General features: G+C 46.8%; 3 protein-coding genes and 1 long non-coding RNA gene across 9 annotated transcripts; 3 read left to right on the forward strand and 1 right to left on the reverse strand.

The window, feature by feature from the left end:
- Nucleotides 1-1,957: 1,957 nt before the first annotated feature.
- On the forward strand, nt 1,958-4,068 carry LOC144339257 (uncharacterized). Its single transcript, XR_013414084.1, has 2 exons — nt 1,958-2,029; nt 3,950-4,068. It is a non-coding gene; the product is annotated as an uncharacterized LOC144339257 (long non-coding RNA).
- A 335-nt stretch (nt 4,069-4,403) lies between these two features.
- FLNB (filamin B) lies at nt 4,404-171,751 on the forward strand. Of its 6 annotated transcripts, none has more exons than XM_015130622.3 (47): nt 4,404-4,838; nt 76,205-76,453; nt 77,850-77,947; nt 80,810-80,957; nt 95,556-95,674; nt 96,871-96,948; nt 98,552-98,714; nt 99,433-99,630; nt 102,944-103,081; nt 104,677-104,803; nt 105,789-105,925; nt 107,278-107,471; nt 109,017-109,130; nt 109,751-109,894; nt 110,147-110,270; nt 110,587-110,747; nt 112,345-112,435; nt 112,702-112,871; nt 119,303-119,420; nt 121,687-121,949; nt 123,534-124,131; nt 124,770-124,943; nt 126,029-126,191; nt 127,001-127,161; nt 130,769-130,936; nt 131,956-132,048; nt 132,836-132,959; nt 134,768-134,924; nt 136,125-136,314; nt 138,447-138,694; nt 141,410-141,481; nt 142,209-142,311; nt 143,029-143,169; nt 145,518-145,646; nt 146,408-146,581; nt 147,519-147,677; nt 147,961-148,164; nt 149,162-149,314; nt 149,417-149,539; nt 152,659-152,925; nt 153,750-153,887; nt 154,922-155,037; nt 158,525-158,657; nt 162,676-162,852; nt 167,967-168,185; nt 169,116-169,319; nt 170,105-171,751. In XM_015130622.3, the coding sequence occupies exons 1-47, from the start codon at nt 4,547-4,549 to the stop codon at nt 170,290-170,292; spliced, it is 7,902 nt and encodes a 2,633-aa protein (XP_014986108.2). In that variant the 5' UTR covers nt 4,404-4,546; the 3' UTR covers nt 170,293-171,751. The 6 variants fall into 6 exon arrangements, with proteins under 6 accessions (XP_014986108.2, XP_077849371.1, XP_077849372.1 ...); XM_077993245.1 differs by having other exon boundaries at nt 141,410-141,448; XM_077993246.1 differs by lacking the exon at nt 141,410-141,481.
- A 19,702-nt stretch (nt 171,752-191,453) lies between these two features.
- On the reverse strand, nt 191,454-215,509 carry DNASE1L3 (deoxyribonuclease 1L3). The gene is made up of 8 exons (XM_015130617.3): nt 214,933-215,509; nt 207,754-207,842; nt 204,696-204,785; nt 203,994-204,106; nt 199,908-200,020; nt 196,734-196,891; nt 192,171-192,267; nt 191,454-191,629 (listed from the first exon to the last, which is right to left on the reverse strand). Exons 1-8 carry the CDS (start codon nt 215,071-215,073, stop codon nt 191,513-191,515), a joined length of 918 nt encoding a protein of 305 aa, XP_014986103.2. The 5' UTR covers nt 215,074-215,509; the 3' UTR covers nt 191,454-191,512.
- Nucleotides 215,510-241,097: 25,588 nt separating this feature from the next.
- Nucleotides 241,098-241,518, forward strand: LOC114676367 (translation machinery-associated protein 7). The gene has a single exon (XM_028844289.2). The coding sequence runs from the start codon at nt 241,138-241,140 to the stop codon at nt 241,330-241,332; it is 195 nt and encodes a 64-aa protein (XP_028700122.1). The 5' UTR covers nt 241,098-241,137; the 3' UTR covers nt 241,333-241,518.
- The last annotated feature ends 2,023 nt before the right edge of the window (nt 241,519-243,541 follow it).

Below are 243,541 nucleotides of genomic sequence, written 5' to 3' on the forward strand. Positions count from 1 at the left end.
TTTTTAGTAGAGATGGGATTTCACCATGTTGGATCAGGCTGATCTCAAACTCCTGGCCTCAGGTGATCTGCCCACCTCGACCTCCCAAAGTGCTGGAATTACAAGCGTGAGTCACCGTGCCCAGCCAACATACTTGTTTATTATCAAATATTATATACTGTACATAATTGTATGCATAATTGTATGTTTATATATATATATATTTTTTTTTTTGAGACAGTCTTGCTCTGTCACCCAGGCTAGAGTGCAATGGCACCATATCAGCTCACTGCTCCTGGGTTCAAGCCATTCTCCCGCCTCAGCCTCCCGAGTAGCTGAGATGACAGGCACCCACCATCATGCCCCGCTAATTTTTTTTGTATTTTTGTAGAGATGGGGTTTCACCATGTTGGCCAGGCTGGTCTTGAACTCCTGACCTCAGGTGATCCGCCCACCTCAGCCTCCCAAAGTGCTGGGATTACAGGCGTAACCTACCATGCCTGGCCAATAAAAAGTTTTAAATACAGAAAAAAGTTTATGGGGCCGGGTGCGGTGGCTCAAGCCTGTAATCCCAGCACTTTGGGAGGCCGAGACGGGTGGATCACGAGGTCAGGAGATCGAGACCATCCTGGCTAACACGGTGAAAACCCGTCTCTACTAAAAAATACAAAAAACTAGCCGGGCGAGATGGCGGGCGCCTGTAGTCCCAGCTACTCGGGAGGATGAGGCAGGAGAATGGCGTAAACCCCGGAGGCGGAGCTTGCAGTGAGCTGAGATCCGGCCACTGCACTCCAGCCCGGGCGACAGAGCGAGACTCCGTCTCAAAAAAAAAAAAAAAAAAAGAAAAAAGTTTATGGAATAAGGATGTAAAGAAAGAATTTTTGTATAGCTTATAATGTGTTTGTGTTTTAAGCTGTTATTACAAAAGCCAAAAAGTCAAAGAATTAAAAAATATATGAAATAAAAAAATTACAGTAAGCTAAGGTTAATTTCTTATTGCAGAAGAAAAAAGTTAAAAAATAAACTTAGTATAACCTCAGTGCACAGTGTTTACAAAGTCTACAGTAGTGCACAGTAATGTCCTACCTTCACATTCACGTACCACTCACTCACTGACTCACCCAGAGCAAATTCCAGTGCTGCAAGCTCCATTTATGGTAACTGCCCATACTGGTAGACCATTTTTATCTATCTGTCTATTTATTTAGTTAGTTAGTTAGTTAGTTAGTTAGTTAGTAAGTTAGTTTTTGAGATGGAGTCTTGCTCTGTCTCCCAAGCTGGAGTGCAGTGGTGTGATCTCGGCTCACTGTAACCTCTGCCTCCCAAGTTCAAGCAATTCTCCTACCTCAGCCTCCCAGGTAGCTGGGATTACAGGCGCCTGCCACTATGCCTGGCTAATTTTTGGATTTTTAGTAGAGACAGGGTTTTGCCATGTTGGTCAGGGTGTCTCAGACTCCTGATCTCAAGTGATCCACCCGCCTTGGCCTCCCAAAGAGCTGGGATTACAGGTATGAGCCACCACGCGTGGCCCAATTTTATCTTTTATATTGTATTTTTATTATACTTTTTAAATGTTTAGATTCACAAATACTTACTGTAACAACTGCCTACAGTATCAATATAGTAACTTGCTGTACAGGTTTGTAGCCCGGGGCAACAGGCGATCCCCTCTAACCTGGATGTGTGGTCGCCTGTAGCATCTAGGTCTGTGTGAGCACACTCTCTGGTGTTCCTATCATGACAAAATCCTCTAGCATTCCCATTGTTAAGCAACACAAGAGTGTACTTACTAAGTCCCTATTGTGAGCCAGGGCCAGGTAATATATTCTCGCCCCCAGGCTGTTGTGACCATTTCTAGCGAGTCAGTTCATCTGTCTGAACAAAGCACTTTGACATTGATTGTATGCAAATAACCTGTTACAGAATGGTTCTACCCATAAATTGGCTGGCCTCTCTTGGGCAGCCCTCAAAGTTGCAAGCCCTTGCCTGCAGTCCTGCTTAAGTCTCTTCCTCAGAAGCTTGCCTGCTCTGAACTCCTCTCCCAAACCAGGTTAGCAGCCCCTTCTCTGGTACCAGGGCACCCTGTGCCTCTCTTCCAGACTTGCATTATGGTTCTAACTGTGCTGTGTGGCCTGGGCAAGCCGCTCAACCACTTGGTTACTTCTTCTTTTTTTTTTTTTTGAGACGGAGTTTCACTCTTGTTGCCCAGGCTGGAGTGCAATGGCGCAATCTTTGCTCACTGCAACCTCTGCCTCCTGTGTTCAAGTGATTCTCCTGCCTCAGCCTCCCAAATAGCTGGGATTACAGGCATGTGTCACCAGGCCCAGCTAATTTTTTGTATTTTTAGTAGAGATGGGGTTTTTTCACGTTGGTCAGGCTGGTCTCGAACTCCCAACCTCAGGTGATATGTCCACCTCGGCCTCTCAAAGTGCTGGGATTGCAGGCATGAGCCACCGCACCCAACTTGAAAGAAATTGCTTTGCACTGTGCTTGGCACAGAGGAACAGCAGGTGTTCATTCGATGCTTGCTGTTGTAATTACTCAGGCTTTTGTCAACAGAGGGCTGGCCTGAGACTCAGCCATATCTCAGAACCTAGCACAGAACCTGGATGAGTACAGAGTAAGTGCTCAATGTATGCTGTGGTAGGCAGAATAACAGCCCCCAAAGATGTTCACATCTTAACTCCCAGGACCTGTGAACATTCCCTTAAGTGGCAAAGGGGAATTAAGGTTGCAAACAGGATTCGGGTTGTTCATCAGTTGATTTTAAAATAGGGAGATCATGGTGGACTAACCAGCTGGCCCAGTGTAATCTTAAGAGTCCTTAAAAGGGCCAGGTGTGGGGAGGCTGAAGCTGCAGGAAGCTGAGATTGAGTCATAGCACTCCAGTTTGGGAGACGGAGTGAGACCTTGTCTCAAAAAAAAAAAAAAAAAAAAGAAAGAAAGAAAGAAAAAAAAAGGCCCTAGGCAAGGTGGTTCACGCCTGTAATCCCAGCACTTTGGGAGGCAGAGGCCAGTGGATCGCTTGAGGTCAGGAGTTCAAGACCAGCCTGGCCAACACGGTGAAACCCCGTCTCTACTAAAAATACAAAAATTAGCGGGGCGTGGTGGTGGGTGCCTGTAGTCCCAGCTACTCAAGAGGTTGAGGCAGGAGAATCACTTGAACCCAGGAGGAGGTTGCAGTGAGTCGAGATTGCACCACTGGACTCCAGTCTGGGCAACAGAGCGAGACTCCGTCGCAGAAAAAAAAATAAAAGAGGAAGATGCGCCTATGGAGAGAGGACTGTGTGAGAGACTCTACCTGACATAGCGGGCTTTCTTTTCTTTTCTTTTCTTTTTTTTTTTTTTTTTTTTTTTTGAGACGGAGTTTTGCTCTGTCACCCAGGCTGGAGTGCAATGGCATCATCTCAGCTCACTGCAACCTCCGCCTCCTAGGTTCAAGCGATTCTCCTATCTCAGCCTTCCCAGTAGTTGGGATTACAGGTACGCGCCACCACACCTGGCTAATTTTTGTATTTTAAGTAGAGATGGGGTTTTACCATGCTGGCCAGGTTGGTTTCCAACTCCTGACCTCAGGTGATCCACCTACCTTGGCCTCCCAAAGTGCTGGGATTACAGGCGTGAGCCGCTGTGCCCAGCCCATTGCAGGCTTTCACAGAGAAAAGGGGCAGGAGTCAGGCACGCAGGCAGCTTCTGGAAGTTAGAAAAGGCAAGGAAAGAGATTCTTCCCTACAGCCTCCAGAAGGGAATGCATCTTGCCAATTTAGCTAAGCGAGACCCATGTGGGCCATCGAACCTACAGAACTTAACAATAATACATTTGTGCATGTGTGTTTTCAAAGACACTAAGTTTTGGTAACTTGTTACAGCAGTAACTGGAACCTAAGACAGGTAGCAAGCCTTATTGTTCATTTTTACCACACTACTGGGCTGTTGGTGATGGTGGATTTACACTTTTCTCTCCCATTAGGCTGTGAACTCCTTGAAGTTGTGCAATACGTTTGTCTGATTTGCTACTGGTTGGCAGGCTCTGAGAAGAATGCCTGGTACACAAGTGGAGCTCAATAAAAGCCCTCACTGAATTTTATTGAATGTATATGTGGATGTAGACCTCCGCTCTGCGCGCCCCTCCCGCAAGTCCCACTGCTGCCCGACCCATTCTGTCCGGCTCCCAGTCCCCGCGAGTCCCCCCACCCCAGGGCTGACGGGGTGATTTAGGCAGCCCTACGTCCTGCTGGGGTGGTGGGCTTCGAGCGCGGGTCCCAGGACGCCGTGTGGCGCAGTGCCTGCAGCAGGCGGCAGGGGGCGAGCGTGGCCCAGGAAATCCCGCGGGAGGGTCGGTACGGGGCGGGGCTTAGGGGCGGGGCGGCTCAGCGCGCAGGCGCGGGGCCAGGCGCCTCGCGCGGCCAGAGGCGGGCGGCCGCAGAGCAGCACCGGCCGTGGCTCCGGTAGCAGCAAGTTCGAACCCCGCTCCCGCTCCGCTTCGGTTCTCGCCACTTCGGCCCTTGGGCCTCCAAACACCAGTCCCCGGCAGCTCGTTGCGCATTGCGTTCTCCCCGCCACCAGGATGCCGGTAACCGAGAAGGATCTGGCGGAGGACGCGCCTTGGAAGAAGATACAGCAGAACACTTTCACACGCTGGTGCAATGAGCACCTCAAGTGCGTGAACAAACGCATCGGCAACCTGCAGACCGACCTGAGCGACGGGCTGCGGCTCATCGCGCTGCTCGAGGTGCTCAGCCAGAAGCGCATGTACCGCAAGTACCATCAGCGGCCCACCTTTCGCCAGATGCAGCTCGAGAATGTGTCCGTGGCGCTCGAGTTCCTGGACCGTGAGAGCATCAAGCTCGTGTCCATCGGTGAGTTCTCTGGCCAGGCCCAGGCGCCGACTGTGGTGCCGACCCGCCCCCGCGCGTGCACCCCTGCGGAGGGCGAGGACTTCCCGCAGCGCGCCCCCACCTGGGAGTCGTCCCCGGGGGTGGGATATAGGGGGCCTAGACCCCCTCCCCGGTGCCCTCCTCTGGGCTGGGACCTGTTGGGATCGCTCCCCGCCGTGCGCCCCAGCAGTGCACCTTTGGCTGGCTAAGGGTTGAGGGTTTGGACTGGGGTCACAGGAGGAGAGGTGGAGTTGTGGCATTTCTCTGCACCTGGGGCGCCCCTATGGGAGCTAGGGGACTAGAAACCCTCGTTCGCCATCCCCGGGGGCGGGGCCCTAGAGTCAGATGCTCTCCGGAGCGCTCGCCCGGCTGCGCCCAGGTTGGTTCTCTCTGCGGCAGCTGAATGGGCGTTGGCTCGGAGGCCGGGCCATGAGACCTGGGGAGGAACCGTTCTCTGCGCCTGGGGCCTCCCCGCCCAGGTGGAGACAGAGACTTGGTACCTTCCCCTGCTGTCGCTGGAATGGGTGTGGGCCCCGAGGTTGCCAGGGGAGGCGCGGGTGTGTGTCCTGGCTCCCTCTGCTCCCAAGCTCAGCTCTGGCCGCGCCGCAGGTTGAACCCACTCCTTGCTGCCGAAGTTATAATGTAGGGATGGTGGTGGTAACAGTAATTGCTGTCTTGTAGGGAGCCCAACTAGCGTCCTCTGTGTACTGTCAGCCTTCTAGGTTATCTCCGTCCCTACACATCCTGCGAGCTGGGGTGAGGCTAGACCCGTTTTAGAGATAAGAGGGTCCAGAGGGTTAGTTGACTTGTCCAAGGTCAGCAAGTAGGGCCCAGCTGAGAATTGAAGGAAGTGGGCGACAGTTAGAAGAAGGCTTTGTTTTCCTCTCCCCTCCCAAACCCACACCAGGGTCTTCCTGAAAGAAGGGAGGGAATTGGTGTCTCTTGCTGGACTGGGCCCCCTGGACTGGGGAGGAAGAATAAGGATGAAGTCTCCCTTGTGGTCTGAGATAGTTGGGCGCTTCCAGGAGGGCCACAAGGCGGCTGAGAGTGTGGGCCGTGACAGTAGGGGCAAGGAGTTTGTAGTATGTGTGTGTGCATGTGGACATGTGTGCAGAGAATGTGTGTACACACATAGCATGTATGTATAGCATGTGCATATGCAAAGAGAGTTTGTGTGTACACGGAATGGGTGTGCAGAGTATGTTTGTATGCAGAGAATGTGTATCCGCCTGTGTGTGTGTGTGTGTGGGGGGGGTGGGTTTGGGCGGGAGAGGGTCCTGGGTCTGGATCTCTTCCTAAGGAGAACCAGGGACTGGCCCTGGCTTGTGACTTGGATCTTTTCCTGAGGAAAGCAGGTCACTATAGTGACCCTAGTGACAGGAAGAAAGGGAGATGGGTGTGGCTGCCAGGACTTTCTCCAGTGGAAAAGGGATTCCCTCTAGGCTGAGCCTCCCCTAGGCCTCAGGGCCTCACCCTTCCCTTCCCCCACACCTGTCCTGGCAGGTAGGGCTGCTTCCTGCTTCCTGGGCAGCCGCACCACCCAGCCCAGCGGCACCACCCAGCCGATCTCCAGCAGCCCTCCCCCTCCCCAAGGGTGGCTTCCAGGCAGAAAAACCCACATGCCATGCCGTTGTCTTCTTCCTGGGGTCCATCTCCTGTACTGCGGAGGGATAACCTCAGAATCTTCTGGAATTCTTTACCGTTCAGAAACCAGCCTCCCCTCTGAAGAATCCCAAGGCCCAGCTGGGCCCAACTTGGATCTGTTCTTTGTTTTAAAAATGTGTATTTATTTAATTAACTGAATAAAGAAACTTAAAGTAAACCAGAAGTATCCAGATATGACATGAAATCTCTAAAACAACAACCAAACCAAACCAAACCGCAGCACTAGCAAATCACAGACTGCCTGATCTACCAACTGTTTACAAAGGCAGCAGCTACTTCCAGCACTGTCTGTCATCAGTGCCTGGGGCTGTGGGTCTCATTCTAGATTTTGTCTGGTCGCTTACATTTTTTTACTTGGTTCTCCTGATTCCCTGCTCCCCCTACTCCCTACCACCCCGCCCCAAGATGGAGCCTTGCTCTGTCTCCAGGCTGGAGTACAATGGTGCCATCTCCGCTCACTGCAACCTCCACCTCCCGGGTTCAAGCGATTCTTCTGCCTCAGCCTCCTGAGTAACTGGAAATACAGGCACGCGCCACCACACCTGGCTAATTTTTATATTCTTAGGAGAGATGGGGTTTCAGCATGGTGGCCGGACTGGTCTCGAACTCTTGACCTCATGACCCACCCTCCTCGGCCTCCCAAGTGCTGGGGTTACAGGTATGAGCCACCGCGCCCAGCCCGGTCCTCCTGATTTTTATTTTCAAATCCACTCAGGCCCTGGCTACTCCCATTGTCCCAACATTCCAGGGTTAGTTCCCCTTCCTCTGTGCTGGGCCTGTGGGCTGTTGGCAGCTTCTTCCTGTTCCTACCACAACTTACATTCTAGTTTTTTCCTTTTTAATGATTTCTTGGATCATATTCCCCAGAGTGACATTCCTGGGTTAAAGGGTGTGACCACATTTATGACTTGTATCATTGGCTGTCTAATTGCTGTCCCGAGAGATCTTGCAACAAACAGGTTTTCCAGCCTCTGGAGACCACAGAGAGCCTTGGCAAGTGCCAGGACTGCTGTGGGGATAAAGCAGGAGGCTTCTTCCCTCAGCTCTTGAGGCTGTTGTGGGTAATGGTCCTTCAAGGCAAAGTTACCTCCAGCTTGGACTAAGGTTCATATATTCACTGCTTAGGTTGTGTTACATTGTGCTGACAATGACACTAGCTTCTATTTGCGGGCACCTACTGGGTGTTAAGTATGTTCTATTGATCACCCCATTGAATCTTCATGCTAATCATTGATTGATAGCAACTACTGCCCTATCTCTCTAATGATCTGCTTCTGCAAGTCACTTAGAGAGTTCAGGGCTTAACTCTGTCCTGGGCATGTGTTGCTTAGAAAATGGTGCCTGTTAATTAAATAAGGTGCTGTCTAATAATTATCTCAAAAGTAATGCCAGGGCTGGATGCCGTGGCTCACACCTGTAATCCCAGCACTTTAGGAGGCCAAGATGGGCAGATCACCTGAGGTCAGGAGTTTGAGACCAGCCTGGACAACATGGTGAAGCCCCATCTCTACTAAAAATAGAAAAATTAGCTGGGCATGGTGGTGCCTACCTGTAGTCCCAGCTACTCGGGAGGCTGAGGCATGAGAATTGCTTGAACCGGGGAGGTGGAGGTTGCAGTGAGCCGAGGTCTTTGTGTAACTGCACTTCAGCCTGGGAGACAGAGTGAGACTCTGCCTTAAAAAAAAAAAAATAATGCCAGAATGGTTTGCACACTGAAGGGACATTCAAAATCAGGGGAGAACAGCCTGGTTGTTCCTGTTTGGTTGATCCTACTCTTGCCGCGGTTAGTATTATTATCTTTATTTAAAGATGGGGGGGGGGCCGGGCGCGGTGGCTCAAGCCTGTAATCCCAGCACTTTGGGAGGCCGAGACGGGCGGATCACGAGGTCAGGAGATCGAGACCATCCTGGCTAACACGGTGAAACCCCGTCTCTACTAAAAAATACAAAAAACTAGCCGGGCGAAGTGGCGGGCGCCTGTGGTCCCAGCTACTCGGGAGGCTGAGGCAGGAGAATGGCGTAAACCCGGGAGGTGGAGCTTGCAGTGAGCTGAGATCCGGCCACTGCACTCCAGCCTGGGCGACAGAGCCAGACTCAGTCTCAAAAAAAAAAAAAAAAAAAAAAAAAAAAAAAAAAAAAAGAAAAATAAAGATGGGAAACAGGAGTGAAGCCACTTGTGGAAGTGACCCAGCTAGCTAGTAAATGGTGTCTGAAACCCAGGTCTGCCCAGCTGTTGAATTGAAGCCTTAACTGACTTGCCTTCCAGTTTCAGAGATGAGTAAAATACAGCTTTTCTCTCCACATCAGAGGGTCCCTGTGACACTAGGTTTGCAAGTCTTAGGTGTTAGGGTGGTGGCTGGATACCCATACTCTGAACCTGTGACCTTTGACAAAATAGGGATGTCAGGGCCTTCCATGATTGGCAGGATGAATCCTCTGGGCTGTGATGAGCGTCTCACAAGTTGAGAGTCAGCCGGGAATTGAGTGGGGTCAGTTTGCCTCTTGTGTTTTCCTCATTGTGTTTTGTTTTTGGTTGGTTGGTTGAGATTTCCTGCTACCCAATGAATGATGTTTTATTCCATCGTCAGGGAAGGTATCGTTGAACGAATACAGGGTTTTGTATGCTTTGGATAAGGCCAGACAGTTGGGGGAGTCATTAGAATTGTGTACATGCCTCCAACTCTGCGATAGGTGGTGGTTCAACAGCTGCCAGAGGACTCCGGCTTTTCTGCCTAGAATTCACTGAAAGACAATCCTGGCTATTTATTCACATTTGTGGTTCATTGTAAGGTAGGCCCCTAGGCGCCATCCAAAAGTTGAGAATTTCCTTACGTTTCTTGTTATGTGGTGGGCAGTTCATAGCGAGGCCTCAGTGTCTTTAATTCCAGATGTTTGCCAGGAGTTGGCAGTTTTATTTACTTGTTTTTCCAAAAACCTTTCTGACATGGGGCAGCCCAGCCAGCTGGGAGGAAAAGGGGTCTCTCAGCCCAAGAATGATGATCAAGGCCTAGAAGTTTGGGTGGTGTGTTTTGTTTTGGGCCTTTAGAGAAAGAAATTGTTTCTTTTTCAGAGGATGTGGTCTGACCCTAAAGTTTACTTGACTGATTTGCACCAGGCCAGCGCCAGAGCAGGCAGGGTGCGTGTTCCCAAGACTTCGGGTCACTGGGCAGTTTCCAGGGTGGCGGGTCACTGGTCCAGTCAGCTCCTTTTCCTTCCTCTCCCTTTTGTGCTACTACTACCAAAATGATTTCCAAATAACTTTTAAGTTCTGCTCTTTCTTGCACATCTAGCAGATGCCAGCATGTCTTTTAGGCAGTACAGAGAGTGCTTAAAAAGTAGCAAAGTTGGCTGGGCACAGTGGCTCACGCCTGTAATTCCAGCACTTTGGCAGGCTGAGGCAGGCAGATCATGAGGTCAGGAGCTCGAGACCATCCCGGCTAACATGGTGAAATCCCATCTCTACTAAAAATACAAAAAAATTAGCTGGGTGTGGTGGCGGGCACCTGTAGTCCCAGCTACTTGGGAGGCTGAGGCAGGAGAATAGTGTGAACTCAGGAGGCGGAGGTTGCAGTGAGCCAAGATCATGCCACAGTGCTCCAGCCTGGGTGACAGAGCGAGACTCTTATCTCAAAAAAAAAAAAAAAAAAAAAAAAAAGGAACAAAGTTGGCTGGGCATGGTGGCTCACGCCTGTAATCCTAGCACCTTGGGAGGCCAAGGTAGGTGGATCACCTGAGGTCCGTAGTTCGAGACCAGCCTGACCAACATGGAGAAACCCCATCTCTACTAAAAATACAAAATTAAATGGGCTTGGTGGTGCATGCCTGTAATCCCAGCTACGCGGGAGGCTGAGGCAGGAGAATAGCTTGCACCCAAGAGGTGGAGGGTGTGGTGAGCCGAGATCATGCCATTGCACTCCAGCTTGGGCAACAGGAGCAAAACTCCATCTCAAAAACAAAAAAATAGCAAAGTAGCATGCTTTGTCAGAATTATTAATAACAAGTTCTGGGCCATATACAACAAGGTGGCACATTAGCATTCAATGTCACTTGTGTAGCAGTTAAGAGCAAGGATTCTTGGTTCAAATCCTACTTGCCACTAAGTAGCTATTAAGAAACTTCTGTGCCTTGGTTTTCTTATCACTAAAATGGGGATAATAACTACCTCCTTAAAAGGCTGTTATAAAGATTAAACAAGTTAATAATTTTTAAAGTGCTTGGCCCAGTTTATGGTACATAGTAAGTGCTCTGTGAGTGCCTGTTAATTAAATAAGACACTGTCTAATCATCTCAAAAGTCATGCCGGAAAGGTTTGCACACTGAAAGTGCATTTAAAATCAGCACACTCTGGGGAGAACAGCTTGGTTGGCTAAGGTTGATCCTACTTGCTAAAATATGGCTATGGACTGCCTAGAGGATGTTGCCTCCTTGAAAGGGGCTGCCCCCTGGTATGTTGTGACTGCCTCCAGGGCCCATTCACACCAGCTTTGTTTCCAGGCTGGACAGGGAGCTCCAGGCGGCTGGTCATTCCAGCCTCCCACCCCGTTCAGGAATCTCTGGGCCAAATCACTTCCAGATGGTGGTTGGGCCTCTGTGGAGTTCTCCCAGCAACAGCGGAGCCAGCATGCCAGTCAGCAGCCGCCTTCGTTCTTGGAGAGTCTGTGCTAAAAGAGGGCTTTGATTTGGAGCCAAATTGTGTCTCGGGTCCTGGTTTTGTGCTGTGAGGCAGGTACCATGCAGTGGGCTGCTGGCTTAGTTGAGGATAGCTGCCCTGCTCCTTGGGGGAGCAGATACCCAGGCCCTGGAGCCTTTAGGCCCTCCCTCCAGTGGCTCCATGGTCAGGGTGCCAGTCACCCTGCTTTTTCTTTTTCTTTTCTTTTTTTTTTTGAGACAGAGTCTTGCTGTGTTGCCCAGGCTGGAGTGCAGTGGTGCGATCTTGGCACTTGCAACCTCTGTCTCCTGGTTCAAGCAATTCTCCTGCCTCAGCCACCTGAGTAGCTGGGATTCCAGGCGTGCACCACCATGCCTGGCTAATTTTTGTATTTTTAGTAGAGGTGAGGTTTCACCTTGTTGGTCAGGCTGGTCTTGAACTCCCAACCTCATGATCCGCCTGACTTGGCCTCACAAAGTGCTGGAATTACAGGCGTGAGCCACCGGGCCCGGCCAGCTTTGCTACATCAGTCTCCAGGTAGCACATCCTAGGCAAAACTAGATGTAGCCTAATGATTCAGGGCCTCTGTCTGAAGCTAGACCGTCTGGATTCTAATCCGCACTCTGCCTGCAGGGCCTCTGTCTGAAGCTAGACCGTCTGGATTCTAATCCGCACTCTGCCTGATACCAGTTGTGCAACTCTAGTCCACTCTTTTAACCTTTCTCTGACTGCTTCCCTGTCTATAAAATGCAAGAGCAAAATAGTTGCTATCTTATTGTTGCTGGAAGCATTATATTTGATTAGGTTAAGTTATAGCACAGTGTTGTCATTATCACTATTAATATTGTGCTTTTGGACCCAAGTCCAGGACTTTGTCTTGTCTTCTGTCTATTCTCTGGCCAGTCCAGATATTTTTGGAATCCTATTGCTGTCATCTGGGGTGTTAGCTGTTCCCTTTCTCCAAGTTCAGAACCTCTGATGAAGATGTCTCCCAAGATCCTTTCGTCTTTTCCTCATTCAACAAATATCTGAAAGCCCATCTCTGAACCAGGCCCTGTGCTGGGTGCTGGGACCACAGGAATGAGAGGATCATGTCCTTTGCTTGCCTCAGATACTGCTCAGAGGAGAAGAGACAAGCAAGCAGGGTGAACCATGCAGAGGAGAGCTGCTCAAACCTTCAGGCCCATGCTCATCACCTGAGGACTTCGTTAAAAATGCAGGTCTGATAGAGTAGGTGCTGGGGTGGAGGCTGGGATTCTGCTTTTCCAGCCAGCTTCAGATCCTGCTTTCTGTGGACTGCGCTGTGAGTAGCAAGGATCTAGGTGCCAAGCCCTCTGAAAAGGAGGAGCACCTACCCCCAGGCTGGGTATGGGGAACCTTCTAGATTAGCTGAAGGGACCTTTCAGCTAAGACCTAAAGCATGACTAGAATTAGGCAGGCAAACAAACATTTAGCACAGGAGCAGGAGCAGATGAGCGTGCCAGTTTAGAGGTCTTGATGCTCAGGTCAGAGGGGCAGTGGAGGGGTGGGCAGGGCTGGCTTACCAAGGACTTTCTGAGACGGGAGGCTGCCTGTGGGGTGTGCTCCTTGAGTTTGTTTGTTTATTTATTTTTTTGAGTTGGAGTTTCACTCTTGTTGCCTAGGCTGGAGTGCAGTGCAGTGGCATGAGCTCGACTCACTGCAGCCTCTACCTCCTGGGTTCAAGAGATTCTCCTGCCTGAGCTTCCCAAGTAGCTGGGATTTATAGGCATGTGCACACCTGGCTAATTGTGTATTTTTAGTACATATGGGGTTTCACCATGTTGGTTAGGCTGGTCTTGAACTCCTGACCTCGGGTGATCCACCCGCCTGGCCTCCCAAAATGCTGGGATTACAGGAGTGAGCCACCGCATCCAGCCCCTTGTTTAGTGTAGGGTGGTAAACCCAGGCGAAAGGGGTCATCTATCTCAGGAATATCACCTGTTGCTCCAATCATTCCTATTAGAAGAAAGTTTTGTATGTGCCCCTGCCTCATATATATATATTTATATTTATATTTATATCTATATGTTTATATTTATAAGCTATAAACATATTCTGCCGTCAATTTATATATTAAATATTAGTAAAGCTTAGTTTCTTTTTAGATGACAAATCCGAATATAAAATCTGTTTTTTTTTCTGGCTCTAACGGATTATCTTGTGTACCCTTGGAGTGCATATACCTCTTTTGGAGGCTCCTGTGAAGGCTTGTGTTTCTCCATTTAGTTTTTTTCTTTTTTCCATATTCTTGTTATTCTGCTTCTAATTTTCATCTTTGAGTATTCTCAGTTAAGGAGCTGGATCTGTAATTGTAACCCCTTCCCCCAACAATAAGTTTAACTAAATGAAAACATTCAATGGAATGAGCCATTTTAATCTAAATGGGGCTATTTCCTGCTTTTATAATGATTACAATTGCTTTTCATGACATTCTCCTCGAAGACATCTTACATGACTGTTATAAATCTAGTTATTCATTAAACGGGTGCAGTAATCCCTAAATTGGCTCAGGTTACTGTATAATAAACAATACTTTCTTCTGAGAAGTGATCTTGTGTTTTTTTTTTTTTTTTTTTTTTTGAGACGGAGTCTTGCTGTGTCGCCCAGGCTGGACTACAGTGGCCGGATCTCAGCTCACTGCAAGCTCCGCCTCCCGAGTCTACGCCATTCTCCTGCCTCAGCCTCCCGAGTAGGTGGGACTACAGGCGCCCGCCACCTCGCCCGGCTAGTTTTTTGTATTTGTTTAGTAGAGACGGGGTTTCACCATGTTAGCCAGGCTGGTCTCGATCTCCTGACCTTGTGATCCACCCGTCTCAGCCTCCCAAAGTGCTGGGATTACAGGCTTGAGCCACCGCGCCCGGCCTGTGATCTTGTGTTTTTAAGGTGCCTAGCTCACTTTTCATAGGAAACTGAGTCCATGTACCAGGAAGGAAGCTTTTTGGGGAAAATGATTAGAAAACCAAATGGGTCTCTTTATGACTAAAGTGATGAACCAGTAGGTGAGAGTAGGTGTAGATGGTATAGAGGACAGAGTTACTGGGAATTTTAATCAGGCCTGCTTAGTATCACAATTTATTATTTCATTTTATTTTTATTATTTTTTTTTGAGATGGAGTTTTGCTCTTATCATCCAGGCTAGAGTGCAGTGGTGCTATCTCAGCTCACTGCAACCTCCGCCTCCCGGGTTCAAGTGATTCTCCTGCCTCAGCCTCCCAAGTAGCTGGGATTACAGGCATGCGCCATCACACCTAGCAAATTTTTTTGTGTTTTTAGTAGAGATGAGGTTTCTCCATGTTGGTCAGGCTGGTCTTGAACTCCGGACCTCAGGTGATCCGCCCACTTTGGCCTCCCAAAGTGCTGGGATTACAGGTGTGAGCCACCGCGCCTGGCCAGTATCAGGATTTATTCTGTGGGAGGGGAAGGGAACAAAGAAAAATACTGAGCTATGTTTGAAGCTCCTGCCCTCTAAGAGCCTTAGAGCAGCTGCCTTAAATGTGTTCCTTTGATAAACTGTAAATAGTTGTTGTAACTCTTCTGCAAACAGTTTATTTTTAAAAACAATTTGATGAGATTTTACTTACGCCTATTGTTTGAGTACAGCATTTACCAAAGAACAGTTTTGGCCAGATCCCGTGCAGTAGAATGTCCTTGGCCAAAATTTTCTTGTACTATAAGCAAAGGAACAGTTTGGTTTTTCACTTAGTCAAGACTGCCTATCAGACTGAGTTACTGTGACAGAGCCGCTGAGTCTCTCCCTTTCCCATTATCAAAACCTGGCTTTTCTAAGCAGCACATGTAGAAAGCTTGGCAAGGAGGATCCTTGTCCTCCTACATATTATTCCTTGGCTCTTCTTGGTACCAAGAATACATACAAATAATGCTGACTGTGTTCTGAATGTTGAGGCGTGCACTGTTGAGGATATTTATTCTCTAATATAACATCTAGTATTTCTCATACCTGCCATCTGCTGAGCATTGGTCTGTTTTACTTATACTACTTCTAATCCTCATGAACTCTGCAAAACTAGTGGCTTTACATGTATGAGAAAACAAAAGAACTTTTATCGGAGGAAGGCGAGTCCTTTTAAAGTATCAGGCCTGGAAAGACATTAAATGAGACAGCAATCACATTCTAGTACCCTCTTTGAGCTATGTATTCATTGACTTATTTTTTTAAATTTTTTTTTTTTTTGAGACAGAGTTTTGCTTTGTCACCAGGTTGGAGCATAGTGGTGCAATCTTGGCCCATGGCAACCTCCGCCTCCAGGGTTCAAGTGATTCTCATGCCACAGCCTCCTGAGTAGCTGGGATTACAGGCGCCTGCCACCTTGCCTGGCTACTTTTGGTATTTAAATTTTATTTATTTATTTTGAGATGGGGTCTCACTCTGTCACCCAGGCTGGAGTGCAGTGGCACGATCTTGACTCACTGCAACCTCTGCCTCCCGGGTTCCAGCAATTCTCCCGCCTCAACCTCTCTAGTAGCTGGGATTACAGGTGCCTGGCACCACAGCCAGTTAATTTTTTGTATTTTTAGTAGAGATGGGGTTTCAGCATGTTGGCCAGGCTGGTCTTGAACTCCTGACCTCAAATGATCTGTCTGCCTCAGTCTCCCAAAGTTCTGGGATTACATGTGTGAGCCACTGTGCCCTGCCTATGTATTCATTTCTCAAAATTGGTTGCTGGCTAGGTGCGGTGGTACATTCCTGTCCTGTAATCCCAGCACTTTCGAAGGCCGAGGCTGGAGCATCTGTTGGGGCCAGGAGTTCAAGACCAGCCTGGGTGAGATCGCATCTCTACAAAAAAATTAAAAAATTATCTGGATGCAGTGGCAAAAGCCTGCATAGTCATAGCTACTTAGGAGGCTGAGATGGGAGGATAGCTTGAGCCCAGGAGTTCATCTGCAGTGAGCTATGATTACATCACTGCACTCTAGCCTGGGCGACAGAGTGAGACCCATTTCTGAAACAAAGAAATTGCTATTGTCACAATTAGCTATAAATTAATCTAATAATGCTGCACGCAGTACTATAATCCACACCCTATAGCTTAACGATGGATGGTCAACCACTGGTCAATGCTATTTCTGTAAGCCAATAGGAATTCCTGACAAACAACTTTGTATCAGTCCACTGCCTGTCTGTCCCCTTTTTTGCTTTTAAAAACCTGCTTGTAACAAAGGCCAAACAGAGCTCATATCCAAGGTTACTTGGGCCTGAGTCTTTCAGGCAGCTGGTCTTCACTTTGGCTCAGGTAAACTCTTTAATAGTTTAATTTTTTTTTTTTTTTTTTGAGACGGAGTCTCACTCTGTAGCCCAGGCTGGAGTGCAGTGGCCGGATCTCAGCTCACTGCAAGCTCCGCCTCCCGGGTTCATGCCATTCTCCGGCCTCAGCCTCCCAAGTAGCTGGGACTACAGGCGCCCGCCACCTCGCCCGGCTAGTTTTTTGTATTTCTTAGTAGAGACGGGGTTTCACCGTGTTAGCCAGGATGGTCTCGATCTCCTGACCTCGTGATCCACCCGTCTCGGCCTCCCAAAGTGCTGGGATTACAGGCTTGAGCCACCGTGCCCGGCCAATAGTTTAAATTTTAAGCCTCAACAGCCTCTTTCTTTTAGGTTGACATCTGTTTCTATTTTACAGATGAGAAAACTGAGGCTGCCTCACTTTACAGGTCAGGCTTAATCCCTGCCTGCATCATGCTGTAAAGGACTTTTGTATTTGGGTTTGACACTCTGTAAAGTAAAATAGATATATTATAGTGAGAGGGTGTGGAAGAGACTGTTGTCTGCTTCTGTGGATTTTTTTCTTCTTGTTTTGCTTTCCTCCAAACTTTACTCATTTGCACTTGATTCATGTGAAACTGAAATTTCCTTCTACAAAACAAAACTTTTTGGGGGCTACCTGCCTTATCTTTTCCCACACCATAGAGCTCTGACTGGGACCTTTCCACAGTTTTTGGAGACATTGCTCTAGTTCTTTCCCTGTCTTTGGTTCGGGTGGTGGGGGCAGTAATGTCACTGCAGGTGTGGACAATAGGGACTAGCTAAAGATTGCTTTGGGGGAGGTGGGCAGGGCTTTTCTTTGTGAGATCTGGAAACCAGAGGTGAGGAAGGAGAAGCCCCTGGAACTCCTCCTGGCTACAGGGCTCACAGCACATACCATGACACCACAGGACATGTCTGTGAGTGTGTGTGTGTGTTGGGGGGAGTGTTGTTGAGAGCCAACTATGCCAGGAGATCCTTGGTGACAGCGGACATAGGCACAGCTGTGCTCTGTCAGGAATGAGTTCACCCACACCCTTTTCTTCTGCTACCTTATTTAACTGGTGGGAGGGTGTGCTGGGTTGTGTTTGCTGGTGAGCCCAGCAATTGCACCCTTCTTTCCAGGCCTGGCACCCGGCCTTTATCAGTCTCATGGCCCTGGCACAAGTGGGCAGCCTGCTTCCAATCCAGCCAGGCGACTTTCGGCTCATCTGCAGGTAGCCTCGTGGGCAGACCTCTTGCTGTGCGCTGCAGCACGAAGCTTCCTGAGCCAGAGCTGAACTTGTGATCCCCACGGGCATCTCCTGAGGCGCACCTCTCCTGAGAGAGAAAGCTGGTCTGTCCAGCCCATTCAGGGCTCAGCCTCCCCAGCTGTCGCAGGGCTGGCTTGCTGAAAGGTCTGGGTGTTAACACAGCACTCCTGTTCTCTCTCTCTGAAGGCCCTTTATGCTGGCATGAATTCCTTTTCTCATAGAGATCTGAAAGCTCTTTTGACTAAATGGGTCACCTTTCTGAGTATTTTCATAAGGCTGTCAGCCTTTACCATGCCAGACAACTTTTCTGGAATTTCCTTTCCAGAAAAAAAAAAAAAAAAAAAGGCTACTAAAGAGGTTGGAGTTATTTGGAACGCAGGGTGGAATTTTGGCATTCGAGCTATAGGGAAATGGGTGGGGATTTGTGGCAGGCACTATGTAAATTTGCCGCAGCCCATAAATTCAGACTTTAAGATGAAGAATGGCAAGCAGCAGTCAGCTTGCCTTCGACAGGCAGGAACGGTGCTGCCTTCCGCCTGTGCTGAGTGTGACTGAGGGAGAGGCAGGCCTCCTAGGGAGGCCAGGGCAGGAAAGGTTTCTTGGTGGCTAAAATAAGATTTCTCAGTTTCCCCCATGTCCCAAGAAAATAAGTTCTTATCATGCTTGTCCCACACTTCTTGTGCGTATCACCCTGATTTCCCCAAACCTCCTTGAAGTGGTTTATCAGATTCCAGGGACACAGAATGGCTTGGCATCTACAGCCTATTGTGGGAGCAGGGGCCCGGCCTGGTGCTTCTTGCCCAGGAACAAACTGATTGTTCCCTTGCTGTGGGGTAAAGCAGGCCGAAGTATGGGACCAGGCCCTGCCTCCCAGGGGACCTGAGGTGCAAAGCCTTTGAGCTGAGACCCTAAAAGGCCTTTGTGAGTCTATAGTGCTATCAGTTGAGCAGAGTTCAGGGTTCTGTTTACAAGATTCCCTCTCAGCAGAGGCAGGGGTACCTGCTGGAAGACCAGGGATATGCTGCCGCTGGGACGGGGGCCCTCGGCGGAGCTTCCAGACATCCGGGGGCAGAACCCGGAATATGTTCTGAGCGAGGCGCCTTGGCAGAGTTGGCTTGAAAGCACCTGGGCAGTGGCTTGTCACATTCCTTATCTCCACCAAAGGAGGAAAGCTAGCACCTGGGGAATGGCTCTGCCGTCAGGGAGTCCTTTACAGGAAGTGATCCAGGTGTCACATTACACTTCCTGCAGGCATGTACCTCTTACCTAATTGTCTCTCGTATTCCTTTTTCTGGCACTCTTGTCTGACATCCATGGGGAGTCACACCCAAAGTTGGGCGTGAGGTCCTCTCCTGGGCACCCAACACCTTGTTTTTTTTTTTTTAGAGACAGAGTCTTGCTCTGTCACCCAGGCTAGAGTGCAGTGGTGCCATCACAGCTCACTGCAGCCTTGACCTCCTTGGCTCAAGTGATCCTCCCACGTAGTCAGAATTACAGGCACACACACCAATACTCCTGGCTAATTTTGTATTTTTTGTAGAGATTCAGTTTGCTGTGTTGTCCAGGCTGGTCTTGAACTCCTGGGCTCAAGTGATCTGCCTGCCTCAGCCTCACAAAGTGTGGGGATCACAGGCATGAGCCACCGCGCTTGGCCACACTGCCCTCTCACTGAGCCGTATTGGTGTTCTAAATGGCCTTCTTACTTTCCCACGGGTCATCAGTGCTCCAGGGGCAGGCGCTGTGTCTCTTGTTTACCTCTGTGGCTCTGAGCTTGGCACTTAATAGAAATTTAATAAATAACTTGTTAAATAAAGAGTCTCTAGCATAATAGGTTGAGTATTAAGTCTGGTACATTCACTTATTTGCAGTTCAGAAAATGCAAAACAGTGGTTCTTTGCTGCCTTTAGTGAAGTGGGAATTATATGTAGTAGACAGCTGGGTCTGGGGTCCCAGTGGAACACTTCACTTTTGGACTGTGATGCTGAACTTAAAGAGCTTAGCACTTCATGTTCATTCTCTGGACATCTGTGATTTGCTTCAACAACTGTTAGAGAACAAGGCCTTTTCCAGGTGAAGCTCAGAAAATGAATTTAATAGGAAACTACTGAAAGTCACAATCATAGTAACAGTTTCATTAGTTATAGTGAATAGAGAGAGAGCAAGTACTAAGTATCAGGCATTGTGATAAACACTCCTTACTAATAGCTATACGAAATATCATTGCAATTCTGAGAAGTAGTTATTGTTGTAATTCCCGTTATGCAGATGAGAAAACTGAGGCACACCCAGATTGGCCAGTGAGTATGTGGTTATTACTCAGATCCTTGTCTGAGATTTTAATCTTCCTATTTTATTGCTTTCCCAAGGAAAGCCATCAGCTCAGCATGTCTTTGAAATTTGCTGCTGCTGCTGCTTTTTTTTTTTTTTTGAGACAGAGTCTTGCTCTGTCTTCCAGGCTGGAGTGCAGTGGCGCAATCTTGGCTCACTGCAACCTCCGCCTCCCGGGTTCAAGCAATTCTCCTGCTTCAGCCTCCCGAGTACCTGGGATTACAGGTGCATGCCACCATGCCTGGCTATTTTGTATTTTTAGTAGAGATAGGGTTTCACCATGTTGGCCAGGCTGGTCCCGAACTCCTGACCTCAAGAGATCAACCCGCCTCAGCCTCCTAAAGTGCTGGGATCAGGTATGAGCCACTGAATTCGGCCTTTTTTGTTTTTTGTTTGAAATGATGTCTCCCTTTTGTCACCCAGGCTGCGATCTTGGCTCACTGCAACCTCTGCCTCCTGGGTTCAAGTGATTCTCCTGCCTCAGCCTCCTAAGTAGCTGGGACTACAGGCGCGTGCCACTGTGCCTGGATAATTTTTGTATTTTTATAGAGACAGGGTTTGCCATGATGGCCAGGCTTGTCTCGAACTTCTCACCTCAAGTGATCCGCCTGCTTCAGCCTCCCAAAGTGCTGGGATTACAGGAGTGAGCCACTGTGCCTGGCCTGAAATTCACTTCTAATAAGTTTTTATTGGAGCATTAAAAAGTTATATCTGTAGTTCTTACTCTTAGCAAAAAATTGCGAGAACACAGAAAAATATAAAGAAAAAACATCACCTGCGAAGAATTTTAATGAATCTTTTTCTACTTTTAGGGAATTTTGCTTACAGTTGCTTTTTAATCAGAACAGGGAAGAAGGAGATTGCTTTCTCAGGAAAAAAGCGACTGTGGACTGGAAGCGCTTTGTGAAATAATTTTGGTCATACTGATGGTTATGATGAGATTCGTCCTCAATTGAGTTATTGCTGAGCTTTGTCCAGCATTGAAATGTAAGGTCTCATTTGAGTCTCATTGTGGTTTGCAAGTCTCCCTTGGTCTAGAAGTATGTTTGGTCAACCACGGCATGGAGGTGTTCCAGCTACTTTCTGTCTCTTAAAAGTTTTTAGGACCCACTTTTATTGGGACTGCCGGGGTCTCTTAATAATAGTTATTATACTTGGTAACTGTTGTGACCTTGTCTCATAGGCAGCCCAGCATAGAAACTCATTTAGCTTTTAGTTGCTCAGCTCCATTAGCTGTTTAAACATGTTTCAGATGTGAGGCTGACAATGTAGTTGGGCAGCTCGGTTCACCCTTGATTGCCTGGGAACTTTGAGAAGTCTGAAAATTATATGTAGCCCTAAAGTCTTCATGGTATTGTTTTTTGGAGGCACCATTTCCCAATAGCTCTCAGGATACCAGGCTCATGAAGCCATCCTGTCTCAGGCAGGAGGCAAAGGAGATGGAATGGAAACCACTTCTGGATACAGATCCAGCCACTTCCTGAGTGCTTCCGAGCATGGGTCAGATAGACCTTGCTGCTTTCTAGCTGGCAGACTTGGGGAAAGTTGTTTGATCTGAGTTTGTGTCCCAGGCTATAGCAGTACCCACGTCTGGCATTGTCGAAGATAAAATGACGTAATCCTGATAAATCACTTGACCCAGTCCTTGGAGGCGGTGGTGGGGGCTGGGGTAAGTGCCCCATGAATGGTGATCATCATGCCCCCCCACCTCCTTTTTCTCTTCTTTCTCCTTTCCTGTCTTTCATACCCCTAATTCCTGGACCTGGGGGCGGTCTCTCCAGACTAGATGAGGAAGCGACCTAATTATCTAGGAAGGTAAAAGGTGGTTGGGAATACTCCCAGAAACAGGTCAAAGATACCTCCTCTTCCCTAAAAGACTCTTTTTAGAAGAAGAGGCAACCTGGATTTTTGGATAACTGTTGAGTAGGAACCATCATGAGTGGCATTTCTGCATTTCTGGTCTTCTGGCCAAGCCTCTTTTTTTTTTCCTCCTTCTTCTTGAGACGGAGCCTTGCTCTGTCGCTAGGCTGGAGTGCAATGGCGCAGTCTTGGCTCACTGCAACCTCTGCCTCCCAGGTTGCTGGTACCACAGGTGCCGCCACCTTGCCCAGCTAATTTTTGTATTTTTAGTAGGGATGGGGTTTCACCAGGCCAGGATGGTCTTGATCTCTTGACTTCATGATCTGCCTGCCTTGGCCTCCCAAAGTGCCGGAATTACAAGCGTGAGCCACTGCATCGAGCCTTCCTTTTTTTTTTTTTTTTTTTTTTTTTTAAAGTAGCTCCATTGCCCTTCCTCACCCTTTTATCTCCTGTAATGCCCTTCCCTTCCATTTGTTTTTTTTCTTTTTTCTTTTCTTTTCTCTTTTTTCCTTCCTTCCTTCCTTCCTTCCTTCCTTCCTTCCTTCCTTCCTTCCTTCCTTCTTTCCTTCCTTTCTTTTGTGAGATAGGATCTCATTCTGTGGCAAAGGCTGGAGTGTAGTGGCGCGATCATGGCTCATTGCAGCCTCGACCTCCAGGGCTCAGGTGATCCTCCCATCTCAGCCTCCCAAGTAACTGGGACCACAGGCACACACCACCACACCTGGCTCACTTTTGCATTTTTTTGCAGAGATAGTGTTTTGCCATGTTGCCCAGGCTGGTCTTGAACTCCTGGGCTCAAGGGATACTCCCTCCTCAGCCTCCCAAAGTGCTGGGATTACAGGCATGAGCCTCTGCACCTGGCCTTCCCTCCCATTTTTTTCTTTCCTGGTTTTCCCTGTCCCAGATCACCCTCTTGGAAAGATGCTCTCCCAGCAGCAGCAGTAAGGTCCTGGTCTTGTGTTTGCTCCTGGCCCTGAGTCTTGGCTTTGCTCCTTTGTAGCTAGCTGGCTGATACCAGGGAGCTGCTTCCCTCCAGGAGTCTGTCGTCCATATGCTGAATGTGATCCTAATATGCTCTGTCTTACAGGGGCCAGGCGTTGTGGCTCATGCAATTCAGGAGGCTGAGGCGTGCAGATCACTCGAGGCCAGGAGTTTGAGACCAGCCTGGCCAACATGACAAAACCCTGTCTCTACTAAAAATACAAACATTAGCCAGATGTGGTAGCATGTGCCTGTAATTCCAGCTACGCGGAAGGCTGAGGCAGGAAAATCGCTAGAACCTGGGAGGCGGAGGTTGCAGTGAGCCGAGATCATGCCACTGCACTCCAGCCTGATCAACAGAGCAAGACTGTCTCAAACAAACAAACAAAAATTGCTCTGCCTTACAGAGTTCTTAGGTATAAAAGAGAAGGTGCAGCTAAAGCTCTTGGCACTGTGCCTGGCTCATAGTAAGTGCTTGGTAAACGTGAGCTGCTGCTATTGTGGTATTAGCGTCAGTATTGTTGCTGTGAGACCCTGCACTTCCCACTTAGCCTTGGAAAAATAAGTCTTCACATTCATGCCATGGGCTACTGCTTCTCTTTTCAGGGCTTCGTGGAGGAGGGTGGAGCTGGAGAGACACGTTGGGGACTGCCAGGGTTACATCCTCCGTGAGGCTGAGGCTGTGCTGACTGCCTTGTGTGCTTTCAACCTGGAGTAAAGGGTGGCTGTGCCAGCTGCTCCCATACCCCAGGAGTCTGACTTGTCCCTGGGCAGCACTTCCCTCCTAGCTCTTTGGCATCTGGGGTCATGGTGGGGCCGCCTGCCATCTGTCAAAATTTTTGCTGCCCTGGGTGTGGCGTTAAACCCCCGCACTATCCAACCTGGTGTCATGGAGCTGGCGACAATATTTTTACAGTGGTTAGTGCTTGGAAACTGGACTTCTGGGTTATGCCCTGTACAAACAGCATCAAAGTCACTGGGCTAGGGTGACAGAGGAGGCTGCCAACAGGGAATTCTCTGGCTCCTGGGACAGGAATGGATATGGGAGGTTGGGGGCCAGTATTTTGAGTCAGTATTTGAGGAGTTGGCGAGTATTAGTCTTTGCCCTGATGGATAGAAGGAATCTGTCTGTGTCTTGCATGAACCGTGTACTTCCCCCAGTTGCTGCTTGGATACCAGCTGCCTGCTGTTCATAATTGGGCCAGATTTCTAATACTGCAGCGCTACCAAATGTCAGTTTTAGGCCATCTCTGATGTAGCCAGGGAACGCCCGACACCTTTCCCAAAGGTAGAATGTGTGTGGGTTTTACTTCACTGAGTGACTAATGCAGATCTTTATGTTTTAATGATGGGAAGAAATTCGTCAGCCTGGGTACTTTTTCCATGTGATGGGGCAAAAATTTAAAACACTTGCACAACAGCTTTTGTTTCTCCAGCTACTAAAGGTGACTGTCAGGCATTATGAGTATGATCAGCTGGTGTTAACCCACTCCCCTTCTGGAGACCTGTTTCTGGTTCTGGGAAAGGTGTAGGACATGCTGGATTTGGCAAGATTGCAGGTCCCAGGCAGATGTCCGGACTTAGACTCTGGCTCTCTCTCTTTTTTTTTTTTTTTTCCCAGACAGGGTCTCCCTCTGTCGCCCAGGCTGAAGTGCTGTGGCGTGATCTCGGCTCGCCACAACCTCCGCCTCCCAGGTTCAAGGGATTCTCCTGCCTCAGCCCCCTGAGTAGCTGGGATTACAGACGTGCACCACCATGCCCAGCTAACTCTTTTTTTTGAGATAGAGGTTCACTCTGTCACCCAGGCTGGAGTGCGGTGGCCTGATCCACCCGCCTCGACCTCTCAAAGTGTTAGGATTACAAGCATGAGCCACCGTGCCTGGCCCCAGCTAACTTTTGTATTTTTAGTATCAGCGAGGTTTCACCATGTTGGCCAGGCTGGCTTTGAACTCCTGGCCTCAATTGATCCGCCCACCTCAGCCTCCCAAAGTGCTGGGATTACAGGCATGAGCCACTGTGCCTGGCCCAGACTCTGGCTCTTACTCCTGGGTCTACCTCTACCATCACTGGGGCCCTCCCTCTGAACCTTTTCCCCCATCTATAAAATGGGAGAACTAGACTAGGTCCCCCAAGCTTCAGTCATTCGTAAAGGAACCACCTTTACTATTTTGCCATATCCCACGGCTGTCTCTATTTCATTTTTCACTTAATATTATTTTCCCCTGCAGTTGACTCACTTGTAAAACAAATGTATTTGAAAAGGAGACTTTGTGTCACTATAATAATGGAAAAACAGCGTCACTAGGTAAATGGAAGGTAACCATAAATAAACCCCAAACAGTTATTAAATTCCAGCCAGCACTGTTGCCTGTTCACAGCATGAGGCATACTCTCTTTTGGTTAAAAAGGGAAATTAGCAAGAGATGGAGAGGTGTTGAAGGTAACCTAGCACTATGTTGAGCCTTTTCCTTGACCTGCTCAGAAGGATTGAGAAAGCACTAGGAGAACTGGGAAGAGAATAACGTCTTTTTGTGATGCAAAGTGCCTGAGTGTGACCCAGAGCTCAGAGTAGTAATGTATAGATGCTTTGTTTGGATACTTTTGCAGCCATTACCATGTGCCAGGGGTGTAGAGGGGCTAGGAGTATAGAGGGGATTGGGACTTGTTCACCGACCTCCGGTTGCTTGTGGACTAGTAGTGGGGAGGTGGTCATAGGAGAATATTGAATATAAACGAAGGTCCGAGCAGGCTGCAGGGGTTTAATAGGAAAATCACAGGACTAAGTTCTGTCATGTGTATATGGGGTCTACAAATAAGAGTTTTTTAGAATTTTTTTTTAAATTTAAATTTCTGATGAAATGTGTAATAAATCTGTTTCATTCCAGAATGATTCTAGAGAAGCTCTAAATACATTAAAGTTGTGTTGGCTGGGTGCGGTGGCTCATGCCTGTAATCCCAGCACTTTGGGAGGCTGAGGCAGGAGGATCACTTGAGGCCAGGAGTTTGAGACCAGCCTGGGCAACATGGGAGACCTCATCTCTACTGAAAAAAAAAAAAAACACAACTTTTTTTTTTTTTTTTTGAGACAAAGTTTCACTTTTGTTGCCCAGGCCGGAGCGCAATGGCATGATCTCAGCTCTCTGCCTACCGGGTTCACACCATCCTCCTGCCTCAGCCTCCCAAGTAGCTGGGACTACAGGCACCCACCACCATGCCCAGCTAATTTTTTTGTATTTTTAGTAGAGATGGGGTTTCACCGTGTTAGCCAGGATGGTCTCGATTTCCTGACCTAGTGATTCGCCTACCTTGGCCTCCCAAAGTGCTGGGATTATAAGCGTGAGCCACAGCGCCTGGCCTCATGTTCTATACTTTCTGCAAAGCAAGATATACACCAGAATTGGACCTCTAAAAAGCCTCATACCGTTGTTAATCTCTGGGAATGAACAGTGTTCTTTGGGATAATGGGATATGAAGCTCAGTCTGATTTTTCTGTTCTGCTGGTAGCTTAGGGCCCCCTTTCTTCTGTTGGGTTTCTGGGAGAATGAGAATTTTTTTTTTTTTTTCTTGAGAGTCCTGCTCTGTCGCCCAGGCTGGAGTGTGATGGCGCGATCTCAGCTCACTGCAATCTCCGCCTCCTGGTATCAAGCGATTCTCCTGCCTCAGCCTCCCGAGTGACTGGGATTATAGGCGCCAGCCACTATGCCTGGCTAATTTTTTTGTAATTTTAGTAAAGATGGGGTTTCACCATGTTGGCCAGGCTGGTCTTGAACTCCTGACCTTGTGATCCCCCCCACCGACCACCCTCTCGCCAGCCTCCCAAAGTGCTGGGATTATAGGTGGGAGCCACCTCGTCCAGCCAAGAATGAGAAATTGGGAGTCAGGCAGCTCTGGGATTGAATCTGGAATTGACTGAGTGACATGCTTTCTCTGAGCCCTCCGTCCTCACTGCTCTCATCGATAAACTGGGAATAATCATAGTTTCTATCTGAAAGAGTGGGTGTGAAGATTTAACGAGCTAGATTGTAAAGTGCCTGAGACATGGGAAGAAGTCAGGATGTGCTAATGGGTAATCCTACACTTCCCTAATGGAAAGGGCCAGTTTATATTACTCTAGGCTGGTAGTGAGTGAGGCAAAGGGGATATCAGGTTTGGGCTTGGTTAGAACATGCTAATGGCACCAGGACACTCAGAAGAGATACAGAGTTTGAGACAAATGGCACCATGAACCCTGAGACATTGTGTATGGGGTGAATAGGATAGCAAGAATAGCCTTCATGGAGGGAGGTAGGGCAGTTAGAATCCTTTCAGCTGCAAGGAACTGAAAACTGGCTCACATAGAAGGAAAATGATTGGCTTATGTCAGCAAGCCCAGATGCAGAGCGAGTTAATAAGTTTCAGGGATCCAGCATCTAAGTGATATCATTAAGAACCCAGGTTTTTTGGGTCTCTGCTCTGTTGGTTTCTTTCATCCTAAAGCTGGTTCTCCTGTGGTTTACCATAGTAGAGTTTCCTGTGAGAACTCTACTCTGACCAGTCAGGCCTTCCCAGAGCCAGGGGTGGAGTGGCTTCTTTTGAGGCCCATGGGTCCTATCCGGAGCGGGTGGATCCCGACTCCTATCAGGAATCTAGGAGGGGCCGGGCGCGATAGCTCATACCTGTAATCCTAACACTTTGGGAGGCCAAGGTGGACAGATCACTGGAGGCCAGGAGTTCCAGACCAGCCTGGCCAGTATGGTGAAACCCCATCTCTACTAAAAATACAAAAATTAGCCAGGCATGGTGGCAGGCACCTGTTGTCCCAGCTACTCAGGAGGCTGAGGTGGGAGGATCACTTGAGCCTGGGCGTGGAGGTTGCATGAGGCTGTGGTGAGCTGTGGTTGTGCCGCTGCACTCCAGCCTGGGCAACAGGGTGAGACCCTGTCTCAAAAACAACAACAACAAAATCCTATGTACCCCATAAATATATACACCTACTGTGTATCCACACAAGTTAAAAATTAGAAAAAACAAATCACAGAGATTTCCCTATGCTATGATACTGTTTATATGAAGTTTTACATATGTCATAAAAATACAGATAATCTTTAGGGGAATGATCATTACCAAACTTTTGGATAGTGGTTTCTGGGGATGGGCAGAGAGGGCTATACAGTCATGAAGAGGCATGTAGGGGCTTTCAACTCTTTGTAGTGTTTTATTTCTTCAGTCCCGTGGTGGTTATATGATTCCTCACTCCCCCTTGTTTTGTTTGGAATATTTTTCTTATAAAAAGTGTGTCTTTTTTTGAGATGGAGTCTCACTCTGTCGCCCAGGCTGGAGTGCAGTGGCGTGATCTCAGCTCACTGCAAGCTCTGCCTCCTGGGTTCACACCGTTCTCCTGCAGACAGCCTCCTGAGGAGCTGGGATTACAGGCGCCCGCCACTACGCCTGGCTAATTTTTTGTATTTTTGGTAGAGACGGGGTTTCACCATGATAGCCAGGATGGTCTTGGTCTCCTGACCTCATGATCCGCCTGCCTCGGCCTCCCAAAGTGCTGGGATTACAGGTGTGAGCCACCGTGCCCAGCTTTTTGTTTTGTTTTGTTTTTGTTTGTTTTTAAAGACAGAGTCTTGCCCTGTTGGCCAGGCTGCAGTGCAGTGGCCTGATCATGGCTCACTGCAGCCTCCACCTCTCAGGCTCAAGCATTCCTCCCACCTCAGCCTCCCAAGTAGCTGGGACTACAGGCATGTGCTACCAAGCCTGGCTAATTTTTCTATTTTTAAAGGTTTTGCCATGCTGCCCAGGCTGGTCTTGAACCCATGGGTTCAAGCCGTGCTCTCGCCTTGGCCTCCCAAATTGCTGGGACTGTAGGCAGGAGCCACTGCACCCCCACCCAAAAGTGTCATTGTAATGCTGATATACTGCATTACTAAACTTGACCAGGGGAAGAGAAAGAAAAATACCTTGTGTTTATTATTTTGTTTGTTTGTTTGTTTGAGACATGGTCTTGCTCTTTCTCCCAGGCTAGAGTGCAGTGGCATGAACATGGCTCACTGCAGCCTCCACTTCCCAGGGTCAAGCCATCCTCCCACTTCAGCCTCCCAAGTAACTGGGATTACAGATGTGTGCCACCACACCTGACTAATTTTTTTGTATTTTTGGTAGAGACAGGGTTGCCCAGGCTGGTCTTGAACTCCTGAGCTCAAGCAATCCTCTCTTCGGCCTCCCAAAGTGCTGGGATTACAAGTATGAGCCACTGTGCCTGGCCTGTTTGTTTGTTTTAAAGACAAGTTTGGGCCCAGCTTATAAGAAAGAAAACAGACCATCCTTAGGGTGTCAGGATGATATTTTGACAAAAGACTTTCATGCTTAGCAGGATTGCCCTCCCCCTACCCCCACCCCAAGTGTTGAAATGCCTGAGCTAATTAATTACCTTAGAATGTAAGGCTTCCTCTGTTGCTTGTGAACGAGGCAGACTTGGGATTCTCAGAGACAGAGGGCTTGCTTCCGGGAGCGTCCCATCAATAGCTTTTTGTCTAAGCAGAAGGAGATATTGCTCAAGGTACTATCTCAAGGGACTGCTGAATCAGTTGCATTGTCTCTAAAAGTAGGTAAAAGTCTAGAGTAGGGGTTGGTTCAATAGTGGAATGAGTGTTAAGAGAGAGTTGCATTCTAAGAACAACTTTACACTGTGGCCAAAATGTGGTCCATTTTGTGGTTTGGTGGTCCCCATCTAGTGGGCTGTGGTCTGGTACCCCAGACACCTGAATATATGAGCTCAGATGGGTTTAATTTTTTAAAAACTGCTTTATTGGCTGGGTGTGGTAGCTCATGCCTATAATCGCAACATTTTGGGAGGCCAAGGCAGGAGGATCTGTTGAGCCTGGGAATTCAGGACCAGCCTGGGCAACATTGAGAGATCCCCATCTCTACCAAAAAAAAAAAAAAAACTGGGTGTAGCTGGGTGTGGTGATGTGCACCTGTGGTCCCAGCTACTCAGGAGTCTGAGGTGGGAGGATTGCTTAAGCCGGGGAAGTCAAGACTGCTGCACTCCAGCCTGGGCAATAGAGCGAGACATTGTCTCAATCTCCCCACCCCCGCCAAGAAAACCCCCAAAATATTGCGGTATAATTGTCATACAATAAAGAACACATTTTGATAAGTTTATACACACACTCCTATGTACACATGTAGACTCACACATCAGGAAACCATCACCATAATCAAGACAGCGAACCTCTCTATCCAGCCCTGGAAGTTTCCTTGTCCCTCTTTGTAATTCTTGCCTTTTATCTCTCCGTGCCTTCCACCCCCATCCTCAAGCATTCACGGATCTACTTTCTGTCATTATAAGTCAGTTTTCATCTTTTAGCCTTTTATATAAATGGAATCATATAGTATGTATGTATTTGTTTGTTTGTTTGTTTGTTTGTTTGTTTGTTTTTTGAGACAAGAGTCTCTGTTACCCAGGCTGGAGTGCAATGGTGCGATGTCGACTCTCTGCAACTTCCACCTCCCGGATTCAAGCGATTCTCCTGCCCTAGCTTCCCGAGTAGCAGGGATTACAGGTGCATGCTATCACACCCAGCTAATTTTTGTATTTTTAGTAGAGATGGGGATTCACCATGTTGGCCAGGCTGGTCCCGAACTCCTGACCTCAGGTGATCCAACCACCTTGGCCTCCCAAAGTGCTAGGATCATAGGCATGAGCCACTACACCCCGCCAGTATGTACTCTTTTTGAATGGCTTCTTCCAGCGTAATTATTCTGAAATTCATCCTTGTTGCATGTGTCAATAGTCCTATTCCTTTTTATTGCTGAGTAGTAGTCCATTGTATGGATATACTACATTTTGTTTATACATCCTTCTGTTGATAACATTTGGGTGGTTTCTTATTTATTTATTTTTGAGACGGAGTCTCACTCTGTGGAACAGGCTGGAGTGCAGTGGTGCGATCTTGGCTCACTGCAACCTCCACCTCCCAGGTTCAAGCAATTCTCCTCCCTCAGCCTTCTGAATAGCTGGGATTACAGGCGTTTGCCACCACACCTGGCTAATTTTTGTATTTTTAGTAGAGATGGGTTTTCACCATGTTGTTCATGCTGGTCTCGAACTCCTGACCTCAGGTGATCCGCTTGCCTCTGCCTCCCAAAGTGCAGGGATTACAGGCGTGAGCCACCGAGCCCAGCTGGGTGGTTTCTAAATAAAGCTATCACGAACATCTTTTACTACTCTTTGTATGGATGTATATTTCTATTTTTCTGAGTGGAGTGTTAGGATCATACATCATAGGTATATGTTTAACTGTTCAAGTAACTGCCAAACTGTTTCCCAAAGTGGTTGTATTGTTTTTCATTTCCATCAGCAGCGTTTGAGAGCTCTAGTTCTTGCACATCCTCACCACAAAAGGTTTTGTTTTTTAAAGACAATTTTTTTTTTTTGGAGACAGTTTCGCCCTTGTTGCCCAGGCTGGACTGCAGTGGTAAGCTAATCCCTGCTACAGGCCAGAAACTGTGCTCAGTTGGTGTTTTACACTAAGTATCTCACTTCACTCTAACACTCCACCATTTTACAAATGAGGAAACTGAGGCACTGAGCGGTTTAGTAACTTGTGGCACAGCCAGGAAGCAGTAGAGAAAGACTTTGAATATAAATATATCCATTAGGATGTATATGGTTCCAAGTCATAGGAAATCCTGGCTTATCCCAAAAGGGAGCTCATTGCCTCTCGTAACTGAAAAGTCAAGGGGTAGGCAGGCAGTTGGACATGGAAGTCTCCAGGGCATCAGAGAACCTTGGCTCTGTTTCTCTGATTCTGTTGTCTCTCCACAGACGGGTGGGTGTAGCAGTCCCAGGCCCCCAGCCACACCCCACACCTCCCAGAGGGAGAAGGCAGGCCCTGATCCCAGTAGTCCCAGGAAAGCCCTGAGGTTCACTGTGATTGGATCAGCCTATGTCACCTGCTCACATCTCAGCTAACCACTGGCAAGGGTGTTTGACTCTTGGGAATGACTCTTGGGACTGGCTTAACCTAGATTACATGTTCTACCTGAAATTAGGGACACTGCAGAGGATTGGTGGAGTGGACCTCAAGGAGGTGTTTCACGTGGCTTCCTGTGACACTAGGTTGCCATTTGTTCTTTAGAATCCCCCTTCATTTGATGAAACCCTGGTGTCACAGGCTGTGTGACTTAGGGTAATCACCTTGTCCACATCTGTGAAATGAGATTACCTCTTCACCTCACAGGCAGATCCAACAGGAAAACAAAAACCAAACCAAACCCAAAATACAAGTAAATTGTAGAGTGCTTGAGGTTTCTTTTAAGCTGTCTATATAATTAAAAGCTGTTACTTAGACTTGGATATGAAATAAAATCTGACTTCAAATTTAAGTGGTGTAATTTCCATGCCTCTTCAAATATCAGGTAACTTCATTTGTGAGCCTCAGTCTGTAGACTTGAGGGATTTCCAGCTGAAGAGGGGGCAGATTGGTGGCTTAGGGAACACAACATGTACCCCCACCCCCAACTTTTTTAGGAGGAAGAGTTGAAAGAAAGAATGAACGTGTGAGAAATAGGGGGTTTGATTGCCTTCCAGGGTCCGTGTTGAAGGAGAGGAAAATGTAGCTCAACCACAGTGACTCTCCCCAATTAAAAACTAAAAAAAGATCTGTGGTTATAGGGCTTGGACTTCTGACAAGCCAGCAGCCTCAGTCATTGTGAGTGTGATTCCAGATTGGAAGGTTCTGCTAGGAGGAAAGTGGAAGTTTTGAGAATTCCTAGTTGGACGGAATGCCTCTTGATCACGGCCCCAGCTAAAGGAGACCACTCTTTGCTGGATGGATCAGTCGGCTACGTGTGAAGTTTGGCTCAGTACAACATTCTTGGCCTGGGGCGGCAACATGGGAAAGATTTTTATTGGAATTAACTTTCTACAGAGATGCACTTTCAAATGAGACCATCCTTTTCTCACTGGTGAACTCACCTGGGCTCTTATTCCACAAAGCTTAATTGTTTTGGACCCATACATTTAAACTCCTTAATTAATTGACTCAAGACTTAGGACAGATTTGCTTTTCTTTATAATGAATCCATGGCTGTAAATGCTGCTGATTCAGATGAAAGAGGACCGTGGAGCACAGAATGAGAAGGACGTGGACTCAGGATACCTGGTTCTTTGTTCTGACTGTGCTCTTCGTCAGCTCTGGGGCTTTGGACCTCAGTTTTGTAACCACCTAACGAGTTCACTTTGCCTGCTGCCTAGACAGAGCTGATTTATCAAGACAGAGGAATTGCAGTGGAGAAAGAGTAAGTCACCTGTGTGGGAGGCTAGAGTTTTATTGTTACTGAATTCAGTCTCCCGAGCATTTAGGATCAGAGTTTTTAAAAATAATTTGGCAGGTAGGGGCTCAGGAAGTGGGGAGTGCTGATTGGGCAAGTTGGAGATGGAGTCACAGCGGGTAGAAGTGAGGTTGTCTTCCTGTCTTCTGTTCCTGGGTGGGATGGCAGAACTGGTTGAGCCAGATTACTGCTCTGGGATGTGTCAGCTGATCCATGGAGTGCAGGGTCTGCAAAATATCTCCAGCACTGATGTTAAGTTTTACAATAGTGATGTTATCTCTAGAAGCAATTTGGGGAGGTTCAGACTCTTGCAGCTTCTGACCCCTAAACTTTAATTTCTAATCTTGTAGCTAATTTGTTAGTCCTACAAAGGCAGACTGCTCTCAAGGCAAGAAGAGGGTCTTTTTGGGAAAGGGCTATTAGCAGTTTTGTTTCAGAGTGAACCATAAACTAAATTCATTCCCAAGGTTAGTTTGGCCTGTGCCCAGGAATGAACAAGGACAGCTTAAAGGTTAGAAGCAAGATGGAGTCGGTTAGGTCTGATGTCTTTCATTGTCTATAGTTTTTGAAAGGCGGTTTCAGTTTCTCATCTGTAAACGTTGAAGACTGAACCAGAATCAGGGTCAGCAAATGGCACCCCGGCTATACTTTCCTCTCTTCATGACAAACACTACTGGTCAGTTGATATGATGTTCTTTCCTACTGGGCCCAGACTTGACATTAGAGTCTTTTTTTTTTTTTGAGACAGAGTCTCACTCTATCACCCTGGCTGGAGTGCAGTGGCTCGATCTCAGCTCACTGCAACCTCCGTCTCCAGAGTTCAAGCGATTCTCCTGCCTCAGCCTCCTGAGTAGCTGGGATTACAGGAGTGCGCCACCCTACCCAGCAGATTTTTGTATTTTTAGTAGAGATGGGGTTTTGCCATGTTGGCCAGGCTCGTCTGGAACTCCTGACCTCAGGCCATCCACTCGCCTTGGCCTCCCAAAGTGCTAGGATTATAGTCGTGAGCCACCATGCTTGGCTGACATTAGAGTCATTTTAGCCTGCGATGCAAGCTGTCCTCAGTGGGCCACTACCATTGGCTTCAGCCTTCATATCAGCCAGATAAGCCCCTTGTAATGAATGGGGAGGTTCCTTCACCCTTGCCTCCCCCTGCCTCCGCTTGACCATTCATTTCTTTTTTCTTTTTTTTTTTTTTGAGATGGAGTCTTGCGCCGGGCGCGGTGGCTCAAGCCTGTAATCCCAGCACTTTGGGAGGCCGAGACGGACAGATCACGAGGTCAAGAGATCGAGACCATCCTGGCTAACACGGTGAAACCCCGTCTCTACTAAAAAAATACAAAAAACTAGCCGGGCGAGGTGGCGGGCGCCTGTAGTCCCAGCTACTGGGGAGGCTGAGGCAGGAGAATGGCGTAAACCCAGGAGGCGGAGCTTGCAGTGAGCTGAGATCCGGCCGCTGCACTCCAGCCTGGGCGACAGAGCGAGACTCCGTCTCAAAAAAAAAAAAAAGAGATGGAGTCTTGCTTTGTCACCCAGATTGGAGTGCAGTGGTGCGATATTGGCTCACTGCAACCTCCATCTTCTGGGTTCAAGCAATTCTCTTGCCTCAGCCTCCCAAGTAGCTGGGATTACAGGCATGCGCCACCACGCCTGGCTAATTTTTGTATTTCAGTAGAGACAGGCTTTCACCATATTGGTCAGGCTGGTCTTGAACTCCTGACCTCAAGTGATCCATCCACCTCAGCCTCCTAAAGTGCTGGGATTACAGGCGTGAGCCACCACGCCTGGCCGACCACTCATTTTTTTTTCTTGTAGTTCAGAAACCAATTCAGATGATTTCCCTTGTGAAGCCCTCTAGAAACCCCCTAGGTAGAATTATTCATTTCTTCCCTTGCGTTCCCACAGCACCGTGCACACAAATAAATCCTTGTAAAATGGCCATGATTCCGTTTATGACCCTGGCCCTCCACCAGAGGAGCCTCTCTGCCCTCTGGCTTTTTTAGATCACTGGCATGGTTTCTGCCTACTCCAGGTGCCAGTATTATTTTGTGAATGTTTTTTTCTTTACATCTACTCATCTTTATAGTACTTTACTCATAAAAGGAAACTAGAGAACATGATCTTAAATGAAACCCACGATCACTTGCCAGAAAGAATAGGTAACTAGGCTTTGAAAAAATAAGTTAGAGGAGATAGCATAAGAAAAAATTAAAAAATAAAGTCAATGGAAACAACGTGTTACTAAATTCTCAAAAAGTTTGTTGAAGACTCTGAGCCTGAGGCCTGTTCTTGTTGTTTTTTTGTTTGTTTGTTTGTTTTTATGACAGAGTTTCGCTCTTGTTGCCCAGGCTGGAGTGTAATGGCGCGATCTTGGCTCACTGCAACCTTTGCCTCCTGGGTTCAAGCGATTCTCCTGCCTTGGCCTCCTGAGTAGCTGGGATTACAGGTGCCCGCCACCATGTCCAGATAATTTTTGTATTTTTAGTAGCGATGGGGTTTCGCCATGTTGGCCAGGCTGGTCTCGAACTCCTGACCTCAGGTTATCCACCTGCCTTGGCCTCCCAAAGTGTGGGGATTACAGGTGTGAGCCACCATGCCCAGCCTGTTCTTACTGTTAAAAAGAGAGATTTGTGTGAAAGCTGCTGACATCTTTTTGGCGCCAAGTCAAGACTGACTTAGTTCTTGTCAGAATCTGATTATTTTTGAATTTATGATTTTTTTCTTCCCCCCTGAGTTGGGGGTCTTACTCTGTTGCCCAGGCTGGAGTACGACCACTATAACCTCAAATTGCTGGGCTCAAGCAATCCTCCCGCCTCAGCTGCCCAAGTGGCTGGGACTGCTAGGCATGCTCCACCATGCCCAGCTAATTAAATTTTCTTTTTTTTTTTTTGTAGAGACAGGGTCTCACTATGTTCCCCAGGCTGGTCTCAAATTCTCAAATTCTTGGCCTCAAGTGATCCTCCTGCCTCAGCCTCCCAAAGCTCTGGGATTACAGGAGTGAGCCACTGTGCCTGGCTGGATTTTAAAGTTCTGCCCATGCACCTCCTTAGCTCTGGAGTTACTACCTGCAGGCAGCTGCTTTGTCTGCACTGCCCCTTGTTGGGAAAGGCTGTGCTGACTGTCAGCTGGCTCCCAGTGCATAGAAGAGATGGTTCTCTGTAGATGATGTTGAACAACGTGGTACTGTAATCCCAACCTGCTGTGTCTTTATTTACTGTCAAAAGCAACAATTGGGCTGGGCATGTGGCTCATGCCTGTAATCGCAGCACTTTGGGAGGCTGAGGTGGGAGGGTTGCTTGAAGTTAGTTCTTTTTTTTTTTTTTTTTAAAGGCAAGGTCTCGCTCCGTCACCCCGGCTGGAATGCAGTGGCATGATCATAGCTCACTGCAGCCTTGACCACGTGGGCTCAAGGAATGAACCATTGTGCCAGGAGCTCAACACCAGCCTGGATAACACAGTGAGACCCTGTCTCTACAGGGGGAAAAACAAAAAAACAAAAAAAACAGGGAAGAATTGCATAAGGATCATCAGAACTGTTGAATGGAAAACTAGACTTTTGTGGGTTTGGTTTGTTAATTACTTCTCGTTGGATTAGAATTTGATAAGTTAAAAAAAAAAAAAGTGTAGAAAAGTGATTTTTTTCTCAAGCCCCAGTCTTGAGCAAATTTTTAATGGAAAACGGTGACTTGGTTCTGTGTTCACTACAACTTGTATCTAAGGGAAAGCCTAGTGATGCAGACATTTCATTTCGTGATGGGAACACTGATGCCTAGAGGTTCACAGCTGACCAGGGGCTAGTCTAATTGGGGGAACTAGGTCACCACCCCACTTGCCTTGTTTTCCCAGCTAGTGCATTTCCTACTAGACTTTACATAATTCAAGTTGCTGAGTAGCAGACAAGAACCACGATGACTAGAAGGAACAGAAGTAACTTTTTTGTGATCTGAAAGTGGAAACTTATTGAGGGTTCTTTTCATCCCAAAGAATGCAGAAGTGCCCTGATTTGCTTTTGGGAGGACACCATTCACTTTATTGCCTCTTCTCATTGTTGCCCAGAATGTCACCATGATTTATTCATGGGTGGTGGGGAGGGTAGCACTAGTGTATGCTCCCAGCAAGGAGGAACATCTCATGTTGTGAAGAGATGCGCAAAACTAAGCCAGGGCAGGGCTTGGTGGCTCACGTCTGTAATCCTAGCACTTTGGGAGGCTGAGGTGGGCAGATCACCTGAGGTCAGGAGTTCAAGACCAGCCTGGCCAACATGGTGAAACCCCATCTCTACTAAAAATACAAACATTAGCCGGGTCTGGTGGCAGGTGCCTCTGATCTCAGCTACTTGAGAGACTGAGGCAGGAGAATTTCTTGAACCCGGGAGGCAGAGGTTGCAGTGAGCTGAGACTGTGCCATTGCACTCTAGCCTGGGCAACGAGTGAAACTCCATCTCAAAAGAAGCAAGCCAGATCTTTGGGGTGCTGCGGTGGCAAATTACCCAGTGCTGACCTCTCAGGTTCTCTTGCGGGATTAGTGTTTGTTGAATAATAAGCAATACACCCTGACCCAGGGAGCAAAAGCAAACAGGACAGTAACTGAAACTGCAGGGGAGTGTGAGTAAACAGTTACCTTCTACCCTCATGGAGCTGGCCTCTGGCCAGTAACATGATAGCTGTTTGCATCTTACTCTTATGGAACCATTGGCCCTCTCATTAAGGTGGGGGCAGCTTCTGGCCCATGCCTGCAAGTCCTCATGGGTGTGGGTACCTGACAGGGTGTAAGGGGTAGCTCTGAGGACATGGTTTCTTTTTTTTTGTGGTTGTCGAGATGGAATCTTGCTCTTGTCGCCCAGTCTGGAGTGCAATGGCACTCTGTCTCCGGATTCAAGCGATTCTCCTGCCTAAGCCTCCTGAGTAGCTGGGACTATAGGTGCATCCCGCCATGCCTGGCTAAGTTTTATATTTTTAGTAGAGACAGGGTTTCACCACGTTGGCCAGGCTGGTCTTCGAACTCCTGACCTCAGGTGATGCACCCACCTCAGCCTCCCAAAGTGCTGGGATTATAGCAGCACGTGAGCCACTGTCCCCAGCCAACAAGTTTTCTTTAAAATATACTCTCCTCTCCACCCCATTCATATATGGGAGTTGAACTGCATCTGAGTTGGTTTTTTTTTTTTTTTTTCGGTCTTTTTCTCTAAATCTTTTTCTAAATCTTTCTTGTATTTTTTTTGGATCACAGAATGGATACATGTTTGTTAAAGTTTGATTATTATAGAAACTTAGACTATTATTTGAGTGCTAACCATAGTGAGTGAGTGCTTACTGTGTGTTAGGTGGCTTTTTATGCCTCATGTCACTTACATGAGGTCTGAGGAACAGTGTTAATCCCCATTTTGCAGCTGAGGAAACTGAGGCTACATTTACGGTCACCCAACTGGCAAGCAAGTGGCTGAGCCTGAAGCAGCAGCAGATGTGGGGAACTCCACAGACCAGATTCCTGTGTGGTATCCCTATTTACACAAGGATTTAACCTGATTCTTTTTGCTTTCAGTATCACTTTATGATAGTACAATGAGCTTGTAGTATTTATTTTCAGAAGAAAAGCCAGATTATTCTCATTTATAAGAGAAGCAGCCAGGTGGGCAGGGATTCTCAGCGCTGAACCAGCCAATGTGTGCACCGTCTCTTCCCGCGGAGTGGCCCTGGTGTGCTGGGTGAGTCTGTGAGCTGCAGGAAATGTTGTTAGGGCCTCTGGGCTTTTGGACGTCAGCAGGCCTTCAGTGGTAGGGGGATCGTGGCTGGACTCAGAGGACTCCTTGCTTTTCCTGAACGACCCTCCCCACCAACCACCACCACCACCAGTGTGGCTAGCCCGTGCACTGTAAGCCAACCTCTTCATTCCTAACTTAATTGTCCAAAGAATAGTAACTTACCCACCACCACTGCCGTCACTGGGCTGGGAAGACAAACACTCCTGCCTTGAATCCGTGCCTTGAGCCAATAGCCTTGACCCAGGGTAAGGCAGTTATGTGCTTGGTCACCTGGGTCATATTTTTGAAATTGTCTCAAACCTACCTTACAAATCCTTCCTGGAACCCTGCTTGGCTTTTCTTTGTGGGCTTCCTTTAGGAGGGAAGCTTCCCGAACAGCTTGTCTTGACTGTAGCCAGCTGGGTGGTCCCAGCCGCACAATTTAACTGTCAAACAACCCTAGAAGTGTTCCTCATCCAGCTGTCTTGCCCCAGGTGCCCTCTTTGCTTTTTTTTTAGAGAGTTCTGAGACTCATTAGAGAGTTTAGAGATTTTAGCATTCTCGAAGTTCTTTCTGTGGTCACTTTGGTGAACCATTTCATTTCTAAAGTTTCTCAGTTGACCCCATTCTTCCCCAACTTCGTATTCTCCATGAAGCCACCTGTGTTTGGTGTGTATGGGTTTTCTGCAACCTAGGTTGAGCAAGTCCTCTAGAATCCTGAACAATTGGTGATTCATGCTGGCCTAGTTTTTCTAATTGGCCTGGAAATGTGGCTGTAGTGGACTTGGCCTCCTCCTTGATGCAGGGTAAACTTTAGATTTGCATTAGCTCTAGCTCTGTTTGATTAGAGAATCATACTCGTTTTTTTTGTTGTTATTTATTTACCATTTATTTACCTTTTAGGAGCTTTAGTCTCTTAGGTGGGTTTTTTTTTTTTTTTTTTTTTTTAAAGACAGGGTCTTATTCTGTCACCCAGGCTAGAGTGCAGTGCAGTGGTATGATCACAGCTCACTGCAGCCTCCACCTTCCTGGGCTCAGGTGATCCTGCCACCTTAGTTTCCTGAGTAGCTGGGACTACAGGTGTGTGCCACCATGCCCGGCTAATTTATTTCTACTTTATAAGGACAAGGTCTCACTTCTCACCCAGGCTAGAGTGCAGTGGCACGATCACGGCTCACTGCAGTCTCAACTTCCCAGTCTCAAGGGATCCTCCCACCTCAGCCTCCCAAGTAGCTGGGACTATAGGCACGCATCACCAGGCCTAGCTAATTTGTGTTTTTTCTTGTAGAGGCGGGGTTTTGCCATGTTGCCCAGGCTGGGCTCAAGTTATACCCTCTCCTTTGCCTCCCAAAGTGCTGGGATTATAGCCGTGAGCCGTTGTGCCTGGCCTAGTCATTATAGATTTATCCCCTCTTTCATCTCATGCTACGAAAGCAGTTCTTATATTCTTACCCAACTTGTGACTTTCTACTGGGAATGTTTGTTTGTGATGGTTGGCAGGGTGCTGAGAGGGAATTAATCCCAGGAGGCCCAATATTGGGCCGTGTCATGCTGTTGGCCACAGTCATTTGACATCTGTAACTTCTCATCAATTCTTCTGATGGACTGGGGAGGAATTGGGAAATTTCCTGGATTTTTGTCTGCATTATTGTGTTGTTTTGAGAACATAAACCTTAACTCTAGCTATGTAAACTGGATAAGTCATTTTGGTAATTTGGCATTCCTTTTTTTTTTTCTGAGACAGAGTTTCGCTCTGTTGCCCAAGGGAATGATCTCTGCTCACTGCAACCTCTGCCTCCCAGGTTCAAGCAATTCTTCTGCCTCGGCCTCCCAAGTAGTCGGGACTACAGGCACGCTCCACCATGTCTGGCTGATTTTTGTATTTTTAGTAGAGATGGGGTTTCACTATGTTGACCAGGCTGGTAATTTGGCATTCTTTTGAGTACAAGTGAGAGAAACTAACTTGAGCTGGCTTAAGCGAAAAAATTCTTTGTCAGGAGAGTTTCGTGAATTTCTTTTTAGTGGCAAGTCATGGGAACCCGTTTGAAACTGCTTAAAGACAAAAGAGGGAGCTACTTGTCCCAGTAACTGAGACATCCCAGAGCCGACTGCCCCCAAGCATTACTTGGTCCCAAGTCTCACACGGGTCTTCAGGGTTTGATCTCTCTCCTCATCTCCAGTCTGCTTCATTCATTTTGGCTCTATGTGGTGGCAGAAGGGCTTCTGGCATCTCTGGACCTTTATGCTTCCCAGGTCCAAACCCAGCCAGAAGGAAGAGTGACAGTGCTGAGTGCAAAACGCTCTCCTATAGCTCCTATACAAGTCCAGGATTTGCTGTTAGACTCCTTGAACCATGTGCCCAGCTCTGAGCCGATGGCTGTGCTTAGAAGGCTCCTGTCTCATGCACCCACCCCGATACTGGGCATCAGAAACAACCAGTGATCCCTACAATGAACCATAGGTTCACAGACTTAAGTGCAGTCCTGCAGCAGGGCCTCAGGAAGACTCGAAACCCAAAATCAGAAAGCCATGGTTTCTTGTCTTCCTGGTATCTGTTTCATCCCCTTTCCTCTGTAGAGGAGTCCCGCTATCATTGCAGGCAATGGGGCTGCCCTGTAATTCCTGCTGTTTACATTTCACTTGGTGTAGCCATAGGCAGAGACCTCAGGGAGAATCTGATTCAGCTTGGATTGAGTCAGATTCCACCCCAGTCCAGTCAGTTGTGGACTGAGAGGGGATGAGGCTGGGCTGTTTAAGAGAAATCTGGGTGGGTGGAGTCTGTGCTTAATGAAGTTGTGATGTTAGCTGATGGCCCAGAAGGGACTGGTAGGTGCTTCTCATTGTCTGGTTGGGAAGCATTCTCTTAAGTCCAAGATGATGATAAATAGTATTAGGCCAGGTGCAGCGGCTCATGCCTGTATACCCAGCACTTTGAGAGGCCAAGGTGGGAGGATCGCTTGAGCCCAGAAATTCAAGGCCAGTGTGGGCAACATAAAGAGACCCTGTCTCTACAAAAAACAAACAAGCACAACAACAATTAGCCAGGTATGATGGCACACACCAGTAGTCCCGGCTACTCAGGAGGCTGAGGTGGCAGGATCCCTTGAGCCTGGCGGGTCAAGGTTGCAGCAAGCTGTGATAGCTTGAGCCTGGCAGGCTGAGGTTGCAGCAAGCTGTGTGTGAGACCCTGTCTCAAAAAATAAAAAATTCAAACAAACAAACAAACAAACAAATAAATAAATAAATAAAATCAAGGGCCTCTCCCAAGCTAGGAAAAGATCAGCTGAAGCTGTAGCCCAGCTACGTGGATGGCTGCTTCCTGCCTGGAAGCGATGCCCGGATCAGCACCTTGGGACCCCTCTGAGCTTGCCTCTGCTCCAGTGTGGACCCTTCCTTCCTGCAGAGGAGACAGCACTGTCTGAGAGGCATGAATGAGAATTTCCTCCTCCTAGGCCCAAGTCAGCATGACTCGGGGATGGCTTTGACTGGAAAAACTGAATCAAAGAGTGTGCTACAGCCAAGGATTTCCCCAAACACTAATCAGTGCTGATTACTTCCAGGGTATTGCCTTTGGCTCTGTGGAGTTTTGTCCACTGTGGCTTCAGTGTCTGGCTTGTGCTGCCCAGAAGATGAGAAATGAGTTTGTACGGATGAGCCTGGGTAAAGGGATGTGCCCTTCACCATCCTGACCTCTACTAGGTATAAGAAACCCTGATTGCCAAATTCATAGGTCATGGGTTGGCTCTGCCCCCAGCATTAACACTTGGGGGTGGAGTTGGGGGAATCATAGTATTACTTGCTTAAATGGAATCCTAAAAGTTTGCTGGGACAGCTTCATAAAAATCCTCACTATGATCAGTTTGAAAATGACGTTCCCCTCACATCTTTGTCTTTTGAACTGAGTTGCGATGCTGAGTATGAGTTTGAGAGTCCCAAGATCCTCTAAAGCACGCTTGTCCAGCCCGCAGACTGCGGGCCGTAGGCAGCCCAGGACAGCTTTGAATGCGGCCCAACACAAATTCGTAAACTTTCTTAAAACATTATGAGAGCCTTTCGCATTTTTTTTAAAGCTCATCAGCTATCGTTAGTGTTTGTGTATCTTATGTGAGGCCCAAGACAATTCTTCTTCTTCCAGTGTGGCCCAGGGAAGCCAAAAGATTGGACACCCCTGATTTAAAGGAAGTAACTCAATTTTGTGAACCTGAAACTTGATCTTGGATGAACCAAATGAAATTTTATGATTCTCTTAAGCTCACGAAAGTTCAGTAACTGTGCTGTGTAAAATAGAGGTAAAAGACTTGAGTTGGACCAGGAGCGGTCGCTCACGCCTGTAATCCCAGCATTCTGGGAGGTGGAGGCGGGTGGATCACTCGAAGTCAGGAGTTCGAGACCAGCCTGGCCAACATGGTGAAACCCCCGTCTCTACTAAAAATATAAAAATTATCTGGTCATGATAGTGTGCACCTGTAGTCTCAGCTACTCGGGAGGCTGAGGCAGGAGAATCTCTTGAACCCAGGAGGTGGAGGTTGCAGTGAACAAGATCATACCACTGCACTACGGCCTGGGCTGCAGAGCAAGACTCCGTCTCAAAAAAAAAAAAAAAGACTTGAGTTGGTTCTAATAGAATACCTTGGAGAACCTCAAGATGCCTTCTGGTCCAGCCAGGTTTACGGATTGGAAGATATTCTGTTAATCAGAATCTCAGAGAAGGACAGGCCCTACTCAAGGTAATACAGTGAGTTGTGGTGGCTGGGCTGGGCTAGAACCTGGGCCTCCTCGGTTCCAGGTCACAGGGACCAAGGGATTTGGCTTGTCTTAGTCCTACTTGTAACTACAATACTGCCTTCTGCTAGGAAGAATAAGGGCTTATAGGCTAGAGGAATTTATAGGAATTTTATTTCTTTAAAAAAATCCCCCCCAAAACAGCTTTACTGAGATATAACTCACACACCATAAAATTCACCCTTTCAAAGGATACAATTTTTAGTATATTCACAGAATCATGTAGCTATTGCTATAATTTAAGAATTTTTTTTTTTTTTTTTTGAGATGGAGTCTTATTCTGTTGCCTAGGCTGGAATACAGTGGCGCAGTCTTGGCTCACTGCAACCTCCATCTCCCAGGTTCAAGCGATTCTCCTTCCTCAGCCTTCCGAGTAGCTGGGATTATAGGTGCACGACACCACACCCAACTAATTTTTGTGTTTTTAGTAGACATGGGGTTTCACCATGTTGGCCAGGCTGATCTCAAACTCCTGACCTCAGGTGATCCGCCTGCCTTGGCCTCCCAAAGTGTTGGGATTACAGGTGTGAATCACTGTGCCCGGCCAATTTTAGAATATTTTTATCCCCTCAGAAGAACCCCTGTATCCATTAGCAGTCATTCCCCCTTTCCCTTCCCCAACCAGGCCCAATAAACCACTAATCTACTCTGTCTCTATGGGTTTGTCCATTCAGAACATTTCATATGGTAAAATCATACATGTGTTCTGGTGTTACTGACTTCTTTCACTTAGCAGAATATTTTCACGGTTCAGCCATGTTATGTCTGTACTTTATTCTTTTTCACGGCCAAGTGTTGGAATGTGTAGGATTCGAGTTTTCAAATAAAGCTATAAAGTTTTCAGATTTATTTTTACTTTGCCTGGTGTGTTTTTTCCTGGAAAGCCAATTTCTACATTTGGAGATTAAATGAGAAACTTTCTTTTTTTTTTCTGAGATGGAATCTCGCTCTGTTGCCCAGGGTGGAGTGCAGTGGCGCGATTTTGGCTCACTGCAAGCTCCGCCTCCTGGTTTCACGCCATTCTCCTGCCTCAGCCTCCCGAGTAGCTGGGACTACAGGTGCCCACCACCACTCCCGGCTAATTTTTTGCATTTTTAGTAGAGACAGGGTTTCACCATGTTAGCCAGGATGGTCTTGATCTCCTGACGTCGTGATTCACCCACCTTGGCCTCCCAAAGTGCTGGGATTACAGGCGTGAGCCACCGTGCCTAGCCTTAAATGAGAAACTTCCTCAAACTCCCTGTACCTAAGTGGTTGCTGCTTTTCTTTCTTTTTTTTTTTTTTTTTTTTTTTTGAGACGGAGTCTCGCTCTGTCAACCAGGCTGGAGTGCAGTGGCCGGATCTCAGCTCACTGCAAGCTCCGCCTCCCGGGTTCACGCCATTCTCCTGCCTCAGCCTCCCGAGTAGCTGGGACTACAGGCGCCTGCCACCTCGCCCGGCTAAGTTTTTTGTATTTTTAGTAGAGACGGGGTTTCACTGTGTTACCCAGGATGGTCTCGATCTCCTGACCTCGTGATCCGCCCGTCTCGGCCTCCCAAAGTGCTGGGATTACAGGCTTGAGCCACCGCGCCCGGCCAAGGTTGCTGCTTTTCTTAAATGTTTTGACACCAAGGAGAAAAATTAGTTTCTAGAAGAAAGTGTGTTTTCTTTTATTGCCAAGAAAATTAATGCATGTTAATTAAGATACATGCTCAAGACCCAGAGTTGTAATGAACTTTTTTTTTTTTTTTTTTTTTTTTTTTTTTTTTTTTTTTGAGACGGAGTCTTACTCTGTCGCCCAGGCTGGAGTGCAGTGGCCGGATCTCAGCTTACTGCAAGCTCCGCCTCCCGGGTTTACGCCATTCTCCTGCCTCAGCCTCCCGAGTAGCTGGGACTACAGGCGCCCACCACCTCGCCCGGCTAGTTTTTTGTATTTTTTAGTAGAGACGGGGTTTCACTGTGTTAGCCAGGATGGTCTCGATCTCCTGACCTCGTGATCCGCCCGTCTCGGCCTCCCAAAGTGCTGGGATTACAGGCTTGAGCCACCGCGCCCGGCCTGAACTTTTTTCTTTTTTTTTTTTTTTTTTTTTTTGAGACGGAGTCTTGCTCTGTCGCCCAGGCTGGAGTGCAGTGGCCGGATCTCAGCTCACTGCAAGCTCCGCCTCCCGGGTTCGGGCCATTCTCCTGTCTCAGCCTCCTGAGTAGCTGGGACTACAGGCGCCCGCCACCTCGCCAGGCTAGTTTTTTGTATTTTTTAGTAGAGACGGGGTTTCACCGTGTTAGCCAGGATGGTCTCGATCTCCTGACCTAGTGATCCGCCCGCCTCGGCCTCCCAAAGTGCTGGGATTACAGGCTTGAGCCACCGTGCCCGGCCGAACTTTTTTCTTATATTTATTTTCCAGATGTTTTACTTATTTTAACAGTTTTCATTTTAGCAATAATGTTTCCTTCCCACTCCCAAATTTATTGGAAACCCTCAATCAACCCTATTTATTTATTTATTTTAGAGATGGGATCTCACTTTGTTGTCTAGGCTGGTCTGGAAACCCTCACTCTTACAGATAGTATGAAAGTAGATTATAGCCAACTCTTTTTTTTTTTTTTTTTTTTTTTTTTTTTTGAGACGGAGTCTCACGCTGTTGCCCAGGCTGGAGTGCAGTGGCGCGATCTCGGCTCACTGCAAGCTCCGCCTCCTGGGTTCACGCCATTCTCCTGCCTCAGCCTCCTGAGTAGCTAGGACTACAGGCGCCCGCCACCGCGCCCGGCTAATTTTTTGTATTTTTAGTAGAGACGGGGTTTCACTGTGGTCTCGATCTCCTGACCTTGTGATCCGCCCGCCTCGGCCTCCCAAAGTGCTGGGATTACAGGCTTGAGCCACCGCGCCCAGCCTTAGCCAACTCTTATATAACCTTCCCCAGAGCCTCCAATTGTTAATGTTTTGACACATTTGCTTGCTTTATCACTTGCTCTAAAAATGCATATCACATACTTTTTTTTTTTTTAAATTTATTTTTGAGACAGAGTCTGGCTCTGTTGCCCAGGCTGGAGTGCAGTGGCATGATCTTGGCTCACTGCATCCTCTGCCTCCTGGGTTCAAGTGATTCTCCTGCCTGAGCCTCCTGAGTAGCTGGGAGTACAGGCACGGGCCACCATGCCCAGCTAATTTTTGTATTTTTAGTAGAGATGTGGTTGGCCAAGCTGGTCTTGAACTACCGACCTCAAGTGATCCTCCTGCGGCAGCCTCCCAAAGTGCTATAGGATTAGAGGAGTGAGCCACCATGCCCAGCCAAATGCGTATTTTTTATTGAATCATTTGAAAGTACTCAACTCATATCATGACCCTTCACCCCCACATACTTCAACAAGCGTCTCTAAGAACAAGGATATTCTCCTAACCACAGTGTCTCTGCATACCCAGGACATTCTAACCATAGCGTCACTGCATACCTGGGAGGTTAGCACTGATATAGTAATAACATCTTGTGTAAAACTTCCCAAAATGCTCCCAAGTATCCTTTATGGCAGTTTAAAAAAAATGGCATTTTTTTGGATCCAGGAACCAGTTAACGATTATTCAATTGAATTTGGTTTCAAAGTCTCACATCTCAACCTTTCCTTTAATCAAGAACAGTCCCCCTACCTTTTACACATTTTTTGGTCTTTGATGACCTTTACATTTTTGAAGAAATCAGGCCCATTGTAGAACTGGTGTTTCTCAAGTGTGCTTGGGAGGGTCTTGGTAAAATGCACATTCTGATTCTGAAGAACAGGGTGGAGCCTGGGAATCTGCATTTCTAGCCAGCATCTGGGTCATGCCAGTGCAGCCGGTCTTCGGCTGTAGAATGTTCCACATTCTAGGTCTGTTTCCTTGTGATTAAATTCAAGTTAAATATTTTTGGCTAGGGCACTTCCTGAGGTCGTAGGTACTTCCCATTGCCTCACAGAACAGGCACACAATCTCAGTTTGTCCTGTAACTTCGTGGTGCTAAGTGTGGTCACCTGCTTCACGTGGTGTCTGCCTGCTCTCTGTTGGAACAGTACCTTTCTCCTAGTGTAATGATTAGGTAACCTGTGATTGTAATTGATAAGTCATCTTTGAGACTACATGAATATCCTGTTCCCCAGCAGTTTTCACTCATTGGTGAACAGTTTTCCCAAAAACTCCTGTTTTGGGAAAAATAATAGCATCCTACAATTATAATCCCCTGCAGGTAACACGTGGCTCTTATATAATCAGCAGTTAATTGTTTGTATATGTGTAATTTTTATTTTTTATTTTTTTGAGACAGAGTTTCACTCTTGCCCAGGCTGGAGTGCAATGGCGTGATCTCCAGCTCACCGCAACCTCCGCCACCTGGGTTCAAGCAATTTTCCTGCTTCAGCCTCCCAAGCAGCTGGGATTACAGGCATGTGCCACCACACCTGGCTAATTTTGTATTTTTAGTAGAGATGGGGTTTCTCCATGTTGGCCAGGGTGATCTCGAACTCCCAACCTCAGGTGATCCGCCTGCCTTGGCCTCCCAAAGTGCTGGAATTATAGGCATGAGCTACTGTGCCCAGTGTAATTTTTGTTTTTAAAATGTAGCTAGTAACTGATAACTGTCATTTGTGTTTTAAACATCGGCTTTTACAGCTTCTCAGTACATTTCACTCTATGTATGTTTTTGTTAGAGCATTTGTTGTCCTGTGTAATGGTTTAGGAAATCCTGTAGGCCAAATGAAGGGCTCGAGACTCACCTGTGTTCCTACCAAGGTTGCCAGAGAAAATACAGGTAAATTTGAATTTCAGATAGACAATGAATAACTTTTTGGTATTTATGTTCCAAGTATGGCAGACAGCTCTCACATGTTACAAGTCGTTGCATAGGACATACCTATACTAAACGATGTGTTGTTGTTTTTTTTTTTTTTTTTGAGGTGGAGTCTCGCTCTGTCGCCCAGGCTGGAGTGCAGTGGCGTGATCTCGGCTCACTGCAAGCTCCGCCTCCCGGGTTCCCGCCATTCTCCTGCCTCAGCCTCCCGAGTAGCTGGGACTACAGGCGCCGCCACCACGCCCGGCTAATTTTTTTGTATTTTTAGTGGAGACGGGGTTTCATTGTGTTAGCCAGGATGGTCTCGATCTCCTGACCTCGTGATCCGCCTGTCTCGGCCTCCCAAAGTGCTGGGATTACAGGCTTGAGCCACCGCGCCCGGCCACGATATGTTGTTTATCTAAATTCATATGTCACTGATATCTTGTATTTTTATTTATAAAATCTTCCAAGCCCACATCCCACCGCCTTCTCAGGGATGGCCACCATTTGTGTTTGCAGCCTGGTGGTGTTTGCAGCTGCAGGAAAGGCCTTGGAGGAGGAGAGAACCGTAGTGGTATCTCCTTGCTGTGGCCTTGGGCACTGGGGTGGGGGCTAGATGAGTAATTAGCTGAATATGACCTCACCCATGAAGAATGTGCCCTTGCTAGGTATTAGCAGAGGTTTAGGCTCCAGGGAGCCATTGTCAGAAGCTTGTCAGTGATGTCATCAGCTGGAAGGCCAGCTTTCAGTCCTCAGGAAAAAGCTTGAAAGCCAGGGCTCCAGTTTTGGTAATAAATGTAATGGAGTTTCACAGGTAGGGTGTGGAGGAATTTATTATGACAGGAAGCCTGATGGAGCCTCCTGCCTGTGTGCAGCCCCCAGCCAGGTTTCTGAGTTCTGATGAACTACCAGAAGCTTCCACCACAGCCTGTGATTACACTGTTGGCTCAGTGCCCTGGAAAAATTGGCTTGCTCTTGGGGAACACTCCAGGAGCTGCAAAGAGGGTGTCAGGACTGTTATGCAGCTCCCCTTAAATTGGGGAGGAGGAGAGGCTGATGTGAAAATTGTTCATTAGACTGCTCAGGGCAGTGTGAGAAAACGTGTAATCTGTGGGCATCTATGCCCAGCTGCCCCTCTGATCTCACCCACTACTGTGGGAGGACTGCGTGGATGGGGGCGGGGGAGGGTCCTCTGGATTTAGACACTCACAAAACTTCCTTTTACTGTGTTCATTGGAAGAAATAGAAAATGCCTTTTTTTTTTTTTTTTTTTGAGACAGAGTCTCGCTCTGTCGCCAGGCTGAGTGCAGTGGCACGATCTTGGCCCACTGCAACTTCTGCCTCCCGGGTTCTAGCAATTCTCCTGCCTCAGCCTCTGGAGTAGCCGGGACTACAGGCGCGTGCCACCACGCCCAGCTAATTTTTATATTTTTAGTACAGACAGGGTTTCACCATGTTGGCCAGGACGGTCTCGAGCTCTTGACCTCGTGATCCACCCGCCTCGGCCTCCCAAAGTGCTGGGATTACAGGCGTGAGCCACTGCGCCTGGCCTCTTTTTCATTTTTAAAGGGTAATTTGCTGTGCAGGAGTGGGCTCTCAGACCAGAAGGGAGGACCTGAATTAAGTCAAGGACTGAGTATGGTAACTACAGCCATAATTTTATTTGAAGCCTCCTGTAAAATGTTCTGGAAAAAACAGGGGTTCCAGGGGTGGGTGGGCAGTTTCAATCATGGACTGGATTTTGTGGTTCAAATTTCTCCGGGCCTGTTGGAGATTCCCGTTAAGCAGTTACCCAAGGCAGTTCTGCCCAGCTGAAGTATTGATTACCTGCACGCTGTACCAGTGAGGACTTATGGGTGAGCAGCTGGGAGGTGCTGAGCTTGATTCTGAAACCCTGGCCTCCATCCCACCTGACATTCAACATCATATTAGAATTTGGAAGACCCTTAGTCTCCAGATTGGTGCACTGGGTAACTCCTGAAATGGGGTGACTGAGACGGGTCCTCTGTGCCCCCTTTTCTTCCACAGCTTCCCCTGGGGCCCCTCTGCTCACTGGCATGTGATTCTGGGCAAATAGGCCTCTCCCAGTATTTGTTTTGGCATCTGAAATGGGGTAATATTTGTTCCTATTGTGGGTGAAGTACTGCTGCTGGGGTGCTCAGGTAACTCACTCTGTGGGTAGCTGATATTGGCTGGGCAAGTGGCATTTTAGAGGAAATCTGTGCCATCAAAAGAGTTGGGCCTGATCACACTTTTGCTTTTGAATATGCTTTGTCCCAGCCTGGCCGTTTGTCACTTGGAACCATCTGGGTTTCTCTGACCCACTGTAAAATGGATATGCCATGGAGTTGTCCCAGGAATCAAGGGCAGGTCCTCTCCAATGAGTGATGGGCTTACCTCTCACTTCTCTAACAAACACCCTTCTGCTTCCTTGTGTAAGATTTCACTATTAGTGGCTATTCTTCTTTACTGAAGAAAAAGGGAGACACATGCCCCTTCCAGTTCACTGTTCACCACTGCAGCATATTTATTCCAAGGGACTGGCAGAATCATCCCTTTCTTTGTTAGAATGTGGTTTTGTTACCTTGAGACAAGTGGCCCGCTTGTCTGCACTGAAGGCGGCTTCGCTCAATAGCCTTGGGCACCTCCAGTTCTGCAAGTATGTACAGTACTTGCTCTCCTTTCCCTTTCTTTGTATACTTTTTCTGGTCTGCTACGGGTCCATCTGCATGTGGATAAAGGGTTGTCTTCTTGAGTAGTGATTTTGCTGTGATGTGATTCCAGTGGAGACAGTGATTCCGAAGGTAGACCCAACTGGAAAGCTTTTAAATTGCTGATACCCCAGCCCCACTCCCCAAGAGATGCTGATTTTGTTTTGTTTTGGAGAGGGGCAGTTTTTTTTTTTTTAAAAAAGCTTTTTGATGTGTAGACATGGTTGAGACTGAAGTGATTTTTGTGAGTAACAGAGAAGTGTTAAGGCTTGAGAAGAAAGTTGGAAGAGCCATGCCTGAGATAGGACCAAAGTCATGTGCCTGGCATTAGCCCAGAGCAACCCTGACCTGTTGGACAGCTGGGCTGGATGGATGGGGTCAGGGGAGATACTTGCTTTATTTAATTGATTATTTATTTAGAGATGCAGTTTCATTCTTGTCACCCAGGCTGGAGTACAATGGCACAATCTTGGCTCACTACAACCTCCGCCTCCTGGGTTCAAGCAATTCTCCTGCCTCTGCCTCCTGAGTAGCTGGGACAACAGGCGTATGCTGCCACGCCCGGCTAATTCTTGTATTTTTAGTAGAGGTAGCGTTTCACCATGTTGACCAGGCTGGTCTCGAACTCCTGACCTCAGGTGATCCTTCCACCTCTGCCTCCCAAAGTGCTGGGATTACAGGTGTGAGCCACTGTGCTCAGCCTCGACTCGCTTTATTATATCCACACTTGGAATACAATTTGGATTGATTGTAGTGGGACATTTTATAATTAGGAAAAATTAATCAGGAAAAATCACTCCGTGTAGATTAGTACCACCATGTGAGGGGACAAGAATTTCTTCAAATTAGGAACTTCTTCCAAGAGGACTGACAGGGTCCAAAACTACTCTTGGATCCGGCTTTAAGATGGACCCAGCCCACTGTTGAGTCCCCTCTGAGGTCTTCTCTCTGTGGATAGATTTGATTGTTAACAATGGCTGAGTCATTTGGCACCCAGCCTGGTGAGTAAGACAGCTGAGTAAGAGGGGAAACAGGGCCTTTGGTCAGAAAAACCGGACTGACTTCAGTCTTATCTGTTTTGAGAAGCCCCAGAAGCTGCAAAAATTGCAGCTTCCAGACGTTAGTGTGCCGTGGTCATGACATCGGTGTGGATGGCAGGTTGTCATCTGAGCAGTCAGGGCGGCAGCACACAGCTTGCGGGCTGGCTAATGGCCGAGGTGTGTGAACTGACCTGCCCCTAGTGACTTCAGTGCTGAGCACACCATAGGAGCAGTACTAATGGTATGGACAGTATGCTCAGAGGACGTTAGGGAGCACAGCTGTGTGTAAAGGGCGTGCCCTGCCCTGTCCAGAGATAGAGCAGCTATAGCACTGAAACCCCATGGTCACCCTTGTGTTTCTACACTTCTGCCTGTGCCAAGTCTAGCTTATGTGTCTCCTCCATTTCGTGTGTACATGGGGGTATTTTTTTCTGCTAAGCAACTGCTATTTATGCCTCTCAGTACTGTGCTTAGTGTGTACCGTTCCTGCAAGGTATAGACATTGTCAGCCCATTTTACAGATGAGGAAAATGGAGTTTTTGAGAGGGTGAGATCATTCAGTGGCAGAATGGAATGTTAACCCAGGTAGCCTAACCTCTGTGCTGTAGATCTGATGTCCATTTGAGCCTTAGACTTCCCGTCTGTGTCTAGAGTCTAGCCCTTAAAAAATGTGATAAACAGGTTTTCAGGTAAGTCTATTAATTTCAGAAAGACATTATTATTACTTTTTAGAAAGTTAGAGCTTATATTAGGGCTCAGTCTATCCTCCTGCCTCAGCTTCCTGAATAGCTGGGACTGCAGGCACATGCCACCATGCCTGGTTAATTTCTGTAGTATACATCATTGATTGCTGAGAAGTCACAGCCATTTGTTAAATAACAGCTATTCATAGCCAAATCATTTTCAAAAACACCAATATAAGCAAAAACAAAACATTTATTTATTTATTTATTTGTTGAGATGGAGTCTTGCTGTCACCCAGGCTGGAGTGCAGTGGCCCGATATCAGCTCACTGCAACCTCTGCCTCCCGGGTTCAAGCAATTCTTCTGCCTCAGCCTCCTGAGTAGCTGGGACTACAGGCACCCACCACCATGCCCGGCTAATTTTTTGTATTTTTAGTAGAGACGGGGTTTCACTGTGTTAGCCAGGATGGTCTTTATCTCCTGACCTTGTGATCTGCCTGCCTCAGCCTCCCAAAGTGCTGGGATTACAGACATGAGCCACTGCACCTGGCCCAAACATTTATTTTTTTAAATGAAAATGTGTTTATTTTATAAACAGTGCCTTCTTACTAATTTTACAGGCCCTGTGCTAGGGACATGGCCTCATCTTCCACTATCTTAGAGTGAAGAAGTAAAGACAGAGAAAGTGTGCTTAAGTTGCTACACAGATCTCATTGCAGTGCCTCCCAGAGGCGTGAAGAGCAACGCCTTTCACCTGGGCTGTCCTAGAAGGCCCACGGCAGTGGTGGGGTTGGTGAACAGTGGGGCTTAAAGGGGTGAATTCAGAAGACAAAGGACCTTCTGGGCAAAGAAGGGCCCACTAGAGGGGAAGTGCAGGAGTGTGAGAGTGCCTGGAGTTGCCCACTCACTGGCTCTGGCGCTTGGTGCTGAGTGCTTGGGAAGCGTTGGGAGGATCAGTTATGTTGCTGGCTGGGTTCTAAAGAACCTCAAAAGTTATATAAAAGTTACCTTTGATTTGGCTGTGCTACCCTCCAGTTACGTGGCTAGTTAAATTAATTAAACCAAATTTAGAATTAAGCTCAGCCATACTAAGCATATTCAGTGTTCAATAAGTACATATGGCTTGTGGCTAAGGCTCTGGACAGTGTACATATAAAATATTTCCATCGTTGCAGAAGCTTCTATTGAACAGTGGTTGTATTAGTCTGTTCTCAACGCTGCTGTGAAGAAATACCTGAGACTGGGTAATTTATAAAGGAAAGAGGTTTAATTGACTCCCAGTTCCACAGGACTGGGGAGGCCTCAGGAAACCTACAGTCATGGCAGAAGGGGAAGCAAACATGTCCTTCTTCACAAGGCAGCAGCAAGGAGAAGTACAGAGAGAAGAGGGAGAAAAGCCCCTTATAAAGCCATCAGATCTTGTGAGAACAGCAGCATGGGGGTAACCATTCCCATGATTCAGTTACCTCCCACCAGTTCCCTCCCGTGACATGTGGGGATTATGGGAACTACGATTTAAGATGAGATTTGAGCGGGGACATAGCCAAGCCACATCAGTGATGCTATTAGACAGTGGTGCTGTGGTGTGTAGGTGGGAAAACTATGGCCTGTGGGCCAAATCTGGCCCTCTGCCTATTTTTATAAAGTTTTATTGGAACACAGGCCACACCCATTTATTTATGTACTGTCTATGGACACTTTCACACTGCAACAATAGATCTAAATAGTTGCAAAGAGACTGTGTGGCCCACAAAACCTAAATATTTACTATCCAGGCCAGGCACGGTGGCTCATGCCTGTAATCCCAGCACTTTAGGAGGTTGAAGTGGGCAGATCCCTTGAGGTCAGGAGTTCAAGACCATCCTAGCCAACATGGCGAAATCCTGTCTCTACTGAAAATACAAAAATTAGCTGGGCTTGGTGGTGCTTGCCTGTAATCCCAGCTACTTGGGTGTCGAGACATGAGAATTGCTTGAACCCAGAAGGCAGAGGTTTCAGTGAGCTGGGATCATGCCACTGTATTCCAGCCTGGGTGACAGAGTGAGATTCTGCCTCTCAAAAAAAAAAAAAAAAAAAAAAATTTACTCTCTGGCCCTTTATGGAAAGTTTGCTGACCTCTTCGATAGATGGTAGTGTACAGCAGAAGGTGTTCAAGCCAGGAGTAACATGAATGATTGTATTTACGGCCTAAGACGATAACTCTGGTAGTGGTGGGCGGGCCATGTTGGTGGAGAAACCCATTTTCAGTGACTTCCAAGAGTCAGCATGAGGAATGACTGAGGCCTTGCCCTGGCAGGAATGGTTCCATTAATCTGTGTCTCATTTGACAAATGAGGAACTACAAATGGGAACTACAGTTTAAGATGAGACTTGGGCGGGGACACAGCCAAACCACATCAGTGGTGCTAATAGACAGTGGTGCTGTGGTGTGTAGTGGGGAAAACTATGGCCTGTGGGCCAAATTTTGAAGTCCTTTTACTTTTTGGTTCTAAAAATTATTAACTGTAGCCAGAGTTGTTAACTTAATATGTCTTGGACCTCTTGGGCTCTCTGAAGACTGTACTCTTTCTTTCCATATAATAATATACCAATGATATTGAAATAGATATCAGAAATAAAATTTTTAGATATAGTGATAAGTGCACATCTGTATTAAAATGTGTAATAACAAGATCTAACAGTGAGTCTAATAACTACCATCATTTTCATGTAGCAGTCGCATAAAGGATAGTTTGTACTATATCTAAAACACTGTCACATGACAGGAGAAGATCTGATTTCTTTGGTGATAAAACGACAGGTGCTGCTAATACACCTGTGTTTTATGGTCTTCGTTCATAATGGAAAGAAATGCTATTAATACATTTTATTTATTTATTTATTTATTTGAGGTGGAGTCTCACTCTATCTCCCAGGCTGGAGTGCGGTGGCATGATCTCGGCTCACTGCAATCACCACCTCCTGGGTTCAAGCGATTCTCCTGCCTCAGTTTCTGCCTCAGCTTCTCGAGTAGCTGGGATTATAGGCGTGCTCCACCATACCCAGCTAATTTTTGTATTTTTAGTGCAGATGGGGTTTCACCATATTGGCCAGGATGTTCTTGATCTTCTAACCTTGTGATCCGCCTGCCTCGGCCTCCCAAGGTGCTGGGATTACAGGCGTGAGCCACCACATCCTGCAACTAACTCAGTTATTTAACAATTGACCGTAATTTCTCAGCAATCAGTGTGTACTTGGAAATTGTTGGGATATGAGAGAACTAACATATAACTCATTTTCTTTTTTCTTTGAGGCAGGGTCTCTCTTTGTTACCCAGGCTGGAGTGCAGTGGCATGAACAGGACTCATTGCAGCCTTGACCTGGGCTCAATCCTCCCACCTCAGTCTCCTGAGTAGCTGGGACTACTGGCACGTGCTACCATGCCTGGTTAATTTTTGTATTTTCTGTAGAAATGGGGTCTTACTGTGTTACCCAGGCTGATCCTGAACTCCTAAGCTCAAGTGATCCACCCTTTGGCCTTCCAACATACTGGGATTACAGGGGCGAATGAACCACCACGCCTGGCCTGGAACTTCTATAAATACCAAAGTTAGTAATTAGTGAAGATGATAGTCTGCAAGTGCTGAATTATACTTCTATTAATTTCAATTCCTTTCAACTTTCTAATGTTTTATGCCCAGTCTGTTCTATCTGCCTCTACCCAGCTTTAGAAGTATTTTGTTGGTTCCTGAGAAGGAGCTGTGCCTGAGGGGTATGAGGTTGCCCTCTGGGTTCAGTGAGGAGATTTGGGAAGAGTTTTGATTTGTAGGCTTAGATGGAGGGACCCGTAAAGGGACCTGACATTAGCTGATGGCCACTGGGCTAGGGAACAACTTAGAGGCAGCTAACAGGATTCAGGGAGAGTAGATTTGGTGGGAGAGAGTAGCCTAGGATTAATCCAGTTGGGTTTTTACGGGTAGTTTGGTAGTTGGTTGACTGGGTGGGTCATCCCTTGGTAGTTATTTGTTGATTAGTGGTTGTTGTTAGGTTGGTTACACTTACATTATAGTTGATGGAATCTCAGATTTGGATCTAATACCACATGTAAGTCGAGTGTTTTTTTTTTGTTTGTTTGTTTTTTTTTTTTTTTGAGACTTTTTTGGCTCTTGTTGCCCAGGCTGGAGTGCAGTGAAACAATCCTCGGCTCACTGCAACCTCCGCCTCCTGGGTTCAAGCGATTCTCCTGCCTCAGCCTCCTGAGTAGCTGGGATTACAGGCATGCACCACCACACCCGGCTAATTTTGTATTTTTAAGAGATGGGGATTTCACCATATTGGTCAGGCTGGTCTCAAACTCCCAACCTCAGGTGATCCGCCCACCTCAGCCTCCTAAAGTGCTGGAATTACAGGTGTGAGCCACTGTGCCCAGCCAGTTGAGTAGATTTTATTAGCACTCAAGCTTTGTGGCTCATTGCTATTATTGTGCATGTGAGAGTTTTATCTTTAAGTAGCATTAGGGATGCTACTTGGATGTTTTAGTTGTTACAGAAATAATTTTTACTAACTTTTACTAAGTTCTCTTTCCTCTCCTGTGTAGAAAGTTTAGAGTGAAGTAGCAATTGGCTGGATGTTCAGAAGGTTTCCCCCTTTCACATAATTTGATGTTCCAGTTGTCCACATCTGGACGACTCCCTCTCTTTCTACTGATGAAAGCAGTGGGCCAAATTATGGGGTTCCATCCCTGCATCTTCCTATTTGTCTAAATCTTCATCACAGACAACATATTGCCATTAGAAGCTCTAAAGGAAACCTAGAAAGGAGGAGAAGCTGGTTTTAGCCCAAATTCCTCAAAATCATCGCCCATTGTTTAAGAATTACAGTTTGCACTGGAACAAGAACAATAAGATGTTCCTTAATGTGGTTTTTAAGTGAGTTGATTGTCACCAGAATTTCATAAACACTGTGGCTAAGGATTGTGCAAAAGGGTGTGCTTCCCTTTAGCATCCTTAATTAGGGACATTTTGAAAACTGCTTTTTATTGTCCTTTATCTGCAAAACTTCTTGAATCCAAATAGCAAGATTCTAATTTCTTAATCACTGCCACAGAAAGTTGTAGATTAGAGAAAGCTCCAATTCCTTATTTCCTGTCTTCCTTTTTTTGTGTGTTTATTGCCTGTGTCTCATCCTCACTCCTGCCAGTTTTATAGAATGTAACCTCCCAGCCTCTGGGAATGTTTGGAAGACTTGTTTGTAGAGGATCTGAAGAGCAGTTTAAAGTGGACTTACCCAAACTGCCTTCTGGAGAACATTAGTCTCTTTTGAGATAAAACTTTTAAACATCCCCTAGTCCAATAGTGTTGGCAAATTCCCTGTGACACCGTAGCCCTCTCTTTGAGATTGTCAATGTACACTGGCATGTTAAAGGCTCTGAGAAGTCCTGCAGCAGTTAAAAAATTGTTTAGTCTAGTGTGCCTCCAGTTGTTTGGCCACTGAAACCCCTTTTCCGGAAAAACCAGCTAACATCTGGTAGTCTTTTCTAAGAGGTGGTACTGAAGATGATACTCATGTTACACATTTAAAAATTCTAACGTGTATTTTTCATGTATTTATAAAATGCAACAAATGTATCAAACCTGTGATTTCTAAGACATAATTACTTAAGCTAAGGAAAAAAGAAAACATGAGTGAAGGAAAAACTTTAGTAAATGGGCCAGGTGGTAAGAGGAGAGAGCCTTGTCTATGAGTGTGGTCTAGGGGGATGCTGGACCTAGCTTTTCAGAGCTAGGTTCAGGCAGAGCTGCTCTGAGATGTAGACATTGCAGCTGGGGTTCTTGTTGAGCCGGGAAGCAGCTTCTGACTCAGGCGCAGACTGTTTAGATGAGCTGGTCATAAAGAGCCCTGACTGTGGACTGCGTCTCCAGCCACGGCAGCAGCTGGTGGATGGGGTGATGCCTTGTATATTCATCGTGTGTCGCTCGCCTGCCCTGCCCTTGGACAGCGCGCCTCAGGAATGTTAGAATGTGTTCCCCCTTTAGCAGCAAAGCCGATCTGCTGGTTACTTAGTCTGTTTATCTTACTGCCACGACCGTTTATCATGGGCCAGAGTTCAGGGGCACAGTGATAAATCTCTTTTAGGAGGATGATGTAACTCTCAGCATTTTCCCCCTCCTTGGTTCTGAGTTTTTAAAGCCTTCGTAACACCGTGTCCTTGTTTGGGCATCTTCCTGTGTCCTCCCATTTGGGTCTCCAGGGTGAAATGGCCAACAGTGGATTCCAGAGTCATGGCCTGGGTTCAGATTCCTGCTCTGCTGCTTATCAACTCTGTGACTTTGGGTTTAATTGACCTATTCATTATTTTTCTTAATCTGGAAAATGGAGCCAACAGCAGTTCCTCTTAAAGCAGCTGTGAGGATTCAAGGGGGTAACTGCATGGGACCAGGCCCTCGGGCTTCACCTCTCACTGGGAGATTGGACCTCTGCATAATGGACAAGCTCTCTTTAGGGTGCAAGTGAACGGGGCACAAGGGAGTTAGGAAGGTGGGCGTTTTTTTGTTTTTGTTTTTGTTTTTTGGTGGCTTGAAAAACATGCCCAAGGCTGGGTGTGGTGGCTCACGCCCATAGTCCCAGCACTTTGGGAGGCCAAGGCGGGAGCATTGCTTGAGCCCAAGAGTTTGAGATCAGCCTGGGCAACATGGTGAGACCCCGTCTCTTTTGTTTTTTGAGATGGAGTCTCGCTGTGTTGCCCAGACTGGAATGCAGTGGTGCAATCTCAGCTCACTGCAATCTCCACCTCCCAGGTTCAAGCGATTCTCCTGCCTCAGCCTCCTGAGTAACTGGGATTACAGGCATGTGCCATCATGGCCAGTGAATTTTTGTGTTTTTAGTAGAGATGGCGTTTTGTCATGTTGGCCAGGCTGGTCTCGAACTCCTGATCACAGGTGATCCTCCCACCTTGTCTCCCAAAGTGCTAGGATTATAGGCGTGAGCTGCCGTGCTTGGCTGACCCAAAAAATTAGCTGGGTGTGGTGGCACACATCCCTGTAGTCCCAGCTACATGGGAGGCTGAGGCAGGAGTATTGCTTGAGGCCAGCCTGGGTAACAGAGCAAGACCTTGTCTCAAAACAAAAAAAAAAGAAAGAAAGAAAAAAAAAGAAAAGAAAAACATGCCCAAAGGCAACCAAATGACTCCATCTTTTGCAATGTAATCTTCAACATCTACTCCTCTGGCAAGCTGTTTGGAAATGGCAAAGTCCATCTCCTGAGGCTGGGAGATGGCTTGTCCAGGATGGGTGTGTCTGGTGAGGAATGGAAGGCATTTGGATGGCCACTGAGAAAACTGAGCCAAGAAGCGTCAGAAAGACAATCAGGCAAACCCACAGAGTCTCCAGGTATTCCTTTGCTGATAGGTAACATTGCACTAGCTGTTTAAACAAACCGGTGAAAGGCCATCACCCTACTACCCCGCCTCACCTCCATTCCGTGCTGCTCTTCCCGGAAGCAACTGCGCGATCCGGGAATAATTTTTTGTCTTGTCAAGAGGCAGTCTGTACATAGATGAATTCAATTATATGATTTCTGTAGTACCCTGTACTCAAATTTGAACCTGCCATACACATTGCTTTTGTCATTTCATAATACCTGTTGATTTTCCCACATTAGTACCTATAGATCCTGACAAACAATTTTGTTAAGGTGAAGATTTCTTCATATGTATATTACTATGTTTCTTTTTTTGGCGGTGTATGTCAAGATTTATTATAAAAGCAACAGATGGGTAGGGCGTGGTGGCTCATTCCTGTAATCCCAGCACTTTGGGAGGCCGAGATGGGAGGATCGCTTGAGCCCAGGAGTTCAAGACCAGCCTGGGAAACCTGGCGAAATCCTGTCTCTACAAAAATTATGAAAATTATCCAGGCATGGTGGTGACCGTCCCAGCTACTCGGGACCCAAATGTCCCAGCTACTCAGGAAGCTGAGTTGGGAGCCTGATCCTCAGAGGTCAAGGTTGTAGTGAGCCGTGATTGCCCCACTGCACCCCAGCCTAGGTGACAAAGTGAGACCCTGTCTCCCCCTGGCCTCCAGAAAAAAAAAAGGTAACATATATAGTTTAAATTTTAAAAATTCAAATTCTTTTTTGGACTGGGCGTGGTGTCTCACGCCTGTAATCCCAACACTTTGGGAGGCCGAGGTGGGCAGATCACCTGAGGTCAGGAGTTCAAGACCAGCCTGGCCAACATGGTGAAACCCTGTCTCTACAAAAGCACAAAAATTAGCTGGGCATGATGGTGGGTGCCTGTAATCCCAGCTACTTGGGAGGCTGAGGTGGGAGAATCGCTTGAACCTGGGAGGTGGAGGTTGCAGTGAGCCGAAATCGTGCCACTGCACTCCAGCCTGGGTGACAGAGCGAGACTCCATTTAAAAAAAAAACAAACAAAAAAAATTTCAAGCAATGCAGAATAAATAACAACAATAAAATGAAAGCCCATCTTCCACCATCGGCTTCTTTTTTTTTTTTTTTTTTTTTGAGACGGGGTCTCGCTCTGTCACCCAGGCTGGAGTGCAGTGGCCGGATCTCAGCTCACTGCAAGCTCCGCCTCCCGGGTTCACGCCATTCTCCTGCCTCAGCCTCCCGAGTAGCTGGGACTACAGGCGCCCGCCACCTTGCCCGGCTAGTTTTTTGTATTTTTTAGTAGAGACGGGGTTTCACCGGGTTAGCCAGGATGGTCTCGATCTCCTGACCTTGTGATCCACCCGTCTCGGCCTCCCAAAGTGCTGGGATTACAGGCTTGAGCCACCGCGCCCGGCCTACCATCGGCTTCTTAGTTTTCCTCCTAGAAGGAGCCAGTGAGGACGGTTTGGTGTTCATGCTTCCAGATCTTTCTGTTCAGATGCAGTCATGACTTTTGAAAAACAGGATTGTACAGTTTATACTTTTCTACAAATTATCCCCTTGCCTTAATACATCATAGAAGCCTGTTCATATTGGAACAAACAAACCTTTCATATTCTTTTCACAGCAGCCTGTTTTCCTCTTGCTTGAATGTAAAGTTTATTTAACCACTTACTGTCAGGGAGGCATTTGTTTTCAGTTCTCCCTCCCTCCCCCCCAATTATCTTGCAATGAACTGCTTTAATGGCTAAAGATCACTTTAATATCAAAACCTCCCCCATCTCCCATTAGAAAAAGAAATCATGTTAGGGAACTTCAAATTGAATTTACGGACCTTGTGTTTAATTTTGTGTTAGCAGTGGCCCAGCCTGGCCCCTGCAGACTGTCCGGGAATCTGCGGGAGGAGTTGGGGTAGCCTGCACACTGGAGCACACTGCCAGTTCATTCAGCAGCTCACCGAGCAAGAAACATCTTGATTCTATCAGGCTTAATCCTGTGTCCCATTAGGGACCCAGCTCTTGTGGTCATTAGCAGATGGAATGCTCATCTGTGCTAGAAGGTGGAATTCTAGGGCATTGGGCTCTGAGTAGTCTTGAACCAGAATTGAATGGCTTGAATCCTTTTTACAATGCCGATGGGGAGGCACCCTTAGCTCCCAAACTTGTGTGTGTTATAATACTATGGCAGTAATAACAGTGGTTGCAGTAGCCCCCATGAATTTGATGGGACGATCATCAGGCAGTGCTGCTTGCTTGCTTTACTCCATCTTATCACCGCAGCCTGATGAGGTGAGGCAGTTACCACTCTCATTTTGCAGATGAGGAGACGGGGCACAGGGACTCAACCCACTTATGGTCACACAGCTAGTAAGTCACTGTGCTTGGGAGGTGAACCAGGCTTCTCTGACGCCCCAGCAGGACGTCTGAACTTCTAGCTGCCCCATCACTGACTGACTTAATGCCCCTGACTCCTGGGTGACTTGGCCACCAGTAACTTCAGCCAGCAACCTGCCCTTTCTTTGAGTGGGTTCCACCCATCCCTGCACCATGCTTTTTACTCTGGATGTTGGTGGCGTGGAATTCCACCTGTAAGAAAGAGGTCAGTCCCTGGGCTGAGAGAGTTCTTTGCAGAGAGCTCTGTTGGGATTGGGTGGGACGTGTGCTCGGAGGCCTCCTCACGTAATTGTGGGCTGAAAGGTCCAGATTTGGGGACATAAAATTGTACCATCAGCTGAGCTAAAGACAGGGCACAGGGAGGAACCATCCAGAAAGTGTCAGTGTAGGTAAAGCAGGCAGAGTTCCCCCTATCTGTCCTCTGAGGGACTCCTTTCTTGTGGCTTCCTCCCCTTTCTGTGGTGATGGTCAGAGCCAGCGGTTATAAATTATTTGGAATTTTCCTCAGCTTGGTTCCTACTCAAGACTTTAAATTAGGAGTTTTGTTCCTTTTATGACTTCACAATCTTTGGGCAGGCTGCCATCTCTATAACAGGCTTATACGAGTTGTAACCTGAGGTGAGTTATAGGGGAAAAATGGAAGCGGATTTCTTCTCTTTCAAACCAAGGAAACCACCTTGATCTGACTTTGTAACAAAGCTCAACTTTTATAAGTTTGCAATTAAAGGATAAACACCTATCCTATTTATTATTATCATGAACTTTTTATCATAAAAGGGGGAAAAAACTCTCAGGAAACATAGCCTAGTATGAGGGACAGAAAGCCAAAAGGTTTTTTTTTTTTCTTCCTTTAAAAGGTCCTCAATGTCTTGCCCTGTGGACACCGGTTTTCATTATAATAATGCTGTTATCTCTTTGTAGAGTCATTTAAAGCCAATTTAACTTTCTCATTTAAAAGTATAATTGGTATTCACCACAGAGCTAGGAGCTCAGTAGGCAGTTAGGAAATATGTATATATTTTTTGAGATGGAGTCTCGCTCTTGTCACCTAAGCTGGAGTGCAGTGGTGCGATCTTGGCTCACTGCAACCTCCACCTCCCAGGTTCAAGCAATTCTCCTGCCTCAGCCTCCCGAATAACTGGGACTATAGGCCCTCATCACCACGCCCAGCTAATTTTTGTATTTTTAGTAGAGATGGGGTTTCACCATGGCTGGTCTCAAACTCCTGAGTTTCGCCAGGCTGGTCTCAAACTCCTGATTTCAGGTGATCTACCCGCCTTGGCCTCCTAAAGTGCTGGGATTATAGGCATGAGCCATTGCACCTGGCTGGTAGTTAGAAAATATTTATTGAATATGAGAAAAGAAAAATAGAGCAAATTGAATCTTCAAGTACTATATGAGTAACTCTGATTTCTGTTTTCTGGAAAACACACAGGCTGATAGGTTTGGGTAAATAAGAGCAGAGCTGCATCTTCTCTCAAGTTCCCTGATTCCCTCAAGGAGTTATCTGAGAATAGCTCTGTGCCAAGCAGTGAGGCATGCATAGGGGACCTCTTGAATGGAGGGACAGCCCATTATCATTAGAATCCCCAGTTCCAGCCAGGTGCAGTGGCTCACGTCTGTAATCCCAGCACTTTGAGAGGCCAGTGTGGGCAGATTGCTTGAGTTCAGGAGTTCAAGACTAGCCTGGGCAACATGGCAAAACCTTTTCTCCCCCCACCACAGACACACACACCACACACACACACACACACACACACACACACACACACACACACTAGCCAGGTGTGGTGGCAGGTGTCTGTGGTCCCAGCTACTTAGGAGGCTGAGGTGGGAGGATTGCTTGAGACTTGGAGGTTGATGGTTGATACTGCAGTGAGCCGTGATCGTGTCACTGCACTCCAGCTTGGGTGACAGAGCAAGACACTAGACCCCGTCTCAAAAAAAAAAAAAAAAAAATCCCCAGTTCTCAGGGTATAGCAGAGACTGAGTCAGTCATGGCTGAGACAAAGGGACTGTACTCTCTGTGCCTCCTGTGCCCTGTGTTTATATGGTTCATACGCTGCCTGTCCACCATGTTTTTCCCTGAGAGCCTCGGCAGTGTGGGCATCGTGGGAATGATTGGGGCAGGTGAAAATTCAGAGGCCCTGCCCTGGGGGGCAGAGAAGCCTGGCTTACCTCCCAAGCACAGCATGTGGGTGGATCACTTCTCTGCACTCAGTCTCCTCATCTCCAAAATGGGAGTTGTAACTGAGCTCACTTCATCAAGTTGTTATGAGATGATGTAGATTCAGGGAAGTAGCAAGAGTAGGAGTTTGGGCTTTGGCAACAGAGAGAAGTGAGTTTCCATCTAGATTCTCCCCCTGTGTCACTTTTGGCAGTTGGCTTCACCTCTGTGGGCCTCTGTTATGTCATCTGTAAAATGGGATTCACCCTAAAAGCCACCCTCACAGGGTCATTGTGAGGATTGCACAGGGTGATGCAAGTGGCACGGGGCCTGGCCTAGGAGAGGGGGTGGAAGAGAGTGAGCTGCCATTGATTTTGGTTGCCATAGATCTAAAGGAGAAGAGGTGTTTAGGAGTCTTTCCCAGGCATGGTTCCCCCTGCCTTCACCTATCACTCCTTTCCTCGAGGGATTCCCTGTGGGGTACACAGCCCCAGGGTGGGCCTGGCTGAGCTCACAGGAGCATGGGCTGTGTTTCAGGTGAGGTGGCCTCACCACATGACAAACTGAGCTGGAGTCAAAAGGTCATGAGGACCTCCATTCACAGCCAGCGTTTATTATTTCAGCTGGAAATGTTTGCCGAGCAGTTGTAGCTGGAAGCTGTGAGCGAGACACAGACTGCCATCAGGCTGAGGCCTCCAGAGCTCATGCTGGGCTTTAACCTGAGCCTCTCGGGGGCTGGGCTCTGAGCTCCTCCACTCCTGCTCATGCCCAGGCATCCTTGGGGGTCTTGAACTGTCAGTTGTCCAGGAGAACTGTGTGGCAGCAACAGAATAGTTTGTATAGGGATCTGTTGCTTTGAGGTCTAAAACTTAGTTTAGAACGCAATTGCTTTGACCATTTTGGAGTGTCTATCCTTTTTTTCATCTTCTTTAATCTTTTTTTTTGTTTTTTTTGAGACAGAGTTTTGCTCTTGTTGCCCAGTGGCAACAAGAGTGCAATGGCGAAATCTCGGCTCACCACAACCTCTACCTCCTGGGTTCTAGCTGTTCTCCTGCCTCAGCCTTCTGAGTAGCTGGGATTACAGGTGCCTGCCACCATGCCTGACTAATTTTTGTATTTTTAGTAGAAACGGAGTTTCACCCTGTTGACCAGGTTGGTCTCGAACTCCTGACCTCAGGTGATCCACCTGCCTTGGCCTCCCAAAATGCTGGGATTACAGGCGTGAGCCACCACGCCCTGCTTCTTTGTTTTCCTTCTTTAACCTTTCTAACAAGAGGTTAGAATCCTGGTTTTAACTTTTAAAGGATTTTCCAGTGATAGAAAGTGGTAAGATAGTTACTATATCCTAGGCCCTTTAGCAGACCCATCTCATTGATCATGGGTGGCTTTGTTGTTGGATATCAAGTAATTCTCAAAATTTTACCTTTTCAAAAGTGGCATTGAAAATAAAGGCATTGGGTGATGAAAATGGAACTTTTAAATACAGCGATTCCTGTTAACCAGAAATAGGGTGTCTGGGATAATTTATGAAGCAGTACACCGTCATAGATTCTATGAGCTGAAAGTTCACCAAACTCTCTATCCCAAAATAAAAATAAGGTATTTATGAAGTGATTCGTTCCAAATATTTGAGGCAAAAATTGTCCAGCAAGTGAGCGAGAACAGAAGGAATAGTTGGCAAAGTAGGGAATTTGAAGTCTGAGGTTATGCATAAGGAATGTGTTATGGGCCTATAGTAGAAATCTCAAATCAGGGATTAGGGAATGTTTACTCAATTCTGTTGTGGAGAAATCCTGGCCACCACTCCCCCATGCCATGCCCAGGGCAGGCATTGCTGATCTTCACTGCCTCCATTCTCCATACCCTGTTCATGGACAACATTTCTAATGCATTTTAGCAGCCTTTTTTTGCTGAATCCAGATGTGGCCTCAGAATCCTTCTCAACACAGTGTGCTAGCACCACTTGGCGCTCCTGATCTACTGTATCATCCCTTGAAAAACTACTAACATAAAAAGACCTGCCAAGTCAACGCTATATTATCTGAACCCTTGACACGGTGGTAGATAAAAATTAATTCAAACACCTTCTTTGTGATCTTTGAGTAGTTCATGAGCAAGAAAGAGAACTGGAAATCCAGCCAACTTCAGTCCCCTTGTCTACTTTTATTTTATTGTGGTTTATGTTTTCTCTCACCAGTGGAGATAGGCCCATGTGACTTCTGGTCTTCCAAAGCCCAGAGAACATCCCCACATTATAGTTCAACCACCACTGTAACAGAGGTTGTTTTTTTTTTTTTTTTTGTGAGACAGAATCTTGCTCTGTCACCCAGGCTGGGGTGCAGTGGTGCGATCTCAGCTCACTGCAAGCTCTGCCTCCCGGGTTCACACCATTCTCCTGCCTCAGCCTCCCAAGTAGCTGGGACTACAGGCGCCCGCCACCACACCCGGCTAATTTTTTGTATTTTTAGTAGAGACAGGGTGTCTCAATCTCTGGACATCTTGATCCGCCCACCTCCGCCTCCCAAAGTGCTGGGATTACAGGTGTGAGCCACCGCGCCAGGGCAGAGGTTTTCTTAAAAACAATAACAACAAAAACAGTTGTGGAAAGCATGTAGAGTGTGGGTTTTTTCAGTCTTCAGTCTTCAGGTTGGCAGGGCATCTGGGACCCAGGTTCCTTCCCTCACCTTGCTGGGCCTCTCCTAGTGCAGGCCAAAGCCAGTTGACTGCGCTGTCCAGGCTCCTGGCTGGCAATCAGGGAAAGAGTGCATGAAGCAGGCACACGCCCTGTTCAGGTCCTGAAGCTGTGGCTCGTTTCCTACCATATGTTGCCCATTTGAAAGACAGGCACACCACTGACTTCCAGGGGAGGCTGGCTGACCATCTAGGTGGAAGCTGCATGCCTGGGAGGAAGAAGGGGATGAAGGATCTTCGAGGCCACAGATAGGCATCAGTTGTCAGGGCCTTGAGTCTGCCTTGTTGGCATGCAGCATTTTATTGGATCAAGGCCCTGGAGAAAATCCCTGAGCAGGAGGAGATAAACCAGTTTGGTCCCCTTCATCCTACCCAGGGGCCTCTGGGGTACCTGAGCCAAAGTGCACAGTTCATTGGCTGTGTGGATGGAAGGGCTGTGGGACTTGAAAATGTGACTCCGGTCCTGGGAAGCTGACCAGGACAGCTGACTGACATGGTCCTCGTTAACCTGCTCTCCAGGGAGATGGGTTGCATCTGCCTTGGTTTTGACTGAGGACCTGAGGAGAGCTGTTAGCTGTCCCCGCTTTGGTTCAGAATGCCCTTTTGTTTGGACAGCTGAAGCCTACAATTCAGCCATGGTTTGTTTGGGCTCAGAAAACAGGCAAGGATGGAGAGAAACTGCAAAACTGACCGGGACTATCAGTGGGCACCAGGTCCTGCTGGCCTGGGGTCTGGATGCAGGAGATCTGACCTTTCCAATGTGGGGTGGCCTTGCAGCAGCTCTTCACAGGCTGCTGCTGCTGTAGGCTCACCCAAGCAGCCAAGACAGTCAGGATCTATTCTAGTTTTGCGCAGAGTTGGATATAGAAGAGGCATTAGCCAGGTCAGGAAAGAGGATGGGAAAGGAGTTCCAGGCCAGGTGAGCATGGGGCAAGGTAAACTGGGATGTTAAGGAGGGACCAGTTTGTGACCAGCCTGGGCAACACGGCGAAACCCCGTCTCTATAAAAAATTAAATTAGCCAGGTGGGTGGCATGTGCCTGTAGTCTCAGCTACCCAGGAGGCTGAGGTGGAAGGATCGCTTGAACCCAGGAGGCGGATGCTGCAGTGAGCAGAGATTGACCATTGCACTCTAGCCTGGATGACTGAGACCCTGTCTTAAAAAAAAAAAAGGGGAAGGGCCAGACCCCTGACCCATATGTGCTGCTTTTCTCTTTCAGGGAGGTTTGATAAAATATCAGTAGTTCAATTCTTTTTTTTTTTTTTTCTCTCTCTCTCTCTGAGATGGAGTCTCACTCTGTTGCCCAGGCTGGAGTGCAATGGAGTGATCTCGGCTCACTGCGACCTCTGCTTCCTGGGTTCAAGTGATTCTTGTGCCTCAACCTCCTGAGTAGCTGGGATTATAGGCACCCACCACCATGCCTGGCTAATTTTTGTATTTTTAGTAGAGACAGGGTTTCACCATATTGTCCAGGCTGGTCTCGAACTCCTGACCTCAGGTGGTCCAACTGCCTCAGCTTCCCAAAGTGCTGGGATTATAGGCATGAGCCACCGTGCCCAGCCCATAGTTCAGTTCTTCAGGTGGTTCTTGGTGCTGCATGTGAGATCTCTGCAAGGACACGTCTGAGCTGCGTGGTTTAGAAGGCCAGCATGGCCCAAGACAAGACCCTCAGAGCAGCACCAAGAACCACCTAAAATTCTTTCTCAGACACGTCCTCCTTGCAGAGTCCTCACGTGCCCCAGGTTTGCTGCAGCGTTAGTGGTCAGCCTCCCCTTGGAGCAGGAGCAGGGGCCTTGGAGGTGGCGGTCATGGCCCTCCTAATGAATCGCTTGACTCAGAGAAGTGACAAATTGAACATTTCAACCACCTGTTAATTCACAAGGTACTTCTTTTCATTTCTTGTTGCTTGCACAAAACACTTGGAGTATGTCTTGTGGATGTCTGGCCCTAGGGAAGAGTGTTTGGCACATAGCAGGTACTTAAGTATTAGGAAAATGAGGATGGAGGGAAGGGAGGGAACATTATTAAGCAGCCAACTGTGAGACAGGCATTGTGCTTGACTCTTTTTTTTTTTTTTTTTTTTTTTGAGACAGTCTCGTTCTGTCGCCCAGGCTGGAGTGCAGTGGCGTGATCTCAGATCACTGCAACTGCGCCTCCTGGGTTCAAGTGATTTTCATGCCTCAGCCTCCCCAGTAGCTGGAATTACAGGTGCCTGCCATTATGCCCTGCTAATTTTTTTATCTTTAGTGGAGACAGGGTTTCACCATGTTGGCCAGGCTGATCTCAAACTGTTGACCTCAGTGATCCGCCTGCCTCGGCCTCCCAAAGTGCCAGGATTACAAGTGTGAGCCACTGTGCCCGCCCGACACTTGGCATTCTCTAACCTACCTACTCCTTACAACAGCCCTGGGAAGTAGTTGACTGTGGCCACTTCTATTTGGTAGATGAAGAAAAATAAGGTTCAGAGATGGATCGTTCAAACTTATGTATCTAGTCAAGCTGCTGGTTCCTGAGCCTGTGTTTGCAACCCCTCCGCCATGCAGCCTCTCCGGGTGGTAGAGATGAGGGGGCAGAGTGCACAGTGCATGGCACCTTGTTTCCCAGATGGCCAAGTCTTAGTGTGAGTGTCTATGGGCTTGGTAACTTGTGTCAAGCACATACCCCATGTCTCTCTTTTTTTGAGATGGAGTCTGTCTTGGTCGCCCAGGCCGGAGTGCAGTGGTGCCATCTTGGCTCACTGCAACCTCTGCCTCCTAGGTTCAAGCGATTCTCCTGCCTCAGCCTTCCGAGTAGCTGGGACTACAGGCACATGCCACCATGCCCAGCAAATTTTTGTATTTTTAGCAGAGACTGGGTTTCACCATATTGGCCAGGATGGTCTCAAACTCCCGACCTCGTGATCTGCCTCCCTTGGCCTCCCAAAGTGCTGGGATTACAGGCTCTCTCTCTCTCTTTTTTTGAGACAGTCTTACTCTGTTGCCCAGCTTGGAGTGCAGTGGCGTGATCATGGCTCACTGCAGCCTTGATCTCCTGGTTCAAGCAATTCTCCTGCCTCAGCCTCTCACGTAGTTGGTACTAATGATCATTCACCACCATACCTGACTAATTTTTTTTTAATTATTTGTAGAGACAGGGTCTCCGTATGTCGCCCAGGCTCTGGTCTTGAACTCCTGGGCTCAAGCTATCCACCTGTCTCAGCTTCCCATAGTGCTGGGATTACAGAGATGAACCGCCTGGCCTACACATCCCTATCTCTCCTTGATTCTTCTTCTTCTTCTTTTTTTTTTTTTTTTTTTGAGACGGAGTCTCCCTCTGTCTCCCAGGCTGGAGCATAGTGGGGCGATCTTGGCTCACTGCAACCTCTGGCTCCCAGGTTCAAGCGATTCTTGTGCCTCAGCCACCCAAGTAGCTGGGATTACAGGCACATGCCACCATGCCCACCTAATTTTTGTATTTTTAATAGAGATGGGGTTTCACCATGTTGGCCAGGCTGGTCTCGAACTCTTGACCCCAAGTGATCCTCCTGCCTCGGCCTCCCAAAGTGCTGAGATTACAGGCGTGAGCCACTGTGCCCGGCCTCTCCTTGATTCTTACAGTCACTTTGTTGGCTGTTTCTGACGCAGCAGCTACCTGCCTTATGGCCAAAGGATGACCTATTCCTTCCCAGGTGAGCAAAAATGTGGAATAGTGTCTGTCCATGCCTCTCCTCATGGGCCACCACCTCAGCCACCCTGGTTAATCAGTAACAACCAGGAGAGAAGCTGCTGGAACTGACCTCTGGGAACTCCCTGGATGGTTTGGTGCAGGAATGTAGTAGGCATACACATGGTAGCGTGGATCTGGGCCCTCCTGATGTGAGGTGGTAAAAGGCCACCATCTCCCTGACCTCTGGGGAACTCGTCCACAAATAAGATGTTTCCAAGATGCTTCTGAAGGTTGCCTAAAAATAGCCGGTTTCCACCCCCGTAAATGCGTCCATTCCAGAATGCTCCTTCACCAGGACCAGAGAACTGATTTACAGAAGTGACATGAAAACATTCCATCCCAGAATTTGTAGTAGCTCAAGTTAAGTTTCTAGCTATTAAACAAAACAAAACAAAAAACACCCACCCTGTTCACTTATAAGCAGCACTGAGTAATTTTAAGTAGTTTGAGAAAATGTATGTGGTTTGAGGGTCAGGGTTGTCCAGAGCCAGGACCAGTTATGTGGGAATTGTGATTGGCTGGATTTGAGGAGGAGAAACCCATGGCCCAATTCCAACCCACTGAAATCTAAGCAGATTCTAGGTGGTTGGGCGGACCTGGTAGGCGTTGGTTTATTTTATTCCCGAAAAAGGCCCTGGAGCAACTCATGGGCCTCACATGGAATCCTGCTGAAAGGCTTCCGTCTCATCTGGCCTTTTCCTCCTCTTAAGGTTCTGCTCCACGTTTTACCCTCGGCGTAACCATGAGGTCTGAAAAGCGCGTCATCTACGTGATGGTCAGACGTTGTTGACCCTGTGATGCTGTGTAACATTTCATTTTCGAGGCATGGGGAGTCTCCTATTTCATGTAGATGGGAACCTGGAGGTCTTTGGGCAAGTTGCCATCTTTTTATTGTTCCAAGAGTTTGGTGAAGCGTTTGAACCTTCACCTGTCAAAATCAGTTTTGGAATGAGAACTGCTCTCTCTGTAGCTCCTTAGAATAGCAGACGGAGGCCGGGCGCGGTGGCTCACACCTGTAATCCCAGCATTTTGGGAGGCCGAGACGGGCGGATCACGAGGTCAGGAGATCGAGACCATCCTGGCTAACACGGTGAAACCCCGTCTCTACTAAAAAATACAAAAAACTAGCCGGGCGAGGTGGCGGGCGCCTGTAGTCCCAGCTATTCGGGAGGCTGAGTCAGGAGAATGGCGTGAACCCGGGAGGCGGAGCTTGCAGTGAGCTGAGATCCGGCCACTGCACTCCAGCCTGGGCGACAGAGCGAGACTCCGTCTCAAAAAAAAAAAAAAAAAAAAAAAAAAAAGAATAGCAGACGGAAGGTATCGTTTATCCCAATGAGACCATAAAGGGGGCTTTCCCATGTGAACACCCACCTTGAATTCGATTGGAAACAGAAGTTCTGGGCATTGTATTTTTTGTAAATTTGGCTCAGACTTCAGCTAGGTCATATTTCCCCCAAAATCTTTTCAAAAAAGACTTGTGTCTCATTCCTTTTGACTAGCATGTGTAAGCTGGGTAAAAATAGAGCAAGCTGATTTCATGTTAATGATTTCATGTTAGGTTTATGAATCAAATCTGCGAGTCTGCTTTTGAAAAGCATTTAACATGTAACTTGGGAAAGTTAGAGTTTTGCAGGCTAATGCCTGTGGCCCAATGAGACTTCATAGCTCCATCCAGTCCCTCCTGGTGCAAGAGATCAATGCCTTGAGGGTGCCTGGCCACCACCATTACCCCGACAGTATACCCACTATTTATTTATTTATTAATTACCCTTTTGAAGTTTGCTCTTCTCCCTTTAACTTAAAGGAAATTGGCATGGGAACTTGTTTGATCTGGAATTTCTGATAATCAGTAGGTAGTAACTCTGTAATCAATCGCACTTCAAAACAACAACCAAATAACAGGATAGCTAATCCAAAAAATTCAGTCATGGTCAAGGACTTCCAGCTCAGGAAATGTCTGGTCCCGTGGGGTGAATTCCTTGGATAACCAAGTTCTGTGCAGGGCCTGGAGTTTTATGCAGACCATTGCTCCTTGATTGACCACAGGACCTTAAAAGGGAGGGCTGGCTTCATGACCACATGACCTGTGTGCTCAGAAGGGCCCTGTGCTTGATTTATTGCTCTGCTGTTGCTGTCTTGAAGTTCTTAATTTTTTTTTTTTTGGCAGTAGGGAGTTGCAGTTTCAAACAACACTCATTTATTGTCTCACAGTTTCTGTGGGCCAGGAGTCCAGCCATGGCTTAAGACCAGCTCCTCTGCTCCAGGTCTCACAAGACTACAAGGAAGGTGCCATCTCGGTTGTGTTTTCATCTGAATGCCTAACTAAGGAAAAATCCACTTCATTCAGATTCATTCAGGTTCATTCAGGTTTTTAAAAGAGTCCGTTTCCATGTGATTGTCTCACTGATGGTCCCAGCTTTTTACTAGCTGTTGCTTGGAGGCTAACCTCAGGTTTTAGAGGCTACACTCATATCTCTCCCACGGGGCCTTCTGCATAGGCAGGTAATGACACGGCTGCCTGTTTCCTCACAGCCAGCAAGAGAATCTGTCTCCTGTCTGCTAAAGTGGAGTTTCATGCATCATAATATGGTCATGGGAGTAATAGCCCGTCACCTCTGCTGTTGTTCTGTTGGTTAGAGTAAAGGCACAGGTTTTCCCCACACTCAGGGAAGAACCCATGATATAAAGACTTTCAGTAAAGGAGACAACAAACAGAATATGGAATGATCAGAATTACTATTATGACCCAGACCAAGAGCATCAGCATTACCTGTGAATTTATGGGAAATTCAAATTCTCCTGTTTCACCCCTGGCCTGTTAAATCAGAAACTTGAAAAGCGAGCCCAGCTTTCTGTGGTTTAACAGGTCCTTCAGGTGATTCTGACACCTGCTAAATTTTGAGAACCACTGGTCTAGAGGCAGGCAGGTCTTGCTCCCCTAGGAGTTAAGTTTGATGTATATTCTGGTAATACTGAGAAATGAGCTGGGAAATGGTTCCAAAATCAGGTTATCCTCCCCAGGATCAACAAGACTCATGCTTGCAAAAGAGAGCGAAGAAGAGAAACTAAAAAAAGCAAGAGGCTGTGTGTGAAGCTAGATTCAGACAATTAAAGACAGCAACACATGGCAAAAGATGGGAATTTGAGGAAGTGGGTAGTGAAAGCAATTCTTGAGCTAAATTACAAGAAAAGACAGTGAATTTGTATCTGTTTCCTGTATTTAGGGGCCTGGCTTAAACGTTAGTGATACATTTGGGGAGTAGAAAATGGATGTTGGTGTGAAGTTCTTAAGTTTTGGACAAGGAACTCTGTATTTTCATTTTTCTCTGAGCCCCATGAATTATGTAGACAGTCCTGCTTCGAAGTTATTATTTATACAGTTCATTATAGAGAAAGTCCTCGGGAACCTTAACTTTGAGTGAGGATTGCTAGAATTAGTTTTTCTTACCAGCCACTTCATGATACTCTTTGTTTTTTCCAGGTTAGATGATCAAGTTTTATTATGACTGAATCTGCAACTACAAAATTAATTCTGATTAATTAATTAAATTCTGATGATTTCTCTCTGATGGTTTGGGTGTGGGCTCTTAAAGAGGGTCTTTTGTTGCAAGAAGATAATAACAATAATCAGGTTAATTAAATAAAGCTGTCACCCTTTCAGTTTTGAGTGGCATGCCACGCACCCCTTATCAGCATGTGAGTTGCTTTTCATGTGGTAGTGGTTGGGTTTCATTAAGTGTAGTTTGGCATGTGTTCAACCAGCGTTCAGGTGGCTCTTGGTGGGTGGCTGGGGAGACACGAAGATGCAGACAGCTCAGTCCCTCCCCAGCAAGCGGTTTCAGTTCTGGAGTGAGGTGGGAGCCCAAGGAACTCACACGTAAATGCTGGTGGGAGTGAAGTGCCACCAGCTGTAGAATCTGGTGTCAGAATTATGAGCCACGAGTTGTCCCACAGGAGGATGGGTGAAGGTCTTCCCATCAAAGGAATGGAGAACACACGAAGAGGTCCAGGGGCTCAGGGCAAGATAGTCCAGGAACGAGGAGTCTTTGAGCCTGCAGTATGGTGAGTGGGAGTGGCAAGAGTGGAAAGCGGATCAGATGGGTGTTGTGTAGGTTCTGAGGTGCTATATGTTTAAGAGCTGACTGTGTGTAGCAGGGACCCTGGTGAATTTGGAAGCACAGAAGTACCTGACGAGAAAGATGGTACCTCTTTCTCCGGGAGGCGGAGGTTGCAGTGAGCCCAGATCGTGCACACGTGCACACACACATGCACACACACACACACACAATCTGGTACACTGTATACTACCAGGTTAGCAGGTTGTTACCTCTGGGATGCAGTCACTCCTTTTTATCATCTATATTTGTGAAATGATTTCTTTCAGTTTTTGAGACAGCATCTCACTCTGTTGCCCAGGCTGGAGTGCAGTGGCGTGACCTTGGCTCTCTGCAACTTTGGCTTCCCAGGCTCAAGCGATCCTCCAACCTCAGTCTCCTGAGTAGCTGGGACTACAGGAGTGAGCTGCCATGCTTGGCTAATTTTTATTTTTTTCTTGGTAGAGAGGGAGTTTTGCCATGTTGCCCAGGCTGGTCTTGAACTCCTGAGCTCACAGCAATCCTCCTGCCTTGGCCTCCCAAAATGCTGGGGTTACAGGAGTGAGCCACTGCACCTGGCCATTATTATGGAAAATTTTAAGCATACAGAAAAGTAGCGACAGTGGTATCTTACGTGCTCATGAACCGATGATCCAGTGACATCCGTTAACAGCATTTTGGAATCATATTTCATCTCTTCTTGTCCTCAGGTGTTTTGAAGCAAATTTCAGCATTACATCCTTTCACTCTTAAGTATCTCAGTATGGTTCTCTAATAGTTGAAGACTCCATTTACATTTATATAAGGAGCATAATTTACACTTGTGTAACCCAAAGGACTGACCAAGCCTGTGCCTCTCTCCGCAGATAGCAAAGCCATTGTGGATGGGAACCTGAAGCTCATCTTGGGTCTGGTGTGGACGCTGATCCTCCACTACTCCATCTCCATGCCCGTGTGGGAGGATGAAGGGGATGATGATGCCAAGAAGCAGACGCCAAAGCAGAGGCTGCTGGGGTGGATTCAGAACAAGATCCCCTACTTGCCCATCACCAACTTTAACCAGAACTGGCAAGATGGCAAAGCCCTGGGAGCCCTGGTAGACAGCTGTGCTCCAGGTAAGTGCGCAGGGCTGCCTAAACCATCTGTCCAGGATGGGGGCATGTGGGTCCCAAACATTCTGGTTTTCAACAGGAATGCTATCTTTGCCTTGATTGGCGTATTTCTCCAGGTCTTGGCCCATTATAAAACGGCTAAGGAAACTAAAACTGGCTCTGTTTACCCTTCCAAGGGCAGATCTTCTAGATATATCCATAGACATGTTTGAGCATCAAGTTGAACCTTTTATCCAAATTCCAATGAAGGAGTTGGTGCTTAGAAGCAAGACTTGGGTTTAGCTTCCAGACTCCAAAATCCTGTGTCTTCCCACATTGGTGCTCAGTTTCTTGTTGGATTTGGAGAAACATTTGGTCCTATTAGGTGGCTTGGCATGAAAATCTAAAAACTTCCATGGAGTGGAAAGTACCCATTTTTATTAACCACTGGTTTGACTATATATGGCATTCTCCACCCTTTTCTTTCTGTGTTACTGTGAAATAGCACTTGGTCAGGATTCAACTGGAGCCTTTTCCACCCTTGATAGGCTGCTTATTTCTTAGTGGCTGAGTGTATATGAAGGCTGTAATTATTCCCACTGGAGGGTTTAGACTGATGGGTAGAAAGACCAGAGCCAGAGTTTACACACACACCCCCTAAAGTTGATTTTAATAATAAAAAAAAAAGGTATTAATCATATTTTCCATTTACTGTGTATTCTGTATTTACTGGGCACATTAGTATTTAGTTAGTGGTTCTTGACATACTCAAAGCAGAACTAGTGTAGTTGGGTAGGGGAGGGCTGAAGGCCTCATTCTTCCTTGAGCGTCTATAAGTTGGTGTCATCCAGGAAAAATTCAAAGTGCAGCATTAATTGATTTCCTAATATCCTCTTTTTTACTTCCATTTAAGGACACATTTTAGGATACCTCTTTCCAATTTAAACCTGGGAGTTTTTACTCTAGGCCTTTACCTCTTGTGCTTATAAAGCCTTTTAAGATAATTCTAGGTTTGCACCTTTGAGCAAGTGGGTTTTTGAATCACACAGGATGCTACTCTAGACTTTTTAGGTATATCCAGGAATAAAGTTAAAAAAAAAAAATCCCTCCTGCATAAAGGCACCGGGCTTTTTCCAAGCTTTGTTTATTTTTTAACACCACTCCTTCAAGGAATGGATAATCCCCATCTTCATGCAAGAACATAGCACCCAGAGGAGAAGTCTCAGTGATGGAGGATATTTTATACCCTGGCACACTCATACCTGTGATACTTTTTGCCTATTAAATATATGATTCGCTCAGATTTTGAAAAAATCATTCTCTGAACTAAAAGAACAAATGGGGTTAGTTTAGGCACATGGTTTCCTTTAATCTGTTTGATCAGCTAATGCTAAAAGCATCTTTTGTGTTCTGTTAACAGGTCTGTGCCCAGACTGGGAATCCTGGGACCCGCAGAAGCCTGTAGATAACGCACGAGAAGCCATGCAGCAGGCAGATGACTGGCTGGGTGTCCCACAGGTATGCACAAGTGTGCCAGGTCCTGTGAGGTTGCCCCCACCACTAGCTTGTCCTGTGGATGCCTTCCTGGGTCAGGGAGGCAGCCCGACCTTCTTGGCATTGAGACTTAAAAGAGCATTGCCTGTGATGCGCTCTCATCTTCCTCAGTTTACCCATAATAGTAGGTTCTTATTGACTTAGGTGCTTATAGATCTTAGTGTGTTGGTTTAATGTAGATCATCTAGAAATTTTCATGTCACTCTTCTTTGTCACACACTGGCAAATTTCCTAGTATTTCTTCTTTAAATATTTTGAAGGCTACCTTTAAACCCCAGACTACAAATATGAACCCTAACTATTAGGTTGAGCCATAAGAAATTGATAGTATTTGAACATTTTTCAATCTACATTTTAAAAGGTAATTTTAATCCAGTAGCTTAGGAAAAGTCACAGGACTTAAAACTTTTGGTTTTTTTTTTTTTTTTTGAGATGGAGTCTCGCTCTGTCGCCCAGGCTAGAGTGCAGTGGTATGATCTCGTCTCACTGCAACCTCCACCTCCCGGGTTCAAGCAATTCTCCTGCCTCAGCCTCCTGAGTAGCTGGGATTACAGGTGCATGCCACTGCGCCTGGCTAATTTTTGTATTTTTAGTAGAGACAGATTTTACCATGTTGGTCAGGCTGGTCTCGAACTCCTGACATCATGATCTGGCTGCCTCGGTCTCCCAAAGTGCTGGGATTATAGGTGTGAGTCACTGCGCCCAGCCGACTTAAAACTTTTAAAAACATGTAAGCCGGGATAATCCACCATTAATGGAAACTCTGGAATAATCTCTATCACCCGTAATTCTATCATAGGAATATAACAAGAGGACTCAGAAATCAAGTAAGTCTTGGATACAATCTACAGTAGTCACATTGCTTAGTTGAAGTCTGATCTTCCTAGCTGGGAGGAAAACCAGTGTTTTCTTTCCAGAAACTCCCTCTAACAGTTAGGCACCATGAGTCCCGTGTCCAAAGGCTAGCCAGGGAAGATTACAGGTAGCCAGTGCCATGGGACTGATGGCCTCGCTATAGGCTGCACTGAGGTCTGAGTTCAGTGTATTTTGTAACAGGGTCCCTTGGAAGGTAGAACAACATGCCTGTTTCTTTGGTTTGGTTTTGGAGTCATGTCTCTCTTACATGGCCCATTTGTTTCTTGGCTCGTCCACTCAGGAAGTGGTGTGGTGTGTTTTTCATCTCCGCTTAAACCTAAACCGTCTCCTTTTTACGTTCATGTGATGTTGGCATGGGTGAAGTTGTTGAAGGAGCTGCCGGGAAGAAATGCCAAATCGACACACATCCTACTTTTTATGGAATGTATTGAAGGCGACTGTTCAAACCCAAGTAGCTCTTTTGTTCCTGCAGGCTAATGGTCAGAATGTTTTCTGGTGCTTTTTATCACATGGGGAGGGAAGTTGGACACGTCTGTTGTTCGTTGCACATGGTAAACCTGGTTCATGAGACAGAGCCTCTGTTCATCCGAGGAAGTGTGATTTATCTCCTTAGCACCATTACTGGAGGCAGGGAGGACTCTGCATGCTGTTTAGGGCTGGGTCAGGTGATGGTACTGAAATTGAGGTGGCACCTTCAGGGAGGTCACCTGTCTAGGATGGGTCTAGTCTTGCTCCTAAACTGAATGTCAAGAGAAATTCACCCATTCCCTATTTATTTATTTATTTATTTATTTATTTATTTATTTATTTGAGACGGAGTCTTGCTCCGCCACACAGGCTGGAGTGCAGTGGCACAATCTCAGCTCACTGCAACCTTCGCCTCCTAGGTACAAGCAATTCTCCTGCCTCAGCCTCCCGAGTAGCTAGGACCGCAGGTGTGTGCCACCGTACCCGGCTAGTTTTGTATTGTTAGTAGAAATGGGGTTTCACCATGTTGGCCAGGGTTATCTCGAACTCGTGACCTCATGATCCGCCCACCTCGGCCTCCCAAAGTACTGGGATTACATGCATGAGCCACTGCACCCAGCCTTTTCTTTTCTTTTTTCTTTTCTTTTCTTTTTTTTTTTAAAAAGACGGCGTCTTACTCCTCTGTCACCCAGGCTGGAGGGCAGTGGCATGATCTTGGCTCACTGAAACCTCCACCTCCTGGGTTCAAGCCATCCTCCTGCCTCAGCCTCTCTAGTAGCTGGGATTACAGGTATCTGCCACCGCACCGGGCTAATTTTTGTAGTTTTAGTGGAGATTGGATTTCACCATGTTGGCCAGGCTGGTCTCAAACTCCTGACCTCAAGTGATTCTCTTGTCTCGGCCTCCTAAAGCAATGGGATTACAGTCATGAGCCACCACCCCTGGCTTCCCAATTTTTTTAATGGCTCCTAATATATTGAGATCACATATCTAATATTTACATGTTGTTTCTTTTTTATTTACCTTTTTTAATTAGTAGAGTTAATACAGATACAGACCATGAATATATGAGCAAAGGAAAAAGCTGGTTAACCTGTGCACTTTTTTGTAACATGCTCTCATCCTGTGTGTGCTTCTTTCTTCATTTTCCTGACTTGCTATAGTTTATCCTTTTATCATTTTTGAAAGCTTTGACCAGAGGAGTAAATGGACTTTTGGGGAATGGGGAGGACAATGAACTTTTGGAAGTTACATGCAGAATTTTTTGGAGAGGGGCCCCTAGCTTTCAAAGGGGCCTGCAATTTCTCAAAAATGGTTAAAAACACTGATGTTGGTCTGTTGGTTTAATGTAATTTCACTTAATTGAGAAGCTGACTCAGTTTCCTAATATTTGTAGTGGTTGATTTAAGAGGCATTTGCAAACACTTCAATAGTTGCAAAGTGATACGTTCTGGGTGTTCATCCACCATGTCATTATCCTAGGTCATCACTCCTGAAGAAATCATTCACCCGGATGTGGACGAGCACTCGGTTATGACTTACCTGTCCCAGTTCCCCAAAGCCAAGCTCAAGCCAGGGGCTCCTCTCAAACCCAAACTCAACCCGAAGAAAGCCAGGGCCTATGGCAGAGGTGAGTGTTGGTCCTCTGATGTTGTGTTGGAGACATGTCCTCTGGTGTTGGAGATGATTTCATGGCTTCAAGGTGATGTTCTCGGAAACAAAAATATATGGGTGTAATCCTCAAAGATACCCCAAGTCTCCTTTACAACACATTTTATGACTGTTTTATTCTGCCTTGTTTTTCTAAGGCTTTAAGAAATCCTTCTGCTTAGATGGAAAGGGCAAGTTTGCGGCTTGGTGATTTTAGTGCAGTAGCCCATTGCTCCCATTTTTCAGAAGAGGAATCATGGGGTAGGGAGTCGGGGTTGTTTGGTTTTGCCCCAGATCACTATAGTCAGTGATGGGGGTGGGCCATCTGGCTGCTGATTCATTTCTCCTTCTGTTACACTAAGACTGCCTCAGATTTCCAGCGGGAGTGGGAGCTATTGTTAACCCCTGGCAGATACTTCCTTGCTAAGACATCCTGTTTATGACTGTGAGGCAGCTGCAAGAACACCGTTCTGCTCAGAACATTATAGTGGGTAGAAGCCATTTCAAGGCGTTTGGCGTTGTGACTGGCACCTGACTTCAGGCACACTAGCTTTGTGAAGAGAACAGTTACATGGCTGCAAAGTGTGGTTTCTGGTAAAGGTCAACACGGCCAGATACAACTTAACGCCTTTTCTATGGGGGAGGGGAAGGAGTGCATTTTATTTCTCATTTTTCATAATTAAGAAAATATCAGCTGGGTGCGGTGGTTCATGCCTATAATCCCAGCACTTTGGGAGGCCGAGGCAGGCGGATCACCTGAGGTCAGGAGTTGGAGACCAGCCTGGCCAACATGGTGAAACCCCGTCTCTACGAAAAATACAAAAATTAGCCGGGTGTGGTGGTGGGCGCCTATAATCCCAGCTACTCAGGAGGCTGAGGCAGGAGGATTGCTTGAACCCGGGAGGCAGAGGTTGCAGTGAGCCGAGATCATGCCACTGCACTCCAGCCTGGGTGACCAAGTGTGTGAGCCTCCATCTCAAAAAAAAAAAATGTTATCCCAGTGGGATAACAGTTATACACACAATATTCTGTATATCTTCTCCCAGAATTGACAGTTGTTACCGTTCTAGCTTAATGGTTTTCTCTTGCCCTTTGTGTGTATTTGCATATGTGTTTGTGTATATGATTGCTGAATTATTTGAAAATAAGTTGCAAGCATGATGACAGTTCTGTCCTCAGTACATCACTAAGCTTCTCCTAAGAATAGGATATCCTCTTGCATAAGCATAGTACTCATTGCCATATGTAAGAAAATTAACAATAGTTTCATATAGTATTGTTTGTGTTCGAATTTCCCTATTGTCCTAAGATTGTCCTTTATAGTTGTTGTTTTACAAACTAAGATCTGATTAAGGTTCACTTACTGCATTTGTTATTTCTCTTTAGACTCTTTTCATGCTAAATAATTTCCCAAAACTTTTTTTTTTTTTAAATGACACTGACTTTCTGAACAGTTAAGGGCGTGTGTCTTGTAGGATGTTCCTTCCCTACATAGGTTCCCTTTGAATAAAGCATTTTCCTGCTTGGTATCAGCTTAGTGTTTTGTTTTGTTTTGTTTTTTTGAGACAGAGTCATGCTCTGTTGCCCAGGCTGGAGTGCAGTGGCACGTTCTCAGCTCACTGCAACCTCTGCCTCCTGGGTTCAAGCAATTTTCCTGCCTCAGCCTCCCGAGTTGCTGGGATTACAGGCGTCCACCACTATGCCTGGCTAATTTATGTATTTTTAGTAGAGATGGGGTTTCACCATGTTGGCCAGGCTGGTCTCCAACTCCTGGCCTCAGGTGATCTGCCCAACTCGGCCTCCCAATCAGCTTATTCTTAAGATGACACATGGCTAGAGCAGTGGTGCTGACCACGTACTATTCTCACCTCAGTGGCCAGGTCTTCTCATCTGACTTTTTGGGCATGATATAGACCAGCAGATAGTTCTGGAAGGAACCCCTTACCATTTGAGGTTCTGTTTGCAGTAAGGTGTGAGGTCTGTGACATCACTTGTGTTATGTAGGGACTAGGGACTTCAGAGCCCTCCTCCCATTCACAGTCACTTGAAGGTTGGCATGTCCTCACTTGCTTTAAAAGTGCTTTCTTTGGCCTGGTTTGGTGGCTCACGCCTGTAATCCCAGCACTTTGGGAGGCCGAGGCGGGCAGATCACGAGGTCAGAAGATTGAGACCATCCTGGCTAACAAGGTGAAACCCCGTCTCTACTAAAAATACAAAAATTAGCTGGGCGTGGTGGTACAGGCTTGTAGTCCCAGCTACTTAGGAGGCTGAGGCAGGAGAATTGCTTGAACCCGGGAGGCGGAGGTTGTAGTGAGCCAAGATCGCGCCACTGCACTCCAGCCTGGGTGACAGAGTGAGACTCCGTCTCAAAAAAAAAAAAAAAAAAAAAAAAGAGGTGGGGCTTTCTTTAAGGCATACCACAGGTGGTGGCTGGAATGAGGAATCTCTGATTGTAAAGATTATGCTTCCTTAATGGCAAAACAGTTGCAAACAACCAAATAAATCCTTTGTGAACCAGATTGGTCAAATGGACTGAATCTAATCAAGGCATAATGTATGTTTGTAATAACCTTATCAGTGGCTGTCCGGCTTCCCTGTTGTTAATGTGAGACGGTTTCCTTTCACGGTGCTATTTTCTAGAAAATGATCACTTGTTACGGTTCAGGAATGTGGCTGGTCATTGCCATTTCCTTCATCTGCCTCTTAGCAAGTGTGGTGCACTTGTGGAGGAAACACACCCTTTTTAAAAAAAAAATTTTTTTATATGTGTGCATTTTGCATTTTTTTAAACTGTGGGAAAATAGCCATAACATAAAATTCACTATCCATTTTTAAGTGTGGCATTAAGTGTATTCACGTTGTTGTGCAAACGCCACTGCTATCCATCTCCAGAACTTTTTCAGCTTCCCAAACTGAAACTCCATACTCATTAAACAATAACACCCCATTCTGTCCTCCCCTCTGCTCCTGGTAACCTTTATTCTACTCCCTGTCTCTGTGAATTTGCTTATTCTAGGTAGCTCCTAGAAGTGGAATCATATGCTGTCTGTTAGATACCTCCTAGAAGTATAGTCACGTGCTGTCTTTTTTTCCTCTGGCTTACTTCACTCGTCATATGTTTTCACGATTCATCCATGTTGTAGCATGTATCAGAATTTCATTCCTTTTTAAGGCTGAATAATAATCCTTTGTATGTCTATATTTTGCTTATCCATTCGTCTGCTGATAGACATTTGGGTTGCTACAATCTTTTGGCTATTGTGAATAATTCTGCTATGAAAACATGGGTGTACAAGTGCTGTTTGAGACCCTGCTTTCAATTATTTTAGGGATATACCCAGAAGTGGAATTGGTGGATCATATGGTAATCCTATATTCAGCTTATTTTTCAGGAGGAAGTGGCCTCACTCTCCTTTTTAAAGTAGGAAGAAAAAATGGTCATATTAGGTGACAGGGTCACAAGACCACATGGGTGGGGCTGTGAAATATTGTTCTTGTCATGTGGTGAGGTGAAAGCCAGGGTCAGTTTTGGTCTCCTCTGTGTGACCACATTGCTTCATTTCTGCCACCTGAGCCCAGGAAGAAAGACTGTTTCATCTTCTTGTTTCTAAAAGATTTGAAAGTGTTGTTTTATTTTTTATTTCCTGGTTGTTTAATAGATGCCAGTTGCCAGCCAGTTAGCATTTGTCGATCTATTCACTGAGCCCTACCTTGCTTAGTTCCAGTGGGTTGAAAGGAGAGAGGGCTAGGGTGAGGTGGGCCTCCAGCCACAGATCTTTGTGGTGGGCTTCCTTGCAGGGTTAACTATGTGAAAAGCATTCGTCCATAAGCTAATCAGAAATCTTTGTAAAAATCTAGTTCTCTATGAAGCATTTACTGTAGAGCAATCCTTAAGCATCCTTCTATCTGAGTAATCAGAGGGGGGCCAGTTGTCTTCTTTCATGGTAAGCAAAGCTCCACAGGAGTTTACAGAGTAGGGGTGTGGTTCAGCCTCCTAACCAACCATGGTTAGCCACAGGTGACCAACCCAAGCCCAGACCTTTGACAAGCTGCAGAGTAAGTTGTTTCTTAGGCTGCTGGAGTCAGGCGAAGTGGGACTTTTAGTATTTTAGGTGCATGTTTATTTACTTATTTTTGTTGTTGTCATTTTGAAATAGAGTCTCACTCTCTCTCTCAGTGTGGAGTATTGTGATGCCATCACGGCTAACTGCAGCCTTGACCTTCTGGGCTCAAGTGATTCTCCCGCCTCAGCTTCCCTAGTAGCTGGGACCACAGGTGTGCACCACCATGCCCAGCTTATTTTTTTAATATTTTATTTTGAGACCAGCCTGGCCATGTTGCCCAGGCTGGTCTCAAAATCCTGAGCTCAAGCAGTCCTCCTGCCTTGGCCCCCCAAAGTGGTAGGATTACAGGCATGAGCCACCATGCTTGGCCATTAGGTGTATGTTTAAATCCATTTGCTTATATCAGTTACATAACCTGACTGTTATGTAAATTTTAAGCAAAAGAAAAATATATGAAATAAAATTTGAAACTCACCTCCCAACTGCCAGTCTCATTTCTGCCTTCAAAGTTTGAGGTATTTATTTCCAGCCTTTTTTCTATGCTGAGTTAAACTGTGTATCTTTTTTGCTTTGCATTTCTTCCTGAGCAGTGTGGGAAGGCTACCTTTTAGACTTTATTTGTAATTCTTTATAATTTTTGCCTTACTTTCTTTTTAGGCAGAAAGATTATCTTATTATATAACAGTCTACGGCCATTTTTTCTTAAACTAAATTATTGGGAAATGAATAGAAATCCAGAGTATAGTAACAAATGACCTAGTGTCTTTAACAGATTTGTAGCAAGGAAAAGGAAGTGATGGAGAGACAGCCAGAGGTTAAATGAGACTTAAGAGACTTAGCAACCATTTGTAATATGTGACCTTATTTGGATCCTATTCCAACTGATGGTTAAAAAAATTCATGATAGCCAGGTGCTGTGGCTCACGCCTGTAATCCCAGCACTTTGGGAGGCCAAGATGGGTGGATCATGAGGTCAGGAGGTCGAGACCATCCTGGCCAATGTAGTGAAACCTCGTCTCTACCAAAAATACAAAAATTAGCTGGGCGTGGCGGTGCATGCCTGTAATCCCAGCTACTTGGGAGGCTGAGGCAGGAAAATCGCTTGAACCTGGGAGGCAGAAGTTGCAGTGAGCCGAGATCGCGCCACTGCACTCCAGCCTGGCGATGGAGCTAGACTCCATCTCAAAAAAAAAAAAAAAAAAAAAAAAAAAAAAAAAAAAAAAAATCATGATAAAGCAGCAGCTCAAGGTGCTGTAAGAAATTAGTGATATTTATAAGATAATTGAAAATTTGAACACTGAATATTTGACATTAAGGAATTATGTTTTTTAATGTGGTATTTGTATTGTGGGTACTTTGAGAGTATCTTTTAAGGATACATAGTGATTGTTTATGGATAAAAAATCTGGGGTCTAGGATTTGTGTCAAAATAATACAGGAAGAGGGAAGAGGCAGGAGTGAAGGTGAAATAAGACCAGCTGTGAGTTGATAGTTGTTGAAGCTGGGTGCAGGAGGTCCACTGTGCAGTGCTCTCTACATCTGTGTTTGGAATTCCTTTTTTTTCTTTTTTTCTTTTTCGAGATGGAGTCTCACTCTGTCGCCCAGGCTGGAGTACAGTAGCGCGATCTCAGCTCACCGCAACCTCTGCCTCCCGGGTTCAAGCAATTCTCCTGCCTCAGCCTCCCGAGTAGCTGGGATTACAGGCATGCACCACCCCCCCCCCCCCCCGGTTTTGTATTTTTAGTAGAGACAGGGTTATACCATGTTGGTCAGACTGGTCTTGAACTGCTGACCTCAGGTGATCCGCCCACCTCGGCCTCCAAAGTGCTGGGATTACAGGTGTGAGCCACCGCGCCCAACCTTTTTTTTTTTGAGCCGAAGTTTTGTTGCACAGGTTGGAGGGCAATGGTATGATCTCAGCTCACTGCAACCTCCGCCTCTGCCTCCTGGGTTCAAGGGATTCTCCTGCATCAGCCTCCCGAGTAGCTGGGATTACAGGTGCCCACCATCACACCTGGCTAATTTTTGTATTTTTAGTAGAGACAGAGTTTCATCATGTTGGCCAGGCTGGTCTTGAACCCCTGACCTCAGCTAATCCACCTGCCTTGGCCTCCCAAAGTGCTGGAATTACAGGTGTGAGCCACTGTGCCCAGCCTAGTTTGGAATTCTTCATAATAAAAAGCTTTTTAAAAAGATAATATTTGAACTTCTGCTCCTGGGAAGATGGAATAGAAGGACTTTTCCTAATTCTTTCTGCTAACTACAACTAAAACCCCTGGGCTATACATAAGGAAAACATAGGGAGACTCTGAAAAAGGATGAGGTAGACCAACCAGGGATCTTGGGACTCGAGGAATGACACAGCACTGAATTCCTTGGGTTTACTTTGCTTTATATATCCCAGATTTGGCCAAAGAAAGAAGCCAACAACCTGAAAATGCCAGTGGGTACCAACACAGAAAGTGCCAACAAAAGCTCCCCTGTCCAGCCAGAAGACCAGGAAAGGGCAGCGCAGTGAGGCAGAAAACTTTTAAACAATCACTGCTCTACTCCAGGTCCACACCACAGAAAAAACGTGCAGCTCCGCACTTACACACGCAGAGTTGAATGGGGAGCCTAGGCTTTGACAGCAGTCTAGCAATAAGGAAGCCACTCCCCGGCGCCATGGAGGAGAAGTAATGAGGCACTCCTAGTCCCTCCAGCCAGAACTCCCACCCCCATGCACCAGTAACGAGCCCCCCAATCTTGAGCATCAGTGGAGGTTGAATGGAGAACCTAGACTTCTTCCCCCACTGTTAGTAACAAGGTGTGTATCCTTCCCTCCCCTGCCAGCGTGGTATCATAAAACACCAGCTACAACAGAACATTTACAGAAGACCCAGAGTCTCATTACATGATACCCCAAATATCCAGTTTCAGAAAAAAAAAAAAAAATCACTTGTCATACCAAGAACCAAGAAGATCTCAAACGGAATGAAAAAGGTACTTGATGCCAACACTGAGGTGATAGAGATGTTAGAATTGTATGACAAAAATTTTAAAGCAGTCATTAAAAAAGGCTTCAGTGGCCAGGCATGGTGGCTCACGCCTGTAATCCCAGCACTTTGGGAGGCCGAGGCGGGCGGATCACCTGAGGTCAGGAATTCGAGACCAGCCTGACCAACATGATGAAACCCCGTCTCTATTAAAAAAAATACAAAAAAATTAGCCAAGCGAGGTGGTGGGCACCTGTAATCCCAGCTACTCGGGAGGCTGAGGCAGAAGAATCGCTTGAAACTGGGGGGTGGAGGTTGCAGTGAGCCGAGGTCATGCCACTGCACTCTAGCCGGGGCAAGAAGAGTGAGACTCTATCTTTAAAAAAAAAAAAAAAAAAAAAAGGCTTAAGTAAGCGATTAAGAACAATTATGAAAAAAATGAAAAAAGTAAAAATCTCAACAAAGAAATACAATGTCCCAGCAAAATAATAATAAAAATTTAGGAGATATAAAGAATCAAATGGACATTTTAGAACTGGAAATTGCAGTAATTGAAATAAAAACTCACTGGATTAGCGCAATAGCAGGGTGGAAGGACAGAGAAAAGAATCCTTGAACTGGATAACAATTGGTTGTTTTTTTTTGAGATGGAGTTTTGCTCTTGTCGCCTAGGCTAGAGTACAGTGGCATGATCTCGGCTTACTGCAACCTTTGCCTCCTGGGTTCAAGCTCTTCTCCTGCCTCAGCCTCCCTAGTAGCTGGGCTTATAGGTGCCCACCACCACTTCTGGCTAATTTCTATATTTTTAGTAGAGACGTGGTTTCAACCCATTGGCCTGGCTGGTCTCGAACTCCTGACCTTAGGTGATCCACCCACCTTGGCCTCCCAAAGTGCTGGGATAACAGGTACGAGCCACTGTGCCCAGCCTCTGTAAGCTTTTTTCTGTGTTTAAAACTTTTAATTTCATTTTTGTACTTTTAAAACTTCTTTTTTTTTTTTTTTGAGACGGAGTCTCACTCTGTCGCCCAGGCTGGAGTGCAGTGGCCGGATCTCAGCTCACTGCAAGCTCCGCCTCCCGGGTTCACGCCATTCTCCTGCCTCAGCCTCCCGAGTAGCTGGGACTACAGGCGCCCGCCACCTCGCCCGGCTAGTTTTTTGTACTTTTTAGTAGAGACGGGGTTTCACTGTGTTAGCCAGGATGGTCTCGATCTCCCGACCTCGTGATCCGCCCGTCTCGGCCTCCCAAAGTGCTGGGATTACAGGCTTGAGCCACCGCGCCCGGCCTTTTTTTTTTTTTTTTTAAATTAAACACACATATTAGCCTAGGCTTACACAGGGTCAGGATCATCATTATCACTGTCTTCCACCTCCACATCCTGTCCCACTGTCCCACTGGTAGGTCATCAAGGACAGTAATGTGTGGAACTGCCGTCTCCTGTAATAACAATGCTTTCTTCTAGAATACTTCCTGAAGGGCTTGTTGAGGCTGCTTTACAGTTAACTTAATTTTTAAATAGAAGATGCACACTCTAAAATGTGGTGATAGAAAGTATAGTATATTAAATACACAAAACAGTAGCATTGTCATTTATCATCAAGTATTGTATATTGAACATAGTTGTACGTGCTCTAGACGTTGCTATGGCCAGCAGCGCAGTGGGTTTGTTTATACCAGCATCACCACAAACACATGAGTAATGTGATGTGTTACTGCGACGTCAGTAGGCAACAGGAATTTTTCTGGCTCCATTTATAATCTTATGGGACCATCATTGTATGTGTGGACTATTTTTGCCTGAAACTTCATTGTGCAGCAAATGACTATATTAACAAATAAAACTGAGCTGTATATAATGAAGAAGTACACATTATAACCAAGTGGGGTTTATTCCAGGGATGCAAGGCCTGGTTCACTATTAGAAAAGCAGTCGCCGGGCGCGGTGGCTCAAGCCTGTAATCCCAGCACTTTGGGAGGCCGAGACGGGCGGATCACAAGGTCAGGAGATCGAGACCACAGTGAAACCCCGTCTCTACTAAAAATACAAAAAATTAGCCGGGCGCGGTGGCGGGCGCCTGTAGTCCCAGCTACTCAGGAGGCTGAGGCAGGAGAATGGCGGGAACCCGGGAGGCGGAGCTTGCAGTTAGCCGAGATCGCGCCACTGCACTCCAGCCTGGGCAACAGCGTGAGACTCCGTCTCAAAAAAAAAAAAAGAAAAGCAGTCAACATAGGCCAGGCACGGTGGCTCACGCCTGTAGTCCCAGCACTTTGGGAGGCCGAGGCGGGTGGATCACCTGAGGTCGGGAGTTTGAGACCAGACTGACCAACACGATGAAACCCCGTCTCTACTAAAAATACAAAATTAGCCTGGTGTGGTGGTGGGCGCCTGTAATCCCAGCTACTCGGGAGGCTGAAGCAGGAGAATCGCTTGAACCCGGGAGGCAGAGATTGCAATGAGCTGAGATTGTGCCATTGGACTCCAGCCTGGGCAACAAGAGCGAAACTCTGTCTCAAAAAAAGAAAAAAAACCAGTCAACATAATCTTCCATATTAACAGACTAACAAAGAAAAGTTACATGACCATATCAATAGATGCTGAAAAGGCATTTGACAAAATTCAACAGCTATCCATGATAAGAATTCAAACAAAAGAAAAATGGGAGAACTTTCTCAATTTGATATAGAGTGGCTACTACAAGAAACCTACAGCTAACATTATGATTAATAGACTGAATGTGTTCTCCTGAGAAAAACAAGGCAAGGATGGCTGTTCTGACCACTCTTATTCAACATAATGCTAGAAGTTTTAGCCAGTGCAGTCAGGTAAGAAAAGGAAATAAAAGACATGCTTATTGGAAAGTAAGAAATAATACTGTCTCTATTTGCAGATGTAGATGATTGTCTATATAGAAAATCCCAAAGAATCCATGGTGGGGAGAAAACCCAAATACCCCCCCTTAAATAAGTGAGTTCAGCAAAGTCACAATATACAAGATCAATATGTAAAAATCAATTATATTTCTATATAATTTAATGAACAAATGGACACAAAAGTTAAAAATAGCATAGCCTGTTTATAATTGCATTACAAAATGTAAATGTAATAAAACATATATAGGAGTTAAATGCTGAAAACTACAAAAACGCTGATAAATAAAAGAGACCTAAATAAATGGAGCGATATAATATCTTCATGGACTGTAAAAGTCAAATAGTGGGCCGGGCACAGTGGTTCACACATGTAATCCCAGCACGTTGGGAGGCAAGGGCGGGCGGATCATGAGGTCAGGAGATCGAGACCATCCTGACTAACACGGTGAAAGCCCATCTCTACTAAAAATACAAAAAATTAGCTGGGCATGGTGGCGGGTGCCTGTAGTCCCAGCTACTTGGGAGGCTGAGTCCCGAGAATGGCATGAACCTGGGAGGCAGAGCATGCAGTGAGCCAAGATTGTGCCACTGCACTCCAACCTAGGTGACAGAGTGAGACTCTGTCTCAAAAAAAGCCAAATAGTAAAGATACCACCTCAAGTCATTGAGGTTCGATGCAATTGCTGTCAAAATCCCAGCAAGAGCTTTTGCAGATAGCAAGAAGAGTATTATTTTAAACATATATGGAAAGGCAAAGGAATTAAAGTAGCAAAAACAATTTTGAGAAAGAAGTACAACATGGAGTCATCAGCCTTCCTGATCTCAAGACTTACTGTATAGCTCAGAAGTCAAGATTTTGTGGTATTGGTCAAAGGATAGACATTATAGATCAATGAAACAGAATTGCAGCCCCACACAAATATGCACAACTGATTATTGACAGAGGTGCAAAGATAAGTCATTGGAGGAAAGAACCTTTTCGGCACGTGGTGGCAGAGAAATTGAACATCCGTAGGCAAAACAAAACGAAAGCAAACCCCAAACCAAAAAACAAAAAACCCGTATAACTATAAAACTTTGAGAAAAAAACATAGAAGAGAGTCTTTGAGATCTAGGGCTAGGCAAATAGTTCTTAGATTTGACACCAAAAACATGATCCATTAAAAAAAAATAAATTGGGCTTCAACAAAATTAAAAACTTTTTAACGTTTTAAGAAGGATGGTCTGTCTCAAAAACTCAACATGGTACATGGTGGTTGGCCTTTATGTGCTGTTGAGGGTTTTCTTGCATCGAAGGGTGTACTGGGTCACCCACTGTCCTGCAAGACAAGCTGTCTTAGCCCTCACCCTATAAAAGCCACCCGGACACCATCTCAGACAGAACTCAAAATATTGCTGAGACTGGGATCTGGGGGCTGGATTTTACTTTTACAAACAATTTAAAACTTTTTATAGTTAAGAGGATGAATACACAGCTAAAGACTGGGGGAAAAAATTTGCAAACCATATGTCCAACAAAACACAAGTATCTAGAACATGTAAAGAACTCTCAGATCTCAGTAGATAAAAAACAAACATTTAACCAAACAACCCAGTAAGAAAATGGGCAAAAGACATAAACAGTTTCCGCTGAAGAGTACATCCATATGACCAAAAAAAAAAAAAAACCACATAGAAATTTGTTCAGTATCATTAACCATGAGAAAAATGCAAATTAATCCTAGTACACACTATCAAAACAGCTAAAATAAAAAGTATTAATACTGATAACACTGAATGTGGAAAGGATGCAGAGAAACTGAATCTGGGTCACTCATACATTGCTGGTGGGAATGTAAAATGGTATAGCTACTTTGGAACACTGTCAGTTTCTTAATAAAGAAATAGGCTGGGCACAGTGGCTCACTTCTGTAATCCCAAGCACTTTGGGAGGCTGAGGCCGGAGGATCACTTGAGCCCAGGAGTTTGAGACCAGTCTGGGCAACATAGGGAGATTGCATCTCTACAAATAATTTTTTTTTTTTTTTTGAGACAGAGTCTCGCTCAGTCGCCCAGGCTGGAGTGCAGTGGCGCGATCTCGGCTCACTGCAAGCTCCGCCCCCCGGGTTCACGCCATTCTCCTGCCTCAGCCTCCCCAGTAGCTGGGACTACAGGCACCCGCCGCCACGCCTGGCTAATTTTTTTGCATTTTTAGTAGAGACGGGGTTTCACCGTGTTAGCCAGGATGGTCTCGATCTCCTGACCTCGTGATCCACCCGCCTCGGCCTCCCAAAGTGCTGGGATTACAGGCGTGAGCCACCGCGCCCAGCCTACAGATAATTTTTAAAAATTATCCAGGTGTGGTGGTACACACCTGTGGTCCCAGCTACTCAGGAGATTGAGGCAGGAGGATTGCCTGAGCCTGGGAGGTAAAGGTTACAGTGAGTCATGATTGAGCCACTGTGCTCCAGTCTGGGCTACAGAGTGAGACTGTTCTCAAAACAAAAACAAAAAGAAAACCTCAAAAAACAGTACATGTAGCTACCATATGGCCCAACAATTGCACTCCTTGGCATTTATCCCAGAGGAATGAAAACTTACTGTATAGGAGAGCCACTGTTTTTCCTTCTATATTCTCACAGCTAAAGAAAAAAACTTTTCTTCTCTACTACTCCTCGCAATACTTCACTTCTGGTCACCAAAATCTATGGACTTTTCCCCCCATACTGACCAATTCTCCAATTTTATGTGGACAACAAGTAGGTGTCCTATAATCAATTCGCTTCAATTCTGACACTGTCTACCTGAAGTTAGTGCGGACCCCACTAAGGGCTCAGTCCTTCAAAACTCACCCCGACTTCAAGGGCCAGTCAGAAGTGGCGGGTCCTCACGCTACTCACAACTTCTGTCCAGGTTTGCTACAAATCAGAAGTTCCCATTACCCCTTCCTCCTGTTACATTATTTGCTAGAGTGGCTCACAGAACTCAGGGAAACACTTCCCTTTAGCAGTTGTGTAGTGAAGGATATGATAGAGGATACAGATGATCCTCCAGATGAAGAGGTACATGGGGCAAAGTTTAGAGGGGTGTTGAACACAGGAGCGTCTGTCCCCATGAAGTTGGGGCGGGCCATTCTCTTGGCACATGGATGTGTTCACCAACCCAGAAGCTCTCTAAACTCCGTACTTAAGGGATTTTTGTGGAGGCTAAGTCACGTAGGCATGATTGACATTAATTGAGACTACAGTTCCTCTCCCTTCCCTGTAGGATGGGGAGTGGGGCCAAAAGTTCTAAGCTTCTGATCACGACTTGGTCTTTCTGTTGATTAGCCCCATCCTGAAAGCTATCCGGGAGCCCACTAAGAGTTGCCTCATTAGAACAGAAGATGGTCTTGACACCAAGGACATTCCAAGGAGTTTAGGAACTCTGGAACCAGGGATAGAGACCTATATATATAATTTCTTACTATTTTATACTTACATTCACACACACACACACACACCCCTATGCACAGATGTTTACAGCAGCTTTACTGGTAATAGACAACTAGAAATAACCCAGATGTTCTTCAGTGGGCGAATGGTTAAACTGTGGTACATCTATACCATGGAATATTAGCTACTCAGCAATAAAAAGGAAAAAAAAACATTGATAGAAGCAACAAGCTGGGTGAACCTGTAGACAATTATGTGTAGTGAAAAAGACCAGTCCTAAAAGGTTACATAGTTATGATTCCATTGATGTGACGTTACCGAAATAATAAAATTACGGTGTGGAGAACAGGTTAGTGGTTATCAGGGCTAAGGAGAGTGTGGGTGTGGTTATGCAAGGGCAGCAGGAGGACTCCCTGTGCTAAAGGGAATGTTCTCTATTTTGATTGTATCAACGTCAATACCCTGATTGTGAGATTGAGTCATAGCTTTTTACCGTGTTACCACTGGGGAAACTATTTTGAGATGGAGTCATGCTCTGTTGCCTAGGGTGCGATCTGGGCTCACTGCAACCTCCACCTCCCCGGTTCAAGCAGTTCTTCTGCCTCAGCCTCCCAGGTAGCTGGGATTACAGGCATGCGCCACCACACCTGGCTCATTGTTGTATTTTTAGTAGAGACAGGGTTTCACCATGTTGGCCAGGCTGGTCTTGAATGCCTGACCCCAGGTGATCCACCTGCCTCAGCCTCCCAAAGTGCTGGGATTACAGGCGTGAGCCACCGTGCCCAGCAAGGGCATTGTTTCTTACGCCTACAGGTAAAATCTGTCTCAATGAATTTGCTCAATCATCTTAAAATAAAAAGGTTAATTTAAAAAATGATTGGATGTAATTTTTAAAAATGTCAGGCAATACAATAAATGCTGTTTAATGAGAAATAAGCTTCCCTCCTCCCTGCTGTGTTGCTTCCATCAAGGCAAGCTCTGCTACTACTTACTAACCACGTTATTTTCCACAATTTTGTATAAACTCCTGACTGAGGTTCTCTGAATATCAAAATTGGATATTGCTTCAATAACATGGACAAAATTAAGGCTTTCAACCTGTCTGATTGTCCTTGTCAAGGCAGTTTGTCCCCATTTCCGACGTGGGATCTGCAGGGCTGGGTCCCATCTCTCAGTTCCCTGAAAGAGATGCAGTGGGCGATGGCTCATGCCACACTCTCGCCCGGCTTCTAACGTGTCTGTGTAAACCTGTGGCAGGAATCGAGCCCACTGGAAACATGGTGAAGCAGCCAGCCAAATTCACTGTGGACACCATCAGCGCCGGGCAAGGAGACGTGATGGTGTTTGTTGAGGACCCAGAAGGGAACAAAGAAGAGGTATGTTGGAGGATGCTGCCTCTCCTTTCTAGCACCTCATGGAACTTTTGGGGCTTGTAATGAGGCCAGGGACTATGCCTCCATTTTCCTCATTTCAGCTCACAACAGGTGGGTTTTTTTTTTTGTTTTTTTTTTTTTTTACCAGAAGGATACTGAGGCTTATTGCTGTTAAAGTAACCTGCCCAAGAGCTGAGCCTTGAAATTGAATTTAAATTGATTGCCAGGGACACAGTGTTTAATGAAATAAAGGATACTTTGTATTTAGCAAAGGTGCCTTGTCAGTTGAGGTTTTATTATTTTTATTTATTTATCTATTGAGACTGAGTTTCACTCTTGTTGCCCGGGTTGAAGTGCAGTGGCACAATCTCGGGTCACGGCAACCTTCACCTTCCGGGTTCAGGCGATTCTCCTGCCTCAGCATGACTAATTTTTGTATCCTGAGTAGCTGGGAGTACAGGAATCTGCCACCATGCCTGGCTAATTTTTGTATTTTTAGTGAAGACAGGGTTTCACCACATTGGCCAGGCTGGTTTCAAACTCCTGAACTCAGGTGATCCACCCGCCTCGGCCTTACAAACTGCTGGGATTACAGGTGTGAGCCACTGAGCCCAGCCTCTGTTGAGGTTTTAGATACTGATGGCCAGAATAATAAGATAGTCTTGCCCTGCTCTCTTCCCACACTGGCCATTCTTTGGTTCCTCCCTCAGAGCCTTTGCACATGCTGTTCTTTCTATCACTTATTAGGACTTATTTTATTCTTGGCATTTAGCATAATTTGCATTTCTTAAGTTTACTGCTGGATGGTCCATTTCTCCCACTGGGGTGGGGATTGTGCCTGACTTGCTCATGTTTTATTTTTAGTACCTAACACTGGGACCGGCATTTCATAAGCTTTCAATGAACTATTGAGTGGATAAAGGTTTAAGTTTCTTGCTTCATATTCCCTCTTACCTAGAGAGTGCCAGCCTGATGCTGGACACTGGAGAGTCCTGACTCTGTTATGCTTCTGCACTGTGTGGTTTTGTTTCTGTGACTTTTGGCAGCTTCTCTCTTGGGGCGTTGTGCAAGAGGGACAGAAGCTCGCCAGCATCTTCAGTGTTCCCAACCTGGCAGCTCCTGCAGAACCCCTGCTGACACAGCATGCTCCTTACTCACACCCGGCGCCTTTTCTAACTGTTGCCCACCTTTCCTCCTAGGCACAAGTGACCCCTGACAGCGACAAGAACAAGACATACTCTGTGGAGTATCTGCCCAAGGTCACTGGGCTGCACAAAGTAAGATGAAGCAGCATGGCCGTGGCTTGGGCTGCTTTTGGGACTTGGAGAAGAAAGATAGCCCAAGAAAAAGAGTTGTTTTTCTTAAGTGAATTTCTGATTTTCCTTTCTGATTATAGAAGAATCTATGCTCCTCATAGAAAATTGGAATCGCTAGGATTCCCTCGACTAGCTAGGATGAGTTGTTTGCAGTGTCGTAAGGTTTTTCCAACTCCGTCTAGGTAACTAATGGTTGCAGCTGTGTGTCTGGAGTGTAGATGCTGTGGTGACTACACTATAGATGGACTCTTTTTCCTTGATTCTTTTTTTGGAGATAGGGTCTTGCTCTGTCGCCCAGGCTGGGGTGCAGTGGTGTGGTCTCAGCTCACTGCAACCCCCGCCTCCTGGCTCAAGCAAACCTCTCACCTCAGCCTCCCGAGTAGGTGGGATTATAGGTACCCACCACCACTCCCCGCTAATTTTTGCATTTGTAGTAGAGACCGGGTTTTCACCAGGTTACCTAGGCTGTTCTTGAACTCCTGACCTCAAGCTATCCTCCTGCCTCAGCCTCCGAAAGTGCTGAGATTATAGACATGAGCCACTGCACCTTGCTGGCTCTTTGTCCTTAATGCTTTCTTAAGTACTCCCCTTGGAGGTGCTCTGGAGGGGCTGTCAGCATTGAAGGCTGAGGATGGAGTAGTTCAGCTGAATATAGTAGAGGGAAATGGCCCCCTCAGCACCTGGAGAAATAAGAGGGAATGAGGCCTCAGGCTCTTTGTCTTGGCAACCTTTCGTGTTCTGTTTGAGATGACATCCAGGTGGCCTACAGGGCAAGAGCTAAGAGAGCCTGTCTTGCAGGAGAGTGGGGTGACCCAAGATCACACTTTTCATTGGAAGAAAGCCCTCAACAGCACATAAAGGCCAATCCCATCATGTACCTGCCCAGACTTTGGAATATAGACTGAATATAGACCACCTTGGGCTTTAGTGAATTCACCTGGAACGATGGCCTTAGCGTTCTCTTAGACTCTTAGAATATGATGCATTTGAAATAAATGCTCTTGAAGGGAGCATTTATAATGTAATTAATTCATTCCAATCAAGTATAGGTTCATATGAAACCCAACCCAATTACTCCCCCAAAATTTCAAAGATGAGAACAGTGACTCAAGTTTTAGGTGGAAATCATTCTGCTTTGTCGCAAATCCATGTGTCTGAGAATGATCTTGGTCCCTTGAAAAAACAGTTTGGCTGTGGATTTGAAATCCTGGAACTGTACATTTTATTCTGAGGGATAGTGGCCCATTCAGCCCCCTGAAAGGACTCAATGTCCAGAGATTGAAATGTGTTTGTTTCCTATTAAAGAGACTAAGCATATCTAAGGTCAGCATTTTTATTTTGCTAAAGGTGTGATGCCTCAGACCCAGCTGTGTGGCTGAAGGGGCCAGGTGGGAGTCCTATTCAGGCTGTTAAACTTGGTTCCAGGGCTCCTCATTCTAGACACCTTGTGTGTGCCATCATGGGAGGGTAGGAGAGGTGATCATCAATGCATGTGGCTTGATGGCAGTCTTGCTGGGTGCATAGAGAAGTGATTATGTATTTCTCACCTATCTGTTACCTACAGGTCACAGTCCTCTTTGCAGGACAGCACATCTCCAAGAGCCCATTTGAAGTGAATGTTGACAAGGCCCAGGGAGACGCCAGTAAAGTCACTGCAAAAGGTCCAGGGTTGGAAGCTGTAGGGAACATCGCCAATAAGCCCACTTACTTTGACATCTACACGGCAGGTAATGTGCCTCTCCTCCATGGATCTGACCTTTGGGCTTCCTTCCAAAGGCTGAAATGTAATCTTCAGGAACTTGGAGGCCTGACCTTTTGTCTTTTAAATCAAATAAATAATCACAAAGACAGTTTTTTCAAATGTGTTACATTAGATTTTTCAAAACCAGCTTTTCTTCTCTAAAATACTCAAGCTTCACTTGAATAAGACATACTTCTTGAATTGTCAGCTTCTTTTCCATGTAGTAAATAGAAAATGCAGATAAAGGAAACATTCAACCATAAACCCTTAGTTAACATCTTGGTGTGGACCTCCCTGAGAGCTTGTCTCCTGTTTGCTTTTTTTTTGGCGGGGGAGGGGTACAGAGAATCGCTCTGTTGCCCGAGCTGGAGTGCAGTGGTGTAATCTCAGCTCAATGCAACCTCCACCTCCTGGTTACAAGCAATTCTCACGCATCAGCCTCTCAAGTAGCTGGGATTACAGGCGTGCACCACCACGCCTGGCTAATTTTTTTTTTTTTTTTTTTTTAGTAGAGATGAATTTCACCATATTGGCCAGGCTGGTCTCGAATTCCTGACCTCAAGTGATCCGCCCACCTCGGCCTCCTGAAGTGCTGGGATTACAAGTGTGAACCACCACACTGGTCCTGTTTACATTTTGCACTCAGCAGCAGTGAGCTTTCAGAGAGGGTGACCTGGGCTCAAGGAATGCTTGCTTTCTCATAGGAGCTGGTGTGGGTGACATTGGTGTGGAGGTGGAAGATCCCCAGGGGAAGAACACTGTGGAATTGCTCGTGGAAGACAAAGGAAACCAGGTGTATCGATGTGTGTACAAACCCATGCAGCCCGGCCCCCACGTGGTCAAGGTCTTCTTTGCTGGGGACACTATTCCTAAGAGTCCCTTCATTGTGCAGGTTGGGGAAGGTGAGTGCTGGGTGGCTGGAGACATCTGCTTCTCATGTGGAAGCTGACTGCACAGCTGGGCAGGGAGGCCAGGAAAACGGGGCCCAACACTGACCTTACGCCTGTCCTTTTCTGCCAGGGCTACTTCAGCAGGAAGTGGCTTACTTTGTCCTCTATATATTAATATTAATATCTTCTATGAGCCACGCAGAGACCTAAGTGCTTTACTTATATTAACTCATTTACTTCTCTCCAAAACACATGTACAGGAGAGTCATTATCCTCACTGAGGGAGGTGGGACTGAGGCAGTGGGAGGAGTCGGCATCATAACCCAAGTTAGCAGCAGCAACATGGGCCCTGCAGCCTCCATTGCTTGGCCTTTACTGGCCCAGGCACTTACCATGACTGCATCTAATCATTGCATCAGCCTGTGTGTTGCAGGTGCTATTATTATCCCTAGCTTGCAGGTGGAGATGCTAAGGCTTAGATAATGTTAGGTGTCAGTACTACAAGGCATCAGTAGGGCTAGAACCGCAGACTCTGTTGGCCTTACGCTTAACTACTCTGCTAAACTCCCTCTGGCGCTGGGGATATGCATTTTTCTCAAATGTTAGACTCTCTCCCTCTGACTTTGTTGCCCCTTTTTTTCTGTTTTGTTTTGTTTTGTTTTCCAACTGTACTACCTTTTCTAACCCACACTTGCCTTTCCCTGTTCTGTCCTCCGAATCTGCGTCTGCAGACGTGGCTTCCTCTTCCGAATCCTACCTCTGGGCCAGCCTGGACCCTGAAGCTGTTGGCTTCCTAGTTGAGACCACTGGGCCAGAGGCCTCTTGCTTGGTAAGGGCTGGGTGGGTGGGACTTCCTTGCCAGTTCTTTGTGCTGCTTGTGAATGTTAGCTGAGCCCGTGCTCTGTGTGATTTTAGGAAACTCCTGTGCAGGTGTTATTATTACAGCTTGTCCAGCCGGCACCCAAACCCACTCTCTAATTGCCTTTAAACACATCTAGGGCTTTTTTAGATAGTGGAGGAGCTGGTGGTGCCCTTCAGACTCTAGCCCCATTTAATGTTTATATGAACTCAGCAGTTACTCTTTTGATGTTGAGACTGTTGCACACGTTCATAATTTCCATGAGTGTGTATGTTTCTTAAGACACATTAAAACCCTCCGAGGAAGTCCTGTCATTGTATTGTGACTTATTTCTGGTGTGACCAACTTTTCTCCGTCTACAAAGAAAAAACAGGCAAAAAAAATTCTAACGTATTCCTAAGCAAAGCTCTTTTTTACATAAGAGAGCATTTTGAATAGATTTCCTAATTCTACTATTGTTTTCCAACCTTTCCTCACTCATGGACTTCCTTTTTCTTTTCTGGCCTGTACATCCTATACTATTTAGCATTTAATTAATAACCTTTTTCTTTTAATTTACTAACATCCCCTCTCCGACCTAAATGATTTTATATATGTAAAATATATATATATTTGTTAAAAAAAAAATATATATATATATATATATTTGCAGGGGGGCAGTGGGAAAGATACAGGGTCTCATTCTGTCTTTTGGGCTGGAATGCAGTGGTACCATCATGGCTCACTGTAGTCTCGACCTCCCAGGCTCAAATGATCCTCCCACCTCAGCCTCCTGAGTAGCTAAGACTGTAGATGTGCACCACCATGCCTGGTTAATGTTTTACCTTTTTTTCCCCCTTTTCTTTCTTTCTTTTTTTTTTTTTTTTTTTTTTTTTTGAGACAGAGCCTCACTCTCTCACCCAGGCTGGAGTGCAGTGGTGTAATCTTGGCTCACTGCAGCTTCTGCTTCCCTGGTTCAAGTGATTCATGCCTCAGCCACCTGAGTAGCTGGAACTACAGGTGCACACCACCACGCCCAGCTTAGTTTTTTTGTACTTTTAGTAGACACTGGGTTTCACCATGTTGGCCAGGCTGGTCTCGAACTCCTGATGTCAAGCGATTCACCTGCCTCGGCTTCCCAAAATGCTGGATTTACAGGCATGAGCCACCATGCCTGGCCTAATTTTTCTCTTTTTGTGGAGATGGGGTCTCACTATGTTGCCCAGACTGGTCTTAAACCCCTGGACTCAAGCGATCTCCCTGCCTCAGCCTCCCAAAGTGCTGGGTTTACAGGTGTAAATGATTTTATGTTAAAAGAAACTTTTTATCACTTTCACAATGGAAAACCGAAGTCACTTGCCATAAAGTGCCACCATAAGCTTATGTTCATCCATAAAACATCTAAAATCATCTCTAACTCCAAGAGTATATGTATGACTCTTTGGGAAGCAGTTCTTTGCCAAATAGCCAACTAAGGCCATTGCAGGAAGGATGAACCAGAGAAGGAATTACCTTCTGTCTATGAAGTAGAGTCCCATCTTCTGAAGTCTGTGACCTTCCTGTATAGAGAGTTGTCAAATTTGCAGTATTTGAAAGGAATTTGAAAGGAAAAGCCACTTAATAATATGACATTTCCCCCACTAGTCTCCCGTTTCTATTTACTGAAAAGGTTGTCCATGCTGGGCAGAAGATTTATTCTAGGGCATAAAGGTATCTTTTATCAACCTCTAGATACCATGGAACAGTAGTTCTGTGGACATTTCAATAAGGGATATTAGAAGCTATCTTTGTCCTTAACTTTTAGACTTACAACTTTAGGTTTTCAAGCTAGACCCGGAAATGAAATCAGCAGTGGTGTTTACTGCTAATTATTGCCTTTATAGCCACCCACATTCTGAAGGCCTTGTAACAGACAGCACTAAAAGATTGGTCTGCCTCAGCCAAGGTGGGGCTGAACTGGTCTCTTTCCAAGCTGTGTTGGTTGTTTTTGCCTGGTTGTTCAGGTGGAAGACAACAACATTTAGACACTTAAAAATGGCTGACCCAGGTTTTGGAACCCAGACAGGCATTTTCAAGTACTGCATTTTCCAAGAAGACTTGCAAAAGTCCAGTCTATCCAATTACTGAGCCCTTGAGTATGGCAGTGAGGTTTGAATAATGTCCAGTACTCGGCCTTAACTCCCTTTCACAAATGAAAAGTTAAATGCTGGTACCAGGAGCACAGCATGGATTTGCTGTGCTCTCCTGTTTTCTTTGCCAAAGTCGCTTTTCTCCAGTCCTTCTGTGGTGTGACTGGACAAAGTTATGTTGTGTCTGTATTTGCTAGCCTGGTGTGCTCCCTGAGTGGGACCCCTGGTCTTGGGCAACTACTACATACTATTTGTGCAAAGCAAATATTTTCTTGGCGGGTGGCTCCAGGTTACCTTGGCTTTCACGACTCTGACTAAAGAATGAAAGATTGAATTGATGTCAAAACTGTGCTTGCAGCCTGCAATCCAAATGCCTGCCGGGCCAGTGGCCGAGGCCTGCAACCCAAGGGCGTCCGTATCCGGGAGACTGCAGATTTCAAGGTTGACACCAAAGCTGCAGGAAGTGGGGAGCTCAGTGTAACCGTGAAGGGTCCTAGTAAGTGTTCTTTTGTTTCTCTATCTCAGGTGTGGTTTTGACTAACTTTGCAGTCATGGCATATGGATTTCATCCCACGGCTGGTTTTCCTCAATAACCCCAGAAGGCTATGTCAAGGATTTGAGGCTATCTGGGCTCCTTGGGGAAGACAGCAGTGATTGATTAGTAATGTCTGCCCTGGATGCAGACAGTGGGTGGCTTGACAGCTTTACATTGCATCAAGACTTCTGGGAGTAGAAAAAGCAGTGATGTAAAGGAGTTGGGGAAATGCTGCTGTTGGAAACAAGTGGCTCATTTTTTATTTTAGAAATCTAGGCTCAGAGAGGAAGGCTCTTGCCCAAGGTCATACAGCTTTTGTAAGCATCTGAGCTGGAATTCAAGCACAGTCTCCAAAGCCAGTGATTTTCTCACTACAGGTTACATTTTATAGAGTATGAAATTATGTCGAGTACTTAATTACTATGATCAGTGCTTATAGAAGGAGAATAAAATTCCCTAAGATTAAGTTTTGTTTGTAGATAAATGCCATTTGTGGAGGGACAGGTTAAACCCTGCAACCTATTCTCTCTCCCTCTTTTGGGGAAGGAGACAGCAGATGTGGGGACGGGTGTCTTCACTTTTTTCCTGGGAACAGAGAAGCATTTCAGCACTTCTAGTCTCGGGTGTAGCAGCCTTTAGTGGTTTTACTCCCATGCCTGTGGAATCTTGAGCTTCCTGTATCAGGATTGCTCTTACCCTCTGTGTTCCCAACAGGCTGGGGCAGGAGCATTCTGAGCTCCGGAAAGTTAATATTTGACTTCACAGCACCTGGCTTTGGGGCAGGCTGTGCCCTGAGGGTAGCCAAGGTTCTAGACTGCCCAGACCTGGAGTCAAGCTGCTTGGGGGCTATCTTCCCTCCCAGATTATTGCAACAGGAGCCAAGGAGGGGAGTGTGTGTGCGTGTGTGTGTGCGCGTGCATGCATGCACGTGTGTGTGTTTTCTCCTGACCTTGGATACTTGCTTGACTCAACAGCTTTCCTGGCCAAACCTCAGGGCTCAACACAAAACAGGTTCCTGCCTGATAGCTGGGCTTAGAGTTTGCAGCGTCGCATCTAAAACCTGTCCTCTTGCAGATAGCATCCAAGGACTTTCTTGCTTTTGTTGTCCAGCTTTCGATGGAAAAGGATACGCTGGAACACTTAACTTAAAACTCATACCAAATACTTCTAAAGGTTTGCTTCTTCCCCAGTTTTTGTGGGACTGGGAAGGGTAGCTATGATTATTGGGAAATACTGAAATGTGACTGGATTTATCTTTACACAGGTCCAGGGAGTTCAGGACCTCAGGGCCCCTCGTAGCCAAGTGAGATTTCTAAAGCCAGTTAGCTGGGAAGTCCTCCATTTCCTCATACCTTGAAGCAGAGATGGCTGTGTTTTTAGCTTTGAAGTAATCTCCCAGGCTTGGTGGGGAGAGGTCCCATACTTTGGGGCAGTCCACTTGGTTTTTATGTATGGTTTACGTTTTGTCAGTGTGGCTGCCTCTCTCTTCTTGTCCTTTTGATTCTCATTTTGGGCCTAGGATTGTATTGGAAAGATTGTCTCCTTCTTTCCCACAGAGGGTCTGGAGGAGCTGGTGAAGCAGAAAGGCTTTCTGGATGGGGTCTACGCATTCGAGTATTACCCCAGCACCCCGGGGAGATACAGCATTGCCATCACATGGGGGGGACACCACATTCCAAAGAGGTGAGGCTCCTGCTGCAGAGGGGTCTTCTCTGGAGGGTGCTCGGCCCAGGGCAGACTCACGGGTGGTTGCTTCCCGGGCTGCAGGAGGGAAAGAGATCTGCTTTGTTGAAAGCTTTTTTTTTTTTTCAGAGCTGCACAGACATTTGGCCTGTTCTCAAAAGCAGCAGAAAGTTGCTGTGGTTTTAGCTGACTTGCTTTAAATCAAATGCTGGCGGTTAGGGGCTGGTGGGAGGCAGGGGAGGCAGGAGCAGTTAGAGCAAATGGGCTGTGTGTCTAGATGCCCGCATATACACTGAGATTCTCTTTTTCAATGAACTCCTTTGTTCATGAATGCCACGGGGCAAAATCTGCTGTGGTTTACATTAAGACCGTCTACGTGATGCTTTCAGGGGCCAAGGGACACAGTCTACAGCTTTGCCTTGTGGGCAGTGCACTTGCCCCTCTGCGTTCTGTGTTTTCCAGCTCCCCTGGGGGTGCAACTTTAAACTCCAAATAAATTCAGTTAGCCTTGAGAAATATTTGGGCATTATTGGGTTCTGAATACCTACCACACTTTTTTTTTTAAGCCTCCCATGCCAAGGTTACAGCACATTCATTCATGTATGAGATAAAGCCCGTTCAACCGAGTTTTCTGGTTATAGCATAAGCAGGATATAGTGTATGTGGACTTTCTCACTTTCCAGAGTCATAGTCTGGGGAGGCCTGCACACAAAGGTAAAAGACCAGGAGGCTGGTGCAAAGCAGCGTGGCTTGAGTGTCAACCTAGTGGCCACCTGAGCTCCCAGAAGCAGTCACATTACATTATATTGTTGACATAACAATAGCTATGGGTGAGGGGCCTGCGGGAGGAAGGGGTTGGCTGGAGTTTGGGATGCCAGGTGAAAGGATCAGGCAAGTGGAAAGAATATGCCAAGGAACTGCAGCTTGTGGCTATAGTGAGGCCTTACTTTACTCTTCTTTGATGCTTCTATTCCTTTCCCTGTAGCCCCTTTGAAGTTCAAGTTGGCCCTGAAGCAGGTATGCAGAAAGTCCGTGCTTGGGGCCCTGGGCTCCATGGTGGGATTGTCGGGCGGTCGGCAGACTTCGTGGTGGAATCCATTGGCTCTGAAGTGGGGTCTCTGGGTAAGTGGACGCAGCTGACCGGCATCTTCTGGAGGACTGAGGATTACAGGGCTTCTGGGCTGCGTCAGGTTGGATGTTGGGGCCTTGCCTAGCCTCAATACCTTTAGCTTCCTGGCTTCCTAGCCACCCTAAGCCATCTCTGCATGCTGCTGTAGAGTTGCCATTTCCATTTGCAGTTGCCTCTGATACCAGCATTCATTCATCCGGGAGAGTTGGGGGCAGAAGCCTTATGTGGGTATTGTGCCTAAAACAACGCTTGGAATGTAGTAAACACTTAGCAAATAGTGTTGACTGACCTATAGTTTAGATGAATGAATGAATGAATGAATTTTGCTGAAATTTGGATTTGGAAGATAAATATTTTCTTTGGAGCACAGCTGAAGTATATTTTAAATACATGTCTAATATATATATGATCATTTTATATCAGGAGTCAGCCAGCTTCTTCTATAAAGGGCCAGATGGCAAATATTTTCCACCTGTTGGCCCTATGGTCTCTGTCACAGTTATTTGACTCTGCCATTGTAGGCCTGAAAGCAACTATAGGAATACGTAAACAAATGGGTGTGGCCATGTTCCAGTAAAACTTTATTTGCAAAAGTAAGCAATGGGCCAGATGTGGCCTTCAGACTGTGGTTTAGCAACCCCTGTTTTAGGTCATAGCAATCAGCAAAAGAGAAAAACAAGAAATCACATTTATTTTTCCCTTCTAGAGAGATGATATTAATCGTCTTGTATATTCATAGTCTAGAGATAATATTAAGCCTTTTAGTGTATCCTTCTAGACTTTTTTCTCTGTACGTATGCATGCAAATATTGATTTGGTGCAGAAAATATCTTGGACAAGTCTTTATATCTTTATGTGTAAATATAGGGTATGCCTTCATTTTCCATGGCTTCCATGGAATTCCATTGTATGGCTGTATCCATTGTCAGGCTCTCTAGTTATTTCCAAGGTTTTGCTATGAAAACAGTGCTGACTGTGTGTCCTTGGTAATTACCTTCAGATAAAAACCCAGAAGTGGATTTGGTGGTGCAAAGAGTGGGTGTTGGTTCAAGGCTTTTGCCACATGTTGCCACATCTCCAACAGAAAGGTTTGCTGGTTGGACTTTCCCTGTTGGATGATGATAAAATACATATAATGTATTTAATACTATATATATATATTCCACCCCTTCCATCTCTACTGAAGACTCGATGAACTTGGTTTTGGGAGAAAGGGACACAAATAGATTTCAATCTTCTGGTCAACACTTGGCTTTTAGGGAGGCAGCAGGAATGAGCTGTCATAACATAGAATAGGTGCTTTCCACCATATAACCAGGGAGACCCTTCTACCTCCACCCCCTAGGGTTTGCCATTGAAGGCCCCTCTCAGGCAAAGATTGAGTACGATGACCAGAATGATGGATCATGTGACGTCAAATACTGGCCCAAGGAGCCTGGCGAATATGCTGTTCACATCATGTGTGACGACGAAGACATCAAGGATAGCCCGTACATGGCCTTCATCCACCCAGCCACGGGAGACTACAACCCTGATCTGGTGAATCAGCTGCTATGCTTCTATCTTCTTGTCCCTGGCCCCTGGTTCCTCACCCCCATGCCCGAAGTTGCCTTAAGCAGCATGTTGAGAGACGGCAGAGAGGAATCATTTGGATTTTAGGAAGGAAACAGGCCTGCATTTGTTTGTTTGTTTGTTTTGAGACAGAGTCTTGCTCTGTCGCCCAGCCTGGGATACAGTGGCATGATCTCAGCTCACTGGAACCTCTGCCTTCTGGGTTCAAGCGATTCTCGTACCTTAGCCTCCCGAGTACCTGGAACTACAGGCATGCGTCACCATAGCCAGCTGATCTTTGTATTTTTTAGTAGAGATGGGGTTTCACCATGTTGGCCAGGCTGGTCTGGAACTCCTGACCTCAAGTGATCCACCTGCCTCGGCCTCCCAAAGTGCTGGGATTACAGGCGTGAGCCACCACACCCAGCCCAGGCCTACATTTGAATCCTGGTAGGATCACTTAGCACTTCTTATAGTGTTGGGCAGTAACTTACCTGTCTGACTCTTGGTGTCTTCCTCTATAAGACAGGAATGATAGTAGTCTCTGCTTCTACGATGATTCAAGAGGTGGCATGCATAAAGACAGCCTTTAGCTCATGCCTGGCCCATGCAGGGAGCTCCATAAGCTGTTATTTTCTTGCAACTCCAGGGATCATATGTCAGTCTTATAGCCATTTTCTGTAGTTATTATTTCAAGATGCTCCATAGATAAAGGAGGTTTTTTCCCCTAGTTCCCTGCCTCTTAAGTTGGAGCAGTGTTTCCAAGAGTTTCCTCTCAAACCATTAGCAGGCTGATAAGCATTAAGTCTAAGCCAGCCTGGCTGACAGGGAGTTGGCCCCACATGCCAGGTGTGCTACTGTTGGCCCACACGGGCAGCTGTCCATAGGCTGATGTCAGTCTGGGCTGGTAGCTACCCCTTTTTGGCCAAATGCTATTCCTTTGCCCTCTAGGGCAAATGTCCGTGGTAAAGATTCTGAGTCCCCTCAAAGTGGTAACATTGAAACTGGGCATGACTGGAGGTCTCTGCCCCAGTTGTTAGAAGTTCTCTAGGTCAACTCAGAATAAGGCAGGGAGCATGGGTTAGTTTGGGCATGGTTTTAGAATGGGTTTCCAATCTTTTGCCTTCCCTGGGCCACATTGGAAGAAGAATTGTCTTGGGCCACACATAAAATACACTAACGATAGCTGATGAAGAAAAACAAAAACAAAATTGCAAAAAATTTTGTAATGTTTTAAGAAAGTTTACAAATCTGTGTTGGGCTACATTCAAAGCCATCCTGGGCCTCATGGGGCCTTCAGGCCGTGGTTTGGATTCGTTTAGAGAGTTTTCTCCCTTATGAGGGAGAGACATTTGTTTTTAAGTTACAACCTACTTTAGCACTTTACTTCCCGTAACCATCCTCTTATGTGGATACTGTAAAACCAGACACAGGTCATTTTGTTCTTCCCCCATCCCCTGGTTACCTGTCTTTGTATAAGGGTTTAGTTGGGGCCTTACACAGAAAGAGACTTATTATCTGCCTTTGCTTCAGGTTCGAGCATATGGGCCAGGTTTGGAGAAATCTGGGTGCATTGTCAGCAACCTGGCCGAGTTCACTGTGGATCCTAAGGATGCTGGAAAAGCTCCCTTAAAGATATTTGCTCAGGTAAATTTCAGGGGGCCACCTGTGCAGGTAATTGTCAGGTAACAAGATCTGTCCATGTAATGGCAAGTTGCTGAGTCCATCTGATCTTCAGTTTCCTCATCTGCACCTTCGAAATGATAAGAAGATTATCTTATGGGGTTATGTGAGGGTTCAGTGAGACTACCATGTAGAGTACTGGGCTTTTAAAAAAATAATCTTTCTGATTTGTGTTCTGTGGAAATGAGGCTTGTTTGTTTCAGGTTATTCTGTAATGTCTTTTGGTGTGGCTGAAGCTGCTGAGGTCATGGTGGGAGATTTGTAAACAAGGATTTAAAAAGTATGTTTATTTAATCTAATTGAATTTGGCCAAAGGACTTAAATGCAGGAATTGAAATTACGAAGCATTGAGTGGCCATAGCTTTGTTTTTGGGCCACTTGCTTTTAATAACTAAAAATAAATACATGTTATATTTTGTCACAGGTTGTCATCACGTTGTGAAAACATGGCACGTTGTAGTTGGTCCATGAAGTTTTGTTGTATAAGCAAATGGTGACTTGGCTGTCTTGGGAGGCCACAGTAGCCCTGTTTGATAGAGACAATGTGAGGACCACCTCTGGTCCTAGCTCTGGTTTTTTTGCAGGATGGGGAAGGCCAACCTATTGACATCCAGATGAAGAGTCGGATGGACGGCACATATGCTTGCTCATACACTCCGGTGAAGGCCATCAAGCATACCATTGCTGTGGTCTGGGGAGGCGTGAACATCCCGCACAGCCCCTTCAGGGTAGGTTGTGAGGCAGAATCCTGGCTGTTGTATAGAAACGCTTGGTCATACACCAGGTCTGGGATCCATGCCTGACAGCCAAGGCAGACATGTGAAAGGAACCCGTCCCTGGTGGGAACTGAATGATGGAGGGGCCTGAAGGGCAGAGTGCTCCAGCCCACCCAGAAGAACTATTTCTAACAATGTTTTTTATTAGTATTTTACTGGGTCCAAGTGGAGGAGAACTTGATGACCTTCTCCATGTCTCTCTAGGTCAACATCGGGCAAGGTAGCCATCCTCAGAAGGTTAAAGTGTTTGGGCCAGGAGTGGAGAGAAGTGGTCTGAAGGCAAATGAACCTACACACTTCACAGTGGACTGTACTGAGGCTGGGGAAGGTGAGAAAGGGCCTCGTTCAACCCAGTGATCATTGCTTCTTGGGGAAGGGAGTTCTTCTCATAACGTTTTGAGGGCAATTCCCTTTGAACTAGGAAGTAGTCCATCTGAATAAGTAATCATCTACTGAGCCTCTGAGTCATTCCTTGGTGGTGTCTTTGCTAATCCATCATCTCTTTCCCTAAATCCTTACTTTTTCTCAAGTTTCTTACTAGAAGCTTCCCAATTGCTTTTTGGGGGTGTTAACTTGAGCTGGAAGAGATTGCACAGGACATGCTGTTTCTTGTAAGCTGGTGCTAATAAGCTGGTCTGTTCCAGGTGATGTCAGCGTTGGCATTAAGTGTGATGCCCGGGTGTTAAGTGAAGATGAGGAAGACGTGGATTTTGACATTATTCACAATGCCAATGATACGTTTACAGTCAAATATGTGCCTCCTGCTGCTGGGCGATACACTATCAAAGTTCTCTTTGCATCTCAGGTATGTGTTGGAGCCTGGAGTGGAGTAGGTTTGGATTCTCTTTGGCCACTCATGTGCATGTCTCATCTACTTTTTGGTGTTTTATTTTATTAGTATTATTATTTTTGAGATGGAGTCTCACTCTTTCACCCAAGCTAGAGTGCAGTGGTGTGATCTTGGCTCACTGCAACCTCTGCCTCCCAGGTTCAAGTGATCCTCCCACCTCAACTTCCCAAGTAGCTGGGGACTACAGGCTCACACCACCCAGCTAATTTTTTTTTTTTAATTTATTTTTTTTGAGGTGGAATTCTGCTCTTATTGCCCAAGCTGGAGTGCAATGGCATGGTCTTGGCTCACTGCAACCTCCGCCTCCCGGGTTCAAGTGATTCTCCTGCCTCAGCCTCCCGAGTAGCTGGGATTACAGGCCACCATGCCTGGCTAATTTTTTGTATTTTTGGTAGAAATGGGGTTTCACCGTGTTAGCCAGGCTGGTCTCGAACTCCTGACCTCAGGTGATACGCCTGCCTTGGCCTCCCAAAGTGCTGGGATTACAGGTATGAGCCACTGTGCCTGGCCACTCAGCTAATTGTTTTGCATTTTTAGTAGAGACGGTTGCCCAGACTGGTCTCGAACTCCTGACCTCAGGCCTGCCTTGGCCTCCCAAAGTGTTGGGATTACAGGCATGAGCCACTGCATTTGGCCTCCTTTTTGTGTTCTAGTGACAGGGAAGTTGTCTTGAGAACGCTGCTCAATTTCTCTCTGGCTCCTTACAACCAAGAAGGAAAAAAACTTTTATTATTACCACCTTCTAACAAAAGTGAGGCAGTGTGTTCAGTGGTTAAAAGCAGGGGTCTGGAGAGAGACTAGTTTGTTATAAACTTTCATCAATATTTTGGTTGAAATGCAATTAGCTTTTAGATATGTTCTACTTTGATGCCTTTGAAGCAAATGACAGTGGTCTCTGCCCTTAAACTTTTATAGAGAGAGGTGATTTGAAGTTTCAGGTATGCAATGATGAAGATAGGGTGAGCAGGATCCTGAAAGAGAGAATTTTGAAATCCTAGGGATTAAAATTAACCTTACATGTAAATGGGAACCTTAGTAGAATGTTCTGTGCCTAAAGGTAGTGGTCTAGTGGTCTTGACATCATCCATTTAACCTCTTCTGCCTTTATTCCAATAGTCTGCAACATTCTTTTTGAAGAATTATAATTGTTCTGTCTCTGATCACTTCTTGCATTTCCCCAGACCTTAGCTCTCAGCTGTTCCTGGAGGACATTTCCTTCCTTCAGCCCTATATATTATTATCCTTTTTGGTTTTATTCTTGTTGGCATTTTTCATCCTAAGTACTTAACATTTGGTATTACAGGCTCAAAGTCCTCAGGTTTATTTGTGACATCAGGGATCCAGGCATTAGAGAGTGACCTATTATAGAAGACCCTTACCCAATGCTGGGCCCTTTTGGCTTATCTTACCCTTCTGTTTACCTGTGGTAACAGAAGTCTGCTCACCCCTCACTAAGTCAGAGTGATGCTAAGGTTCACCGTTTGTTCAAGGCACCCTGAGCTCTGGCTGTTGCTTCAGGGGCTTTCCTACTAAGACCGTGTCTCTGCTACAGGAAATCCCCGCCAGCCCTTTCAGAGTCAAAGTTGACCCTTCCCACGATGCCAGCAAAGTGAAGGCAGAAGGCCCAGGGCTCAGCAAAGCAGGTAAGATGGCACATCAAGGTTGTCCTGGGCCCCTCTGCCGGCCGGTGGCACTGGGCGTGTTTCGTCCATGGCCTTGAGGAACCTAATCTCCATCAACACCAACACCAAGCTGGCAGGTGTTCTGTGCAGCTCTGATGCAGCAGTGTCCGGCCAGGGCCTGTAGCCGGCTGTCATAATAGACCTGGTGCTGTTGAACCTGTCTGACGGGTTCTCAAAGTGAAACTACTCCAGCTAGTCTGTCTCCTCACACAGTATATCTTTTCCAGGTGTGGAAAATGGGAAACCGACCCACTTCACTGTCTACACCAAGGGGGCCGGGAAAGCCCCGCTCAACGTGCAGTTCAACAGCCCTCTTCCTGGCGATGCAGTGAAGGATTTGGATGTCATCGATAACTACGACTACTCCCACACCGTTAAATATACACCCACCCAACAGGTAGGGTCCTTCTCCCCTCTGCTCCCCTGGCCCCCAGCCAGGCCCTTTTCTATGCAGTCTGTGCTGGGTCACTGTGGACACCAAGGGGTGTGAGAGGTGCTCTGCCAAAGTGCTTCCTGATGGGAAGCGGCTCCTGGCATTTTGAACCCCTCTGGGAGCACCTGTAGGAAGCCCGATGGGTTCTGTCAGGTGGACTGCAGAATTCCCCAAGAGCAAGCAGGAAGCTGGTCCCATATCTCCACCTTCGGTTTGGGTTTTATCAGAGAAATGCTCAGATATTGATATTCAGGCCCTAATATCTATCTTTCTGTTACACATACAGGTGCGCACATGTGCACACACACACACGTGCACTCCCTCGCAGCCTCACCAGCTGCCTTTTAGTCTTTTCATTAATTACCCACAGAGAAAGAGCTGCTACACCTTTATGTTTCCTTCCTGGCCCTTTTAGCTTAGTTTACCCCTTTTATGAGGTGTTGGAATGAGGTCTTTTCTCAAAGAGCCAGTTCAGCCTTTTGTCCCTAAGGCCCAACACACTATTTAGGGCAACAAATTATTCCCCTTTACAAAATGCAGGATTTCACATGTGATCTTACCGTCTAGGCTGGCTTCCTCTGATTATTTCAGGCCATAAGGGCCTTAAAACTACCTCTCGGTACAAGTTAATGTTTATTTGTTTAAAAACATTAAAAAATTTTTTTTATTGTGGTAAAATATATATAACATAAAATTTACCATCTTAACCATTTTTAAGTGTATAGTTCATTAGTGTTAAGTGCATTCATTATGTCGTGCACCCATCACCACCATCCATCTCCATAACTCTTTACATCTTGTAAAACTGAAGCCCTGTATCCATTATATTTGTTTAAAATTTTGTTTTGCTTCATGTTCACACCTCTGGGGTCTGGAGACCAGACATCCTGGCAGAAAAGTCTGGATTTTAATACTTAAGCCTCGTGTTCTAAGTGGTTGTTCCAAACCTCTGAGATTCCTTTATTCTTAAGGGAAACGATCCTGCTGTGTTTGAAATGCCATTTGTAGGAGAAGAAGGGCAACGGTTTCAGCAGAAACACTGCTCAGAAGCCTTGCTTCCACCTGGGTCCTCTCAGTGAGGAGTGGGCAAGAGTCAAGTGGGGAAGAAGGAGGATTATAGTGAGGAGGGGACATGGTGTAGCTGTCCCCTGAGTTTGGGGGCTGCACACCCTTGGAGATGGAATCAAAGGGATTGTGTGTGTCATGTTACAAATGTGGCCCCTTTCATCCAGGCTTGCTGCTGTTTGTGCTTTCTTCTCCAAATTTTTATTTTTATTTATTTATTTATTTGAGACAAAGTCTCGCTCTGTCGCCCAGACTGGACTGCAGTGGCATGATCTTAGCTCACTGCAACCTCTGCCTCCTGGGTTCAAGTCATTCTCCTGCCTCAGCCTCCTGAGTAGCTGGGATTACAGGCACATGCCACCACACCTGGCTAATTTTTGTATTTTTGGTGGAGACAGGTTTCGCCATGTTGGCCAGGCCGGTCTCGAACTCCTGGCCTGAGGCAATCCTTTCACCTCAGCCTCCAAACCTGCGGGTATTACAGGCATAAGCCACTGCGCCTGACCTCAGTATTTGTCTTTTTGTGACTGATTTGTTTTTCTTTGCATAGTGTCCTCTATTGTCATCCACGTTGTAGCATGTGTCAGAACTTCATTGCTTTTTGAGGCTGCATTCCATTGTATGTGTATACATTTTGCTTCTTTCTTCATTGGTTTTTTGTTTGTTTGTTTGTTTTTTCTTGAGATGGAGCCTTGCTCTGTTCCCCAAGCTGGAGTGGCACTATCTTGGCTCACTGCAACCTCTGTCTCCTCGGTTCAGGTGATTGTCCTGCCTCAGCCTACCAAGTAGCTGGGACTACAGGCACGTGCCACCATGCCCAGCTAATTTTTGTATTTTTAGTATGGATGTTTCACCATGTTGGCCAAGGTTTCACCATGGGGTTTCACCCTGTTGGCCAGGCTGGTCTCGAATTCCTGATCTCAGGTGATCCGCCCGCCTCAGCCTCTGAAAGTGCTGGGATTATAGGCATGGGCCACCATGCCCGGCCTTCTTCATTTGTTGAAGAACATTTGGGTTGCTTCTGTCTTTTTTGTCTGTTGTGAATAATGCTGGGTGTACATATATCTCTTTGAGTCTCTACATTTAATTCTTTTGAGTATATACCCAGACATGCAATGCTGGATCATATGGAAATCTCTTTTTGCTTTTTTGAGAAACCACTATACTGTATTCCACAGTGGCTGCACTGCTACAGTCCTGCCAACAGCATGCAAGGGTTCCGGTTTCTCCACATCCTTGTTAACAGTTGTTTTTTTCTGTTTTTGTTGTTGTTGTTGTTGTTGTTGATAGTGACTATCCTATTGAGAGTAAGATGGTGTCTTATTGTGGTTTTGATTTGCATTTTCCTAATGATTAGCGATGTTGATAATCTTTTCACGTGCTTGTTGGTCATTTGCATATTTTCTTTGGAGAATTATCTACTTGCCCATTTTTATATCAACCTTCTTAATTTTATGTTGAGTTTTAGGAATTCTCTATGTATTCTGGATATTAGTTCCTTATCAGATAAATGATTTGCAAATATATTCTCTCACTCCTTGGGTTGCCCTTTTACTCTGTTAATAGTTCTCGTGTGCAGGTTATAAATGTGGCTTCTTATCTCCAGAGTTGCTTCTTCCTGTGCTTTAAAATAAAAAATCCAAAACAAAACATTCATTATTAGTAATGATAAAACTAATACTTTTATAGATAGAGCATCCTTTTCTCATCAGGCCACTCAATAGTAAGTAGGTAATTATTTTCCTGCTGATGGTTCTGAGGGTTGGTGGGAGCCTTACTATTGGGTGCACCAGCCTGAATCTTATTTGTTGCCAAATTCTCCACATTCTTTAGGAGAATGCACCAGAAAGCCATAGCTGTCTGTGTACAATGACTAGGATCACAAGGTCATAGTGTCTTCTAAAAACATTTTGTGACTTTTGCTTTATTCTACGTCTATATGCCTTTTAGTGTTTTGGCTGAGCCGTTAGAAAGTAAGTTGCAGATGTCAGGACAGGGTCAGGGTTTGACCTGCATCCTTGGAAAGGACTGCAAAACCCAGTACCCCAGACGTCCTCTGCTGCTGGTTGAGGCAGAAGTGGTTAGGAGCCTAGGTCCGGTTTTGTCCCCTTTGAAGTGATGCTGGAGGGGAGGCTCCTTACTTCAGAGTCACCCCAAGGTCACATTCATCCAGTTCTCTGATAGCAGGTTTGAGAACTGCTGCCATGGTGAGTACTCACTTAGGGCTGTGCGTCCGGATGGTCCCAGGATACATTCAGGGAGCCTGGTGGGCCTTGGTAGCGGTTGTTGCCTTCAGTGTGAATGACTTACAGGGTGGCACTGGGGTCCTTCTTGTTGTTTGTTGTTTAGAGCTAGTTTTATTGTTTCATTATTTGGGCAACTTGCAATTCTGCCTATTTTTCTATGGCAAAGAAAACATTAAATCTCTCCTTGGATTGAGTTTCCTTCCCACTCCCACCCCCATCCCCAGCACAGAGCCTGGCCCTATAAGTGCTCTGTATAGATTAATGGCTGTGAGTGAGTGAATAAATGATGTGGCGCCTGGATTCACAAGCAGAGATGGCCTAAGAACGTTGTAATCTGGTAGAAGAGTGATGCCCACACCTCCTCATTCTCCTTTGAACTCTGTTTTCTCAAGAGCGGCTAAAAGCTCAAGACTGGGCTAAGGAAGTATGCCCTTGGATGTGGTTAAGAAACCTGGGGCAGCCCAGAAAGCCACCCCCTGACACGGGGGAGGGAGCCTACTTTGAGGGCTAACACCCACAGGCACCTCTTCTCATGGTGGTTTTAGGGTGTAACAGGCTGGAAATCCCCAGAAAGGTGGCTGCTTGGGCATGGGCGTGTCCTGGCCTGGGGTGGGCGCTTCCCCCTCAGAACGCAGGCTGTGCCACGTGGGAGCTGAGAGGTCCTGCCTGAGTAACCCAGGTCTCTGGTTGCTGGTTTTGCTCCCTGACACCTGCAGCCCTGCCACTCCACCTAGCAAAGTCCCTGAGTGACAGATTGCAGGTGCTTGCCTGCATGGGGTGGATGAGCGACGTGGATGACTGAAGGATCCTGTGAGTCCCTTGAGGATGCAAGAGTAGAGCTCGTTTGCCTTAGAGGAATGGACTTGTTGGGTTGGGGCTTGAGGACCCTCCCAGAGGTCAAAGACTCAATTTTATAGGAGGGAAGTTATTTCCCTGAGGACTTTGGTCTTCTCTTGGTTGTGGGTGGCCTCAAGCAGCTTAAATTTCTCACCCCAGTTTCCCCCAAGCAGAGCTGTTTGAGAAGCTAGTGGCAATGTCTCCATTACATGCTGTGCTGGGAGCCACTAGGTTTGGGGACAACTCCATGTGCTACTCTGGCACCTTTAGGAATCCCTGTGAGCTCACAGACCCTCACAGGGTAGCAGTGTCTACCTTGAAGTGTTCTTACCATGGTGGTCCTGGCTGCTCCCAGAGGGCCCTAAAAGTGATGGCGCCGAGGGTGGCTCTCTCAGTCCCATCCTCTTCTGAGCTGTCTGATCGGTGATCGGTGTCTTGTGTATGTATATTTTGAAGGATAAGATTCAGGTTTCAGAAGCATGTAGAGGAGAGTGAAACTGTCTTGCAGCCTGCAAGTTGTGGCAAAATGCACTGGCCATCACTACCCATACATCCCTCACTTCATGGCCCTGTTGGGGAATAAACACAGTGCATTCCTTAGTTGGGGCCTCAGGGGATGCCTTAAAATGCTGTAGGCATTGTAGGTGTAAATCTCCAAGATTTTTTCCCTCCCCCTTCTTAGGTTATTTAAGGTAGAGTTCATTTTCTATCTGAGTTTTTGTTTTGTTTTTGACTGGTAACGAGAGCATACTTTCTTTTATGGGATGGGTGGGTTTAACTGGAAGAGGACTTTTCACTCTCTTTTTTAGTGCTTCAGAGAAGTGGCCAGAAAACTTTATGCAGGTGAGGGAGAAGGTATCCCCAAGACCTCTGGTTAGCCTGAGGTCTGCCTAGTGAGCCCCTGAATTGTTAGGGGCTGTGGGGAAACGGAAGCTCGGGAAGAGTTGGCACATTGGGAATGCCGCGTTGGCTGGAGTAGCGAGTCAGTCCTGCCTTAAACAGTACAAGAAGGAGACATTTCCTGCCTCTTGGCTGGCTCCCAGCTCTGTTGAATTTGACCTGTGCACATTTTACCAGGAAATGTTGTACGCATGAGGCAGGGGGCCAGTTGGTTTTGTGTGCAATACTTAAAAATCCTAGAAAATTAATCCTCCCTTCATTGATGCAACCAGTTTTTGTTTTGTTGCTGCTGTTGTTTTTTTTCTTGGCCTTTACCCCCTTCCTTATTACAAAAGGAATGTGACAAAATATACATAGGCCAAATGCTATACACCCTTTTAACACTCGATCAGCAACAGCTTTCAGCAGGGCCTGCATTCCAGCAAGGCTGCTGGATTCTTGGGGGGAACTCATGTCTCCCTCCCACTTTCCTGTTACATTATGCCTGGTCAATTGAGGTGAAGGGGATCTTGATCTACTGAGACAGCCATGAGATTTCTTGGAGCCTCGATTTGGAGGGAGGGAACTTGGCCAACCATGGAGAGAAGAAGCCGGCTGTGTGCCATCCTGGAACCGGCCAGAGGAGAGAAATGGCACACACATGGCCATCCCGTGCCACCCGGCCACCCGTGAGGGAGCCTGCCAATCCTGCAAGCACCGTCTGCCTTCACACTTGCAATTTTATTTTGTTTCACATAATGGAAGTTCAGATACTGTGTGGTGGTCTTAGCACGGGTCTAGGTGAACTCTTGCAAATCCCTGTTGCAGCCTGGGGGCCTCAAATGGATTCCTAGGACAGAAATGGTTCTGTGTGATTAGTGGCTCCAGGCCCAGCTGCTGTACCTGTGGCTGGCACTGGGTATGATGGTGGGGAGGTGGTTTGGCAAAGCAGCTAGGACACAGGTTTGGGGGCCATGGGTATGAGGCCCAGCTTGCACCCTTACCAAGGTGTGTGACTTGGGGTACGTTATTTACCAGTCTGAGCCGTAGTTTCCTCTCCTGAAAAAATGAGATGACAGTAGGAACTACCCCTTAGGACTGTTTTGATCTTGAATTGAGGAAATGCATAAAAGCACATAGCACGGTGCTTGGTGTGTAGAAAATGTTCATTATCAAATTATAAAAATTGCTCCTGTTATTATTAGCTGCTCTTATTTGATCTGATTTTCAGATCTAAGACACTTTCTACACTGATTGGAATCAAGTCTCCCCTGTCTGTGGGAAGAATGAGGGATCTTGCGGGGAGTTTAAATATCAAGTTAGCATGTTGGTACCGAAAGGTAAACTGGGTTTTCTCTTTTGTTCCAGGGCAACATGCAGGTTCTGGTGACTTACGGGGGCGATCCCATCCCTAAAAGCCCTTTCACTGTGGGTGTTGCTGCACCGCTGGATCTGAGCAAGATAAAACTCAATGGGCTGGAAAACAGTAAGTGCCTGAATGGAGGGCATATGGGTTGTTGATGACCACCCAGCGTGGCTGCTGGTTAGATTTTCTTCAAAAGATGGAATTCACAGAGAAGCAAATTCTACTTTAAGAGACTTTGCAGTTGCACAGACTTTGGTTTGAATTAGGGCCGTGCTGTGAAATAACTGTGACTGTGTCTGCCCCTTAGCCTCACCGAGACTCAGCTTTCTCATTTGTACAGTGGGGGTGTCGGCGGGGAGAGGTTGAGAACACCCGTGGGAATATCGTGAAAATTATATGAGCTAATGGTTCAGAGGCTGGCACGTAGTCAGCCCTCAGTATATTGCTGGCATTGCAGTAGGAAGTGTTCATTAAAAAGAGAATTTGGGCCACATCGCTTTCTGATGAATTTCTAACTGTGCCAGCTGTCCTTGGCAACTGAATCCACATTAAGGTTGCGAGTCAAGCATAAATGCCAGATCCCTGGCACTCAGAAGTCACTACCACCACGCCTCTGCCCCATCCCAATATTCCTTTAGCTTGTTAGGGATTTTACTAGTATAAGCCCATTTCGCTTATTTTCAATTTTGTAATTATTTTTTAGTAGGAAAATTTCAAAAGTAGAAAAGAAAAGAGAATAATATAACATGAACACTGATGTACTTATCACTCAGCTTCAGATGTTCAACACATGCTCATAAAATGATTTTTTTTGTACAAGTAAAAATAAATCCATTTTTCATCTAAAAAACATTACAGTTAAGGGGTAATTCTACTTTAACCCTCACCTCCCCTGCTCCCTAGGATTAACCACAGTTGTCAATTCAGTTTCTGTTCTTCCACATCTTCTCTCTGCATCTATACATATAGATGTGCCTGTGGAAAACATTTGGCTATATTTATTTTGCATTAAAGTTGCCCTGCTGTATAAACCTATGTCTTCAGCCTGCCTCCAACAGTGCACCTCAGGAATCATTCACTCCTACATCTTTTCTGTTGGTATTTACCACTGAGTGGCCCCAGACTGGATGCCCCTCTGGGCTCACATTCACCTCGTTTCAGGCTTACTGAGGCAGGGCTGAGTGCATACCCCCAGGACGGGTATGCACTCCAGGGTACCACTGGCAGTGAGGGTTTCTCCAGGGTACCACTGGCAGTGCCATCAGTGAGCATCTTCCTTCACTTGTGACCCAAGCGCACAAATTGCAACCAAGGCCAGCTCCCAGTTGTGGAGATCCAAAGTGAGAGCTCGCTGTTGGCTTTTGTAGCTGGGGCAGCCAGCCCTGAGTGTGTGAACGTTTGCTGCCCAACCCTGTCATGTCTCCCCTTGTCACTCCTTTCCCCAAGACATGAGAGCTTTGACTCCAGAACAGGAAAAGCATGGTGCCAATTAGGAAAGCCACTTTTCCGGTGGGAAGTGGCGACCCGGGACCTCCTTGCTTATGGTTCGACAGTGTCCATCTTGCCAGGCCCTGTGTTGCTTCAGAGTCAAGGTTCTCTGAGTTGTGGCGGGGACCCTGTGTTCCCAGTGCTTTTGTTTTGGGTAAAGTCCTTTCCCTGCTTTTGTCTAATCTAACGCTTGGGCTTCCTGCAGCCCTGCTTTGCAGAGACCTTTTGGAAACCATCACGGTACAGTTAGTTCTCAGGACTTGCTTCAATCGCCTCGCGTTTGGCAGCTCTGTGACTTCTGCTCTCTTGAGGGGGAAGGGTGCCTGTAAGATGGAGTTGGCTGCCAAGAATTAGTAAATAAAACATTGACTTATGAGGGTGTTTGGATATAAAGTTAACACCAAAAGTAAGTAAATAAGAGAAGACAGTGTCAGATTACAACTTTCTGGTCAGCAAAGATTGTGGGGTCAGGTAAATTTCACTTTAAGTCCCAGTTGGGAGGCTGCTGCATATGTCACCCTGGACACGTTACTTAACCTCTCTGAGCATCAGTTTCCCTATCTGTGAAAGCCATTGGTTAATAATAAATACCCCATAGGATTGTGATGAAAATTAAGACAATACCCTATTTGTGCTTGACATATAAAATGCATTTAGTAAATGATAGCCATTATTGCTGTCATCACTAATGGATGATTATGCCTTCACTGGTTGTTACTGAGGCTGAGATGCAGATGATACTTACTCAGCTTTGCTGCTTGTCCTCTGCAGCAGCTGTTGCTTATGGTAGAGGCTGAGATAAGTCCCTGTGTCCAAAGAACCATTGCTTCTGTGCTCTGGATTGTTCCTGCTGCTGAAAACGGTCAGCTCTTCACCTTGGCTTGTGTTTCTTTTCCAGGGGTGGAAGTTGGGAAGGATCAGGAGTTCACCGTTGATACCAGGGGGGCAGGAGGCCAGGGGAAGCTGGACGTGACAATCCTCAGCCCCTCTCGGAAGGTTGTGCCATGCCTAGTGACACCTGTGACAGGCCGGGAGAGCAGCACAGCCAAGTTCATCCCTCGGGAGGAGGGGCTGTATGCTGTAGACGTGACCTACGATGGACACCCTGTGCCCGGGAGCCCCTACACAGTGGAGGCCTCACTGCCACCAGATCCCACCAAGGTCAGCCTTTGCTTTTGTCCCAGAACTTGCCTCATTGTTGTCAAACATGACACCATAGTCCTTCTCTGGTTCTTCCTGGCAAAGACCTTCTAAAATCGTTTTGTGATGAAAGTCAGCACAATTCACTGTGAAAGGTCCCTTGGGTAGGTGGGTAACAACCCTGCTCCTCCTCTTGCTCTCTGACTATAAGACTTTGGTGAGGGGCTCCCTGTCCCAGAGTCTTCTTTCTTCGCTTGTTAGCATAATCACAGTCCTCACTACAAAGCCAGCCTGTAAGGGGCAGGTGAGTTAGCAAACGTGAGGCCTCTGCCTAGCACCCAGCTCACAGACGGAGCTCACCCTATAGAAGCTTGAATCATGTAATATAAACATACATTATTCTGGCCAGGTGCGGTGGCTCATGCCTCTGTAATCCCAGCACTTTGGGAGGCCGAGGCGGGCGGATCACGAGGTCAGGAGATCGAGACCATCCTGGCTAACGCAGTGAAATCCTGTCTCCACTAAAAATACAAAAAATTAGCCAGGCATGGTGGTGGGCACCTGTAGTCCCAGCTACTCGGGAGGCTGAGGCAGGAGAATGGCATGAACCTGGGAGGCGGAGCTTGCAGTGAGCCGAGATCGCCCCACTGCACTCCAGCCTGGGCGACAGAGCAAGACTCCGTCTCAAAAAACAACAACAACAAAAAATACATTATTCATGGCTGGGCACGGTGGGGCTCATGCCTTTAATCACTGCACTTTGGGAGGCCAAGGTGGATGGATCACTTGAGGTCAAGAGTTTGAGACCAACCTGGCCAACATGGTGAAACCCCATCTCTACTAAAAATACAAAGATTAGCTGGGCATGGTGGCGCACACCTGTAATCCCAGCTACTCAGGAGGCTGAGGTGGGATAATCGCTTGAACCTGGGAGGCGGAGGTTGCAGTGAGCTGAGATCGTGCCACTGCACTCCAGCCTGAGCGACAGAGTGAGATTCCGTCCCCTCCAAAAAAAAAAAAAAAAAAAAGTTCATTGTCATTTGTTCATAGTAACCCTGACTCAGGGGGTTTTGGAAGATTTCCAGTGGTCTCAATGGTATGAATCCTATGAAGGTGTCTTATTTGTTGAATTAGAGGTGAAAGCCTCATTCCTCACTCTTTTTTAGAAACAATTTAGTTTTTTTATTACACAGAATTTGTTGAGCAAAGTGCAACAGCCTAAGCCACAGCCAGCTCCACAAGAGCCCTTCCACGAGCCCTCAAGCTGGGATCTCGCGTATGTTTGTTGGAATGGACATTAGGTCTCCAAGTCCAGGCCTCTGATTTAGAAAGGTCAGGTGTGGTAGGAGAGAGGAGAGTCTTAGAGGGGCTGCTCCAGGGGGTCACACCTCTCGCGCCTTTTCGCTGGTGATCAAGTTCTGAGGCATTTACTGCATTGGCTGTTGTGGATCTAACTCATGTGTGCATGTGTGACACATGAAGCCCCAAGAGAAGGGCTGCCTGGCTAAGATGCACTTCCACGCTGATTACATGCGTGGGTGTTGAAAGCAGTGCTGGCTGAGCAGTGATCCCAGTGCAGTTTGACTTTATTCTTTGCTCAAATAGGTGAAGGCGCATGGTCCCGGCCTCGAAGGTGGTCTTGTGGGCAAGCCTGCTGAGTTCACCATCGATACCAAAGGAGCTGGTACCGGAGGTCTGGGCTTAACGGTGGAAGGTCCATGCGAGGCCAAAATCGAGTGCTCCGACAATGGTGACGGGACCTGCTCAGTCTCTTACCTTCCCACAAAACCCGGGGAGTACTTCGTCAACATCCTCTTTGAGGAAGTCCACATACCTGGGTCTCCCTTCAAAGCCGACATTGAAATGCCCTTTGACCCCTCTAAAGTCGTGGCATCGGGGCCAGGTCTCGAGCATGGGAAGGTGGGTGAAGCTGGGCTCCTTAGCGTCGACTGTTCAGAAGCGGGACCAGGGGCCCTGGGCCTGGAAGCTGTCTCAGACTCGGGAGCAAAAGCCGAAGTCAGTATTCAGAACAACAAAGATGGCACCTACGCGGTGACCTACGTGCCCCTGACGGCCGGCATGTACACACTGACCATGAAGTATGGTGGTGAACTCGTGCCACACTTCCCCGCCCGGGTCAAGGTGGAGCCTGCCGTGGACACCAGCAGGATCAAAGTCTTTGGACCAGGGATAGAAGGGAAAGGTGGGTTTCATTAAAAAAAAAAAAAAAGGCAAGCTGGGACTTAAGGGTTACCTGAAACTTGGAGCTGCAAACTCAGCCACCTGCAGGAGCCAGGTGACCTATGAGGCGGTGCTCACCTGTTCCCTCTGCCTCAGGGAGTGGTTGGGGGGCCCTGGTGAAGGTTGAGCACATTGCATTTCTGGGGACCGTGTTAGCTGACCCCTGTTTTCTGTTTCTCCATGGGGAACAGGACCTAGCATTGTCAGCAGAACCTCTAGTTTTTCTGGCAAAGCCCGAAATCTTGATTTTTCTCTGGAAACTCAACATGCAACATGTTGGCATTTAATTGGAAAAAAGTTTAAAATGTGGTGTTGGCTAACACCTGCATGCCACAGGGCAGGTTTGTCTTCAACCTTTAACCTGTCCTAGGGCCCTCAGTGTCAACAGTCATGTTGTCACTTAGCCATGGCTACTCTGGAAGGGACTGCTTTTGGGAGGGAGTGGGTTAATATTCTTGATTTCAGAGGTAGAAAAACCAGTTTTCCACCGTTACTGAAATTAGACTTCATGTGTCCTGAAGTGCCAAGAGCCTTGGTTCTGGGGTTTACTCTTGGGTCTGGGGTACTGGTGGCAGTGTTAGCTGTGTGCTTGCTCTGCAGATGTGTTCCGGGAAGCCACCACCGACTTTACGGTTGACTCTCGGCCGCTGACCCAGGTTGGGGGTGACCACATCAAGGCCCACATTGCCAACCCCTCAGGGGCCTCCACCGAGTGCTTTGTCACAGACAATGCTGATGGGACCTACCAGGTGGAATACACACCCTTTGAGAAAGGTGAGCCGCCCTGTCCTCGGACTGGACCCTTGTTCAGAGTTGTCCTTGGTCATTTCCTCCTGGTGGCTGGTACTGACACCTGCCCCATGTGCTAGGCCTGTCTTAGCAGGGCCACATGCAGAGTGACAGAGTGGAAGTCAGCCTCCGCAGCAGTCACCTACCCACTCAGTGCCTGGCTTGCTGGCCTTGTGTAATAGGTGGGCTGGGTTTAGCCTCAGTCTCACCTCAGCAGGTTGTGGGGTAATGCCATGATGTTGCTCATTTGTGCCATTTTTCTTTGCGTATGAATTTCTTTCTTCTTGAATATTAGGAATTATAAAAAATTTCAATAAATGGAAAAGCATAAAGAAAAAAATAAAAGTGCCATATATATCTCCACTACCTGGAGATCGGAAGCCTACAATATTGTGGCATAGATATTTTTAATCTTCTTGTAGATGTATGTTTCTTCTGTTTCGTGGGTTTCGCTTTTTCTTTTGGTTAATGGCTGGGTGGTGTTTTCCCAAATGCGGGTAGTCTATTTAGGATAACTGACTTGAATATTTGCTTGGTTGGGATGGAGTGGCTTATGTGACTGCAGATAGATGGTTTGTATTATTTAAAAGTCAGATCATACCTACATTACTGTGGGTTTGTTTTCTTTTGTTTTTTTTTGAAACAGGATCTCACTCTGTCACCCAGGCTGGAGTGCAGTGGTGCAATCACAGCTCACTGCAGCCTCAACCTCCTGGGCTCAAATGATCCTCCTGCCTCAGTCCCCTGAGTGGCAGGAACTGCAGGTGTGCACCACCACACTCAGCTAATTTTTGTATTTTTTGTAGAGATGGGGTCTCGCCATGTTGCCCAGGCTGGCCTTGAACTCCTGGACTCAAGCGATCTACCTACTTCGGCCTCCCAAAGTGCTGGGATTATAGGTGTGAGCCACTGCCCCAAGCCACATTACTGTGTTTTTAACCCCCTTTTCCAAATAACATAGTATAGCATGCAGACTTGAATGCTAGATAAAACTCTGAAGTAGAGAATCATTTTTTCACAAATCGGGGATTTATGTGCAAATATGTGTTTCTGTTTGTTGTTTTGAACAGGTCTCCATGTAGTGGAGGTGACATATGATGATGTGCCTATCCCAAACAGTCCCTTCAAGGTGGCTGTCACTGAAGGCTGCCAACCATCTAGGGTACAAGCCCAAGGACCTGGATTGAAAGAGGCCTTTACCAACAAGCCCAATGTCTTCACTGTGGTTACCAGGTAGGCAAGGCCCTACATTTGGTGTCTTGAATCTCATTTTTATGGCTAGATTCTACTATGTGTCATAGTTTCCTAACTTTTGATAAGATGCATTTTTATTTTTATAATGTATATTTCCTTCTGTAGAGACTTATGTTACATAGAAAGACCAAGCATACCTAAAAAACATACCAAAGCACTAGATAATGGTCATGAAACTATTTAGCAAACTGGGACTGAATCAAGCTCTGTATCTTCATAATGTAAAAATTTGTAGCCAACCTTGTAAGTATTTTTATTAAAGTTGGTTGCAAGGCATATGCCTGTGTTGTACTTGCAGTCCTAGCCAGTGCAATTAGATAAGAAAAATAGGCTGGGCATGGTGGCTCACACCTGTAATCCCAGCACTTCAGGAGGCCCAGATGGGACATTTGCTTGAGGCCAGGAGTTTGAGACTAGCCTGGGCTTGCTAGTACATGCCTGTACTCCCAGCTACTACTTGGGAGGCTGAGGCATGCGAATTGCTTGAACCAGAGAGACATAGGTTGCAGTGAGTCAAGACCGCGCCACTGCACACCGGCCTGGGCAATGGAGTGAGACTCTGCCTCAAGAAAAAGGAAAATCAATGAAACATAAGCATTGAAAAGGAGGGGTCAGAGTGTCTTTATTTATATTATACTAATGTGAAATTCCCTTTGTGAGAGTGTATCGTAGTAATTGAATTGGGGTGGCTACATGGAATAGTTTATAAAGGGAATTTGCATGAATTTTGGCAATAAGCAGACCAGCATAAATGGTGCATATTTCACTTTCTTTTCCATCCTTTCCAGAGGGGCAGGAATTGGTGGGCTTGGCATCACTGTTGAGGGACCATCAGAGTCGAAGATAAATTGCAGAGACAACAAGGATGGCAGCTGCAGTGCTGAGTACATTCCTTTCGCTCCGGGGGATTATGATGTTAATATCACATATGGAGGAGCCCACATCCCTGGTAAGCTATTCCTCAGAGAGGACCCCAAAGAAGAATTGATTTTGCAGGAAAATGGGTTTGATTTTGCTTATCTCTCTGAGTGGGAAAAACAATCTGATATTTGTAATAGCAGCAAAAGGAAAAAAAAAATCTCTACCTTATTTTGTGCTTGGCTCTTATATACCTTATTCATGTGTCTTGGCTTCTTTTTTTCACTGACAATGCTAGTAGCTGATCAAGATATGCAGATTCAAATTCTTCTTTATAATTTCTTTTGTATTTAGTGATGTCGTGTACACTCACTGTGAAACAGGGTTTCTCAACTTTGGCACTATGTTTCTCAACTTTGGCACTTTGGCACTAGTTTCTCAACTTTGGCACTCACTGTGAAACAGGGTTTCTCAACTTTTGGCCAGATGATTCTTTGTGGTGTGGGGCTGTCCTGTGCAATGTAGACTTTTGTCAGCATCCCTGGCCTGTACCTGCTAGATGCCCATAGCAGACTTCTCCTTCCCCATTCTTATTTGTAGCAACCAAAAATGTCTCTATATCTTGTCAGATGTCTTGAGGGACAAAATCACTTCAGGCTGAACCACCGCTGTAAAGATTCAAACAATAAACAAATATATCACTTAAGTAGTGAAGGACCCTCCCCCATTTGTTTTGAGGGGAGGACTCTCCATAGGTTCTAGTTCTCTACTCAAATGATTGTCACCCCCACACATTTTATTTATTTATTTCAATAGCTTTTGGGGTACAAGTTGTTTGTGGTTACATGGATGAATTCTATAGTGGTGAATTCTGAGACTACCTCCCCCACCCCCATTTCTAAAAGGGCAGGTGAGTATGTGGTGTGGACACAAGACCAAGGACTGGGGCTGTTCTGGGCCACTTATGCCTCGTCTCAGGTGTGGTGTGAAGAGGGCAGAGCCCCACCCCAGGACCCCAGGAGCAGGAAAAGCCTCAGCGGAGGCTTGTTCTTCTCTCTCTGGGTCACGCTGAGAGGAGAAGGGCAGGCTGAGAGGCCCACTGCTGGGTTCTGGGTTGACTCTCAGGCAACTGGAGTGTCCACTGACCACACATTTTCCTGATTCCATCCCTGCTTCCCCATTACCACATGGAAATGTGCACACACACTCACACTCACTGTCTTTCTCTCACACTGATCAGAAAATGTTGACATTCAACTCAGATTGATTCTACTTAGATATTCATTTAAGCCTCAAGTCATTTAAAACATGTTTCTCCTCAAACTTGTGCTTGTGGCTCATTCAATATAGATTTTAAAAATTCCCATAATCACTAGTCTAGGAGATTTCAGCTTTGGGCAAGACAAAGTTCCTGCCCTCAGGGAGCTTACTGTCTAGGGCTTATACAACTAAAACTTGTGATGACTGCTATGAAGAACGAGAATGGGGCTCAGTGACAGAATTCAGAGCTACAGGCTCCTTTTGGAGTTTTGTAACACTTGCATTAGGAGAGAGTTGGGCACAGAGAACGAGTAGAAGGCTGCTCCCAGGAGGGGTGATGTGGTGGCTCCGACCTGGCAGGCAACAGCGGAGATGAACATCTCCTGGTTTTTGTGGCAACGAAACTTTTTGACTATGGGGAAAGGCTGGTGAATGCCACCAGCTTCCGAATCCCCCTTACAGAAAGGGGTCAGAGTTTGTCCCCTGTGGCCCACCTGTGAGCTTAAAGTAAATGGCCATCTTTGAGCATAACAACAGAAAAAACATTCATTTGTGGTTTTCCCATCAGGTGTGGATGGTGCCTTTTTATGTTTCAGGCTCTCTGTTGCCTCCCAGAGACAGCCAAATGCCAGCTTTTCCAGAACCCCAGAACTTTCCCAGGTGGAAACATTTAGTGAAGTGTTGGTTGGTTTTCTTAGCGTCAGGCTTCTTAGCTAAGGCAACCCATGGGGGTACTGCCGTGAAACCGTCGGCGACCTGCCAGCTTCTAATTTCTGGGTGCTTAAATATTAGCCCAGTTTTTCCTGGCCTGGTTAAAAACCCGGAGTGGAGTTATTTTTAACAACATGTCCTGTCTTACCCATAATGGCGTGTTGATTTCCTGTGGTAGGCCAGCTGTGGTTGGTTGGTGGTGGCTGCCTAGACCACTGGATTGACTGGGGTTCAGAGTGCATGAGGAAGAAGGGCTGGCATAAGGGAATGGTGACATGTGTCTGGGCATGGAATAAGGGAGTGGCGGATAATGCTTGGGGTCTGCCATCTTGGACAGTTTATCTTACCCGGGTTTGTTGATTCTTGGCTACTCTCATGCTGAGTTCAGACAACTTCTAGTGGAGGCTCTGACTTAAAGATTGGTCTCAGAGGTAGTCCCTTGCCGTCAGCTGTTGACATTGAAATCCTCAACTGTCACTCTCTAAAGTAAAGCCCCCTTTTGTTCCTCTCACCCCAGTGTGGAGGCCTGTGCTTGTTTGCCAGGGCCAGCCATTTATTTCATGTAGCTAAAGTCCTGGATGCTGTTGAAACCCATCTGTTGTTAGAAAGCCGGAGACTCAGTTCTTTGTGTGTCTTGGCTATCTACCATCTCTACTTCTACAAAGTATAAACTCTCTGAGATGCAAAGCAGAGAGCCCTCAGCTTTCACGGCAGTCATTAACTTTGCCAGACACCATGGGGAGCACCAGGACGCCCGTGCAAGGCAAGAGGTGCATGTGGCCCCTTGACGATGGGCGTGGTAGCCTGAGGCATGCTGCAGGTACCCTGGATGGGGAGGTCCCCCCTCCACAGAGAAGTCCATGAGTGTCCATGGCCCAGCCCTTGTTTCTCTGTTGAGCACTTCTCTAGCAAATCGCTATCTCCTTTCCTCGACTCCTCTGTGCTTCATCTTTAAAACGGACACCCACAAGGAGTCAGAGGCCCTCAGGGTCCCCCGTGGAGTCAGCCATGCAGCAGGAACTCAGCTTACACTCAGGAAGACAGTGAGGCTTCACCAGGTGGCTGGGTGACTGAGAAGGTCGAGTGTGGTCAGAAGGTGCCAGCTGCATTGGAGGGAGAGGAGTCTGGGGGACACATGGGAGCCATTTGTGGGAGACAGGGCTGGATGTGGGCTGCAGGGCCTGCCCATCTCTCTCCATTCTGTTCTTCCACCACTAGGCTTCCTCCTTCAGTTTCTCCAGCAGCCTGTCTCCTCCCTCACCTCTGGGCTCCTGCATGTGTTGAGGCCTCTCTGAAGCATCTCTCCATCTGCTCCCTCTTGTGCCGCAACTGAGATGTTACTGGAAAGCTTTCTCTGGTCTTACGCAGACCAGGTTGATTGCCTACTGAGTGCTCCACCTTCCACACCCCCAATACATTATGTAGGATGTTAGAGTGATTTGCTTGCCTCATCCTTCTCCTGCATTGTGCGTTCCTGGGGTGGGGGGTGGCGGTTGTTAACCACTCAGGATCCAGCACCTGGCACAACATCTGCATGTAGTAGGTGCTCTGTGAGAATGGTTGACAACAATGAGTGGGTGCATAAGCAGTGCACACAGTGAGGCAGGAGGGGCTGACCGAGGCCTGCATGGCCGAGGTCCCAGGGGAGCAGCAGTGCCATTCTGGGTGTGCACAAGGTAGTCTCCAGTTCCCAGCTTGTGCTCAGAATCCCATGACCTCTCTTCCAGGCAGCCCCTTCAGGGTTCCTGTGAAGGATGTTGTGGACCCCAGCAAGGTCAAGATTGCCGGCCCTGGGCTGGGCTCAGGCGTCCGAGCCCGTGTCCTGCAGTCCTTCACAGTGGACAGCAGCAAGGCTGGCCTGGCTCCGCTGGAAGTGAGGGTCCTGGGCCCACGAGGTAAGTATGCACCCTGCCTTCCTACAGACATTCATCTGCCCCAGGCAGGGGCAGCCGTGACCCAGAGCAGATGCTTTGCTTTTGAGTTTGCTCATGAGCTTAAAATTAAATTTAAAAAAATTACTTTATTGTTTCATGTTCTATTTAAACAGTAGAAATTCCTGCTTACAAGTAAGCAGGCTTGTTATTTCTCCAGTGATCTGTCCCCCCATTTAATAATACGGCTATCAGTTTCTTAGATGAAGCAGCAGTATTTGGGCTCTCGTATGTAATATGGTGGCGACTGTTTCATTATGTGTTTCAGCATTTGTGAGGGGGCGGGTTGGTCTGGATGTGGCAGATGGTGGGGTTTGGAAGTCATTGAGATACCGTGGTGTCCATGTGGTACATACCAGAACCTGTGGGAATGCCAGGTACATGATGCACGTGATATGTGGCTTTGTCATTGTCTCAATTCCCCAGAGACAGAGGGTGTCTTGGGGAATGGTCTTTGTTGGCAATTTGGCCTGCCCTGTTGGCAGCCTGGAACTTGGGTTTGGTAAGGCTAGCGGGCCATATGGGGACAAAGCCCTGAAGGGCATTGGAACTTGCCTTTTTTGGTAAGTGACCATGTTTCCTCCTTCAGCACTTAAAATTGCTTTTCTCCCGCATAGAGGACAGTGTGCCTAATTTCTTACATAATCTGGATTTTCCTCCCCAGTGATATATTCTTGGATTCACAGAAGTGGCAAATGGGGATTTCCCTCTTTGAAGAGGAACCTTCTCCTTCATGGAGTTCAGCAGGAGGTTATGTCCTTTGAAGCTCAGGGCAGAAGTGGTTTGGGGCAAATGAGGTCATGGGGCTGGGATCAGATTCTGTGAAGTTACAGAGCTTCAGGACCTGCATGCGTTTGTGTGCATGTATGTGTCCCTGTGTATGTGTGAATGAAAGAGGGAGAAAAAAAGAAAGAAAGAGAAGCTTTACTTGGATATCTGCCTCCATTATGAAGGACTCTCAAGTAACAGCCTTTTGATTTTAGCTGATGGCACGGATTCCCAGTCATGGCGCAGCCCCTTGAAAGCCCTTTCAGAGTTCTTTAAAGGTGACCCGAAGGGTGACTTTAATGAGACAGGTTTGCATTTTCCCATGGCTGCTGAATTATGTAACCCAAATGCTTCTTGCTGGCCTCACTTTAAAATTGGCTTACACCTGCCTCATCTGCTTTGCTTAATGAGCATGCCATGCTTTGATTAACCTACCCTGGAGTTGGCCCATCCTTGACTCTCACGTCGGAAACTGGGATCTGGACTCTGCAACCCAGTGCATGCCTTGATGATGTTTTAGCGTAATCTCCAACATCTCCACAGACTTCATCTTGAGGGTCCCCTTGCCCCATGAGATTGGCACCATCACCTGCCCTGCATCTATGCCCCAGCATGCTGGTACCACAGTGTTCTTTACTCAAAGGTGGCCACAAGTCTTGACTAGCCAGCCCATTGGTTAGTTTTTGCTTTTCACAGTTTTGGACTCTTTGGCAGTGTCTCAGCTGTAGAGTAAAATTGCCACATCCTAAGCATGCCTAACCAGCTTGAAAGGTTATAGCGTGTCTTCAACATGCATCATCCACGTACACCCTCCAGCAGCAAGCACAGGCAGTCTCCTTAATTATACTCTAGGGCAGACTGAGTGTATTTTAGCCAACAGAAAGCTAAAGGTGTCTCTTGGGGTCATTTCTGCAACCATGAATTGGGGTTCCTATGATTTTTTCAGGCCTGTGATTATGGTTGCTTGCCTTTAGGTTATTCATCAGTGGAAACCAATAGCTCTTGGGGATGGATGTGATCCTATTTCAAACTTAGCCAAGGGTGAAGTAAAGGTGAAGCCAGGCTCCTCCTTAAACCTCTCATCTCTGTCCTCAGGCCTGGTGGAGCCAGTGAACGTGGTGGACAATGGGGATGGCACACACACAGTAACCTACACTCCATCTCAGGAGGGACCTTATATGGTCTCAGTTAAATATGCTGATGAAGAGATTCCTCGCAGGTAAGCTCCATCCATCCACCCATCCATTCCTCCATCAATCTATCTGTCCACCCTTGCATTCCTCCATCATTCCATACACCCATCCATTCCTCCACCAGTCCATCCATCCACCCATCCATTCCTCCCATTCCTCCCATCAGTCCATCCACCCATCCATTCCTCCATCATTCCCTCCATCCACCCATCCATTCCTCCATCAGTCCATCCATCCATCCATCCATCCATTCTTTCATCATTCCGTCAATCCACCCACCCATTCCTCCATCAGTCCATGCATCCACTCATCCATTCCTCCATCAGTCCATTCATCTACCCATTCATTCCTCCATCAGTCCATCCATCCCTCCACCAGTCCATCCACCCATCCATTCCTCCATCAGTCCATCTACCCATCCATCGAGGCAGCAAGTGTTACATAGAACCTGCAACTTGTCACCACACACTAGCTTTGATATTTGTGGCTCCCACTCTCTCGCTCCCCCAATTCCTTTCAGACATCTTTAGTTTAAAGGTAAGCTGAAATTAAGAAGTTAGAAATTCTAACCAGTTGTGGTGGGATTCGCCTGTAATCCCAGCTACTTGGGAGACTGAACTGGGAGGATCACTTCAGCCCAAAAGTTTGAGGCCAGCCTGGGCAACATAGACCCTCCCCTGACATCTCTTTTAAAAAAAGCACTAGTAGTAGTAGTAGTAGTAGAGAATCATTGAAAAAATAAAGAATTTATTAATTTATTAGAGGTTTCCTTTTGGTGTTTTGGGACAGGACAAAGGTCTTTACTTCAGGGTTTGCTTGATAAAAGCATTTCCAGAAGGTTTTATGTAGAAACCTTCTTCCTTGCTGATATTAATTTTTAAAAAATGTTACATAAGTTCTTCACCTCTTGGAACAATCTCTAAGTGTTTTCTTTTCTTTTTTTAAAAAATCATGCCCCTTAAGATGAAAAACTTTCACCCATATCCCCTAACACATATTTTATATAGAGATAAGCATATTAGCTCTATCTATGTCAAAATGTGTAATTTATAAATGACATTTGTATATTGTTTTACTAATATACCATGTACCATATGAAGTATACTAAATATAGAATAATTATAGATACAGAATATAGAATAAGATGAGATATAAATATTAAAATGAAGTTCCAGTATTCTTTCCATTTGGTGACCATCATCTTAGCATAACAAAACTGGGCTAAATGTGTTTTAACGCTGTATTTCCCAAACTAATTTGTGAGCTCTTCCTCCCGAAACTATTTGTATCCCTTGGAACAGAGGTCCCCAACCCTTGGAGCGTGAACTGGTACGGGTGCATGGCATGTTAGGAATTGGGCCGCACAGTGATGGGTGAGCAGTCATTACCGCCTGAGCTCCATCTCCTGTCAGATCAGCGGCTGCATTAGATTCTCATAGGAGTGTGAACCCTATTGTGAACTGCACATGAGAGGGATCTAGATTGTGCGCTTCTTATGAGAATCTAACTAATGGCTGATGATCTGAGGTGCAACAGTTTTATCCCAAAAGCATTCCCCCACCACGCCCCCTGGTCTTCCATGAAACCAGTCTCTAGTGCCAAAAAGGTTGGGGACTGCTGCCTTGGAACACACTCAGAGCAAAACCAGTCTGTCATGTAATGGTTACTACCTCATAGTTGTAAATTTCTGCTGGACTTAGGCACCTTGACTAACTCACTATCTTATCTACTGTAGAAACCCCCTTTTCCATCCCACTCATGTGTAAGAAAAGTCAGATGCAGCTGGGTTGACACGTATCTTTACTGACTAGGGTGTGTGTGTGTGTCTATCAAGTCCCTTCAAGGTCAAGGTCCTTCCCACATATGATGCCAGCAAAGTGACCGCCAGTGGCCCCGGCCTTAGTTCCTATGGTGTGCCTGCCAGTCTACCTGTGGACTTTGCAATCGATGCCCGAGATGCCGGGGAAGGCCTGCTTGCTGTTCAGATAACGGTAACTTGGAGTTATTTTTCGAGCCAAACCTTAATCCTAAGACTTCATTTCCAGGCCACATTTAAGAACAAGGGTTTCAATAACCGATGTCTGTGCAAGTTGTTTGTTAGATTTTCCCACCAAAGAGTCAGTAAATGTGCAGAAGCATAAGCAGCTCGCCTGAGAGATTTGAGGGTGTAGCTCCAAGAACCACTTTTTGGTGAATTTTCGTGTTTTTTTTTACTACATCTATTCCTATGTTTTTATTTTTGTTTTTTTAAAGATGGGGTTTCACCATCTTGCCCAGTCTGGTCTTGAACTTTCCTGGGCTCAAGCAATCAGCCTGCCTCAGCCTCCCAAAGTGCTGGGATTACAGTCATGAGACACTGTGCCCGTCCCCTATGTTTTTATTTTTAAATGTTTTAAATTACTCTTTGGATCAGTTAAGACTAAGTTATGCTGCATACTGCAGTAAACCTTAAAATAAGAGTGACTGAAATAAATGAGATTATTCTCTCTTATTAAGGAAGCCCAGGTTAAGCCACCTGGGTGCCCTGTACCTCACCAAGGAGGTCGGCTCCATCTCTCTGCTCCTCTACCTAGCATGTGACTTTTATCCTTAAGGTCTTCTCCTGGACCACAAGGCTGCCAGTGCTCTGGCCATCACATCCACGTGGCAGGCCAGAAGGAGGAAGAAAGAAGGGAAAAAGGGGTCCTCCCAGCTCAGTTGGCTCTCTTAAGCAGCCCTGCCAAAAATCTGTCTTAGACTTCCATTCCCTTCTGATTTGTCGGGGGTTGGCCACAAGTCACATTACCTAGTGGCAAGGATGCTAGGAAGTGGAGTCCCATCTTCTGGGAGCAGTGCACCTAGCTAAGAGTTACAGTCCTATTAATAAAGAGAAAAGGGAGACTGGATGCGGTGGTGTGTGAGCAGAAGCCTCTGCCTCCTCCCCTCCCTACATTTCAGAGGATTTCGAGCTAAAACACTCTTGGTTCACCTGACAACAAAGTTACTAAAAATTGGCTGTGTCTGTCATGGTGTTAAAGGGATCTGTGACCCTCTACTCTCCCTACAAAAAAAACAAAACAAAACTAGATTGTATTAAGCCATCCATTCTGTCTCTCCACTAGAGGCACTAATAGGAAAATATGCCAAGGTTTTCCATGAATGTTTTCTACATCTTGACAACATCCTAAATAGCGTTTCTCTATGATCCACAGGACCAAGAAGGAAAACCCAAAAGAGCCATTGTCCATGACAATAAAGATGGCACATATGCTGTCACCTACATCCCCGACAAGACTGGGCGCTATATGATTGGGGTCACCTACGGGGGTGACGACATCCCACTTTCTCCTTATCGCATCCGAGCCACACAGACGGGTGATGCCAGCAAGTGCCTGGCCACGGGTGAGTACAGAGCATCTCAAGGTCAGGAGCACGGGCTTTGCAATCAGAAAGCCGGGCTGTAGCCCTTCTCTGTGATTTACAAGCTACATGATCTGGGCACGTTGCTTGACCTCACTGAACTTCAGTTTGACATAGATTGAAGCTCTTCATTTTTATTTGGAGAACATTTAGATCCAAGAAGCTCTTCTAAGAAGCTCTTCTAAGGAACAGAGACTGTTGTACAGGGTTATTGCAAAGATTAGATGAGGTCAGGCATGAAAAATGCTTAGCACGGTGCCAGATACATGATAACTATTATTATATGCTTTTGAAGTGTTGAGAACCCAACTCTGATGGCGGCTCCCATGAAAAGCAGCAAATTTCTGCCTTTTATGAATAGATAGTTACTCAGCATTCATTCAAGAGCATTTCAGGTCAGCATTAGAGAAACACATTTAAGGATCTAGGTTTTTTTCGTCATGCATGTGTAAACCTCTCAGGAATTCTCCATGAATATTTGAGCATCACAGTTTCTTTGGTTTCTTTCTTTTTTTCCTCTCTCCTTCTTCCTTCAGTTTCTAAGACACAACTATTGACTGTCACAGGCCTTTCTTTTCTTTTTTTTTGAGATGGAGTCTTGCTCTGTTGCCCAGGCTGGAGTGCAGTGACGCAATCTCAGCTCACTGCAGCCTCAGCCTCCTGAGTAGCTGGGACCACAGGTGCCCACCACCATGCCCGGCTAAGGTTTGTATTTTTAGTGGAGACAGGGTTTCACCATAATTGGCCAGGCTGGTCTCGAACTCCTAGCCTCAAGTGATCCACCCTCCTCGGCCTCCCAAAGTACTGGGATTACAGGTGTGAGCCACCGTGCCCGAACGGCCTTTCAGTTTTTAAGAACAGCCCTTGGGCAGCTCAGTGCTGCTGCTCAAGCAGATTTCAAAACATGAATCCCCATCTCTAAAATGAGACAAATTTACTTCTTTTTAAATAAGTAGACTAAGCACAGGACCACCCTTCATGTGTTTTGTTTCTCTCATAGCGCATCTTTTTTTGAATGGAGAAAATCTGGGCTTTCACAGCAAGGTTGTGAGTTGTTCAGTGTGGCCCTTTTTGGCTCACCCATGGCAAAAAATGGAGAAATTTTGGAATGCTGGCCAGTCTACCACCTCCTAGGTCTATGCAGCTGCCAGCGACAACCAGATCATCTTTACTAATTGATGGCATGTTAACGTTGGTTGGGGATTTCCCCATTGCCTTCCAGGCCCTATTTCCTCCCCCAGCTTGGGCAGAATCCTGAGCTGAATACTTGCCTTTTGGCTACACCTTTGCCTTTGGCTAAACCAAGGGTCTGTCATTCAGTGCCTTCCACAGATTGACTCCAGTCTTCTCTTCCACTACTCCCTGAACAAACTGCTCTGGCCACCCTCCCTGTTACTCCTACGCACTTGGCTCATATTTGCCAATGTGCTTTTAGTTCATGCTGTTCTGCATTTCCTGATGTATGGATCCTGTGTAAAGGGGCGCCAGAAATCAGAGAGAGACTGGTCACTGGGGAGAGGTTGCAAGTATCCCTTAGCTAACAGAACCCATCCTTCTGGGTTCAGCCATGTTTCCTTTCTTTAGGAAGCCCTTTGTCAGTGTGGCAACCCTGGTATATAAATTCTTAGGACCTTTGCCTAGATATGCTGCCAGACACTTCCCCGAGGAACAGTGTGTTATTTTTTCTGTAACTTAGTTCCTCTTCAGCATTTCCACTGCAGTTGGAGCTGTCATTCTTGGTGCCTGGCCCTGTTAGCATCTTGAGAGCAGGGACTGTGTCTTACCCACCTTTATGTGTACCTGGCACTTAAGAAAATGCCCAATATGTTTGTTGAAAGGTGACCTTCCATTGCCATACCTTTAAATGCTGGCAAACCCAGGCTAACCTTTAGTCAACACTCAGAGCTTATAGATGCTCCTTGTTTAGTAAATAATTGATGAAGTAACCCTTTGAGCAACACCTGATTAGGGGATCTTTGGGATATCCCTCTGAATGGCAGCAGTTGAAGGCCTAACATTTACAGGCACAGACAGCATGGATGGGTGTGATTTGTTCTTGGGCCTCCAGGACGTGTGTCCATACTTCCATTCTCTTCCCCTGAACTCTTCTCCAGGTCCTGGAATCGCCTCCACTGTGAAAACTGGCGAAGAAGTAGGCTTTGTGGTTGATGCCAAGACTGCCGGGAAGGGGAAAGTGACCTGCACAGTTCTGACCCCAGATGGCACTGAGGCCGAGGCCGATGTCATCGAGAATGAAGATGGAACCTATGACATCTTCTACACAGCTGCCAAGCCAGGCACATATGTGATCTATGTGCGCTTCGGTGGTGTTGATATTCCTAACAGCCCCTTCACTGTCATGGTAAGAGAAATTCCTTCTCCAGAGCATGCTGTTATTGGTGGAAACTGTAACAGCTGCCATTTGTTGAACCTTGACCAGGATATCCTCTTCCACTTTTTTTTCCCCTTTGGAAATTTTGTTAAGCAGTTGTGACCTTGTAGAGTCCCAGAGTAATCTCTAGAAACTCAGAAACCCTTTGGCTCTAAGGCTTTTTAGGGAATCTTACTGACCACCAAGGTGTCTATCATAATAAGGAACTTGGGCAGTATCCTGGCCTAAGCTGAGGCGTTTTGAAAGATAACTCCTCAGAAAAACACACCTTTACGAAAATGTTTCTACATAAAACATGACAGGTTTTTAACCTGCCAGCTCTTCCTTCTTCCATCTTCATGGCCATTCTCCATGGCTGGAGGAGAGAGCTTCCTGATGCTGTTTTGTTTGGAGACTTGACTCTGATAACCCAGGACTCAAAGTACCTCCACTTGTGTTTTGGAAAGATTCACAGTTTATGTATGAGGGGGAAATACCTTGTCTCTTGCAGCGAGGAACATCTGGAATAGAAGGAGGAAACCATTATGCAAACATCTGGGTTAGTGAACGACCAAGGTCTTTCATTTTCAGTTCTGAGTGACTTATAGATCTTCCTCTGATTATTTATTTTTGTTATTGCATAATAGATCTTCCTGTGAATATTCTTCAACCAGGAAAGGGATTAGAAACCTCAGGGGCATTACCTCACTGAACCTTCAAAACCAAGCATCGTTGGGCCTTTTTTTTTTTTTTTTTTTTTTTTTTTTACAAATGAAGCATGCTTGGTCTAGACAGACACCAAGTACCATGCTGTCATCCTCACTGGTGTCCTTTGATACTGCCATCAGCAGCTGCACTTGACCACAAGGTTCATAGGCCCTTCATGTTTTTAATGACCTGGCCTTCTTCATAGCCTACAAAGCACCTTCTAATTATTTCATTTTGTGTAGTAATGGAGAGGTGCATGACGACTCCTTTCTAAACAGAAGCTCAGGGACTTTCTTCCAAACAGTCTATACTCTGTCGTAGCTTTGTTCCCTTCCATCGATGTTTGTTTATCCGTAAACAGCGTGCCAGAGATCTGGAGGCTCTTTTATGTCTCAAGTAGGTAAACACTTGTCAACTTTTGACATTGTTCATTTAAGAGTGTTTTTCTTCTGTAGGAAGAAGGAAATACAGCTGGGAAGTTGATGTCGTTATTCACAGAGAAGGGTACCAGTTGTAGTCTTCAGAATCTGTTTTTAGCCCATATTGGGTTTTATCTGGTTGGTTAGAATTAGGTAGGAGGGAAAAGCAGCCAACCACCGAGCAGTGGTCATGGGCCTGCTGGTGCGATGAGTTGGGGGTAAGAGAAGACCATATTGGGAAGGTCTAAGTGAGAAAGTCAGAGTAAAAAAATTGAGGACCCTTGTTACAGAAGTGGAGGCTTCCAAACTCAGTAAGAATAAGTGTCTCCTAGCCCCTGAATACACACAAAGCAAGAATATTTTGTGTTTACCCACTGCCCCCTGACCACTGCTGAAGGCAGAAAGGGACGATCACCCACAGTACCTACAGTACCTGGTTTGGGTCTTTATTCTCTCATTCCAGGGAGAGAACCTTAACTGGATGGACTGACTGACTGTTCATTGGCTTTGGTTGGGTAGATTCCCTACGTCTCACTATAAGTTTGAGGCCAAAAAGGACACTGACCCACACTGCAGTCATAGCAAATGTCTCAAGGAGACCCACACTGGTGTGAGCCATCACGCCCAGCCAGGAGCATTAAATCTAAGATTTGTTGAAAATGAATTTATAAAAAACTTTAAAAACATTTAACTGCTGAGCATGGTGGCTCACGTCTGAAATCTCAGCACTTTGGGAGGCCAAGGTGAGAGGATTGCTGGAGCCCAGGAGTTTAAGACCAGCCTGGGCAACACAGTGAGACCCCCATCTCTACCAAAAAAAAAAATTAGCCTGGTGTGGTGCACACCTCTAGTCCCAGCTACTCAGGAGGCTGAGGTGGGAGGATCGCCTGAGCCCAGAAGGTTGAGGCTGTAATAAGCTAAGACTGCACCACTGCACTCCAGCTTGGATGACAGAGCAAAACTCTGCCTCAAAAAAAAATTAAATAATTAACCACAGTAGACATTTATCAAGTGAAAAAAGACCTTTTTCCTAATTCTGTGCTGCAGAGATGCCTCGTGTTAGTTTTTACCTGCTTACACTTCACACACCTCAGTTTCATGCCTGGGATCACACTGTACGTATTGCTTTCACACCTTGCTTCCTTCCCTCAGTGTGCCATAGATACCCTTACATATTGATTCATTGGACCTGACTGCTGTGTTCCACTGGACAGACTCACCAGAATTTATTTGACCCAACCCCTTCCAGATGGACGTTAGGTTGCTTTAGTTTTGCACGACCACAGATGGCGCCAGTCAAGGTCCTTACACACATCAGTTACCTATGGAGCCTCTTGCCAGCGTAGGTCTGCTTGCCAGAAGTGGGGTTGTGGGCTTACAGGGCATGCACATCTGACAGTCAAAGAGAGGTCACCAACTTGCCTTCCAAAAGGGCAGTAAGAAAGTGTCCTTCGCTAGAGCGAGCAGCTCACTGCGGTTCAAGATGGAGCAGTGGGGGAAGCAGCTCTGTGGTGGTAGAGTCTACTGAGTGGATCCTTCCAGTATGGTTCCCAACTAATCTCCATTTGCCACTGACCAGGCCACAGATGGGGAAGTCACAGCCGTGGAGGAGGCACCGGTAAATGCATGTCCCCCTGGATTCAGGCCCTGGGTACAATTTTGGTTTTTTCCTTTTTGTGTTTCTGTGTTTACTCAGCCTTCATTTCAGAAAATCTGCCATCTGCTTCTGGGATTGCTTAAGCCCTGTGGGTGTCCTGGTCATTGGTCATTGGTGTGCCCCTCACTGATCAGCCCATCACGATGATCCCTGCTTTTTCTGTAATAAGATCACCTTCGCGTCACCATCCGTGCTCCACAAATCGCCAGCCGTCGTGTCTGTGATCACGCTCGGTGCAGTTTGTCTCCGTGTTTAAAGAGAAAGACAGACAGCTGTCTGCAGCCCTGCTGCTGCCTCTCAAAGCCGCCACTTGCACATTCAGTTTCTGTTCAGGGGGAAAGCCACCCACTGCTACTCTCTGCCACTTAAAATGCACCTTCTTTTCCAGGCCACAAGCAACTAAACCTTTCCAGATGGAGCCTCTTGGGACTCATAGACATTGCTGTCTCTCACTTTTCCACTTTCCTGTGGGCGCTGCTGGGAATTTTACAAACAGACTCCTGAGTGATTGCTAACAGTTGGTCAGTGTGACTTCTCCAGTCCCTCAGGTTCTACCCTGGGTCTGGAGCCACTTAGACAAAGCCCATACCACAATGGGCAGCCACATTCCCAAATCCCGGCCTCACTGGCTTGCAGAATTCCCAGCAGCTCTACCCCCTGTAGCTTCACCAGCTCCCGCTGTTGTCCGCTTTACCCAGTGACCACTGCCTTCTGTTTTTAGGTGACCGAAGAGGCCTATGTCCCAGTGAGTGACATGAATGGCCTGGGATTTAAGCCTTTTGACCTGGTCATTCCGTTTGCTGTCAGGAAAGGAGAAATCACTGGTAAGCACTTGCCATGAAGGCTGTCTCATTGTCACTTGCTCTCGTGAGCTTCCCAGAATGGTGCTGGGGAGGTGTGTCCACTGTCTCCCAGACCTGGGCTCCTTAACCCCGGGTCATGAGTTCTTGGTCTCGGGCGTTGGGCCGTGGGCTCCTGAAACTACAGAATGTGCCACGTGTGTGTTTCTCTGAAGAAGTGACTCACTGACAACTTGGATTACTTTCTTGAGGGGGCCCATGATTCTCTCTAGGTTAAGAACTGCTGTGTTTAGATACCTCATGACTGTCGGGTTCCTGTTTGCCCCTTTTCCCTGCCTCCTCTTGTTTGACTTTTCCAGATGCGACTTTGACACTGAGTCTGTCATACAGGAGTTCCTTTCTCCCCTCAGCCTCTTTTCAATGCCTGCTTCTCTTTGGTTTGATGCTCTACCTATCCAGCTGGTTTCACGGTCTTCTCAAGTCCTTTCTGAGCTTGATTTTGCCAGTTGTAAAAAACTCTTTAAGAGTTGTCTGCTGTATTTTGTGGAAGTCAAATGGAACTGGAAAAAAAAGAAGAAAAGAGCAAATGGTCTTTCCCATTGTGGGACTTGAGTGTTTTAGGCAGCAATGAATGTCCTTGGGTCTGGAAACCTTTATTTTGAATACGTCTGTGCCTTGGGCTCTGCTTCTCTGGGGAAGGTTGCTGGTGGGCTCATTGCACCGTCTCCCTGTGCTCCATAGGGGAGGTACACATGCCTTCTGGGAAGATGGCCACACCTGAGATTGTGGACAACAAGGACGGCACGGTGACTGTTCGATACGCCCCCACTGAAGTTGGGCTCCACGAGATGCACATCAAATACATGGGCAGCCACATCCCTGGTAAGTTGAGCTGAGCAGGCCTAGCAGGGCTCCACCGTTTAGGGGCATCTGGGCAGCATACAGACGCTCCTCAGCTGCTGTGTAGGGAGTGGCTTTTGGCAGCAGGCTGGGGAATGCAGCATTGGCAACCCTGCAAAACCAAACAGCCTGGGACCCTAGCAGGTCCAGCTGATTTCTAGAAGGGATGATGTAGCTCAGTGTCTTGGGTTACCGTGCAGGCCTTTGGGTCTGTGGTTGTTTATCTTTGTCACTACGCCGAGTGTGGCCAGAGGGCAAGCTGGGAGAAAAATGTGAGGCACAGTGAGGGACTTTCCAGCCTGGCCTGCAGAGCCCTATGTGGCCTGGGGACTTGGGGCGGGGTCAGAGGCGGAAGAAGAGGACCAGCAGCCCAAGTTCCAAGGGAATCCGGCCCAAGTTCCATGGGCCACCAACCAGCACAGTGTCACTGGTTCACTCTTTCTTTCTTTTTGTAGTTGTTTAAATATTTGTTTTTTAATTTAGTATTTTGAATAGGTAACACATTCTCATGGTTCAAAAATAAAAATTATATGGAGAAAGGTTTCCTTCCCACCCATATCCTCCGTCTGCCCTCTCCTTGAACCAGACTATCATAAATTTTTTTATGTTCGACTTCAGAGTTTTAGGGTTTTATTTTGTGTGTGTGTGTGTGTGTGTGTGGAGATAGGATCTCACTATGTTGTCCAGGTTGGTCTTGAACTCCTGTCCTCAAGCATTCCTCCCGCCTTGGTCTCCTAAAGTGTTGGGATAACAGGCATAAGCCACCACGCCTGGCCATTTTCAGAGTATTTTTAAGACTCTCCATGCAAATAGAAATACAGATATATAAGAGAGTGTCTTTCCAGCCTTCCTTCATGTGGACGAACCATTACATATTTGACCATTTCCCTGTTAGAGGGATTTTGGTTCTTCCTGCCGTTGCTGTCCCCAGTCTTGCTGCAGCAAATCGACTTTTCCCCTAGTCACTTCACACTCATGAAGATGTATCTGTGAGATTTAGTTACCAGAGGAGGCATTGCTGGGGCCCCAGTGCAGGCATCTACGATTTTGACAGATCTTGCCAAATTGCCCTTCAGAGGGGCTGTTGCAGTTCACACACCCTCCAGCCATGGAGGAGAACACCTTCTTTTCCACAAAATTTGCCAGTAGAATATGCTATCACATTTTTGGATCTTTGCCAGCCTGATGGTTGGAAAGAAACAGAATCTCAGTGTTGCTTTATTTGTATTTCTCTTGTGAATGAGACCGCACAGCTTTCCATATGTCTATTTGTATTTCTTTTTCTGTGAACTGAACGTTTGGATCCACGGCCTGTTTTTCTGTTTGGTTATTGGCCTTTGTCATATAGTTTCTAAGAGCAATTTAAACATTGGAGAGATTAGCCCTTTGTGGTAGGAGTTGCAAATATTTCTCTGAGATTGGCATTTGCTTTAGTTGCCTGTATGTAATATTGGCTTAAAGCAAAAATGTATTATCTATTTCTATTTAAATATTCTAAAGTGCAGATGGAGAGAGAGGAAAAAATGTTTCTCACATCTGCCATCCACTTCCACTGCTGGTGCAAGTTGTGTATCTTTTTAGATGTTTCTCTCTGTATCTACAAACATACATATAATTTTGTTCTATTTTGTTTTTAAAGGAATAGCGTAATGGTATTCATAGTTTATAGCAACTTGCTTTTTTTCTTTTTAATGCATCATATTATGGATAATTTCTCAAGTGAGTAAACATGGGTCTTCCTCACTCTTTTTAATGGCCCATGAGTAGATCAGCATTTATTTAACCAGTCCCCTGTTGTGAACACTTAGGTCTTTTCCTGATGTGCACCTGAACACTGCAGAAATGAAAGTGCTTACGTAGGGCTAGCAGTCGGGGTGGGTGGAAAAGACCACTGTGGGGTTGATTCCTTACAGTTTGAATGGCGTGGGCAAATGGCCTTCCAAAAGCCCTTTCCACTCACCTTCCCTCTAGCCATGGGTCCTTTCACCACCCAAGAGTTTCTTCCTTATTTATCAGTTGGGCTGGATTGCCTTACCTCAGCCCCCTTCCTCATCTGTGGCAGCCTCCAGGATTGTTTTTCTTATGTTGTGATTGAAGGAATAATACTGTGTAGACCCTCTCTGATGTCCTGGGATGGCAGGGGACAGGAGGTGCATCTGCATCTCTTTCTGTCTCTGCATCTCCTTCTGTTTCTGCATCTCTTTCTGTCTCTGCCTCTGCTTAGGAGGCGCCAGACCTGTAGAGAGGTGAGTGTTAAGATGCCGGTTGTCCAAGGTCTTCATTCACCCCTTCATGAGCACCAATTTTGTTTGTGTCCTTTGTAAACCCAGAGAGCCCACTCCAGTTCTATGTGAACTACCCCAACAGTGGAAGCGTTTCTGCATATGGTCCAGGCCTCGTGTATGGAGTGGCCAACAAAACTGCCACCTTCACCATCGTCACAGAGGATGCAGGAGAAGGTACTGTGTAGTTTACATGTTTATATGCCTCCAGCCATCCATTCGGAGGGTTAAGTGGACACGGTTCTAGGGTGGCTTTTAAAAGTGAGACAATTGAATGGTAGTATTTGTCTTGTCTTTTCTCTCATATAAATCTGTAGAGCTGCTTTGTCTTCTACCCAGAAAGACATTTTTGAAGTCCTTTGTGTTCTAATTGAAATCAGATTCATGCTATGAAATACTTTATGTGACTTGTCTGGAATTTAAGTATGTTTTGGTTGGTAATGTTTTTGTTCTTTTTGCACATGTATCCACAAGACCACATGACTTACTGAGTGGCTCTTTTTGATAAAGCTGTGTGCCCATTCACATGGTATTCATGGAGACTCCCAAATCTGTGGTTCTAATGGAATTTCCATGATGGCAGCCAGTGCCTGATAGAAAGGGACAATACACCTCTGCCCTCCACCGCCCACCATCTCTTATGTGAAATTGACATGCACGGCTCCTTCCTTTTCTCATCCCATGCATCCTGAGAGTAGAGAGAGCTCCAGGGTTACTTGCAGTGAAGAACTCAGACATTTGGGGTTTCTTCTCAGTGGATATTTTTACCACATGGAGTGCTTTGTTCTGACAGATGTCCCTTTGCCCACAGCTCACGTGGAGTGCATCAGTCCGTTGTCCCCAGCATCAGGGCTGCCCTGGATGAGTTGTTACAAGGAAACTCTTAAAACAAGGAAACTCTCTCCCTAACACCCCTGCATCCCTGTTCCCACTTGTAGGTGGTCTGGACTTGGCTATTGAGGGCCCCTCAAAAGCAGAAATCAGCTGCATTGACAATAAAGATGGGACATGCACAGTGACCTACCTGCCCACTCTGCCAGGCGACTACAGCATTCTGGTCAAGTACAATGACAAGCACATCCCTGGCAGCCCCTTCACAGCCAAGATCACAGGTAGGGTTGTCTGACTTCTGGAGGCTTCCTCATGGGAAGCGTGGCTGCCCCTGACTGCCACCCTCCTTATCAGACCACAGGCGGCAGGCTAGACATCTCTTTGAGTTTAGGTTTCACGGAGACTCATTGAGGAGGAGCAGGGGATGGAATCCAATTTTGGATTGGCTAAATTCTTCCCTTGCTGATAATCCAGGAAAAAGCAAGAGCTAGTATTTGGAGCACACTTTTACTGTGCCAGTGTTACTCTAGTGTGCAAAGAGAAAGCTCTCAGATGGAGTATTCAAATCATACTGACCGCAATAGTGCGTGAACTCAGAGATGCCCTTCAGCGTCACTACTAGATAAATTTTCTGGTCATTGTTTACCTAGAAATGCCCACAGCCATGCCAGGCAGGTGTGAGGTCCCTTCAACTACCAAAGATTCCTATATTTTATTTTATTTTTGAGACGGAGTCTTGCTCTGTTACCCAGGATGGAGTTCATGGTGCAAACTTGGCTCACTGCAACCTCCACCTCCTGGGTTCAAGCGATTCCCCTGCCTCAACCTCCCGAATAGCTGGGATTACAGCATCCACCACCACACCCAGCTTATTTTTGTATTTTTAATAGAGATGAAGTTTCACCATGTTGGACAGGCTGGTCTTGGACTCCTGACCTCAAGTGATTCATCTGCCTCAGTCTCTCAAAGTGTTGGGATTAGGCTGGTCCATGAGGACTCAAGTCTCCGGGTCCTGCCAGCTCCTTGTCTTTGCTGCAAGCAGGCATGAATCCCATCATTCTTCATTGGTTGGGTCTACTCAGTGTTCAAGGCTCATTTTTTTTCACTTCGTGTAATTAATTCTTGCCTGTTCATCTGTGAACGGCATATGGCATGGCAGCTCTGGGAAGCGGGATGACCACAAGTAACGGGAGTCCTTTTTGGGGGAATGTTTCCCAGATGACAGCAGGCGGTGCTCCCAGGTGAAGTTGGGCTCGGCCGCTGACTTCCTGCTTGACATCAGTGAGACTGACCTCAGCAGCCTGACGGCCAGCATTAAGGCCCCATCTGGCCGAGATGAGCCCTGTCTCCTGAAGAGGCTGCCCAACAACCACATTGGTGAGCTAGGCTACCCTTCCTGGCTGGAGCCAGGACATCTTGGGTGGGAGATGGGAACTCTTGCAGTTCTTTCTTGGGAAATCGGTAGCACAATGGATTGTGATGTGATAAACCTGCTGGGTCACACGCACGATAAATGCCCAAGTGTATTTGTGCATTGTGATGTCGACACTCTGGGTTGTTGGATGTCAGGAAAAAGGTCATATTTCTATTTCTGAGAGTGTGTCTCTCCTGCTTCCTCTCCGCCATCCCCTTACAAACCTCAATCTGTGTTCTGGCCCAGGCATCTCCTTCATCCCCCGGGAAGTGGGTGAACACCTGGTCAGCATCAAGAAAAATGGCAACCACGTGGCCAACAGCCCCGTGTCCATCATGGTGGTCCAGTCCGAGATCGGTGACGCCCGCCGAGCCAAAGTCTATGGCCGTGGCCTGTCAGAAGGCCGGACTTTCGAGATGTCTGACTTCATCGTGGACACAAGGGATGCAGGTCTGTGTGGTCCCAAGGGAGAGGCCCAGAGCTTGTGGGAACAGACTTACTTTGCTGAATCAGTGTCATCTTTTCATCCTACCAACTCCTTTTCCTTCCTGAGCATCCTTCAAGCTATAGGTCCTTCTGCCTGCATTTTCTTTTATGCCTCATGACCATTGGCAAAAATAGGATTGTCTTTGTTTTCTAGATGATGAAACTGAGGCTCACAGGGCTTATAGCCCCCTCTGCCCTAGGATCTGAACCCAGAGCCATAACACCTCGCAAACCCCTGTTTTCTCATCTGTTCTCCCACCCTTGTTCTCAGCTTCCCAGCGTCTCTCCAAGCAAAGAATGTTGGGTTGGCTGGCCAAGACCATGGTCATCTGAGCAGAGCTTTTGTGGAAATGAGGCATCTCTTTCTCTTCTCTCTTTGAGATGGTTTGAGTTAGATTGTGTCTCTTCTAAGCTCGCCACACCCCAGTGCGTCCAGTCATCTGCTTTCTTGAGGCATGGCCACACTGGTGAATTCTAGACAAATTCTAACCCAGGGGAGAGGGCTGGAGAATTTCTGGTCCTGGTTGGGAGATACTCCCTGTTAAACCTTCAGATCTGCTGACCTAGTTGAGGTAGCCAGGGGCTGTTTAAAAATTCAGAATCTCAGGTCTGGCTGTGGATAAACCCCCGAGGTGGTACGTGCAGTTCTTGGAGGCATGAGGGCAGAAGGTCCTCTCCAGCAGTTTGCACAGGGCACATCATCTATGGGGTATTAGTAAATACCCTTGAGGAAAGCGTTCTGTGGTCAAAACCAGGTTCAGCAGGTTATTTCACTATGGGACTTCTCAGGGCGCTTAACCTACTCATCCCCCTCTGGGCTCTGCAAATGAGGCCGCCATTGCTTTCTTTCTGCTATGTAGAAATAGACTGAAGCGTAAGGGTCGATGTCCTTTCTCCATTCATCGGGCTCCCTCTTCCTGAGGAGTTGCTGTCAGAACAGCCTGGGGCTGCTGTGTTGCAGGTTATGGTGGCATATCCTTGGCAGTGGAAGGCCCCAGCAAAGTAGACATCCAGACAGAGGACCTGGAAGATGGCACCTGCAAAGTCTCCTACTTCCCCACTGTGCCTGGGGTTTATATCGTCTCCACCAAATTTGCTGATGAGCACGTGCCTGGTATGTGTATTCCGTTCCCCTCCAGATGGGATGCTTGGGTTTTCTGTAAATGCTGTGCTTCGGCCTCTGGGCTGCTCACAGGAGCCTTCTTGGGTCTTGCAGGGAGCCCATTTACCGTGAAGATCAGCGGTGAGGGAAGAGTCAAAGAGAGCATCACCCGCACCAGTCGGGCCCCGTCCGTGGCCACTGTCGGGAGCATTTGTGACCTGAACCTGAAAATCCCAGGTGGGTGTTGGGAACTAGTGGGGCGGGGAAGCCTTGGCTCCAGGCCTCAGGGCAGTGGGTGCCTTTGGGAACCAAGTTTAGGCATGGCCTAGAACACAGTATCCAAGTCGGCTGTGCTGACCTTTTCATTTCACTTCATTTCATAATTTTCTTCTATGTTTATTTTCACAGAGGCTCATCCAAGAATAATAAATCTGTTTACCTCGCTACCTTTTTCCAATTCCAAATAAAAATAACTTTATTGGGTCACATGGGGGAAACGTAGATATGCTTTCAGATTTTTAGATTTACTATCTGTCAAACAGAATCATGTCAGTGAAAGAACTGGCCCAGCCGATGCCAGTGTCTGGAAGTATTTAAGAGGTGGCAGCCCAGCGGCATCCTTCTAGTATTTCTCTTTCCTTCCTGAAATTAGAACGAGGGCTGTGCTGCAGATCTCACTGGGCCACATCTAGCCCTTTGGCGGTGAATCGTTCCTCATGGGCCCCAATTAGCCAGTCAACAGGTCACACAGTCTGTCTGAAATGTGGCCCAAGTTCTTTCTATAAAGAATGCTTCCAGAGAGAAGTCACTGTGAGTGAAAGTTTTGAGGCTCCTCTGCCCAGAAGTTGACATGTCCTATGGAATTGCACAGAGAAGGGAAATATAAATCGTCTTCAGATGGAGCTTGTGTTGCAAGCTCTGGAGAGGGGGCTGTCTTTCTACACTGCACCTCCCATCCTTCCTAACGTGTCAGGGAGCTGTCGACTCCACCTTCTTGGCTTTAGTTAACGGGTTCTTCTTGTGTAGTCACATCAACATTGGGTCACATGGGAATGTGGCAGAGCCTCATTACTGTAGAGTTTAGACATGATCACTTAAGAAGAGCTTGACTGGGCCGGGTGTGGTGGCTCACTTCTGTAATCCCAGCACTTTGGGAGGCCAAGGCAGGCAGATCACCTGAGGTCAGGAGTTTGAGAGCAGCCTGGCTAACATGGCAAAACCATATCTCTTCTAAAAATACAAAAATTAGCAGGGCGTGGCAGCAGGCACCTGTAGTCCCACCTACTCAGGAGGCTGAGGCACAAGAATTGTGTGAACCTGGGAGGCGGAGGTTGCAGTGAGCTGAGATTGCGCCACTGCACTCCAGCCTGGGCGACAGAGCAAGACTTTCTCAAAACAAAAAAAGCTGTACTGATCATTTCTGGTCGTAAACAGTTTGTGTGCCTCAAGGTGGAGGGAGGAAGTGTCACCTCCCAGAGAGAGCCTGGCTCACATCTTAGGTGCAGAGTTGGACCCTGGCTGCTCCGTCCTCACAGCCATGTGTGCTCACTTTCCAGTCACATCGGTGTACTCCTCATCCACTGTTATTGTGGGCATCTTCCCACCTCAAAAAATAGACATCCACATCATCTCTCTCATGACCCAGATAAAATGCCATTTCATTCAATGGAACTGTTGGTGATAGAAAAAGAGAGATTCCATTTCATGTCTAGATGCATCAACCTTCGTTACTCATCTCTGTGCCTCAGCTCCTATCATCAGGGCTGCTCTGACATTTGCCACCCTGTGCTCAGGCTGTGGGCCGGATGCCCAGGAGTGGGCTGGGCTGGTGCATTTCAGGCGCTGCCACACCTTGGCAGACCGCCCTCCACATTTCTGCATACTCCCCTACCAGCACTGGGGCTGTCTCTTCTCACTTTGGCCAACCTGATGGAAAAATATGGTGTCCAGTATTCAGTTTCATATCTTCAATTACTAGTTATATGTACTGTGTTTTCTTTTCATTTGCTTTACATTTCTCATTTGGCAAAATACCTGTCCTGTTCTCTGCTTATTTGTTTCATGAGGAACTAGCAAGTATCTGTGCAGCGTGGACGTTTACCCTTTCTCTTAAGTCTCTTTTTGTTATTCTTTTAGTTACTTAGTACCAGATGACTCTGGGTGAGGCTCAGTTTTCCCCTCATTACCCAAATGATCCTCTCAGAGATCCCCTCCTCCTTAATGGAGGACAGCTCACTAACCAGATGTCCTCCAGACCCAGGTTTTGCAGGGCATCGTCGTTAGTTTGGGCTGCTTTAGCAAAATCACATGAACTAGGTGACAACCAACAGAAATGTATGCCTCACAGTTGTGGAGGCCGGAAGTCCAAGATCAGGTACTAGCATGGCCAGATTGTGGTGAGGGCCCTCTTCCAGGTTGAAGACTGACAGCGTCCCCTTGTATCATCACACGCTGGAGAGCAGCGGGAGCAAGCTGTCTGAGACTCTTATAAGGCCACTGATCCCATCACAGGGTCACTCCATTTTCCTGACCTTATCTAATCCTAATTGCCTCCCCAAGGCCCCACCTCTTAATCCCATCACATTGTTGGGGATAGGGTTTCAATATTCGAATTTTGGAGGGACACAAACATTCAGTTCATAACATGGGTGACCCTCTTTTCAACCTCCCTTCCCTTTTCTGTCCTCAGGGGTCAGAGTCATGAACTGCTCTGCCCAGATCCTGTGGGGCTGGAGGGTGCAGTTTCATAATGGCTCTAGGTGATGGCAGTGCTCCGTGCCCCGCCTGCGGCCACCTGGCCTCACCACGGCAGTACAGGCACAGTCGTTGGCATGACGTGAGCAGCTCACGTAGAGTGATGTGGTCTTGTGTCCTAGCGCTGGTGACCCGAGACATTGCTTTTCTGAAAGTATAGCCCCTGGTCTTTGGTTTGCTCAAAGCTTTGCTCACGCATGGTTTCCCTTTTGCCATTGGGACTGACGAATGTTCACCTTTTTCTCTAACTTTGTCTTGTTGCCTAATAGAAATGCCAAAGCTTCTTGACAGTAAGGGATGACGACTCTTGTTTTCTACCCTTCCCTACCTGTGGAAAGGAGCCCATCTATGCATGATGGATGACCACGTCACCTTTGGCAAGAAGTCTCAGTGCCCCTAGCATGGGTGGCCTGAAGGTCCCTGCCCACTCCATGCTGGCCACAGGAGGGCAGGCACCCAGCCTGAAGGGAAGGAAATCTGGGCACCCCATGTCCACTGGGCTGCGTACACCTTGCTCTCGGCTGCTTGCCCTGCATGTCCTGCCCCGTCTCAGGCCCTTGCCCTAACCCTCTTCTCTCCCCCAACCTCCCTCCCGCTTTCAGAAATCAACAGCAGTGATATGTCGGCCCACGTCACCAGCCCCTCTGGCCGTGTGACTGAAGCGGAGATTGTACCCATGGGGAAGAACTCGCACTGCGTCCGGTTTGTGCCCCAGGAGATGGGCATGCACACGGTCAGCGTCAAGTACCGCGGGCAGCACGTCACTGGCAGCCCCTTCCAGTTCACCGTGGGGCCACTTGGTGAAGGAGGTGCCCACAAGGTGCGGGCAGGAGGCCCTGGCCTGGAGAGAGGAGAAGCGGGAGTCCCAGGTGAGCATTCCGGGCAGGATTTTCACCTGGGAAGAATATGAGTTGAACCCAGGCAGTGTGGGCACCCACATACTTTTTTGCCCTATTTGAAAGAGAAGACTTCTGATAGGTGGCATTAAGGGGCATTCTTTAAAACAAGGCATTTGTGACTAAGTCTGGCACACTTTGTGTACTCACGTAAAGCCAAACAAGTTTCTTACTGGGAGCCTCATTGGTGCCTGTAACTTACTAGTGTGCATGTGAGTCTCTAATTGGGGAGCAGAGTAATACTGTTTCCAGAGCATCTTTCAGGGCTGATGTTCTGTGGAACACACTAGAAAGCTACAAAACTGACTATAAGCATCCTTTCCTAAGGTTGCTGCTGGTGGGAAGATCTGTGGGGAAAAAATGGAACATTCTCATCTTTTTCTGGCTTGGTTAGGGTGTATTCACATTTTTTAAAATTTTTATTTAATATTTTTTTTCTTTCCTTTTTTTGTTAGAGATGAGGTTCCACTATCTTACTCAGGCTGGTCTTAAACTCCTGGGCTCCTGTGACCCTCCTGCCTTGGCCTCCCAAAGTGCTGGGATTACAGGCATGAGCCACTGCGCCCAGCCTGTTAAGATGTCTTCAAGAGTACTCCAGATGTCCTATGAATTTAGATATCGCTAGTGATGCTTAGGAAACTTCAATGATGGCCCTTGCTTGGTTTCTCCTTGGGGTGAGAGAAAGAGAAAAGGGCTAGCAACAAACAAAACCTAGCGCTGCAGGTTTGAACAAGAATAGAAGAGGGGCAGGGGCTCTGTGGGGCTCAGTCACTAACCAGGTGTCTCTTTGCTCTCAGCTGAGTTCAGCATTTGGACCCGGGAAGCAGGTGCTGGAGGCCTCTCCATCGCTGTTGAGGGCCCCAGTAAGGCTGAGATTACATTCGATGACCATAAAAATGGGTCATGCGGTGTGTCTTATATTGCCCAAGAGCCTGGTATGTATTCAGGGTTCACAAGAGGACATTTTCCTTGTTTGAACATGGTTAGGTTGCAAGGAACAGAAATCCATCAAGTTTGCTGAAGTCAATGGGGATTCTATGTGTATGGGCACATGGGAGAGCCTCCTAGAAATCCAGTTGCAAGATACATGGCCAGACCTCCTAAGGGTGGGAACGCTTGTTCTGGTTGCCTCTTGTCTTTCTCCATTAGCCTCTCTGCTTCTTGCTTTCATTCAATTGCTCCATTCTTTCCACCGACCGGCCTTTGTCTGCCCACCCATGGCTACCTTGGCTGGCTGCCCCAGAAGAGTGACCTTGGCATCTGAGCTCCCTCTGTCAGGAGTTCTTAACCTTTTGTGTGCCATTAACTCTTGCCATCTGGCGAAGCCTATGGGGACTGTTCTTGGGATAATGTTTTAAAACACATAAAATGAAATATGTCACATTATAAAGGAAATCAATGATACTAAATACAGTTACCAAAATCTTATAAGAACAAATATGCAACATAGAAACATGCATATCTTCATTAATACATTAAATCATAAAATTTGGTGACAATATATTAACTGTCATCAAAGTAGCAAAGTAATAAGTGAAAATGATATGTCAAAATAACTGTAAAATGACATAAAAACATCTATAATTTTTAATGATGATATAAGTAATATGTACTTACAATGTGTTGTGATTTCTTGTCAACATTTCTGAAGAAAAGACATGGTAAATTTCAGTTAGTGGATGGTGAAAATTAAAATGTAGTTTTTTTCCCATTCGAGTCCATGGATCTCCTGAATTCAATACACAGGCCATCTGGGGACCCTGTGGGCCCCGGTTAAGAGTCCCTGGCTTTACCCCACTAAGGAAATCATATTGGCCCAGCCTCAGCCAGGCAACTCCCACTCAACCAATCAGCTGTGGCCATTGAGGAGGGCTGGGTCTCTCTGAAGGCATTTTAGCCCTTGGTGAGAAGCAAGAGGTCACTCTGGGTTCAGAGTCTCTGAAATGATGGGACTTTCCTGTCCTCATAGGTAACTACGAGGTGTCCATCAAGTTCAATGATGAGCACATTCCGGACAGCCCCTACCTGGTGCCGGTCATCGCGCCCTCTGACGACGCCCGCCGCCTCACTGTTATGAGCCTTCAGGTGAGATGCAAGGAAGCATCCATCTCCTTGGCCACAGGCCGCCAGTGAGACCCCTGGACTCCTGAGGCCGCTTCAATGTCCCCTTAGGTGCTGAGGCCCCTTCTCACATTTTGACCACAGATGTCACCCAGTCACTGGGGAGCTTTCCTGCGGCAGAATCAACTCCCCATACACTTAGGGCAGATGACACTTGGGGCGAGCAAAAACAGAGCCACAGTCAACAACACACCTTAATGTTTGGGGACAAGTTTGTTTTTAAAGGTTTATTTAAGAGAAACAAAGGAAGCCTGTTCATAATTGGTTAAGGGATAACAAGGGCTTTCAAAACAAAACCAACACAAAAATAACAGTGCAGTGATGTTTTAGCCTGCTGTTGTTGGCTGCCCTTCCTCAAGAAAGACAGTTGCAATTTATTATGATTCATTTATAATAAGTGTGCAGGGAACTATGTTAAGAGCTTTATCAGTGTTACCTCAGGAAATCCTTGCAATAGCCTGACAAGTAGGTTCTCTTGACCCCATTTTAATGACGGAAAAACAGAGGTACAAGGAGGTTTTGTCCACTGGGAACCGCTAGTATGAGGCAGAGCAGAGGCAGTGTGGCTCCAGAACCTGTATTTTTGTTTGTTATTGTTGTTGAGACAGAGTCTCACTCTGTCATCCAGGCTAGAGTGCAGTGGCATGATCTTGGCTCACTGAAACCTCTGCCTTCCAGGTTCAAGTGATTCTTCTGCCTCAGCCTCCTGAGTAGCTGAGACTCCAGGCGTGCACCATCACACTCAGCTAATTTTTGTGTTTTTCTTAGAGATGGGGTTTCGCCATGTGGGCCAGGCTGGTCTCAAACTCCTGACCTGAGGTGATCCGCCCCACCCCCCTCAACCTCCCAAAGTGCTGGGATTACAGGCATGAGCCACTGTGCCCGGCCAGAACCTGTGCCCTTAACTACAACCTCTCTAACCCCCACCTGTCGTTGTGGCACACGGTTGCATAGTCCATCCCATTAGGATACCAGGAGATGCAACGTTTCTCATCGTCCTAAACAGGTCACTTAATTCAAGGTTGCACTAGCACCTTCAGCCAAACGAAGAACCATCAGGGATGCCTCTGGGTTTTTGCCCAGGACACTGAAAAATAATTAGGTGTCTGAATTGGGAGTAGCAATTAAGTTGTGAAATAACACTGAAATCCCAAAGTATGATTTCTGGGTAAGAGTTTCTAAATAGCCCTGAGCTGCCCCCAGTTCTTGAAAATATTGGATTCATTAAAATCCAATCTGATGTCTAAGATCAGTGATATGATTGGCTCTAGTTCTCTACACTTGGTTTACATTTGAGATTCTAATCTTACTCTGAGGGGAACTGGGATACCTCCAGTAGTTCCAAACGTTAGTCTTTCATTTAGGGACGTAAACAGAACCCAGACCAGACTCAGTCCACACATTGAAGCGGCCTCATCCAGAGAATACCAAGGGTACTAACTGGTTACTGTGGTGTAGATGTTTTTCTTGTGTTTCATTTAAAGGCTTCTTAACAGAAGTGTCTTTTGTGACCAACTTAACTGAAACCTACAGAGGGAGATAAACCCAGCACTTGTTGAGGGCAGGAGCTGCCCTCATGCATCTCGAAGATTTCTTTCGAATCTTCCGAGGCATTTATCTCCCTCTTGAGGATTTAGTGGCAAGCGGAATCAGGTAATGTAAATTATGCTGTCTAAAAGGAGCTGGTTTGGAAAAATCCTCTCCAGGAAGCTTTTCTGTAGAGTCCTCTCGTCATAGCTGGGTCATAAATGTTTCAGTAAGTACACAGCAGGCTGTTTCTCAAGCTTTTGTAACCAGCTGCTGCCGCAGGAGGGGCGTGTTCATCAGCACGCCCCCTGTTCTTCCCGGGTCATTTGATGCCGAGTGATATGGAAATTATTGATCAGAGATTTCGCAGAGGCCCACGCAGCAACATCTGGGGCTGGTTAGCAAAGACTGGCATGTATCATTTTGTCTTGCTTTTGAGACTTTCTAGGAAATGGGAGTAGGCTGGCATTTGGGGTGGGGGTGGGATGGGAGTGATCTGGTGATCAAAGACTTTCTAATTCTGTGTTCCATCCACCTTCCTCAGTCTCTATCCCTTAGGGCAGCACAGTCCAATAGTAGGTTCTGCCGTGATCAAAATGCTCCAAGTTTATGCTGTGCAGCATGATAGCCACTAACCACATGCGACCATTGAACATCTGAAATGTGGCCAGAGGAACCAAGGAGCTGGACGTTTAGTTTTATTTAAGTGCATTAAATTGAAATATATGTATATATGGCCACATGTGGCTGGTGACTACCAAATTAGCCAGTGCAGCTTTGGGACCTTGCCATGAAGATGTGGTTCTTGGACCAGTTCTTGGACCTCAGCATCACCTGATAACTTCAGTCCCAGACCCACTGGATCAGAATCTGCGTTTTAATAAGATCCCCAGATGGTTTGCTTACACATAAAGCATGAACCATGCTGCTTTAGAGTTATTGCCTGAGGAGTGGCTGTCCGACCAAGTCTAAATCAAAATTACTGACTTGTAAAATGCTGCTGTTTGGGATTGGCCAGTCTTAAAATATCTCCAATGTTGTTGCTCAGCTTTGTTCTTAACCATCTGAACTTCTGATCCCCTCCTCCCAGAAGAGGAGATAGTTTCCAAGACAAAGTATGGGGAGTGAAACTGATCCAGAGAAGAGCAAAAGCTATGTCTTTCTATGACTTCTTGTGGGGATACAACCTCTAAATGCATATTAATATTTAATAAGCTTATGTTTTCCAGCCTCTCTGTATATGGGCTAGGCCCTGTGCTGAATGTTTTGCATGAACAGCTTAATTTGATCTTTATAGTAGCCCTCGAGATGGATCGTTATTATGCCCATTTTACAGATGAGGAAACCAAGACTCGAAGAGGTTTGGCAACCTGGATATATAGCTAGGAAATGGTAGGAAATCCAGGGCTGATTTGTAACTGCTATGGAGTACCGCCTTCTTTGCACATGTGGCCCTTTATAATATGTTCCTCTAGGTCTGCCCTTGAGATAACAAACAGCATAACATAAAACTGTGTTTGTGTTCGTGAGTGCATGACTTTGTTAGCTGCCAGTATCCTCCTAAAAGAGGATACTTTTTTGACCTGGAACATACTGGGTTTTCTGGCCTGCATAGGTATTATTTTGAATGCTGAGATGATAGTCCTTTTGACCAGGATGTCTCAAGTATCCAAACCTAGAAATCATCTCTTCCAGGCTGTATCAAGATGGTTTGCATAGGAGACCATGCAGATGCACGTCTCTGCTGTCTTACGTTAAAAATGCAGAATGGCTCACCTGTTCTTTTGTTGTCATATGTTATATAGAAAAACATTCTGGGCCTATTTGCATGAGAACTGTCACCCAGAGTTTTGGGTAGGGTCAGTGTGTGCCACTGAACAGGAACGCTGAGGGCCATAACCTGTCTAATGTATTAAATTCTCAGGAATCGGGATTAAAAGTTAACCAGCCAGCATCCTTTGCTATAAGGTTGAATGGCGCAAAAGGCAAGATTGATGCAAAGGTGCACAGCCCCTCTGGAGCCGTGGAGGAGTGCCACGTGTCTGAGCTGGAGCCAGGTGAGCAGGAGGCCTGCTGGGGGGTCCTAGCACCAGCACTTTCCAGCAGAATGTTCTTGTAAATGTGCGTCCCAAAGGAGGGCTGATCGGTTTCATTACTGCCAGTGAGTAGTGGATTCCCTTTGCTATTGCCAGATGTTGTTTATAAATTAGCGTTTAAACCTGTACCAGGAATAGGCAGACCCTTTACCCTGGGAGAGAATTCTCATTCTTTCTTTCTTTTTTAAACAAATGCTGGGCAGGGTGCAATGCCCTAACCTGGGAGGCCAAGGCTGCCGTGAGCTATGATTGTGCCGCTGAACTCCAGCCTGGGCGACAGAGCGAGACCCTGTCTCAAAAAAAAAACAAAAAACAAAAAACAACAACAAGAAGAAGCATACACACACAACACAAAAACAAATGCTGCTTTGTTTTCTGTTAGTTTTTCAGATTCCTTTTGCATGACATTCATCATGATTTTTCTTACATATTGTAACAACATCTTATAGATTTTTATTATATCGTTGACCTTATGACGTGAGTAAGCATACTTTGATCTCACTTTACTCTAAGGGAAAGGTAGGTTAATGTTCTATAAATTAAAAAAGAAAATCTGGGTCTCTAGGCCCTAATGTCCTAAGATTTTTCTTGCTTGGTGCCTTGGTATATGGATTTAATCAACTTTAAAGAGACAGTGTTACCGGTGAACATAATACATTTATTAAGTGTCAGAAACTTGAAGGAAGGTATAGGGCTCAAAGAGTTGCTCACAGTTTATGAAGTCCTGGCCAAAAAGCAGATGATGACCCCAGATGATCGCCATTACCACAGGAGAACTGAGAAGCAAATGGTAAAGATGGTCAGAGCAGGAGAGAGAAATAGTTTCTGCCTTGGTGAGTTCAGGAGGGCTTCTCAGAGGAGGTGACATTTGGTGTGGGCCTTGATGTATGAGGGGGAGACCTATGATCACTGCCTTATAGGGCATTTGTTGTGTGCCTGGCTATATTTGTATAGTGTAGTTGGAAATCTAGGCTCTGACCAGGCATGGTGGCTCACATCTGTAATCCCAGCACTTTGGGAGGATCAGTTGAGCCCAGGAGTTTGGGACCAGCCTGGGCAGCATAGTGAGACCCCTTCTCTACAAAAATGAAGTAAAAAAAAATTAGCCAGCCGGGCGCGGTGGCTCACGCCTGTAATCCCAGCACTTTGGGAGGCCAAGGTGGGCGGATCACAAGGTCAGGAGATCGAGACCACGGTGAAACCCCGTCTCTACTAAAAATACAAAAAATTAGCCGGGCGCGGTGGTGGGTGCCTGTAGTCCCAGCTACTCAGGAGGCTGAGGCAGGAGAATGGCGTGAACCCGGGAGGCAGAGCTTGCAGTGAGCCGAGATCGCATCACTGCACTCCGACAGAGCGAGACTCTGTCTCAAAAAAAAAAAAAAAAAAAATTAGCCAGGCACGGTGGCACATACCTGTAGTCTACTTGTGAGGGATGAGGTGGGAGGATTGCTTATGCCCAGGAGGTCGAGACTGCTGTGAGCTGTGTCATGCCACTGTACTCTAGCCTGGGTAATGCAGCAAGACCCTGTCTCAGAAAGAAAGAAAAAGAAATGTAGGCTCTGTGTGAACATTGAGATCTATGTTTCCCAGTAGTCAGAAAGGGCAGTGGGGAGCCTCAGGAGGAACAAGTGTGAAGGATGGGGTCAGATCCCGGTTTTAGCCCGAAAGGCCAGGTGGCGAGCTGGTGCTCCCAGAGTGGTCCATTTGAGAAAGCAGCAGCACTGGAAATGGAGAAGGCCAGAGCGCTATGGTAGCCATAGAGAATGAGAGAGAGAACCCATTCCAAAATGTTCCGTGTAGCTTAGTGATTGGGCGGCAGATGACAGTACAGTTGTCAGAACTAGGGCCAGCCAGGCAGAGGGTGGGTGAGGATTGGTCAGGGCCTTAAAGGGTTTAATATTTTGCTTTGAGGGGTTTTGAAGGATCCCCGATACCCACATGGAGATGTTTACTAGATCACTGTGAGGTTTGGTGGCCTCAGCCCCAACAGTCCCTCACTGGGTACCCTCCCTCTTCTCTTAAAGCCAATGTGCTTCAGGAGAAGCTGGCTCCACCCCAGGCAGGATTTGAACCCCTACAGATGTATGAGATCATTAGCATGACACAGTTACTATTGATTGCAAATTACAAGATGCCCAGCTCAAGCCAACTCACACAATAAAGGGGCCCAGTGAGTTGCATAACTGGAAAGTTCAAGAGATCCAAGATGGGTTTCAGCGATTTGATTTGGTCATTGAGCTGGGCCCTGCAAGGCCTCAAATATCTCTGATGTTCTGCTTTGTGGGCCTGGTTCTGAGGCTGGCCTTCCTCTTGGTGGCAGGATGGCTCCAGCAGCACCAGATGTCCCACCTTCACGCCACATCAGTTAAGAATCCTCTCAGGCTCACGCCTGTAATCCCAGCACTTTGGGAGGCCGAGACGGGCGGATCACGAGGTCAGGAGATCGAGACCATCCTGGCTAACACGGTGAAACCCCGTCTCTACTAAAAAAATACAAAAAACTAGCCGGGCGAGGTGGCGGGCGCCTATAGTCCCAGCTACTCGGGAGGCTGAGGCAGGAGAATGGCGTGAACCCGGGAGGCGGAGCTTGCAGTGAGCCGAGATCCGGCCACTGCACTCCAGCCTGGGTGACAGAGCGAGACTCCGTCTCAAAAAAAAAAAAAAAAAAAAAGAATCCTCTCAGGATTCTTAGAAGTCGAGAGGCTCCTTTTCCCAGAAGTCTCCAGCACATCTCCCTTCCCATCTCACTGACCTGGACACATGCCCACTGCTGAGTCATTGCCTGTGGCTAAAGAAGTGCCCTGTGTTCATTGACAAAGGCTTAGCGAAGGATTTTTCCCTGATCCACTCAGGGACTACACTTGGATGTGGCGGTAGAGCCGGCTTCCCCTAAAGCACATTGGCTCTCAGGGAGGCAGATGGGGACCTAGCTAGGGGACTGTTGGGGGATGTTCAGTGCCAAAGGATGTAGGGTGCACAGCTCCATGGAGATGCACCTCTGTGGAGACCTCCAGAGGCAGAGAGAAGAGCTTTGGGGAACACAAATTCTGAGAGGGATGAAGAGTCCTAGGAGCCAGGGAGAGACTGAGAAACTACCTGGAGAGGCAGGAGGAGAACAGGCTCTGCACCCCGGGCAGGAGGGCTTCAAGGAGGAAGTGGTGGTCAGGTGGCGCACAATGAGTAGATGTTCTAGGTGCCCATTTCAGTTAACAGATTACCTTGCTACATGCTGTGACCCAAACGCACAGCCAAAAACCTGCCCTGTGGGGCAGTTCCTAGCTTTGAGCTTAATTAAGGAGCATTAATGCCAGTTGGAACCATTTTTCCCCCTTCAACTGGCCACATAGAGAAATGTAGAAGAAGCGAGGTCTTCTTTTTTCCCTTCATATATATTCTTTTTAAATTCTTGTTATGCCTTCCCAAAACAGAGACTTTACAGTAGTTAGAATGGCCATCTCCCAACATTTAAAAAAAACTGAACCCCCGCAATGGGTGAATGAAGTAAAGGGTAGTAACCTAGAGTTCAGCTGAGTAGGCCACTGTGGAGCCTTAAGTGGTGAGGTCTTCCAATTTCAGAGTGATGTGTCTTCAACTTGTATCATCGTTTTCGTGGAAAAACATCATTTAATTTTGGTGAAATGAGATTCATCTTGTGACAGGATTAGTAACAGCACTCACGGAATTTCACATTCAAAAAGTGAGGTTTTCTAAAGAAAGGAAGGGGTCTTCTGAGGCAGGGGTCAGAGTCTTGTCCTGTGTTTATAGGATTTGCGATGTGGATGTGTTTTCCTTGGGGCTGATGAGGGATACCCAGGGGGCTCCGTCTGGTTCTGAAATCCAGGATGCTGAGTGCCAGGCTCCCTGTAGAACTGTTGATTTTAAATGGGCCATCTCGGGTTGGCCTCCATCCTTTGTCCTCACTGAACTCGGGGGTGTCCATTTGCCTGATTTCACCCTGTGCCTTTGCTCATTCTTCTAGATAAGTACGCTGTTCGCTTCATCCCTCATGAGAATGGTGTTCACACCATCGATGTCAAGTTCAATGGGAGCCACGTGGTTGGAAGCCCCTTCAAAGTGCGCGTTGGGGAGCCCGGACAAGCGGGGAACCCTGCCCTGGTGTCCGCCTATGGTGCAGGACTCGAAGGGGGCACCACAGGTAACCCACTCCTCTGCTTCTTGAAGCCTTAACTGAACCAGCTCCAGGGACAAGCCAGATGGAAATCCTCAAGCCCCATGGAAGCTTTTTACACGCGCTTTCCATGGAAACTGGGGTCATGCACACTTTGGAGGCGCTTGCTGTCCAAAGCTGTTTTGGGAGTTGCGGTTTGGCCCGTGATAAATTCAGAGTAAGAGCTTGATGGCTGTGTTGTCACACCTCATTACTGTTAGTTGTGATTCAGATTTCTTCCTCTGCCAGGTTTCTTGACTTTCAGAACAGGATGCTGATAGTCAGGGAACACAGCACAGTGTCATTAATTTTGAGGGTTTCTTTGCCTACACAGAATTCATGATGCGTCCAAGGGGGCTCCTACCCATCTGTTCTTTCATGGTACCGGGCTCCCAGAAGTGCACTGAAGCAGCAGTAAGACCTGTCCCAGCCTATCTCCTCCTCTTTTTACTCTCAGATCTTAGTGGAGGAGGAGAAAAGACTGAAATGGTCAAGGAATTCTGAAGCTTTTTGGACCCATTGCAATTTATTTTTATTCTTTGCCACAGATGGGACATGTTTGATTGTGAAAAATACAGGCAGCGAAGAAGTAAATAAAGTGGGACTCACTCCATCATCTTCTCTCCTCCTCCCCCACCTGGGTCCAGAAGCAAACGGTTCCAGGAAGGGAGGGCCTTCACCCTGTCTGTCATCTCATTGTCTGTCTTCATTCTTGGTTGCTGGGTTGGTTAGCTAATCGGTTCATTAGACAAGCAGACACAGAGTTTTGCTTTTGTCTTACAGAAGGAATCTTACTGCATCTACTGTGATACAGCTTGTGTTTTTGCTTTGACCTCTTAAAGATCTTTCCATGTCAGAACAGATCTTCCCCTCCTTTTCCTGGCTGTGTGAGAATTCCTGCTGTGAATCACGGTTATTTGAACAGGTGGCATCGGGTGGTGTGCAGTGAGTGCGTCACTGTTATGGAGGCTGCCAGGGTGGAGAGCCGGTCCTTAGTCTCTGCAGTTGAAGTGCGCAGTGTGGACTCACTGGGGCATGTTTGCATTTGGTGTTACTTTGGACCCCCTTGGGAAAGCAATATGTCCGGGTTTCTTGAGTCTCTCGTGTGTGTACCCCCACCCCGCATAAGGAGAGTGGGATGGAGCAGACTTGCCTCCCAGGGGTGAGGGGTGAGTGACTGCATGGTTGCCTGGCATCCAGCCCCAGGAGCAAGTGTCCTGTGTGACCAAGGGGCCCTCTCCAGGTGCAGGAGTGACTGGTGGGTGGCAGGCTGCCCGGGACTCTGACCAAAGCAGTGGCCTCAGCAAAGCCACCCACAGGGGTGGTGTGAGTGCTGCCAGACTCCCCAGGCAAATCCAGTCTGGCTCCACCCTGAACTCTGGGCCTGCAGCTTGCCTTTTGTGAAAGGCATGGTATCATTTTACCATAGGCGATGTCCATTTTACAGACGTGGAAAGTGAGGTGCAGAGGTTGAGTCACTCCCCAAACAAACACTCCCCCAAAAAGCAGTCAGCTGAGAGGAGGCAGAACCAGGAATCCATCCAAATCTGTGACCTCAGAGCCTGTGCGCTGAACCCCCGAGCTTGGCCCCCTCTCTAAGTGGCTGGCTCACCCAGAGGCAGTGACTGCATCCCCAGCCCACTTTGGGGTGTCCTAAACCAGGACCCTGTCCTCCCAGCTGCTCAGGAGTACTTTCCAGGCAGCAGTACTGGCAATTGGGCCCTGACAAGCTACTCACCTTTGAGGGCCCAGGTGGGGTCCTTTAGGCACTTGGAGCGCGTGGCAGGCTTCAGGTCAGGCCCCACAGCAGCTGCTGGGGTCTCCCACACTGGCCAGGAAGCATCTCACCTTCCTGCTGGCTCATGCGGCTGTGCCTGGGCCCTCTCCCATTTCCTTTTGGCTGTTCACACACCTTTTGGGAGCTTAGGTTTCAGGCTGTGCTCTGCAAGTGCTGGACGCTGCTGAGAGAAGGAGCTGCTCTTGCAGGGAAGCTCCCAGCCAGGAGGGGAGAGGTACAGAACCGCCTGCTTCAAACCCTGTGTAAATATTGCCCTTGTCACAGGGAAGGCGTCTTGTTTTTCCAGCCCTCCTGCTCCCAAGCCTTTCCCTAAATATCCATTCTGAGATTACACAGCTGCAGTGTGCATGGAATGAAAAGGTATCTGTGCTCGGCTGCCAGAGTGCCCAGTATCCTGACCTTCTGAACAAAGCAAACCTCCCTCTGTTTTTATGGGTGAGTGTGCTGTATCTCTTGGCTCAAGCTTTAAATGGTCCATTCTGTAGATTTTGGAATAGTGGAATGTGGAGAATTTGAGGCGGGACCCTGCTGGAGGAGGCTTGAGAGGCTGGGAGATAGACCAGGGAGCTCCCGATTTTGGAGCCGCTGAGCAATTTTCCTAATAAAATGATCCAGGAACCCCAGTGTGCTCGGGGTATACCAGAAGGGCCTCCTTCCCTCCTTCTATCCCCTTACCTGCCTTGAAGAACAAGAGGTGCTGCATTTAATGTGCATTAAACTCACAGGAACTGGGCCGGATGTATTTGAGGGGGTGGGGGAAGACCGCCGTGCCCAGAGATGTTTTGTGGTGTCAGATACAGGTTGTAGCTAGAGGCAGTGGTGACAGACTTCTGCTTGTGGATTTTTTTCTTCCATCTTCTCTCAAGTAAGTGCTTTAGCTCCAAGTTGGACAGACTTTATGTTTAAATCCCAGTTCTGCTGGTCCCCAGCCGTGTGACTCCAGATGAATTATCTGACTTCACTGTGCCTCTGCTTCCTTTCCTGCAAAACAGGAATAATAACGGGACCCACCTAATAGGCTTGTTTGGAACCATAGAGGAGGTAACAGCCAAGTAATAGCTCTTGTCCCACAACCCCTGATTTATCTTTTCCCACCTTGTCTTCTCTGCCCTTTTGGACCCTCACAGTCAAGATGAACTGATTTTTGGTTGGTCAAAATATTGCATTAGGGCCAAATGGGTGCGGTGGCTCATGCCTGTAATCCAACCACTTCGGGAGGCCAAGGCAGGAGGATTGCTTGCCCCAGGAGTTTGAGACCAGCCTGGGTGACATAGTAAAACTCCATCTCTACCAAAAAAATAAAAAATAAAAAAAATAAAGACAAACTTAGGTATGAAACAGCTTGTTAAAAAATGGTGGAACTTTCCCCTGCAGCCACATCATTTCAACTTCACTTTAAAAATATATTTTTGGCCTGGCACAGTGGCTCACACCTGTAATCCTAGCACTTTGGGAGGTGGAGGTGGGAGGATCACTTGAGCCTAGGAGTTTGAGACCAGCCCAGGCAACACAGCAAAACCCCATCTCTACAAAAAAAAAAAAAAAATTAGCCAGGTATGGTGGTGCATGCCTGAAGTCCCAGCTACTTTGGAGGCTGAGGCAGGAGGATGGCTTGAGCCTGGAAGATTGAGGCTGCAGTGAGCTGTGATCATGCCACTGTACTCCAACCTGGGCAATAGAGGAAGACTTTATCTCAAAAAAATATTAATAATAAAGCCAGGTGCGTTGGCTCATGCCTATAAGGCCAGCACTTTGTGAGAGCAAGGTGGGCAGATCACTTGCGGTTAGGAGCTCGAGACCAGCCTGGCCAACATGGCGAGACCCTGTCTCTACTAAAAAAATACAAAAATTAGCTGGGCATAGTGGCGAGTGCCTGTAATCCCAGCTACTCAGGAAGCTGAGGCAGGAGAATCATTTGAACCTGGGAGGCAGAGGTTGCAGTGAGCCGAGATCATGACACTGCACTCCAGCCTGGGCAACAGAGTGAGACTCTATCTCAATCAATCAATCAATAAAATATCTTTCCTTATCGTCACCTTACAGCTGCTTCCTGGATGGACACACTGTCTCCTTGTTGCTCACCTCCCGCTTCTTGCCTACGTAGCCCCTGGCCTCAGAGCTGCTGCTTGAGGGGCTTCTTGGCTGCACATTAGATACCATGATGAGGTTGAGATAGTGGGGAGGGTGGACCTTGGGACAGGAGCCTTGAGCTTCCAGGAACAGCTGGGTTGTGTTTGAGAGTCGCATGATAGCAGCTCTTTTGTTTTATTGATATCCAGAACAATAATTCTTTCTCTGGACTAGGAGCTATAATTAAACCAAAATATTTCCCAGCTGGGGCAGTGTCTAGAGCTCTGGCAGAAGCACAGCCCTGCCTGGGGATGCTATGCCAGGCATGCCCCATAGAGGGCACTGTAGCGGGCATGTGCCAGGCCTGATGACTGAAGGAGGCTCTCCTGGGCCAGCTAAGTTGTTTCAGGGCTGCAGTTAGGGGATCTGAGGCAGCTCCACTGTCCATCCAGGGGTCAAGAGATGAGCCTGGCACCAGAGCCATGCAGACATCGTTCAAACCCAGCTCTACCGCTTTCTAGTTGTGTAGCACGACTGGCCCCCTCCCTGAGCCACAGAGTCATTTGTGAAGAAGGAATCGCGGAAAGGATTCCATACCACATGTGTCAATGGTGCTGTGCACAGGACCCGGAGCCAGAGTGGGGCACACATGCCCTGTCATCAGGAGCTGCTGTTTTGTTCCTGTGCTTGTTGCTGGAATTCACAGCAAAGTGGGTGGGCTGGCAGGTCACAGTGGCTGCACCCAATCTGCAGCACAGTGCCTGGGGTGAGGGCTGAGGAGGAAGGGAGGAGATGCTTGGCCTCCCTGGCTTCTCCAAGTCTACCCAGAGAAGAAAGGACGGTCAGAGGGGCCCACGCATCCCCCACACCCCTGGAGGGAGAGCTGGGCTCTGGCGGCTGAAGCAGCATTTCAGGCTCACAGTGTGACTCAGGCTTCTCACCCTCAGCCACAATGGCTTATGCCCAGAGGAGAGAACAGGGTGTCCAGGCTGTTGGTGCTTGTGGGCGAAATGTCAGCCATGCTCCTCCTGCCTTGGCCTGGAAAAGGGAGCCCTCACCCCGCAGGACCTGAGGTTCTCTCTGCCAGAAGTTCAGAGCTAGTGTCGGTGGGTTCCCATGCCACCAGGGTGAGCTCTCTGTGAGGGGACCTATGTGTGTCCCTCACCACGGCCTCAGTGCTCCTGGGAAAGCCCTCCGGGCCATCAACACAGCATTTTCTATTCCTTTCTCCCAGGTATCCAGTCGGAATTCTTTATTAACACCACCCGAGCAGGTCCGGGGACACTATCCGTCACCATCGAAGGCCCGTCCAAGGTTAAAATGGATTGCCAGGAAACACCTGAAGGGTACAAAGTCATGTACACCCCCATGGCTCCTGGTAACTACCTGATCGGCGTCAAATACGGTGGGCCCAACCACATTGTGGGCAGTCCCTTCAAGGCCAAGGTGACAGGTAATGATCAACTACCTCCGGAGTTACTCTCCCTTCCTGGGGAGCTGGTTTTGTCAGATCAATCGTAGTGGAAACTATGGATGGTTTTAGATGTGTTAAAGCTACTTTGAACTTTGAATGTCAGTAAATAGTATGAGATGTCAGAGGGCAGTGTTTGCAACTTACGAAAGTCCACAGAGTGGAGCGTGCAGAAGTTGAGAAAACATGTTCGGTAGTTTTCTGTCTCTAACAGGAAAGAATAGATATTGAAATCTTACGTATTTGTTTAGATCAGGGCCTGAAAAATCCCCTCATTTCTAATTTTCACTTTAAAAATAATCAAAAGGTTTTATTATACTTATAAAAATGTGTCTCCTCCAAAACACTGGAAAAAATACCAAACTATGAAAACCAGTTCACAGCCACCACCCAAGGTGACCACCATAAACACTGTAGTAAATCCCTTCCACATGTCATGATTCACTGTTAAGTAAAGAATGTAGGTTCCTCGCAGAAAAATTAGAAAATTCACATAGAAAAATCATCCTTTCTCATCCACGGAATCATTTTTTGATATTTCATTATATGTCATCCAAAATTTTACTCTGCTTATACATAGACTATTTTACGTAAACGGAAAGATGTGAATTCCACTGGCACATCTTTGCGGGGATGGGGGCTGGGGGGATTGGGAGGGTTCTAGGCCTTGTCAGCCGAGGCCAGACTCATCCATTTGCCCAGAAAGCCAGATCCTAGTTGTATGGGGGTGGGACCGCAGGGGTTTAGAAGACATTATGGGTGTGAGATACGGGTGTGGTGGCTTTTGTATCCAGGTGTTGGGGTGCGCGGGCTCTCCTGGGGCTACTATGTAGGGTACTCGCCTGTCCTCTGGCTGAGAGACCCCTCTTGATCTGGCCATTCACGCCTGTCCCCCTCCCTCCCGTATCTTAGGCCAGCGTCTGGTTAGCCCCGGCTCAGCCAATGAGACCTCGTCCATCCTGGTGGAGTCAGTGACCAGGTCTTCTACAGAGACCTGCTATAGCGCCATTCCCAAGGCATCCTCAGACGCCAGCAAGGTGACCTCTAAGGGGGCAGGGCTCTCGAAGGCCTTTGTGGGCCAGAAGAGTTCCTTCCTGGTGGACTGCAGCAAAGCTGGTAGGTGTCTCGGCCTTTTCAAGGGTGGGGTGGGGCGGGGCAGGCTGGACATGCTGGGTACACTGGTCTTCCCTGCTGAGGTCTCCTGCAGTGCCTACTCCCATGTAACCCAGCCATTTGCAGGTAACCATGTTCATGACCCTGTTCTCCTGCACTTAATATTTTTAAATGATTTTCTTCTCTTTTGCCTTTTGAACTTGGGTATTTATTTGGGTTTCAAGGGTTGGTTGCCTGGATTCTGGCATCCAGCACACCTGGGTTGGAAACCTGGTACTGCCACTTCATTCATTCATTCGTTTGTTCATAAAACTTATTTAGCCATGTGACCTCGGAAAGTTATTAAATCTCTTTCCAAAAGTCAGTTTCCTCTTCTTGGAAGTACCTTCCTTAAGGTGCCTGTGAGAGTAAACAAGAAGATTCTCATAGCTAACGCTTAGAATAGCCCTTACTGTGTGCTAGGGTTTGACACCCATCACTCCTTAAACCTCACAACTAGCTCGTGAGGTATGTGTCGTTCTCATTCCCTGTTTACAGATGGGGAAGCTGAGCTAGGGAGAGGTAAGATTCCAGTCCGAGGTCACCCAGGTAGCAAGTGGCAGGGCAGGGATTTGAACCCACACCGTCAGGCTCTATGAGCCTTCGCTTGTAATTGCCACACTCTTCCACCTCTCAGGGACCCCAGCGTTATGGCGGAGGCTCCTTACCTTTGGCTCTCATACTCCCTCCTCTTCCTGTGCCTGTCCTGACGCATCCGAATGGAGTAACCACCTTCGTTTGCCTCCTAGGCTCCAACATGCTGCTAATCGGGGTCCATGGGCCCACCACCCCCTGCGAGGAGGTCTCTATGAAGCATGTAGGCAACCAGCAATACAACGTCACATATGTCGTCAAGGAGCGGGGCGATTATGTGCTGGCTGTGAAGTGGGGGGAGGAACACATCCCTGGCAGCCCTTTTCATGTCACAGTGCCTTAAAACAGTTTTCTCAAGTCCTGGGGAGAGTTCTTGTGGTTGCTTTTGTTGCTTGTTTGTAATTCATTTTATACAAAGCCCTCCAGCCTGTTTGTGGGGCTGAAACCCCATCCCTAAAATATTGCTGTTCTAAAGTGCCTTCAGAAATAAGTCCTAGACTGGACTCTCGAGGGACCTGTTGGAGAATCTTGAGAAATGCAAGCTTGTTCAGTGGGCTGAGAAGATCCCGCGTACACTAGGTGCCAACCAGAACTCTTGGTGGAGCAGATCACCCACTGCAGCAGACAGACCGGGCACACGATGAGACTGACGTTTCAGAAAAACAAAACTGGCTAGCCTGAGCTGCTGCTTCGCTCCTCAGCATTTATGAAACAAGGCTAGGGGAAGGTGGGCAGAGAAAAGGGGGACACCTAGTTTGGTTGTCATTTAGCAAAGGGGATGACTTAAAATCAGCTTAATCTCTTTCAGTGCCCGTGTTAATGTATTTGGCTATCAGATCACTAGCACTGCTTTACTGCTCCTCACTGCCAACACCACCATGCTCTGTGGCCTTCTTACGCTTCTCAGAGGGCAGAGTGGATGTGGTGGCAGCCGGGCCCGTATGTCTCCCAAGTACCTGTACCCTCGCTCTGATGATTATTTCTTGCAGAGTCACCACACGAGACCATCCCGGCAGTCATGGTTTTGCTTTAGATTTCCAAGTCCGTTTCAGTCCCTTCCTAGGTCTGAAGAAATTCTGCAGTGGTGAGCAGTTCCCCACTTGCCAAAGATCCCTTTTAACCAACACTAGCCCTTGTTTTTAGCACATGCTCCAGCCCTTCATCGGCCTGGGGAGTCTTACCAAAATGTTTAAAGTGACCTCAGGGGGCCCATGGATTAGCGCCCTCATCCCAAGGCCTGTCCCTTGACTTAACACTCCACACCCGCCCCAGCCAGCTTCATGGCTCACTTTTTCTGGAAAATAATGATCTGTACAGACAGGAAAGAATGAAACTCCTGCCGATCTTTGGCCTGAAAGTTGGGAATGGTGGGGGAGAGGAAGGGCAGCAGCTTATTGGTGGTCTTTTCACCATTTAGCAGAAACAGTGAGAGCTGTGTGGTGCAGAAATACAGAAATGAGGTGTAGGGAATTTTGCCTGCCTTCTGCAGACCTGAGCTGGCTTTGGAATGAGGTTAAAGCGTCAGGGACGTTGCCTGAGCCCAAATGTGTAGTGTGGTCTGGGCAGGCAGACCTTTAGGGTTTGCTGCTTAGTCCTGAGGAAGTGGCCACTGTTGTGGCAGGTGTAGCATATGGGGCGAGTGTTGGGGGTAAAAGCCCACCCTACAGAAACTGGAGCAGCCCGAAGCCTGATGTGAAAGGACCACGGGTGTTGTAAGCTGGGACATGGAAGCCAAACTGGAATCAAACACCGACTGTAAATTGTATCTTATAACTTATTAAATAAAACATTTGCTCCGTAAAGTTCCCTTGGTGTTCTTGGATGCTGTCGCTTCTGAATAAATTGTTTAATCCTAGGAGTTCAACACCACCAGCCTGGGTAACACAGCAAGACCCAACCTCTACAAAAAATTAAAAAATTAGCCAGCATGGTAATGCATACCTGTAGTCCCAGCTACTCAGGAGGCGGAGGCAGGAGGATCACTTGAGCCTGAGAGGCCAAGGTTGCAGTGAGTTGTGGTTGCAACCCTGCACTCTAGCCTGGGCAACAGAGCAAGACAGTGTAACACACACACACACACATACACACACACACTGTAACATCGTTGGAGCCCCAGACCAGCTCCCCCAACCTGTGCCTTAAGGGACACAGACTAGCAACTTGTTTTGACAATGAACCTGGGCTTTTTGGGGGGGCGGGTAAACAAGAAGCTGTCACCTGTCACCCTGCTGTGCTAATTGTTGCTGCCGTCTTCCCCTCCCTTTGCCTCTGTTTCTGTCTTTTTTTTAAATTTTCCTTTTTTGAGACAGTGTCACTCGCCCAGGCTGGAGGGCAGCGGCGGGATCTCAGCTCACTGCAACCTCCACCTCCTGGGTTCGAGCAGTTCTGCCTCAGCCTCCCAAGTAGCTGGGACTACAGGCGCGTGCCACCATTCCTGGCTAATTTTTGTCTTTTTAGTAGAGAGATGGTTTCGCCATGTTGGCCAGACTGGTCTTGAACTCCTGACTTCAAGTGATCCGTCCCGCCTTGGTCTCCCAAAGTGCTGTATTACAGGCGTCAACCACTGCAACCGGTCTGTTTCTCCTTTTTCTAGAAGAGCTTCTGATTGTTAAATGCTTGGGAGGTACCTAGCACCCCTCCTCCTCCTCCGCCTCCGCCTCTGCCTCCCCCCACCCCCCAGCAGTGATACCGCTTTGCAGATGGCACTACCACCTCAGGTGCTGCAATGACATGTTTGCGGATGCAAAGCTCACTTGGGGGCAGACCCGGGGCCCCTGCCTTCTTGACCTCAGAGTGGGAGTTCTACCCCCTGCTGATACCGCTGTGGAAACAGGAGCCCCCAGATAGGCCTGGCAGGTGCCATGGTGATGGGAAATCACTGCTGGGCCCCCGGCCCTCCAGATGGGGGTTGAGGGTGGAGAGAAAAGCAGGGAAGGGAGACTGGATTTTCTGACACCTGGCTGTCAGTTGGGATCAATTGTTTGCCTCTGAGAGCAGTCTTATCTGTGGCCTGTGCCAGGAAGCACTGCTTCCTGGACTCCTATCTGGGAAGGTCCGTGGGCTTTGGGATTCTGCAGTGGCGGGCAGTTCCCCCGGGTCTGACCGGCCCACAGTTTGATGCTAGTTTGCCCACGGAGGAACACAGGGCACAGCCATTGGTTTCTCCAGTGTGAAGCCCGGTGGCTTTCTGTTGAAGGAGGTAGCATTTGTAAATTAACAGCATGGGCTTTGGTGTCAGGCACCCCAGAGCTTCAACCTTGTGTGGCCCTGGGGAAGTCGCCTTGCCTCACCTCTCTGGGTGGTCGTGAGGATCAGATAAGAGCCCCCAGGGAGATGCAAGGAGCAATTACCTACCAGAGTCTCCGCCACTGCTGTCTGTGACCAACACCTGCCGGAAGTGATGTTCCTTGCACAAGGCTGCCCCCTGGCGGCTTGTTGGTATCGGGCTACACCTGGTGGTCCCCTGCATGGGGGCGCTGGTGATGTCGCCCTGGGGTAAATTTCCCCACTAGAAGCCACTGCCTCCTGTTACATTAAAGCCATCTCAGGGTGGGATGCACCTCTTTATCCGTCAATGGCTAGGAGCACAGGGCAACCTGTACCTGCACCTGGGCTTGGCTGCTATGGAAACCAGCTGTTTGTGCAAACACCTTGAAAACTTTGAAACTTGACCCTGGACAAGCCTGGTGCCAGGTCCTTTCCGACTTTTGTGTTTTCTTTCCAACTTTCACTATTGACTTTGCCTCTTTCCTACTAGGAGTGGACAGGGCCAATGGAGGTGAAGCAGACAGCAGCTGCCCTGCAGAGATTCCCAGGCCCTGCCCACTTCGAAGCACAGAAGCCCGCCTCTTCCTCATCGCATTTCCCTTTGCAACCCAGGGAGGCAGGCACCAGGATGCTGCCAAGAAGGAAACATTTTATTAACATGTTTATTTGTTTCAGATGCACTTATAACACTTGGGCCCCCTGACCACATGTCTAGTTTTAGGACTTCAAAGGGGCTTTGAAGCCACATTTTGATGAGTTCGGTGTAAAATAAGTAGGGTGTGTAGGGATTTAATTTCCCTTGAAAGTTGCACAGACTTAAAAATTAGCAGAATAAGCCGGGCCCGGTGGCTAACACCTATAATCCCAGCACTTTGGGAGGCCGAGGCAGGTGATCTCCTAAGGTCAGGAGCTCCAGATCAGCCTGGCCAACATGGTGAAACCCCCTCTTTACTAAAGATAGAAAAATTAGCTGGCGTTGTGGTGCATGCATGCCTGTAATCGCACTACTCAGGAGGCTGAAGCAGGAGAGTTGCTTGAACCTGGGAAGCAGAGGCTGCAGTGAGCCGAGATCGCGCTACTGCACTCCATCCGGCCTAGGCGACAGAGTGAGATTCCCTCTCAGAACAAACAAACAAAAAAAATTGCAGAATAAAGGTTAATGGCAAAATGAGTGCTTGATCCTTGTCAACCCGCCAAGTTTATACTGAAAATGGGGAGCGTTGTTGTTAATTGAAGTGCCCGTTAGCCTCAGTTCTCAGCCCTGTGGAAGTAGAGTCAGGGAAAGGGATGGAGTCTTTCCAAATCTCCACTAACTTGGAGAGGGAAGAGGCTGTATAATCCATATATTTCACACATGAAAACTCCCAGAAATGAGGATCTTATGTAGGCATTTTTTCCTTTTCACAATAGTAAATCATAATTTGAGGAAGTAAAAATGTCACACTGGGGGCAGTAAGGGCTCAAGCAAGCCTGTATTCAGTTTATTTTTCTGGCTTTGTCCTAAGGATGCTGCCTAAACACATGGTGGGAGGAATCTTTCTAAACAAAGAGATCCTTCTCTGCTTTGTGATAAGGCTTTTGTCTGAGCCCCCAAGCCCACGGGGACCGGCTCATGAGCATGGAATTTAGGGAGACCCACTCCACACCCCTCACACGCTTTTTCTCTCTTCCTCAAGAGTTGTCGAGAGCAAGCAGGAAATGCAGAATTTACGAGCCTGACTTGTGGCACGGATCCACATATCCAAGGGGGTTTTGTATTTTGGACTCGCTTATCTCCCTGGGACAAAGTACAAAGATGAAAGAATCTGCAAGCCTTTTATTGCCCATGTTTCTTCCTCTGCCCTGACTGCCTTCCCAAGATACCAGAACACCTCTCCCTGTCGGGGGTTGCCCTCCCTTTCCAGGAAGTGGACGTGCTTAGGGCAAAGCTGGTGCTGAACCCCGGCAGGGTGTATTCGGAGAAGGAGAAAACCTCAGCAGAAGCACCAAGTCCTGGAAATGCCAGCTTCGGGCCCAGCTACAAGCAGCAGGCTCCATAGCAGCAGAATAGCCTTGTGTAGAAGCAGCATTCAGAGAGCAGCAGGTCACATGCCACAGGTTCAAACCTGATTCCAAGCCCAGCGCTGCTGCTTACCAAGCGAGATACCTCAGGCGGTCACCTTCTCTGTGCCTCACTGCTCTCATCTGTAAAACCGGGAAATAATGGGAAACAGCCATTCTAAAATCAGATGAACTCCAGAAAGGCACCTCCCCCTGCCTCCCTCCCCCTCAGCACATCCACCCACCAACTGGCCTGGGCAAACCTTCCCCGACCCAAAGCTGTTGAGAGAGGGATTGCCTGAGTGTTGCAGAGATTTGGCTCCCCAAGGCAGACTGGAAGGGGCACCCCAGCTAGGGAAAGTGAGGCTTGTGGAGAAGCCATTGAGCATGGTGGCTCTAAAATTGGGCCGGGGATTCAAATCCTGGCCCTGCCATGACCTCTGGCAGGCAGGTCACTGATCCTTCACAGAAAACTGTGCCTCAATTTTCTTTCCAATGAAATGGGGCAACAGGACCCACCCCATAGAGTGTTCTGAGAACTCACTGACAAAATACACATAAAGAGGATTTCAGGCCAGGCATGGTGGCTCACTCCTACAATCCCAGCACTTTGGGAGGCCAAGGTGGGCAGATCACTTGAGGTCAGGCGTTCAAGACCAGCCTGGGCAACATGGTGAAACCCCATTTCTACTAAAAATACAAAAATCAGCCAGATGTGATGGTATGTGCCTGTAATCCCAGCTGGGAGGCTGAGGCAGGAGGATTGCTTGAACCCAGGAAGTGGAGGTTGTGGTGAGCCAAGATCATGCCACTGTACTCTAGCCTGGGTGACAGACCGAGACTTTGTCTCAAAAAAAAAAAAGAAAAAAGAAAAAAAATGAAAAGCATTTCACAGTGTCCAGTACATGATAAGTGTTAATGAAATTACTATTATTGGTGTAAGGGAACTAAGACATTAAGCTCTGAGTCCTAGGAAAGCAGTGTGGTGTGGCAGACAGAGTCTTGGGCTGGGCATTAGGGTTGGGTGGTATCAGTGGGAGTGGGTGGGGTGGGGTGGGCCAACCACAGAACTCTGTCTGAGGTGGGATGTTGGTGGCTTCAGGGAGTGGCTAGAAAGTTGGGAGGGGAAAGGGGTGAGTCACATGCACCCAGGAGGGCTCCAGACCACTTGCCAGCCTGTTCTTGTCCCCTGGTTTCAGAGCTTCACCCTTTTCCCTTTGCGCAGGCCTAGGCCAGTGACGGGCCTGAGGGCTGCCCCCACACCGTCCCGGGGGTTGTTAGATGGATGGGGTTTAAATGAGTTAATAAACTAAGAGTAAGAAAATTATCATCGTAAGTAACACTAAAGCTATGCACCGAGTCTTATTATCACATTTTTAAAGGAGAATTTGTCAGGGCTTAGAAAGGTTTGGTGACTGGTCGGGCGTGGTGGCTCACACCTGTAATCCCAGCACTTTGAGAGGCAGAGGCAGGTGGATCACTTGAGGTCAGGAGTTCAAGACCAGCCTGCCCAACATGGTGAAACCCCACCTCTACTAAAAGTACAAAAATTAGTCGGGCATGGTGATGGGCGTCTGTAGTCCCAGCTACTCAGGAGGCTCAGGCAGGCGAATTGTTTGAACCCGGGAGGCAGAGGTTGTGGTGAGCCGAGATCTCGCCACTGCACTCCAGCCTGGGCGACAGAGCAAGACTAAAAAGAAGAAAAAAAAGGTTCGGTGACTTGCTCAAGGTCACACAGGTAGCCATTAATGGTCAAGGCTGTGTTAAAACCCGGTAAACCTGTCTAGGAACGGAGCCGTGAAGTTGTACACGACTCCAGACACAGAAAACAGAAGCCAGAGGAGGCTCTCGTAGTGGGCCGTCGGCCTCCTTGGGAGCGCCTGTCTGCACAGTCCCGGCTCTGCTCCCCTCTCGGGAAGTTGTGGGCCTCCAGGGCGAGAGGACGGCCGCCTGGGTTGTCGTCGCCGCAGTGACCGCTAGGGGTCGCCTTGGACACGCGAACTGCGTCCCCGAGCGGAGTACCTGCGTTGGGGAAGGCGCGGGCTCTCCCAGGCCGGGAGGAGGGGGACCCACCGACCTCTCCCCTTCTGCGCTGGTAAGTCTGGGTGCTCCAGCGCAGAAGTTGCGGGGGTGGGGCAGAGAGGCTGTCTGGAGTTCCAGCAGCAGACCCCGCCCCGCAACCGATGGACTCCAGGGTCCCGCCGCCCCGCAAGCCCCGCAACTCCTGACTTTCCTCCCTTCACCCGTCACCCCTACTGTTCCCCCTTAACAGAGCCAATGTGAGGTGCGCCTAGGTATAATTTCCTTGAGCACGTTTCCCAGGCACCTACTATGTGCCAGACTCGGCCCGCGGAGATACCCTGGAGGAGTAGATACCGCATCAAGTTACAGGGTAGGGCAGGATCAGCTCCGCGAGGCCAGGGCGTTTTGTCGTGCTGTTCACCTGCAGCCCGGGACACACAGTAGGCCCTCCGCCAGGTGAGAATGACTAACTGGTGCTTAGCTCCTGCTCAGGGAGCCTGCCACGAAAGGTTCATCAGTCACTACTGTGCGTGCCCCGGGGAGGCATCTCAGGCCCAGCTATTCCACTTAACCTGAGTTTCTTCCCCAGATTTTCCAAACTCCCTCACAGCCCATTTCACACGTGGAAAGACTGAGGCCCAGAGGGCAGTCTACACAGCAGTGGCCTTTCTTGCCTTTCTAACTGGGGGGTCCCAGGCTGCAACACTCTTCCCCTGTGTTTTGCCTGGCTAACTCATGTTCAGAGTTCAGGTCTCAGTCAAAGGGCACCTCTTCCAGGAAGCCTTCCCTGATCTACTCACTGCAACCCGACTAAACGTCTGCCTTCCCTTCTAGAGGGTGAAACCCTGAGAGCAGGAAGTACCTGGGCTCTGTCTTTCCTCATCTACATTTTGAGCCTGGCTCGGTACCTGGCACAGGGTCAAAAGCTAATGATGTTTGTCGAATGAATATGAAAGTACATGCAGCAAAGTGGGAGGCAAGTGGCCCCAGGGCCCTGTGGGTAGCCTCCTTCTCCCTGGTCAGGGAGACGAAAAGTGTGAGGATCCAGGAGGCTGACTTTGTGCCGCCGAGGCATCGGGTGGGTCCTCCCCTGCCCCACCCTGCCTGCACCTCTCTCAGGTGCCCATCCCACTTCCTGGGAGAATTTTGTGTCTGTAACACAAGGACATGGGTTTTGGAGTTAAACCCAGAGATTCCTCAGTTTACTCATTTATGAGAGTGACGCAAGACAGCTTGTTTGCAAATCACTGTGACGATTAAGTGATGTAACAGTAAAGTCCCCAGTGCGGAGCCTGGCATGGAGTAGGTACACACCAGCCACAGTGCCCTGGGGCAGTCACATGGTTTCCAAGCCTCCATTGCCCCGCCTGGAAAGGAGGGCGTGAGAGCCTACTAATGGGGAGGATGGTTTAAGGCGCACAGAACACAGCTTAGCACCCACCTCGCGGGTGCTTGTGAGACCGCAGCTGATGTTGAGGGAGCGCTTCCTCCCAGCCACACACTGTCCCAAGTGTTCTTTACGCTGGTCTAATGTCATTCTCCCAATACTAAGGGTAGTTCCCACTCTCACCCTGCGGTACAGAAGAGGCCATCCCACTAGCAAGGGACAGAGCTGCGTATCTGAGGAGTTGGACTCCAGAGTTGCCCTGGAAACCCCTGGCTGTGTGTCCAGCGCTCCCTGAGGCCAGGAAAGACTGGGCCTCTTTTTGGACCCCTTTGGGTGCCTGGCACATAGTAGGTGTGCATCGGAGTTTGCTGAATGGATTAGAGGCTGCAGCACCCCGTGCGCCACCCCAGGGCCCTGTGCGTGTGAAGGTAAAGGCCTGGGCCCGTCCCTCGGGAGAAGGACAGGCACCTGGGTGGGTTGTGGCCAGGCTCTGCACCCTTTTCCAGCCTGATCTGTTCTTCTGCCTGTGGGACCCCCCAAGTCCCCCAGGGCAGCCCAGCCTCTCCTCTCTGTCAGGGCCTTGGCAACCCAGCCCTCACTGGCTGCATATATACTTGGAGATGAGGCGCTGGGAGCCCAAACACAGGCCGCAGAGCTGTGGGAAGAGCCATTCTTCCCTCCTCCACCTCTCCCTGCCTCTGCCATGAGGGAGCTGGGGACCGCCTAGAACCAGGCCTGCTGGAAGGAGTGCATCCAAAGGAGGCCGCCACCCTGGAAGATAAACTATGGCCACAAGAACCTAAGGGAGGGGACCATGCCCAGGAAGCAGCTCCAGCAGGCCCCATCCAGGTCCAGTGCCTGCCACCAGCTCCCATGATAGCAAGGAGGTACAGGTTGGATGGCCAGAGACCAAGGGGGCCCAGAACCAGCTGTCCAAGGGAGTGGGTGTCCAGGACTCCCCACCCAAGGGAGACAGAGTCTGGGAGGCCAGAAAAGCAACTCAGGGGCCAGCAGGCCAGACCAGGCCAGAGGGCTTAGAAATGAGGCAGGTGCCCCCAAGAATCCTGCAGCTGCTCTTCCCAGGCATCTCCCACGATGGCCAAGGCCAGGCCCTGGACCTCCAGACACGGCATCGGCTGAAGCCCAAGGAGAAGTTCCAGTACCCAGTCATGTCATCCTGGGAGTACAGCTGGCACATGGGTAAGGGCCACCGCCATCTTGCCATTCCAGGCCTCCGGCAGGCAGGCCCGGCCTCTCTCCCCAGCCTCATCCTTCACCACCCCTCACTCCTGGCTCGTGGACCTGGATCACCTTCCCCTTAGCACGTAGACCTTGGGGATGTGCTTAGGCACCTTCATACTTCCAGGCCTTTGCATGCTCTGGTCTCTCCACTTGGGATGCTCCTCCTCCTGCCCCACCCTGATGAATTTTCACACATCACCTCCTCTGGGAAGTCTTCTGAGATGCCTCCAAGCAGATTACTTGAGCCCACCTTCATGCTTCTGCAGGTTTTTGAGTCCACAGAAGCACTGGGCGCACGGAATCACCATTCCTTATATATCCATCTGACCTGGGGAGCTCTTTGGGTTACAAGACTTCTTAGTTAACTTTATTCATGCCCTCCCAGCTCCCAGCCTGGGGCTGGTACTTGACTGTGGAATGAATGAGCAAATGAATGAACATGGACTAGGGATGAGAACTTGATTTGGAATCAGGAGGTACGAGTTCAAATCCTGGTTCTACCACTTCTGCGTTGTGTGATCTCAGGCAAGACCCTCAACTTCTCTGGGCCTCAATGTTCACATCTGAAAAATGAGAATAACCTAGTATGTGCCTTCCTGTGTCATGGAGTTTTGGGGAAATCAAGTGGGAAAGCACTCGGAATAGGAACTGTCCTCACAAACCCCCTGTGAGGTAGGAACCCAGTGTGATTCCATCTTTCAGAATGGAGAGAAGATCTGGAGTTACTGAATCCCAGCTCAATCTGGAAATGAGTTGCTGAACAAACAAGCACAGAATTATGACTCAGTGTAATTAGGAGGCTGAGTTTGATTTCTGGCTCATTCACTCAGTCAGTCAATCATTTAACAAGTGTCTATTGGGCACCTGATATGTGTCAGACACTTACACATTTTGTCCCTGGGCATACTGCAGAGAACAAGACAGACATGATCCCTGCCCTCACCAAAGGTAGACAAACAGATAAATGATGTAGTGTCCGGCCGTGGTCCACACTGCTACAGAGCAGCGCTTTTCCATCTTTCCTATGCACAGGAATCAGCTGGAGTCTTGGCAAAATGCAGGTTCTGACTGGGTCAGGGAGTGGGCAGTGATGGGGGAAATTCTGCATTTCTAACAAACTCCCAGATGGTGCTGATGCTGCTGGTCCGTGGACCACACCTCAAGGTCAAGGCTATAGAAGGAGATAAGTTAGAAGAAGATGGCCAGGTATGGTGGCTCACGCCTGTAATCCCAGTGCTTTGGGAGGTCAAGAAAAGAGAATCGCTTGAGCCCAGGAGTTTGAGACCGGCCTGAGCAATATAGTGAGACCCCATCTCCACAAAAAAAATTAAAAATTAACCAGGCATGGTCATATGCAACTGTAGTCCCAGCTACTTGGGAGGCTGAGGTGGGATCATTGCTTCAGCCCAAGAGTTTGAGGCTGCAGTGAGCAAAGATTGTGCCACTGCACTCCACCTTGGGCAACAGAGCAAGACCTTGTATCAAAAAAGGAAGAAGAAAAGAAGAAGGAGAAGGAGAAAGAGAGGAAGAGGAGAAGAAGAGGAGGAGGAAGGGAGAGGGGAGGGGAGGAGGGAGGAAGGAGGAGGGGAAGAAGAAAGGGGAAGAGAAGAAGGAGGACAGAAGGAGGAGAAGAAGAGGAAGAAGAAGGAGGAGGAGGAGGAGGAGGAGAAGAGGCTGCTCTGGTAAACAGGGTGGTCAGGAAAAGTCTACTGGGAGGAAGCATTTGAGCAGAGTCCTAGGTATTATAGTATCTACTCCACAGGACTCATCCACAGAGCAGGTCTCAATTGAGGCGCCACACAGCATCCTCCCAGTCCCCTCCTGCTCCGGCCCATGCGTCTGTGTCCGCTGCCTGTGAAGCCAGTGCCAGTCATAGGGTTGCCTGATCTAGCAAATAAAAATGCAGGATGCCACTTACAAATGGTAGCTGGTATTATTAGTACTGTTGGTGGTGGTGGTGGTGATTCAACAGGCAGGATTTGCAGCGTATGGGCATGTGGGGAGCTAGTTCAGCCTTGAGCAGCCCCCACGTGCCTCCTGTGGAGCACTGGTATGGGTGGGGTATCCAGAGACAATGGGAGAAATGGGATGTGGGTAAGTGAGCTTGGGGTGGGGTGGGGTCAGAATAGTTAATTGGAATTGCCCCCCTATCAGGACAGACCCTGGTGGTGCTGCCAAGGTGGGGTGTCGAGGTCTCCGTGCTATGCCAGGCATTACCCTTTGGATATGAGGTCATAGGAAGGTCTGAGGGTCCTAAGATGGGGTCAAGGGCCCTAAGAAGGCATGGCTAGTCCTAGGTGGTACAGAAATATTGCACTGTTTTAACAACTGAAGCAGCTCTAGCCGTGTGTTCCTGCTGACCCTCAGCCCTGTGGGTTGGAGTAATGTGGCAGGAGGAAGGTGACCCTCACTCTCCCCAGCCTCTGCTGTGTTGCAGGGGACGCTATGAAGCACATCAAGGTTCCAACTTACACTATGGTCCAGTCCATCACAAAGGTGCTTTACACCAAAAGTGATATCCATTGAGACCCTCCGGCCAGGCTCAGCCTTGCTCTGCAGCTGTCAAGCCCCGCTGCCTCGCTGTGGATGGGTAGGCACGAGAGTGACTAAGGTGGGGTCCGGACAATCGGTGGCCCTCCCTGCCGGCTCTGTCTGCCTCCAAGGACCTCAGCTCCTTGTAGGGCTGCCTCCGCCCCTGCCGTCATTGGCAAGACATGGACACGAGGGCTGCTTTCCTGGGGGGAGACAGTGGGGTGTCCAAGTGCTCCATCAGCAGACCTAGGGCAGGAGAGGGCTCGCTAAATCCTTCAGGTGCTAAGGGGAGAGAATATCTCCCTGCTTTTTAATTCTCTGCATTCTGTTGAAGGGATCCATAGCAGGGTTGCTTAGTGCCAATGTGTCCCATAGTTTAGGGAAGAAGTAGTTTACGTTTTTCTTAGCGCTTCTCTCATCCCTCAGAACCTGTGTTAGTCGGGGTTGCCTCACTGCTACAACGAACAGCCCCTGAGTCCTAGTTGCTTAAACCAGTAAAGATGTCCTTCCTCCATGGCCATCCAATCTGATGTTGGGTAGGTAACCCTCCATCTGCTGATCCGGGGACCCAGGCTTCTCCCACTTGGTAGCTCTGCCATCCCCTGGGGCCCCACAGCCCTCCCCTGAGTCCTCTACATCCAGCCAGGGCAAGGGGAGAGAGACTGAGCGTGGAGAGAATCCACCCGCTCTGAACCGCCTTGGCCTGGAGCTAAGCAATGTCACGTCCTCTCCCATTCTGCTGGTGAGAACAAGTCACATGACTCCTAGAGGTGAGAGGGCTGGGTTAATTCATGGAGCCATGCGCTCAGCAAGAAGAGGAGAAAAGGTACCACACCACAGTGGCCTACGCGTCTTGTGCAGCCACCATGCTAAACTCCAAGCTCCATCCTGTATCAGTTTCTTAGGGTTGCCATAATAAAGTACCCCAAACTCAGCAGCTTAAAACAACAGAAATTGGCGATCTCACATTTTTGGAAGCTAGAAGTCAGATCAAGCTGTGGGCAGGGTCGTGCTGTCTCTGAAACCTATAGGGACCAACTCTTTCTCGCCCCTCCTGGCTTCTGGTGGCGGTCGGCATCCTTGGCCTTCCTCAGCTTCCAGCTGCAGCACTCCGGACTCTGCCGTCCTCGTCACGCGGCTGTCTACCTGTGTGTCCCTCTGGCTTCCCATGGCTGTCTCCTTAGAAGGCCATCAATCATATTGGATTAGGGGCCCACGCACTCCAGTATGTCCTCATCTCAACAAATTACATTTGCAGTGGTCCTATTGCCAAATGAGGTGGCACCGGCAGTTAGAACGTGGGAAAAAAAAAAAAAAAACAAAAACTTAAAAAGATCTTTTGGGGGCTGGGCGCAGTGGCTCATGCCTGTAATCTCAGCACTTTGGGAGGCCGAGGTAGGCAGATCCCCTGAAGTCAGGAGTTGGAGACCAGCCTGGCCAACATCGTGAAACCCTATCTCTACTAAAAATACAAAAAGTAGCCAGGCGTGATGGCATGTGCCTGTAATCCCAGCTACTCGGGAGGCTGAGGCAGGAGAATCGCCTGAACCTGGAGGCAGAGATTGTAGTGAGCCAAGATGGCGCCACTGTACTCCAGCCTGGGTGACAGAGCAAGACTCTGTCTGAAAAATAAATAAATAAATCGTCTTTTGGGAGGAACAATTCATTCCATACCACCTCCCTTCTGACAGCTAAACCTTGGTTACTCCTATTATCTTGATGGGCCTCCCTCCTCTCGGAAACAGTTCTCTTGCAGAATCCCAGACATGTCAAATGATTGTCCATGGACCCATCTGATGTTGGTGCCCACAGAATCTGATTGCTTAGAAGGCCTCAGGCAGGTAGGGAATTCAAATAGTCATCCCTGCACACAGCTCTTTCAAAACCAAAATGCTCATGGGCAGGTCTTGTTCAACCAGGATATTGTGGTACACTTTCCTCCTTACCTGGACAAAAGGGCAGTTCCTCAGGCTGGACAGAGAAAGCACCAGGCAAACGAATCACTCTTCCCCGGTTTCTAGTGGTCTGCCTCTTAGCCTGAACCATCATCGCAGAGGAGCTAGACTACTTAAAACTGCAAATGCAACTATCTTGCCTGGTTTTCCCTTAGCAATCTTGGGAACGCGAGCGAGCATCAGTGCGGGAATGGATTCCCCTGAGACGTGCATAGCAGCCTTGTACACCAGGGCTGCTGGAAAAATACCTGCCGGGTTTAATCAAACACCAAATGACCCTTGGGTTCTCTAGAGTTATTTGATTGAATGCAACAAATATTGATCTAGCAGCTCCTGTGGGCCGGGCCTAGGTTGATCTCCTGGGGAATGAGAGGTCATGTCCTGGAGCTCACAGAACGTAGTGAGAAGGGCTGTATGGGAGACAGCGGACAACTTTGGTGCACAGAGGAACCTTCCTGAGGGAGGCCACTGTCATTTCTGTCATTGAAACAATGCTTAGAAAGACCTTAGCACAGTGCCTGGCTCTATACATGTGATTTATATTAATAATAATTTTTATTATCTTTATCAGCAGGAAGTCTTTAAGCTCCTTAGAAAAAGACTGGCTACAGCCTTTCTCAACTGGGATTCTGTGAATAAACGAAACCCTACAGAAAATGACGCCAGTGACTCTTTCCTCAGTCCTCCCAGGAATGACACCATTCTACAGGCATGGGAAAGAAGTTGATTCATTATAAACAGGGGCTGTCCCCGAATCTTAGGGCTCAATTCTTTCTGGGAAGCCAGTTAAGAAAGGCTGGTGGGGAGTTTATTTAGGTATTTAATGAATACTTGTTTCATATCTGCAGGCATTTTTCTAAGCCCTGCACTGTCCAGTTCGGTAGTCATGATCCAACCACATGTCCCTTGAGCATTTGCAATGAGTCTTTTCCAAATTGTGATGCACTGTAAGTATAAAACACACACTGAATTTTAAAGTTTAGTATAATGAAACATAAAATTTCTCATTAATAATTTTTATATTGAATTATATGTTGAAATGACCATACTTGGATAGATTGCGCTAAATCAGAGGTTGACAAACTTTCCCTATAAAGGACTGGATAGTAAGAATTTTCAACTTTGTGGATCACCTGGTTTCAACTATGCAACTACTCAACTTTGCCACTGCAGTGCAAAATCAAACATAGACAATACAAAAACAAATGGGTGTGGCTGGTTCCAATAAAACTTTATTTTAAAAACACAGATGCGACCGGGAGCGGTGGCTCACGCCTGTAATCCCAGCACTTTGGGAGGCCGAGGCGGGTGGATCACGAGGTCAGCAGATCCAGACCATCCTGGCTAACATGGTGAAACCCCGTCTCTACTAAAAATAGAAAAAATTAGCCGGGCGTGGTGGCGGGGCCTGTAGTCCCAGCTACTCGGGAGGCTGAGGCAGGAGAATGGTGTGAACCCGGGAGGCGGAGCTTGCAGTGAGCCGAGATCGCGCCACTGCACTCCAGCCTGGGTAACAGAGCAGACTCCGTCTCAAAAAACAAAACAAAACAAACAAACAAAAAACAAAACAGATGATGGGCCAGATTTTACCCACAGGCTGTATAGTTTGCTGATTTCTGTGTTAAATAAAATATTAACTATATTAAATTTAATTTCACTTCTTTCTTTTACTTCTTAAAATATGGCTACCAGAAAATTTCAAATTACATTTTGGCTTGTATTATATTCCTATTGGACCAGACTGGTCTAAGAACTTTACAGATATTAACTCTGGGGGATGATACTTTTACCCTGGGAGGGGTGTGTATGTGTGTGTGTGTGTGTGTGTGTGTGTGTGTTTGTGTGTGTGTGTGTGCTGAGATGTATGAATTCCAACGACAGTCTAGAGCGAGTGTGAAGTTGGCTCCCTGGCCTGGGCTCCACCACTGCTGAGTGTGGAGCCCAAGTGCAGGCTGGCTTGTGGAGGTTTCCTGCGGGTGTCTGGACCTGTCTGAGCCCTTCCTCTTTCTAGGTTCACCTCTGGACTAAAGGTAAGTTCCCTAAAAGGCCACCGGGTGGTGCTGTCGGACCACACGCCATGGTGGTTGGCTCACTGGAAACCTGAGCTCTCTACCTGGCTCTGCCATTTGCTGTGTGGCCTTGGACCTCAGTTTCCTCACCTGTAAACGGGATTAGACTAGACTGAAAAGAACACGAACTTTGAAGGCAGACAGATCGGGATTTTAATTCTGCCTCCACCTGGGCCCCATTGTGACTTTCATGGACGTTAGGCACCTTTGCCTTTATAGATCCTTTCCCCCATAAAAAATATTAAAAATTATGTTTTACAACTATATTGGTATGAAGACAAACATGTTATTATTACTATGTTAATTTTTTCTTCATCCCCAAAGTTCATGTTTTTCTTTCTGATTCTGAAGGAAATTGACACATTTCCATGGGCCCTAGGCACGGTGCCTGCTGTGCCTAATGGATGAGTCACCCTTCCCAGCTGGTCACTACTTCCCAGCTGTGTGACCTTGGGCAAGTTGTTTAACTTCTCTGGGCCTCACTCTCCTCGTCTATAAAATGGAGATGACATCAGACTCCACCTCAGTGCTGTGGTTGGAATTCAGTGAGATGGCCCATGTGACAGCCTCTTAGCACACAGCCTGGCACAGAGCAGCCCTTGGCAAATGGCAGCCATTACTTATCATTACCTTTAAGGATATTTTCAGCTCTAGCCTCTATGAAACTGTGAAAAGATCTCAGGAGCGGGAATCTCAAAGTCACGATAACTCGGAAAAATAAAACTCCCAGGGTATTTGGTGGTAGAGTTTCCTAGAGCATATACGGGCAGCAGAAGGAGTTTCTGCAAATGACCAACCTCCTCCCACCTGCCATCAGAGGGCACATTTGAGGCAGGGACATGGGCTGGTGCCACCCGGCCAGAAGCTGAGCAGGCCAAGGAATATGTGCCAGGCAGGGAGACCGTTGGGAAAGGGCTGAGTGTGTGTGTGTGTGTGTGTGTGTGTGTGTGTATGTACACATGCACAAACCTGCATCCATAGATTCTTGTTTCCTCAAATTCCCTTATTTTGACTTAATCTCAGTAGCTTCCCTGAATCCCAAAGATTGACACTACTGTTGCCAGGGTCTTGGGGACTGTGGGGACCTGCTCCTCCTTTGAAATATGACCCAAGTGACAAGGGGTTGCTGGCTCCTTCAGGATCATTCAGGTGGAAGCCCGCCCCGATCAGGAGACTGAGCAGCTGATGCAGATGTGAGCCTCTCTCAGCGGCCCTGCTTTCCACCCTCACGCCTGCCTGGGCTGGGTGCCTTTCCCCTTTCCAGGAGGGGCGAGGGATGTGGCCCCCAGTTTGTCACCCTTTCCTGGTTTGGCAACTACTCTTTACACTTGCCCTCTCCAGCCCAAGAGAGAGATAGGAGCAGGGTTGCTGAATTGCAGGAGCTCCCTTCACCCACCCCACCCCCAGCAGGGTCAGGATGAAGGTCACGGGGGAGGGTTTCTGTATTTGTGGCAGGAAAGTGGTGTTGACAAGGAAGAGGATGTCACAAAGACTGGAAGCAGGGGCGTCTCCATCCTCAGGCTTACTTGCCAAAATATTTGCAGTGGTGAATGACAAAGAAACGGAACCCTGGCATGATGCCTTGTGTGGCAGAAATTCATTCTGAATAACTAAGCTTGAGCAACATGTACACCCAGACGTAAAGCAGCCTACCCTTTAACAGAGCAAGCCCCGTTAATGCAAATATACAAGTAAGGGAATTTAATTAATCGAGGGCTTACTAGGCATCAGGCACATCCTCCATGGTTTACACCCATCACCTTATTTAAACTTTACCTATGAGGTTGATTCTCTTATTATCTGTATTTTACACATAAGGAAACTAAAGGTAAGTAGCCTGCTCGAGGTCCCACAGCTGGTAGGCGGTAGAGACTATGGCTCCAAAGTGAGCCTGGTCCTTGCTACCATGCTACACCTCTCCTCACCAAGGGGGACTAGGAGAGTGATTTCAAATCTGGGCCTCAGATCATGTGCCTTGGAATCAACTGGGGGACTTGTTGAAATTGCAGGTTCCTGCGCCCTGGCCGTAGACCCTTTAGACAGACTCTGGGAGACTGGGACCTGGGAACTGCCATGGTAACTGGTTCCCTGGGATTCCAGTGCATATCAAGGTTTAGACTCTGTTTTGTTCGTTTGTTTTTTGTTTTGTTTTGTTTTGTTTTTGACAAAAGGTCTTGCTCTGTTTCCCAAGCTGGAGTGCAGTGGTACGATCACAGCTCACTGCAGCCTCGACTTTCCAGGCTCAAGTGATTCTCCTGCCTCAGCCTTCTGAGTAGCTGAGACTAAAGGCATGCACCACCATGCACAGCTAATTTTTTAAATTTTTTGTTCAGATGGGGTCTTGCCATGTTACCCAGGCTGGTCTCAAACTCCCGGGTTCAAGTGATCCTCCCACCTCAGCCTCCCCTCCCAAAATGCTGGGATTACAGGCATCAGCCACCACACCCAACCAAGCTTTAGACTTCTTGGACAAAGCCAAGGCTAAAAGGGTGCCTATGACCAGGGGACATTCCTTTTCCCCAAAAGGCCACCAGAGTTTCTTGCCCAGGCCAGGCCAGGTGACCCAAGGGACAGGAGGATGTTTGCAGCTCCATGAGGTTATGTGCGGTGAGACATGCCCTGCTCTGCGCCCTCTTGCCTGGCAGAACTTGGCCGGAATCAGAGCTGGCAGATGCCTGTGGCTCCAGTAATCTGCTCCTGGACAGGAGTGGAGGGATGTCTTGTTGGGAGGAAGCTGCAGGGTGTCAGGACCAAGTCAGAGCCATGGACAGACTCATTTAGTGTCTGGTCCTCCCTCCCATTCCTCCCCCAGCCAGCATGGAGTCCCAAGCTCCAGCAGCCAGGGTTCTTGTCCCAGCCATGTGGGCTGTCAGAGCTTGCAGTACTTTGGGACAGAAGTAAGGGAATTTAATTTATCGAGGGCTTACTAGGCATCAGGCACATCCTCCATGGTTTACACCCATCACCTTATTTAAACTTTACCTATGAGGTTGATTCTCTTATTATCTGTATTTTACACATAAGGAAACTAAAGGTAAGTAGCCTGCTCGAGGTCCCACAGCTGGTAGGCGGCAGAGACGATGGTTCTGTGGGACAGAAGGATGAGCCTCTCCCTCTGGAATAAGCCAATTTATGACTTGCTTGACCTTTTTTTTTTTTTTCTTTGACAGAGTCTCACTCTGTCGCCCAGGCTGGAGTGCAGTGGCACGATCTCAGCTCACTGCAACCTCCACCTCCCGGGTTCAAGCGATTGTTGTGCCTTAGCCTCCCAGTAGCTGGCTACAGGAGTGTACCCACCACGCCTGGCTAATTTTTTGTATTTTTAGTAGAGACGGAGTTTTGCCATGTTGGCCAGGCTGGTCTCGAACTCCTGAGCTCAGGCAGTCGGCCCACCTTGGCCTCCCAAAGTGCTAGGATTACAGTCATGAGCCACCATGCCTGAACTTGTTTGACCATTTTGGACCTTGGAAACCGGCAAGTTTCCTGGAACAGTGAGCCCTGGCTTAGGAGAAGGGTGACAGATGTGTTAGTAGCCTTGCCATCCCTCCCCCTCACCAATTTGTGAGACCTTTGTCCAATGAGGTTAATTGGACATTTGAGGAAGATGGCTTCCCCTGCTTAATCAGGGCCCTGTTGATTTTATTTCCCCAGTCAGATGTTACATAATTTCAAGCGTCAGACTTAAGGTCTTTTTCTCCTACATCAAAAGTCACATCATCCCCAATATATGAAAGGGAAAAAGCGAGGAGTGGAACCGTGCATATGGTGTGCTGTATTTTGTATTTTTAAGGTTACATATGGTGCTCATTTCTGTGCAGTCTCTCTGGAAAAACACATAAGCGGGGAAGAGGGGCTGTTTCTGAGACAGGAAACTCGGGGATGGGGTCAGGGCGCGGCATTCCTTTTCCCTGCTTATTCTTCGGTACTGCCTGCACATTTAGCCATGTTCATGTATGACTTGAACAAAGAAACATCAGGGAAAACAAAGCAAAACAAATAAAAATAGGCATACAGGCTAAATGGTGCTGTGTTGTTGGACTCCAATGAACCTCCTTGATTGCAGAAAGATAACAAAATCCTTGAGTCCCAGCCAGTCCACTAGGTGTTTGTCACACTGGGGCCCCAAAGACCCCCAACACTGGCCCTGGTGACAAATACAATGTGGTGGATGTTGCAATAGAGGTAGGGCGTACATGGGGGTTGGGGGCACTTGACCCGGGCTCTGGGATAGGGCAGGGCATGTGGGGGCAGAGCCAAGGCCCCCAGGGAGGGACAGCATGGGGGTGCAGGGCGGAGGACATCCTCCTGGAGCAGGGGTTCAGGGTGCGACCCTGGCAGAAGGTGGGGCTGGCGCAATATACCAGATAACAGAGACCTTCATGGTGGCCAAGACTGAGCTCTCTCCGATGATGATGGGAGCCACTGAAGGATTTATGGGCACGGGGTGGGACTGAGGGTGGGCTGTGGTCAGATTAGTATTTCAGAGGATGACACTGGTGCTTCCTGGGCTGACTGAGTTGGAGGAGGACAATTCGAAGGCAGAGAAACCAGGCGGGAGTGGCCTTTATCCTTCACCCTGTGAGGCGTGATGGTGGCCTGACCTCACACAGGAGGGGGCAGATTCTTAAAACAGTTAATTGCCCAAATCACAGGGGCAGCTGGGGCCTTGGTGTTTCTGGTCATTGCCCGTGGAACAGGACCCCTCAGGAGAACTGAAAGCCGACGCTCTTCCTCCCCCTGCAGCCTCTCGCATGACAGGGCTGAGCAGGCCCAGTGACAGAGGATGGGGCTCTGGCTCAGGGCATGAAGACCATCATTTTGGGCTACAAATGCCCCTGGTTCCCTTTTGGACAATTCAGGGGAGGTATGAGGCCAAAAGAGATATAAAAGATTCTCTTTCCAATTTGGCTCAAGTCAGAATAAATTCAGGTCAAAAAATGAAAGCAGTTGGATCAGTCTTGTTTTCTAAGTGCAGGGAGCAGTTCATGTATCTGTTAAAGACATTTTATTTAGAGGCAAGAAATGGTTAATAAGATGACACCCTTGGATCTAGGAGCGTTTGCTCTTTGTTTTCTTCCTTACAGTGACAGATTTTTTGCTGTTGGTGAAGGCCCTTGAAGACTGTAGTTTAAATTCAACTGGAAAGTGGTCGCTGACATCCAGGGCCTGTAAGGAGAAAGGGGAGGTAGATATGGAAATCAGGAGATGCCTGGGAGATGCTTTCATTTTAGCGATGAGCAAATTCAGGACCAGGAAGGGGAGATGAAATGCCCAAAGTCACCCCACAGAGCACACACTGGCAAGTGTTATTCCAAGACCAGCTGGATCGAGAAATTTTGGCAGGGCCTCAAATCACAAAATCATAGGCATTGAAACTCAAGGTCTAGTGCCCAATATTGTGTCTTCCGTCTTCAGCAGTGACCTCAAAGGGTGACATCAACCCATCTTTTTCTTCTTTTTTTTTTTTTTTGAGACAGGATCTCACTCAGTTGCCCAGCCTGGAGAGTAGTGGTGCGATCTCAGCTCACTGCAACCTCTGCTTCCTGGACTCAGGTGATCCTCCCGCCTCAGCCTGGGACCACAGGCATGCACCACCATGCCCAGCTAATTTTTTTGAATTTTTTGTAGAGATGGGGTCTCGTCATGTTGCCCAGGCTAACTCGTCTTTCTAGGACAATGGCATAGAAAGACAAGATGGCAGCCTTACCTCCTCTTCAGTCAGCTTGTAAGCTTTCTGGAAGTCAAAAACACTGTTTGACTTGGGAACAACAGAACTGACGATTTCTTGTCCTCTAAGCACAATCCTGGAACAAGGGGAGGAAAAACAGTTGTGTTAATCCAACCTGTGATTGCTGAGATCAAACCAAAGTCTGTGTTTGCTGTTTGGAATTGACTGAGCAGCCTGGCCCTTTCATGTGGCACTCAAAGTCCAGACCTGGTTTTAGCCTGTGACCCTAAAGGACAGTGCCTACAACTGTGAAATAGGATCAGTCCCTGCCATGGTTCTGTGGACACCAGGACACTATCTCCCAGTGTGGGCAATGTCCCTGGTGGAGTAGGAGGTTTTATATGACATATGCACACTATCCCACACAACAATGACTTGTGTACTGAGAACGCTGTTCTCTTTTCAATTATTTTCACTTTCCCTGATTTGATTATGGAGAAATTCTCAGGGAGGTGCTGGTTTGTCTTTAATACCTCCCTCAGTCCCATGTTGACAGAGAGTAGGCTGCCATTTCTGAGCATTCTGCAGGCAAGAGAATTAAGGCAGAATTTAACAATGCATGCATGACTTTCACTGGACTTAATTCTCACACTACCTTCAATTTATGGCAAATGCTGCTGCTTTCCTACTCTTGCTAGTATCAAATTTCTTTCTTTCTCTTTTTTTTTTTTTTTAGATGGAGTCTTGCTCTGTCACCTAGGCTGGAGTGCAGTGGCACGATCTCAGCTCACTGCAAGCTCTGCCTCCCGGGTTCACGCCATTCTCCTGCCTCAGCCTCCTGAGTAGCTGGGACTATAGGCGCCTGCCAACACACCCGGCTAATTTTTTGTATTTTTAGTAGAGACGAGGTTTCACCATATTAGCCAGGATGGTCTCGATCTCCTGACCTCATGATCCGCCCACCTTTGCCTCCAAAGTTCTGGGATTACCGGTGTGAGCCACCGCGCCCAGCCATGAAATTTCTTTTAAAAATTTATTTCGGCCGGGCACGGTGGCTCAAGCCTGTAATCCCAGCATTTTGGGAGGCCGAGACGGGCGGATCACGAGGTCAGGAGATCAAGACCATCCTGGCTAACACGGTGAAACCCTGTCTCTACTAAAAATACAAAAAACTAGCCGGGCGAGGTGGCGGCGCCTGTAGTCCCAGGTACTTGGGAGGCTGAGACAGGAGAATGGCGTAAACCCGGGAGGCGGAGCTTGCAGTGAGCTAAGATCCGGCCACTGCACTCCAGCCCGGGCAACAGAGCCAGACTCCGTCTCAAAAAAAATAAATAAATAAAAATAAAAAAAATAAAAATAAAAAAATAAAAATTTATTTCAATAAGAAATTAAGGGATTTAATGAAAAATATAGAGAAAAATCACAGCATATGTGCTTTGCAGTAATGACAAAAAGTAAGAATGAGGTAGTCAAACGAGTTTTGGAAACAAACTAACATATCCCAAGCTGGGTGATGCAGTTGTAGTCTTCGTGGTCCTGAGTGATTTACTGAGGAATGGCGAGGTGAGTCAAACTGCCATTTCATGAGGGCCCACTGGGCCTTCCCCATTCTAATCGACAGTTTTGGTATCTGCATTTGCTAACATCACCACCCCAACTAACTTTTTTTTTTTTTTTTTGAGGCAGAGTCTTGTTCTGTTGCCCAGGTTGGAGTGCAGTGGCGCCATCTCAGCTCACTGTAACCTCTGCCTTCCAGGTTCGAGCGATTCTTCTGCCTCAGCTTCCCAAGTAGCTGAGATTATAGGTGTGTGCCACCATGCCTGGCTTATTTTTGTATTTTTTAGTAGAGACGGGGTTTAGTCTTTTTGGCCAGGCTGGTCTTGAACTCCTGACCTTAGGTGATCCACCCACCTCAACCTCCCAAAGTGCTGGGATTACAGGTGTAAGCCACTGCACCCGGGCTATGGCTTTTAATTCAACCCAAATGTAAATTCTTCACATCAAATTAGAGATTTGTGAAAGCTTTCTTTAAGACTCAGAAAGTAAAGAAAGAGATGTTTAAGGCTCCTCTATTTCTGACTTCTTCCAGGGATGTGCAGGACCAGGCCAGTGTTCATGTGAAGTTTTCCGAGGCTGGTCCAGGGCATCGGCCAGATCCTGGGCATCTTTGCATGATCTCCCAGCACTCAGCACTTGAGAGGTGTTTGATAAATATGTGAACACGGAACAAAGACTGGAATTGAGACCATATTGTCTAACTCCATTTTTAATACATCATTTTTATGGCTTTTTATTTTCTCAGTTTATTTTATTTAATTTCACTTTTTATTTTATTGTATTGAGACAGGTCTCACTATGTTGCCCAGGCTGGAGTGCAGTGGCTATTCACAGGCATGTGATCACATTGCTCTAAAGCCTTGAACTCCTGGACTCAAGTGATCCTCCTGCCTTAGCCTCCAGAAGTAGCTGGGATTACAGCATACGCCACTGCACCTGGCCTATGACTTTTTAAAAGCCACGAGAGGCCGGGCATGGTGGCTCACACCTGTAATCCAAGCACTTTGGGAGGCCAAGGCAGGTGGATCACCTGAGGTCAGGAGTTCAAGACCAGCCTGGCCAACATGGCGAAACCCCATCTCTACTAAAAGTACAAACAAAAAAAAGAAAGAAAGAAAAAGCCAGGCATGGTGGTATATGCCTGTAATCCCAGCTACTTGGGAGGCTGAGGCAGGAAAATCGCTTGAACCCAAGAGGCGGAGGTTGCAGTGAGCCAAGATTGTGCCACTGCACTCCAGCCTGGGCAACAGAGCGGGACGCTGTCTCAAAAAAAAAAAAAAAAAAAAAAAAAAAAAAAGCCAGAAGAGTTCTACATGTGGTTATGAGAAACAAAATTCAGAGCATCAAAATAAAAAATGAATTGTTAAAATGTCACATGTAATCCCACCATCCTTTGGGATACATGTGTATAAAATCAGGATCCTTTTAGTAAACATCTTTTTCTAACCTGTTCTACCTCCTCCCGATCTACCGTGGCCATGTTGCCTTCTGATTCTTCTGTATCATTTTCAATCACTTCCCACTCATTTGCCAGGGGAGAAGAATGGCCCTGGAGAAGGGACTTGACCTACCCAAGGGCACACAACTGCATGTGCGAGTGAGTGAGTGAGTGGCCATCGTCCCGGCTTTGCTGGAAGTCCTTCAAAATAGGGGGCGGGGACGATCTGGGCACTTAGTGCCCTGTAACTCCCCATCTTGGGTTTCCACTTTGCAGAGTAATAACTTATGCAAAGGAAACACCAGCCTCAAAAGCTCCAAGAGGAACAAAGGAGGTCATGGGATGGAAATGAAAGCTAGACCTCGAAACTTGAGAAGTGAAAACGAGTGGCCTGGTGGCTCTCATGCAGATGGTCATCTCACACTTCCTCGTGGCAGGCTGAGCTCTGGGAACTGTGGCCACCACCTGGGACCAGACTTCTAGGGGTTTCCCCACCTGTGGTCTCTGTGATGGAAGATCACTAACATTCACATGCCTCAGGCATTCCCCACTCTGTGCCCATTGAAGGAGCAAAGATGAAAGCTGTTTGAAAATCCCTGAAGGGACTTTAAAAAGCACAAGGGAATGCTAGGACTGAAATGTACACATTTGCATTTAGGAATATATACCTGAAGCTTCAAAGTACAAATACCGTTGCACTAATTGGTCTCATTTTGGGGGTTGTTTCCTGAGGAAATCACAAGTACTTGCATAAAATGTACAGAGGATATTGATTTTAGCAGTATTTATAACAGCAAACCCTTGGTAATAACCTAATGCCCAATGATAGGGATTGGGCAAATCAATTGTGGTAAGTCTTTGTTATGGAACAATGAACAGCCCATTAATGTAGTGAGCACTTGCCGTATGCCAGGCATTGTGCTAGCAGCCTGACATGCTATTTCATTGACTCTACATCAGATCTTCATGAGTGAGGCACTAGGATAATTTCCATTTTACAGGGGAGGAAATGAAAGACGCAGAGAGCCTGTCTCTTGGTCACAGACATATGAAGTGGTAACGTCAGGATTTAAATCCAGGCCTGTCTGACACCGAAGCCAGTGCTTACCTCTGCTAAGCTACAATGCCCAGGGCCACCGCATAGGGTCCTGAGGTTCATACACTGCATGTGGTACCCAGTAGAGGGGCCTGACATTTAATGGACTCAGCTCTCCAAGCAGTGTGCTTTTTTTTTTTTTTTTTTTATTTGTTATTTTTGAGACTAAGTCTCACTCTGTTACCCAGGCTGGAGTGCAGTGGTGCGATCCTGGCTCACTGCAGCCTCCACCTTCTGGGCTCAAGAGATCCTCCCACCTCAGCCTCCTGAGTAGCTGAGACTATGGGTGTTTGCCACCATGCCCGGCAAATTTTTGTATTTTTTGTAAAGACAGAGTTTCGTCATGCTTCCCAGGCTGGTCTCAAACTCCTGTACTCAAGCGATCCACCCACCGAGGCCTCCCAACGTGCTAGGACTACAGGCGTGAGCCACGGTGCCCAGCCACCTTGCGCCTTTCCTAGTGCACACCAAGCACTGTGCTGAGCCAGCAGCACCCTGCAGGGCCTCCTACCTGTCATATGCACACTTGGTGCTCCTCTTCACCGTGGTATCCTCTTGGTCCCCGATCAGCCAAACGAACCTGGGGTCGGTCCTCAAGCGGATGTTCTTCCAGGCCTTCTTGGGGACGTAGCTGCAGCCGGCATTGAAGTCACCCATGAAAATGAAATTCTAAAAGACAAGATTTGAAATTGTCACCCGGTGGATGCTGCTGCAGAACGCTTTCATGTGGGTCTCTAGCAAAGACTCCGCCTCCCAGGCCCAGTGAACAACAGGGTCTGTTATGGGCTGAATCGTGTCTACCCTGCTCCCACCCGGGCCAAATTCCTGTGTTGAAGTCCTAACCCCCAGCACCTTAGAAGGTGACTGTATTTGGAGATAGAAACTTCAAGAGGGAATTAAGGTAAAATGGGCTCTAATCCAGTATGACTGGCGTTCTTGTAAAAAGGGGAAATTAGGACACAGAAAAATGGAGCAAAGACCATGTAAAGACACTGGAAGACGATGGCCATCTACAAGCCAAGGAGAGAGGCCCTCAAAAGAAACCCCCCGCTGGCACACCTTGATCTGGGACTTCTAGCCTCCCGAACGGTGATGAACTCACGTTCTATCGTGTAAGCTATCAAGTCTTTGGTATGGCACTTTGTTATGGCAGCTCTAGCAAATGAATACAGGGTCTTTAAAAATTTCTTTTTGTGATTTAAAATTGAGTCATAGTTTTGATGAGTTGATGACAGGCGAGTGCGTACCAGTGAAGGTGTTCTTAACAGGAAGGAGAATGTTTGCTGTTCTTAGTCACCACAATTCCATGTCAGCACGCAGAGTCAGGTGTGAATAAAAAAAAAATTCAGTAAATCTATCCCTCACATCTTTTGTCTCTGGCTCAAACTGCTGTAGGGTGTAAACACACGAATGAATCAACACCTTTTGTTTTCAAGCAGGAAAAGTGAATTTGGGTGGTGTATTGGCAGCCCTGGCATCACTCTTTCTCTCCTATTGTGTTGAAGTTGGAAACTTATTTCTGTGAAAATTCAGTTCCTTGAGGAGGTGAGAGGCATCTTCAGGGGAGGGGACCATCAAGTGAGCTGTCCACCCCCACCCAAGGCCACCAACAGAAACTTTCTATCTTGGAAATAGTTTTTCCCGCACAGCTCTTGGAACAGAATTTTCAACATTCCACAATCCAGAGGAAGTGCCAGATTTCCTTGTTTGTGCTATTGTTTGGTGGGGCATTGCTGACTTTGGAGTTTTCTTCAAGAACATTTTATTTTGATCTTAGTGATCACGATTCTCCCCGTGATTGACGGGTTCAGTTGAGGACAGAGGGTCATTCTTAACCTCAGTGATCACCAGCTTCTGCTAACATAGACATGATTTGCTGAACATTCACTATGTGCCAGGCCTAGCACTAGGTGTCTTTAAATTTACACCTCACAGCAATAAACAATAGGAGGTAGAAGAGCCCACTAACCTCTATAGAAACAGGATTGAGAGATTAAGTGACCTGCTCTAGGCCACAGGACTGGGAGGTTCAAGTGGTGAAGTCAAGAATCACATCCCAGCCGGGCGCAGTGACTCAGGCCTGTAATCCCAACACTTTGGGAGGCCGAGGCAGGTGGATCATCTGAGGTCAGGCGTTCGAGACCAGCCTGGCCAACATGGTGAAACCCCGTCTCTACTAAAAATACAAAAATAGCTGGGCATGATGGCAGGTGCCTCTAGTCCCAGCTACTCAGGAGGTTGAGGCAGGAGAATCTCTTGAACTCGGGAGGTGGAGGTTGCAGTGAGCCGAGATTGCACCATTGCACTCCAGCCTGGGGAAAAGAGTGAGACTTCATCTCAAGAAAAAAAAAAAAGAAAGAATCACATCCAAGTCTGCTTCACTGAAGCAGTTTCCCCTGTTGTTCACTTTTAGGCCACTGATGCCTCCCCACAGCCCGACACTCAATGGGTGCTCAATACATTCTTGTTTAATAAGTGAATGATGTCATAATTTTTGGAAAGAAAGAATCTTTCTTTTGACCTATTTATTAATAAGCAATGAAATACACCCCTGGTCTTTTCCATGCCCAGCTCTGATGGACTATGTTCACAGTCTATTTGATTCATTTTGCACTTGGAGCAGTGGAACTCAGGAGGAGGAAGGGGGATCACAGGAGTCACATTCCGAAAGAAGAAAAGAGAAATACAGAAGAAGAAGTCTTGGGTGCACTTCCATATTTGCCAAGAGCTTTCACAGACCCTCACAGCCACAAGTGGTGCATCCCTCTCTTCCAAAAGTGGACAGAACTGAGCCTATAGGGATGGCAAATGTGTGCCCCCTTCTGTGAAAACAGCACTCCAAGTTTCTTTGGGAGACCACCCATCCCTCCTGCACCTCAAACTGTGAGTTTGGGGTGAAACTGGGGTGGACACAGATTTAGCCAATCAGAGTATCTCAACACCCTGATCACAACGATTGGTTCAGGGATGGACACGTGACCCAGTCAGAACCAACGAGACTCAGTCCCACAGTATTTGTTGCATTGTGGGAAAGAAAATGTATCAGTTGGTCTGGAGGCTGCTGGTGGCCATCTTGCCATCCCATGGGTGGGGCCAACCTGAGAATGGAGCCACGTAGAGGAAAGGGTGACCAGGAGATGGAAAGGAAGAGACAAATCAAGCCCTGATTCTCTTGTCTGAGCCCTGGATCCAGCTATGCCTGAAGTACTCCTGGACATTTCAGTTACACAGACCAATCAATTGCTCCTTCTTTTCATGAGCCATGTTAAGATTCTGTCCCTTGCAACTGAAACAATCCTGACTGCTCTATGCCTCACACTTCTCAATTGCAAAGTGAGAATGAGAAAGGTACTGTAGCTACCTCAAGGGATTATTGGGAGGATTAAATAAACTTGTCCATGTCAAGTCTCAGCACAGTGCCTGGCACTAGCTATTCACTCAGTAAATGTTGGCATCTGTTATTAATGGGAAAGTGTGGGAATTCCCAAAGCCCACGTGCAGGGTACCCAGGCAGATTTAGCAAGAGGGATACTTAGGGCTGAAGAAAGGCCTTAAAGAAGGCTGTAAGTGGTGGTAGCCTGCACATGCCCTGCCCTCTCCCCCTCCCTGGAGAGGTACTCATCCCACTCAGGGACCAGAGCCTGCCCCTGCTAGATGGGAATTCGGCTGACACAGCAGTCATCACCTCTGCCTTCCAGCGGTGTTTCACGTCCATGTAGACGTCAACCAACTCGTCGATCTCTTTAACGGATGTCTCTGGGGTGGTGTGCAGGGGGATAATCACGAAGTCTTTGACAGCTGAGGAACAGGAAAGAGGCAGAGGTCACACACTTCCCTTGTCAAGGTCTCACAAACACTGCTGGACGGAAACAGGCTCTCCCCTCCAGAAGGCACAGGCTGCATTGTCTGGGTCCCCTGTTCCCAGAGGGTCCGGCCAGTGGCTGAGATTTTAATGATCTCGGGATCATTAGGCTGCCTATTTTTACTACACAAAAGACTCATTTCTCCCAGTTGCCCTTCATGGCTAAGAGAAAACTGGTAGACTGTTGTAGAAAGTAAAACAGTTTCCTCTTCGAAGTTTCCTTTCTTGTTAAAGAATAAATCATAAGTGTTAAAAATAATAGTTTCTTTTAAAGACTAACTTCCTTCAAGCCTCCTTGCTTTGTGCTAATAACTCTTTGTTAAGCCTTATCCTGTGTAGCTGTTAGACATGCTTACAGGCATGTAGTACATTCTATGTCCTTGTACCTTAACCAAGATATTTGTGCTGGACATGCTCGCAGGCACGGTCCAGCTCACAGCCTTTGCCCCTTCCCTATTTGGCATAAGCAACTTCCTCTTTTCCTTTGTTCTCCCTTGCCTTTACCTATTTAGGAAAGGTTTAAATTATTAGCCAGTCAGGTTAGCTTAGATTGTGTGGTCTGGCTCCAACCAATAGAGACAGGACACAGTAGCAGGGACAAGCTGAGTAAAGGATAAAAATTGCTTCCCTCCTTTATTCAGGTGTGCTCTCACCATTGTTCCATCTGCGAGGAGCACCCTTTCTGCAGAAAGTAAAATTGGCTTGCTGAGAAAACTTTTTATCTGAATGTTGATTTTTCTTTGCGGTACCAGGGAACAAGCATTCTGCTTCTAAATGAACATTTTACTTATTACAACTGTATTCCATGCTGGCATTGTGGGTGCTTTTATTTTCCCATTTGTGTGTGTGTGGCAAATCTATTTTCTTTTGTTTCTGATGTATTTTATCCCTCTTCTTCTTTTTTTAAATTGACAGCTAAAAATTGTATATATTTATGGTTGTATTTTCTACTTTTTTTTAAAGGTTTTCTTTTTTTTTTTCTTTTTTTCTTTTTGAGACAGAGTTTTGCTCTTGTTGCCCAGGCTGGAGTACAATGGCGCAATCTCAGCTCACTGCAACCTCCACCTCCCAGGTTCAAATGATTCTCCTGCCTCAGCCTCCCAAGTAACTGGGTTTACAGGTATGTGCCACCAAGTCTGGCTAGTTTTGTATTTTTTTTTAGTAGAGACGGGGTTTTTTCATGTTGGTAAGGCTGGTCTCAAACTCCCAACCTCAGGTGATCCACCCATCTCTGCCTCCCAAAGTGCCAGAATTATAGGTGTGAACCATCACGCCCAGCCTATTTTCTGCTTTTCAAAAATAATAAATCTGTTTGGTTTTTGTACTAAGGAAAAACATTTTCTTTTTCTTTGTTTTTCTTTTGTTTTCAAGATGGAGCCTTGCTCTGTCACCCAGGCTGGAGTGTAGTGGCACGATCTCAGCTCACCATAACCTCCACCTCCCAGGTTCAAGCAATTCTCCTGTCTCAGCCTCTTGAGTAGCTGGGATTACAGGTGCACACTACCACCTGTAAAAAATTACCCAGGTAATTTTTTGTACTTTTAGTAGACACGGGTTTCACCATGTTGGCCAGGCTGGTCTCGAACTCCTGACCTTGTGATCTAGCTGCCTCAGTCTCCCAAAGTGCTGGGATTACAGGCATGAGCCACCAAGCCCAGTCGAAAATTTTCTAATTAAGAAAAATTGACCAGGCGTGGTGGCTCACTCCTGTAATCCCAACACTTTGGGAGGCCAAGGCGGGCAGATCATCTGAGGTCAGGAGTTCAAGACCAGCCTAACCAACATGGAGAAAACCCGTCTCTACTGAAAATACAAAATTAGCCGGACGTGGTTGTGCATGCCTGTAATCCCAGCTACTCGGGAGACTGAGGCAGAAGAATCACTTGAATCTGGGAGGCAGAGGTTGTGGTGAGCCAAGATCACACCACTGCACTCCAGCCTGGGCAACAAGAGCGAAACTCCATCTAAAAAAAAAAAAAAATAGAGGCTTGTCAGTTTATACTCCTTTTGTAATTAAGAACAAAAGTTCCAAAAAACTATTTAAAAATTAGCGTGGTCTTCATGAAAGACTTTTGTGAAGTGTCTGAAAACCTTCCCCCACCATTGGAGGACTGAGAGAGCCTGAGTGTGGCAATGTGCGTGACCCTCGGAAGCCGTGCCTGGCCCACCTGCTAACAGCAGCTGTCACTTTCTGAGCACCTCCTCCTGGGACCTCCCCTTATTCTCAGCCCGGATTCCCACTCTTACCTCAACAGACAAGGGCGGTGGGGTGGTCACTGCTCAAGTCACACAGACAGGAGCCAGAACTCAGCCCAGCAGGCTGCATCCAGGGCCCTACACACCCTCATCGCTGGCTCTCCTCCTCAGGCCTCCACTGCACTCCCCCATCCTTCTTTTGGTCCCCCTAAATATTCCAGCCTCCTTCCCACTTCTGAGCTTTTGTGCTCACTGTGCCCTCCACCTGGAATGCCCTTTCTCCAGCCCTCTGTATGGCTGGCTTCTTCAGGTCACAGCCCAATGTCACCGCCTCCGTCTGGTCCAATGCCCTCAACAGAGCCTGGCACATAGTAGGTACTGAAAAAGTATTTGATTCTTGACTCCATCGAGCATTGCATAGTGGTTAACATGGGCTCCTGATTGGGCACAGTGGCTTACACTTGTAATCCCAGCATTTTGTGAAGCCAAGGCAGGCAGATGGCTTGAGCTCAGTGGTTTCAGAACAGCCTAGGCAACATGGCGAGACCTCATCTCTACAAAAAATTTTAAAATTAGCTGAGCGTGGTGGTGCGTGCCTATAGTCTGAGATGCTTGCAAGGCTGAGGTGGGAAGATTGCTTGAGCCCAGGAGGCGGAGGTTGCAGTGAGCCAAGATCATGGGACTGCACTCCAGACTGGATGACAGAGCAAGGCCCTGTCTGAAAAACAGAAAAAAAAAGAACATGAGCTCCTGAGGTGGTGGCCTGGGTTACAACCCTGGTCTGTCCATTTCAGCAGCTGGGTGACTTCACGCCTTTTTAAACCTCAGTTTCCTGAAATGTAAAGTGGAGATAATCCTACTCCCTACCTTGTAGTCATTGCAAGGATTACAGGAGGCTGGTACTTAATCAGGGGCCAGTACAAGTACTGTTGTTAGAGTTCAGGGAGCAATCCATTTGGATTTCCTCACCTGCTGCAGTCTGTGGAGGAGTCTGCAATGCAGTGACCAGAGGGAGAGTGAGCCTCTAGGCTAGTGGTTCACCTAAGCCATCGCTTAGGAATTGTTTTTTTTTTGTTTTTTGTTTTTTTTGAGACAGAGTCTCACTCTATCACCCAGACTGGAGTGCAGTGGTACGATCTTGGCTCACTGCAACCTCTGCCTCCCTGGTTCAAGCAATTCTCCTGCCTCAGCCTCCCGAGTAGCTGGGATTACAGGTACGTACCACCACACCCAGCTAATTTTTGCATTTTTAGTATAGACAGGGTTTCACCATGTTGGCCAGGCTGGTCTCGAACTCCTGACCTCAGGTGATCCACCTGCCTCAGCCTCCCAAAGTGCTGGGATTACAGCCGTGAGCCACTGTGCCCAGCTGGGATTTTTTAAAAGGAAGGAAGGGTTGTACTTGACAGAAACCAAGGAATTGCAGAAAACAATTTCCATGCGCCTAAACTCTTCAGAGAGAGGGGAGCTACCATTGCTTCCAGAAAGTGCGTTCCAGGCTGGGGAAGTCTTGAGTCTCAGCATTCTGAGAAGCAAGCCTGGTGCCATCACACCGAACTGCATCGTCTACACTGAGGTATTAGAAGCAATGCACTGTCACATCCAGCGTAATGCCTCCCTAACGGGCTGCATAAACCTGAGCTCATGCTCCAGGCTGCTGCCCATTCATGGGCCGTTGGGGAGGTCCCCGAGAGAGAGGCCTGCGGGTCTTACCAGTGTGGGGCGACTGGAACCAGACCACAAAGGGCTCCCTGGAAAACACATCTACGTCTCCATCCTGATAGTCATGGTAGTGATAGCTCCTCTTCACAGATACCAGCTTTTCCCTAAAAGAAAGAAAAGGAAATCCTCCCAGCTAAGTCAGCCCTTTTCTTACTACTTTCATAAAGTAGAGATGTAGGTTCCCTTGGCTTTCTTAGACTCCAGAGCAGGCTCAAGCATGGGGTCATTTTCCTGAGAGCAAGGCTGAGTCAACTCTTCTCAACAGCCAGGGAGCTGTTGAGAATCTGGGGGCTGAAGATATGAGCCATACTAGTTATCTGTGGCACCCACAGGTTAATGTTCAGACTTAAGAAATTACTAGCAGGAAGAGGAAAAGAATATGAAGTTCGGGAATCAGCTGGGCTGAGCACCTCAGCTTTCCAGCCTTGGGCCAGGACTTGACTATGAGGAGTAAAGAACTCCTGGCCTGGCAACCATGGAGCCAACCAACAAATGAGGTGTTAGGAGACCCCTTGTGTTTTCAGCTTGAAGAGTTAATACTTTGCATAAGCCCCCAGTTTTGACAGCAGTTATTTCGATCAACACTGAGAATTGGTTAGAGATCCAAATTTGGTTTTGCAGAGAAGACATGCATTTTGATTCAATTCACGATTTGTTAGTGGCCATGTTCTAGGGAGCATAGATGATACTTACTTGTAGAGAAAGGCATATTGTTCTTTATATGTGTTTCTTCCAAGCCGAGAGCTAATCACGTAGTTGTACGTTATGCCTCTCCTTGAATTTCTAGAAAAGAAAGATTTCACACCGCATCTTAAAGAATAAATATTCCCCTACTGTACATGTTCCTCTCTTTCCAATCTGCCCCCATACACCCAATGTGTGGAAGGGCCACTGTTCATCATAACCTTTGAGTCCAGTAAGAAGGGCCACCATTGATTGGCTGGAATGTGGCATCTGCCAGGATCTTTACAGCCATTATTTCTTGCCTTATGAGAAGGGTATTATCGTTATCCCCTTTTTATGGTTTGCAAGGCCAAGTTGGGACATGAACCTAGATCCAACTACCCCAAAACCCGCATGCTTTGGCCTGTACCTGTAGGAGGCCACTGAGACCCTAGAAGACGATCTGGGCCAGAATCAGCCCCTGACCCCACTCATGCCCATGGCTGCAGCTGCAGCTTATGCTTTCTGGTGGAATAAACGTCATCAAGCCACCTGTCCGTGTCCACGAACCACTCCTGAGCATTTATGATAAGCGAGAATATTCTCTCCTCTGAAAGCCCCCAGGCATTTTCTCACAAGCCTTGGGAACATGATTTCACTTCACTGTTGTTTGTATCCTGGGTGCTGGGGATACAGCCATGAAGTCCCATTGACCTTGCCCCTCACCTGCACCAGGGAAACCGGACTCTCTGTGTGTTTGCCAAACCTACTGATAACTCCACTCTGGGCAAAGCCTAACACAGTTTCACATTGTCTGCTCACAAAAAGATCTAGGGCTTGTCTGAAGCTGCAGCATATTCTTAGGTTCAGTTGGAAAAAAAGCAGAAGGGGTATTTAGGGGCCAATCTTACAGAAATTCCTGGAACTTCAGATGCATTATTCTAAGGCAGACCTGGCCCCTGGGGCCCCAGGAGTGTGAACAGTAGGTTCTGCTGGGCTTCCACTTTGAGGAGGTTGGCCCTATTTTGAACATAGCCTGCCAAGTCCTGAGTTACCAAACTGCTTGTGGTGACTCAGTTGCAAAGTGACTAAGGCCTATCCTGGCTTGTGGGGGATAAAGGGACAAACACGCTTGGCTCTGCCTGGAGTCCATGACAGTCTAGACAGGTTGGGGAGTGCCAAGACCAATGGTGGTGAAAAGACTTGCCCCAGATGGACTGTGCTGGAGATGCCTGGAGCCCACCTGACCCCTCAGTCCCCCACAAACCTGTCCCCTCAGTCTCCCACAAACCTGACTGGGACCACTCCAAGGAAGGCTGAGATGACAAAGAATAGAGCACTGGCTATGAGATTAGATCAGATGTGATGCAAGTTCAGCGGTAGGCGTGGCCACTTCCTGGCTGAGTGACTCAGGCAGGTCCCTCACTCATTTCCCTCACTATAAGGGAAGCCCTTAGGCAGATTGACATGGATTCTTGCCTGTCCCTACAGTTGTCCTACACATTCCTTCCCTATGATGGATAAGCCCGGAGATTACGGGATGATGGCACCGGGATCTACCATCTCATCTCGCCCCTGCCCAAGACCCAGACATGGCTTTTGTTCAAAAGTCCCTATTAAGTGTTTCATGCTGAGATGGCCAGGTGCAGTGGCTCACGCCTGTAATCCCAGCATTTTGGGAGGCTGAGACAGGCAGATCACTTGAGGTCAGGAGTTTGAGGCCAGCCTGGGCAACATAGCAAAACCCCAACTCCACTAAAAATACAAAAGTTAGCCAGGCATAGTGGTGCATGACTGTAAATCCAGCTACTTGGGAGGCTGAGGCAGGAGAATCGCTTGAACCCAGAAGGCAAGGGTTGCAGTGAGCCGAGATCTTGCTGCTGCACTCCAGCCTGGGCGACAGAGTCTCAAATTTAAAAAGTACTAAAATAAAAAGCAAGTGCCCCTCATTCCTTCACTAACGCCTTTCACCACAGCTCTCTGATCACACCCCCCAGAAGTAACCACTATTAATAGTTTGGAGAGCATCCTTCCAATCTTTCATCTTCTATGCACATGGAAACACAAACACACCCTTATTCATGTAACATGACGACTCAAAAGGGCTATTTTACCTGCAATTCTCAACTTGCTTTTTTTCAATACATTGCAGCCATTATTCCATGCTGGAATATTTAGCTCTAACTTATTCTGTAGCAAGCATGAATTTTTTTTTTTTTTTTTTAAAGAAACAGTCTTGCTTTGTGGCCCAGGCTGGAGTGCAGTGGGGTGATCATGGTTCATGGTAGCCTAATCCTCATGGGCTTAAGTGAGCCTTCCACCTCAGCCTCCCAGGTAGGTAAGACTGTAGGCACATGCCACCACACCTGGCCACCAGCGTGACTTTTAACAGCTGCATAATATTCCAGTGTGTGAGCATATCGTAATTTTATTGATCTTTCTTCTACTGTTGGTTTTTAATCTTTTCTTTTTTCTAACATTTTCTTCATAACCATACTTTTTAGCTCAGCCTCATCTGCTTTTTTCATTTCTTTCTGTGTCCAGACCCCTCATCTATTTCCCCTATTCTGTTTTATCACAGTAAAATCAGCTGGTTGAAAGTTCTCAGGCCGGGTGCGGTGGCTCACGCCTATAATCCCAGCACTTTGGGAGGCCAAGGCGGGCGGATTACGAGGTCAGGAGATTGAGACCATCCTGGCTAACACAGTGAAACCCCGTCTCTACTAAAGAATACAAAAAATTAGCCGGGCGTAGTGGCGAGCGCCTATAGTCCCAGCTACTCGGGAGGCTGAGGCAGGAGAATGGCATGAACCCGGGAGGCGGAGCTTGCAGTGAGCCGAGATCGTGCCACTGCACTCCATGCACTCCAGCCTGGGCGACAGAGCGAGACTCCGTCTCAAAAAAAAAAAAAAAAAAAAAAAAGAAAGTTCTCAGGACCGTGGCTAAGGGAGTTGGAATCCTGGGCAGCACAGGCTATGTGAACTGGTGGTCAAGTGTGGGATCTCACATTACTTTCAGATCCCTGGAGCTTTCAGATGCCCTTGCACTTGACCTTGAGCCCTAGCGGGCCCACCCTTCCCCATGTTACCCGTTCAGCTTCTCCATCAGTACGGGGCAGATCCTGTTGTTGCTATCCTTGATTTCCATCAGGAGCATAATGTCACAGCGTTTGATGACCTGCAAGAAAGAGAATCCCCAGGGGTTGAGGTCATTTACCACAGATAAATAAAACCTTTTATTGGACACTTACTGTTTTTAAGCATTGCATTGAGTGCTTATTAAAATAATTTCTACTCTGAACTAAATGAAGGACTCCCTGAGGTAGGTTGGTGCTTTTGTTATATACATTTTTAAGATGAGCGTGAGGCTCAGAGAAAGTTGAGTAAATTACACTCCCAGTAACCCTACTAGAAAGTGGTGGAGGCAGAATTTGAACCTATACCATTCAAGCCCAGAGCCCCTTGCTCATGACCTCCCCACAATATCCTGCCTCTTGGCTTTGCTTGAATAATTATAATAATAATAATAATAAATATTAAGCCCTTAGTCAGCAAAGGTAACAGACTGAATTAGAAATTAAGAGGTATAATGATAATAACTATAAAAGCTGACATTTACTGCAAACCTACTCCAAGTCTTACAATAACCCTATGGGATAACTATGCTTTTTAGTCCATTAAACATAGGCAGAAACCAAGCTCAGAGTGGTTGAGTGACTAGCTTAAAGTCATACAGCCAGTATAGGTTGTAGAGCCAGGATTTGAACTCAAGTCCACGTGACTACAAAGTCCACCATGCTGAACTGTTAAAACACAGTCCTGGCTGGGCACGGTGGCTCACACCTGTAATCCCAGCACTTTGGAAGGATGAGGCGGGCAGATTGCCTGAGGTCAGGAGTTCGAGTTCAGCCTGGCTAACATGGTGAAACCCCGTCTCTACTAAAAATACAAAAATTAGTCGGTCATGGTGGCATGTGCCTGTAATCCCAGCTACTCAGGAGGCTGAAGCAGGAGAATCTCTGGAACCTGGGAGACAGAGGTTGCAGTGAGCCGAAATCACGCCACTGCACTCCAGCCTGGCGACAGAGCAAGACTCCATCTCAAAAAAAAAAAAAAGAAAAGAAAAACCAGTCACTGCTCTGGAAGACTCAGTCCAGCAAGACAGACAAATGGAAACAGCTAGCTATGATGTGAGACCAAAATCAAACCAAAACAAAAACCTGCGCTACATAAAAGTCACAAGCTGTGGAAGTGTTGAGGAGTAATGAATCGCTTCTATTCGGAGGATTTGGAAGGGCTCCACAGTGGAGGTGACATTTGAATGGTCCCTGAAAGCTGAGAAGGCACTCAGAGAGAAAAGAATATAGGAGAGGCTCCTTCAAGGTGAGCAACCACCTAGAGGCCAGGGTGCAGACCAAGCCCACAGCCCTTCCTGTGACCAAGCCCACAGGGGCCTTTCTGTGTATGGGATCCTGGTGGGCTCAATGACACAGGATTTGTTGGTCAAGGACAAGGCATCCCCAAGGTTAATATCTTTTTTTGAGACAGGGTCTTGTTCTGTCACCCAGGCTGGAGTGCAGCTGTGTGATCATGACTTACTGCAGCCTCAATCTCCTGGCCTCAAGTGATCCTTCCACCCTGGCCTCCCAAAGTGCAAGGAGTACAGGCATAAGCCACTGCACCTGGTCTCCAAGGTTAATTATGTCCTCTTACACAGCCACCAAAGACATAAAGTAGGAGGGTTATGCCAGTGGTCCTGTCTTTCCAGAGCACATGTTCCAGTTCCATCTTTAGAAGGACCCAGTGGGGAGAGACACCAGCACTTACCTGTCTGGGTGCCTCTGTGACTGGGGGTTCAGCCTTTAGGAGGTTGCCCCAGGTGGGAGGTCCACCCGTGTAGTGACTGACGAGGAGAACAATGTCCTAAGGCTGGAGCCTTCCATGGACAGCTTGAACTCCATGGCATCAGCCACGCAGGGCTCTCCAGGGAGCTGGAAGCCACTGGCCAAGCCAGTCTGCTGATTTAGTCACTGTGACTGCCACACCTTTCTGGAAGGCATTTTCAAATATGTATGCCCTTTGACCCAATTTTTCCACTTTGAAGAATGTCTTCCTTTGGGGTGCAGGTGGCTGAAGCCTGTAATCCCAACACTTTGGGAGGCCAAGGCAGGCAGATCACCTGAGGCCAGGAGTTTGAGACCAGCCTGGCCAATATGCCGAAACCCTGTCTCTACTAAAAATACAAAAATCCGCCTGGTGTGGTGACGTGTGCCTGTAATTCCAGCTACTGAGGAGGCTGAGGTGGGAGAATCACTTGAACCCGAGGGACAGAGGTTGCAGTGAGCCAAGATCACACCACTGCACTCCAGCCTGGGTGACAGAGTGAGACTCCAACTCAAAAAAAGAAAAAAAAAGAATGTCTCTCGTTGTAAGGAAATATCCACAATTTCTCTGCACCTCAGGTTCCTCATGTATAAATTGGGATGAAAATATCAATCCCTCATGGGGTTGCTAGAGGATTAAGTGGGTACTTAGAATAGTGCCAGCCATGTAGGAGGCATGAAACAAATCAGTATTACCTGTACAGATCAGAGAGAAAGATGTATTGCAACAAAAAATTGGAAACAACCTAGGTATTGCCAAACAGAAAATCATTCAATGAATTAGGTTGCAAACACAGGATAAGGCATTATATAGCATTAAAGGCATGTTTTAAAAGAATATGAACATCATGGGAAATATAATATAAAGCAGAATACAAAACTGATGACACAGGATGATGTCCCTGCTGCGAAACCCATGCGGACTTACATATGCCTGTAAGAAAATTACCCAAATGCCAACAACAATTACCTTCAAGTGGCAGGGTAATAAATGATTTCCTTTCTTCTTTAAAGGTTTCTGTATTTTAAAAATCATCTTTAATGACTATTTTCATTTTAAAAATCATTATTTAATTTATACAGAATATAATTTAAAAATTAGACCTTTATAATTAAAATGGAAGTCTTATTTAAAAAAGAAAACTGCTCGATGGGGAAGAAATTGTGGGAGGTAATGGCCAAAATTTATCATGACATGACAGGTGCATTTCTAACTAACTTATTTAATATAAGTTAAACAAGTTGTCTTATATAACATGCTTAATACAGTGCCTGGCACATAGGAAGGGTTTCATAAGAGTTACCTCTTATCATTGACTCATCAATTTTTTTTTTTTTTTTTTTTTTGAGACAGAGTCACAGAGTCTCACTCTTGTCACTCAGGCTGGAGCACAGTGGCGCAATCTCGGCTCACTGGGTTCAACCTCCGCCTCCTGGATTCAAGTGAATCTCCTGCTTCAGCCTCCTGAGTAGCTGGGATTACAGGCACCTGTCATTATGCCCAGCTAATTTTTGTATTTTAGTAGAGACAGGGTTTTACCGTGTTGGTCAGGCTGGTCTCGAACTCCTGACCTCAGGTGATCTGTCCGCCTTGGCCTCCCAAAGTGCTGAGATTACAGCCGTGAGCCACTGCGTCCGGCAATTAATCAGTTTCATGATAACTCTTTGATGCTGGTCCTCAATGCTGGTGTAGTTGGGTACTCTGAGGCTCCATGAGGTTTAATAATTTGAACACAGAGTGAATACAGGACAACAGGTTATCTATACTACAGAGCACCTTCTTGACCACTATATGTGTTTATTTATTTATTTTTGAGATGGAGTCTTGCTTTGTGGCCAGGCTGGAGTACAGTGGTGCTATCTCAGTTCACTGCAATCTCTGCCTCCTGGGTTCAAGCAATTTTCCTGCCTCAGGTTCCTGAGTAGCTGACACTACAGGAGCCTGCACCACCACGCCCAGCTAATTTTTGTATTTTTGGTAGAGACAGCGTTTTTTCCATGCTGGTCAGGCTGGTCTCGAACTCCTGACCTCAGGTGATCCATCCTCCTCGGCCTCCTAAAGTGTTGGGATTACAGGCATGAGCCACCATGCCCGGCCAAATACTCCATTTTCTAATCCCTCTTGACACATGTTCTCCCTGCTCAAATTTCAGACCAGGAAAAATATACTTTCCCTGGCTCCATCTTCTCAAGAGGAGGCTCCCAGGATGAGAGTCCCAGGGAGGAAACCTTCCAGAGCCGAGACCTGAAACACTGATATCTCCCTAAGGGCAAATTCCTGACTCTGTTCACAGGAGGGGAAGAGGAATTTCTGGGTTGTGCATGCCTAGTGTTGACAGAATCCAAGCAACGTGTACTATAAGTGGGCCTGGGGAGAGGGGAAGAGATGGTCTGGAGGGGTCTTGAAATATCCGGGACAGGCCGGGCATGGTGGCTCATGCCTGTAAGCCCAGTGCTTTGGCAGGCTGAGGCAGGAGGATATTGAGCTCAGGACTTTGAGACCAGCCTGGGTAACATAGCGAGACCCCATCTCTACAATTTTTTTTTAATTAGCCAGCATGGTGGTGTGCACCTGTAGTTGCAGCTACTCAGGAGGCTGAGATGGAAGAATTGTTTGAGCCCGGGGGGTCAAGGCTGTAGTGAGCTGTGGTTGCACCACTGCACTCCAGTCTGGGCAACAGAGCAAGAACCTGTCCAAAAAAAAAAGGAAGGAAGAGAGGAAGAGGGAAAGAGAGGAAGGAAGGGAGGAAGGAAGGAAGGATGGATGGAAGGAAGGAATGAGAAAGAGAGAGAGAGAAGGAAAGGAAGGAAGGAAGGAAGGAAGGAAGGAAGGAAGGAAGAAAGAAAGAAAGAAAGAAAGAAAGAAAGAAAGAAAGAAAGAAAGAAAGAAAGAAAGAAAGAAAGAGAAGAAAAGAAAAGAAAGAAAGAAAGATCTGGGCCAGAGGGTGGCTTGTGAAACCCTATGTCATGCCTCTAAAGAGGGAGCAGCTCAGCATGGTGGGAAGAGCCTGGGCTCCAGCCCTCCCTCTGCCACTTATATGCTCCACAGCTATTTGGGCAACTCACTTCACCTCTGAGTTCCATTGCCTCCTCTGCAAAATGGGCACAATAATCAGAGTGGCTGTGCGGCTGAATTAGATACTGCACATTAAGGGCTTGGCACATAGCATGCACTCCTGAAATAACCATTGCCCTCTGCTGTAAGCTCTGTGAAGAGGGAGGCGATGCCTCCCACAGCCACTGCTACATCCTCAGTGCCCTGGTGTGTCTAATACAAGGTCTAGCTTCACTGAGCATTTGCTGGATGAACAAGCTCTGTTCTTTAAGGACACCCTGGAAAACGCACAAACAGGGGACACTCAGCCAGGGAGGGGTTGGCATCTGGACAGCTGCCCATGATATGCGGGGGCCAACCCAAGATGGAGAAGGCAGGCCTCCCTCACTCTCCAGCCTCCCCAGTGCAGGTCAGGGTGACGGCAGCATGATGCTGCTGAGTCTCTGAAGCGATAAATCCGGACGGAAGAGTGGAGAAGGCATCTCAGCTTCTATGGCTGGGCTGCAGGGGTGTGTTTGACCCCAACTCTTCCCCTTACTGGCTATGGAAATCTAGATAAGGGGCCACTCTCAGCCTCCATTTACTCAGTTATGAAATGGGGGCGACACCACCTAAGTCACAGTATTAAATCTGAATATAGAATTCCTGGCCTATAGGAGGTGCTTAGTCAATGGGCGCTAGAGATAATCCTATTTTGAGTGCCTGGCATTCTCGGGTGACTGTGAGTGTGCTGTTGGGTGGCTCTTGCAGTGTTTTGGGGATGGCCTGTTGGTAGGATGGGGAGGGTGATGCAGCCTTGACAAGGACTTCGGACACGCCCTGCAGGACAGAGCTGCTCAGGGGAGATGCAGAGTTCAAGCCCCCATGATGGACTCACTAAGGAACAAAAAGACAGCCGGGTTGCATCAGTGAGGAAGGAGATGGGAACTCAGTGGCTACCCAGGTTCCACAGGCCGTGTGTGAAGTGGGGAAAATCATTTCCTTACATGTCAGGGCTTCCCACTGAACAATCTTGTCATGGTTCCCACAGGCTTGGCATTGCTATCCTGGCTAAACAACACCATCTAGAAGGCCTTGTGTACCTCCCAAAGGGCAGGGCCACCCAGGTCTGAGAGGCTCATCCAAGTAAGAACAGAGCCTGCCAGTCCTCACTCCAATCCTCCTTCCCAATGAGAGCAACAGCAGCGGCTCTAGCTCATGAATACCCGCCTTGTTGCAGGCTCTGCTGGGCGCCTCAGGCACCCTGAGTTATCTTCCCTAGCCAGCGCTACAGGTGGTATTCGGGCGTGGTCGCGGTTTTGCTGAGAATAGCTGGTGGTTCAGGGAGGTGCAGGGCCTCCTGAAGCTCACAAGTCTGGTAGGTGGGATCTGAACCCAGGGCTCCTGGCCCCCCTACCACACCATGGTGCCTCAGGTTTCGTAAGGTAATAAGTACCTTTCCAGAGTCCTGGGAAAGGGTTAAGTTGCCAGCATCAAAAATAAATTACCCTGTAAGATAAACGGAGTCAACTGACTCCAGAGAAAGCGAGCAGTGTCCCCAGACACTGGATATATCACCCAAGGAAAGCCTAAGTGAAGGTGGAAGGAACGGGGGAGTAGAGGAGGGGGAAAGAGGAAGGAAGGAGGCGAAGAAGGAAGAAAGGAAAGAGAGGGAGGGATGGTGAGGATGAGAGAGAAGGAAGGAAGGAAAAAAGCAAGGAAGGGAAAGAAAGAAAGAAAGAAAGAGAAAGAAAAAGAAAGGAAGAAGAAAGAAAAGAAAAAGAAAGAAAGAAAAATAAAGAACGAAAGAAAGAAAGAACGAAAGAAAGAAAGAAAGAAAGAAAGAAAGAAAGAAAGAAAGAAAGAAAGAAAGAAAGAAAGAAGAGAAAAGAAAAGAGAGAGAAAGGAGCTGGGCTTTGCTGGTGGAAAGGAGTAGCTGTATAAGATTACTTCATCTTTCTTTGTTCATCACCTCTGCATGGGGAGTAATAGTCCCTCTTCATAAAGATGATGAAATGAAACCATGTGCTTATAGTGCCTGATACAGGCATTCAATAAATAGCAATAAAAATCATAATAGCCAACCCTTATGTGGAACATATAATGAGCCAGATACTACGTTAAGAGCTTTCTATTTACCAACTCCTATAGTCCCCTCAGCGATTCTGGAGAGAGCCCCTGTTTTAAGATGATGGCAGGAGGCACAGAGAGTTGAAGTGGTTATTGTTCCAAGCCAGCTTCTACATTCCCCCTAAGGGCCAACTTTAAGTACGTTGAGTCTCTTAAAGTCTGAAGACAGGAGAGAGGGTGTGAGGGGTGTCTGGGATCCTCCTCCCAGGAAAGGGACTCACCTTCACAATGACATCCATTGCATTCTGGTCTTCCTGCTTGCTTTCCCCAAAGGACCTGACGTTGAAGGAGCAGATCCTCAGGGCCAGGGCACTGTGGATGGAGAGGAGGAGAAGCAGCAGTGGGGCCAGCTCCTGTGACATCCTGGCGCTGCTCTGGCTTCAAGACTCCGTGAGAAGACAGCAGCGCTTGCAGTGCCGGATTCTGGCCACCTCCGTAGGCTCCACTGACTTATAAAGCCTGCAGATAACAGGAATTACTGGATTTCTCGTTGCAACTTTCAGTTCTCTGAGGAACTGAAGATCATGGGGTTTAATCCCCAAGGAAATACAGATACATTGGGCTAGCCTTTTAGGAGCCCCTATATTCGTCACCCGGGTGCGGAAATTGGCATGCCTCATTTAGGCGCCATCCTCCACAAAGTCACTCATATCCCAACCGGGAGCCAGCTCTGACATCTAGTCATCGGTCCTGCGGTTGCATGCCATGTGCCTTTTCCTGACAGTGGATGAACTCGGAAGTGGTCCACCCTAGAGGGCACCTGGGGTGACGGAACCTTCTGCTGGGTGACAATGAGGCAGGAGGCATGGGAAATTCTGCTGGGTTTTCTCTAAATCACTGGGATTTGGCGGCCTGGTGTCCTCAGACACACCCAGACTGTGACTCTAATTGCCCTGGTGGTGTAAGGGTAGTTTGAATTACTTAATTTTTTAGACTGTTTTACTGTACAAATACTAGCAGTGCGTTGCCAGAGAAAGCAACTGGGGATCTGATGGAATGGATGAGGAAAATGTCCCTGGACTCTGTGAGCAAATAACCCATGAAACCCATGGAAAGACCCGTGACTCAAGCTGATATTAATTTAATATTGACGAGAGTTGTGTGACCCTGGGAGAGAAAGGTCTTGTAAGAACTGTAGGATATCAACTCAAGCAAAACGACATTTAGAGATTTGGGCAGGAAACTATGAAGGTCTATAAAGAAAAAAAAAATGCAAAATCCAATCAAGATACATTAATGGATTTTGGTAAAGACAATTCTGTGAAAAGGGGAGGGAATAAGAATAACTCCAAGCCAGCATCGGGATCTGCGGACCAACCCCTCTTAAGGGGATGGGTCTGGGGCCACAGCCACAGGGAAAATTGTACATCTATCTCCAACATACATCCAGGCAGCATCCTGGCCAAGCATGGCAGGAATTCTATAAGATAACCCCAAATAGTACATGGAAGGAAATGGTTTCCTGAGTTCGTGCTGCAATCAATCTCCCTGTTGTCTGCAACCTAAGACCTCAGGCCTGGTTGAATCTCTGGAAAAAGTGGCTCTGGGCCAGATGCAATGGCTCACTCTTGTAGCCCCAGCACTTTGGGAGGCTGAGGTGGGTGGATCACTTGAGGTCAGGAGTTCAAGGCCAGCCTGGCCAACATGGTGAAACCCTATCTCTACTAAAAATACACAAATTAGCTGGGCATGGTGGTGGGTGCCTGTAATCCCAGCTACTTGGGAGGCTGAGGCAGGAGAATGGCTTGAACTTGTGAGGCAGAAGTTGCAGTGAGCCAAGATCACACCGCTGCACTCCAGCCTGGGCGACAGAGTGAGATTCCATCTCAAAAAGTAAATAAATAAATAAATAAATAAATAAATAAATAAATAAGGAGTTCTAGGGAATGGTTAATTGTCTTTCTTAGTGAATAGGCATCTTCCAACCAGAAAAAGATTCAGAATTAAGTGTAGAAATGTTTAAGAGACTCAGAGCCATGGTATAATGTTTTTGTGTGTTTTAAGATGGAATATGTGATATTTTATGGACTTAATGAGAGCTGCTTGGCCAACTATATAGAAAATCTTGTAACTCTCTTATAAAATGTGCACTTGCTAGGGTTTGATTCAGATTCATGACTTTACGTTGAAACCTTTGTCTGAATACAGTTCTGGAACATTTATAAACACTTTGGGTTATCGTCAGTGTTTTGTTTGTTTGCTTTATTAGAATTCAAATCATTTAGTATTTTTTAAAGGTAGCTTTTTTGTTAGTTCAGACAATTGAAGAAATTTTAAAAGAAAATACGGCATATTAAATAAAGTTTAAAATGTTTATTAGTCAGCCACAAACCCCTTATAAGTAATTATTCAGGTTTGTTGGGTTTAGGGTTGGCAGATTTAATAAATAAAGTCATAGAACAGTAGGTAGATTTGAATTTGGGGTAGTTTGTATTTAATTGGACAACTTGTATTTTGTCTGGAAATCCTAGCTGGATTTATAAAAAGAATGAGAATCTTTGTAAGCTGACCTTAAAAGCATGGCATTTTCTTTTTTTTCTGTTAACAAAGTTTTTTATTTTTAATTTTTGCAGGTACATAGTAGGTATATATATTTACAGAGGCATGGCATTTTCTAAGATAGTAATCATTCCATCAGAGTCCTAGAAAAGTTCTTCGTTCCTAGCATTAAAAACAAGCTAATGTGTAGAATAAAGAAAGTCAAGTAAATTTTTTTTTAATTTCCAGCTTTAACAATTTGAGTATTAACTTGAAAAAATAAAATAAACCTCTAAATAGTGGTTTCTGCATATACAAACTGCCCTTGAGGACTTAAAGAAGAGTCACATGAACAGATTAAGAGATGAACCCCATTCTCTAATTAGCACATCCATGGAATGAAATTGGACCTTTTAAAAAATGCCTGGATTCTGGAAGCACAATTCTAAGAGCCAAATTTAACTGAATCCAACTAGGTGCAGGTGCTGCATTAGGGCTTTCTGTGTTTCATCTCACTCCATATCCCCCCAGCCCTTCCTATGGCTGCTTTATTTTAGAGATGAGCAAACTGAGGCTTGTGCCCCAGGAAACAGAGCTAGCATGTGGCAAAGCTGAGATCCAGTCTCAGAGTGCTGACTCCAGATTAACTTTCTCACCCACCGAACCAGGCATATCAAAACCTTAATATGGAACACTGGGGGTGCAGGGAGGGATGCAGGGCAGGAGATGAAAGGAGGACTTCCACTTTTTACTCTATATACTTGTGTATTGTTTGATTTTTTTGTTGTTGTTGCAAAAACATGTGCTTCTTTATTAATTAGAGATAAAGAAAAAAGTGCTAAAAGTTTTTCATTCTTTTAAGCAGGTTCAACAATGCCCATGCAAACACGTTTTCTGTCTTTGTGTGCAACTGAGTCAAGGGAAGCTTTCCCCTACCTCCAAGAGTCATTGACCCCACCTGCAGAAGGTTCACTTCAACCCCTCCATGCAGTACTGGACGACCCTGGTAAGGCAGAAACCCTCTGTCTCATCCTTCGGTTGGCTTCTCTTGCTGGGAACTGGGAATTTTGAGGCACTTGCCTAACTCCTGCTGACAGCTCCGGGGTCTCCATCCTCGGGATGAAGTTTCCTGCTCCATATACTTGCAAACACCAGTCTCCAAGATGCACCTGGAAGAAAAGATAAATATGCATCATTCTTTCTTGGAGATTTATAATGCACATTAGCATATTAAATGTTCTGAAAAGTCCTGTAATTGTAAAAAGCCGCTTAACTGTGTTGAAACAGGGTGTCCAAAATTTATTGTCTGCGGAGTCCTTTTCTTCATAGAATTCCTTGGACTATTTTGAGCAACGTTTACTTTTGGGAATACTGTCCTTGATTGTGCATTGAAAATCAGATCCCCTCAAAGCCTCAAGCTCTTGTCCTGGTCAATAAGTCCCTGCTGAAGAGCTCCGTGCATGTCACATGAATGGGCTGAAATGAGGATCAGGAGTTCAGACACATGGCCCCCATACAGCCGTCCACTACGGGCCCTGATGGGACAGGAGTCAGTGGAGACTGATATGTTGCGCAAAGGCTACCTTGGAATTTGAGAAAGGCAAGATATGGAGATTTCAGGAGAAGCAAAATGTCATAGGTTGAGTCACCCAAAAGCAGCAAGAAGAAACAAGAAGCCTGCAGGAAAGTGCTCACTCCTGGCAAAGGACAAGCCTCATGATCCAAATAGGTGTTTCCAGTGACTGATGCTGGTCTTTGTCCAAAAAATGAATGAGCATTAACAATAATTTTGTAACATATGCAAAATGCTCCATTGCCACGTTTCACAACCAGCTTAGAGTTTGCGGGGAGGAAGGTGCATTAGTTAAGGTTGTGTAACTGTGACAAACCTCACCTTTGCAGAGTTGTTCCCAGATGATGACACACACTCTGGGTTTCAGCCTCACACATTATCTTCCACACAGGGCTGTGCCTGGACCTCAAGAGTCACTTTCTGAAGGGCAGGCCTGCTCTGATTAAAATCCTTCCAGGGCTTTTATCGGTCAATGACCCAACTCCTTAATGTGGCCTCTACCCGCTCACATTTCCCAGGTCATAACACTCTACTCCTCTCTTCCTCCCTAACTAGTCTCCCCTCCACTGCCTGGTTTCGGTTTTCGGTTCCCCCCTCAGGGCCTTGGCACGGCTGTTCTCTCCGCCTACAGTGCTCTTTCTTCCTCCAGCCTCAGGGCTCAGCTTAAATGTCACACCCTCAGAGAAGCCCTCCTGGCCTCCCAACCCTATCAGGGTCTTCCCTCTTCTTCTCTCTCGTAGCACCCAGGTCTTTCACTTCATGGTGTGCATTATAACATCTTATTGTCTCTGAGCTTGTGTGTTTCCTTGTCTAAAGTTGTCTCTCAACCAGGCTGCTGCATAGGGGCAGGGGCACCTCCATGTGTCTGTGCTGCCTGGAGTAGGATTGTCATGTAACAGCAGATGCTCAGTAAATCATTGCTGAATGCGACGTATGATGCTCTAATGGATGCCAGAGACCAAGTTCTTTTTTTTTTTTTTTTTTGAGACAGGGTCTCGTTCTGTCACCCAGGCTGGAGTGCAGTGGCGCAATCTTAGCTCACTGCAGCCTCAATCTCCCAGGCTGAAGTAATCTACCTACTTCAGCTTCCCAAGTGGCTGGGACCACAGGTGCATGCCACCATGCCTGGCTAATTTTTGTATTTTTTTTTGTAGAGACAGGATTCCACCATGTTGCTCTGGCTGGTCTTGAATTCCAGGACCCAAGCGATCCTTCCACCTTGGCCTCCCAAAGTGTTGGGATTACAGGCGTGAGCCACCATGTTCGGCCTAGAGACGGGGTTCTTGATCACGGTGTGGGTATGATGCCAAGGGAACTCAGCTTCCCTGGAAGCCACAGGAACCCCCAGCCATAGAGACAAAAGGTAATAATAACAACAACCACAACAATGTCTACCTTCCATGGAGCACTAAGTGCTAAGTCCTCATGTAACTTTCTGACTCGGGAGCATAGCATAGAGCAGACTCCTCAGCCTTGACACTACCGACATTTGGGGGCAGATAGTACTTTGTTGTGGGGACCATCCTGTGCATTAATGGACACTTAGCAGCATCCCCTGCCTCTACCCACTAGACACCACTAGATGCCAATCGCATCCCCCAATTGTGACAACCAAAAATCTTGGCAGATGTTGCCAAATATCCCTGGGGGCATGGGGGTCATCTCATGTCGGGTATGCTGATGACGTTAAAGCGTATACACTTTTACTTACTGACTGTTCAGCCTTGGACGGATAACCAAACTTTTCTGTGCCCTTTTCCTCACCTTTAACATGGGGATAATAGTATCTCTTACATGGTAGGGCTGTGAAAATTTAGAGAGGTTATAACTAAAGGGCAGACTCAGCAGGGTGCCTGGCTCTTAGGGGTACTCAGTTGGGGTGATAATCTGTTTTCAGAATAAACTGCAAAGCAGCAATTGCTATCCTCATTTTACAGATGAAGAAATTGAGACTTGGAGATTAAGAAGTTGGTCTCTAGTTGCTGGCTGTGAAGTGGCATCAAAAGCAGGCATTTGACTGGGTGCAGTGGCTCACATCTGTAATCTGAGCACCTTGGGAGGCTGAGGCAGGAGCCCAGGAGTTTGAGACCAGCCTGAGCAACATAGCGAGAACTTGTCTCTACTAAAAATAAAAAAGTTAGCCAGGCATGGTGGTGTATACCTCTGGCCCCAGCTACCCTGGAGGCTGAGGTGGGAGGATGGGAGGATCACTTAAGCCCAGGATTTAGAGGCTGCAGTGAGTTATGATTGCGCCACTGCATTCTAGTCTTCCAGGCTGGGTGACAGAGTAAGACTGCCAAAAAAAAAAAAAAAAAAAAAAAAAACAGCAGGTATTTACATTCTCAGGATTAATTCCTTTTGCCAGTCCTTTCTTTATAGGTACAAAAGGGCCTAATTGCAAACTCTGAGCTGGTGGTGATACGACTAATGGATTAGATCTGTCAAGGCAGGACTAGGGCAAGGCCAATGAGACACTAGCCTTAGGCACAAAATTTAAGGAGTTGCCAAATAACTCAGTAATGAAGCTAAATAACATTCAATGCAATATTTTGAAAAATCAAAAATTAATGAAGAAAAATCCATGATGAACAAAGTAACAAAGTAAAGACATGATCAGCCCCTGAACTTGTACTTGACCCTGTCTCATTAACCTCACCCTAAATCTTGCCCTTGGAATGTGCAGATTTGTGGAACCACACTCAGTGGGCATAGCTGGTGGTCAAAGCCTGTCGGTGCCAATTCAAATGATGACACGGGAGAAAACAGCGCCCTCTTCTGTCTGACAATGAGCACTGCTCCTCTTCTGGGGAGCCAGGTTAATCTTGGCCCCTGAAGGCAGCGTCTCAGTGCTAGAAGTCTTTTCCCAGACCACAGTGCTTTTCTCCTTGATCCCTTCATGAGACATGTAGGTAAAAAGGTAGCAGGCAGGTCGAACGATGCCATTGGAGCCCCCTCCTCATCCCTTGCCACTGGCTGCTGCACTACCCTGGATCCATCGCCTTTCTCAGTACCACCCATGCCAACACTTCAGGACTTGTCACCACATGGGTGGCACATCTGAAGCAGCCTGTAACTATCAAGTTGGCCTTTCTAGGCTGACCACAAGGGGGCATGGTGAGGACACAGGACCAAGAGGCAAAGGGCTTCTCACAGCGCCTGACGTGGGAACCAGCAGGGAGCTGGCTGCTGGCAGAACTGCGGTTTCTTATTCTTCCTTTAATGGTTTTGTCACTTCCTAGCTTCCTCTTATTTAGGTATACTTTGCTTTTTATTTTGAAATAATTTCAAATGTGCATAAAAGTTGCAGAAATAGCACAAAGAACTCTTAAACACCCACAACCGACATTTACCAAGGGACGTTTTGCCACGTTTGCTTTGTCACTACTTTTCAATATTTACATATTAATTTTTTTATGAGACGGAGTCTCTGTTGCCGAGGCTGGAGTGCTGTGGCACAATCTTGGCTCACTGCAACCTCTACCTCCCGGGTTCAAGCGATTCTCCTGCCTCAACCTCCCAAGTAGCTGGGATTACAGGTGCATGCCACCATGCCCAGCTAATTTTTGTATTTTTAGAAGAGACAGGGTTTCACCTTGTTGGCCAGGTTGGTCTTGAACTCTTGACCTCAAGTGATCCACCAGCCTCGGCCTTCCAAACTACTGGGATTACAGGCGTGAGCCACTGTGCCAAGCCTACATACTAGTTTTTTTCTTAAGTGTTCAAGAGTAAGTTTGAGACATTATGACCTTGTACCCTTAAATACTTTGGGTTGTATATCTCAATGACACGTACATTTTCTTACATAATCATCGGACAGTTATCAAAACCAGAAGTTTTTTCGATCATACAATATTATTACCTAATCTAAAGACCTTATTTGAATTTGACCAAGTGTTCTAATAGTATCCTTTAAAGCATTTTCTTTTCTTTCTGGTCCAGAGTCTGATCCAAGATCATGCATTGACTTCATAGTCTTGTCTCCTTTAATCTGAATAGTTCTTAGCCATCTCTTTGTCTTTCATAACTTTGACATTTTTGAAGCATGCAGACCAGTTATTTCATTTAAATCTCCCTCAATTTTGGTTTGTCTGAGGTTTCCTCATGATTAGATTCAGGTGATGCATTTTGGGCAAGAATGGGACTTCTGAGATGTGCCTCATGGAATTTGTTAAATGAGCTGCTGCTGCTGACATTCTCAGGAAAGCTGACTGACTCTGAGACACAGGAAGCCGATTATAACCTAACAGCTTTTTTTTTTTTCTTTTCTGAAATGGAGTCTCACTCTGTCGCCCAGGCTGGAATGCAGTGGTGTGATCTCAGCTCACTGCAACCTCTGCCTCCCAGGTTCAAGCAGTTCTTCTGTCTCAGCCTCCTGAGTAGCTGGGATTACAGGTGCACGCCACCACGCCCAGCTACTTTTTGTATTTTTAGTAGAGACGGGGTTTCGCTATGTTGGTCAGGCTGGTCTTGAATTCCTGACCTCAGGTGATCCACCCATCTTGGCCTCCCAAAGTGCTGGGATTACAGGCGTGAGCCACCATGCCCGGCCTTACCAGCTCTTAATAACAGTAGCTAACATTTTTTGAGAGCTTGCTATTTGACGCTCCTTTCTGCATTTGATTTAGGGGGTATTTTCCCTTTGGAACATACTGTGTAGGGTGCTTATGTTGGATTAAAATTGTAACAATACAGGCATGCCTCATTTTATTGTGCTTTGCTTTGTTGCACTTTGCAAATATTGCATTTTTTACAAATAGAAGGTTTGTGGCAACCCTGCATCGAGCAGGTCTACTGGCATCATTTTCCAACAGCATGGGCTTACTTTAAGTCCCTTTGTCACATTTTGGTAGTTCTTGCAATATTTCAAACTTTTTCATTATCATTATGTCTTCTGTGGTGATGAGTGATCTTTGTTGTTACTATTGTAGTCATTTGGGGGGCACTGCAGAAGCACGCCATATAAAATGCAAACTTGACAGATATATGTGTGTTCTGATCACCAACCAGCCACTCCCCCATCTCTCTTCCTCTCCTTAGGCCTTCCTGTTCCTTGAAACACAACAATATTGAAATTAGGCCAGTTAATAACCAACCCTACAATGGCCTCTAAGTGTTTGAGTGAAAGAAAGAGTTGCACATCTCTCACTTTAAATCAACAGCTAAAAATGACTAAGCTTAGTGAGAAAGGCATGTAGAAAGCAAGACAGGCCAAAATCTAGGCCTCTTGGGCCAAACAGCCAAGTTGTGAATGCAAAGGAAAAGTTCTTGAAAGAAATTGAAAGTGCTACTCCAATGAACACATGAATGATAAGAAAGCAAAACAACCTTATTGCTAATGTGGAGAAAGTTTGAATGGTCTGGATGGAAGATCAAACCAGTACAACATTCCTTTAAGCCAAAGTCTAATCCAGAGCAAGGTCCTTCCCAACCATCTTCAAGTCTGCAAAGGCTGAGGGAGATGAGGAAGTTGCAGAAGAAAAGTTGGAATCTAGCAGAGGTTGGTTCATGAGGTTTCAGTAAAGAAGCTGTCTCCATAACATGAAAGTGCAAAGTGAAGTAGCAAGTGCTGATGGAGAAGCTGCAGCAAGTTCTCAGAAGATCTAGCGAAGGTCACTGATAAAGGTGGCTACACCAAACGACAGATATCCAGCATAGACAAAGCAGCCTTCTACTGGAAGAAGATGACATCTAGGACTTTCTTAGCTAGAGAGGAGAAGTCAATGCCTGGCTTCAAAGCTTCAAAGGACAGGCTGGCTCTCTTGTTAGGGGCGAGTGCAGCTGGTGACCTTAATTTGAAGCCAGTGCTCACTGACCACTCTGAAAATCCTAGGGTTCTTTTTTATTTTATTATTATTTTTGAGACAGAGTCTTACTCTGTCACCTAGGCTGGAGTGCAGTGGTGCGATCTCGGCTCACTGCAATCTCCGCCTCCCAGGTTCAAGTGATTCTCGTGCCTCAGCCTCCCAAGTAGCCTTTGTCTACAGACGTGCACCATCACTTGCTTCTAATTTTTGTATTTTTAGTAGAGACGCGGTTTTACCATGTTGGCCAGGCTGGTCTCAAACTCCTGATCTCAAATGATCCATCCGCCTTGGCCTCCCAAAGTGCTGGGATTATAGGCATGAGCCACTCTACCTGGCCCAATCCTAGGGTTTTTGAGATTTATGCTAAATCTACTCTGTCTGTGCTCTACAAATGGAACACAGCCTGGATGACGGCACATCTCTTTATAGTGCAGTTTGCTGAATATTTGAAGCCCACTCTTGAGACCTGCTGCTCAGAAAAAAGGATTCCTTTCAAGATATTACTGCTCACTGGTAATGCAACTGGTCACCCAAGAGCTCTGGTGGAGAGGTTCAAGGAGATGAGTGTTGTTTTAACGCCTGCTAACACAATGTTCATTATGTAGCCCACAGATCAAGAAATTATTTTGACTTTCAGGTCTTATTAAGAAATACGTTTTGTAAGGCTAAAGCTGCCTTGGTGATTCCTCTGATGGATCCGAGCAGTGAATTGAAACTCTTCTAGAAAGGATTCAGCATTTCTAGATGCCATTAGTGATTCATGGGAGGAAGTAAAAATATTTACATTAGTAGGAGTTCGGAAGGAGTTAGTTCCAACCTTCATGGATTACTTTGAGGGATTCAGGATTTCAGTGGGAAAAGTCACTACAGATGTGATGTAAATATTAAAAGAACGAGAAGTGGAGTCTGAAGATGTGACTGAATTGCTGCAACCTCGTGATAAAATTGAACAGATAAGGAGTTGCTTCTTGCGGATGAGGAAAGAAAGTGATTTCTTTAGATGAAATCTACTCCTGGTAAAGATGCTATAACATTTTTGAAATGACAACAAAGGATTTAGAATATCACATAAACTTAGTTGATAATGCAGGGTTGGAGAGGATTGACTCCTAATTTAAAAGAAGTTCTACTGTGGACAAGATGCCATCAAACAGCATTACATGCTGTAGAGAAATGTTTTGTGAAAGAGTCAACCGATGTGGCAAACTTTGTTGCTGTCTTCTTTGAAGAAACTGCCGCTGCCCCTCCAACTACCACCCTGATCCATCAGTAACCATCAACATCGAGGCAGGCCCCTCCATCAGCTAAAAGATTATGACTCGTTGAAGCCTCAGACGATCATTAGCATTTTTTAGCAATAAAGTATTTTTAATTAAGATAGATACATTGTATTTTAGACATAATGTTCTTGCACACTTAATAGACTACAGTATAGTGCAGACATAACTTTTTGTTTGTTTGTTTAATATAGTCTTGCTGTGTTGCCCAGGCTGGAGTGCAGTGGCATGCTCATAGCTCACTGCAGCCTTCACTCCCTGGGCTCAAGCGAGCCTCCCGCCTCAGCCTCTCTAGTAGCAGGGAGTACTGGCGTGCATCACCATGCCTGGCTAATTTTTGTATTTTTTGTAGAGGCAGTGTTTTGCCATGTTGCCTAGGCTGGTCTCAAACTCCTGGGCTCAAGTGATCCTCCCTCTTTGGCCTCCCAAATGTATGAGCCACTGTGTCTAGCCAACATAACTTTTATATGCACTCAGAAACCAAAAACCTTGTGATACTCACTTTATTGCAGTGGTATGGAACTGAGGCTGCAATATCTCCAAGGTGTGTCTGTAATAGTGGCTGTGGGTTCTGACCTGTAGTAGGTCCATATTACACATCTTCACATGAACTTGGTCCTTTAAACCTCACAACTTAGCTGACTACTATTATTCTTCTCATTTTCCAGATGAGGAAACTGAGCCTGAGAGAGGGCAAGTCATCTCTCCAGGTGTCACATCACATCTGGTAAGAGGCACGGCCAGGACTGTTTGACACCAGAATGTGAGAGCACCTGGTCAGTCCCCTATAGCATTTCTTCTCTGGCACATAACAGTGACAAGGCCCTGCCACTATTCCAGCTCAGAACACTGAGAATAATCCATGTCCCTGACTCCAGATTCCCAGCAAATGGAAATGTTTTCTCCCTATATTCTGAAACCCGGTGTGTCCCACACATGCATAAGGAGCCTGAGGGCTTGGGGGACACACTGGCTGTGAGCAGAGGGTCCCAGAAAATCATCTGGTATTCTTTGGGAGAAGGCTTCACTCCTGAATCATCATGCATTAGGCATGATCTATATAAATTTATCTATAAGTCTATCTAAAACGACACCAGTTCTAAAGACAAGGTTTGCAGTGCAGGTATGAGCACGTGTCAATCCTTAACCACACAGTGACTCATGAATGATTTTCTAGGCAGGAATTGTTGGGAGCCAAAAAGGCCAAAAGGATTGTGAACAACTCAACATTCCACTGGAGGCTATATGATCAAACAGCAAACTGTTTATCATGAATGCAGGATGTGAGCAAACTCACACTGCGACTGCCACCAAAAGATTTGCTGAGGGCCAACACTCCCTGGTGCCGGGCACCTTGAAGTTATCTACTGAGAAATCTAGCGCCTGTTGTTCAAAGGATGCAGTCTCGCAAGCCTGCTGTGAACCAAACGACCAACTGACAATTACCCAACAATCACCACCCCCTTTTCTCGTTATCCCTTTTACCAATAAATACAGAGGGCTGTGTAAAGCTCAGGGCCCTTGTCCACTAGAGGCAAGATGCCCCGACCCTTTCTTCCAAATATACTCTTATGTCTTTGTCTTTTATTCCCACATCCCCACTCTTTGTTCAGTCCACCAGGCCCCTGCAGATGACAAGGAATCCCATTCCCAGGAAGGGATTTCCCCCTCCAGGGGCAAAGCCTACTCCAGTTTCATTCCAGAACCAGATTTAGATGCAGGCCAAGGTCATTTCTAGTATAGGACCTTAAAAAATCAGCCCTGGCGCGGTGGCTCAAGCCTGTAATCCCAGCACTTTGGGAGGCCGAGATGGGCGGATCACGAGGTCAGGAGATCGAGACCATCCTGGCTAACACGGTGAAACCCCGTCTCTACTAAAAAAATACAAAAACTAGCCGGGCGAGGTGGCGGCCGCCTGTAGTCCCAACTACTCGGGAGGCTGAGGCAGGAGAATGGCGTGAACCCCGGAGGCGGAGCTTGCAGTGAGCTGAGATCCGGCCATTGCACTCCAGCCTGGGCAGCAGAGCAAGACTCCGTCTCAAAAAAATAAAAAAAATAAAAAAAATCAGCCCTGGGCCAGGTGTGGTGGCTCACACCTGTAATCCCAGCACTTTGGGAAGCCAAGGCAGGTAGATCACTTGAGATTAGGAGTTCGAGACCAGCCTGGCCAACATGGTAACACCCCATCTCTACTAAAAATACAAAAATCAGCCAGGCATGGTAGCACACACCTGTAGTCCCAGTTATTCAGGAGGCTGTGGCAGGAGAATCACTTGAACCTGGGAGGTGGAGGTTGCAGTGAGCTAAGATCTCATCACTGCACTTCAGCCTGGGCAGCAAGAGCAAGACTCCATCTCAAAAAAAAAAAAAAAAAAAAAAAAAAAGGGATTAGCCCTGGAGATTTGTTGAAACAGCTCTTGGCCTGGGATTTGAGCTCATCTGAGCTGTGGATGTTTTTGTTTTCATAGCGACAGTATCTCCCTATGTTACCCAGACTGGTCTCAAATTTCTGGACTCAAGTGATCCTTCTGCCTCGGTCTCCCAAAGTGCTCAGATTACAGGCGTGAGCCATGGCACCTAACCTGCACTGTGGGTTTTTGGATTTGTTATTCACTCATTTAACAATTTACCCTTTAAATGTGCAGGGGGATACAAAGATGAACAAGACAGTTCTTGACCTTGAGGGCTCAGAATTGAATAATTAGTTAGATTTGCCTTTGGTTTCACTGAGTTTTCTGTGCCTCTGAGCTATCATTCTATATCCAATGGCCACAAAACTGTCATGATTTTGAATTATCAGTGCAAATCTTGGACTCAAACCATCTTGAGCTCCATTGGCCACCAGTTTATCTGGACTATTATAATGTCTCTGGCTGAACTGTTGGGGAGGGCAACTGACCATCCTGGTTCCTGCAAACCTTAGTGGGGTTCCCAGGATGCTGAGCTTTCAGTGCTAAATCAGAACAAGTCCTGAGCAAACCAGGATGAATTGATCATCCCAGTGTTGGGAACAGGGGCAGCAGGAGGGGAACAGGTGGGTGGGGAGGAATTATAATAGCTAACACTTATTTTGCTTAATAATGTAATAATACTTAGAACAAATGTATGAGGTAAGTACTATTATAGCCCTATTTTATAGAGGTATAAACCGGGACCCAGAGAGAGGGAACAGCTTGTCACAAGTGCTTATTCTGTAAATGGCAGAGGCAGGCCTGACAGCCAATCCTGCGTTCCTATCCATTACTCTGCACTGCCTTAGAGGGCTCGTGTGTAAAAATGCAGTGCAGATCAAGTCTTGAAACTGTGTTTGAAATTAATTCTCAGAGATCAGAAGCAGAAGTCTGTGGAAGCTTTGTTTCCATGGAGACCCAATCGTACCCAACCACACTGTGTTCAAATGTAGTCACAACAGTGGGGAGCAGCCATCACGGAAGTGAAGTGCATTTCTCTTTTTATTTTTTTCTTCCAGATGGAGTCTCGTGCTCTTGCCCAGGCTGGGGTGCAGTGGCATGATCTTGGCTCACTGCAACTTCCACCTCCTGGGGCTCAAGCCACCCTCCCACCTCAGCCTCCGGAGTAGCTGGGATTACAGGCTCATGCCACCACACCCAGCTAATTTTTTTGTATTTTTAGTAGAGACAGGGTTTTGCCATGCTGGCCAGGCCAGTCTCGAACTCCTGACCTCAAGTGATCTGCCTACCTCAGTCTCTCAAAGTGTTTCGATTACAGGCATAAGACACCATGCCCAGCCAAAGTGAGGCGCATTTCTTAAGGAAGAGACTTGCAGTAGAAATTTCCTAAGCTTTCCCATTGTGTGTTCCATCGTTCATGACTTCAGTGGAGCCTCCATGGCTGACTGCAAGATGTAAGTCTTGCACAGAGTCCTAGGAGATGCTCATCAAGTCCCATGTGATATACTGAATTTAGGAGATGATTCCCTACTTACCAGTTGCTAGCTATGTGACTTTGGGCAAGTTACCTAACCTCTAAGCTGTTTCCTCGTGGTTAAATGGTGCAAGTAATAACACACTCAATGGCGGTGGTGAAGATGGAGACAAACGGGATAATGCAAAAAAAGCCAGGTCCAGAGCGGGCAATGAAGAAACGTATGCTAGCTGCTCACTGGCATCGGCCCAGACTGTGTCTTTAAATGAGAACAATCCCTTTGAGAACTAACAGGAAGGCGTGGTCTGTTCTCCACTGCTGCTTTCTCCTTCTAGCTTTGCCTGCCCTATCTCTCCCTACTCTGTTCCAACATCCATCCCACTTCTGACTTTTGGGCCTATTCCCAACCATTTTTGTGCCACTGGGAAGAGATGAGCAAACTTGGTTCCTCCTATTCCTGCCCCTACTGGGTACCCCATACTCCCAGTCCACAGAACCCCAAACTAGACACTAGGACACTGCCTGATGGGTAACCAGACTTTGATCCATTCATACACATGGGTAACCCAGCTCCCCACATAACCTCAGCAGCTCAGTGAAGAGATGGGAACAGACGAGGATGCATTGTCCTTCTGATAGACTAGGTGAGTGAGAAAGCATCATGATTAAATGGCACAATATGGCATGCATCTTTGAAAGTTTCATTCAGTTCAACTTCAAGTGACTAAATGGTGGGGTACATAAAGGTCCCAGGAGAAACCAGGGAAAGTCAACAGGGAGAGGTCTTGGTCCAATAACATGGGTGATACAGATGCTGAAATGAAGCCTGTGAGGCGTTCAGCAAGAAGCCTTGGAGAAATGTGTGTTTTCTTAGCAAGAAAAACTCAGCCCTACGTTCCCACACACGTGCAAACACCCCCTGGCAACTGTCACCCATCGATTCCCCACCTGCATTTAGGGTCTTCATAATGTCTTTCACAACGGACCTTCAATTATTCAAGGCAGTTTTCAGGCCCTCTGAGGACTGGGTGAGCTCAAAAAATGCTTAGTGTATAAAGAGCAGTGATGCTGAGAGCTAGCACGATGCACAGTGCCTCTGTGCCAGGGGTAGTGCTAACTTTTAAAGGCATTGTTCAGCTCGATCTTCTCTGAAGCCCTGTTGAGGTTGGTATTATCAATTCCTCATCATCCTCCTCTGTTTATAGATGAAGAAACTGAGGTTTATTTTATTTTTGAAACAGAGTTTTGCTCTTGTTGCCCAGGCTGGAGTCCAATGGTTCAATTTTGGCTCACTACAACCTCTGCCTCCTGGGTTCAAGTGATCCTCCTACCTCAGCCTCCCAAGTAGCTAGGACTACAGGCACCTGCCACCACTCCTGGCTAATTTTGTATTTTTAGTAGAGATGGGATTTCATTATGTTGGCCAGGCTGGTCTTGAACTCCTGACCTCAGGCGATCCACCTGCCTTGGCCTTCTAAAGTGCTGGGGTTACAGGTGTGAGCCACCGCTCCCAGCCGAAACTGAGGTTTAGGTAGTCAGATATCTAATAAGCGGCAGAACAGGACTTTATGATTTAGAGCCCACCACCTTCACCTGAGATATGTTCAAGTGACTGGAATGTGTGGAGTTAGTGTCTCTGCCTCTGTCCTGCCACCTGTTGTTTTATGGCCAGCCCAGTGGCCATTACTCCCAAGGTGGCACTCAATCCCCATCTTCTTGGGGTGCTGTATCTCCCCTAATCTCAACCCATGTGGTTCACGTGAAGTAGGGAAGAATTTCTTAAGACATTTAAAAACACTAAACATAAAGGATAATTTGACTAAATTAAAATGAGTGTCTGTTTATCCAAAACTACTAAAGTGAAAAGCCACAAACCAGGAGAAGATAATTGCCTCACTTATAACTACAGACCATTAAACCGTGGACAATTAGAAAGATAGGGAATTGACATGAACAGGTTTTTCACAGGCACAGAAACATAAATGGCAAATACATGATTGAAAAATTGCTCAACCCCACTAGCAACCATGGACGTGAAGATTAAGATCACAATGAATTCCATGTCACACTCACTAGATGAGAAGTCTAGATTGTGCTTAGTGTTGGGAAGGATGACTCCAAGATCCTAAAGAAACCCTTCTATATTGTCTTCTGGGAGTTTAAAGTTTTGCTTTTAAAATTAAAGTCTTTAATCTATCTTGAATTGATTAGGGAAGGAGTGACAGAGTCATTACATTCCATATTTTTCTGTGTGAATAATCAATTGTACTAACACCTTTTGCCAAATTGTCCCTTCTTTCCCCAATGATCAGAAGTACTGGGTCACAAATCAAGTTTATTATACGCATGGGTCTGTTTCTGTGATTTCTATTCTGTTCCGGTGTTTTTAGAAGTCTGGATAGCTTCTTTTTACTGTTTATGGGGAATGTTTTGGCTTTTCCTGGATCTTTGCTCTTCCATAGGAGTCAGGATCAGCTCCTCATCTTCCTGGAAACGCCCCGTAGAGATTTTGATGGCAATGGTCCTGTTTCTGACTTCAAAAGAAACTGTTCTAATTTTTAACTATTAGGAATGATATTTGTTACGGGTTTTGATAGGTGCCTTTTAACTGGTTAAGGAAGTTCTCTCTGTTCTTCATTTGCTGTGAGTTGTTACCATGAGGGACTATTGGATTTTATGAAAACATTAAAAAATTTTTTGCAACTATTCAGATGATCTTATAGTTCTCCTTTAATATGTTAATGTGGTTAATACAGGAATATATTTTCTTTTCTTTCTTTCATTTTCTTTTTTTTCTTTTTGGCAGGGACTCACTCTGTCACCTAGGCTGGAGTGCAGTGACTTAATCATAGCTCACTGCAGCCTTGACCACCCAGGCTCAAGCAGTTCTATCACCTCAGCCCCCTGAGTAGCTGGGACTACAGGTGCACACCACCACGCCCAGCTAATGTTTTAGATTTTTGTAGAGACAGGGTCTCCCTAAGTTGCCCAGGCTGGTCTTAAACTAATGGGCTCAAGTGGTCCACCCGCCTCAGCCTCCAAAGAGCTGAGATTACAGGCATGAGCCACTTTGCCCAGCCAGGAATAAATTTTCTAATGTTAAATGATCCTGGCAATTCCTGGGATAAATCCAACTTGATTTTGATGTATAATCCTTTTTATACATTGCTGGATTCAATTTACTAATATTTTATTTAGGATTTTGACTTCTGTGTCTTTAAGTGGTTTAAGAGAGGCAACCAGCTTTACCTGGTTGGTCTTGTTTGGTATCCTGTTTGTCTTGAGATCACAGAGTGAGCTGGACTGCGTTCTTGCTTTCCATTTTCCCGAAGAGCTATAAGACAGCGGAATGATCCAGTCCTTGAAAGTTTAGCAGAACTTATTTCTAGGACCATTTGGGCTTAATATTTTTCTTTGGTTAAAAATTTCATCAGGCCAAGTGCGATGACTCATGCCTGTAATCCCAGTACTTTGGGAGGTCAAGGCAGGAGGATCACTTGAGGCCAGGAATTCGAGACCAGCTGGGCAACATAGTGAGACCCTGTCTCTACAAAAAACTTTAAAAATTAGCTGGGTGTGGGGGCACGCACCTCTAGTCCTAACTACTCAGGAGGCTGAGGCAGGAGGATCATTTGAGCCCAGGAGTTTGAGGCTTCAGTAAGTCATGATCTCACCACTGCAATCGAGCTTGGGTGACAGAGTGAGACCCTGCCTCAAAAAAAAAAAAAAAAAAAAAAAACATGATTTCTTTAATAATTCCAGGCCTTATATTTTGCTGAGGAATTAAATTTTTAATCATTATGTAACCATCCTCTCCATCCTTAATAATGCTTTTTGTAGTCTATGTTATCTAATATTAATATAACTATACTAGCTTTCCTTGGGATAATATACGTTAGGTATATCATTTTCCACACTTTTACTTTCGACCTGTCCAAATTCCTGTGTTTTAGGAGTGTCTCTTGAAACAGTGTCTCTTGGGTTTTTTAAATGCAATTTAACAGTTACTGACTTTAAACTGATGAGTTAAGTTAGCTTACATTCACTTTGATTATTGATATATCTGGACTTATTTTTACTATTTTTTGTCTTACTTTTTTGTACATTTCTTTGGGGTTGATTGATATTTGTTTGTTTGTTTCTTATTGGCTTTTGCCATTTCCCCTTTCTACTGATTTGGAAGTTGTATATCTTATTTATATTATTTTAGCAACTACCATTGACTTTTTTTTTTTTTTCCCTGAGACAGAGTCTTGCTCCGTTGTCCAGGCTGGAGTGCAGTGGCGCAATCTCAGCTCAACTGCAACCTTCGCCTCCCAGGTTCAAGTGATTCTCCTGCCTCAGCTCTGGAGTAACTGGGATTACAGACACATGACACCACACCTGGCTAACTTTGTATTTTTGGTAGAGGTGGGGTTTCACCATGTTGGCCAGGCTGAGCTCAAGTGATTCACCAGCCTCAGCTTCCCAAAGTGCTGGGATTACAAGTGTGAGCCACTGCACCCGGCCCCCATAACTACCACTGACATTTTGCCACACATGTTTGACAAAGACCAAAGTTAAATCTCCACACCCTTCCCACACAAATGCAAAGTCGCTCAGAACACTTTAACTCCAGTCACCTCTTTCCTAATTTACTTTTGCCCAGTGTTTTAATTCTGTTCTTTAATTCTGTCCTAAACTCACACATTATATATTACTGTTCTCATCTTTATTTTTTTGCACTGACAGTTTTGTTTAGATTTATTACACTTATCAATTTTTTCACTCCTTCCATCTCTTCTTAATGGGATAATTTTTCTTTTTTCTGAAGTACACCTTAGAAGCGCAAGCCGGGTGTGGAGGCACAGGGCTGTAGTCCCAGCTCCTGGAGAGGCTGAGGCAGGAGGATGGCTCCTTGAGCCCAGGAGTTCAAGGCTGCAGTGAGCTATGATTGTACCACTGCACTCTAGCCTGGGAACATATTGTAAGGGACCTGTCTCTTAGGAAAAAAAAAAAAAAGGTTAGTTAGTCAAATTATCTTAGTTTTTACTTGTATTTCACCTTCATTATTAAAATGCTGGGTATCCAATTCTCAGGTCTTTTGAAGATACTGCTTCACTATCTTTTGGTTTCTATTGTTGCCACTGGGAAATCTAGTGACAATCTAATTTCTTCTTTCGTGAGTAATCTACCAAAAAAAAAAAACAACCCTCTAGCTGCTTATAAGATTATTTATTTGTTTTTAGTGTTCTGCAGTTTCACTACGTTTCTTATTATTTACCCTGCTTTAGACATATTGTGCTTCCTGGCTGGGCGAAGTGGCTCATGCCTATCATTCCAGCACTTTGGGAGGCCGAGGCAGGCAGATCACTTGAGCTCCAGAGTTGGAGACCAGCCTGGGCAACAGGGCGAGATCCAGTCTTTACAAAAAAAATAGCTGGCTGTGGTGGTGTACGCCTGTAGTCCCAGCTACTCGGGAGATCGAGATGGGAGGATCACTTGAGCTTGGGAGGTCAAAGCTGCAGTTAGACATGATTGCACCACTGCACTCCAGCCTCAGTGACAGAGAGAGAGACCCTGTCACAAATAAATAAATAAATAAAGATATGTTGCCCGATAAAGTTCTAATATCCAGAATCTACAAGAAACTCAAACAAATTAGCAAGAAAAAACAAACAATCCCATCAAAAAGTGGGCTAAAGACATGAATAGACAATTCTCAAAAGAAGATATACAAATGGCCAACAAATATATGAAAAAATGTTCAACATCACTAATGATCAGGGAAATGCAAATGAAAACCACAATATCATACCACCTCACTCCTGCAAGAATGACCATAATAAAAAAATTAAAAAATAATAGATGTTGGCATGGATGCGGTGAAAAGGGAACACCTCTACACTGCTGGTGGGAATGTAAACTAGTATAACCACTATGGAAAACAGTGTGGAGATTCCTTAAAGAACTAAAAGTAGAACTACCATTTGATCCAGCAATCCCACTACTGGGTATCTACCTAGAGGAAAAGAAGTCATTACATGAAAAAGATACATGAACATGCATGTTTATAGCAGCACAATTCGCAATTGCAAAAATGTGGAACCAGCCCAAATGCCCATCAATCAATGAGTGGATAAAGAAAATGTGATATATATATACACACACACACACCATAGGATACTACTCAGCCATGAAAAGGAACAAAATAATGGCATTTGCAGCAACCTGGATGGAATTGGAGACCATTATTCTAAGTGAAGTAACTCAGGAATGGAAAACTAAACATCGTATGTTCTCACCGATAAGTGGGAGCTAAGTTATGAGGATCCAAAGATGTAAGAATGACACAATGCACTTTGGGGCCTCAGGGAAAGGGTGGGAAGGGGGTGAGGGATAAAAGACTACACGTTGGGTACAGTGTATACTGCTTGAGTGATGCGTGCACCAAAATCTCAGAAACCACCACTAAAGAACTTATTTATGTAGCCAAACACCACCTGTTCCCCAAAAACCTATGGAAATTTAAAAAAAAAGAAAAAGATATGTTGTGCTTCCTTTATCTGTGGAGTCACGTTCTATTTCCTGCCCTAGAAATTCTCAACCATTTCCACCTCAAATATGGCCTCGCCTCCTACTCTCCACCTTTCAGACTAATTAAATATTAAACCTTCTCAGTCTATCCTTCATATTCCATAACGTCTTTTTCATATTTAGTCATGTCATCACTCTGTGCTGAATTCTGGAAAATGTCTTCAGATCTGGCTACCAAATCAATTGTCTCATTAGCTGTATCTTACCTGTTGTTTCACTCATCCTTTGGGTATTGCATATCCATTCACACTCTTTGATATCTATTCCTTCAACTTCAAAATAGATATTTTATTTTAAAAATTTCTATTTGTTCCTTTAAAAACATGTCTAATTATTTACGAAATCTACTGTTGTTTACTAATTTTTGTGATTCCACCTTTTATTTGTGCTAACATTACACACATAATTAGTTTATAATTTAATAATTCTATATGCAAATATATAGAATTATAAAATTATATATATTCACATTATAAAATTCTAAATATTTGCACGTATTTCTTTAATATATGCAAATTAAAGAAATTAATGCAAATTAAATACATACATACAAATATATCTTTATATACAAAGAAACTTGGGGACTCTATAAATTGGTTGTTTGCCCTTACTGCTGACCTTCTTCCTCTCTCTCTTTCTCTCTTTCTGTCTCATCGTGACTCATTTCTTTGTGTGTGATGGTGATATTGGTTTTGACTTTATTGTTAAGAATATATTTGTATTTAAGCATAACATACATATAGAAAATTGCACATAAGTATGTAGTTTGAGAAATTTGCACAAGTGAATACACTTGGATAACTACCACCCCAGATAAAGATACAGAATAATTACTGGCACCTCAGATATCTGCCTCAAGCCCCCTTCCAGTCATTTCCCCCCAAAGGCAACCACTTCTAATTTTTAACATCTTAGAGTAGTTGTTCTGTTTTTGAACTTTATCGAGTGAGCTCATACAGTATCTGCTCTTTTGTGTCTGGCTTCTTTCACTAAGCTCGTATGTGGTGAATTATGATCTATGAGAATTCTGGGTGGTTTACAGAGAGCATCCTTCTTTGTACATGATGGTAGTGAAGGCACGCCAGCATCTGGCACTGCCATAGCTCATTTGAGGGTCCCCACTAAACATGGAGCTTTCAGGTTCAGCTCCACAAAGTTACAGCTGGCCAAGTTTAGTCTCCCAATATTGTTTATGGGTACGATAAACATTTGTTCTCAGGACAACACTGCATTTCACATTTATTTGTTGCTCACTGTCCCCTACTCTTATTTTGATACATGTCAGCCCAACAACATATGAAAAAGTCTATTTTATCCAGAATAGAGATGAGTTGAGAAGGCTGCATCTGGTCTACCATATGCTGAGATACAATTTGGATTTTTTTTTTTTTTTTTTTTGAGATGAAGTCTTGCTCTGTCGCCAGGCTGGAGTGCAGTGGCACTATCTCGGCTCGCTGCAACCTCCGACTCCCTGGTTCAAGGGATTCTCCCACCTCAGCCTCCCAAGTAGCTGGGATCATAGGCACACACCACCATGTCCAGCTAATTTTTTGTATTTTTAGTAGAGATGGGGTTTCACCATGTTGGCCAGGATGGTCTTGATCTCCTGACCTCGTGATCCGCCCACCTCAGCCTCCCAAAGTGCTGGGATTACAGGTGTGAGCCACTGTGCCCAGCCTTCAATTCGGATTTTAAAAGTTTAAAGGTGGGATGGTTAAATTTCACCATAATGTTTTTGGCGTATTCCAAATTATTGTAACAGTTTTGAATCTCAATTTTCTCCCTAGCTTTGTTTAATTTAAAATTTAATGAGAAGTCTGAATTTGTGTTCATCTCAATTAAAAAAAAAAATTTCAAGAAGAAAGAACTAGAACATTTTATTAGAAAATTGCTTCCAGGCAGGACATGGTGGTTCAGGCCTGTAGTCCCAGTACTTTGGGAAGCTGAGGGAGGAGGATGGCTTGAGGCAAGCTGCTCAAGACCAGCCTGGGCAACATAATGAGATGAAGGAAAGAAAGAGAGAAAGAGAGAGAGAGAGAAGAGAGAATGAGAGAGAGAGGAAGGAATGAAGGAAGGAACGAAGGGAGGGAGGGAGGGAGGGAGGAAGGAAGAAAAAAATTGCTTCCAGTCTCATTTTGTCAGATTAAACAAAATTGGGCCACTGTTGTTTAACCTTCTATGACTCCACCAAAGTGTGATATTTCAAAGTCTAAATTACTTCATCTTCTCCATAAACAGATTATAAAATGTTTTGTTCAAAGCCTACTACAGTCAAGATTCTGTATGCAATTTTCTGCAACGGTCTCCAGGTCTATTTATGCTAGTAACTGTGAAACATTATTCCTTTGGTATGATTATTCACAGTGAACCCAAAAGAGCTCTTGTACTTACCTCTTTTGTTTTAGTTTAACAATCAGATGCAGAACTTTGCTAAAAATCAATACCATACCTCTTGGTCTCGAGATCTGTGTATCAGTCTTTCTCCTTTATTTGAAATGGGGCTCTCACCCATTAAAATCTTCTAGCATAATTTCTCAAAGATCACTGAATATGTTTCTTGAGATCACATTTAAATATCCTTTTAGTATCTTGGGCAGTAATTTCTCTTGATATGGTAATTTGAACTAATTTAAATTTTTGTGTGCTCTTTCTCCATCTTTTCTTCCTATCCTGAGCTCAGTTTCCCTCTTTGTGATATTTTTGCCTGATCAAATCGTTCTCCATGATCAAGATGATGTAAAATAGGAAACTGGTCGTTTGGCTTTCCCTCTGCCATCTGTTAACATTCCATATGCTCCATTCCTTTTGCATTCATCTTTTTTATCCTAATTTGGATTTACATTAACCTTTTCTGTCTTTTTTTTTTTTTTAACTTTTTTTTTTTTGAGACGGAGTCTCGCTCTGTCGCCCAGGCTGGAGTGCAGTGGCGCGATCTCGGCTCACTGCAAGCTCCACCTCCCGGGTTCACGCCATTCTTCTGCCTCAGCCTCCCGAGTAGCTGGGACTACAGGCGCCCACAACCGCGCCCGGCTAATTTTTTTTTTTTGTATTTTTAGTAGAGACGGGGTTTCACCGTGGTCTCGATCTCCTGACCTTGTGATCCGCCTGCCTCGGCCTCCCAAAGTGCTGGGATTACAGGCGTGAGCCACCGCGCCAGGCAACCTTTTCTGTCTTTAGCAGTGGAGTCCCAATCATTCTGGGTGTTAGTATCCCTCACCTCTTATTAAAGGTCCAGGTTAATCTTTTGGAAATTTTCCATCGCCTTCTGTCTTAGTCCATTTTATGTCGCCATAAAGGAATACTTGAGATTGGGTAATTATTAAGAAATAAGATAAAGCCGGGCATGGTGGCTCACACCTGTAATCCCAACACTTTGTGAGGCCGAGGCAGGAGGATCACCTGAGGTCAGGAGTTTGAGACCAGCCTGGCCAACTGGTAAAACTCTGCCTCTACTAAAAATACAAAAATTAGCTGGGTGTGGTGACATGTGCCTGTAATCCCAGCTACTCAGGAGGCTGAGACAGGAGCATTGCTTGAACCCAGGAGGCATAGGTAGCAGTGAGCCAGGACTGTGCCACTGCACTCCAGCCTGGGCAACAGAGCAAGACTCTGCCAAAAAGAAAGACAGAGAGAGAGAGAGAGAGGAGGAGAGGAGAGGAGAGGAGAGGAGAGGAGAGGAGAGGAGAGGAGAGGAGGGGAGAAAAGGAAGGTTTATTTGGCTCATAATTCTGCTGGCTAGAAGGATCAAGACCATCCATCTGGTGAGGGCCTCAGGATGTTTCCTTTCATAGTGGACGTTGAAGTAGAGTGTGCATGTGTAGAGATCACACGGTAGAAGAGGAAGCAAGAGAGAGAGAGTGGGGAGTTGCCAGGCTATTTTGATATACCCACTAGCTCTCATGGGAAATAATATCGTGAGAACTCATTTACTCACCACCCCTCCCTGTCAGAGAGCATTCATCTATTCATGAGTGATCTGTCCTCGAGACCCAAGCACCTGGCATTAAGCTCCACCTCCAACATTGGGGATCAAATTTCTACATGAGATTTGTGGGGATCAACAAACCATATTCAGACTACAGCATCTTCCCACTTCTCTCCAGGTGCTTGGCAAGCCTGAGCTTATCAGAGTGCTGCAGGTGCAGTGATACTGCTCTCTCAAAGTCCTCCCTTTCCTTCCCATCCAGGACACTCTCTGGCCTAGTGCTATGCTCGACTGGCATTTTCAGCGAATGAATCAATATAGTAGGAATTACAATCTTAGAACTTCCTAATTAGTGAGTCCTTTCTATGATCATATACTACGTATGACATGTGTTGACATATGTTGACTTGCTGCCTTATGATATGTTCTTATTACTTAACTCTTGCATGGATGTTCTTTTTTCAGGTGTATATAATTTAGACTGTTCTCCTTAAAGGAAGGAGTAAAATTTTGTCTACCACAGCTTGGGTCCTATGCATAAGTAAATGCTTGTAAACATTTAATTCACAAATAAATGAATAAGCAATATTTTAAGGCATTTGGAAATAAGTATTTTTAGCCTAAAAATGTTATTATTTCATAAAATGCTGGGTACAAGCTTTTTAAGGTGAGATTTTGTTGTATTCTCCTTATTTAATTCCATTACTTGTCATGGCAGCAGGTGGCTGAATGGTTAGAATATAGATTTTGTGCTCAGACATACAAAACTTTGTTTGAATTCTGGCAGTATCACTGACTAGCTGTGTGACCTTGGTGATATGGTTTGAATGTTTGTCCCCTCCAAATCTCATATTGAAATGTGATCCCGGTTTCCGGTGGCAGGGTCTGGGGAAGGGGCGGCAGGCGCCATGTCCGGCCGCGAAGGTGGCAAGAAGAAGCCACTGAAACAGCCTAAGAAGCAGGCCAAGGAGATGGATGAGGAAGATAAGGCTTTCAAGCAGAAACAAAAAGAGGAGCAGAAGAAACTCGAGGAGCTAAAAGCGAAGGCCGCGGGGAAGGGGCCCTTGGCCACAGGTGGAATTAAGAAATCTGGCAAAAAGTAAGCTGTTCCTTGTGCCTGAGGAGATGGTGACCCTTTATTTCATCCTTATTTAAACGTCTATATTGCCTGCCATAACATCTTTTGCCACCTAAAGCTGGAATTAAGTGTTGTCTTGGAGCTGTTGTACATTTAAGAATAAACTTTTGTAAAAAAAAAAAAAAAGAAAAAGAAAAGAAAAGAAAAGAAATGTGATCCCAGTATTGGGGGTGGGCTTAATGGGGGTGTTTGGGTCATGAAGGCAGGTCCCTTGTGAATAGATTAATGCCCTTTGGTGGGGAGGGGTGGTGGGTGAGTGAGTTCTCATTCTGTTATTTCCCAGAAGAGCTGGTTGTTAAAAAGAGCCTGGCAGGTGATTGGATCACAGGGGCAGATGCCTCATGAACTCCTGACCTCAGATGATCCTCCTGCCTCAGCCTCCCAAAGTGCTGAGATTATAGGTGTGAGCCACCGTGCCCAGCTTAAACTTATTTCTTAATAATTATCCATCTCAGGTATTCCTGGGGAGATGGAAGTGGAAAAGGAGTTCACAACTCTGTGAGTTGAGAGTTGCCTAAATAAATAAACGTATCCACATATATAATGTGCTACAGGGGTGTGGACAATGGAAAAATTAATTTTGCCTGGATAGTCAGGTAAGGCTGCTAGGAGGCAGTGATGTTGGAGTTCCAGATTGGGCAGAGGGCTCAGTGGTTGGCTCAGAGTTGTCACACAGCAAATGCCTGAGGAATAGATGGTACGAATGACTCATAAGCTCAGGGGCGCTGCCCAACTGGTGTCTGTGTACACGTGGTATCTGTGTTTTTCACTTTTCTCCTACACACATTTCCATGTGCTGACATGGCTTTTGTGTGATTCCATCATAGCTTGTGTGTGATTCCCTGATTAAATAGCTTCTAATATTTTATTATTATAAATAGACTCTGAGTCCTTGAGGGCAAGAAGTGTGTCTCTGTTCATCCAGACAGTACCTAGTATATAGTAGGTTCTCAGTAATGTTTGATATATAAATGAATGAGTGAACTCTTTTGACTGCTGGCCCTGCCATGTGCTGGCTGTGGGATCTTGAGTGAGTTCATTAACCCCTCTGCACCTCGGTGTGTCTGTAAAGTGGGTTAGTATATCTCACAGGTGAGCATATTTCACTACGTATTGTGAGGACTAAGTGATTTGATGCCCTGTGGCTGAAGGTAGTAGGTGCGCATTAAATAATGGCACCCTTCAGCTCTGATAGCTGTGCTGCTGCATGTGGGAGACATGTACAGGCTTCATGGCAGAGTGAATCCTGGAGCGTTCCGCTGCAACTGCTGGCAGAAGAAAGGTTTCAAAACTCTTTCTTAATGCCAGGGTGAGACCTGTCCACTGATAAGGAGTTTCTATTTGGGATGACTAAAGGCACCATCTGGAAAGTACCAGGCCCCTGGGATTGCTCCCTGGCCTCCTACCTAGGCCCTGATTCCTCAGTGACAGTACTCAGGGGCATCACCGACTCAGGGAGGGGCCGGAGTTGAGTTCCCTTATCTCCTCTTGCCGCCTTCACTGTAAAACTGGAGCTAATAAGGCTTCTCTCCTGTCAGTCATCCAGTGGAGTGGAGATAAGTCACCCAGAATGTGAATCCCACGTGGGGCTCAAAAAGGTGTTTCTAAATATAAAACTCTGAGGGGAAAAAAACCCTCAGGATATAGAAATTCCAGACCCCCAGGGTCACGGGCTGTGAGTTAAATAAAAAACCCACCAAACTGATGAACTACCCATTTTTAAGGTTTTGGAGAGGGAAAATGAAAAGACTAAAGAGCAATTGTTTTAAACTTTATACCAGGTAAAGTGTATTGATGGCTTCTAGGCTGGGGCCTTCCATCAATTTCATTGTCTATTTAGTTGTTCATCCGCTGGACTCCTGTTTTGGTGAATGTTCCTGAGCCCAAGATGCTAATCCAATAGGCAGCCAGTAGTGACTGAAGGACATTTAATCCCCACAATTCGTGCTACCTCTATGGACCTGTTCTGGGGATGTTTGTGGACTGCTGGCTTGGAAAGGTTCTGCTTCGGCCATGAGGAGAGATAAAGCCAGAGAGATGGGACTGAGCAACCCACTCTTTGGTGAGTAAATTGCCACTGAAATTCGGGGGCCATTCCCTGAAGTGAATCACATGCAGTCCTTGAAGTCTGAGTGATAAGGCAGCCAACAATTTAAAGGAAAATGTTCCAGCCC

This window comes from Macaca mulatta, chromosome 2, assembly GCF_049350105.2.
Source record: "Macaca mulatta isolate MMU2019108-1 chromosome 2, T2T-MMU8v2.0, whole genome shotgun sequence".
Classification (NCBI taxonomy): Eukaryota; Metazoa; Chordata; class Mammalia; order Primates; family Cercopithecidae; genus Macaca; species Macaca mulatta.

Excerpts from the sequence above, each read along its gene's own strand:
- LOC114676367 (XM_028844289.2), top strand. The coding sequence starts at position 241,138 with ATGTCCGGCCGCGAAGGTGGCAAGAAGAAGCCACTGAAACAGCCTAAG.
- FLNB (XM_015130622.3), top strand. The coding sequence starts at position 4,547 with ATGCCGGTAACCGAGAAGGATCTGGCGGAGGACGCGCCTTGGAAGAAG. Across the intron at positions 98,715-99,432 it reads CTTTGACATCTACACGGCAG|GAGCTGGTGTGGGTGACATT; the intron begins GTAATGTGCCTC and ends GCTTTCTCATAG. Across the intron at positions 103,082-104,676 it reads TGTAACCGTGAAGGGTCCTA|AGGGTCTGGAGGAGCTGGTG; the intron begins GTAAGTGTTCTT and ends TCTTTCCCACAG.
- DNASE1L3 (XM_015130617.3), bottom strand. The coding sequence starts at position 215,073 with ATGTCACAGGAGCTGGCCCCACTGCTGCTTCTCCTCCTCTCCATCCAC. Across the intron at positions 207,843-214,932 it reads CAATGGATGTCATTGTGAAG|GTCATCAAACGCTGTGACAT; the intron begins GTGAGTCCCTTT and ends TCTTTCTTGCAG. Across the intron at positions 191,630-192,170 it reads ACAAGCTGACTGAAGAGGAG|GCCCTGGATGTCAGCGACCA; the intron begins GTAAGGCTGCCA and ends TTCTCCTTACAG.